This window comes from Cololabis saira, chromosome 18, assembly GCF_033807715.1.
Source record: "Cololabis saira isolate AMF1-May2022 chromosome 18, fColSai1.1, whole genome shotgun sequence".
NCBI classification, from domain to species: Eukaryota; Metazoa; Chordata; class Actinopteri; order Beloniformes; family Belonidae; genus Cololabis; species Cololabis saira.
In genome coordinates this window covers 27937635-28225992 of record NC_084604.1, presented here as the reverse complement: position 1 = coordinate 28225992, position 288358 = coordinate 27937635, and the positions used below count along the sequence as shown (strand labels likewise).

Sequence of the window (288358 nt, the reverse complement as noted above, 5' to 3'; positions counted from 1 at the left end):
GTAAATACTTAGAGACAATTAAGCACTTTTTTTGTGCACAGCAGTGTCAACCTAGTAGACTTATCTGCTGTGAGTAGTCTTAAGACATAAAATGAAGACAAGCGCACATTTAACAAGTCCTACATGCGTGTATGTATGTATACAAAAAATAATAGTTATTTATTCAGGCAGCTTAGCACAAGTATTTTAAAGAGAAAGCTGATATTATATAGTCTTTCTTTCTATGTATCCAGACTGTTGCATTCTTTGTTGAACAAATGCATTATTCAACCTTACATACACCAAATGTCACTCAGACTTGCAGATTTATTTTCCTACTTTTTCACTTGTGCATCAGTCAGCATGGAAATGCAACTCTATTCATGCAGACTAGTGTAAATGTAGAAGAATGTGTGTAGATGGTCCAGTGATGTCAGTATTGGTAATGTAGTGCAGTTAAAACTGCCGTGGAAAGAATCTACCATTATGCAGCTTTATTTTCCAGTTTTGAAATGAATGTCAATGTGTAAGAAGAGAAAAAGCACAACATTGTTAGTGGCTGTAGCCATTAACTTCCTCAAAGACCTTCATCTGTGAGATGAATTGCTGAATTATATCTATTTTTTTACCCAAACCTCAGTGTGCATGAGATGAGAGTTGTGATTGTGCAATTTATGCTTTATGAAACACCTGATACTGTATAAAATGTAGCTTTCACCTGTGTTATTTTTTAACTGAAGCGTGTGAAAACCGTCTCGTCTTAGAAAGGACAGTCGGCCAAATTATTGACAGGAATGTTAAGACTGTTTCTCTGCGTAGCAACACTTGAAAGGATCTTTATTTCTCGCGGTTATATTTAGTATTCAAGCAGGGCCATGGTTTAATGTGTCTTTGTGAGTTACTGAATCGTGTTATAGCTCTAAGCTGACTGAATAATATGAAAGATGTTCCACAACAATTCAATTATTCTTTCTATGAAAGAAATCAAACAACCTGAAATCATTTTATTTTTGCCTTAATTTTGAACATGATCTGTCCATTGCTATACTCCATTTTTAAAGTGGTGTCAGTAAAAATGATTTTAGTACCACAGTGAGTGTTTGGTTACATTCTTCCTCCTCTGTAAGCACCTCCCATATCACATCCACCTGAACAGCAGAAGAACAATGTCATTTCATGTGAGATAAAGCCTCCAGGCTGTTTATTCTTATCCTTGACAATAAAAGTTGACAGATATTATGATATCAAGATTATTTAGTCGCTTCTTTGTAGCGCTCGTTCAGCCCAAGTACATCCTGGTATTATAACCAGGCTCTTGTCTAAGTCTCATCGTCAGTTGTGCATCACACTCATTGAGTGTGCTTTTGGGTTTGTGGTTGTAGGTTCAGTGTTGATGGCCAAGGTTTATAAGGATTCCATGAACAGTCACCATGGAAAATGTCCTTTTGTACTTATCTTATAGTCTGAATCGGTCAAAGTGCAAAATATTGGTAACAGTTGAAAATTGGCATGTTCCTAATCATGGTTTGTGCATTGGTATGAAGAGGGAACGCGAGGCTCCTTGAATTTATTTTCTTTATTTTTTGTGAGTTCTCCATTTCTAATGTTGTATGTACTCATCTGAAGTACAGTCAGGGTCCAGAGGTTTTTGAACAAATGAAAGACTTTTTATGACTTTGCCGTGGACTCTGCCACTTAGGATTTTAAATAAAACAATCAGGATATGATCAAAATGTAGACTTTCAGCTTTACGAAGTGTCCCAAAAATATGCAGCTTCTCCTCCTGCTCCTGCTACTGCTGCTGCTCCTCCTCCTCATCCAGCTTCTGCAGCAGCTGCTGCTCCTCCTGCAGCTCCTGCAGCTCCTGCTGCTGCAGCTCCTGCAGCAGCTCCTGTAGCTGCTGCGGCGCCTGCTGCTCCTGCAGCTCCTCCAGCAGCTGCAGCAGCTCCTGCTGCCGCTTCTCCAGCAGCTTCTGCAGGTTCCGATGCAGCTGCAGAAGCAGGTTCTGCTCCTGCTGTGCCTGCTCCGTCTGCTGCCGCAGCTGCAGGTTCTCCTCCTGCAGCTTCTGCAGCTCCTGCTGCTGCCGCTGCCCCTGCTGCTACTGCTCCTCCTGCAGAAGCTCCTGCTCCTCCTGCAGCAGCTCCTGCTGCTGCCTGGTGAAGGCAGAGACAGGTGTCACTCGGACCCCCGATGTACACTATGTGTGTGTGTGTGTATGTATATGTATATGTATGTGCATGTGCATGTGCATGTGCATGTGCATGTGCATGTGCATGTATGTATGTATGTATGTATGTATGTATGTGTGTGTGTGTGTGTGTGTGTGTGTGTGTGTGTGTGTGTGTGTGTGTGTGTGTGTATGTATATATGTATTAGGGGTGTAACGATACACTAATCTCATGATACGGTACGATACACGATATTGAGGTCACGATAACGATACGATAGGGCTGTTGGATTAATCGATTTTAAATCGTAATCGCGATTATGTAATTAGAACAATGTTAAAACGTGAAAATCGTAAAATCGATATTTCACTTCTTTTTTTTTTTTTTTTTTTTTTAACCTTGTCTGCACACATATTAATGATTGATGCCATATTAATGATTGATGGAAATACCTCTCAATACCTGCGACAAGTGCCCCATGGGAGAGGCTCTTTAGTGTAGGAGGGGGCGTTGTAACATGCCACCGGGCATCCCTCAAGCCAGATGCGGTAGACCGGCTCGTGTTCCTTGCAAAAAACTTGCAAATGTGAATAGCAAATGTAATGACTGACATTCCACACCTCTACCTCCTTCATGGGTTGCATTATCATTTAGCATGCAAAGACCCAGTTTAGTTTAATTAGAAAAATGTCTTGTTTTATTTAATTGGAAATATAACTTACTGTATGTTTGCAAGTGCTGATTTGCTGATTTTTTTTTTCAGAGATAAAACTTTATATTTTATTATATTTTTTAAAACTTTTTTTCAACTTATTTTACATAGTTTTGCACTTTATTCATTCATTTTTGGTTTAATAAGAGCAAAGTTTGCACTTAAAGCCCAATGGGGCAAATGTTCAATAAAAAAACAGCATATTTGAAATAATTTCTTTGCCTTTTGTCAATTCACAAAATAATCGTAATCGTAATCGTAATCGTAATCGTAATCGAAAATCGGATTTTGAGAGAAAAAAAATCGAGATTTTATTTTTGGGCAAAATCGAACAGCCCTACGATACGATATTATAGCAATATTTTTTTAACAACCTTGAATGAGGAACATATGACTGGAAAAAATTGTCTTTTATTTGAAAGACACAAAATACAAAACAATACTGTACATTCGCCCTATTGTACAGTTTGTAATGCTTTATAACTGTTTAAGTTTTAAAGAGAAAGCCAGGCCAACCATTTTCCATAAACTGAACTAAAAGTAAATGTCAGGTTTGCATTATGCATCTTCAGTTTCATACAAGTACAAATATTTTGCCACAAACTGAATAGTTTCTCTCATGTATGATTTGACTTTTTTCTTTTCCAGAAATGTAAAAACTAAAATTAAATAAATGATTAAAAGTAAATAAATACATATAATTTTACATCATAAAAAAGATTGATTCCTGCTCACCTTATAAGTGTAAGAGGATATTTATTTTTGTTAAGAAGGTTATCTTGGTAATTCAGGGTTCATTATTTTATAAATATATTCTTTATATCAGGGGTAGGCAACCCTGGTCCTCGAGTGCCACTGTCCTGCATGTCTTAGATGCTACCCTGCTTTAACACACCTGATTCTAATTAATCATCGTCATCAGGTGTCATCCAGGGCTGCACAATTATGTTGATGACACAGGTACTTTTATCACGGTGTGCTGAAGCAGGGTAGCATCTAAGACATGCAGGACAGTGGCACTCGAGGACCAGGGTTGCCTACCCCTGCTTTATATTCTGCGGCAGGTACTGTTGACGATGCAGTGGGCGGGGCTAACGCGGTAGTGGGCGGGGCTAACGCTGCAGTGGGCGGGGCTAACGCTGCGCTGCAGAAGTGGAGGTAACAGTGGGGAACCAAACCTACATTATGTTTACATTTTGATCCTTTTAATTAAAATCAATTGTCGTGAGGCATGAAAGCAAAAAACACAAAAAGACTCAGTGCCCAAATACGTATATCTTGGCTGGTTTGAGTCTCTGGCAAGATCGTTGCCTTTTTTCCTTTCTTTTTTTCATCTGGGTTAACACACGTTTAGTAGTGATTGTATAATTAATCAAAATGAATCACTGTATCAAACGCAGAGGTTACTGCAGGGCAGAAGCCTGAATTATGGTTCCGCGTTAAATCGACGCAGAGCTACGCCGTACCATACGCCGTACCCTACGGTGTAGTGTCTGCGTTGGTGTAACGTGGACCATAAATCAGCCTAGAGAGGTGTGCGCTGGCCGCGGGAGGGGGAGGAGTTTCCGAAAGCGAGTGATCTGATTGGTCCGGAGTTTCCGAGCAGAGCGCAGGCTGCACTGAAACCTCCAAGTCAGAAAAGCGAAAGTCAGTAAGGACAGCAACTTCCAAAGTCGGCTTTGTTGATGTAAATGATATCGAATATGGTAAGATACTCTATTAATACTCTGTCGAAATGCAGTTTTTTTTTTACTCCCGTGACACCTGTTGCATCCTTACCCACAGCTCCCTCGGCGATAATTACACGCTAAACAACAATTGCTGTAAATAATGTCCACTAGACTAGAATAAGATTTACAGAGATAAATGCAAACTGCGTGTTCTATGTTTTCTGAGTTATTTGGCTGGAAATAGTGCTCAGAAAGCTGCCCGTGAGAGCTTTAAGCTGCTGAAACTTTGGCCTACTTTGAAACATTATAAGTCGCTGTTGTTGCCCAATATGAAGGGTCATAGTACAAAACCGAAACAACACTGTCCAAATCAAATGCCATGTCAGCACAGGGGTTTTCATATGTATCAAGTTTTAATATGTTTAAGAAATGTTATGTATTTAATGCTTTTAAAACTAGGAAGATGGAATGAAATGATAAAGGGTAAGGCTTTTTTTTTATTTTTAATTAAAAACAAACACACAACTCTGACTGCCAAACTTATTTCCATATCATAAAGCTCTTAATGATATATACATTTTTTTTTTTAAATAAAAAATAAAACTTGTGTGGGCAATACTAACCAGCCTCTAACTATTTTAGTAGGATTTAAGATGGCAGGTTTCAGCCAGCTGCTGCTAATCATCATCAGCTGTTGACCTGATCAGCAGCAGGTGTGCAGGCCTTTATAAAGAGCAGTTATTTTGGCTGTGCTAGTGTGTAGCATGTAGTTAGGTATTAGCACATTGCTAAGAGGCAAAGACATAAGTAATGGTATTGGAGAATATGTTGTTGGTGCACATTAATTTAGAAAAAAACTGTTTCAAAACCATTTGATGTTGAATTTTCTACAGTGAGAAGGATTATCCACGACTGGAAAGGATTCAAGACAATTGTCAATCTTCTAAAGATTTCTCAGTAAATTTATATATACAACATACATTTATATCATACAACCTGACAATAAATGTACATAAAGGGAAATAATGTGCAATATCTTTCATTCACTGCAACGTGCAATTATGTAAATATCCATCTGTATATATCCGTCTGTTATCTTTTTATATACTAGTATTTCTTATTATTTATTTTTGTTATTATTAATATTATTATTGTATATACCAGTTTACTGTTTATAGTGTGTTATTATTATTACTGTGTTATTACTGCTCTATTGATGCCTCTTGTTTTTGCACTATCCCCTTTGCTGCTGTAAACTGCAAATTTCCCCTCTGTGGGACTATTAAAGGTTTATCTTATCTTATCTTATGCCATGGTCAAACTGTCTAAAAGCCAAGCACTGCTTGTCAGACCCCATAAGTCTCCGTGAAACCGTTAGATGTTGGAGTCCATGATGGCTCAATTAGGAAGAAGACTGAACAAGTATAGATTCATTTATTTTATTACTTAACTTTTATTTAACCAGGAATAGCCTCATTGAGATTAAAATCTCTTTTGCAAGGGTATCCTGGCACAGCACAATTAACAGTTTCAGACAGAGATACAGACAAACCTATAAGAGGTTTGGAAGAGTTGTAAGGAGAAAGCATCGCTCGTCTAAAAAGTACTTGGAGGCACAACTCGGCTTCACAAAATTGCATTTGCCAAAGTGGGGATGTCTGGCTTTAATGCAGCGCATTAATATTATTTGGCAAAATACAAACGCAGCAGTCATTGAGTGGACATGATTTCTTCAGTATACTAGGGTTTTCTAATTGTAAATAGTAGGACGTCTATCTGATAGTTAATGCTTGATCCAAATTGGATCCTTCTTTGTGACAATACTTCAAAGCACATGGAAATAAAAGAGCCAAGGTTTTGGAAGGGCTGTGGCAAAGTTCAAATAAATTCAACTCAATTAAAATGCTGTAGCAGGACTTTAAGAGAGTTGTGTGTAAGCAAGTGCCCAAAAAACTTGATGAACTTAAAGACTGTTGTAAAGAAGAATGGCCCAAAACGTGATGATTTGAGATACTGATAGAGTCATAAAGTCAACTAAATTGAGTTATTGCTGCTAAAAGTGAATGCACAAGCTATTGCATCATGGGAGTACTTAGTATTGCCCTGATATTTTTTTCTTTTTGATTTATTTTCTGTTAAATATGTATTTGACTGTGAAATAGCCATGCAATAACTCTCACACAACACCCTCCCTCTTAGTAGAAGCTATTTGACTTTACATAGATATATATGTGTGTATACATGTACGTATAGTCTTTTTTTTTTCTTCATGAAACTATTTATTGCATTCAATTCTTTTCTATTGTGTTAAATGTGTCAAACAAACAACAAAGACCAATTTCAACTCTAAAAACAACCACGTCTCCCTTCTCCAGTATAAAGATTTAGGTGGAGCTGGAATGGAAGACGAGGAGGAGTTTGTGGACATATTGGAGGAGAGGAGGCAGAGCAGTGATATAGGTTTTGCGTTCAGGACCTTTAGCGCTCAGCCGTACAAAGGCACTCCACCTTGCTCCACTGCTGAACTCAACCGGGCCGTGCTGGAGTCCCAGTATCTGTGCTATGTGGCCAAAGAGGTGTGACTGAGTTGCTTAAAAACATGTAACAAAGAAGTTTCACGCTGTAGCGCCATCAACATGCTGCCAGGCTTCTTTGTGCATTCCTCCTCAGATCGCCATGGAGACGGGGACGTCTATGGAGAAAGTGATAGAAGAGGCCTCTGGGCTTCTGAACGAAATGTCTCAAAACCTTCAGCTGGGGTTTATCAGGCTGATGGGCTACACAATGAACAAGGTGTTCAAGAGACTCTTCAGCAGCATCTTCGTCAACATGGAAGGACTCAACGCGGTCAGTTTACTGAATAACATCATTGCAGGATGCTTGTTTACATCTATGCACCATCTAGTTTTGTAATTTTCATAAACAGAATCACAGTTCATTTGTTGGCCTAAAAGCTCACTTTCTAGCAATAGCATTATGTTGAAGATATCGTGTTAATTAAGACTGGAAAATCCCTCCCGGAGAACTGCAAGCTGTTGATGTTTCAGGGCTGTGGTTTTTCGAGGTACCGTGATGTTGCCAGAAATATCTTAAGCAATCTTAATAAGCATTTAAGGAGCCATCACGTAAAAAGCAAAAACATTTATCAAGAGAAAATGAAACGGGAACAAACCACAACAGCAGCAGACATTGATGTTTATTTTTCAGAAATTAGATAAATTACTCCCAATGAGTTTAGAAAAACCCAGCACAAAATATAGAATTAATTGTCCTGGATGACTAGCCCCTGTCAGACGTTGAAAATATAAGATTTCACCCTTTAATTGAACATCTGGAGCTGCAGTTCCAACATCAGAAATGCAACTCTGACACTGCTTTCTCCAAACAATCTGAGAGGACTGAACATATTTCACATCAGCTAAAGAAGTGCAACCAGTCGGCTTTAATGATGGATTTGGACCCTCAGTTTGCTCAAATGTCAAAATATATTAGTTTTACTTATTTGTGGCTGTAATTTAAATTTGATTCCTGGATTTCTGTATTAAATAAATAGATAGAAATTTCAAAAATATTTTGGCATCAGAATCAGTTTCATTAAAAAATAAATGCTATAGGATTTTTTTTAATACTCTGAGTTGCTGAAGAAAATGATATCACAATTAGTGTAAAATTGCATATCTGAGAGTGAAATTAGAAAATTCAGTCAATGAAATGACTATCAGGTGTCCATCCAGATGTGGTCTTCACAACCTGTTTGAGGAGACGCATCATTGCAGTGGTCACATGGTTTGCTCTTAATGTTGGAAAATGATTTCAGTTATCAGACTATTTTAAAGTAAAATACATATCTGTGTAAGTTGGTCATTCAGCAAAACAAAAGCGTGAAAGCAACAGAAGAAGAAGAAAATGTTTTTGAACAGCAAAGTCAAAGTTGTGACTTAAATCTTAAAGTGAGCAGTTCATATGAGAAAACACCCTGATCTACAGCTGATGTGTTCAGAATGGGATACATTTCCTTTGAGCTGACGTGCAGGACTGATCAACAGTTACTAAAAATGTTTAGTAACTTCTGTACTTCCTTTTGAACTTTTTTATTCAGTTTTCTTTATCTCTGTTTAGGACTTGTGTGCAAATCTAGTGACATTTAGATTTTTTATATATATATATATATATATATATATATATATTATATGTGTGTGTGTTTGTGTATGTATGTATGCATGTATAGAGAGAGAGAGACAAAGTTCAGAGTTGTTAAACTTCAATACCAGAATATGTAATGACAGTTCAAGGAGTCACTGATACTGTACATACTGTACTGTAAGTTCTGTAGAAGTTGTGTTGATACAAAACATTTTAACTATTTTGTAATTACTGTCTATGGTATATATATATATATGTACTAAAGGACAACATTATTAGACAAATAGTAAAGCTAAAACCCTGGATGTTTTCTTTAAAACTTCTGCTTTCTCTGTAGCTCCAACAAGCCACGCAGGAGACTCCTGTGATCCTGATGCCCAATCACAGGAGTTACGTGGATTTCTTGGTCATCTCCTACATCCTTTTCAGCTACGACATCCCTATCCCAGTTATTGCTGCAGGAATTCGCAAGTATCTAATTGAATTGGAACAATATGGTTTTTAAGAATGAAAGTGATCAAAACAAAAGATTCAGACACTCATTTCTCTTTGCCTCTTATCTTCCTCTATAAAGCTCTAGCAGGGATGAAGATTGTGGGGGAGATACTGCGTCGCTCTGGAGCTTTCTTCATCCGCCGTGCCATTGGCTCTGACAAACTCTACTGGGCCGTGCTATCAGAATATGTCCGAACTATTGTCAGGGTAAGACGTGATCTGCAAAATCTGCAAGAACTGCTCTCCAAAAAAGGGGTTCTCACAGTTTTGGCTTTTGTTTTTCTAGAAAGGAGTTGCTCCTCTGGAGTTTTATGTAGAAGGTTTCAGAAGTCGCACGCTTAAAGCTCTCACACCAAAGTTAGGTGAGTGTCCAAAACAGGATTATCATTTTTGTAACATTTGAATTGTTTTACTAATACTTTCATTACATACACTACCGGTACTTTCAATTCCAGACAATATATCTCATAACAGTGAATCTTTTGTTTTCTCTATATTTTCAGTCAAGGGATTTTTCTGTTTAAGTAATATTTTTATCCTCGCTGTGGTGTACGTTTGCTTGACATCTCCCGCAGATGTGCATATGTACATGGCTGTGTGTCTGCTCTACAGTCTCTGTATGTTCCTGCAGGTATGATGCACATGGTGCTGGAGCCGTTCTTTAAAGGAGAGGTATACGACATTACATTGGTGCCCATCAGTGTCAGCTATGACCGGGTTCTGGAGGAGTCATTGCTTGCACGTGAGTTACTGGGTGTCCCCAAGCCCAGAGAGAGCACCATGGTATGTTCTGGTTACATTATGTGGCTTATTAAAACTTAATAATGAAGCATTCACATGTAATTTTGTCTTCCAAGTCTTGTTTTCTGCTTCATTAAGTGACTTAGCTCTTGATTTGTCATTTTTAGTAAAACATGCCGGACCATCATATTGAAATCACTTAATATCGTCATCATACTGATTCAAAATATTAGTAATCTCTGAAACTAATGCTCAGCTCTGATAAAGCCTGGTTCAGTATATAAACAATCCGAAGTGTGATATCATGAGTCGGCCAGTGATCAGTTCAGCCAGAAGTGAAAATAATGCTGTCATCAACACGACTGAACCAGGGAACTAATTTCTGTGTTGACCTTCAGTTACATTATGAAACACATTTGGACCAAACTGAGGATTTGGGAGCTCCCTGATGGACCAATACATTTGAGTGCCTTTTTTTTTGTTGAGTTGTACAATGGTTAGGCTTACTGAGATAATTTAACAGCCAGGGAGTGGCTGGTAAATAAGTAAATAATGATGTCATAATTCCCCCTTCATAGGTCAGATTCATAGACCTTGAGCTTCACTGTTGCTCTTTTGTCTTTCGTTTTGGCTGAATTTCGTTTGTCACTCATACAACACTTTTTCATGTAATTGCTGTATGCTTTCCTCGCCTGAACCAATCACTGCACTGCTATGTAATTTTTACCAGTAAACTTCCAGTTGTCTCCTGGATAGTTGCATCTTATGCCAAGAAACCTGTCACTCTGGTGTAGGAGTTAAAAAGACCCCATGAAGCAGTTCTAGGAACCACAATCTGCTTAAGTGGGAGCACAAAATTAAGGGAAACTGCCTGTAACACGTACTGTATGTCAATAAAAAGGTTTTCTGCTATTTGAAAGCACCTAATGTCAGCTCTTCATTTGAAAAAACGCGAGCTTGCCAGATTTATTTACTCCTGTGCTTGCATCCACCTGTGAATGTGGTGATAAAGAGTGATCCTGACAAGAATAAATGTGGAGGTTCACAGCTCTTGATGTCATTTTTGTGTTGCATTCCTTAAATTAAACTACCCTTTTTGTCAAGAGAAAAACTTTTTTTCAAAATGTGTGGTTAATCTAAAGTATCTATTTCAAGTGGGGCAGGAAGCGGACGAAATAGCATTTATAGAGGCCTTACTCATTATTAGACCTTTCCATTCATTCATCTTTGTCTTATTATAGCCCAACAAATGGAAAGAACAAGGCACAGTTTAAAAACTGCTTAAATTATCCTTAATATATTATGCAAAACAAGTCAACACCCTTTTGATCTGATTGCTGCATTTTCAGTTGAGTCTCTTGACCTAAATATCTCTATGGTCTGACCCATTAGTACGTTGTAAACCAGTGGTTCTCAACCTTTTCAAGTCGCAGCTCTCCAGAATAAACAGGTTGCTGGTCACAACACTGCTGCTCACTAACACTCAACTTCTTGAGGAGATGTATTGTATAAACCATTGCCCAGTTAAAAATGGCTTTTAAAATATGCTGAAAATGTATCCAAAAAAACAGAAAGACTAGCATAAATGATCTACCAACCCCTCTTGGGGTTCGAACCTTCACCTTGATAATCCCTTCTCTAGTCGTGCCCTCGTGATCACAAGTATTGACTACTTCTCCTGGGTCACCACGGCCACCTGGCAACCCTTTCTCTACTTGATGTTAACTGCACACCCATGAGGGTTCATACTTGCATCTTAATAACAGTAAACTAACGATGACATTTTCATCTCATTGCAGTTAACTAAAAGGATTGTGTATAAACAAATCTGATCTTTTTGGTCCTGCCTTTTTTTTTATTCTCTGCAGGGTTTGCTGAAGGCCAGCAAAGTTTTGCAGGAAGATTACGGTAACATGCATGTGAACTTTGGCCGTCCCATGTCTGTCCGGGAGTTGTGTGAGGGAAAGATAAACCGTTGCCAGTACAACCTCATACCCAGGTAATAAAATGGGGGGAGACACTGAAACAAATACCATTAATAAATGAGAGCATTTTTTACAAGGACTACACTAATGGTGTTTAGTAGTCATCCATGTGGGCCCCATTGGACCCCTTAATGTCTCACCGCTCTTCTCTTTTACTTCTGATTGTAGAGATCTTCCTCAGCAGCCCACTCCTGAGGTCCAGGACTGTGTGAGCTGTGTGGCTCATCAGGTGATAAGAATGCAGGAGCAGGGCTTTTTTATTAGCCCCTGGTCTCTGATGGCCTGCCTGTTGCTCCACGTCCCAACCCCAGTGTTAACAGGAGAGGGTCTGCTGTGGCAGGAGCTCACAGAAAAAACCTTGTGGCTCAGAAAGCTGGTGCTGGACTTTGGGGCTCGTTTGAACTGGCCTGGTACGTTGAGATTTTGCACATTTGTGGCTTGTATTGTTTCTTTATTTTTTAACTTAAGTTATCATTGTCAACTTGCATTAAAGTAATCATATGCATCAATAAATTCCATGATTTCTTTTTGTGTTTGAGTGTTTAAAATTTCGTTTAAGATCCTTTGAAAGACCAGGTTTAATTTTTTTTCTTTTTTTTTATAGCAGGGTAGGAAGACAAAGTTAATGCAGAGCAGTAACGTAGTTTTCAGTTAGAGAACATGTGTCAAACCCAAGATTACGTTGCCCACAAGAGCATCCAGAGGCAATTATACATTTACCATACAAATATGCACTAATACCACAACTGCAGAACATCACAATTTCATTACTTGCGCCATGGCGGCATTTGTCCACTGGATGTCAGTATCTTAGATTAAACCATTCCCTGACAGTTCAGTGGCTGAGGGATGACAGTTGAACCAAGGTTGGAGAGCCACAACATGCTAGTAATCAATGGAGACAAGCCAATCTGCTTTCTTTCCTCGGGGCAGTGGGAGTGCCCAAAGGCCACTGTTTTTATTGGCACTTCAACACCACACAAGGACCTAAGTGTGCTCGTCCAAGAATATAAAAACAAAACAAAACAGTCTGCATGCTCAGCAGAACAGGATGAGGACTTCACACGCCTTCAGTAGTCTTTCAGAAGGTAGATTTTTAAAATCGGTGTATGCTCAGTGAACATAAGAAGGTTTCCAACTTTGTCCTGACCAAAAAACAAGTATTTAATGATAGACTATCAAGAAGCACCATCACAGACAGTCCAGAAAACTAGTGGGAAATCAGAAAACACGGCTGAGAAAGAAATGTGTCACCGGCACCATAATGGTGGTGTGGCCCAGGATGAAAGGGAGCTTGACACCTCTAAGTCAGAGTGTTGAACAGTCTAGGCTACTTAAAACTACTGGGAAGTGTGAGCTAGATCAGACAGATTAGCCGAATGTAAATTGGCACAAGTGTTCACATTTACTTAGGAGACGTTGCTGGGTTAATGCACTTAAGTAACTTACCTTAAGAGGACCCCCACTGAACTATCTCACTTTACCATTCTCCTGTACACACACACACGCACACACAGACAGCACGTGTGGGAACATAAATACATGTGACCATTTGAAATTAAAACCACAGCTGCGACGAAAGTTATATGTGCCTAATTGTTTTGCAGAACAAGTCCCTGACTTGGATGTGTTGTCATCCGCCGCGGCCCTTCATTGCTCCGTTGTTCACCGTAAAGCGGGGCGTGTTTACCTGGTTTTGGAGGAAGAGCCTGAGAGAAGACATCCAGTAAGCCCAGAGGAGGATGTGATGAGGATGGCGGCTGCAGCTCTGATCTTGGTTTCCTATAGAAATCAGTCCTTGCATGTTTTTGTGCGTCCAGCCATGCTCGCCACAGCCATGCACATCACAAAAAGCACACAGAGAGGTGAGCGTTTAAACACGTGAGACTCTCTGTTCCGTTAAGAGACACAAATGGTATTTGCTGTTGCTTCACTGGAATCCACTGTTTTATTCCCAGATGAGCTCCTTCACTTCTTCTGCTTCCTGCAGGATGTTTTCTCTCATGAATTCATCTTCATCCCCGGGAGATCATCTCAGGTAACAGCTTTATTGTTTAGCCATCAGATCGTGGATATTTTGTGGATAAAAGGCATGTTTACAGCCCTTCACTTGTCATACTAGGCATGCTCACTTGTCAAAACGACACTTAATTAGTTACTCATGTTTAATCAGCCATTCACACTGCAGTAGCCAATGTATTTACATTTTTAGATATGGCTGGTTGGATCTGATTAGGTTCAAACCTTCAGAATTGGAAAGAAAAGCATAAGGATTGAATAAACTGCTCATTTGGCTTTTCATGCACAACCAGCTCAAATGTTTACTGGGAAGAGCTGAAAAAACTGTTTTAAAACAACGACTGTGCAACAATTCACCAGCAAGGTGTAAATATTTCAGTGGCTGGGAATAGTGCTCATTTGAGTATTTAGTGTTGCTTAATCATAGATACACGCACAACATATTCATTTTGCACATGTCTGTCGTTTTCATGAATTAGGACTTTGAGGAGGCATGTCATCTTCTTCAGAAATGTGGTTCAGTCCACATCAGTCAACAAGAAGTGACTGTTTCAGATGCAGGCCTGGAGGTGTTATCCTTCCTGCAGGAGCTGCTGAAACCCTTCATAGACTCTTATCAGGTTCTTTAACTTTTGTATTTCTCTTTATGACAACATATTATGCTCTTAAGTTAACAACAGTAGCTGCTCCTTAAGGAGTTTTATTGACGGACACTTCTAGACATGTCTGAAGAAGCCTATAAAGCAAAGCACAAGAGATTCACGTGTTGCAGTTTTTCTTAACAATTTATTATTTATTTCTGCCTAAAGATTTTTGTTTCTTGAAGTCATTTACATAATCAACCAGGCTGCTGTCTGAGTTCTCTGCTAGCTTTATTTTTAACCTCTTGACCTCTTAACCTCTTGTTGAGCCTGGGGGAGGATTTTCTTTGTGTTGGATATTTTACCTTACTGGCTCTACAAATTGCTGTTTCTGAGTATTCTCAAAACTTGAAACTGGTATGGATACTGGAAGGGTTGATGCTTAGATCTATTATTATTTATCAGAATTTGCATTTTTGGAGTTATTTTTTTATTTATTTATAGCTCCATGTAGCAGTAATTTAACAAAGTGTTTTCATGTCCAGCTGATGTTCCGGTACCTCTGTGAGGTGGGAGATAGTGTATTCACAGAGAAACAGTTCCTCCCTGCTGTGCGAAACATGGCAACAAAGCTAATCCTCTCGGGTAAAGAAGAAAATATGAAATTATCAACAAAATTCTCTAACTAGTAAACTCTGTTATTTATTTCTGGGATTGTTTTTGTGTTTTGCAGGTGAACTCAACACCTATGAAGCCCTTTCGTCCGACGTGCAGAAAAATGTTTTGTCTGCGCTGCGAAGGCTGGAGGCTTTGGCAAAGTTGAAGATGTGAGTCATGAGAGCAGCCACTGAAACAGTCGATTTTAAGCTTGTGGTGGACAAGTTTCCTGTTATATTAAAGCCACGTAAACATTTTAAGTTTCTGTATATTGCATCTTAATTCAGATCTGAGAACAACGAATACAAAGTGAATAAAGCAGCTGTGAGAAGAATTGGAGACGTGCTCGGTAAGTTTTGGGATGATTTATTTGACCCCCCTGCTTTTGGAATATTGACTTTAATGTCCTCATATGGTTAAAAATGTATTTTTTTGCATTTGCTTCTGTTTAACACATCAACAACCAACAGTGTGAGGGCTCTGTCTTCCTTTCCTCTCTCTCTGCAGCTGGGAAAATCCCTCCCCAGTATCTCCAGGCCACACCTGACGCCAGACTTTAGTTTGGGTTGTAACGGATGCATCCTCAGCGTCTGCCCACGGTGCTGTTTTCACTTCTAATATGACTTTCTCTGGGTTTCCTTATTTTCATTTATCTGTCATGTTATGTTGTAATTAGAATTGCTGTTCCTGCATTTTGAGGCCTCAAATTACTGTATCCTCCATGTCAGAGGTCAGACTTATTCACGTTGTGTTTCATTTTGAATGCTGGCTACCAGCATTGTCACCCATCACGGATCTGAAATCACAGCAGCTTCACATCAAAGGCATAGAATGCATGTTTTCCACATGTGTGTTGAACTGCTTCGTGTTGGATGTATGAGGATTCACACCTCTCGCCTTTTAATTTCCGTGTGTGCATGATCTTTTTATATAGCTTTTGCCTTTAACGAATGGCCATAAATCCATGCTTGAGGTGACTTAAAAGTGAAGATTAAAGAATTGGCCAGTTGGAATTTGTGGCTAATCAAATGCAATTCTTGAAATTGTAAGAAAATTGCCATCATATGGTTTTTAAACTACAAGGGTAGGTGTACTGCTGCTGATGTGAGTTTAGTCACATAAGTAACAAAGTATTTTGGTGAAACACATGTACCTCTTGTGATTGCACAAGGCTGGAGAGGGGTCCAAGCTGCAGCCAAGATGTGCAAGTCATGCAGATGCTGTGTAGATGCTCCAGTTTGTAAAATTTGGAGCGCAAATGAAAATCCTGAGGTTCAGAAAAGACTGCACATTTTACTGGTGTGAAGCCAGCCTCGAGTATGAAGCAAAACATGTCAGACATGGCGAGCTAAAGGGGGCAGCATTTATTTTAAAGCCATAATCAGAACTTTCCTAACCTATATAAAGATATTTGATTAAATATCAAACTAAATCAAGTTATCAAAACATGAGTATTATACAGGTGTGACAGGATAAGAATGAGAAAAATGGAAAATTGAGATATTTGTAAAATAAAAAATTAAAGGTGATTTAGAGATCAAGTAAAACTCTTAAAATGTAAATATAAGTGTAAATAGACAAAACGTGAAACTAAAAGAATCTTAATTTTAACATTGTAACTTATTTTTTGTACGAATCAGTTTGTTTTTTTTCTACACTTATTTTGGATCTTGGCATTTCTTTATTTTTCTTCCACACTTTTGTCTATTTCTGACTTGCTTTTGCATTTCCTAATTCCCAAATTTAAAGCACTTGTATGAATAAGAACATAAATGGACAATAATGAAACCCATCATGACTTGAAAAGAAATCAAATATGATTTTTAGAATACAAATATATAGGGAGAAGATGTTAACTAAGTTAAAATGCTAATTATTTTATGCTTTATATTTGCAGTTATTAACTAGTTCATAACTTTATATCCATTTGATTTCTTGTTCATTTGCTGATCCCTCTTGGTGCTACATATTAATTAATTAATTAATTAATTAATTAGTATAATTTTGCTATGTTTTACATTGTTAATGTTAAACATTTTGCAGTCGATTTATTGTTTAATGATTCTGTGAATGAGCAAGAATGCACTTTAAAAAAAATGTGATTGTATGTACAATGAAACAGGTAAACACTAAGTTTTGACTGTAAATAAAGTAATGTAGGAGTAAAAGAAAACCAATGATGTCAGATTTCATTTATTTGAAATTTATTGATTTCAGTGAATGCAAAACAGATGTAACAAAATGCACTATAGGTATTTCTTTCCCTCGTTCACATGTTAAATATCATCTCTTAGATTATTTCCCTCAACAGCGAGTTAAAACCAGAGGTTAAAGTTCAAGCTCCCATCAGAGACGCAAACCACTCAACTGTGCTTTCAGCTGTCAGAAGAAGGCCTCTTATGTGCCACTCGACCAGTATAGGCTGATTTATGGTCGATTTAACGCGGAACCATAAATCAGGCTTATATCGCGCTGCGTGCACAAAGCTTATCTATACACAGGCGGCACGTCGACCTTGATGCGCAGGGCGCTGACGGGGTCTTGACAGAACACCGAGATGTACTCCAGCACTTTTGAATTCAGCTTTTTCTCGCTCTCCTTGGCTCGGAGCCGCTCTTTGTCCCACCGCTCCTTCTCGCCGTTCATTTGGGAGAACAGATTGAGCTGGATGGTGCGCAGCGTGGCCGCCAGGATGTAGAAGCCCCCCTGCAGCACGTGGCAGAAGGCGGCGCCCACGCTGAGCGCCGCGCCCATCAGGTTGGGCACCGTCTCGCACACCACGCACACGCCCTCCAGGAAGTGCAGCGTGCCCTTCTTGGCCGGGGCCTGGCTGTGGTGCAGGTATCCCGGGGGCGGGGACCCCTGCTGGGCATGGTGCACCAGCTGCCGGGCGCAGTCTGCGAAGTGCGAGGCGGCGCGGCGCAGCGGCAGCAGGGCCAGGTACAGGTGGCACGCAGCTTTGGTCAGAGCATGGAAGAGCAGCCGCAGCTCCAGCACCGCGTTGCCTGGAGATAATCAATCAATCACATTTTATTTGTATAGCACCTTTCATCCAGGTACATGAAATACAAAGTGCTTAACATTTTGACTGAAAAATAAGCATAATAAAAACTGAGAGACCAATGCACACTGACATACAATATATGAATGAATGAATACTTTATTGCAGACTCAAAAGGTTCCATATAAAATACATACAAATTACAGGTCACACATTAAAATAGATGCAAACATCTGTTCCAATGTTTCCATAGTCCAGATGTGTACCTTGTATCACTCCGTTTGATGTTAGTGGGTGCAGTTAATAGACAGATTTCTGACTCATGGAGTCGACACATAAATGTAAACATAAGATTCCTCAGCAGAGCATGGAAGGTGGGGACATAACAATTAACAAAAAGTGCTTGCACTTGTCCATCTTGGAAGCTTTGGAGCATCCTGAACGCATCATTATATGCTACCTGCAACTTCTTTAGCTTGGCGGTGGTATAATTACACCAAAGGTGAGCTGTGTAAAGAGGTGTACAATAGGCTCTGAATAGATTTACTTTAACATCAGCTGTGTATATGGAATCTTTTATCATTATTTCATTTTAATAGTTAATTAAAATGAAATAATGATAAAAGTTAAAAAATAATCAGTACACAACAATAAAATATAATAATAATAAAAACATTACAAGAAATAAATAAAACAAATACCTCTAAAAAATGTTAAACAGAATAGAACTTTAAAATTTGATGCTACATAAAAGCCAGACCAAAGAGATGAGTTTTTAGTCTACGTTTAAAAATGTCCACATTTCCAAAGACGGTAAGACGGAAGATAAGAAGGTAACCGGGTCAGATGGAGTCTAATTTAACCCCGTGGCTGATGTCAGAAACCATTACAAACAGCGCCTGCCAGTGGATTAATGTCACCTCTAGTTGTGTTGGCGGGGGTTGGGGGTTTCACCTGAACACAAATCTCACGCACATAATCACTTTCTTTCAATTTGAGGTTCAGTGTTAAAGAACAAAGAATATGAATAACTTGATTCACAATAAATAGGTTAATTGCTTTTAGTTGGCCTAAAGTGATGAAACACGGCTGCACCTTCGTCTGTTCCCATCACTATTAATTAGGTACACCTGCGTAATAGGCTTCTGGTCTTTTAACCAAGATTTACTGTCTGCATTGCAATTTATTTGTGTGTGTATGTGTGCGTCAGTGGTGTAATTAGCCTAATGATTAATTATAGGCTACTATTAATATCTGTCCACTACAATAAAACGTAAAGCCTACAATCACCCTACATGTAAGGCATTGATTTATAGCGGATATTTCCTATTATCAGTCGTATTGTCTCACCGTCTATGAAGCAGAAAATCCAGAGCAGGGCAATACTCGCTGCCAACGAAGTCCACCAATCCATGTAGCCTCCCACCTGTCCCGTCCCGGACCCTTCAACGAAAAGAAAGAAAGGAAGCGGTGAAAAGACAAGTTGTGACCCGAGCAAGCCCTGCCCCGCCTGCTTTACGTTGTTAATACCTAAACAACACGTACTTGCTGTCTCCGAAGGTGTCCACGAGGACACGTACAGAGAGGCCTACCCGAGCTGTCAGAGGCGCATTAAGACCTGTCTACATGATACAAGCCCACAGCTCTAATCACAATCATGTTTATTTGGCCAAGACAGGTCAAACAAGACAGGGAATTTGACTCGGTTATTTACGCTCACTGTACAGTAAATAGACAAATGACAGCTCTTATTAACATATAGCAATTAAAAAAAAAAAAAAAAGTGAAAGGTGCTGCAGTATGAGGTAATGAGGTAGACATTGTTATTGAAAGGTGCATTGTTACACCATGCAATTGTGGTTATTATTATATAATAATAATAATTAATAATAATAATAATAATATTTTTGCACAGTGATTGATTACTCTGAGACTAATGGAGTTTCAGACACAAAACTTTCCCATCGCCAGCCATTTGGCATCACAGTAACCTACTCAGATAAAGGTGTTTAAATATTTAAATTTAAACTTTCTGAAAATTTTCTTCACCTGAGAAGAGTATCCCACAATCATTTCTTGAGTGTGGATTCGTCAGTGTGACATGTTCAAGCAGACTGAAAAGTTTTTTAATAATTAAAAAAAAAAGTAATTCATGGAAGTCTAATAAATCAAAATACTTTACAAAAAATACACGCTCCAATGTAAACTTTTATTTTATTTTATATATTTTTTTATTTTATATATTATATTATATATTATATATTTTATATATTTTTACATTATTTTATATATTTTTTAAATATATTTACTTATTCATATTTTTCTTATCTCAAAGCGCCTCGCTTGAGGTTGCCACGGAAACAGAAACCGTCCAGACGTCCAAAAAATACACGCTCCAATGTAAACTTTTATTTTATATATTTTTTTATTTTATATATTATATTATATATAATATTATATTTTATATATTTTTAAAAATATATTTACTTATTCATATTTTTCTTATCTCAAAGCGCCTCGCTTGAATGCGGTTGCCACGGCAACAGAAACCGTCCAGACGTTCGGACAGCTGTAGGAGGAGGAGAGCCGGAGCCAGTTCAGGTTACTGCCTCCTATGAAAACTGAAGCCACTCCGAGGGTAGGCGACTTCAACGAGATTACTGACTGATTACTGACACTGTCAGTAATCTTGCTGAAATCGGCTACTGATTGGTGTCAGTCTGACAGTCTGACACCAATCAGAGGATTTGTTTTTTCAAATTTTTGCATCCCACCCCCTTTTTCCCCATGGACCTCAAACACAGGTGAGAAAGCGTGACTTTGTTATGATGTCGCTGGTGTAACAGGGTTTAAATAATGCATAATTGACATATCTTGATTATTTAGCTTTATTTGTGTATTTCAGTATAAAAAGTTAGTGTCTAGACCAATTTCATAACGTGCATTTTAGAATAAATATATTTTTGTTGCCCTATAGGGCTGCTCTGCAACAATAGCAAATATGTTTACTATGACAAATTAATTAAATTATTAATAAAGTAGTGTTATTAGCAAAATGATTATGGCTTAGTTGGCTCAGGAATGACTTGCCAATATATTAAAGTTGTTGGTGGATTTAGGCCTCCTAAATGGAGTAAATGAAGCATGCCAAAACAAAACCAAAATATAAATAAATAAAAATGATTACTGTAAGAAAAGGAGGCCAAAACACATCCAATAATCCTATATACTACCAGAAAGACATGCCAAAATGCTTCATAATTTAAATTCTTAAACAAAGAAAAAAACCAACTTACAACAACAGTTACACTCAACAGTACAATTTCAAATGACTTTTATAATTAAAAAACATGGACTACAAAGATAATCATAAGAAAAATAGAAACTTAAAAACATTCCAGTAAAAAAATCCAATCCAAAAATTAAGTTTAAATGTCTACAAATGCATGGAAAATGTATTAGCACAGTTATAACAGGGTATTTCTGTGTTGTACATTAAAAAATAATGCTATAAATACAAAAAAGAAATAATGGGGAGAGTCGATATTTTAAAGTACTGCTCATTCTGTACCTTGTTGTTTTTGCAAAAAGTTGGACCGTGATCTCCTTTCAACTAATAATTTATCAGCAGTCATAAGACGTCAGGAGGCTGTGCAGGTACAGGATGTACACTCGTTGGCTCAAATAGTTTGGGGTGAATTAACTGATCTTTTTCTTGTTGTGTTTCTTATGTCAAATTTTAAGAAGCTACAAACTTATAGTCTTATCAAAGATGACCCGGTAGCCCCTGCTATCTTGATAACAAATAAAGGCGACAGGAAAGCCTCACATTAACAAATTTAGACCTGAAACACCAACGTGAGCACAGGCATCCTCACGTTTCATCAGATATTAACAGGTTAATAAGCTAAAAAAAGTACAGCAAAGAAGAGAGTATGAACTTTTACCATTTCTATGAAGTTGAGAGTAAGTTCCTCTTGTTTATTGAAATGAATGTTCTCACTCAACAATGAGAAATGGCTCATGTTTCCAGTGGTGAAAACAAAACGTGAAACTAAAAGAATCTTAATTTTAACATTGTAACTTATTTTTTGTACGAATCAGTTTTTTTTTTTCTACACTTATTTTGGATCTTGGCATTTCTTTATTTTTCTTCCACACTTTTGTCTATTTCTGACTTGCTTTTGCATTTCCTAATTCCCAAATTTAAAGCACTTGTATGAATAAGAACATAAATGGACAATAATGAAACCCATCATGACTTGAAAAGAAATCAAATATGATTTTTAGAATACAAATATATAGGGAGAAGATGTTAACTAAGTTAAAATGCTAATTATTTTATGCTTTATATTTGCAGTTATTAACTAGTTCATAACTTTATATCCATTTGATTTCTTGTTCATTTGCTGATCCCTCTTGGTGCTACATATTAATTAATTAATTAGTATAATTTTGCTATGTTTTACATTGTTAATGTTAAACATTTTGCAGTCGATTTATTGTTTGATTCTGTGAATGAGCAAGAATGCACTTTAAAAAGTGCATTCAGGGTGTGCTGTGGTTGTGCCTGCTGTCTTCTGTATAGAGATGGTGCTAAATTAACATGGCTGTTTCACTCACGGGATACAAGATTCACACAATTATAATAATAATTCTGGCTCCCTGCTGCTGTGGGCTGAGTGGTGTCTTCCTGCTCATAGCTACATGATTACGCCTGTTTGTCTGAACTCTGATCAGGTTTCCTAAAGCACAGTCAACTTTGTGCTAAGCAATATATGATTTGATGTTGAAGGTATTTGGACATTTTTTCTGTCAATAAAAAAATACCTGTAAGTTGCTAGATACATCTTCTCATTTGCGGGCTCATTCCACATATACTGTATACACAGGATTTTTGAATATGAAACTACTCTGCAGACAATAACTGCTGCATGATTCCTCTTTATCACAAATAAAAGCAGTAAAGGTATGGCAGATGTGAAACACGGCACGGACAGCAGAGGGAGTCTGCCTCAGGCAAAGGTGATAAACACCTCTGGAAAACCAGGGCAAAGGAACAAGTCCACCTCATCTTGTGGGTGCAAGCACATCTCCAAGCCATTCCGGCTCTCTCCCCCCTCCCTCAGACGACTACAGGTATTACACTTACCCAAACTCATTCTGCACTTGCGAAAATGCAAGATGACTTGTTACTTTGTGCTTTACTATTTAGGCAAACATGGAGGTTGAAAATCAAAAGACGCAAAAAATGATCCAGACTTTAAGGGATACAGAAAATGGTTTCATGAAGGTAAGATTGTGTTTGTTCCTTTCTGACAACACAGTTTTCACTGACTGCCTATCACTCATATTGGTTGACATACGTCTTTACTGAGGACTTGGAGAACTCCCTGAACCAGCGGGAGGTTACTGAGCTGAGGAGAAAAGAGCTTCTTCACAAATACTGGGATGAGCACGTGTGGTTACCTGTTCAGAAGAGAGTGGAGGAACGCAAATCTAAGGTGTCTTAAAGGAGTCTTAAACATTACTCTTCCAGTATCCTGCATGTGTTGGTTCCTGCTGATGTACGCTCTGCTCCGTCCACAGATGAAAACAGCAGATTTAAAGGAAAGAGCCTCCCTTCAGAAAGAAGGAGAGGAAAGACTAAAGGAGAGGAGAACATCATCCTCTTTTGAAGCAGGTATCTGAGTGAATCATTTAATGAATATGATATTTCTTTTAATGAAGCTTATGGACATAATCGGTTCAAATGTGTTCAAGAGCATGTTTACTCATTTATTGACCACTTTTCTGTTTTGTAGGATGTAAAAGCACAAGAAGTAAAGTACAGAAACTACCTGAAAATCGTCACCCTCTCAGAAAGTCTGTGCTGTCTCAACGTCCAGAGGCTTCATCTAAACCTCCAGTATTTCCACCCATAAAACTTTCAGTGCCTTTCTGAGCCTCAACAAAAGCATCCTGGGAGGTACTGCAAAATTTGAATGTTATTTTCAATCACCTTTTTTCCTCTGTTGTAGTCACGGTGGCTAAGTGATACAGCTGCAGCACACAAACCTTCAGAATTACAGCAACACGTTTTAATTGTGTCTCATCTAGACTGGAGTACATACTACGCTGTGGAAGAACCGAATCAGATGGAAGATGCCATCAGACCAGCTGCTGGTTCTCCACACGCAGACGCTGCCCGCAAACATCAAGTTCACAGCACCTATTGTCTAAACCAGAATAAAACAAAGCCACATCTTCCTCACGTTTCCAGTTTCATCAGTACCAGATCTAAAGCCATTGTGTAAGACATCAGGAAACCAGAAAAAAATTTACTGTATATACATTTTATTCATACCATTTTCAGGATTCAATGGCGTATCTATGATGAAACCCCATGGTTATACCATAGGGTTACTATGCCAGATGACAATTTAAAGTAATTTGCAACAGTTATAACACACAGATATGTGTGGCACTGCGAGACTGAATATAACTATACATTTATCATGTACATTTAATCCTCCATTATCTGTAAAACACCGTTTTCACATGAATTCTTTAAATCTTAACCATTGGGCAAAATTATTTCCATAAAAAGGGGATTTTTTTTAAAAGACTCCACTCCAGTGATAATTAAGAAAATATCTTCACATTTCCGATCGCTTGAGGTCAATTAAAAAGTCGGACCACGGTAGGGCCAGTAAAATCCAGATAATTTTCTGTTGCATTATAGAATCAAACGGGATAAACGAGTACTCGTGCCGTGTGTATCTTCCATTTCTGTATAAGTAGGTCCTGATGCATGATGGTGCTTATTTGGTTGGCTCATAGAGCTGTAGGTCTAGCTTGACCCACACTTCACCAGTGGGGACTTCATGCAGTAGCAGTCGACGGTTAGCCGCTCCTTTGTTCTCCATGTCTTTCTTTATAGTTGCCACAGGAACCTCAGTGCGACCCAGGAAATCTAAAGAAAAAGAAAACATATTGTATATATTATACTGCTGCTCAAATTAAAGACTCATCAGTTTTTGTTTTTTTTTATAAATCAAAACTTTTGAAACCCAAGCACTATGGAAAATGTACATATTAGTGCCAAAATAAAAGAAAAGGAGATTAGTATATCAGCAGATACTCTTCTGGCATAAATCTATTTTCTGTTCTATTTGATAAAATGCGTTACTTTAAGTTGTGGCCAGGTTAAAAACGAAGCTAAGCCCTTTACTTAAAAAACAAACACTAACTCGTTACAGGAAATTGTTTAATAAAATATTAGTGTGCTATAGTTGCATTTTTGAGTTTATGTCAATAATTACAACTCACAATTATTTAAAACTCGTCATCCAAATTATATTTTTCTTTCTATCAAAAATCTGAGCCGTTCCATCATTCTGCTGCTGAAGAAAGGCAAAAAAAATGACTAAACAATTTTGGCATGCCACTAATACTCTCGATGACATCATATATATTTCTAAAAGGAATTGAAGAACACTTGCTTTATGTGATCAGCTAATAATGTTTGATAGCTTTGTGTACTTCTTTAAAGAAGTCAATTAAACCATCAGTTGCAGATACAACCTCATGCCGTCAGTGTTTTTCTCCCCCCACGCTGGATAAATTGGACTCAAAACCAAAGGTTGTGCCTCCTTCACTAACCATCTGGTGAGAACTGATCCTTCTCGAACACAGTGATGCACAGCACATCCTGGTAGAGGTCTTTGATGAAAAACTGGCAGTTGAAGTTCCACTTGGGGTTCAGATTGTCGCTGATGGGCCGGGATGTGTAGCACTGAGCTCCCATCGTCAGCTCACAATAAGGATTACTTTTACCTGAGGAGATATGATGTTGTTTTTAGAAAAAAAAAAACAGAGTCATCTATGAAAACAGGGTTCATTCTTGCCTTCAGGCCTCACCGTTGGGCTTGCAGGCCTTAAGTTCTTGGGCCTCGATGACAGTTACCAGCAATCGACCGATTCCACTGCTCTTTAGAGAACGAGCTAAAAATAGAAATAAAATATAAGAAGTAATATAATTGGCGCAGAGTGTCTATACATAACACAGCAACAGCACGTTTTCTTGATGTGCACTGGAGTTTTTGTGTGAATGTTTACTGTTTAAAAAGATTATTTTATTTTTCAAAATAATTTCTGTAATTCTTCTTGATTATTCCCACCACAGTCCACTTGCTAATTAATTCTAATTCTTGCTATTTAGAAAATACCACAATGGGGTGCAAGCCCCCACTTCACATAACATCAAATGTCATGAGAATAAACTGTTTAACAATTAGTAATCAAGACATAAAATTGCACTCCGTGTATGTGTGCCTGTGGTTACCTTGGTATGCTTTCTCTCTCTTTTTCTTCTCTGTCTCTATAAAATGTTCGGATGCAGATTTAATCTTCTGAACCCACGCTGTCCTGTTGAAGCAGAAGTGGGACGTGAACGTTGCTATGATATCTGCAGTTCTTTAGAGTAAGCGTGTTTGTGCGTTCATACCTCTCACTCAGAGTTTCGGTTTTGAGTGTGTAGACACGATCGATGTGCGACACATGGAAGACCGGCTCGTCGCTGGACGGGTCCGGCGGCATTTTGACCAAAACCTCATTCAGAAACAGTGGCTGGAGGAGAAAATGGGACATTAGACACATAAAAAAAAAAAAAACTTTTGAAACTTTTTGTTTTTCCTTCAAGAAAGTTCCCAGAACCCCTCAAGCTCCTCTGTTCAGCATTTCTCTTTGAAGGTATTTATAATCCTGCCTTCAAGAGAAGAGCTTTGCTCCTGGCTCACCGTTTTGTACATCTTCAGCTGTATGCTGGTTTTAGGGCTGAATAACTTGTCTGATCCCGAAGAGGAGAAAGGCTTGGCACTGTGTGTGAAGAGCAGGAAATCATTGAAGAGGAAAGCCCAGAGCTCTCTGCTGCTTTTTGTTTTGTACAATCGACCACTGTGGAGCAACTTTCGCGGCCCAAGGCAATTAGTCAACGAGTTGAGGGCCAAGTGCTGGAAGACAGATGGAGAGAAAGTAAGAGCTGACTGAGGAAAGAAGGAAGAATAAGTAAAAATATTCTTACTGAATCAGCACAATAAGACGCTATACATACTATAACTGGAATTGCATCAATGACTCCACAAATGTACATTGAGATTCAGATTCTGAGTGCATTTACCTCTATAGGCCCCTCGCACTGGACATGGTTCTGTATCCATTCAAGACGGTCCGAGTTCTCCTTCTCTCTGACCCCCTCGTTCACTTGAGAGCACAACTCCTCAGCTCGCTCCAGAGCCGCCCGCAGGGGCTCGCGGTCTGCATGGCCGTCTGGGGTGTGCTCCAAGATCTGAACCAACAGAAAGAGCGAGCAGATGCAGTCACATGTATGTGAATAGTAGTAATAATAATAATGAGGGTTTTCCACTCACGTTCTTTATGAGCAGAGGGTAGCGAGTTATCCTCTGCATGGGCTTGAGGAGGAAACTGGACAGTGGCATTCCTTTACACCGGTAATTAGTGGCTATCTTCTGCTCAAGAGGAGGGAAAATGGGCAGAAAACAATTGTATTACATTTCACAGCACCAATGCCTCTGTTTTTGGATTATTTGACCAAAACTCAAGTTCAGCTCTCGTACCTTGAGGAACTCTTTAAAGTCTGGCTGGTCGTGGGTTCTGCTCTGCAGCAGGGCCGCAGCGTTCAGCTGGCAGGAGCAGAAGCGAATGTACGGCTGCATGTGCGCGAGCTCTGACGCCAGCAGGTCTCCGATCAGCTGAACAGGCATGTTATCTCCGCCGCTCTTTTTACGTACACGCAAGGCCCTAAAGATGCACGAATAATAACGACAGAAAATGCAACTTTGTTAGTTTCACCATATTTTTGTGCTAAAATTGTTACAACTCACTTCCATAAAGGTATCGGCCTGAATTGTTTTGTTGCGTCTTGGCAACCTTCAGGTAATCCCTTCTGAGCAAAGAACACACTGAATATTCGTATGCATGCAAATCCATACTAGAAGAGCTGTGTTAGAACAGGCCTCTTGTTCCCAGGTGATGAAGCAACCGCCAGACTTTACGAGAACTAAAGTTAAGACACTTAGTTTGACAACTTGTGAGCTGAACTGCTTTGTATGACGGGCCAGAAGTACTGCTGTACTGTGTTTGTGTTGCTGTATAGCTTAAACAGCCTGATCGTCCAGCATGACAGGGGATGTGGTGGGTTGTTTCTTGAAATATATACTGTATATCTTTATTTAAACTGACGTCGAGCAATACAAAAGTAAAAAACAAAAAAAAACAAAGACAAAAATAGAACAACAAAAGAGCAGTCAATTAAACAAATATGAAGTTACAATTAATAAATAATGTAACAATAAAATCAATTAAAACAGATACAAGCAGTGCTTAAAAGATTTAAGATCAGGGATTTAAAATGACCAAAAGACACTAGTGAATTAATTTGTAGAGTGCTTTGTAATGAGTTCCAGGTGGAAGGTGCAGAAAAGCTAAAAGCAGATCTACCAAGCTCAGTAAAGACTCGGGGGACTTGTAGTGTAAGCCAGTCAGTGGATCGAGTGTCGCGTAAACTAGCAGGCCATGTCAGGAAATCAGAGCATATCTTCATTTTTTCCCCACATTAAAACATTTAAAAAGGATTATTTGCACCAGTCCACAACATCCCTTAGAACGTGACTGGGTTCCGACTAGTGGCGGCTGTGGAGGAACACGATAGCAGAGCCAACTGTGGATTTAATCATGTGGCGTCTGTCATAATTACTCTGGCATTAGTTTGTAAGTAAAACAAACAAAAGAGGGGAGAGGAAACAGGCCCAGGAGATCCGTCGGAAGAGGAAAGGTCATCTGATAAATAAATGCCAATGTCCAACAGTCTGCAAATCGGGCCAACGCCAATGCTTGAATGTTATTCAGTTGGTCTGCCAAACTGTGTGCCTGGATACAGTTAAAAGCAGGGAAGAAGTCAACAAAAAGATGACAAGCAAGGGACTTGGTTTCCTCAAGATGTTTAAAGATTGTGTTGTAAAGCATCCCTGGTGCATCATCCGCACCTCTGCCAGACCGGGAGAGGGTCCAACCTCTCCTGTACTGTGTCCACGGAGATTAGTGCTACTGGCCTGAAGCTGTTTTTATCCCAGCGATCGGAAGAATAACAGTGTCCTTCCAAAGAAGGGACTTTATGCAGTTGTGAGGATGACTGGAAAATGAAGCAGAATATTGCCTGCTGACTCCAGGTTTTTAAGAACCTGACCCCTGAAGCCATCAGGACCAGGACTCTTTTATCTTCGCTAAAATGATCAAATTACATATTGTGCATCAGATTAAAGGCAACAATTTGTAAAAACAGACACCTATTTGCTGAAATGTTTTTGTGTTCCTTGACAGGGGGACTGCCAATGGAAATGAGCCTTTTGGCTACAATTGGGTGCATTTACATTTTTTAAACTAGACACATATTAAACCTAAAAACATTATACATACTTTATAATTCATTAATTTTACCGTATCTGATGTACTGTGTGGAGATTTGGGGAAATACTTTTAAAATCAATCTTCAACCCATTTATCTAATGCAAAAAAAGCAATAAGAATCGTAAATAATGTAGGATTTTATCATCGCACAAATGTTTTGTTCTGGAAATTAAACACATAGAATTAAAATTGACTGAGTTAGTTGAATTTAAAACGGCACAGATAATATACAAACCAAAGAATAATTCATTCCCCTGCAACATACAAAACCTGTTTAAGGATAGACATGGGCAATATGAGTTAAGGGGAGAACATAATCTCAAACAACCAACAGTTAAAACAACACTTAAAAGTATGTGTATTTCAGTTACAGGGGTTAAGTTGTGGAATAGCTTGCCAGATAATCTTAAACAATGTAAAAACATCATACAGTTTAAAAATAGTTTAAAACAGACCATGATTGGTAAATACCAACAAGATTGAAGGATAAGATGCAAGGGAGAGAATTATGGAATTATGCACGTAATAATTACTGATCTTTTTGTCCTTGTTTTAATCGGGACTATTATTTATTTTTCCTTTTTTCTTTTCTTACTGGTTCTTTGTTGTTACATATATTTTTTGTTTTGTGTTTGCTTCTTTTTTGGGTGGAAATGCTAGAAAGCATTTGTTATAGAAAGTGTAAATAATAATAATGTGAAGGTTAAAGGGTAGGCATTTATAAACTCAGAGCTTCAGCCTATTCCTTTTCGATCCAAATGATTACACGATATGCAATGAATGAGTGTACCATATTGAGCACATGATCGAAATAAATAAATGGAAATATTTATGTACATTGTCCCTCTATAGCAAATAAATGAAAAAATTAAAATGAAAAATGAAATTAAATCACAGACCTTGAAATTATGATAAAAAAAAGGCTCATATGGTTAGAAAGGTCCAGCTCAGGGTTCCGCTGAAACAAACTGTACTTGGTTCTGGACTGCATGACTCATGTGTTTCACACCTTGTGCACAACAGGTTCGCAGCTTTGTTCTTATGTGCACACATGTGAAGAATATGCTTCTTTTATTTTTTTCCACCACTTTAAAACCTTCCTGTACTGCACCATTGCCCCTTGAAATAATAATAAAACTAAAAGTTTCCCTGATTTATTATGATATTCACCAATATCGAGACCCAGAGGTGATTATTTCTGGGGGGATGATTGATTGATTCATGACTGTCATTACATTTTTTCTTTGACAAACAAGTATTACATAGAACATGGAGGGACAGATTTATTTTACTCTCCACAACCTGAATCTGTTGACGATACTATGAAGCCAGGTTGAGAAATTGTAGTATTTTGCAACTTCCAACTGGAAAACTGGTGATTAAATTTAAGGAATACATGAACTTCTGGTTCCAGTGGAGGATTAGGCAAAGTAGAAACTAATGAGGATTGTTCATGAAGATGTTAAAGATGGGAGGCCTACTTCAGCAGTTTAGTGTTGCAGACAATCAGCTCCCTCCAGTTGACAAAGATCACAGCCATCTCAGCTTCCGTCAGACGACCTGACTCAGCCATGGGCTTGTGGAACACCTGTGCATGCACAAACATGAAATATATGAGATTAAATATGAGGGAAAAAAGGGAGATAATTAAAAAACAAAACAAACACCCACAGGTTTGTACCTCTAGCACCAGCTCTAGATCATCCACGTAGGTCTCCTCAGTCTGGATGAGCTCATGAATGTATCCCTGCCGCTTCCTCTCCTGAGGGGTCATCGTGTCCAGCGTCATCAGGTCAGCACACCCTGTGGTGAACACACACATCCGTGCACATGCGAACACACATGCAGGCATGCAAGAACAGACACACACGACCAAGTGCACGGCACACAAAGGCACACTTTTGTTTCCAGCAGGCGGTTTTAAAAAAAAACCCCACTCCAGACATGTCAAAATCTCCCTTTATTATTACTTCTGTGATGTTTTATTTACAGTTAATGCACAGAACGAGGCACATTGTAGGTGCAGTGCATGAACGCAAGCGATGGCGACACTGCTACCAGGAAACACTACATTAAAGAAAAACAAAGCACCTTTCATGTTGGAGCGCCCCTCCAGATGATTGCATAGGTGTAAATGAGTGAAAGAGCAGTGGAAGACTCAGCTGCTAGTTCAAGTCTTTGAGGTTCAAACTTGGCAAAACTGGATGATGTATTTATTTATTTATCTCCCTCAAAGTCTACTCTGTTGGTTTTCTAATGTCTGCGTGTTTTTGTTTCTCTTTTGTGTTTTTGCTGGTGATATCACAGTTCAGTACAGCACGTTTTGCTATTTTTTTTTCTAACAATTTGCAAGCATTAATAAACAGAAGAGTGCATAAGAATAGAATGGTTAAAATCACATTTGATTAGTATAAATTCAAGCGAGCATCAGTTAAGGTTATGTAAGCAACAGCAAGTCTTCACATTGGTCCATTTTTAGCAAAGTTTCATATTGTTAGTGCAAGAATGAGTGACCCTGTCAAAATACCACTATCACAATAATTCAAAGCTTTGATTTAGAAAACTAAATTACTTCAGTCTGCACTGATGTTTATTATAATCCATACTTTGTAATCAAAGGTCAATTATCTCTTTTTTTCCTCTTAGAGTTAAACCCAAAGTTATTCATAGCATTGCCCAATTTTGATCGAAAGTTAAAATTATCAAAAAGTTTCTTCTGTTTGAAAATAACATGAACAAGTGGCAAAAAACTGTAATTCATGTTAGAGGCGGCTAAAATTAATATCTCTGTGTTTTAAAACAGGGAGAAGAAACAAAGCTGGGGTTCTTTAGTTATCACCACATATCTAGACCTCTTTGGATGTTTGCTTCTGCTCATTATCTCCTTGAAGGTTCACTATTGTCGTTATGTAGTTTTTCTTGAAGTTGCATGAGCTTATTCTACCTTGATCTGACCACAAGTCCATGATCACTACCGAGGCTACTCCTATGAATCTGAGCAATTCTGGTGACAACATCTCCCCCGAGTAAAGAGACTGCATAAGTCTGGACTCCAAAGAAGGAAGTATTTCTTCTCCATAGGTTCAAACAATGGATGGATGGACCTACAGACCAGAATAATTAAAAAGGAAGCAATCCAGCTGCAATATCCCAGAGATGGCAGTAGAATAGGAGTTGTATTGGACACATGCAAAAACTTGTTAGGTGTTATAAGAGCTGAGATGCTCTGAGCATGAACAAAGGCTTTAATACTGAGATGATAATAAAACTCAAATATGATTTGTAAAAAAATCACAGAGCATTGCTCCTACACTACATTTTACACATTTTTCCACTTGCTTATGTCACTTTCAGCCACAGAAGATGTAAATTAAACTTTACAAAGATACAAAGGATTTTTGGCTTGACTACATCACTCCCAAACCCGGACTTTCCACACTTTTGCATGAGAGGTATGAAAGCTTCTAAAATTCATCTTTAGCTGCCTCTGCGTAGCTCTCTCGGTTAATTAGTTTGTTAAAGACACAAGGAAACACAGTGAGAGGAGAGTGCGAAGGAGATTAGAGTGAGAAATTAATGCTTGGAGGAGGTAACTGTAAAGTGGAGCAGGAAAAAGTTCAAACGAATAGAGAGATTGTAAGAAGAGAGCGAGGAACACCAGGGTCCTAAACTGAAGTGGGAAGCGCAGAGCTCGGCCGTTCTCGCTGGCTGCCGGGCTTCCCGTTGCGACGGGGCAATTCGCTCAGACAGAAGGGCAAAGACAATAAGAAGAAGAGGTGGAGGAGGAAGAGGAGCAGAGAGGAAAGCCAGGATTATTGTCCTACAGAGAGAGAAAAGAAAATGCATGTGTGGAGGAGTGGGAAGGTGGGGGGAGGTGAGTGAGATGGAGGAGAGACGGAGAGATAGCAGAAGTTAATATAGTTTTAATATTAATGCCGGACTCTTACATGCAGGTGCATTAATAATGCATTTCAGGAAATGTAAATGTTATTACTAATCACAGCAGCTGGAGCGTGGTGGTAATTTCTTACATTTTACTTCTTTAATAAAGCACAGACTTGTGTAGAAGCTGTGCGTATGTCAGAATGTGTTCGTTAAAATTAAAATTTCATTGTCTTCAGCGAGCGCGGCTTTGAAGACTTCAGGCTAATTAAACGTCCACCCTTTTTGCTCGTGTTAACAAGAAATCTTCTGCTGGGAACAACCGCATACAGACGATGAATACTAATAAAACACACACCCCTGAATTATAGAACAGGATGTGGACATTTAGGATCACCAATTCATTTGATTCCCAGAAATATATTTGATATAAAAAGGTGATTTTGACTTAAAAGGTGATTTATTTTAGTGCTGAAAGGAACAGTTTGAACATTTTTAGCAAATAAAAAAACTATATTTTTTACTGAATGTTGGGGTTATCTTAATTTAATTTTACACATTTTACACATTTGAATTTTTCTTAAATATTTTTATCCCAGATTTTTTCCCATCCTAATTTTTTCCCACTAAAAATGCCAAACTATTCCTTCAAATGATTTTAAACAGGTAGTGCGGTTCATTTAGGGACACTTAAAAGGCTTGATTACTTTTGTTTGCAAATATTTCACCTGTTAAAGCAAGAACGTGTTATGTATTCATGTATGTATCACTGAAATGTGCATGGCATCAAGCCTTTTAAGAAGCATTTTCACCCATCCCCTCACTGATTGACCAAATGAACGACTGAAAGCTTACCATGAGCACCTCCGAGCTCTGATACGGATAAGGAATCTACTGAACCTGGAGCCAAGTTAACCACAGCGACAGTTGGTTTTACTACATGACACATGTGCTTTATGCGTTTCAGTGTGAGCTGCACTCTTATTTTCCTCCCTCCAGCAACATTACCACAGTAATTTCACCCGCGCGTGTGAATGATTGATTTCTCTTCTGAAATGGTGCGACAAAATTACGCTCCCTGTGGGGAACGTCATGAAGCATGGTTTACTCACATTGCTGGCTGGGGTCTGATTCTGTTGTCATCTTGACATAATTGGTGGGCAGCAGCCCTGTGACGCCGTTAGCGTCTCCTTTCCACCAGTCGGGGTTGGTCTTGTCGAGGATGTTGATCAGCTGCCCCTTGGAGAAGCTCAGCTCATCCTGATTGGCAGCAGTGTAGTCATACATTGCGATAACTTGGCACACTGAGGGATCGAGAGAGAGACGCAGAGTATTGACAGGACATGAGTTTACAGGGTTTTGCACCCCGCAGTAGTAGAACAGTTACAGCTGAGAGCCGGGTAGTGAGTTATTGGCTCAATGTTCTCTTATAATCAATGTTCTCCATGCACTTAATGTTTCAGGGTAAGTAACCTCCAGAAATCTTGAAGCATCATTCATCAAGCTTGTTTCATTTTTTGTTGCCAAAACAATCAGTGTCCTGTGTAAAATGAAAAAAAAAAAAAAAGGGAATCTTGAATTATTTAAGCTCTTTGTTTAACTGAAAACGGTGCAAGGACAAGATGTGCTTATAGAAATACACACAAATATGTTCTGATTTTTGATTTGATGTCAGCCGACCAATGGGAAAAAGGTCCAACAAGATTAAGAAAAGACTGGGAAGGTCGTGTAATGAGGAAGAACACCTCCGACAGAACATTTCACAGCTAATAAGAGGAGCTGACAATAGGTTAGTAACATTATGTGGTACCAAAAAAAAAAAAGTACCACGGAAATACCTGAAAATGATTATGCATTCAAACATTTATAAATTATGTGTCACTCTAAAATCTTCACGTGTGATGTAGAACGTATAATATAATTTCTCCAGATTCTGAGATTGAGGAGAAACAAGTTTATTACAGCGAGTGAAGTGAAGGGGGAAACTGTTCTGTGAAGTAATGAATCACATTTCCTTATTCTCATAAACTATAGTCACTGTTTTAATCACTGCAGAGCTCATCATCTGTGATAGCTTGGGTGTGCATTTGTACATTGGTACCTTGCACACGTGTGGAAGCTTCTATGATGCCATAAAATATGTAATTTTTGTAAAATATGTGCTGCCATCCAGATGTCTTCACCATGGACATTCTTGCTTTTTGTAGCATTATAATCATCAAACCACACTCTAGATACATTACAATGCCATTACTTTTAGTAAAAGTGCTCAGCTGGTCTGCTGTCGACACCTGTCACCAAAGGAAAAGCATTTAAAAATATATGAAAAGGGATGCTCCTGCTGAAATCTTTACCAGGATTCAAAAACATCTTAACTGATCGGTAATGGTAGGCTACGTTCAGCGTCTGTCACCTGGCAGAGGCGAGGGGGAGGACTTGCTGCTGGAGGGACCCAGGAGCTTGACATGAGAGGAATGAAACCACCCTCTCTGCCGCTTTTTCCCCCGAGCCTGCAGAAAAAAAGAGCCACAGAGAGTCCATCAATCTCCAGCTGCTTCAGTTTCACAGTCTAAATGGAGACATGGGTTGATAAATCACTTTTGCCAGACAGCGCATTGAACCCTCAAAATCCCAGCAGTGTAAACCGCAATTTATATCGAGCTGTGATACGTAATTTATAATTACACTCTTCAACAATTGAGTCAAGGCTCAGATGTTGACTGTATATTTATGAAAAAAAAGGGAAGAAACAGGATTTCAATGTTTCATTTATTTGGACAGGCAGCTAAAAAAAACCCACCAAACTGACAAAACGTATTATTGAGCATTGTGTACACTTTCTGATGTTTTAGCAAATTGTCTGTAATATGTTTTAAACAAAATACAGAGATTTCGTATTAAACTGCATCTCCACAGCTCTGCTTATGACAGCTTGGTTTAGGGGGGTTGACTCACCCACTCCACCAAGCTCCACCTTCCTCCCCCTATGAATGTGCCTCTATTCAGATGTGGCACACAGCTTTGTGCTGCCCAACTCCCAAGTACAAGATGTGGAGTTGGGTCTGTGACATCACAGTCCCCTGCAAATCTTAAATGCTTGCTAGCTCAAAGAAAAGTGATGGGGTGAAGTTATGTTGGAGATTTTGTGTTTTCAAAACACTGTCTCTAATCACTAAACTGGAAACAAAGGTGCATCTGCAACCCCTTCACAAATATTCTATCTTATGGTTTATCTTTCAATTTATTTGTATGCAATGAACTTGCCAGAGTAAATTAATAATATTTTTTTTCGTATGATAGCTGTCCATTCATTTGAATCGAGTGTGTTGGAGCAGGGCAACAAATAAAACATGCAGGGCAGTGGCCTTCAAGAACTGGAATTGGAGAACATTGACCTGACCTAACCTGAGGTCTGCTCCAACTGTCAGCTCCTTTAAATCAGGGTTAAAAACGTTAATGTTTACTCAAGCGTACTAAACTTACCTGCTGTATTCTACTGCCCTTATTTTTAACAGCTTGTGCTTTTTATTATTTTACTTCTTTTCTTATCATCTTATTCTTAATTTTTTCAATCTTATTTGTTATTTACTGTCTAATTATGTCTTGCTACTTTTAATGTCAATGTAAAGCACTTTGAATTACCTTGTGTTGAATTGTGCTATATAAATAAATTTGCCTTGCCTTGCCTAAGTTAATTATTTAGTTATTTCACATCTAACGGTAACAATTTTTCTTTCACAGTATGTTGACAATGCCTATTAAATTAACTCAAGATATCAGTTTAACTCAAACAAAGTGTTCTTAAGAGGATAATAATGAGAATAATTATGCATACACAGAGATTTCGAATGCAGTCCACCTTGGTCCTCAGGCAGACATTTAATATCAAGGCACATATTTGCTATTGAAACATTTTATACAGACTACGGCTAAATCTGCAGACTAGAAAGACTGGTCAAGTACAGCATTTGAGACTGCATCTTATCCAAGTGGGTCCAAAGGGTTGATTTAAAGCAAATATGAATGAATAAGTGACGGAAATTGATTTTCCTGTTGCATAAATGCGGGGCATTATTTTGCAATTGACTGTGTTGGGACCCTAGAGGCATCAGGTTCCTTATTATGACAGATTTCTCTCCTTCCTATAATTTATAAAAAAAAAAAAAAAAAGATTTAAAAAGGAAACAAAATTGTTTTGGAGTTGATCCTCTCTTCGTTGAACAGCTCATCGGCTCGTGGTGACTGACCTGCAGTTCCCCCAGCCACCAGCCGGTGGAGTTCTTGGCCTTCACAACAATCAGTTGCCCTGGAGACAAACGCAGCTGATGGGCTGTTTGGGGCTCTGCGGTGGTGACGGCTTGAGCAATCTCTGCCCACCAGTCACGAGCAGCCAACAATGAATTTAAAGCAGGAAGAAAAAAAGACTTTAACTTCATATTATGACCTTTTTTTTCCTTGAGAAGTGTCCTACTTTATATGTGTCTTACCAGGTTTCTTGGCTGGAGCTCCAGTCTTTGATACCTACATTTACGAAGCAGTTGCAGAAAAACAAATAAAGCTTAAATATAATAGTATAATATTAACGAACACAGTTTATAAGAATTTTAAGGATGCAATAAGAAGTTGTCATTACATACACAAACAGGCTCTTCATTCTTAAACTGTTTTGAATAATACATCTTTACACAATAAAAGAGTATAATAGTAAAATATATTTACAGTGTATGGTAATTTAGTAAATTGACAATTTTTTTTTCTTTTTAATGCACATTATTCAAGTACAACTTATACCAGTCAGTGCAAATTTGATTCAGACAGAGGAAACCTAGTCGTGGTAACAGCATCTTATCAACAGAGCATGACTCACTTCTGGCTCGACAGGTCGCACATAGTTGGATGGAAACACTCCCGCCTTGTCCCCAATGCATCCTCGCCACCACTCCCCTTCTCTATCCGTCACCATGACAACATCCCCCTCAACAAACGTCAGGTCCCCCGCCTCTGGGCTCTCGTACGTGTACAGGGCCACATACTCTGGTAAGGACAGATGCATAGCAGACCAAGTTACGGTGAATGTAACTAAAATAGCAGGTCAAATTTAACACTAACAGCATTTTATTAAATTATTGTTAAGGTGAAATAAAGTATGTTTACCTTCCAATGGAATAAAGTCAGAAGAGTCCAGTGCATCCACACTATTAATGGACAAAAAAAGGGACGATATTAATAAAGACACGGACTAACAATTTACACCAGAGGGACAAGCATCTGCTCATGAGTGTCTCGTACTCTGTACTCCCACTTGACTCCAAAGTGACATAACTTTTGGGGAACCATCCCTGCGTTCCGTTCAGCTGCCCCAACCACCAGTCGCTCCTCTGCTGCAGCACAGCGATGACGTCGCCCTGCGAGAAGCTCAACGTCACACCGTCGGCGTCTGAAGAGAGGTTGGGGCGAGGTTCTGAAGTGGCAGACCAGGAGGAGACGGCCCGAGCGAGCAGAGTGACCGCAGACTGGGAGAGGAGAAAAAAAAAATCAATCAATCAATCAATCAGTTTAAGGAGAAATATTTCCTTTTCTCAAAGGCAAAAGGTCTGCTGCTAAGATGCACATTAACTTACATGTTCCCATATGGAACGAGTTAGAATATCACAGCCGTGAGAATTTCACCTGACTTTTAGACTGTGATTCATAACCTACAAATGACTGACCCACTAACATAAATGCTATCTGCTGTCAGATGGACAGAAGCGATCGCCTTCCTGTGACCCACAGAGAGGCGGCAAGAGAAGAAACTCCCAGTAGAGTAATACTATAAATATACAGCCAAGCTGCTGTTGAAGATGAGTGTGTACATCTGCGTGTTGGTGTCACCGGCAATAAGTCTACCACTGCAAGACCCACTTCTGCTCCTGCCAAAAACAGTCTGCAGCCAAGATATATACAGCAACAGATATCAGTATCCCAGCAGTACATTTATAGGGAATAATAGTTATTATTTCATTTCAATTTTATTTATTCCGTATCATGGAAATGGTAGCTCACATACATGTTCCATTCCATGATCGAAAAGGGGCAAGAAGAAGAAAGCCTTATATTACAAGCCCCTTTCTCAAAAAAAAATAAAACAATACATTATGAAGATGGTCTGTCCGTCTGTTCAACAGTCACTGCTTATATAATACCAAAAAAAATAAAAATAAATAAGAAAACATACACAATAACTCACCAAAAACAAAAAAACAATAAAAGATATTTTACCCGTTAAATTCATATTGTCTGATTATGTTGTCTTTATACAATTTCTTGAACTGGTGAATATTTTTACAATCCTTTAAATCAATTGTTAAGGAGTTCCATAATTTTACACCACATACTGAAATACACATTTGTTTTAAAGTAGTTCGTGCAAACGGATGTTTAAAATCAAATTTCCTCCTATGGTCCTTATTTTCTGAACTAAACACAATAAAACGTATATTTTCAGGCAATATTCTGCCATTTGCCTTGAACATAACTAATAAAGTCTGTAACTCAACAATATCTTTAAGTTTAATTAATCCTGCATTGATAAAGAGTCCATTGGTGTGTTCTCTTGCCTCCTTTTATGTATGATCCGTACTGCTCTCTTCTGTAAAATAAACAAAGGCTTGATATTTGTTGTGTATGTATTCCCCCAAACTTCGACACAATAACTAAAATAAGGGCAAAATAAATGAGCAATACAAAATTCGCATTGTTTTATAATCTAAAACATGTTTCACTTTGTTCAAAACAAAAATATTCTTTGATACCTTAGTTTTAACATAATTTACCTGAGATTTCCGATTATAATGATCATGTGATCAGTGCTTTTCTTTTTTTTTGTTATATGTCACCAAGAGGTGAAAAACACAACCGGTCAAACTTTCCCCACCTGTGAAGCATCCAAATGAGAAGGAATAGGGCCGTCGTCCACTTTATTCATGCCTGGGTCACTGTTGGGAAGAGAGAGAACCATCAGAAGAATAGAAACAACCTAAATGTGCTGTTGTCCTGGATTAGACTCCTTAATGCGACCGCCACAGATAAACAATACGCAAGGAAGCTCAAAGGTTTCTGGTACCTTATGTTTATTGATGGTGGAGGGTGGGACATCCGTCCAGGCGCAGAAGGTGCAGCCTCAGAGGTGGAGGGTGTGGGACATTTCTCTGCATAACTCTGGGGGAACCAGCCCCTTTTCCCACGGTAATTCCCACAGAACCAGCCAGGCTCACCGAGGGTGTGCTCATCGACCTGCATCATGCAAAACACACTTTAATCCAACACAATCACATTTAACAAGGTGATAAATAGAGAAAAAACCTTTTTTGAACATTTTAAAAAGGAGCATGAGGCTCCTTTTAAGAAATGAGACTCTATATCGCCACCCTTCGCCACGACGGCCGTCAGGGGTACTGCAGCCAACAGTGAAGCCGGCACGGGAGAACGGGGAGAATGCGCATGCAGCGTCATGTGACGTCACATCCGCAGGACAGCGTGGGAAATTCCGGCCCGGAATTGCAGCACATTTTGCAGCACTCAGCCGGTTCAAGGCAATGGAGAGATACGCTAGAGGGCTCATTCTTTTTGGTTTGGAACGCTTCATCTGACATTATTATTACTAGAAAACTTAAAACGTATACACATTTTTTTCATAAATCCTGCCTCAATCCTGCCTCATGCTCCTTTAAGAATCAAAAGTGTATAAAGCTTTATTTGGAGGGAAATGAATTCGACATCGAAGAGCATCTATGCAGCTGTTAACCACAGAAACGGGTCAAACATGCTTGGACTCATGTTACAGTGACAGGGGAACATCTTGCAAACAAACATGACAGGGTCTGTGAAAAGGTTGAATTTCAGGATACCGTCCCAAAATACACATCAGAATTCTGGCTGGACTCAACCTGGAGGCAACAGCTGAGGTTTTTGCCAATGCCCTCTCAAACGCCTGTCCTCAATAATATTTAGGGCAGGCGTTCAAAAAAAGCTGTGGATGCAAAATGACCCAATAACCTCAGGGAACCTGAACTTGAGGTGCATAAACGTCAGAGTAAAGTACAGGAATCATTAGGGCTCCTGCACAGGTCTGCATGCTTGACACTCCGCAGTAAAAATCTTGTGCTAGACTCATATCAACTGTATCCTGGTGCAACATGTGAACACTATAACAGGAACAAGCAGTAACCTGGGTTGTCCACATACACATCCATACGTGGGGCTTTGCCTGTTACAGACAATATTAACAAGCTTTATTTACTTCAATTGCTTCTTCCTCTTTAAAGAAAAAAAATGTAACACTATATTATGGAAATTAAATTAAACTCTTGATTAAAGCCTAAATTAAAGAAATGTTTGTACGCTTTGCAAATCACCTCATCCTTCACTTCCGTAACTCCTCAAAGCAGAAAACATTTTAAACCTAAACCTTTTCAATTAATGTAAGACACGTTTTTGACTGCTGCAAAGATATAAATAAAACATGCTTGATCATGTGCAGTGTGTGTGTGTGTGTGTGTGTGTGTGTGTGTGTGTGGTACCTCAATGAGACAATCTGCATCGATACTCAGTTCGTCTGCGTTCCGAGCAGCGAAGGAGTACAGCGCCCTGAATGTGGTCAGCTGCACGCCTCCTCTTTCCTGCTCCTCTTTCTTCCTCTTCTCCTCCACCTCTTTTAGTTTCCTCTCCTCTTCCAGCTCCTTCTTCCTTCTCTCCTCCTCTTCTCTCCGTCGTCTCTCCTCTTCCTGTGCTTTCTCCTGGGCTGCTCGGAGGCGAGCCTGCGCCTCCTTCTCCTCTTCCTCTCTCTGCCTGGCCCGTTGCTCCTCCAGGAGCCTCCTCTGCCGTGCCTCCTCTTCCTCCCTCTCCCTCCTCTCTTGCTCCCTTCTTTCCTGCTCTCTCTTCTCTTGCTCCAGCTTTGCCTGTCTGTTGGAAGCAAAGACACACTTTTTCAGACAAAAAAATACATTTTCTAAGAAATGGACAACTAAAAATAATGTGCTGCCTGCTGCAGAGACAGATTAAATATATATAAAATTCAGACGCGCCGCTGACTTCACCTGGCTGCCTCCTCTTCCTCTCTTCTCCTCCTCTCTCTCTCCTCCTCCCTGCGCCTCTCCAGCTCCCTCAGTTTCTCTTCTTTGACTCTGTGCAGGTCGTCCAGGACGGCCTGCTGCTTCACCTGCTTCTCCCTCAGCTCCTGATGCAGTCAGAGGTAAGTAGTGTGAGGAGACACAAGAAAACCTTTCCAGGCTCCAACATTCTGGCTTTTAAGTAATGTTTGAGTCTTTACAGACCAGCAAAACTGATATTCACTTACAAGTCAAGGGAGCATGCAGATTTGTGTGAATTTTGCAGGTTACACTTTCTGTGCGTGCATGTGTGAGTGTATTTTTTTCATTTTACCCTCGGGGTTCATCCTGTTTACACAGATAACACAGGCTAGAGCAAATCCCACATAGAAAAACATAAAAAAAAACTATGGTACCAAGGCTCAATTTAATGACAAAGAAACATAAAGAAGAGCAAACAGATAAGACTCATCAGATTATACAAAGCTAAAAAAAAGACTGAAGATTGTGGCTAAAGGAAATGCAAAAGGTGAGACTGAAAAAGAAGACATGAAGGAAGAATAATAGAGAAGTGGATGGTGAAGAAAACAGGGGAGGATAACCTTGATGAGAAGGAAGAGCTGGGTGAGGCAGGCCAGCAGGGACAGAAGGCTTCTGAGGACACAGTCATCCATTTCCCCAAGCTATTACAAACAAAGTGTAATGAAGAAAGGTGAGATGGGGAGTCAAAAAAAAGGAAGATGATGTGAATGAGTGGCAAAAAAAAAGAGAAAAGCAGGGAAGAGATGATTTGTGAAATGGATTATGCAAAAAAGTTGAGTGAAAGGTCAAGTAGGAGAAGGCATCACGGGTAAAAGAAACCAGAAAAGACAAAAACATCCAGGTTATGCAGGAAAGAAGACAAAGAGAAGGAAACAGAAAAGGTTAGACACTTGAAAAGCAGTTTAGAAATAGCAGTAGATGCGTAGAGCAAAAGCAGGCCGTCGATGCTGCAGTTGTAAGATCCAGAATGATAATCGCGCATGTAAACACATCAGTCACAGCATCAGGCACTGAATAATCAGGAACACAACAACTAAATGTGACGACTTGAGTTTGAGTTTGTAAAAATGTGTAGGAAGAAAAAAACAACTTGTCTTTCCTTTGGGGATGAAAAATGATTCACTGTGATCAGCTGAAAAAAATTTCACAGTAATGCTCTGATGATCAGACTCCCTATTTTTGTTTTATCTAATAAAGATTCTCCACTGAAGCAGAGAAAATAAACTCTACAAACCTATACGTCGGCTTCTGCTTTGGAATATTGGTGCAATCTGTTTTTTAAGTGATGTCACCTCAGTTTTCTGCACTGCTGTTTTTTACAAGCCTACAAAGAAATGAAGTCTGCTAAATATAGCGGCGCTGAAAGCGTCTGAATTTTTATGCATTTCTGCATAAATACAACCAAAAACTTTGCCATACTTTTACACAACTCTAAAAAGTGCAAGAAGAGAAGCTGAAAAACTAAGTGAAACAAAAAAAAACCCAACAAATTACACTAGCAAATGTATTCACAGAGAAATTAACCATCATTACAAATGTATTGTATTAGGTCATATTTTAGTAATAAATTAGTAAATTCTATTTATATAGCACCTTTCACAGACAATGGGGAGGTGCTTCACAAAAAATAAAATATTACAATAAAAGTAAAAATACGATAAAAAACAGACAATACAGATTAAAAACTCCTAGAATAAAAGTACATAAAATCAACATGGTGGTCATAAAACAAGCCTCTCACTACTAATGTTTAAAAGCTTGGAGAAACAGGTGGGTTTTAAGTTTGTTCTTAAAACCATCAATGGAGTCCAGAGAACGTAGAGACGGCGGGAGATCGTTCCAGAGCCTCGGTACGACGGCCTGGAAGGAGCGATCTCCTTGCGTTAATTAATTTTATCAGTGTTCATCCACTCTCAAGCTCTTGGTGTGTAAATGTCAGATGGAAAAATAAGTTCCAAAAAGCAAATTCCCACTGATATTTCTCAGATATTACGTCTTGTATATAATTCTAAAGGGGACCTATTATGAAAAACAGGTTTTCTCTTGCTTTAACATATATAAAGTGTAGTGATGCACCGAGATGAAAATTTGTGGCCAAAACCGAAACTAATAATAAACACTTGGCCGAATACCGAACAATACCGAACATGGTTCTTCAGCAGTTTTTCATTTATTTTGCCAATTTTTTCACCATTGCATAAATCAAATACATTTGATTTAGGCATGCTTTTCAAAGAAAAAAATCTTTTACAAAATTACAAGGTAGAAAATATTTATTGAACATGAAAAAATGAAATTTTTTTAATTTCCCAGCATTATGTTGTTTTGGTTCCACCTCCTGGTGAATGTTAGGTAAAATTCGTATGGGGTTAGTTTTTGATTGGCCAACGATTTATGTAGTGCGCAACGTTACGGGACGGAGCGGCCAGTCTATTTCCTTATTTTACAACACCGTTATTAATTGTTCGTTTTTTTCCCCACTTATTCCACCGAACACCGAAAGTGGTTTTTTGCCATTTTCGGCCGAACAATTTCGGTTACCGAACAATTTCGGTTACCGAACAATCGGTGCATCACTAATAAAGTGGTCTCCCCTCAGCCTGCCAACTCAGAGAAGGAGGAAAGCAACCAAATTCTGCAGTGTCTGTACAGCCGCCCGGATGAGCCGTCCAGTGTGATGTGGATCTACGAGCCGTTCAGATTCTGCTCCCTTTCGTTACGTAACCAAAATGCGATTTACATAGGTTGGCCTCCGATGCGTGAAACCACGCCCACAACTAACTCCGCCGTAGCGGTGTATCGCGTCATTCAGGCAGCCAATCAGCACATGCCTCATTATCATAGCCTCCCCGCCCACTAAGAATCCCTCATAGAGAACGAGGTTAGAGAATGTGATGCTGAAGACATGGCTCAGAGGCTGAATTTCTAATTTATTTAGCAAAAACAATCAAAAGCTTGTTTTTATGACATTCAAGGCCTGTTTAAAATAGGTATTAGATGCCATAATAGGTCCTTTTAAGTTTAAATTTCCCCAAGATATCGAGTGTTTCCTAAAATCTATGGTTAACATCACAGAGGCTCCACTTGTGGTCTGAACTCCCCCTCGGGGGTCACATTAAACAGTTCCAGGAACAGTTTAGCATGTGTTTATCCCACACGGTGTTAACCTTTCTGAAGCAGACACTGAGCGCGCTCTGTAACGTGGTCCGGGCCGCCCACTGACCTTAAGCTCTTTGTTGTACTGCTCCATCTGGGCCAGTTTGTCTGTCGTCTCCTTTTCCAGAATGTCAAGCTGGTCCTTGAGTCTGCGGCAGTTCACGCTCTTCTCCGTCACGCTCCCGGTGAGGGATGTCAACGTCACGGCTGCGTGGCAAGAGTCAGAGGTCAGAGAAACGTGAGGGTGTTTGGGGGGGGGGCGGCGTTATGCTGTGGAAGAGGCGCGTTTGCCACTCACAGGAGAGTTTGTTGAGGCCAATCTTTCGCAGCTTCTCAGTCAGTCGCTGTTGCTCCGGAACGAGCTCTGACAGCTTCCTCTGCCAGTCCTGCGGTGGACAAGGAGGCACACACAAGATAATGATACAACACATGTGGGTATAATTAATATGCGATAATTATATATAATATAATATATATATATTATTATATAATTAATAATGAGAATTTTGTATTGCTCACTTATTTTGCCTTATTTTAGTTATTGTGTCGAGGTTTGGGGGAATACATACACAACAAATATCAAGCCTTTGTTTATTTTACAGAAGAGAGCAGTACGGATCATACATAAAAAGGAGGCAAGAGAACACACCAATGGACTCTTTATCAATGCAGGATTAATTAAACTTAAAGATATTGTTGAGTTACAGACTTTATTGGTTATGTTCAAGGCAAAAAGCAGAATATTGCCTGAAAATATACGTTTTTTTGTGTTTAGTTCAGAAGATAAGAACCATAGGAGGAAATTTGATTTTAAACATCCGTTTGCACGCACCACTTTAAAACAAATGTGTATTTCAGTATGTGGTGTAAAATTATGGAACTCCTTAACAATTGATTTAAAGGATTGTAAAAATATTCGCCAGTTCAAGAAATTGTATAAAGAACACACAATTAGACAATATGAACTTAACGGGTAAAATATATTTTGTTGTTTTTGTTTTTATATTGTTGGTGAGTTAGTGTGTATGTTTTCTTATTTTTTTTTGTTTTGTTTTTTCATTATTTCTTTTTTTTTGGTATTATATAAGTAGTGATTGTTGAACAGACGGACAGACCATCTTCATATGAATTGTTTTATTTCTTTTGAGAAAGGGGCTTGTTATATAAGGTTTTCTTCTTCTTGCCCCTTTTCCATCATGGAATGGAACATATGTGAACTATTTCCATGATATGGAATAAAAAAAATGAATGAAAAAATGAAAATATGTAAAAGATTGTAAAAGGTAAAAGTAAAACTTTAAACCTCGAACTCAAGCTGCAGTGTGTTGATCTCAGCGACGCGTGCATCTCTCCTCTGATTGACGAGGTCCACCTCTGCCTTCTGGATCCGCCTCTTGCTCTGAGCATCGCGGAGACGGTCTGAGATCTGCTTGTGCCTGTTGCCCTGGGAGACAAGGAAGCAGATGTTACAGAGAGCCTACTTTTGATGGAGAATTTTAGATGGTATCGTATAGTCTCACCACAGCTGCCAGCTCCAACTCAAGGCTTTTCTTTTTCTCCCTGAGTCGACAGATCTCATCCTGCTCCCCCTCTTTCTTCCTTCCCAGCTCCTCCTTCTTGCCTCGCTCCCACTCTTCCCTCCTCTGGCGCTCGATCTCCTGCTTTGCTGCCTAAAGGTTTGAAGGCAGATAGTTACTGGAGGCGACGGTCTGGACGGTGCATCTCCCGACGGTTCTGGCTCACCTCCTTCCTCTCCAGCTCTCGCAGCCTCTCCTCCTCTCTTTGTCTCTCCACCTCTCTCTGCCTCTCCAACCTCCTCTCCTCCTCCAGCCTCCTCCGGTTCTCCATCTCCCTGGCCTCCCTCTCCCTGCGTTCCTGAGCATCCCGCTCCTCCCTGTCTCTCCTCTCCCTCTCCTTCCTCTGTTCCTCCTCGAGAGCCAGCCGCCGTTTCTCCAGCTCGGCGCTGCCGCGTACAAAGTTCTCCTTCAGCTTGTCTTCGTAAGACACTGAGAAGAGGAGCAGGACAGTGATGACACAGGCAGGTGTACACGGAGAGGACAACAATGATAACAATTTATAATATCATACCACTGTTCTTGCTCTTTGGTGAAGGTTCTAGCTCCGTTGTGTCTATTAAACTAGGAGTAATGTAGGGTCCCGTTCCGTTAACAAGATTAACAAGCTTCTCGCTGGGCTTACTTCCTCCTCTGAGATGAGAAGACAAAAAGACTCAGATTTGATTTCATGAACATCTTCACATCTCCGTGCTCTGTGCGTTACCTGAGCGCGGGGGGAACCAGGTCTTGAGGCAACGTGAGAGGCAGCGGGCGGCCGGTCTTAGCCATGTCCACCAGGTGCATGGCCAGAATAAACTCATCGGCCCGCAGCTGACCATCCTTATTCACATCTGCCAGGTTCCTGCACTCAAGTAATAGGATTTCATGTCAGCAATTTGTTGTTAAAAAAAGTACCAGACTCATCAGACTTTTCCTCATTGTATCAAAGAAGAAATGGCCGGGGAAGTTATCTGGTTGATACAGCTCAATTTAAAGAACCGTTCTACACATTGAACATAATTAAGCAACAAAAAAGATTGTGGATGACTCCCTGATGAAGTTCTAATATCCAAATAACCCATATAGGCCTGTGTTGAAAAGATCGATTCACCAATTTTAAATCGATTCTCATATTAATTCCTAAAAATCGATTCATATGTCTAAAGATCGATTTAAAAAAAAAAATATATATATATATATTTTTTCATCATTACATTACAACTTTGGTACTTTTTTGTTTATCCCCAAAAAAGGAATATTTTGTTGGACACGAGAATAACTGGTGCCATTTTTTTGCCTTTAAATATGTTTAAAGGTATGAAAACATTAAAGTTTTCAGTTATAATTGCATAAATTGTCTATATTTCTTTGCTTTATATACTGTCTTGGGGTTACATTTGCATAAATGTTAAAAACCAAATTCTCATAAAATTCTCTGTTTGCTGCCCTGGATCTGTTTGATAAATCTGACCCACATGATGTTTCTGAAAGCAGTTCTATCAGCATTCTGGGAGCTGATTGGTCCTTACAGCATCATTAGCTGCCAATACTTGCTGTTGAATCTCAATATAATACTAGTATTAATATGTTTTGCATAACTAGACAGTCATATAACTCATGCAACAGCTGAAAAAACAGTTTTATTAACAGTCAGTAACCCAAATCAATATCGGATCGAATCGAATCGTGATAATCGATTCTGAATCTTATGATATTTGAATCGATCCCCAGCCCTAAACCCATACAAATACACGCATATACTAAAAAATAATCATTTGTAAGGACTCAAACAGGTCTTATATCTGGATTATTTAGGTTACACTGGTGAACACATTAACACTTTATGCTTACCAGATGGTGGCTAGTTGAGTCTGGGTCAGGTTTGATGCAATCAGAGCATTTCTGACCTGAGGTCCTACAAAAATACAAAAATCACAGCACAAATAATATCATTTAATTTGCTCTGCAGTTGGTTGTGGATGTTTGCTGCCGATTCCTGTCAGATGGGATGAAGAGCAATCTTCAGTACTTCAGAGCATGTGTGCAGAGTGACGCAGAGCCAGAGTCTTGGCTACCAAACTTTGACAAGGCCGCCCACGGGAAACTGTGTGTGTGTGTGTGTGTGTGTGTGTGTGTGTGTGTGTGTGTGTGTGTGTGTGTGTGTGTGTGTGTGTGTGTGTTGGACCCACCTGACAAGTAGCCACTCATGAGCTTGTCTAGTGTGTTGAACTGCTGACGATACTTGAGTCTGGAGGCCTGAGGAACGGCCCAGTCGCCTGCACCCATCTTTGGAGAGTTGCTGGTCAATGACGTGGTGGAGGAAGAATTTGAACTATGACAAGAAAAAGAAAAAGAAAAAAAAAAAGACAGGAATGTTGATATACCAAGATATCACTAGAAAGGAAATGACACAATAACATGAGACGGTCAGCGCTTTTTCTTCTCCGACTTTTTCAAGCCACTACTCAAAGCCACAAATTGCTCCGAGACTCCCTGGTGTTATTTCTCAGCTCTTAATTATCTGCAGAGGAAGATGGCGAGAACAACCACTTAGACATTAAGCCCCTGAAACAAGACAGCAATGTATTCACTGACTCCATTTTCATTATTTGCAAAGACAAAAAGTTGGATGGGATCCAAGGTTTAAATTTGAAGAAAAATGCATCTTTCTTTTTTTTGATTATTATTAATTCTGGGTGGATATTTGATCTGAAATAAAAGAAGAGACTTCAGGGAAAGATGGGGGGATGGAGAGCAGGCACCCTGCTCTGGGGCTTTTTCCTCTTAGTGTGCACATGTATATTCATAAGCGTGTGTATGAGTGTTAATTAATGCTACAACATTTAGAAAAACTATCAAACAAAATCCCAGCAAAAAATAGCATTAATTAGTTTTTTTATTAAAAAGTATAATAGTGAATAACTGCAGGGTAAAATCGATCAGGGCGGATTCACTTGTATTTTCTTTCAGAGCACTTTAATGCCCTTATTGACGCCCACATTACCACCTACACCTCAGGTCAGGACTTTGTATGTGAGGCAGTGCGCTATTCTAAACGGTGAAATCAGAGCTCATCCTTATTCTTTTCTAAAACCACACAAAATGCCAAGAGGAGTATCAAGGTTATTAGATACGCAAGGGAAACTGGCTCTCACCAGAAGATCACAAAACCTTTCAGGCCCTGTTTTTTTTCCTGCCCGTTCTCCTCATTACATCCCACTTTTGTACCCATTCCTGCCACATTGTTTCACACAGGCGTATACATGAAGGCTTGATAGACACCACAGACTGTGAGAGGCAATGGACAAGGAATTAAGTCACATGACCCAATGCTTTCTAAAAAAAGGGTTTTCAAGCTTCTTTTTCTTCCAACGGGGCGTAGCCATGTTGCCCAGTAAGTCGAGGGGAACGCGCCCGTCAATCAAAGTCAGCAGTGGCTACCAGCTGCTTGAGCCGATCCCCAGCGACAGAGAAGCAGAGCTGCCGGCAGACGTTTACAGCAGAATATCCCATTTCACATGTTGACTCGATGGTGAAATAAAAAAAAAAAAAAGCTAAGTTTAAAAACTGCTGTTTACTTCGCTGAGCCCTGAAGCATGATGATTACAGAAGAGAAAGTGATCATGTAAAGCCATTGGCTGAGCCAACTGTGCATTTATCAGATTAGAAGTAAATGTATTGCTTCGTATAAACTCTCCTGACTTGGTACAGAAAAATTCACCCCCCTCAGAGTTGTCATAGATGTAAAATCCAACGACTGAGACCAAAATAGTTTTTTGAACCAGCCCGTAATTATGTTAATTTCTGCTCTAAAGTTGGACATTTTAACATGGGAGTCAATGAAGACTGACTAGTTGACACATCTGTAAAACTGTATAAAATCCTTATCGCTAGTCCATACATCCTCTTCCCTATAAGTTAACATTGCTTAAATGATAAGATATATGAAAATATCACAATTTAAAAAACACAAGTTTATGTTATATTTGTGTTATATTTGAATTGTGCTTTTTAATCCAACAACTCAGGTTACTTTCTTTTTTTTTTGTGATTTTCTTTACAATTTCACCAGATTAAGAGCCCTTCCAGCACCTTTACCTGAATGTGAACACTATAAGCACACTTTTAGCTGGCAAAAGCATAAAATAAACATAATAGAAACAAAAAGCAGGAGAAAAGATTTTATAGTGTCATTTTTCCAGTGGAGCTACTCTGACTCAATACCTTATTCATGGGAGCATATATATCTGTCAGCATGTATCTCTCACCTCACACACGGTGGGCTTTAAGGGGAATGAACCCAGACGGCGTTGTATTCAGTCTTTACAAAAAGCTGACACCCTACAGACGTCAGAGCTTATATTACATGAATGCTGATGTGTTGAAAAGTAGCTTGAGCCAGAAGCGGTCAATGGCGACAGGTTTCATCGCAAAAACGGATGATGTATGGAAAATACATTGCAATAGCAGAACCGCAGAACCTTAACTGTTTTTAAGACTTAGTTTCACCCTACCAAAAAGTCTTTTCCATGTCCCTCCTCTTTGTCCCAATGACTGTAAAAGAAGACGGGCCTCCATAGAAATCTGAAAAGTACCAAGTCAAACTACAACCATTCTGGCAACCTTAATCACATATACTGTATCCATCCAATAGTATAACTTTTGGATGATGGCTATACAAATTGGAGATCAAGCAAACAGACGACATTTGTATGAACATTTTTGTAAGCTATGCATCACGTAGAGTAAATGATGCATACGGCATTATTTGTGTATTTATACAATTATTATTATTATTATTATTATTATTATTAAGACAAAACAGACAAATACAAAAGAGAAAAGAACGTTAAGAGGCGGCACTAAGGATATTCCATAGAAGTGAACCTAATGAAAAATTTAAAAAGTAGCCTTTCATCCAGTAGTGACATTTATTTTCACCTGTAAAGACATGCCTTCCCGCGTGTTCAACACTAAGGGGCACCACAAATATAACACGCAGTTACGGAAAGGATTCCTAATTACGCAGAAATGAGGTTCACTTACTTTTCAATATAATATTTGACTAATATATCCTGTGATGGACTAGTGACCTATATACGTACATAAACATCTGATATAAAAGCTGGGATAAGCACTGGACGGACGGATGGATGGATGGACGGATGGACGGATGGACGGATGGATGGACGGATGGACGGACGGACGGACGGAATTTTCAACCCAGAAAAAATAATCCAATGATCTCCAAATTCAGATATTGGTCTGGCTCTGATTTAGAAGCTGTCACCATTACGTCTTCAACAACACAATTTTATAACGTTGCTAAAGCCTGATTATTTTTCATGGCTACTACAGAGATATTTTGAAATGATGAAACTATGATGCCGATCTAATGGTGGTATTGAAGGAAAAGTTGAGAAAAACTAGTAAATGTATAATTAATCTTCCGGGTAAAGGGACATTTTAAACACATCCTACACACACTTTAACAGATAATAAAAGAAACAGAATGAACTGAAACACAACCCTTGACCTTTCTGAGCAACAGTGCAATTGGATTCCAGTTATCCTGTGTTTGCGACTCAAATCAACTCCACTTCCTGCTGCAAACAACAACATCTGATTTCATGTCCTTCCTGCTCTCTCTTATCCAATTGTTTCATCTCTGACTGTGATCCGACTCCCGACCCTTCCCCCAAAACCCTGCGTCCTTGTAAACCCTGGAATACAGTTGTGTACAGAATATACAAATGCGTAGTTGTGTTGGCGTCAGTCCCGTGTTGATACCTGCATCTCTACATAATGAGTGCATTTTAAAAGAAAACTACTTATATTTACGGTGTATTGGTTATAAATTCTTGTGTCAGCCAGCTTGATTTCTCTTACACTGCACGCACATACACCGCGGCATCCTTAGACCGGTGGTCTCACCTGCTCGATCCCAGGTCCAGGAGAGAGTTGGCCTTTGACATGCCCGTGGATGGAGAGAAAGCCATAGGAGAGGAGAAGCCAGAGAGGGGGGTCCCTGCAAATATGGTCGGATATTTCTTAACAAATAGGCATGTCACAGATAGCAATTGTACTTGAATCGATTGAGATCAAAGAGAGCAGCTGTGAGGCAGATGGGATGGAGTGAGATAAAGACAGATCCAAACAGAAGAAACTGTAAAAATAATTAGCGTAGCCACCGTTAATCTTGATTTTTTTTTTTTTTTTATCTCACAAGTGCAACAGTAACTGTGCTGCAGTAATAACTATCATGATTACTGAAGCGACGGTCATGTATGCAAAAGCCTGTCAGGACAAACTGACAGCATGTTTTTTTCATCATATTGAGCTTATATGAGTTGGGCAGATCCACATCATGTACTTAAAGAGAAATACTGTTGCCACTCAAATATCCTGAAATAGCATCAGACTGGGCTTCACTGGATGGCTCTGGGACATTACCCTATATCTGCAATGTACAGTATATTCCCACTTTTGACCAAACCTCAAGTTTGAAGGCGCTGACGAGTCTTAATTTGCCCGTGAGTGGTTCTACTGCAGAACCAACCTGCGTTGTTGGGACCGAGCGGCAGGCTGAGGAGACTAATGCTGCCGTTGGGAAGCCTGCAGCTTCCGAGGGACGTGATCAGGGGCAGAGTCATTGGAGTTGGCATCAGGGGTTGCACAGAGGACATAGGAGGATTAGCTGGGGTGGGTGTTAGGATGGGCATGACGGACATGGCTGACATGGAGGACAGACCGACGGACAGATTTGGCAGAGATCCCATCCCTACACAGAGGAAACACACAGGCAAACACGAGGGGATCGTGAGTACTGTTTAGACGACACACCGAGATGAGAGGAATCATTTATCACAGGACTAACTTTCATTTTGTGGAACCAAGGAACCATATTTTGTGAAACAAGTTGTCCTTTCAAACATATAATTAATAAACTTTTAAGCAAACGTTTATTGACTGTTGGTAAACTGATGGTTCTGAGAGCTTTAACTGTAAAAGCCAAGAGTTCAAAAGTGATAGGTTTTGGTCCACATTTGTGATTCTTTTTTGTTTGTTTTTACCAAATCTTGCTGATGAAGGGACGGCTGAACTACTATTTGAAGTAGGGAGTTGCTTCATGATGATGGGCAAGGTAGACGGCAGGTTCCGCCCCTGCAGCCTGAGTTTAATGAGCTTCATGGCGATAGAAAACTCCAACCTGTCCATCTTCCCATCACCGTCCAAGTCTGCAAGGTGCCTGCAGGAGGGAAAAGGAAAATATGGTTGAGACAATCATCTGTTAACTGTAAACTGCATGTTACTATTTGTTTTTTGGTTGTTTTTTTTTCTGCACCAAGGCAACAGAAAATGCAAGTTACATAAGAAACAAGTCTCTGGTGGGATTGAATTCCAGCTGCAGTTTTCCCCACACAAAAGCCAGCACACACACGCATGCACGCATACATGCACGCACGCACACACACTCTGCTCCAACTACCACACACCCCTCTCTGCGTGCACACAGTTTGAACTAGGTGTGGCAGTCTGTGAAGGAAATGAGTGACCAACAGGAAGCTGAAAACACGCTTATGTTCTGAAATGGTTTTGACCTAAAACAAAGCTCGGACCTACTGACCCATTTGCTTCTGGATCAGAAGGAAATGTGATAATGGGTTTGGGGAAGTTTTAGTTACCAAATCTCAGCCAAGACAGAAGCAGGAAGGCCGGACTGCAGAAAGAATTTCCTCGCTTGTTCTCCTGCAGATAAACAAAAAAAGTGCAGGATTGAGAATAACGGCCATCTGATACGTCTTTATCCCTCACGACAGCCCCGGGTGTTATTTAGAAGAGAGACTCGTGAGGCGAACGGTCTACCTGAGACGTAGCCCAGGACTGGGGCGAGGGAGTCAAACTGCTTGTCATGTTTCCCCCTCTCCTCTGCAGTTATGGCCCACGCGCTGGCTCCACCTGGACATAATCAAAAGAAAATTGGGAAAAGGGTTCAGAAGTAACACCCACCAAATATAGGCAGATAAATACATTTGGGGCGCCAGGCAGGTGACAGTAAAAGACCTTAAAATTTCCACAATGTGCATATTTATGTGTTCTGAGACTGATGTAAGCATCGCTTTTCCTTATATAGGTGTTTTTATTGAATTAAAATTCAAAAATACTTTATTAATCCCAGGAGGGAAGCATAAGTCATGATTCCAATCTCTTCAAAGACTCATTGTAGAGGTTTATTGCTGTTGGCAGGAAGGATCTCCTGTAGCGGTCGGCGACAGGAGACACGCCGTTGCTGAATCACTGTGTCGGGAAGAGGATGCTCATAATCTTCTTCAGTAAATGAAGCATCCTCGCTCTCACAATCATCTCCAGAACAGATCCAAGAACAGGACCAGGGTTCTTTATCAGTTTGTTCAGCTTCCTGAAGTCACTGGCTTGAATGCTGCTCCCCCAGCAGATGTGATTGCACTCTCCACTACAGATTTACAGGAGATATTCAACATCTTGTAGCAAACACTGAAGGACCTAACAACAAAGATGAATCTGTGTACCAATAACTGTAGATCATTTTTTTCTATGACTGATACATTTCTATGACTGGAAAAAAAAAACAATAAATTTAGGACCCCGATTGGGACATCTTCAGTTTTTTAACTTCTCTGAAAAAGCACAGTCCCGCTGTCAGTGTAAACTTATTTGAAACAAACCATAAAGGCCCGACGGGAACATTAAAGCCCCAGCTCCCAGGCTTCTTGGCTCCGGGACAAACAAAACAAAGAAATGTCGACTTGCAGCCCCTCCACACTGGCGGCACGCCAAACTATCAGTTGGACCACTTCCGGCACAAGCCTATTTTACTTAATGGCTTTATCTTTTAAAAAAAAAAAAAGATAAATTAGTTTGATCTTTTAATTTCATTAATAATCTTTAAAACAAAAGAATAAAATCAAATTAAAATGATGGGTGACATTTGTAGAGGAGAATACTTCAAAATTAAATGTGCATGGGTCACATTTGCATGAGTCTCTTTCTCTTTTTAGTAAAGAAAAATACTGGACTAATCACTGACTCCGTTTGACCCAGGTCGAAGCTCACAGTCAGCAACAGATCTTTAAAGCAGAAATACTAACCCCACATTCAGCAGAGCATGTTTTTCATCACATCAGGCCAAAAAGGTGCCTAGTTTCCATCCCACTCTGATCAGAAGTCAAGCCACCTGCTCCGTGATAATTTATGTATAAAACTGTCAGCTCAGCAACATTTTACGCCGCTCTCCTTTCACCATATCTGAACATCACTCCAGCATCGGCCATGAATTAAATATGAAGTCAACCATATTATGATCCTCAATTCTTCGTCTGGTTCCACAAGTAAGCTTTAACAGAGGGGGGTGACAGATTATAAATGATTCATGACAAGGGTTAGCATGAATCAATCAAATCATGACAAGATCAGGTCATCCTCAACGCCCATTTCTAAACTGTTTCTCTTGATCTTCAAAGCTCTGAAAGTTAAGAAGATGTAGCTTATGTTGTTAAAAAGACTCGGTAATGTGCACATACAGGTTTCCCTTTGCGATAGTCACTGAAAGACGGGGATGAAGGTGAAGAGACAAATAAGCGTTAGGCAATACAAGAAAGAAAGGAGCAAAAACAAAATCAGAACAAGATTATCTGGGGGGTGTAAGCTGCATGAAATAAGGCTGAACAATTAATCAAATTCACATTGCAATTTGAAATAATGCCGTTAAATCACAAGGGCTGCAGTTATATTATACATTATGCAGCGTGTCAGAAAATGGCTTAAAACTCCTGCTCGCTGGTTTTACAGCGTTATAAAGATTTAGCTGTGGTACAGTCATGCCCACCAAGCGGATGTAACATTCTTCTCACACGGAAAACACGCCAAACAATCAGAAATGGCTCAGAAATGTCACGTAAGATAACTGCGTTAACTAAATATCGAAGGCTTCATTTCAAGAGTCAATATAATCCTTTCCTGTTTCCAGGGTAGTGCGGTGATGCTGCAACATGTGTTAGAAATCAGATCAAACACTGAATTCAACCTTGATGATTCAAATCACTATTGCAATATCTGTTAGACAAATTTGAATTAAAAATGTCAAACACGTTTCTTCAGCCCTTGCATGACCTTTGCAGCTCGGTGTAATGAGCAGTTATCAATTCCCCTCAGCTGGAACAAATAAAGTTTATGTCCATCTTTTTAGCTCACTTTTTTTTGTTGACCAGGGCATACACCATGTGACAGATTGGCCTTTCAGATAGCCACAGCAATTATTTATTCATTTATTTTCAGCTTCCATCAGTTCAGTTTTGTTGAGTTTGATTTCAGTTCACAGCGCTGCTAATATTATTCCATGCTGCATTCCCATCGATTGGTTCATGCACGGAAAAAAAAGAGCCTGATGGTTTTCCTCAACTTCTTACAAACACATAAAAAAAAGAAGACCTTTCAGTCTTGAAAATGATATTACACCATATTTATCTATCTCAGTATGTAACAAATTCATAATGCTTAGTGTCAGTCATGAACATCTATTGCATCTCTTCTGCTCTCTGTGGTCTAGGTTCTCTCTTTTAATGGATTTAAGCTGTTGCGACACTGTTAGAAAAAGAATAAGCAGAACAGTATTTGGTTTTTTTCCTCTTTGGCTACTGTGGGTCTGCGTATTTTACTTTTTCTCAGGAAATACCTAGCAGCCCATGATGGAACTTCCATCCCAGCACTAACCCAAACAATCCACGGGCTCCTGTCGACCGCACACAGACATACCTCACACCCGTCTCCGAGGAATGACACCATCAACTCCTGAGCCAACTACAGCTTCAAGAAGAATGCTCACATTTTCTCAAATCTGGGCGGGGGGAATGAGGGGTGGCATCTGAAAATGTCACTTCTGGTTTCCACAGCTCAAAGCTAACAGAAACAACGACCCGACACCAGAACAGGAACACCTGTTCAGGTACAGAAAGCTGATGTTAGCAGCTGCCTGGCCTACTTTTGGCTTTGTCAGCAAGATGCTGCCGTGAAAAAGGAGAGAGTAATTAATCTCACACAGATGTGAGTATTCTTCGCATTGTCTCCCTGGCTTCGACAGCTCCCCCCATTTAGAGCAATTGTAAGTGAGAAAGGGACGTGATATTTAGCACAGCGCCACTGGGACGTGCAGCAGGCAATGGCCGCATCCACATTTCGTCAGTGAATCCAGCGTGCGCATCAGGGCTGAATGCTCTGTGAGCAAGTGGGGCACTGCGTGGCGGGGTTCTCAGGGATCTTCCGCGGTTTGACATTTGGCGCCTCTGCAAACACACATGCCCGGATAAAAATGCGTCAAATATCTGAATTAGTACCGCGTTAAAAAGCTCAACACGGAGCCTGCTCTGACACAGATTTGCCAACGCATTCCAGCCGAGTCAGGGTAGCTGCCAACTACAAATTCCTTTTTAAGGACTCTTTAACCAAATGAAAGCATGTAACTTGATCAGAAAGAAACACATTTCTCCTGTATTAATTAGCTTAACTGGGTAAGTCAGGTCATAGCTGGTACTCGACCCAGCCAATGAGGTCACTACCAGTGCCAATGATAGACTGCAAAGACCAGATACAGCCATCATGATGCCACCCACTGCTTTGTGGATTATCTCCAAGCCTCAGCTGTCATATTTGGCTCCTACAACTTTCAGGGCGTTCAGAAGTAAGTAAGAATACTTGGGATGAATCTCAGTCACTTGCAAAGCTAGAACAGCAGTCGCCTTTCACTGGAAGCACCAGCGGCCTTAATTATGTATAAGCTCAAGCCTTAGCGTAATAAAAAAAAAGTGAGTTTTACCCCTGAGCAGAATAATCTTTAGAGATCTACCTGTTACATATTCGTGTATTTCTTAATTTCACACTTTGTCACGTGTATGTTTGATTGTAACTTGTCTTGTGCTGCGGTATTGAGCAAGAACCTTCCTGGTTGGGTAAAAGTCATCAAAGGAATTCTGATGGAGACCTTAATAGGTTCATTTTAAAACAGCCAAAAGTATCGCTTTATATGTTTTAATGTCTATGTGTGTGTGTTTGTGTGTGTGTGTGTGTATGTGTGCTGTGTACGTATTAAAGTGAGGATGAGTGTCAAATGACAAATTGATTTTATTATGTAAAGCACTTTGCTTTACTCGTGTATGAAAAGTGATATATAAATAAATTTGATTTGATTTAAGGAAATGCAGGCTTTTTTTGTTTTCCACTTTCTATCAGTTTAATTTAATAACTCTGAAAGTTACTTGGTTGTACGTTATGATGGAAGCGCCATCTTTTCAAATACAGCCTCCCTGATGTAAAGAGAAAAAAGTAATGATAATGGGAGAAGACATAGAGAAGGGAAAGGAGGGACACAAGTGACCTAAACCAGTGGTTCCCAACCTTTTTTCAATGGAGCCCCCCCTACTTGTGTCTAAGACCAGCCGGGCCCCCCGACCCGTACGTACTAGCACCAAAAGAGTAAAGTTATTCGTTACAAACCTTTAATTGAAAAAATGAACATTAATTATGTTTTTGTGATACGTTTCTCTTTGGTTTACCCTGTACTTTGTTTTTCTCACCTTCCTTTTGTGTCACCAATGTATAAAATACGCACAAAAAATAATTGCAAGGACATAAAAATATTTCTGAAAAATGTCTCTTTTAATATGAGAGAATTTTTTTTTAACATTTTTACTTTAACAACCTGTCGGAGTTGTAGTATGATTAAACGTTGAATAATGATATAATAATACGTTTTTAAGTTTTTATCCTGATAAATAACTTAGTATTTTAAGTATTTTAAAATGACCAAAATATATTTCTAAGTGGGTTTATTATTATCATATAAAGACTTGGATTACTGTATTCCATTAGGTGTGTTATTGTGATTTTTTATTTATTTAACATGTGCAAATATAATTTTAATTAAAATTAATATAAAAGTTTTGCCCCCCCGTCCCCCCCAGAGATCTCTGGCGCCCCCGGACCCCAGGTTGGGAGACACTGACCTAAACCACAGTCCTACCAAAAGTCCATGTGGTGATATAAAATTCAACTTTAGCTCACAAACTGTTTTCGTAGCAGTTGGGCACACGACCTGCTAATTTACAAGGAAGTATTGTTACAAATATTGAAACTCTCTTAAAATGATTGCATTTTTAGGGCAACCGATTTATTTTCAGTGGTATTCAATGCTGCTGATTTTATTCTTTATTCACTTGTGGTCTTGAGAAGTCGTTATCATCACATTATCATCTTTTTTTATGACCTCTCACTTTCTGGGATTTCCAAATCGGAACAATGAAAGGAGAACTGGAAAAACAACCCTTGAATGGAACCGAGAACACAAACCTTCAGAGCGTACACACAAGCTCTTCAGCTAATATTGACACGATATGGATACCACCAAACAACACTGTACACACAGAGAATGGCTTCCATAGCAACGTCACCTGTACAGAATTTAAACCAACTGTTCAACGTCTCGCCTCCTCATGAGCTGCTACACAAAGAGCCTCTGCCTTGCGTGCTTTCCCTTCACTTTGCTGTTGCATCTGCTGTTGTCTAGGTGCCGCAAAGCACAGTCAGGGGACGTCTGCATCAATTCCTGAAACACCCAGCTCCGGTCTACTGGGGGAGATCATATCGCCGCATTTTAACTATTTACACATCAAACATTTTGCCTGAGGCGGACAGACGGTTGTTTCAGATATGTCGAGGGGACCAAGATTGACACACCAAGATTGGGTTGTTGCAGACTGCCCAGCCAGATTGGAAACTCTCAGACGAACAGCTTTAAAAATGTACAGCAATGTGAACTGTGCTGCCTCCCATGTCTACAGTCTTGATGCCACTTCAGTAGAGTATCATTGTGTTTTCTGGCATGTTTTTTCTTTTTTTTTTGGCAGAATGGGCCAGTGGATGAGATGCATCCGACACACACCTTTTCTCTGAGGCTTTTCCCGACAAAGAGCTTTGTGGAAGGACTGCTGTGTTCTACAATCACAGGATAGAAACAAGAGGATTATCACGCATATTCACACACTACTGAGAAAACACGGCTCAGGAACGGGACAAGAAAGGATGCCTCACCTTTGAGTGTGAGCAGAAACGCAGAAACAGAGGTAATCTCCCAAACCAAAAAAAACACCACCAAAACAGCACATGATTCGCCAAAAGCTTCTTTTCTCGCATTCATGCAGGCGCTCTTTTGGGACCAATACGACATCTGGTTAATTCCTATTATCAGAACAAAAAAGGGACTGAGAATGGGCTTAGTTAAAGTCTTATCCTCCTCTTCTTACTGCGGATCAATAAGCCAATAGCACAATCTCCCGCCTCACACACTGAACTTGGGACAAACCGTTGCACGCAACTCAGAAGGTTCAAGCTGGTTGAAACAGATTCGATCAAATGTTCTGTCTCGATGAGAAGATGACTTAATGGGAATATTAAAGTTTGAAGAAGGTGCCCGACACAATGGCTGTTTATTGGTCTCTGCAATTTTTCTCCTTTATTCTGCTTTTCTCCTTCACTAATCAATGTCCATTGAAGCTAATTTGGACCAGATGGATGGATGGAGGGACGTGGCTAATTTTCAGGTCCGATCATTGTCTGATCGTGCTTCCAATACCTAAACGCATCATATGCACAAACCCGGGCACAACGAGGACACAAGCAGTGTTCTTACCATTCATGGCTGCAGGTGCAAAGCACAGGGATTAGAGGACAGTCCTCTACTCAGCTGGCCAGCTCTGAGACATCTGCAGAGAAAGAAACAAAAAAAGACCCAAATGTGACTGTGTGTGTGCCACCAAAGCAGTGCATATAAGAGAGGAAAGTATGTGTGAACGAGGGAAGAAAACATAAAGGATTTAAATCTGAGAGAACCCAAATAAAAAAAAAAAAATCATGTCGTTGTTAACAATGAAAGGAAGGCACAGTGAACGGCTAACATGGTGAGGGGATGATGGAGTGACAGATGGGGGGGCAGGCAAGAAAACAGAGAGACAATGCCAATAGAGCGGAGTAGGCAATAAGAGGACAGACGGCCAACAGATAGAGCGGAGGGAGAAATGATGATGATGCTCTGTGAGAACGGCTGCCATTTATATTGCCTGAGAGCTTACACGGTGGCTCAAGCATCCGCTTATCTAATTGTGTCTTTTCCCGCACTATTGTTGTTTTTTTCTCGTTAAGTTTAATTTACATGCAAATGCATTCTAATCTAGAAGAATCTTCCAGTAAGGGTACAAACATTTGTTTTTATTTTAGCAATATCAATGTGGGTCCTCCAATCAAAACACATTGTTTCCAAGATAGACGTACGTGTTACAGACCAATTTTTTCTTTTCATTTGCTCTCACTTCGATGTCAGTAAGCAGCACTTTAAAAAGAATTTTAAAAAAATACTACATTTATATTTAAATGAAGCATTATTCACTGTAACCAACAAACCTCTGCAAGTGCAGTCAGCAACTAGCAGAAGCCCCAATGTTGGCTCACGTTTCACCTCGGATCCGCCTGCGGCTGCCTGCAAAGGACATAGTCTGTTGGGAACCACAGGCCGCACCATCACAAGCAGGAGAGGTGGCCGAGAGCCAGGGGCTCAGGAGGACAAGCACTCTTACAATCAATCCTTTTGCTTTTATTATTCATTTATTATTCTATTTAATTTTTTAACATATAACCAAGCTGCATTGCTAGGTAAGGCGGTTTTCAACTCCACTTCACTTGTTGCTTACAGCCTTATAAGGTATTTAATTAAAAGCTTTTATTGGGGAAAAAACACGTTTGTCATCTTGAAAATGACTAATATGTGTTAATTAGGGATGGGAACTGATACAGATGCCATTGTGAATGCATGTTTCCATGTGATACAGGTGTTCAATCCTCCTCAGGTCCGATTCCATGTAAAACCCTGTTACTTTACATTGCTGTTGTTTCTAAATCTTTTCTTAATTTAATGTTTCCACATATCTTTTTGAGCTTAAAATGCCCACTTTGCTACAGATGTGGTTTCTTGCAGCTATCAGCCTAATCTCAGTTTCCTGTTTCTGCAGGTTTTCATTATTCTTGTAGCCCCTGTCCTGCAGCACACACGTCCTCCCCTTATGTATCTCTCTCGCTACGAGCTTATAACAAGAAAAAATCCTGCTTATCACCTGCAATTCCTGTCAGGTACGAACAATCTCCTCTCTGCTTTCAGAAAATCAGTTTTTCACAAGCTTTTTCCCCGCTTTACCATTTCAACTCCTCAATTTTTAATTCTCAAACATATATTTATTCTGATGTGACTCCCAAAGAATTCCTCCCCTCCTACATCATTGATCCATTATTGGTTCCTATGTTTTTGTGGGAATTCCTGGAGGCGAAGTCGTGGCTATGTTGTAGTATAAATCATTGCCTGCCCACCCCAGCACTGCCAATTACTTAAGTGCAGGAAGCTCACGTTGTGGTTCGTTCTCTCCACGCTGTTGATGCCTGGGCTGCTGCCTGTGTGCAAAACTCATTTCTAACATGATTCATAATAATATTCTGTTAGTGCTCATGAAGTAAACATGAAAATAAAAATAAAAATTAGACCACTCTCCAGCATTTTCACCTTTGGAAACACGTTTATAGCTGAAAAGCTGTGATGTGCATTTGAAAACAGCGACTGTGGCGAAAGTCTGTATCCTGACTTATTTATATGTGACGTAACCCCGTTGATTATTCATTTAGCACTTCATGCCCTGAACTAGGAGTTCAGACACCAAGCCACTCTCAAAGGAGCATTTCCTGCTATTATGGGAAGCTTTTGATCTCTAGATAATTTACTGCATTATGTGTCTAAACAGTACAAATGTTCTCTCAATCCATCATCGTGACGAGAATGTTATCAAGTCAGGTCCATTGTGTACAGGTTTAATCATTATATCCGCTATGCTCTGCAAAAAAAAGAAATATTCCAGCAATGAAAAATTGTATTTCAATGACGTTGTGTTGACCAGACATGGGGAGGCCACATGTGCTGCAGGCAGCATTAATCTGCGCTGCAAAGATGTACAGCGTGTTCCCCCATGTAAAAATGCACTGAATCACATTAATAGCCTGTCACCAAATACGGAACATTAACCTGTGCGATAGTAATCAACTACACAGCTTGGGGGGTGTGCTGTCCAGCTTCCTGTACATGTATGCAAATGTCCAGTTTAATTTCTCATTGTATTATGACCAACATTTACCGTGACTATCCATATCTTTATGACTATAAGTAAAATTCCAGCCTTATTAAAACAATCAGTAGCCAATCTGTGCTGCCATTTATTCAAGTGACCGCTAGCTTCTTATTGACGGCTCTTCTTCTGCGTGAGATTCACTTTCAGTGACAGACTTAAAAGTAAATCTAGGGAATGAATAACACTTATTAGTCTTATTCAGAGGTGGCCGTGTTCAAGGTGTTATATGGCAGTGCTGGCAGAAACTGGGTTACTGGGAGCGCTCACTTAACATCTTTTCTCACATATTTCTTTTACAAGAAATTTGTTAGAGCATCTGTTGGAATTGAAGTTTAATATTTATCCTAGGTTTTTTTTTTTGGCAAATTCTGTCTGAAGTAATGAGGCAGTCTGTTCACATCTTTTTATAAGTTGTTAATTACTTCACATGAACCATTCCTACATGACACTAACTCAGCCTTTTACCTACCACTTAGAAATGCGCTATATTAATTAGTTTGTTTGGCAAAAGACTTTTAAATGTGAAATCTTGAAAAAATTAACTCATCTAACAACAGCATTACTACAAGATCATCATTTGAAAATTCTTGTTTTTCGATGACTACTGTACAGTACATGACAAAAGACAGTGTTATGGCTAAATTTAAACTATGTAGGCAAGACTCTGCTATGTTTTAAGCAGGTGCAGTGTCTCAACTCATAGGGAGCCACTGTAACGATTAAGTGTCAAATCATTCATAGTCTGCTTTTTAAATTCCTTCAGTGCACGTTTCTGGAAGTGGTCGGGGTGGTGCATGCATATAGTGTTCGTCTTTCATACGCTTACACAAACAGATATGAGTGAATTTAGCAAACAGTCAATCAAGTCATGCCAGTGAGCCCTCAATTTTCAAACAGGATGTGTCCTGGATAGAAACGATAAAGGAACAGACGACACCCTCAACATAAACACAACTCACATTCAGTCCTTGCTGAGCAAGTCTTAAGAACAAAAACACTACAAAATATGAGAAATATACTATTGAAGATGCCGACATCGAGCAGAAACTTTCGAGACCAATTTCTTTACGCAGCTAACATTAAAAAGTATCCTAATCGTTCTCCTGCTCTCTAATTAATTGTAGCATTTGTACGAGACAAATTTACTTTGCTGACCCAAGACACTGAGGTATAAAATGATGAATCAAAGAAGCATTGACTCTGCCCTGCATGCTGATTTGCACCTGTGTGAGCCACACTGGACCAGTTGGATGAAGCATATCAATGCATCGGCTTGTGTGCACAAGCGTGTCTAACACACACCCCTCACACAGAGAGGGACCCTGTTCTGGTAGACACAACCCAGGAAGCTTTGCAGAGACTGAGGAAGAAAGACGCCAATGTGTATACTTGTGTGTGTGTGTGTGTGTGTGTGTGTGTGTGTGTGTGTGTGTGTGTGTGTGTGTGTGTATTCACAAGAGTAAAGGAACACAGAGATACAACACAGAGATACAGTATATACCTTCCTCTGGTGTGTTGCAGGTCAGTTTAGCAGCATGCCCTATCTTATATTTTTATCTACATGCCTTTGACACATTTTTTTTTTGCTTGACTTGAAGAGTCAAGCCTGACGAGAATGGACCATGAAAGTCACTTCCACTTTCATCACGGGAATGAACGTGCGTGTGCATGTTATGCAACGCTTTGTCTTGGCAGGTGGATATGCAACAGTCCCTGCTGGGATGGGGGCAGATGTCACAGTAGCTGCAGCTCAGATGGACTTTGCCACTTCAGCAAAGAAAGCCTCTCTTTTTTTTCTGTTTTGACTACAAGCAGCAGAACTGTGCATGCATATTTGCACTCACACACTTTATAATGAGTCGACACTGCAGTGACTTAACACAAACGTACAGAAACTTGTCACGGTCACATTCGGTAATGGAAATATGCATTAGGGTTGAAGTATTATACACCTGGTAAAAGCTTCTCGTGATATGTGTCGTAAAGCTTCTAACTGTAAAATAACAAGTGCACAGGTTGTGTCATTTATAGGCCTTGCTTTGTCTTCTGTTCTCTGTGCTTTATGAATCTGGATCTAAAATTGGATCCAAGACATATCAGAGATTTCCCCCTCAAGATGAGGACAGAGGATGGATTGAACTGTGCCTGCTTTTCTAATGAATAAATCACCTTTGTACAGTAGCCTATACATTAGATAGACTTCAGGACAAAGGTTGCTTATATGTCTTGTCGGAAAACTATGATGTAATTGCTTGTTGTCTCAAGTTATTGTAATTTCTCTACCATGGCTACAGAAAATTACTAACAAAAAAAAATCAACATTCAATGTAAAGTGATAAAACTAAGACTGGCATTGCTGTCATTAAGGCGATTTACGATCCGCAGCACTTATTTTGAGTTCTTGAAAAATAAATCTAAATGGAATGATGTTTTAAGACATGCATAGAATATATAGGCATGAATAAAGATTTTTTAACCCTATATGTAGTGATCACTAAGTAAAAAAGCAGACAATAGCCTACCAGTGTGGGTTCAGACAAAGATTTTAAAACCCAATTCTTCTCAGGTTAGAAAAACACCGGCTCCACTGCAGCAAAACAAACCGTACAGCGTTACTACGCTGCACTGCATCGCCTGCAGGGCTGCAGGTTGCATTTAATAAGGCAGGACATCCCACTTACCTTGATAGAGGCAGGTTAACCATTGAAAAAAAAACAAAAAAAAACCTCAGCTCCAATAGTTTTGAGGGTGTATTACATATCGCCGTGATTTATTAAGCAATATCATGATTTCCTAAGCATTTACCTGTTGCAGAAGAACAGCGGCGGGGCTGCGCATCCAGGCTGAGAATGAAGATCCCGGAGCGGCAGGAACGAGCCCAGCAGCCGGGAGGAGCGGGCTGGAGATGGGCGTCTCCACGGAGCCAGAGAGAGGGGGAACTTCCGCTTTCTCTTTACAAAATAAAGCTTCATGAGCCAAAACAATTAACACTCAACTCCTTCAAATTAATACTGTTAGCTCAATTGATTGGGAATCATCAAACTCTATTTATTATTAATTAATGGGTACTTTTTATTGATTTAAAATTAGTATTTCAGGAAATATTTGTGTATATTGGTAAATTTTTATACATAAAAGATTTAATTCATCCATCCATTTTCACACTTCACACAAAAAAGATTACTTCAGATTTACCTATCTATTTAAAATAATTTTCAAAGGCAAGGCAAGTTTATTTGTAGAGCACAATTCAACACAAGGTAATTCAAAGTGCTTTACATCAACATTAAAAACAGCAAGACAAAATTAAACAGTAAATAACAAATAAAATGAAATAAAATGGTAAGAAAAGAGGTAAAATAATAAAAAGCACAAGTTGTTAAAAAGTAAGGGCAGTAGAGTACAGCAGGTAAGTATTTAATTTAAGAGTACACTTCTGTAAACAGTAATGTTTTTAGCCCTGATTTAAAGGAGCTGACAGTTTGAGCAGACCTCAGGTCTACAGGAAGTTTGTTCTACAGGTGAGGAGCAGATATAAATAGAGCAAAGACAACTTTTAAATAGAGCAAGACAACTTTTGTTTTATCCCCTTTTCTTTTAGACGCTAAAAACACACTTATCAAAAAACACATTTTCAGATTTACCTATCTATTTAAAATCATTTTCAAAGACAAGGCAAGTTTATTTGTATAGCACAATTCAACACTTTCAAAGTGCTTTACATCAACATTAAAAGCAGCAAGACACAATTAAACAGTAAATAACATCCATCCATCCATTTTCTATACCCGCTTTATCCTTTGCAGGGTCACGGGGGTCTGCTGGAGACTATCCCAGCTCATTACAGGTGAGAGGCAGGACAGGTCACCAGTCCATCACAGGGCCACATATATACAAACAACCATGCACACTCACGCTCACACCTGCGGGCAATTTATAATCATCAGTTAATCTACTATGCATGTTATTGGACTGTGGGAGGAAACCAGAGTAATACGCAAGCACGAGGAGAACATGCAAATTCCACACAGAAAGACTCCTGCCGGGCCCGGGAGTCGAACCGGGAACCTTCTTGCTGTGAAGCAACAGTGCTAAACACTAGCCACTAAACCACTTTTTTATTGATTTAAAATTAGTATTTCAGGAAATATTTACCGGTCATTTCATTCATTTCACTTTATTTTGTGTAGAGGGACATTATACATTGATAAACATTTTAAAATGTAAATGTACCAAATTGTTGCCAAAAGGCTAATTTCCATTGGCAGTCCCCCTGCAAGACTCAGTAAAAAGATACAGGCAACACGACACACAATATCAGCAACAATTAAAAATCGCACAACACTGCAATAGTTAATACAATAAACAATTAATGATCACAGATTTGAGACGTTTTAAGCCATTCCTCGAGATTACCCTTAAAGGAAGAGTATGAGGGACAATCCCTTATTAGATGGAAGACTGTTCCAGATTTTCCCGCCTACAACAGATAATACATTCATCCCAAAGGTGGTTCGTCTGTATCTCACAGTCACCTCTATCACACGCCCGAGTGTTCATACCACCCACAGATTTCCTTCTGAAGAACTCTTTCAGCGGCGGTGGTGCAAGACCATGAAGTCTTGCACCACCGCAGGCGTATCTGAAAGTTTTAAAATTTTGGAGGCTTAAAAATTTACGTTTTTTTGAAATGTTACAAGTATGAAATGGATGTGGTTTTTTGTCTAAGATTTTTTGTCCTTTTTTGTAAAGGGATTCAATCGGCTTGAGTGCTGTGGAACATGCTAATGACCAGGTAGATTAGGCAATAGTCAATGTGTGATAGGATCATTGAACGGAAAAACATTATTGCTGCAATGTCAGTCAATGAGTTTCAATGTCAATTTTAATATATAAAAGATTTAATTCATCCATCCATTTTCTATACCTGCTTTATCCTTTGCAGTGTAACAGGAGTCTGCTGGAGCCTATCCCAGCTAATTGCAGGCCAGAGGCAGGACAGGTCATCAGTCCATCGCAGGGTCACATATAGAGATAAACAACCATGCACACTCACATTCACTGGCAATTTAGAATCATCAATTAACCTACCATGCATGTTTTTGGACTGTGGGAGGAAGCTGGAGTAACCGGAGGGAACCCACGTAAGCACAGGGAGAACATGCAAACTACACACAGAAAAAACCCACTGGGCCAGGGAGTTGAACCGGGAACCTTCTCGCTGTGAGGCAACAGTGCTAACCACCAAGCCACCATGCTGCCCCAGATTTAATTCAATTCAATTCAATTCAATTCAATTCAATTTTATTTATATAGCGTGTATTACAACAGAAGTTATCTCTAGGTGCTTTCAAGAGACCCAGAACGTGACCCCCGAGCAATTATTAAAATTTTTTTTAGTTTAACATACCCCATGTCTATTCACAGACTCTACCATTCACTGAAGGTATTTGTCTCCTACACATATTATGTGTGGGAGAACAGAAGCTGCACTTAATGTTGTGTACCCATCATGTGTTTTTATGAGCTGAACCCCACTGATGAACATAGTTTAGTTTTTGACAAGCATAAAAACTGAAAATGCAAAACCTTTTCAAACCTTTGAATGATCACAAATGGTGCAAAAATCCATCCCTTATCTATACCCGTTTATTTCTATTCAGGATCATGGACATCTGCCTGCGCAGATCTCAGCTCTCTTCAGATGAAACACCCGGGAGAGGTCAAAGTTCTTTTTAAGGCCACCTTTAGACAAACAACTATACACTGTTTTTATAATCACTGATTTGGCTGATGTGCAGTTACAGCATACAAATCCATGCATATGTTACAAAATAGCCTTTTAACATCTGTCCACTGTGGCAGCAACTACAAACCACTTGAAATGGTTTGAATGAAATGGTATCATTTTTAAACTAACTCATTAGAATTACCAAGAAAAGTGAGTGGGAAGATATGTATTGAAGTTTTTATTCAAGTGGGATTTTTTCTAATTACCGTATTTTCTGGACTATAAGCAGCTACTTTTTTCATAGGTTTTGAACCATGCGGCTTATACAAAGGTGCAGCTATTCTGTGGATTTTTCTTCCACTGCTCGGGGCGCTCTAACCGGAATTAGAATCAAAACTAAGACAAAATAAATGCAAAGAAGAATACGCTACTTCTTCTTTAGCAGATAGAAGTAGGTAGAAGCAGGTTTCAAACAGATAAATAAATACCGGTTATTTTCTCTTGGTTCTGTCCCGTTTTAATCAGCAAAGTTGCTGCCGTGTTAAAAGACACTGTTAGGAAAGGATCTATTTAGGTACAAACATGTACATTTACAGTTCAAAATCCTTCTGTACATGTAGTAAATATCTAATCTAACAACATAAATATCTGCAGCTTGCATATCCTTTTTTTTTTAAATAGAGCGGATGCGGCCTGTATGCAGGTGCGGCTTGTATATCTTTTTTTGATAATTTTTTTTAAAATAGAGCGGATGGGGCTTATATGCGGGTGCGGCTTATAGTCCAGAAAATACGGTAATGTGATTGGTGTAAAACAGGGGTAGGCAATTCCGGTCCTCGAGGGCCGGTGTCCTGCATGTTTTAGATGTTTCCCTGCTTTAACACACCTGATTCTAATTAATCATCGTCATCAGCTTGTCATCCAGGGCTGCACAATTCTGTTAATGACACAGGTACTTCTATCACGGTGTGCTGAAGCAGGGTAACATCTAAGACATGCAGGACACCGGCCCTCGAGGACCGGAATTGCCTACCCCTGGTGTTAAACATCCGGCAACAAATATTTGCCTGTAATATCCCAAGGAAATGTTTGGTTACACTTTCAAACCAGTGCAGTAAAAATTAAGTGAATTAAAAAGGAAGCTTTTAAAGGAAATTCATGGCAGGAACTCTGAGGACTGGACAGACTTAAATGGGTGCAGTAATACTACTGGCACAGGCTAGGATCGAAACGGTTGCATACCTGTGAACACATCAGCATGCACACTGCACCTTTGACTTTGCTGATGTTTAATGTTTAAACATCACTTATCAGTTTTGAGCCGTTTGTTTACAGTTGAAGAAGCAGGTCTCAATGACGTATCTCTCAGGACCTTAGCTTTCATTCACAGGAATTACTGAGATAAATGTATGTTTTTCATATAAAATTGTGTTATTTAGATATTAAAACCTTTACTGCGTTACCCAATACATGTTTTGAGCCATGTTAAAATCCCCCCTTATTTTGTTTTAGTCCAAAAGATTATTGTGATGATAAATGTCCTCTTGAATGCAGCTACTGTGTTTATGATTAAGCGTATTTAACGTTTTAAGGTTTCCTTGTAGAGACAGGATAATTGCTGGTCTGGAGCTCCACCCACAGGCCAGTTGCTGTATTACACCTACATTCTAGAAACCATTAACGAGCTACTGACCTTTTGGTTTGAACTATGTTGACACGTGGAGCTAAATTATTAGAACATTAAAGTTTGCTGTAAAATGAACTGGTCAAGCAATGAACAATAAAGTCTATAGTTGGCAGTAAAACTAGTAAAAACTAAACATATAAATAAAAAATATTTATATAATGCATTGCACAGACAAAATGGAAATACTAGAAGGTTTATTTCAGTACTAGATGTGCCATATTACTGGTCACATTGTTGTTTGAGTCCAGTTTACTTTCTGTCTTTGGCCCATTTTGTTGCGTTCTCTAGATCACTGTAGTTTCAGACTTGACCAGACTTTGTTTAGACCTAACAGCGAGCATAGTGTATCCTTCAGATGCTTGTGGTTCAGCCAAGGTGTCACACTTGCTTCCAAGTATTAGATATTTAGCTCTCAAAACATGATTAGTACAACCTGTAGGTCCACCCAGGACAGAACATTTGATTGTCAACATTTGACTTTGATTTCAATCAGTCTGACTGTCAAATATTATGGGAATTGCAGGTTCATGTGGAAGATAATGTAAAAACTTGCAACTTGCATACCCACGGGCACCATTCATCTGCATTATTAGCCAGAAATGTATAACTGGTCTTAAACATGAGACCAAGATTCTCCCGTGGGTAACGCACAATTATTGTTTTCAATCCTGTGTGGATGCTCAAAGGAAGATTAATCCCATTGCTGGATTGTTTGTGTGTTTTCCTTTTTCAATTTTTCTAGGCTTGAACATGAATGACTACACACCTTGTCTCCTTTGATACTTTCATTACTTTTACCTTTTTTACCAATAGTTCTGGCCAGTTTCCAGCACCAAGATCAGTTACATCAAGAATGCCATACAACATGCATAATATGAGAGATTTCGTCTACATCAAAAAGTATGTATCTCTGAGACTAGATATAATTTCTGTATATACTTACTGGTCCACTGTTTATTTTGATGTTAGATCTTAGACTCTTTTCATTGCAAATCTGCTCTCTGATTTGGTTCATGCTATGGCACTTGTACTTTCAGCTGCCAAAAGGGATAATTTCTTCATTTGCATATCCTTCCACTCATTTCACAGTTTTGTAGACAGCCTGACAGTTTGCTACCAGTTAAAAGGACACTAACGAATAACAATAGCTTCAGTAAACCATGTAGAATAGAATTCCCATCATGATGAAAGTGCTCCTGTGGTTTTGGAGGCTCCTCATATCAAGTTTAAAGTCATATGTGATGATGTCGGTGACCATCCTTGTTTTGTTTTTCTTGCATATTAATATAAATTAGTCATATTCTTCAGTGTCAACACACCCACATTATCATTTTGATTCCTGTCCACAAAAAGCTTCAGGCCTACTTCCCTATAAGCACAGTGGCTGATTAGTGTCTCCAATGAGGCAGAAAAAGTTCAGACTGGATGGTTTTTATTTTTCAGTATAACTGACAAGAGATAATGTGATTCATAACAGGGGCAGTCATCAAACAAAGGAAGGGGTCAGACCCTCCACGATGAAGCCTGTCATTTCCCCTTTGACTACTATTTAGACCAGTGGTCCTCAACCTTTTTTCAGTGATGTACCCCCTGTGAAATCTTTTTTCAGCCAAGTACCCCCTAACCAGCGCAAAGCACTTTTGGTTGTAAAAAAAAAAGACCTAAAACAGAGCACTGTGCCATCAGTAACTGATTTATTAAAAAATATTGCTGCTATGCTTCAACCACGACTCCATCGTTGGTCCAAGTGATTGACAGGTGAAGCCAGGTGGCATTTGACAGGTTAGGTGGAACCATCCTGATGTGGGGGATACTCTGCGGTTTTAGGATAAGTTGAATAGCCTACTCCTGAAGATAAAATTCATTTTATGAATTTAGACTTATATTTTCCTCAATTATTTATGAAATATTTATTTTTAAACGATTTTTGCATTGATGCTACTTTTTAAATATATGTATATTTTAAAATCTCACGTACCCCCATTTGAGAACCACTGATTTAGAGCAATGAGTATTCTTCTCTGTACCTTGAATCAGGGCACTCAAAAAGCCTGTTCCTTCAAGAGAACCCGCTAAATGCTGGTCCGTCTTAATGTGCAAATTCAATATTTAATGCCTCAAGTCAAGGAGAAATGCCCCACAGGAATTGATGCAATAAAGAAGTTGCCACAAATAAAAGTGCAGCCATTCATTTAAACAGTCACTCCTTTTTCAAGCATGACACATTTGCAATTATATTTACTAATTCTCATCTACTTTGTTTAAAATGGTACATTATTTAGTGATTATTTTTAGATTCATTGTTCTGCCGTTTTATTTATTTTTTGTGAGCTTATGTTCGAAATAAAAGAAAAAAGAAAAAGATAATCAGTGTGCAAGTGAATTACCTGTTTTTGTGAAGTTCTTTGAACACATCTAGAATTATTTAATTTTACTCCATTTAACATATTTATGTTGCTCACAAAGAATGCAAAAGCATTGTTTCCTTTAAAGGAACCAAACAAAAAGGCCTTAATAATTTAAACAATAAAAAAAAAAAGAAGTCATTGAATTTTTGTTCTACAAATAAACTTTAATATCATTCAGAAAATCCAGTAACTCAGGATACCGATTAATATTATTCTCAGTTCAGTTGTGAATGAAAACACAAAATGAGCTCAACGAGTTCACAATGCCAAACGCTGCCAATTTCAAACTCAGAATTACTACTTAATTTTCCTCAAAATGTGGGTATTTTGACAGCTTTGCAATTCATGCGAATCATAAATTAACTACATTTTTTAAACTTCAACAAAAGTTGAAAAACAAAAACAAAAAAAATCCTGTTGGTTAACACGGGAACATTTCATTCTGTGAACCGAAGCTTGTAGTGCTGTTACGGTAACTCGGGCTTAGAAGGCTCTGAAGAGTTGGTTTGGTATGTATCCTAGGTGAAGGAAGGACGTTTGAGCTTCTCTCTCAAGGCTGGACAACTCCTGGACCGTCGGGGCCAGAGCCTCCACGTGACCCTTGTAGTTTCCCCCTGGGAAAGAACAAAACTGTTAGTAAGGTTCACCATACTTGGATAGGAGATTTTAAGGGGCAAGCAAACCTACAGACATACCTCCCAAAGCTTTGCGTTGCCCATAAGTCACTTTTCCATCAAAATCATCAAGTGGTACTTTGATGTCAGCCTCGCACTGTGTGATGGTGCACTTAAGATGCTCTTCAATATCTGAAAGGAGCTGCGATGAGAGGAGAAAAAGTTCAGTTTTGCAAGGAGGACCGATAGATCTGCTGCTTTTCAAACAGCTTTAAAAATCTCCCTGCTCGATCAGAGACAGCACATCCAACTTACCTCCTTCTCATTGTACCAGATGGTACAACCTCCATCTTCCTTCAGTCGGGTGTTGTAGCAGCCTCTACCTCGGTTCGCACAAACGTGGTACCACACCTGAAAACAATGAAATACGTTCCCACAAAAGTAACATAAACATCTGTGGATTATGTTCAGCTAACTTACTTTCTCTTTCTCCATGGCAACCAATGAGATGGCCAGTCCCATTCTGAAATTTAAAAAGAAAAATGATCAGCCAAAACCATGTGTAACAAATCACTATTACCAATTATAAATCAATCATTGTCACAATGAGGATAAATGGTGTAGTCTAAAGTCACAATAAGACAAAATAAACCAACAGAATTTATTTCCAAGAGTGTCGGCACTGACCTCTCAGCTCTTCCAACTCTGCCAATGCGATGGACATAGTTTTGCTTCTCATCTGGCAGGGTGACATTAATCACTAAAAGAAACACAAAAAAAAAAAAAGGAGGGAGCTGAAAGTTGTGAGAACTGATTGCGAAATTGTTTAAATAAAAACAAAGAAACTTCTGCAAACCATAAGGAACTCCAGATATATCGATTCCTCTGGCAGCCACATCAGTACAGACCAACAGCCTCACTTCTTTTTTCTAAAAACAACAAAAAGATCTTAAAATAATTCCCCTTTAGGACTCAATAAAGCAAAATTCAACTGAACTGAATAGCATTTACAACACCATTTGTATCCTCACAAAACAGCTCTTTTCTTTTCTTTTTACCTTGAAGCGGTCCAAATTATTTTTCCGCTCGTTCGGCTTCCGATCGCCGTGAAGACAAACGCAGGACAACTGGTGATTTTTCTTGTCTGGACCTGCAGAAAACATGCCGGCATTCTGAATCTGTCATTCTTGAAAAAGTCAGAGAGCCGACGCTTGCTTTGAAAACTTTTTTTCTGTTGATAAAAATTAGATTTAAAAAGAAAAGAAAAACTAAAAGGTCCCCGAAGACTCCTCACCTCCTCCTTGCTGAATGAAGTACTGCTCCATGTTATCACAGTCGATCTTGGTGCGACAGAAGATTATAGCCTGGTCCATCTTGTGCTCTTTAATGGCCCTCACTGTGTACTCGCCCTTCAGCACCTTGATGGCTTCTGACCACATTTCTAAAATACACATTTATTGATGTTTACATAAGGGAAAAAAAGCAATATCTGTCTTATTTATGTGATGTGTATATTGCTTGGAGTTGCTGGAGGAAAACAAAGCAAACTCCATCAAAGAAGAGATTTTACACAACAAATAGAAGGCTGAGAACCAATCTGTTTGTACCTGCACTATTGGCACCTGGTCTGGTGTTGTCTTTGGCGTGAACTTCATCCGTCTGCATATCGAAGAGCAGACATTTTAATCAACACAAGACCATCCTGCAAAGCTTAGAAATGAATGACTAACTCATCTAAGTGAATCAGAAGGTTCAACCTTTAGCATTTCCTGACTTTTCTTTCGCATGAGTCAGTTTCCTTGTGTGAGCATGAGAGTCACCTGAACGTGGTTCTTGCCGAGACGCTCCCATTGGCGGTCGTTCTTTGGGTTGACGGGCACGACCACATGGTGGACAGTCTCTGGAACAGAGTCCTCTCCTTTCAGGTCCACCCAGGTGGGAAAATGCATCATGCGCTCAGACAGCTTCTTCACGTCAAATGAGTGCAAGGTGGCTGAACACACAATGACCTAAGAAACAGATCAGGAGGCTTCTGAGCAAACTGCACAACACTCTTACACATGTTGACACCATACACGCCTATAATAGGAATACATCACTGTTAAAATTAAAAAAAGTGAATCTAAACCAACTCCTACCACATTAATTACAAGAGATACCTGCAGTCTTTTGCCATCAGAGGTGACCTGAGGGATCTGGTTATGGATCCTGTTGATAAAGTCTGTGTAGCCCGCGGACAAGAGGCCATCCTGAAGACACAACAAACACAGAAAAACAGTTGGTCTTTGTTGGAGATGCGAACTACGATTTCTGTTTTTTTTTAAAAAGATTTAAATGTTGGTGAAATACTCTAGATGCGTTGCACTTACACACTCATCCAGGACCAGAAACCTGACTTGGGCGAGACTGAGTTTCCCTGTGGATATGAGATCATCCAAACGGCCAGGTGTTCCCACCACAATGTCAATCTAATTATAAAACAGCGTGAGCAGAAAATGGAAAATGGGAAGAAAAGCACATATTTATTTTTCCATCTCTTGCTTCCACCGTGATTAAAACTAAATCAATTCCTGATTGGAAGTGGTTCATGTCACTTTACCCCCTGCTCCAGAGCTGCCAGCTGGTCTCTGGCAGGCACACCACCAATCACCAGAAGATCTCTGTAATGACAGATCAGCACATTATAATGCAAGCTGGTAACACTACTGACATGTTTCCACCGCCTCCATCTGCTGGTACATAAAGGGTATTACAATAATGACTTTTTTTTTTTAAATGGCACAGGTTGTACCTGAGTTTGGGATTATCCACATATTTCCTAAACTGTTTGACATTGTTGAGGGTTTGCTCAGCCAGTTCTTTAGATGGTTCGATGATCAGAGCTTTGGGCGCATTTGATGGCCCTTTAACTTGAGTCACTTTGGCCGTCCCTGCGCAGCCACACAAGAGAGAGAGAGAACCTAGTTAACGTTGAACGTGCGCAAATGGGACCAAAAAGTGTAGCTCTTGCACCTTTTTCCCCAACTAAAAGTTACAATTGGAATTTTCTGTTTTCACTGCATCTGTTTGCAGCACCTAAGTCAAATTTCTTAAACAAACCTGTCTGAGATGATTTGACTATATGAGTCTCCGGTGCCTTGTCAAAGGCGACAAACCCAGTCTTAGGTGGATTTTTAAACTCTTCTCCTCCAAAGTTAAACTTCAGCTCAGCATTCTGGAAGAAAGATTATAAGTTGTTCAGGCTGAAAGGTATAACTCAGACAAATCAAACAGCAGTCGTAGACCATTATTTCAATTTGCTCTCATGTCATACCTTGAGAACGCAGGAGGCAAAGAAAGCCTGATTCCTCAGATTCTGAGGGATTTCAAAGGCAGTACCCAGGTCGTTGCCTTGAGAAATAAAATCGGAATAAAGCGTCAGGAAATGTTCACAATTCTTTCCATTTTCTACAAACACAGATGTGGTAACCGTAACAGAAGCAAAAGCAATCCCAGTTATTACTACCCAAACTGCACCATTTTTAGAGAAGGAAATCTGTCCATTGTCTTGATCCAGGTAGCATCCGATAGTGTCATGCATGGTAAACTCCTGCAAAAAAGGTAGAAAACAATCAGCACCCACATTTAAAAGTTATCCTCACAAATTGTTCATAATTCAAAACAACGGAAGCAATTGTTACCTCCCCATAGCTGTCGAACTGCTTGTTGTTGGATTTCTTTCCAGTGCCACCAAAACCAAAGCCATACTTATCAGTTCCTGGAAAGCAAAACCAGAGTTTGTGACTGAGTTGATGTTTGAATGAGATGACATTTGTAGCTACTGTGGAGGACTAGGGAGCATACCCAGATCCAGAGCTGCCTGACCGGTGGACCACCCCACCCGGCAAAGACCTTGGTCATGGCAAGTCACCTCATAATAGTACTTCCCTGGACAAAATCAAGCAAAACAGAACAAGAGAACAGTAAATAACAAGCTCTTTTCTGAAGGTGTATTATGGTTGGGTTAGATCCCATCATCTAAAATGAGTGCAGGTATTATTGTAATCCTTTTTGAAGCACTTTTTGCATTTCCATACCTTTAGTGGCTCCTTTAGTGGAGCGACAACCGTGCCATTCTTTAAACTCCCTGCTCTGACAGCACAGTCCATCAGGGCCAATAGCTGTGCACAAATAAGACGATGAGCACAATTTGAAGAAACAAAAACAAATAAAGTAGGACCTAAAACATAATCAAATTAATAAAATAACATTATCTTACCAAAGGCTGTACTGCGATCATAAGGATTCATCTGCCAGTTGTTGAAAACTGAGAAAAACAGAAAAACATGAGCAACTCGTATACTGGAAATATTCCTTCATATCTATTTGTACTGCAACAGGATCCTGATTCATACAGGAGAATGGACTCAATGTCAACACATGTCTTGAATAACATGTACACTGCCTGGCCAGAACAAACCTGGCCTTTCCTGACCCTTCACATTTATCCAGGTTTGGGACTTGGACTATGAGAACTTAGTGACTGGACCAATGAGGGCATTGTAGGGTCAAACGTCCTGCCGCAGGACAGTTTGGGCTGGTGATGCATTCAGCAACTTTCTTTTGGAAGGGAAACCAGTTTCTTAATAGGAGAAGTTGTGGTGGCTATCATGTAGTTACATGATAGCCACCACAGTCGCCTACTGAGCACGTGTCATGCATACACAAATGCTCCTACATTTGCAAGTTATATTGTTGATTTATTTCATTTAGATTGAAAACATTTTAGTTCTCTAATCATGATCATTCAAGATTTTATTTTTATGACTACATTTCTTCCTCAAAAGATTACGCTTTACCACTGTATTTTGAAATATAAATGAATGGGACACCTTTTGTTGTTTCAGCAATCTCCTTAGTTGCCTGTTATTTGAAGAAGAATAACATCTTTTCCACAAAATTGATGTTGTCTAAGGAATTAAAAAGCTGTTCACTGCATCAGTTTTTGTCAAATGACCTATTTTCAGGTAAAACATTTTAGTTAATGCAGTTTTTTTTTCCACTGGGAGGCTTTTACCGATATGCTTAGTTAAATCAAGAAGGTGAATTTCTTCCCCTCTGGCCAGACGGTGTGGACTAAAACTAAATTAAAATGTTAATAAATGGTAAGCGTATCTCACTAGCTCCTCCTGTTTTGATAGCAGCTCTGCCTTTCTTGCCCTCTTGTTGATCCTTCAGGGTCTCGTAAACAATCTGGATCACTGGGATACTGAAAGCCTGGGGGATGAAACAGGTCATTTAAAATTGCAAAATTTAAAATTATGTGCATTTCTTAATTCACAGAGCGGGTGTAAAATTGCATTTCAAAGATAAGTAGCTGTGCTTACTCCTGTTTTGCCACTACCAGTTTCCGCTGCCTTAAAAAGGGAGAAGAAAATAAACAGAGGTGTCAAAAGTGCTGGTGTGTACATTTTGTGGGAGAGATGCCTAAAAGGGACCCAGCTCACCATAAGCACATCTCCTCCACCCAGAATCAGCGGGATGGACTCTGCCTGGATGTCAGTGGGTAGCCTGCAGTGGTCCACATTGTGAGTTTATAATAATCTGAGGTAACAACACTATGACACCATGCATGATTTGGCAGAATAACACTTACAGCCAGTCCAGCTCCTCCACAGCCTGCGCGATTTCAGGCATAACTCCCAGCTCTGTTTATCATAAAACACATTCAAGCATTAAATAACCGTATGTGGCTGTTTAAATTCACGGGGTGTCAACGAAAAAGACATTTAGATTTTGAAATAAAAGCAAATTTCTTACCAGAATACGCTGCCATTTTTACTGCTAGCAGTAAAATCAAACCGGATCTAACGTGTGCAGGATTTGCGTATGGGTGCAACTCTTTTACAGGACTGCTACAACAACCACATGACGTTGGTTCCGGATGCGAAACTGCAGTCCTTCGTAAATGCTACTTGGGTGATGTAAAGTTCGTGGTTTGGACAGTCAAACAACATAAATAAATTGAATTTTAAACTGTGAAAATGTACATAGTGAATGAATCTATTAAAGGCCGTTATTCTTTTTTCCAATTAACAACTTTTAAAAGTCTGGTAATACGCATGTCCCGTTTATTTGTTTTGTCCTGTGTTGGCCGCCGTAGATTTCTGACAGCTGTAAAGTAAATATGGCTGAAGAAAGCTTGATTGAAGGCGAAGATGAAAACATTTTATATGATTTACTTGTTATTACTGAATGGCCGCCCGAAACTGACACACAGGTTAGTTGCACTTCCAGTTTACCTCCATTTCCCTCGGTTTAGACCTTCTGCTGAATATGTATAGCACCGTGAGGGAAGTATCTCCAAAGCCACGTAGCAGAAACACGAGATGGGCATCGGTTGATTTGTGGTGATAGCAAAAGTTTCACATTTCACAGTGTTTATTCATTTTAGCACAGTTTTAGTGGTCATACAGCCGTTTTATGACCAGCCAGCTGCCTTAATTGACACGTGCACCATCAAACATCACCACATTATGTAATGCACTTAAATATGCTGTTAATTGAATATGCATGTCTGTTAACTGAGTTGTTTGTGTGCGGAAGAAAATTAATTGTTATGTCACTTGTCGCATCTTTTCATGTGCAGATACGGGGCAACAAGGAGCACAACACCTCTCTAATTGCAAAAGCTGTGACAGGTAGGCTGTTGTGGTCTTTAGATTAGATTAGATTAGATTAGATTAGATTCAACTCTATTATCATTGTACATGTTAAAGTACAGGGCAACGGAATGCAGTTAGCAATCTAAGTGCTTGTGCAGTGAAATAAACACAGTGTACAGCATATACACATATATACACATATATAAGTATGTATGTACACATTGCAGATTAATAAATACTGTTGTTATAAGGTACAGGTCAGACATGAATGGGTGATAATCAGAGGTGTCAAAAGTATTCACATTCATTACTCAGGTAGAAGTATAGATACTAGAGTTTAAAAATACTCCTGTAGAAGTTGAAGTATCAAGTATCAAGTATCACGTTTTTTACTCAAGTAAAAGTATAAAAGTACTGGTTTCAAAACTACTTAAAGTATAAAAGCAAAAGTAATGTAAGGGGGAAAAAAGCTATTAAGGACAAAAGCCATTGAAAATGAATGCGTCTTAGTATAATACAAATATATTAAAGAACCATATATGTGTGCTATTGAGCATTAACATGTGTTTCAGAGAGCAGAAGATATGATGACTAGTTGCCTATAAGTATTGTAATGGTACAAAAAGTAAAACTTCAGAGGCATGTTATCATTTATCCTAACCTTTATTGGAATGTACATCCAAGTTTAGTTGCAGGAATCTGAGGGGAAATGGATGTAAGAACAAAACTGGACAAGAACCTCTGAAACAACCACAACCAAATTCACTCTATCCGGATGGCGCAATTTAACTGGATAGTTCTTTTTTAAAGGCCTAAATGAAATAGAGTAACAAGGCTGTTTTTTAAAATGTAAGGAGTAAAAAAGTACAGATAATTGCGTAAAAATGTAAGGAGTAAAAGTAAAAAGTCGTCTGAAAAATAATTACTCCAGTGAAGTATAGGTAACAAAAATTTCTACTTAAGTAAGGTAACGAAGTATTTGTACTTCGTTACTTGACACCTCTAGTGATAATATATATTATAAACAGATTATAAACAGATGAGATGTGATTATATGATTTACAACAGATTTGAGTTAAAGTATGTACATGGGTGATTGCAGCATTCCCAGTGTGGAAGTATTTACAGTAGTGCGAGGAGGTAGTTGGTAAAAAAAAGTCTATTGCAATTATATTATGTACAGATGTGCAGAATAGTGCAAAGAGTTAGTGGGTACTCTTGGGACAAGCCATGATTTCTGCACTTTGGTTCCTCTATTTGCTTTCACCAGGATGTGGGGTTCGATCAGTAGTAGTATTAGTCACTGATAGGGTTGCAATTCCATAATAATTAATAAAATTGGTTCCAAGATGAACATTAATACCAACAACATCTAATTTTTGTTCTATTATATAGGATTAAGGGTGCCAGTCATTTGGTTAGACTTCCCTCCAAGGGACTGCCAACATCTACATACAAATTCTAATCTGAAATCAGCTGATTATGAAAGATAGGACACATGATACATATTTCTGTTAATTCAAGTACGCCTTGTCGTTATTATCCTACCATGCCATCTATGAACTCCAATCTGCCTTAAAACAGCAACAAAGTTTTTTTTATTTAAAAAAAAAAAGAACCCAAAATCATTGCAAGATCATTTAATATTATGTCACATGATTTTGATATTTACTGTAATTTTTCTTACTAATTTTGGAAATATTTCCCACAGGACCGTTCCGCTTAATACTTCACTATTTGTTTCATAGGTAAGTTACTTGTTGTTTTTAACTGACTCCTGGATCTTGGACATGATTATTTAGCTGTAAGGTGTGGATATTTCATATTCAACGTGAATCTACAGTTTTTGATATTTGTATTTTAACTTTATTTTTCACAGTTGTGTGTGTGTGTACATATAGGATAATAGATCTTTATACTTTGTTAAAGAAAAAAAATTATTGAATCCTCTGGCTAATACATATTTTTAAGGGCAATAAAGCTGGTCTGTTACACACATGAAAAAAACCCAATGTGTTTTGTTGATACATATCCTAAAATAGAGATTTTTTTATTTACATGCTAAAAGAAACTGCTTGCGCTGAGAAGTAAAGAATGCAAAGCTGATGACGGTTCAGTTATGATTCACTGTAGGAATTATAAGATTTCAAGAGGGAATAAATACTTGAGCTGAACAGTTGCTGGAAAATAGCTGATTTCATTTTTTATTTAATATTAATACTGAAATTCAGCATTTTCTCTACTTTAGTTTTCAAAAACCTGCTGGTACATAACCCATAATGAGCTGCATAGTAAATAAATCGTATATAATGCATATTATGTACCATATGCTGTATATAACAGCATATATTATGTATAAATTCCTTCTGGTATTTATAAAGTATTGAATAGAAATTAACTGAATTGACGAACAATAAAGTCTGGCGTTTGTAGGCAGAAGCTCTGCAGCTGTAAGTCCTCATCATTTAGGTGCAGGGTGTGACGTCTGTGGTTCAGTGGTTTTTCTTGACCATGTTTCAGTTGTTATGGCATAAAAAACTTTTCTCAGACCCTTTTAAAGTTTTTTCTATACTTTCTGTATAAAATTTTGGAGCTTGACTAGAATACATGCAAGAGAGAAAAGCTTATCTTTTGTGAAGGTCTGATAAGGTTTTTTTTAGCCCATATTTAGTCACTGTGTTGATAAACAGCATGTCTTTAGCCAAGAAGTGGTTAATTGAGTTAGTTTTCTCCCTGTGCCTCTGTGAGGCTTTATTCATCTGCGGTTATTGTCAAGAACGACTCAGAAATTGTAGTCTGTTTCATTGATTAGCAGAGACATCCACAGTTCATTGTACAGCGGCCTCTGATGCTTCCAGAAATGCTGCTGGTGGCTCAGGGTGTTGCCAGCTTTTGAGGCAGCTGGATTGTAGTGTATGAATTGTTGTGTACATGTTTCTGCACAGCAGCCTTTTCTGCTGTGCATTTCTATTGCCAAATCCAAAACGCATAAAACAGAGGTTGCTAATTTTTTTTTTTGGGACTGATGTTTCATCTGTGCTTTTCGGCTGAGCGGTTTCCATTTCTCTGAAGATTACTATTAAATGTTATCCTACCTTTCAGACTTGAGCCATTTTTTGATTGGTTTGATGTGACTGGTGCGTGAGGAGAATGATTCTTCTCAGTAGCAGGCATAGCTACCACACATGGAGGACATTGTGACTTTGTAAAACCAGTGATCCGCCATGTTTTAAGCTTTAGTTAGATGTGCTATATCATGTGTGACATAACTGAAACCATTGTGATTTACTAATTGCACTATTTTAAATTTGAATTGAGTCACCTCAGATTTCCAATTTGAATTATACCTTAACTCAAATTGAAAGCACCATATAAATATTTTCAACACGTCTTAGAATAAGTTTATTTGTATAATCCACTGATCCAAAGTCACATTGGGAAAAAAATATTCCCAACATTTTTTTCTTTTGTAAATCAGGATATGCTTACGTTGTGTGCTTTCCCCTTGCTTCACACTGTCTGATAGAATACATTAACACAAGGCTGGATTTTTATTTTTTTTCCCCCCAGCAGCACATTTTGTAATGCTTTAGCCTTGAGGCCTGCTTATCCTCTCAACAGGCGGCTAGCTAGCACCGCCATCAATAACCTTATTAAATATTTAAGAACTCCTCCAGCCATGTAAGTCTTTTTTTATTATCTTTTTTTTGAGGGGGATAAGAAAGGATCAGGATTTTTATTTTTTTATTTAATATAAGCAGGCTGTCCTACTGTTATTGTACACAATGTGCCTCGCCAGATCATGTCATAAAAAGGGTGAAACTGATTAAAAATAATTGAATAAAGAAGAAAAATATTTTTAGATAATGATCATCACTATAATGCTGAAGCAGCAGTGAATATTTACAGGAGATGTATATAGGATAAATTACTGTTATTAAATCAGAAAAAAGGAAGTTATGTCTTTGATTCAAAATGACTAAATTAATTGATATAATTTTACCTAAATTTATTGTTAAATAGGTTTGTTGGATTTAGTGGAATCCAATATAATTCTTCGCACATTTATAATCAATGAAAGTTAAGGTACTTTAGTTAAACAAAGATTGTTATTGAATTAAACATTTTTACTGCCCATAAAATTTTTTAAATTGGTATTTTCAATGTCTTGAGTCTATTATGTTTACATTACCTATTTGAAAGTATCTTTCCAAAAATAGAAACAATAATACTCCTACTACTAACAATACTACATGGTATTTATATACACCTTTCATGACACTGATCAATTCATGAATGAATGAATGAATGAATGAATGAATTAAAAGTGAATGGTACAAATATTTTTTACAAAAATCACTACCTCACTGTTCATAATAATTGAATTTATTTATTGACAGTAAAAAGACATCCACAATTGCCTTTGGATTATGTTTTTACTGTCACTATTATTGGTGAACTTCTATGTTTTCTTGTTTATTTATTTTTTATTATTTATTTTTTAACATGCAGTCATTGTGCATGAGAAATTACTTGTAACATTAAACTTGTATTGATGTAATGAACCGGCTAGTTTGTATGACTCAGTGTTGTTAACCTTTTTCAGTGTGTAGATTTTTAAACTTGTTTTGTTTTTTTACCTCAGTCCCTCCAGCTCCACTCTGCCTCACGGTCTCGTACGACTGGCAAACAAGCAGATCAGCTGGCAACTGGTGCCTTCAAGGTAGAAAAAAAAAAATACAAGGTTACTCACTCACGCTGTTATGTGTAACAAGTACCTGAATGTCGGCTACTCTTGCATCCGGCACATGATGAGCCTCCCTCTCACTTTGTGTCCGTTTGCTTCTCTCCTACTCTCTGTGCTCACTTATACTGCATATTATCACGTCCCAATTTCAAGCAAAGCTGCTCTCCTTCACTTATCTATCTGCTTCTGTTTTCATGGCAAAACATTTAGAAATTTAAACACTGTACAAGTACAGTTATTTATTTATTTACTTACTTATTATAACCACAGTGTCATTAAAAAAAAGAAGATAAATAAAATGGCTTTGTCTCATATTTCCATGTGCGCCAATCACCTATGGGAGGTCATAAGAGACGAAAATGCCTCCGTTTTTCTTACACAGTCCACAGCGTCCTATTACAAGGACGCCACCTTGCATGTGCAGCTTGCAGTTGCTGGTGCAAAGCAGAAGCAGACAGAGTATTCCTCCGGCAGGGGAAATAATTTACTCATGATGGGCAGATTGCCTTTCCTAAAGTTGCTAAATGTGTTTCTAGGAAGAAAAAGAGGGGAAAAAAAGGTTTCTCAAAGGATGGGAAAAGTGGCTAATATGTTAAATGCAAAGGGCATCACTGTTTGATTTCCTGACCGATTTTGCTAATGAAAATAAATAACACTCTCAAATATTATTGTTCCTCCTCTTTTTGAGCCCCTAAACCTTGGATTTGATTGCCGTCCTTTTTATTATGTCCCTTCTCTCTCTGTCTTTGCAAACTAAAAGAGATGTAGAGATTAACATTCATTGTTGCTGCAGATTCCTCTGATAAACTCACAATGATTTATTCAAATATGACAAAAAGGGAAGTTACCCAAAATGCAAAGTTTCTTCAGCTTTACTCCCCAATAAATTACAATTAAAGTGACCTACATTTGTGATTAGTCAAAGTGATCTTTTGAAGCACTGCCTCAGAGTTTAGAAATGATTTATGCGCGTCCTTGCACATTAATGTCATCAACTGAGAGATTTTTTTGTGACGGTTGTCCTATTTGAAACTTCGTCTGTTTCCCTCAGCTTCAAACTTTTGACAGCTTATTCCGTGTGTTCAAATGAGACAAATTACAGCCATAAAGGGCAATTTTTGTCCTCGTTCTCGGTAAGCATCAGTGTCTGTGTCTAGAATATTTGCATAATCTCTAAACTGTAAGAAAGTCATAAAATAGATTGCAGCAATTAAAATCAAGATGCCTTGAACTATCATCAAAGGGACAGGCAACGGTTATGGGGGAATAATATAATAACAATAATAAGATCGAACCTGTGTATTTGAATTTTTAACAAACATTTTTATACATTTATACTTGCTATTTTGTTGTTTTTTTAACAGTAAACTGTAACCTAAGATGTCAGAATGAAGTAAGGTTTAAAAAAAAGAAGCTTTTTTTTCTTAGATAGAATTGAAGCAAAATACAATATAAATCACAGCTGCATAACATTTAAGTCTTTTATTTAATTGAAAGTTATTAGTTGCATTCTGCGTTAACAGTGTGTCAATTTGCTTCAAACTTTGTTTCCAAAATTCACCAGAAATGTTTATTTTTGGGATTTCTTTCAGGAGAGCTTGAGCCCAGTCAACCCATGAACAGAATTAATCTCAATGCTTGTCCCGTTTTTGCTTCACTTGGATTTAAGTGGTTTAAAAATGAAAAGTGTTCTGACCATTCTCCTTTTGCTCTGCAGTAACGGCAAACTGCTGGCAGTGGTTCAAGACCAGTGTGTGGAAATCAGGTAATTACTGAACTCTGTCTTCTCGGTTGAGGCTGCGTGTTAGAAAAAGTGATAGAGAGCTTCTTAATTAATGGGGCGATTTATCACATTGTCCTTAAAAAGAAAACTGTTTTTCATTCGCAAGTACAGTCACGAAACAATTAAATCTGTCGCATTATAACATTTGAATGAATAGAGCAAACTTCCTGTTACCCAGATTTTGATCTCCAGGTAAATGAAAACAAATGCTAACTGAATTTTAATGCATTTGTTTATTTGCAATGCATTACATCTATAGAAAGCAGCCAACCCATACATACCCATGAGTATGTTCATGCCCATTTTCAGTGGTTGTAATTATTTCTCGACACAAATCCAATTTCCACCTAACACAGAGAAAATACACCCACTCAGCAATGTTCCCTGTTGACATAATGTAATGCTTTGAATCGTGCAAAATCAAAATCAATAGTCGAGAACCAGGTACCCAAATATGTTTTGGTCTCCAGAGGTCATCAAAAGGCTCATTCACATTCATTGTGAAGCTCTTGCTTCACTTGACCCCTTTCGTAACTTGAAGTTGCTTTGGTAAGCCAAATAAGTTGTAAAAGCTGCCTTAAGTTTGCATTGCGAGTTACTTTTGTGTTCTTTTTTTTTTTTTTCGACCATCGCTGACAGCTAATCAGAGTGTTTAATAGCTGTACTTTATTGCATTAGTGAGCTGCATGATAGAGTGGACGTTTCAGGCGGTACAAGGTCTTATCCTCAGAGTTTCGTTAAGAGTCTGCTTAAAAGCAGCCCACACTCCCCCGTCTTTCTGAGCCATTGAGCTACTTTAACTGGCAGGCTGTTAACGGCTGCTTTATAACAACTCACATGAGGCTAAGTCTGTGTTTATCCTTGTCATCTATTGTAATGCCGCTGCTTCCCAGGTTCTTATTTATCCGTGTGCTTCCTCCCCAGGTCTGTGAGAGATGACTTTGGCTCAGTCATTGGGAAATGCCAGGGTAAGACCCTCTGCCTTACGTTATCAATCACACACTGTAGTTGGTGGTAAAGCATGTGGTAAACTTTCTGCTTTATAAATGGGGCGGTGACTGTTGTGTAGTGTAATCTGTTCAGTGTGTGCAAGCTTGCAGCCCATTCAAATGGTGGGAAAGTTTTGATGCGTGTTCTTATACCATAATGTAGTTTTGAAATGGCTCCGAGTGGTTATGTGTTTGAGAATGGGGAAGAGTAGAAGACAACAGTATTTAATGATCCCTCACAGTTTACATGCAGGAATTGCAGATTAGTTTAGGAGTAAAATAAACAACCTGGGCTATCCTAATCCTGGTTTAAAGACAAATAACCCGCAAAAGACAGTTTTTGTCTTTTTATCTTAGCAAAGTTAACAACATTCAGACTTTGGAGATAAATTCTTCTAAAAGAACAAAACCAGTCGGAGTGAGTGTTTTTTTTTGTCTCGCATCTCTCTGGACCTGTGATGGACAAGTGACCTTTCTGACTGCAACCCCCTATGTGACCCTAAAATGGTATTTAAAAGAAAGGAGAAAAGAATAAAAGAAAGAAATTCTGTACTAACTGTACATTATAATGTTAGTTTTTTTTCTAATGATTTTTTTATGTTTAATTGTTTGGGGAGTTGAAATATGCTGTACATGTCGTACGGTTAATACTGAATGAAAGTTTGAACTTATTGTTGAATAGGAACTAACATTATTTTTTGTTTTAATGTACGATGTTCTGGGAGACTGTAGCTTATGCTGTGTTTCATTGCTGGTTCAGTTCATGTAAACCACTGATTATAGTTCTAACAAAGAACACCTGTATCAGCAGGCCAGACCTTTAAAGGAAATTGTAAATTGTAATTGGGAAAGAAAATTGCTGTCAGAGCATCTCTTAAAAAACACAATTTCTGGCTTTCTGTATAATTCAGGGGAACAAATACAGAGCACTTTCTAGAGACAGTCAAAGTAGTTGAAAAATCAGTAAAATATGCCTGTGAGAGTTCCTCTCAGGTCTTTGGAGCATTTAACTCGTCTTTTTTCTCCTCATGTTAATGGCCCATTATATTTTAGCTTCATTTATTATTCTCAAACCAGCGTGCATAATCGTGCCTGATGGTAATCAGTACGTCCTACTGAGGTACTGAAGGAAAAATTAGCTTTTAACTGGGACCAATCTAATTCAGAGTGCAACTTGTGGTTTCTGGTTCTCTTGCAGCGCCCAGACTGTAGCGACACACACCAGGATTGTTTTATATGTAAAAGCAAAGGCCTACAGACACCACGATCCCTGTGGCCCTTTAGACTTTACAAAGAAAAAACAACCTAGTGTTCGGTTGTCTTTTTGTGATTGGCCTGTTTCTTTTTGTCAACATTTACTAGTACTCCACTTTTTCATCAGCCCTTTTTGCAGAACGTTGTGTACAAACAATTAGTGCTTTTGAAAGGAACAAAAAAAAAAAGAAGCAGGTTTTTGGTAAAATGCACAGACAGACACTTGTGTGGGTTTTGTCAAGCTCTCCTCTTGTTTCATCTCATCTGCATATTTTTGTCTTTTTGTTTTTTTGTCAATTCCCGCACCGTTTCAGTCTGCCTCTTTCTCTAGTTGTGGGCTGTTGTTCTTAATGGTGCATAGTGTGGATAAAAGTAGCCCCTGGGCCTGTGTAAACCCCAGCGTCCCCTCCACTCTGTTTCTTTCTATTTCATTTTTCTTCTTCATTTTTCTCTACTTCATTTCATTTCACGGAGATTTGTCCTAATGGATTTCGCTGTGATCCTGCCTTTTAATGGCATTTCGTTTTAATGGATGAGTGTGAATGCCTGTGTGTGAGCGCGTGCATGTATGTTCGAGTTCGGGTGCATCCACACCTACATATAACTCTGCTGCCCGCCCCCCACCCCCCTCCACCTCTACGCGCCTGTTTCTGCTACACTGGAGTTGTCTTCCTCCCCCGTACATAATTCATAAGCATTGAGCTCTGATAAATGCATCTGCAATGTTTCAGATAGCAGGTTTCTATTGGGTCATTGGGTGTAATTCTCCCCAACTTCCGCCTCCACCATCGCTAGAAGGGAATATAAAAAAAAAAAAGAAGATAGTAGCATCCAATTTTACAGCTTCTCAAAAAAGCCATCTATGTGGAAATGGAGCCCTGTGAGCTGCAGAACAACTTACTGTATACAATTTATAATGGGAGATGAGATAGCAAGTGAGCCAGTGTGAGAGTGAAATAATAAAAAAAAGAAAAGAAATCCAAAATAAAAGAGCGGGGGAAAAACAAAAAATCGAACAGAGGCTTGGCACCTCCACGTTCTTGTTTGCGCTTCCCAAGTCGAGACTCTCAGAGGTCTGTTAAGCTGCCTACCTCCTGAAGTCCCTCTCGATAGTTAGACCTTAACATTTGGGGAACTATTATTCCTCTCAGTGGGTGCAGACTTCATTGTTTCCTCCCTCAGTGTCCTCCCTCCTTCATCTCATTTTCTCTTTGTCTTTGTCTGCTTCGCCTCCCACTTCTTCTCTTTGTTCTTCATTTAAAATTCTAGTCGTACAATATCCAATGCCTCCATTCGTTTTTGCAGGATTGCCCACCAGGGGTTGCAGCAGCATTACACAGCCAAGAAATTGAGTACAATAAACGCCAATAGGGCTTTTTTTTTTTTTTTTTTTTTTGAAGATATCAACAAAAACATAACTTGCTTGTCATTACTTTATTGCTTGGACATGGCACCGGTGTTATGGGATGCAAAAAACTAAGGCAATACTGCGTTTCCACGTTTGGTTAAGTGGAATATCTGAATATTCTGTTCAGTTTTTTGCATAGGTTTGTGCAAGTCTTATCCCATTTCCCCCACGCTGATTAATTCACCGAGAGATAATCAGGTATTAACAATGGAGGCCTGCCAGAGTGCCCCGGCTCTTCTGTCAAGGATGACAGCGGAGCCTTGAGAAAGTGCCAGCAGGCGCGGACGTGTTTCATCACAGCGATATGGTTACACTTACAGCACCGCTGAGGCAGCAGATTGCTAAGACAGTAGCCCGTACTTCAATAAAAACTCAATTTACGATCTCTGTTCTCCTCCCACTTTTCTCTCCGGCACTTTTTCACTCAGTTTCCCCCCTCTTGCTGCGAGCTTGTGTGCAAAATTATGCGTGTGTCTTTTACAAGCAATTATTGAGTTGTTATTGTAGTCGTGCCTCGTAGATTAAATAGATCCATAGACAAATTGCGTTGATGAATGTTGCATTAGCTTTTTCTTTCCTCCTTCATTTGCATTCATCCACAGTAGACCGTATCACACCAGGGATTATTTATGAAAAGTTTTCTCATCTCATTTAATTTTCTAATCTTTGATTATGAGCATTTGATCTATTGTAAAGTTATTTTCTCCCCTTTTTTGCTACAGTGCCAAAGGACCCAAATCCCCAGTGGCGAAGAGTGGCGTGGACCTACGATTGGACTTTGTTGGCGTATGCTGACAGCACTGGGACCGTGCGCCTTTTTGACCTCATGGGCAGCGAACTTTTTGTGATCCAACCGGTAACTCTGACACCATCGAACAACCTGTTTGAAGTTGTTTTTGTCTTTTTAGTAATTACAAAAAAACCCCTACTATTTCTTTGACCTTTTGGTTGTTTTACGTTTGTATTCAGTAAAGTTTTATGGCTGTTTTGTTTGAGAACCAAAGTGCAGAAGCTGCAGGCTGAGTGCTACAGCAGATTTGACTACAAATGTAACTTTTAGGAGGATCCAGATTTCTTTTCTCTGGGGCTATGTCAGACTGTTGTTTCTGCGTAACATGGATTCACTGGGTACTTTAAAGAAAAATGCCTCCTTGTCAGACAGCCTGCGCCCTCTTTTGTCTGTCTACCCAGTTTTTTTCTCTCTTTTTTCTTCTTCATTGTCTGTTGCTTCTTCTCCATTTTTTGCTTCATAGTGTCCCATCCCTCTTCACCCTATCTTCATCACCCTCTTCACCCTATCTTCATCACCTCCTCTCTTAAATTTTTCACGCAAGTGTTGCTCCCCCAGTCTTCTCTTTATGCTCCGGCTCTCACACTTCTGTCATCCCTGCACGTCTGTGACAGTATCTTTCCCTGCACTGGCATCTCAAGTCCATCTTCCATTCCTCCCTCCTTTCAATGCCGTCTGCGTGCCGCGTGTTATTGTTCCTCCATTTCTGTCCATCATTCCCTCCCTTCCTACATCAGCCCTGTCAGTGAGTGTAGAGCAGACACTCGTCCTTCTCCCCAGCCACACTTATCTTTGAAAGTCTGTGATCATCGCTCCTTTGGTGCGGTCCTACTTTGTTGCGCATCCACACTGAGCGTGCTTGCACACTTACATCAGCACCCCTCAGCTACGCTGCACTCTTCCTCTTGTTTGTCACTGTTAAGTGCACACACCACTGACGTGATGCTATTTCTGGAGAAGAGGATAAAAAAAAGTGCATTGACAGAAAATGTGCATGTGTGGAAAAAAGTATCATCTCTTTTTCACTTCCTTGGTGTGTTATCTTCTGTTTCCTGGTTACGCTCATCTTTCTTCATCTTTGGCTTGTTTACTTCATGTTTACTTCTTGTATGTTGTGTCTTTGTTGTTTTTCTCCATCGTTTCCTTTTCTCTTTTTTTGTGTTTGCTCCTTCCCGATCCAGGTGGCGAGTTTTCCAGGAGACTTCAGTTGTGCAGTTGCAGGCCTGATCTTCTTGGAGTACACCACCAGTGCTCAGTGGTCTGCTGAGCTTCTTGTGATCACACATGGTGGTGGGCTCAAGAGCTATCTAGTAAGGTGAGAAACCAACTGTTCAGTTAAAACTTTAAGAAAAACAAAAACGAGACCCAGGTTTATAGAGCTGAAGTATAATTTAGTACTTTAACTCTAAGCAGGCATTTTTAGGTTATCGTCTTCGGGTGCTTGCAAATGTTGGAATGACACCTTTTATGAAGTTTAAGCTGTGTAGCTGCTGTTTGATGACTTCATGGCTACCTAATTTATATCCTACCACCAATATGCTTGAATTTTGGCTCAGCGCTTGAATGGCTCATCTAAACAACTTTTATTTTTCCTTAACTTATGTTGAACATTTTCTCTCGAGGGCTTTTTCTTTAGCTGCAAACTTTATTTTAGTGTCTCAGGGGCTGTTGGTTTCTCCTGATGATCTTTACTTGTATTCACTCATTCACTCACTCCTTCTTTCATTAATTTATTCAAAAGCTGAGGGTGACTATTGGGGTCTTTTTCCAGACTTTTAATCTTAAGGATTTATGTTCAGATTTATGTTTATGTTCATTCATGTTTACAAAGGAAGTTTGAAAGATTTGCTTTGTACTATTGCCCTGCCTAAAAACTGTAGGTAATGTAAAATGGATCAATTAAAAAAAAATCTTTGGCTTCTTTCCAATTGCCCAAACTAAAAAGAAGAAACTTGTTAAAGAGTTAACGGATTTACCTTGAGATTTATTGATAGATAGGTTAGGTTAGGGTGTGATTTAAGAAGTGTGGATGCCCCATAAAATGGCAACAATTGAATTCTATAAGTAAACATTCTCTAATAAGTTGGCAAGTAAAACTAACACCTGTTGATTATCATAACTTGGTTACTGACAACAGATGATGTTGTCTGCTGTTGGGGCTGAAACTGCTACAGGACCAGAAACTGATATCCCATTTAGATAGTTACCAGGGCAACGTAAGGAGGATGGGCTTTCTGCTTGGCTGACATTTCAAAAGTGATTCAGGGAAATACGTTTTGTAAAGCGAAGTTGTCTTAGCTGAGATTCCCTTGTCAGAGAAACGGGGGAGGTGACTTTGGATGTGAACGAGGGTGCTAACAGTGCTGTGATGAGTAACGTGCAAACTCGTATCCAGAACTTAACATCTCAAGGACCGCACTGGATTTGCACGTCCTTGCAAAACCCCAAGTACAACAACAGGGTTTTGACTGAATGTGGCATATGCATCAAATGTCACTTGAACTGCTTTCATCTTTTCACTCTCTTAACAGTTCAATAGCTGCCACTACTGCTTTCAACTTGTCAACTGTGACATTTTGACTTTGTTAAACCTTTTCTTTCCGCTGACATTTTAACTCCTTTCTACAGGAGTTGAAATGTCGTGTGACACATTTGCTATTTACAATACTCTCAAACCACACTGCTCTGATTTGAACTTTTAACTGTATTCAGTTGCTGTAGTTATTTTTTTCTTTCTTTTAGAACTTCAGGATAAGCTTTCAACCCTTTTTACTTAGCTAGTAAGCTGAAATGAGGCTATAACTTTGTTTAAAACACTTGAACTTGTTTAAATCATTGACACGTGGATGTTCGACTTAAGCAAGCGCAGTTTTATTAGCTTTTTCTGGCTTCAGCAAATACTTAACTGACTTATCTAAAGGCTTTTTTAGCCAAATCTGAACTGGCAGTTCAACTTCATACTGTTCATATGCTCAAGATGAACACTAAAGACTCAGTTTTAAATGATTTTCCGCTTCATTTAAAAAGTTTAGGCGGTTTCGGCACTTCAAAGTGGCAACGTTTCAGCAGCAAAATCACAGACGGATCCTTCAGAAGTTCAAATCGGCGGGGAAACTGTCTGATAATGGGCACGGAGACAAGTTCTCCGACATGATTTCTGCTTTTTTCTCCACCATTTCTCTCCCGGTGTGTTGCTGATTCAGCGCATGCTTGCATAACCCCAGATTTCAGGTCGCTCGCACAGACAGCGGCAGCAGTTATTTCCTACACGTTTCAAAATCTGTTGGCAGATGCGACTACAGCGACCCTTTCCACCCACGGCACTTATATCATGCTAATTGTTGTGAGCAAGCGGAAGTCGGCAAACGAGCGTAATGGTGTCAGTTACAACAGACTGATGTGAAATGGTTTTCATTTGCATCCCTGAAACACCATCTTGTTTCTAAAATTAAACATGTACTGGACGTTAATTGATGAATAAATTCATAAGTCAGATACACACACACACACACACACACACACACACACACACACACACACACACACACACACACACACACACACACACACACACACACACTCTGAACCGCTCATCTCAGCCATTCTCCCACTTATTTGTGTGGTATGATTTCGTGCAGCCAGTTTGCTTTGAGTTCAGAGGCGAGGGCAGTGATATTTCTCGTTGAATAACAATTTCTGTGCTTGCGTGTCTTTTTTCAAACACAAATTTTAAATATTTTATGATATCTGATTTGTCTACATGCTATCCTCATAGATCCCCCAGACTTTCACCCCTGTTTTCTTCTTCTGCATGTCCCAATTTGGTTGCTTGAACTTCCTTCTGTCCTGCAAAAGCTATGGTGTGGTGACGCTAAAAAAAGCACAGGGGGAGAAATCGTGCAGGTCATGCGTGTTGAATCTTGATCAGACTTTGTCCCGCGCTTTAAGTTGCGCATCAGTTGCGCGTGCCAATAAATGTTGGCTACAAAACGTAGAGAGGAGAAACTGATTTATTCTCCTATCACAGACAGAAATGGTGTAAGCTGCTTTTGGGAGAATCGAGGTGAGTGTGTGTGTGTGTGTGTGTGTGTGTGAGAAGTTAATTGAGATGTGGGAGACATTTGCACCAGATTTTTTTTTTTTCTCTCTGTAAGTGGTTTTAAAGGTTCATTTTCTTTTTTTTGTACGGAGGTCTCAGTCACTCTTCGTCTCCGTATGACTGCATTCCAATATTGTCGCTCAAAAACTTTAAATTAGAATTTCAGAATTATGGCTGAGCTTTGACAGTAAGTCACTTCTCTCACTCTGTTGCTCTGTGCCAGCAATTTTGTCTACACACACACACACACACACACACACACACACACACACACACACACACACACACACACACACACACACACACACACACACACACACACACACACACACACACACCAACCATGGCTTTGCCGTGCCATAAACACCTAAATGTCTACAGCAAGCTGAACTGTCAAAATATTGAATATCCCTCAGCTATTCTCCTCTTTTTCTCCACCCCTTTCTTTTCTTCTCTCCGTACATTTACACTGCAAAGAAAGATTTCCCCTGCGAGATATCCAGTCAACAATTATACAACATCTCCTCTCGTACCAATCTCATTTAAATTGCCCTCCTTAATTAGATTATGTATTTTACCGTGTCTCATTTTAATTGCAGCTGGGAGAAATATTGCTCTGTAATTTTTTTCAAAACAGCTTTGATGGCCCGTTAACATTTTCCACGCAAGTTGTTTGCGTTTTTATTGTTTACGTGCCAGAGCTGAATTGTCACCTTTTGATTACCTCTGTGCTTCCTATTGTTCTGTTTCAGCGTGGGAACCAATCAGAACTTTCAGGAGAACCACACCTTCACCTTCTCTAGCCACTACTCCCATGGGATCACGTCAGCTGTCTACCACCCAGGCCACCGGTATGTTCAGTATTACCACACCCTGCATCCTCTGGCTGCATGTTTAATATAGCATTTTATTTTTGTTTTTTCCAACATTGAGCTTTTAATCCTGATATGACAGCCCAGCTGATGCTTTCAGTCTCCACATGACACTCTTGAAAAATATATTTTCTTTTAAACACTCCACAGTCCGAGACTGCTTATATTAGTTTCACCGTTTGATCATCAGTGTTTTTCATGCAATTTTATTCAGCCATCCTTATAAGTGCTTTGAATCAGATTTCATCATGAGCTATATGGGGCTTAAATATCCAGAGTTGTTTTTGAGTAATTTCCAACTATTTCATCATTATACAGGTTTGGGCATAAACTCTTAAATGTGTTTTATTTTGATTACTGTACAAAAACTAAATTCAAGTCAACAGCACTGAAAGTTCATCTTACTTTAAAACTATTTCCTTTTCACACTGGGTATAGTTGTAATCTGCTTAAGAATACATCCGTCACGCAAGCGTAACATTAGAAGTATATAAGCCATTCTTCTTTTTTCCCACTAAAGGACTCAGTCATGGTTCCAGAAAACGTATCTGTGAAAATGGGTTATAAAGCAAGAGGGTGTAATGACACATGGCTCTTTTCTGTGTTTTTGGGTAGTGCACAGTTGTTAGACAAGCATCAATCCTGTTAAATATAGGTGGTGTTACTTGTAATGGCATGGGAAATAGAGAAAATAGAATTAAGTTGCATCATGCGATGGAAAAATGCCAAAAGAGAGCCTTTAGAAGCAGAAAGTGCTCTATATCTTACCGAGATGTCCTGCACGGGGAAAAGATGTTGGAACAGGGACAAGGGGCCCACGCGGTAATAAATGAGCCAATCGGGTTAATGTAATACCTGCACAATTTCACTGCAGCAGTGCAGAATCTCCTTGGTCATTTTTACCATATTGTATTCAAAGCTTTTGTGTAACTGCACCCGGTTCATAATTGCATCTTTCAGTGTTTCCACCAGAATCGCCGAATGTATTTAGACCAGTGAAACCTGGTTGGGCAGTGTAGTGGATTTTGGCAGCTACTGTCAATGTTTGCCAGCTGATAGATTGGATGAAACATTTATGATCTATGAGTGAAAAGTGGGTCAAGATCAAAGAGAATAGACGAGAAGTGAGAAAAACAGAAGGGTTGAGATGCTGAATTTTAAGACATTTTTTTTTCAAAGGCCAAACAAGATTATGAAAGCATGCAGTGTCTTATTTCATGGAGCAGGGGCAGACGGTAGGCGTGCATCAGAAATGCCAGAGGTAGTCCGCAGGAATCTGCATTCTTAAAATCACAAGATCACAGAATTCAGAATAAATAACTTATAACTAAATAACGTATTAAATATGACTAGATGTCTTATCACACATGAGCTCCTCATCGGCTTTTGAAATGACCTCAGATCTTTCTTCCAGTTGGATGTTCGGTTTCTCGGCACCAGGGGGCAGTGTTGAGCTGAACAGCCCTGATTCATTGCTGCATCTGGTCCCAAAGAGAGAGCCACTAATCATTGTTTTTTTTTTGTCCGTCTTGACTATTGATTCCAACTTCACTTTTAATAATAAATAATTTGAAATGTATTGCTTTACTAAATGGAAATCCGGCTGTAATAATTCACCCTGGCTTGAATCCAGGTGGACAGATGACCCCACACCTTTTACTTTCTGTCCTTGTTTCACAAAACATATTGACGATCACTAATAGTTTGTGTTTGTGTATATAGATTGCTGCTGGTGGGGGGCTGCGAACCGGGCGACGATAGCGCATCTAAGGCCTGTTGCAGTGGCATCACAGCCTGGAGGGTGCTTTCTGGCTCGCCGTACTACAAGCAGGTCACCAACTATGAAGATGACATCCATCCAGTGAGTCCCCACATAAATGTGCATTTTTTTTAAATTTTTTATTTCATGCACCCCCTTAACTCTTATATTCCCTCTGTGTCTTTAGAATCAGAAGAGAGGTTTCTTCAAGATTCCCAGCTTTAGATTTTTTTCCAGACAAGGAGATGAAAAGGTACTACAACCCTCTTGTGTATGTTTACCTCACGGGGAGATGAAAGTGTATTCCAGACACGCTGTTCACTTGTTCTCTTAAGAAAAAGTGAATTTCTGTTGTCCAGGAAGGTGTATTTCGGATGAGTCTGAGCCCCGATGGCTCTCTGCTTGCCGTCATCCACTTCTCCGGACGTTTGTCTCTCTGGGACGTCCCCTCCCTTCAACAGAAGTCCACATGGAGCCAAGACCAACAGGTCCGTGTCCAAACCGCTGGTATTTGTGATTTCGCTGAAGCAAAATAACCGTATGCACTCTGCTTAGTGTTCCTTAGTAGCGTTTTACACATTAGATGCTTGACTGACTGTATTAATATAATCCCTCTCCGGCCAAGGTACGGGTGTGTGTCTAAGGAGAACGATTGCGTGTGTGTGTGTTAGCGGTTATATTCTCTGAATGTTTTCAGCGATTAATGCAGCGTATGTGCATGTTCTGCTTCACCGCTGGCAGAGCTTGTGTGCGCTGTAAGTGTAAACAGGGTTTGCAGATTAATTTCTTACCCTGTCTCTTTTTTTCCCCCCTCTCTTCTGTGGTGCCTTCATCCTTCGGTCCTCCCTGCAGCCAGGATTTGAGGAGATCAACCCGGAGTGGAAGACATCACTGGAGAGAAGGAAGAAAATAAAAGGTATTTTTGCCTAAAGGGCTAAAACAAAAAAAAACCTGGTTTGTTGCTGACATCGTAATGAAACTTCAGATACGATTTAATGATCTTTGACCTGTCTGATTCAATGAATTACACAGTTATTACACAGTCTGACATGGTTAGCAGATATTTTTCTCTTTTTTCATCCCTGCATTTGTACCCTGTAATCTTATTTTAAAAGTTTGTAAGCAGTGATTGATGTATGTGTCCTCTAAGCAGTGATTGATGTATGTGTCCTCATATCAAGTGTGAACGGTGATTTCATGTAGGGGGAAAGCAATTTTAAAAGTTCTTATTTGGTTTTGAGATAATCGCTCCAAATGAAGGGCTGGTAAGAGCACAGAGCATCAAGCCAGGAGAAACCTTCTCTTCTCACTTCACAGATAAGGAGCAGTACTACCCACTGGTGGATGTGAGCTGGTGGAGTGACAGTGTGCTGATTCTGGCTCGCTGCTCCGGCTCGGTCACCGTCTCATCCGTCAGGACATTGCGCAATCTTCTGGGGAAATCCTGCGAGTGGTTTGAGCCGTCACCCCGAGTCACAGCCGCACACGATGGGGGCTTCCTCAGCCTGGAGGTAAACGTTGCATTTGGGGATCAGGAGTGTATGCTTTAATTTTAATCATATAATTTTGGCCCTTTATAGGTTTAAATTATTTATTTAAGAGTAGAGAACAGATATTTACATTTTGTGGTCATAAGTTCAGCAGTATTTCTATTGATGGTGCCATGGATCACGTATTGTGTGTATGCCTGGCAGAATAGTGATGTGACAATTACTACATATGTTAAACTCTTCTGAACTGTGGGACGTCACAACATATTTTTGTGGTTTATGCTTTTAAAATTGTGCAAATAACTAAAGTAAAGGAAGTACATTGGACTCTTGGGATGTAGATATCTGTTGAGCAAGCGTGACCTGGCTGTTGCGTTATATTAAGGAGAAGGTTAAATATGGCGTTGTTACTAACTTGCTGGATGTAAAATATGTTGCACTGCAAGCCATGCTTTATTTGTCATCCTTTCATTTAACGTTGGGATTCAAACGTCCATATGCTGCATCTGAAAGTCATTATGAGGCGGTTGCAGGAAATCCTCTTGTGATTTGGACCAACCAGATGGATGTATTTTATGTAAAATGACAGCTGGAGCTTTTGGCTCTTATGTTTGTACCTTTTTATATCTTTCGTTCTCTTGTGGCTCATCATTTTTAAACCCTGTGGCTTCACCTTCTCCATTTCTGCCCTCTCTCTGTTTTTACATCCTCTTTAACCAGTGCGAGGTCAGACTTGCTCAGAAGCGCGTGCGCCTGGAGAGCAATGTCAGCAGTGGGGCCGGCGAGGATGAGGAGGGAGATGACGGAGGAGACTCGGACTCGGACGAAGAGTCCTCAGCCAAAGCCCGCTACTTCGGCTACGCCAAGCAGGGGCTGTATTATGTGACAGAAATGGAAAGGTTCGCTCCACAGCGCAAACGCCCGCGCACTGTCATCAAGAACTACCGACTGGTCAGCCTCAGGTCAACCACACCAGAGGAGCTGTACCAGAGGAAGGTATGAGGCCAACACTTTCAAACTGCAAATTTATTATTCGTCCGCACGTGCTGGTGATGGGTATTTCAGATTTTATAAAACATTTATAAAACTTTTACTGGTACTGTATTTAGAAGTGAAGAATTTATTCCATAGCAGTAATAAATGAAAGGGCACTCCAGTAAAGATCTCAATTTCTCCGGGTTGAAAAAAATGGGTTGGTCTCATCCTCTATTTTCCCATAAACAATTCATAACAAACTGCACTTGTATTTATGTAGTTTTTTTTAAGTCTGGAAATTTAGCTTCTTCCTAATTTCTAATATATTTCTACAAATATTAGTTTAAAATTCAGATTTTCATATATTAGTTTCCTTCACAGATGGAATTTTAGACAAGATAGGGACTGAATTATAGCAGTGACTAGACCAGCAGCCCGCGAGTGCAGATGAGTCGGTCCTTGGAAACGCTGGATCTGTGCATGTTGCTGATGTGGCAATAGCTGTAGCTTACAGATAAAAACTCACACAGTACCACGAAGAGAGGTCACACGTCTTCTAAGCTGGAAAAGTGAGATCTGACTTAAATGAATGGGATGCGGATCATTTCTTTGGTGTGTGCTTTTGTCGGTTGTTGAATGACTTGAATCTTTATGGCAACATTTTATGTTTTTAAAGACGGCTTTGAATTCTGAAAGTGCTGAATCAGTAATAGGAAGAGAAATAAGACCTCTATGTGGCTGCGAGTTGATTTCAGCTGTGTTGTTGTATCACCTTGTGTAAAATGAATCTTACAATTTGATGGAATAGCATGATACAAGTATACTAGCAAGTGGTTTGTGCTAAAACGTTTTGGATGGATTCTTAGAGGTCATAATCTGTGCCACCACTGACATTACATTACATTACATTACATTACATTACAAGAAATCTCAGCAAATAAATTAAAATAAATAATATTAATGCTATAAAAATGGTCACATTGTGATAACTTTACTGCACGTGTGCTGATGAAGACCAGAAGGCGGTCTCACATTACACCAGTTTTAGAATCGCTGCATTGGCTCCCCGTGTGCTTCAGGATCGATTTTAAGGTTCTCTTATTAGTTTTTAAATCTCTTAACGGTCTCGGGCCTTTTCATCTGTCTGATCTGCTTTTACCCTATAAACCCTCGCGGACCCTGAGGTCCACAGGCACCGGCCTTTTAATCATTCCCAAAGTCAGAACTATAACCCAGGGTGAGGCATCATTTCACTACTACGGCCCACGTCTGTGGAACAGCCTGCCGGAGAACCTCAGGGCCGCAGAGACTGTTGATGCTTTTAAGAGCAGGCTCAAGACTCACCTTTTTAAATGGGCTTTTAGCTGATTCCTTTTAGTCTTTCTTGTATACCCTTGTTTTAACCAGCTGTCCTTGTTGTTTTAACCCAGGTTTTATCGTCTTATGTTTTTAAGTTGTTCTTATGTTTGTTTTAGCAGGTCTTGCTTTCTAGACCTACTTTTAGGATTTTATGTTATACTTTTAAATTCCTTTTAGCGTGTATTTTAACTTCATAGCCTCTTATCCTGCTTTCTTTTAGCTTTTAGCTCAAGTGTTTCCTCATGGGGAGCCTCCATGCTGGGAGTGACTCTGGCCTGCAGGGGTGTCGTCCTGGGGGTGGTTCTGGCCTGGATGGTTGTGGAGCTCTGCACCACGGTTTCACCGCTGTGGTGTGGACTCCTCTATCTGTCCGGGCCGGGATGGTCTCTGTGGAAGCCTCCCTTGTAGCTGCGGGTTATGAGACCTCCTGGCGTGGATGGCTCCCTGATACCGTTTCTTCACCTGGATCCTCAGATGTTCCTGATGCTGATCTTTATACTTGCTAAATATCTTTTTAACTTTGTGTTTTGCATTCATTAGAACAAGTAGGCAGTTGTCTGGGTACTGGCTGTTTGTTTTTTGGCTTTGCATGTTTAAATTTGACAATGAGGGTTGTTGTCGGGGGTAATCTCAGAATGACTTTCCAGAGTTTTAACACAACTTTTCGCTTGGATGAGATGAATACCATATATGTGATGTCATCTCCTGAACAGCACAAAGTATTTTTCATAGCTGCAACCTTTTTATGACAACAAGGCAAGGCAAATTTATTTATATAGCACAATTCAACACAAGGTAATTCAAAGTGCTTTACATTGACATTAAAAGCAGCAAGACATAATTAGACAGTAAATAACAAATAGGTAAGAATAAGAAAAGAAGTAAAATAATAAAAGCACAAGCTGTTAAAAATAATAACAGTGTGCTGTGTTAAAGCAAACCGTGGTGGGAGCAGCTGGAGAACTTGATATGTATAATCAGACGGAGAGCAGCAAGCTGCAGTTGCAGCTCAAATGCTTGATCGCGGCCCAAACGCTGAGGCAAAATGGTTCTGAATGTGTTTACTGTAGGTAAAATCACAGAGAATGCAGATGCATAAAAACTAACCTGCTGCTTGTGTGAGCGTCTGTTAATGTGGCTGCTGAATTAAATCAGACCCCAAGGCTTGATGACCGATATGCACATCTCACTCAGTTATCGGTTATTATGCAAAAAGAAAAGTTACCAAAATGTTACCTGGGTGCTCATTTAGAGATGACACTACACATGCTCAGTTTCCATCCAATTAATAGAAAGCAGGGAACTTTCTCACCGTGGTTTTATTCCGTTCACAGCATCACACACCACAGGCTCATTAGTTGGTGAAAAGCTCAGCATTACCAAGAACAGCTCCGACAATAATGTGCAGCTCAGCCTCACACAGTGTTATAAATTTGTTTTTACAGAGAAATGCATATTGCCTTTTTAATATTTTAAAGATAGTCAATTTCTAATTATGTCATCGCTTACGCAGTGCCTTTACCATTTTTTAAAACTAATAAATGAGTAATAGGTGCCTCAGCGTGGAGCCAATTTTAAAAGCGGTTGATTTGAATCGTTGATATCGCATTTAAACCGAAAATTTCCATCTCTTTCGGTGTCTAATTTAGCAGCAATTTAAGGGGTTCGCATACATCCATTCTGTCATTTGGTGAAATGTAACAGGCTGATCAGCGAAATTGCTTCAAGACTGAGTAAATCCTCTCTCAGCTCGGCGAAGGCTGTTGTTTTGCTGGAGCGCCATTGAGGAGAAATGAAAACCAAGCAAGATGCTCAGTCTGCTTTCAGGCTATTTTTCAATCCTCGGGGATTCTCTGAAATGCTAATTGCAGAATTAGAAATATGGCTGTTGGAGCTGCTTGCTACAAATTGCTGCAAAGACAACAAGATTCTCCATCATGGGAGCGCAAGTGAGAAGGGCTGTAATCTGCTCTCTATGTTCCCAAGTTTGAGCATGGCTCATCACTCATTTTTATGACACATCATCTGCTGCCTTCTTCATCATTGTCATCATCATTAGATGCCATTAGTCATCTGCATCAATCCTACCACTGGAGAGTTACAAAGTAATACATCATTATTATCTCTTTGTAACACTTGGTACGGGCGGCACTTCCCCCACTGCTGATGCTGCTCATCTGCAGGAATTCTGTTTTTTTTTGTTTTAGTTTTTTTTCTCCACATGTTCTGTTTCTAGGTGTGTAATTGAGGGAGCTGAGGGCCCTTTCTTTTTTCTGCATGTGTATTTTACATATGTGTGCATGTCTGACAGCTCCAGCTTTCCACTCGTCTTCTGAAATATTCACATTGTCTGACATTTCTGTGAGTGGACACATATTCTCTCAGTCACAGAAACCAGAGTGAGTCGATCTCTCCTTGGCATTTCTCCTCAATCAGATTTATTATTCATATCGTCGGAGAACAGGCCAGAAGAAAGGCCTTCAGGTTACTCCCTCAAGTCGCCTGCTCATGTTTTTCAGATTCTGATGATGCGCTTGAACCAGGGGTTAAACTGGGCTGGAGTTCTCCGGGGCTGAGCCCTGGCGAGGCCAGCGCATACAAGGAAAACTAGTCATCATGGGGTTGCTTAACTTTGCATGTCTTCACTGATGTATACATTAACATTTTGTCAGATTCAGATGTAAAATTTTCCACGACTGTTTTTGTAAACAACCCTCGAGGAGTCAGTGAAACAACCTTTTTCCCCTCAATCTTCCAGTTTATGGAGAACTTGAAACAAGATTCACAGAAGAAATTGATAAAAGTAGTGAAAACAGACCTATTTAGAAACTTATTTAGCTATTTATTAACAGAGGTTACAGTTTCAGACAATCTGTTGATGGATAAACTATGGTGCCTTTCATTTATCCGCACACAAGAGATAGCCAGATAATAGAGTGACAGGTGGATGAAAAGGTAGAGAGTGTTATTCAAGAATGAAAATCAATTAAATCCATCTGAAATGAGGGTTTGCAATATGACATTCAAATTTGTTTCAATTAACTGTTAAATTGAAATAGCTGATGAGCTCTGATTATACCAGCGTAAATTATATTAAATTATGGTTTAGTGACGAATTCTGATATAAGTTTACCTGGATGCAACATTAAGGGATGACGATAATAATGAAAATAAATTTGCCCGCTGTCTTTTCTCCTATTCCCTTCTCCTGCCTCACAGACGTCATTCAGTAATAGTTTATCAAGCTTCTTTATACCTGTAATGCATTCATTTAAAACATTTTAAGGTTCTAAGTTACATTGGACATGCAAGTCTTTCTATGTCTTCACTTTTCGAGAGGGGTTTCATAAAATTGTGAGTAAGTGGTGACTGAAATTTAATGAAACATTATAGAAATGTAGAAAAATGTGTTTTGAGCCTGTGTATATTGTAATTTTGTACAATATAAACAAATTCTAATGTAGCTTTGCATGTGGTCGGCTGCAGTCGTTTTTTCACTTTTTAGGAAAGGAAAAGCGAAACTCTGAAATTGGAATAAAGGTAGCGCTGCAGGGGACGGTGTTTCCATTGAACAGTTTTTTTCAAACAGCTTACAGTAATTCTCGTAACTCTTTGTATCTCGTCCCGTGAGAGTTTTCTTCAAAACAGCGAAAAAGAAAGTCTGTACATAGAAGAAAATGGACACAAACATCTTCAGTCTTTAGCCGCTACAGCCATTGAGAAACTAGTTGGACTACATCATATTAATGAGGTCAAAAACAGCTGGAAATTAGACCTTGATTACCAAAGATTGATCGGCTACATCACAGCACAGTCAGAAATTTGTGTTTCCATGATGCTTGAATCGCCTGAAAAACCACCTCTTGAAAGCGATAAAAGGTTTTTGAAATATTTGGGAGTTTTTTTTCTGAATTAGAGCCGTTTTTGCGTAAATCTTGCGGTAATGGAAACGCGACATGCATGTAAAATGACAGTGAGTGGCGCGCAGATTAGGAGGTGCCCCTTCATTTCAGCTCCTGTGGGGGAACCCTGACTCTCTGTCTGTGTGATTTGCAGACTGGCAGGGCTGCGAACAGTTTCATTAGCTGAACCCAGACAGAGCAGGAAGTGTTTCTTTTGATGTCCTCCTACGTGAGATTTAACTGTGTGGGGTTCTTTTCAGCCTCCAGGAACCAGAGTCTAGTGAATGCGTTGCTTTGTACTTCCTACACACAGAAAGAGAAGGATACTCGGTGTGTCTTTCTGCTCGCATGTATCTTATTTACACATTGAATGGGCATCCTGTACATACAATTAGGTGTCATTCTACTCTGATGCTGGATGAAATCATTTTGTGTGGCAGTGATATGACAAAGACTTCTACTATTTCAGAATGAGAAATTATGAAAACATCAACAAGAGTCCCATTTCAAATAATTAGGGCTTGAGCACTGACAGTGCGAAGGCCCTATTGTATCTGTAGGAATTGTTCTCGTTCTCATTTTTATTCTCGTTCTCGTTTTTATTTTTATTTTTCCGACGAAATGAGGGCCTTTTTGCCCCCCTAAACGTGCCCCAAAAGTCACCAAATTTTGCACGCAAGCCAGGCCTGGCGAAAAATTTGATATTTAATGGGCGTGGCCTAATGGCTCAACAGCGCCCCCTAGAACAAACGCCTAGTAACATGCACCCAGATGTGTTATACATCAAAATGTGCGTCTCAATCCTGGCTCAAAGGCGTTTCCATGGCGACGATAGCGCGCCCCCCCTTCATCTGATTGGTCCATATTTGATACAGTAGTTCCTACTTTCTGCCATAACTTTTGAATGGTTTGACATAAAGACTCGTGGGTGGTGTCATCGGACTCAGTTTTGAGTCCTTGAACATAATTGGTGCAAATTAGCCTTCTTCTGATTGGTCGATATTTGATAGTTCCTATTTTCTGCCATAACTTTTGCGAGTAATGAGTAATGATGCGAGTAACATGCGGAGTTCCTCAAGGATCAATCCTGGGCCCAATACTGTTCATTCTGTACATAAACGATATCTGCAATGTGTCAAAGGTCTTGAAATATGTTCTTTTTGCTGATGATACCACTCTGCTGTGCTCTGGAAAAAGACTTGGCCGAGCTCCTGAATACAGTCCAAGAAGAATTAACTAGGTTAAAACAATGGTTTTACATTAATAAATGTCTTTAATAAATCTTTAAACATAAATAAAACTAAATTCATATTATTTGGATACCGTAAACCTAACGACCAGCCACAAATTAAGATTAATAATATCAAATTAGAAAGAGTATATGAGAATAAATTCTTAGGTGTTATTATCGATTACAGACTATGCTGGAAGCCACATGTAAACCATGTCAAGTCAAAATTATCCAAAGCCATAGGAATATTGTATAAAATAAAGAACATCCTCAACCAAAATTCATTACACCTGTTATACAGCTGTTTCCTGGTCCCATACATTAACTACTGTGTGGAGGTCTGGGGACACACATATAAATAAATAACAAATCCGGTTTTTATTTTACAGAAAGGGGCTATCAGGATCATAAATAATGCAGATTATTCTTCATCAACCAACAATCTGTACGGGGTGTGTAGATGAAGTTTGAGATTGCAGCAATGCAGAGTCTGGTACTTAGTTATTGTTGTAATTGTGACTAGTTGTGGTTGTCAGTTATAATGTGAGGTAGTTAATAGTGATGATAGGCAGAAATTAATCCTGAGAAAAATGCATGGGATCTCAAAAGTGCAGCAGGTTGTGCCAAGGTTCTCTCCGAACCTTGCCCTCGTGTCTTTTAGTGCCATATAAAAGAAGGCTATGGATAATTCTCCTGGTTTCTATGATTATCTAGTTCTCACGATGAGAAGGAAAAGAGGCGGTTGTTGATCCTGTTCACATATTTGTTTGTGTGCCCTTTTGTTTCTATCACAGATCGACAACGAGGAATATGGTGAAGCGCTGTCTCTTGCCCACGCATATAATTTGGACTCTGACCTAGTCTACCAGAGACAGTGGAGGAAGAGTACAGTCAGCATCGCCTCAATACAAGATTATCTGGTAAGGGTTGAAAGAAATGAGAGAGAAACAGCCACAGAGATTTCTTTCAAGTGTTTTGTTGTCTATCACATATATTAGATGAAGAAAAATATCTATATACATTATGTCTCTATGGTGTATATATGTGTGTCTATATATATGAATGAATGACTGACTGGGAGAAATGGACAGTTAAGTGCTGCAAGAACCCCCTTACTCTATTTCACGCATCATTTTTGCCAATTTGTAGTGTATTTTCACACCCTCCCCTCCTAATGCTATATCTCATTTTATCCCATCATTTCCACTGAACCCGCTCTGTCTCTTTTCATTGTCTATATCACTCTCAGAGCAAGATCCGTAAGCGCTCGTGGGTGTTACACGAGTGTGTGGAGCGCGTCCCAGAGAATGTGGATGCAGCCAAAGAGCTGTTGCAGTACGGCCTTAAGGGAACTGACATCGAAGCCTTGATAGCCATAGGAAACAGAGAAGATGGTGGCAGGTAGGGCACGTTAAAACACACAATATCCATGATGAGTCTCCAAGTAACAATCGGTTTTGTCCTCTTCCTCCACCCGAGGAATTGTGTTTCCTGTCTTGTTTTGCTTATCTGTCTTTCCTCATTTGCGTTTGCGTTCATCAGGTTCATCATGCCAGGTGACGTGGACCTTGATGATTTTCCTTATGAAGACATCCTGCCAGATGATGAGGAGCTGGAGATGAAGAAGGAGAAGGAGAAGAAGAAGAGATGTGAGCTGCTCGCCAAGGTCGACTTCAGCAGGTAAACGGCAGTGAAGCCTTCGGTTCGTCAAACCTGTCTTTCAGTCAAAAAGCAGATGAAAAAAAAATGATGGATAATCCTGTAGTGTATGTATTATTGGGTGTTGTGTACATTAAAGGACATGAATCATCACTTAAGACAAAGATCAAGTTTCAGTGTGGATACACGTGGACAAATTAAAGAAAGAAAAGTAGTGGTCATTATCATTTTTCTTTAGTTTCAAGATCTTTCAGTGACTATTGCAGGGTTTTCTTTCTTTCTTTAAAGGAAGGGTAGCAACAAAACTGTTCATGTCTGTTCACAAGGAAGCATTGTCCTGCAATGTGCCTTTTGTGTGTTGTTAGAGAGAGATCCAATTGCAGATAATCTTTAACTGTGTATGGTTCATGTAAAAATGAGGGTTTCTCTACTGTAGTAGTCTTAAAATCAGCCGTTTCTGTCCGTAGACGTCCTGGGTTCTACTCTACATAATCTGCCCTGGTGGATCACCATATTTTTGCAGGTGGCCAGAAAATATCCACTGCTAGACATGCTGCCTATTGTATTTAACACATTTTAGCAATGTCTTTATGCTTTTGCTTTTCAAGGGTGAGGAAAGTGGTTGCAGTTTTTAACTTCTCCTCTAGCAGTCAATAAATCCGGCACATGCACGAGTCGGTTAACTCAAACACTGAAGTTTACAACTCACTTGTGGCATCATACCAAAGAAAAACTGCATTTTTAATGCCTAATCCACGTGAGAACTTTATCTTAAATGGTTTAAATGAGGATAATTTGATACACTGTTTTATTTATTGTTTTTTTTTCTCTCCCTCCGTTAAGCCTAAGTACATTTTGCTGGTGGGGATAGACTCTATGTGTTGACAGAAAACTGAAAGAAGAACTGGCGGGAAAAAGAAATCCTGGAAAAGAAAATTTCATGGCCAAAGACATCCGCGAAATGAATTTATTCATCTAATACCACCAGCTGCGAAGCTTCCAGCGAGAGTGGGACTTGGTTATTTTGGAGATGCTCTTGAGGGGATTGGGCCACCCAAAATTTAGAGAAGGAAAGAAACTGGTATCCGGCCCACACTGCATTCCTCGCAACTGCTTCTGCCTATTTACTTCTTTGCAAATAGAGCTTAATCCTCGCCTGAAATCCGTTCATTTTTCTTTTTTAACTAAAGACTCAAATTATTGATCTGCATCGGTAGTAAAAGCTAACTAAGGAGATTGATTAAACAATTGAAATTGACTTAAATTTCTCTAACAAATGATTTAAATCTGGTAGAATAATAGGAAACCATCTTCTGTGAGGGAGAAAATAAAAGGAAAAATAATGTTTGTGATTGAAGATCATTTAAAATGGTTGTTTAAATTGAACCTTTTAAAGAAAAGCACCAGTTAAAGTCTTAACAATGTTTAATCATGAAAGTAAATCGCCACTCACAATGCAAACATAACTCAACGTATGAGGACCAGTGGTGGACAGTAACGGAGTAAATTTACTTGAGTACTGTACTTAAGTACATATCCAGAGGATTTGTACTTTACTTGAGTATTAGATTTCTTTGGTACTTATTACTCTTACTTGAATACATTTCAGAGACAAATATTTTTACTTTTACTCAAGTAAATTTCTAGGAAGGCTGAAAAGTACTTGTTACTTTCAGGTCTGCTCTTTTTTCTTCTTCCCTAAAATCCTATTGGACACAAGCTGTTTTTGTCAAAGGAGGAGACCTATCACAGTGCACGCTCTCCACTGGGATGTACGTAAAGCAGAAATACGTCAAGCCTCCTCAAAACAATACCGCCAAAGTAGCCTGCGTTTGTCAAGACAGAGCCGCAACAAGTCAAGACAGAGCCGCAACAATGGCTACGCCTGCGTCAGGAGAAGAAAGACAATCCGCTGAGTCGTCTGAGTCTGATAATGAGCCGGACTCGGAGCAGGGACTTTCACAAAATCCTTGGCCGTATCTTAACTCAATGTTTAATTCGTTCGACCAAGTAAAAAACGAGGGCACAGACAAACCACAGACATTTATTTTCAAATGTTTATTGTGTTTGCCAAAGCAGAACTACCTCTCTGCTTTCAACAACTCAGCATCGAATTCTCAGAAACAAGAGTTAAAAGATCCTTAATTTAATTTAGAAAAAATATAGTAATTTACTGATGTGGAAAATAAGGAATTTACTCTTACTCTTACTTTTACTTAAAGTAAATTGAAAAGCATTTACTTTTGGATACTTAAGTACCTTTAAAAGCAAGTACTTTTCTACTCTTACTCGAGTAATATTTTGACTGAGCTACTTTTACTTGTAACGGAGTAAATTTTGACCAGTAGTATTTGTACTCTTACTCAAGTACTGGGGTCGAGTACTCTGTCCACCTCTGATGAGGACAAAACAGCTGTGCAGCCTTAGTAAAACTATTTGTCACGGAAGCTAATTGGAAACAAAGGACTTATATGACCAAACAGCAAAGTCAGCTAAATATACCAAATGACTCGTCCTTGCATCAATATTTATTTTTTTTCCGTCTGATGGCACAAAGATGACGACATCAGGATTCATAAGGTCCATATTGAGAGAGACTGGTTCAGGAAACACATAACATAATTTTCCTGTGTGGGACTTCCTACCATGAAGTCCAGAACTTCACCCCTTTGAGAGTGTTTTATATGTGCTGGATAAGACTTTAACGCAGCAGTCTTACTCTTCCATCCTCAATAAACGACCAGAAGACTTATTTGTTGGACAGGTAGTGTAAATTGCAGGAAAAAAAAAAACTATTTACATTTTTTTTTTTCTACTAAATGGATGGTGCTGGTGAACATGATAGGGTTTATTTGAAATGTAAGAATATTCAGCTGGATAGTAGCCTGTGGACTCATTTGACAGTGGACCGTGCTTAATTGTTTTTTACATTTCTTTTTAGATAATTACAATAACTCCTAATTATATTTGTTTTACAGGATATTTAACTAAACTGCTGGTGTCTGTTTGTGTTATTTATTTGAATTGGAAGACAAGAGAGAAGTGTTTTATTGGAGTGTTTTCAAAGGGCAACCCGATACTGATCAATACGAAAGAGAGAGTGGATCAAGTTATCACTATTTGGTGGATCTACTGATGCACCAAATGGAGCAGACTGTAGTGGAAGTGTTCAAGGGGCAGAGTCAGAAACCAGGATGGGATTGGAGAGAGGGCTGCCAAATTTTACACTGATACGTTGATTAGGTGGCACACCAGAGAGGGGATCATAAAGGCTTGGATGTTAATGAGGCTGAGGGAGAGAAAGACAGAGAGAAAGCAGTGGTGGAGATTAGTGGGTAATCTGCTGGAGGTAATTTATGCCTTTGTTGTCAAGTGCCCAGGGAAAGACTAATGAAAAACCCTTTAGTGATCACTAATCGCCTCTCATACATGCATGCAAATCCACATGCTCATGTATCATGAAACACTCTTAATAAGATTTCATACCCATTACACACACCTGTTTAAGTAACCAAAAGTAAACATAAGAGAATATGCATAAACTGGCATGAACGGCACAGATTTGAAATGCAAATCCTTACGGTGTGCATCGCGCGCACAGGTTTTCCAGTCGTGAGTAGTTCCATCGTGCTGCCTTTTTTTCGTTCTTCTCACATCAGGTGCGATCAGTAGGGTGGGCCTCCGGTCTGCATTTGAATTAGGAAGAGCGCAAAGTGTGTAATGTTAAGTCTTTTGTAATGATCGTCCTTCAGTTTGCTGTTTTAGTTTTGCCGCTTCTCCGCCCGTGTGATGTTCGGCGTAGTTCATTCCCTCCGTAATAAAATTGAGCTCTTTTGCAGACCTGTAGTCCAGCGTAGATAAAGAAAAGATGCAGGGTGAGAACAAGGATATAAGAGGGGGTTTAAAAAAAGAAAAAAAGTCAATAATTTGCAAAACATTACATTAAATCTTAAGTGAATTAACTTCTTTAAATATGTCTATTTTTCTCCCTTATCTGTCTCTGAGTCAGGGCAGCTGACATGTTTTCCCAGAGTGTGTTTCTGTGCGTGTAAGTGTGTGTGTTTGTGTGCCCCCACTAATGGATGCAACCATGTTGCCTTGAAGCCTGCGGCTGAGGCTTGGGACAGATAATAATTCTCTTAATTTCTTTTTAACTACACCACCATTACAGAAATGGCTCAGTATCGATCACATCTGCTCCCAGTATGTCGGGGCTTGTGGGTGTGATGCTGTTGTGTATAGATAAGGACTGCCTGTAACTACTGACCATCACACAGTGCTTTTTCATTTCTTTTTTTTTTTTAAATATCCTGCTTCATGCTTAGTGATCACAATTTTGCACAATGAAACATCAATGAATAAAAAAAAAAAAAAACAGAAATTGAGCATCAGCTCATAGAAATATGAACTCTTCTGCATCGTTCTGATCAGACTGGTTTCAAAGTAACACATACGACTCTGCCAAGGGCTATCATAGTTGTGGCTCTGACTTCCACCGTACAAGATGGACAATGTTGCAATGGCGGCATGCATCCGACGATGTATCTGTGAGAGAGAGATGGACGGAGAAGAGTGTGAAGACGAGAGAATGCAGTCTGCTGCAAGGTGTTTACTTTCTTATCAGATCAAATTCAAACCCCAGTAGGACTCTAATTTCCTCATTTTCTGCAGCATTGGACTCGTGTGTTTGTGTGTGTCTGTGTGTAATTCTGTTTTCGCTTTTTGCTGTGGCATTTGGGTGTGTGAGGGAAGGCGTTAGCTGAAGTGTCTTTAAAGTACTAGTTTGCAGGCACACCTTGAGGCAACTGGGCTCTGTCTTTTTGTGTTAGACAGCAAGTACGATCATGTGTGACAGCCTGAGACGGAGTTTAAGGTGCGCACATTACATCTTAATCATTACAGCCCTCAGTCTCCATTCAGACATCTCAGTTTTTATTCACTCGGTCTCTGTCTTTCCACCCACATTTTCTCTTCAGCTGCTGTTTTATCTTAAGGGCACTTGAAAACAAGATGTTTCAAAGTGCGGGGTTCTCTTTATGATGTGTCATCAGGTTAACCCTCTTCTTCTATATGAATCGGTGATCTGCAGCACACGCAGTTCATGCCGAACTCTGTGGAATCGAGGGGCGGGATTAGCAGTTTAGGAGCGGGAGATGGAGTTCAGCCTCGTCTGTTGAGCTACCGTGGCAATTTCAAAAATAGCTCTCTAAAATTAGTCAATGAATTTTAAACAAGGGAAAGCTTTCAACAGATGGATATTTCTTTCATTAAAATGATACATTTTACTGTTAAAAATGAGCCACAATCGAGCCGGTGCTTAGATTTTCATAAGCTGCAGTGTAGCGAAGGAGAAGGTTTATTGAATTTTGACTCGACCAAATTTACAATGAAAGATATTCAATGACCAGATTTTTCGCTCTCTGGCTCTGTTTTATGTTTGGACATTATGAATAAGCCACCATTAAATAAAAAAATCTCAAGAGAACAGCGGATGAGTAAAATAGCTTTCTAATGTATCTTCACATCCAACATACTCCCCCCCCGTTCCCCAGCCTTCGCATTGCTCCATCCCTATTTTCCTTGCGTCGCTCCAAGGAAACAGAGCCAAGTAATTACCACTACTGCAAGCACTAAGCCACCACTCTTTGATGTGCCAGAGTGTGTTTTGAGCCAGTGTTAATCTTTGTTAGTCTGTGTTGAGGAGCTGTGATAAGAGCTGATAGCGCCCTCTGTAATGAGGGATTAAGGATTAAGACGATGGAGGAGAGGTCGGCTCCCCTGCGGTTGATCCAGGGCCGATTTCAAGAGGGCTCGGACACCGCTTCACGTGGCCAGTTGGTGAATTATACATCGTAGGTATGGGAGCAGTGAGTGAAAAATGTTCTATTTGATTTCATGGCTCGCAAAGGGGTTGGACCCCGGTAGTTTTCTGCCTCGTGGTTTCTTTTCTCTTCTCCATGAGTGACTGATTTGTAGGTCTAGCCTTGGTGATTGTGGTCATCTAGTTTATTTACAGTCATGATTAAAAGACATTGAAAATGGATTTGATCCTCGCAGGACAATCACTCACCTCCTCGATGGCTAGCATCCTCCGTGGAACACCTGAATGGTTTTAGTGGTCATAAGGAGATGATTTGTTGACCTGAGGAAATGATTAGGTTTACAGGGAACAATGTGCTGTTATAGTCACCAGTCCAGTAGGTCCCTGCAGGCTTCCTGTGGAGGGTCAATTTTCAGTTAATTTAAGGGTGATTTGGGCGTTGGTGCAGTCACTAGATCAAGCTGAATGTTTGATTTGACTGTGGTGAACTTCAGTGTTCTTACTCTGCTTTGAAACGCTTGTGCTAGCCGGTTGTTTAAATGTAAATGCATGCATGTGATTCTGCTTGTTTAGGCTGACTCTGGAGCAGAAGGAACTGTGCCGGAGCCGACTGAAACTGCTCTCCTACCTGGACCGGCTGGCGACATATGAGGTAAAACAAAGAGTCAGGCCTTGGAAATCCTTATTTTTACATAGTGCATGTGTAAAAAATGTTAAGATTTGTGTGTTGCAACTAATAATTAATTCCTCTATGAATATTCTAGTGACCATTTACCTCCAAAATAAGCGCATGTCATGTCCAAGGCTAATTTCTTATCAACAGTCCCATCAAGCAAAAACTTGTGCAAAACTTAAAGTATTGACATCTTCTGAGCACCAAACATTGAATACTCCAACTTCATGGAGATGAAAACAAAAAAGAAACATCACTGTTGATTGTTCCTTCACAAGGTCATGAAATGGATAGATTCAAAGGATGATTATAATTCATTTTGTGCATACATCCATGTTGAAGGCCCTTTTGAGGTCTATTCAGGGGTACTGGAGAGGAAAGTCCGTCGGATGGTTAAACCCCAGATTCAAGAGGAGTAGTGTGGTTTTCGTCCTGGCTATGGAACAGTGGACCCTCAGCAGGGTCCTGGAGGGGGCATGGGAGTTTGCACAACCGGTCTACATGTGCTTTGTGGACCCGGAGAAGCCAGTCAACCGTGTCCTTATATGGCCACTTTGCATCCGGTGTCAGAGCTTGGTCTGCATTGTTGGCAGTTAGTCAGACTCATTTACTGTGAGGGTTCGACTCCGCCAAGCCTGCTCTTTGTCAATGATTTTGGTTACTTTTATAGACAGAATTTGTAGACACAGATGGATGGAAAGGGGTCTGATTTGGTGATCTCAGAACTTGATCTCTGCTTTTTGCAGATAATGTGGTTCTGCTGGCCTATTTGGGCCACGACCTGCAACTCTCACTAGAGCGGTTTGCAGCTGAATGTGAAGCAGGTGGGATTAGAATCAATACCTCCAAATCTGAGACTACGGTCCTAAATTGGAAAAGGGTGGGGTGCCACCATTTGCCCTCTCCGAGTCAAGGATCAGATGCTGCCCCAAGTGAAGGAGTTCAAGTACCTCGGGGTCTTGTTCACACGTAATGGAGCGGGAGCGGGAGAATGACCCCCCGGATCAGCAGTAGAAGATGGATAGGTTGAATGGATGGATGGACATCCAAGTTTAAATGACAAATACCTTAATCCTGGTTCAAATGAATGGATCATTACTAAACTTGTAAATAAACACGCTTCTTAATGACAAGCTAATGATGCAACCTTCATTTGAACCAGGTGTGTTGGAGAGAGACAAACATCCAAAACATGGAGAAAAGTCACCCTTGAGAACCGGAATAGAGGAGCACAGCTTAATAGCATCCTGCAACAGATTAAAGGACACTCAAAATCACAAAGTGTGTCCGTCTGTGTGAGTGGGGTAAATGAGAAACACTGTAAAGCACTTTTATAGAATCTTGACTAGGTTAAAAAGCTTAGGTGCAGTTACTAGTTACTGTTTTCTCTACATTATAGATGCAAGCAATAAAAAAAAAAAAAAGAGTGGTGTTTCTATATCCCAGTCGGAGCTATTTGAGTGGTGTATTGATGGGTCCAACTCATACTCGGCAGAGACATCACGGAGTGAATAAATGTTTGTCAGATTTGCATATTATTTTGGAAACTGGACTCTTAAGAGTTTGCCCTGCGTCCGCGGGACTTCAGAGGAAAGGAAATGTCTTTGAAGTACTATTAGTTACCATTAAAAATACATTAAGTTGGTGTTTCATAAATGACTCCAGATTTATGTGTTTATATGAGACACAGACTGCTAAAATATCTACTTGTGCATCTTTTTTTACTGTATATCTTCATTGCTTATTTGTTTTTTATTTTTCTGTGGTGAACTAATGCCTTCTCCTCTTCCATCCAATGCCTCCAAAGCACAGAGCTCTTTTCTAATCTAACATCTATGGATGATTTCTTGACCCCATTAATATCTCTGAAAATATGGAAAAGTTAAAGAAGATATTCATGCAAAAGGAAAAAGACAGAAATGCTCCAATATGTAACTGAGAGGAAGAATCTCCTTGTTTTAAAATAAGAAAATATTGTTTTAATCCATTATTAACAGACTAACAATATAAACACTTCAGTGCAGCATAGTTGCATGCTTGAAGTTTAAAAGTTCTAACCCAGCGCTTAAAGGAAAAAAAAAAAAGATTTCATCTTCGCTCTGAATAATGTTAGCATGAACACGCTTTTCATCCACAAATAAAACTGCAGATGAACATCGCTTCAGTTTGCATGAGATGCAAGATTTTGCCATACTAGACGTTCAGTTCAGACAGAATGACGTCTCTCTCGTTGCTTGAACATTGTCATGGTAACTGCAGTACTCGTCAGATTCTTTTTGCCCCAATCCATTTTCTCTAGCTGTCTATGAATATGATATTAGGGTTTTTATCATCCCGACTTGGGCTGGCTCTGTCTGCATACGACCCATTCAAAGGCTATCCATCAGACACACACATCCTCACACACACGCCCTGGCATAAAAGATGTCACAGAGATTTTATACCCACAGATAAATCCCTCTAGCCAGAGGCCAGAACAACAAATGTTCCTTCCTGACATATGCACACACACACTCATAACTTCCTCAGATGCTACTAAATAAAAGGACAAGACAGCTTTAGGCTAGAAAGTTAAATGGCATCTGTGTTGACTTTGCCTTGGCGCATTCATTTTGCAGTCTCATCTTCTCGCTCTTTTCCCTCTCATCTTTAGCGTGAATTCTTCACCATTCACAACATTTATTCTGGAAAGATTACCCTCTGCTTCGCAAATGTCTTTCCATGACCCACAGTTGCATTCCATCTTTTTCAATTTGGCTCATCTTGTTCTTCTTTTTTGTCTCTCTTACTTTAAACTTTGCAGGAGATACTCGGCGGTCCTCATGCAGCGGAGGAGAAATTTGATGCGGAGTTCTTTAAAAAGTTTCGAAGTCAAAATATTGTTTTGTCAGCAAGAAACTACGCCAGGGTAACATCTGCCGTTCATTTCTTTCAAAATCTCTCAACTAATGCTGCTTTATTCTAGCTGCATCATCATTTGAGGCCAGCAATATAAAGTATTATGTGATGATACACTTGAGTCTCTTTGATCAATTTCTGATTTTATTCAATTTTCCTCATTAATCAGTTGATCAAAACGTATTATTTTGTGTTAAATAAGAAAGATAATGTAATCATACCGTCTCACTTAGCTGAGTTAAGTGAGATGTAAGGTGCTTTTTTTGTCTGTGTTTAAAGTTTAATGTAATTTGAGCAATCCTTAATATTTTTGTCACATGCATTGTTTGCCTGCAGGAGAGTAATGTGCAGGCTCTGGATATTCTCTTCACGTATCATGGAGCAGAACTACTTCAGCATCGACTGGCTATCCTTTACAACTTCCCAGAAACCACCTCTCCACATGAGTATACCATCTTGCTGCCTGAAGCCTGGTAAGATGCAGGCAAATGCTCACAAGTATTAAAAAAGTGGATTATTAGAGAAAAAAAACAAACTTTCAGAAACAAGGAATTTAAAACCAGCACAAATCCTGTTTAGGGATTGAAGAAAATACAGATCTAAAATACGGAAAAGGTAGCAGATGATCTTGTTATATATGAATATGATAGAGCTTCACAAGCTCTTGTTTTTTAGAGTGCAGAACATGGGTTTCTGATGATTTGCCGTGATGCAATTTCGTTCTTTTTTTGCAACCAAAGACAGGAGTTGGACACGGCAGTTCTGACAGCAGAGCTTGTGGTTGAAGGAAGAGGGTTTCTTGCCTTGTCTTGATTGTGTTGGAGTCAGAGGAACATGTTCTCAGAACACATTAAGTCTAGTGACATGTTACGTTATGTTGTAGAATTATGATTTGAAAAAAAAAAAAGGTTATTAAATTAGCACTTTTCTTAACAGTATTGAAAGGTCTCAAAAAGAATAAGAGTGCAGACTGGGTGATTGAGGTCATGGTGACTCTCAAAGGCTTCAAAGACTTCATCACTTTAGAATAGAAGGTAATACTTCTTTAAAGGGGACCTATTATGAAAAACACATTTTCTCTTGCTTTAACATATATAAAGTGGTCTCCCCTCAGCCTGGCAGCTCAGAGAAGGAGGAAAGCAAAGCAACCAAATTCTGCAGTGTCTGTACAGCCGCCCGGATGAGCCGTCCAGTGTGATGTGGCTTCTACGAGCCGTTCAGATTCTGCTCCCTTTCGTTACGTAACCGAAATGCAATTTGCATTGGTTGGCCTCCGATGCGTGAAACCACGCCCACAACTAACTCTTGCAGGAACAACAACAACTCCCAATGACCGCACGGCTGTGGCACACACCTATCTGCATATTAAATTAACACAAGAAAACCACAGGGCACACACACACACACACACACACACACACAGCAGACAGACTACAAAATATGACCACAGTCATAATGGCTCAGAGGCTGAATTTCTAATTTATTTAGCCAAAACAATCAAAAGCTTGTTTTTAAGAGATTCAAGGCCTGTTTAAAATAGGGATTAGATGCCATAATAGGTCCCCTTTTAAGAACAAAAAACAAGGAAGTCAAATTGGCTTGACTCAAGCCTTTAAAAGTTCAGAAAAATTAATAATGGATGAAATTAGAGTTAGGCCAAAGAAATCGCTTATACAACTGTTCTCGTTCTTTTCAATGTAATATGGATTCTGTAACTTGGATTTCACAGTGAACATTTTCACTGGCCTTGTCCATGGTCCTGAAATCACTAAAGTGACACAGGTTCAAGAGGCAAAGCAAGATGCCATGGAAGGGCTCTTAAGTACCCAACATGCCTTCATTTTCATGAATAGGAGGAATTTTCAGGAAGGAAGGCATGTAGAATGCAATAATCGTTGACTATGGGTAAGCTGAGTATTTTTATATAAGGACACTCAGTTTAAAATCAGTCATGTGACTCTTGTAAACGTGCTCACCTGTAACAGTAGCAGTGAACTGCACCAGTAGTCCTCAGGAGACCTTTTCTTTCTTGAAACTCCATGCTAGATAGCTTAACCCTTTGTAGACTGGGTTTGTAATTATTGAGATGATCAATCGGTGTTGTAGTCTATAAAGCAACTCCCATTTGCAGTTTTTTTTTTCCATACACTCTTCATAATGTGCCCTGCTAAGTAATTCTAGCCTTTTTTTCTTTTTTTTTTTAAACTGTTAACTGCAACGAAAAGTAATTTGTCGAAATGAAAGATAATGTAAAATATGACCTTCTGTTATGTGAGGGAAAGTTAATGAGAGATCCACACGGTGTGGTTTTAGGCCCCCTTATAGATGTTAGCGTTGTGATTGCTCCAGGTGGCTTCTCTATGTGTTAGGGCTTTGCTGGGACTCATCAATAGTGACGATTAACTGAAATCCCCACTGGCGTACTCCAACTGGCATATCAAACATGGTGACGGTGTAGTAGAGATACATCCACTACAGCTGAAGTGTAACCTCCCAAGAATGCAGAAGTCTCACATGTCAGTTTCAAATTAAAATCACCTCCAAAACTGGAATAACACCTTTGGAGGAGCTGGCGTCCCCAGGTCTTTCTCACGTACTCTGTTTTTTTTTTTCGTCTATACACAGCAGGAATCTTTTTGCTGTTCTCTCTCTCGCTCTCACACACGCACACGCACACACACACATGCTTGTTATCCTGCTTCACACATGTAGAGTCAGGACTGACTTAATTGCCACTTTTAAATTTACATTCAGACACTGAACACCTTCAAATGAAACAACGGGTGATGCAACAATTGCAATTCTCTGTATATGTGTGTGTGCGCACTTCTTCTTTTTTTCCCTTCTCGTTTTCCCTTTGCAGTATATTTTTACCATGGGACGGTAAGATAAAGGGTGGGGTGGGAGGAATCCTGTACATTCCCCTAACTTGTCTTCATTTCCTTCGCATTGCAGATATTCTCGCGTGTAATATTAAATGTAGCCCAAAAATACATGGCCTTTTTTTTTTTTTTTTTACAAAGAAACAGTATTAAAGTGTAGGTTCTGCTAGAGTCATGAGATATACCATGTAGGGATAATTATTCTCACCTATACACACACGTACGGGCACACTCAGAGTTTTGTAGCTTGCTTTTATTAGCCATGTCTGAGTTTGTATGGAGGTCAGGCAGTTGCACCTCTGCAGTGAGCATCCATCATGGCACTGCTGCAGGGGGGCACTTTCCTATTTCCCCAGCTTGTGACTTACCAACTGCTGCTCCACCAGCACTCGCTCCCACACTGCAGCAGACGGAGCCTGCTCTCGCCATCTGTTTGGAGCTCACTATATATACCGAAGTCCTGTCTCATTTGGAGGAGGGGTGGGGATGGAAGTGCAGCATTCTTCTGTAATATTGATCAGGCCTGCATGGGGACCTCGACACTGGAGGAAACATGGAGAGAAGTTGCTTTGTTGAAAACTTTGCTTGCAGCTTGATAGGAGGGGAGGAGGAGGAAGAGGAGGAGGAGGGGTAGGGACCAACTCCAGGTTTGCTTTGCATATCCGCTTCACCCTTGACTCCCTTCCTCTCTGAAATGAAGTAGATCAGTCGGCACAGAATAATTTATTCCTATCGATATCTGAGCACTTTTACCAATATTTACTCTTGACTCTCTAACTTGGCTGTCTTTAATGAGGAATGAAGACCAGGGAGTGAAGGAAACACAGTAAAAGGAAATCTCCGACTTTTCAATCACTGTTATGTGAGTGTTAAAATCCGTGTCTTTATGGATGAAATTGCTCCGACTTGCTGGTAGAAGTCTTCTACTTTTATCATTTGATGTAAATCATAGCTGCCACTCTCTCCCCGTGCATTTTGAGATTGGACTGGATTCATGGCTCTGCAAAAGCTGCAGCAGCATGTGTGCGGTTGGCCTTTCACTGGACCGAAGCTGGAGATGATTTGTAACTCTCACCATCTCTTTGAGTTTTCCAGTGCGGTACACATTTTCTTCTGCCCAGAGATGAATAGATAACAAGGAGAGACACATTACTCCTAGAGAGAACAAAAAAAAGAAGATAAATGCTCTCCGATCTCAGCATAGGTGCATGTATTCATGTAGGTTCAGGTGCTGGTGTGCTTGTGTCCAACACTTGTCAGCACTGACATGTGAGGTTACGGAGCCGTTCTTCATGTTGGCCTCTTTCCTTGTGTGTTACTTATTTATCTTCCTCTGATCTGTCAACCTCAAGGAGACTTGGAAGAAGTAAAGCTCAGCACCAGTATGGCATTCAGAAAATAAAAGTCTGCACTATTTACAACCCAGGCAAAACTCAGACTCTTCAGAAATTCCTTGACTTGTTTATTGTTGTGATTTCTCCATTTTTCTTTCTTTCTTTCTTTCTTTCTTTCTTTCTTTCTTTCTTTCTTTCTTTCTTTCTTTCTTTCTTTCTTTCTTTCTTTCTTTCTTTCTTTCTTTCTTTCTTTCTTTCTTTCTTTCTTTCTTTCTTTCTTTCTTTCTTTCTTTCTTTCTTTCTTTCTTTCTTTCCTTCTTTCTTTCTTTCCTTCTTTCTTTCTTTCTTTCTTTCTTTCTTGCTCATTTCTTTCTTTCTTTCTTTCTTTCTTTCTTTCTTGCTCATTTCTTTCTTTCTTTCTTTCTTGCTCATTTCTTTCTTTCTTTCTTGCTCATTTCTTTCTTTCTTTCTTGCTCATTTCTTTCTTTCTTTCTTGCTCATTTCTTTCTTTCTTTCTTTCTTTCTTTCTTTCTTTCTTTCTTTCTTTCTTTCTTTCTTTCTTTCTTTCTTTCTTTCTTTCTTTCTTTCTTTCTTTCTTTCTTTCTTTCTTGCTCATTTCTTTCTTGCTCATTTCTTTCTTTCTTTCTTTCTTGCTCATTTCTTTCTTTCTTTCTTGCTCATTTCTTTCTTTCTTTCTTGCTCATTTCTTTCTTTCTTTCTTTCTTTCTTTCTTTCTTTCTTTCTTTCTTCTTTCTTTCTTTCTTTCTTTCTTTCTTTCTTTCTTTCTTTCTTTCTTTCTTTCTTTCTTTCTTTCTTTCTTTCTTTCTTTCCTCTCTCTTGCTTACTGCAGTTAATTTTTTTTTCATTCAGTTTTTCATCAACTTTTGGTTTAAGATTAGTTCTGATATTAACATTTGTGTATGCTTATTTAAAAAAAAAACCTCAACTTCTATCTGTATATTTCTTTCTTTTGCAGTCTGGATGACGAAGGAGAGTTGGCGCTGATTGCGTGGGATGAGCAGAGACACAGGGAGATGGACTGGTGCGAAGCAGACGAGTGCAGGTAAATGGTTCACATCGATGTTGATCAATTTTTAGCGCCGCACATAAAGCTTTATTAAGCCCAACAGTTAGACAAAATTGACTTAATGCAGCATCATAAACTTTGTTCATACCTTTGATGGGAAACCCCCTCGCTGTGCAGAATGGTTAATATTCTGGTTCTCTACAGGACAGATGCTTGTGTTGGCATCGTTAAGCGAAACAAAACATGACATCCTATTATCCAAATGTTCAACAGAGGCGTAACAAACTAACACCCGATATTGTTGCGCTGCCAGTTTGTGCCATTTGCCTGCGACTGTGGGGAGGCCAGCTTTATTTACAGTTTTATTTAGCCAGCTCTTTTTTCTTTTAATCATTCTTCGGAATGGAGTTGGAGTTGTAATTCCAGTAGAATATTGTGGTAAATTTGGCCAGGGATGACAGTAAATTTGGATAATGTTCTTGGCACTATAGCAATGCCAGTAAGGTTTTAGGAAGATGTTTTGCTCGCTTGTGTTTTTTTTCAGTCTTGTTTTTGTCCTACTCACTTTTCCTTTTCATGTCTGTTTTTTTTATCTGTCTCTTTGCTTTACTCCCTCATTTACAGTTAAGGAGATATTCAATATGTTGTTATCTAAAACCTTAGAAAAAAATAAATAAAAAAACGAAGCGGGGAATTTGTCAGACTGACTGAACACAAGTGCTCGACATTTTGAACCTCTCTTCTACAAGCTCACCCCGCTCAACTTCTAAACCACTAAAAATGGTTCATAAATGTGTCACTTTCATTTTCAATAAAAGCTTCATCATCTCCTTAAGAAGGAGGGCACTGCAGGTGAACTAACGGTTTATTTCTTTTGGACTATTTTCAGTTGTAAATGAGTACTTTTGTGTGTGAGAGGATGGTGCAGGGTTAGTGCACTCAGACATTACCTCATTGATGCGTTGCACGTGTTATGGATTTTGTTCAAGAATGAAACTTTACAGGATGGGAATAGGACTTGAGTGACATAAATAATCTGTTTTAGCAAGATAAACATGTTGCCTATTCGTTAACTGTAAGAAAAACATCTTCTCCACAACTTTACCAGAGTGGGCCTGGACCAGAGCTTGTCAGAAGATGATTGTCTCCTGTATGAAGAGTCTCCAGATCTGCTGAGGTTCCGTACAGCTACACCTTCCATCGAGCTCCTCACCGACTGGTACCAGAGCAGAACTCAGGACATTGAGTCCTGCTCCAGACAGGTACGGACACTTTTGAGGTGCCTGACTGATTTTTTTGATTGAATTTATTTATTTAAAACAGGGATAATGCACAAAAAAAACATTAATCTTGTAAAACAAGAAGAGATGCTTTGAGCCAGGTTATAGCAACAATTGCTAATTTCCGCCTGTAGTCCCTGGGCAGGTAAAGTGCTAAGCAGATACAATATTAAGATTAATTGAAATAAGACATAATAACCATAATATTTAAAAATTTGACAGAATGCACTAATAAATAAAAGCACGGAAACAAGAGCGCCAAATCATAAAGTGCACAATAGAGACCAACAGCACATTCACTTTAGCCTGGACGGTTTTCTCATTAATTTCTTCTTCGTTACAAAGAATTAATCTGATACCTGGGGATTTGACTTTGATATCAAAGGGGCAATACCATCAGGTACAGACTAATCCGGCTTGGGTTGATATTGCATAGAAATACAACCAATCAGAGGAACATTTGCCGATTTAGTTGATGTGGTATGTTCTGCATTAGTTGAAATAAATGTGAATGGGACGGGCACTATAACCATTTCCAAGCAAGAATACGTTTGGTAAAGTAAGGACAGCTGCATCTACATATGTCTGTCAACACTCCATGATCCTATCTGACTTGCCCGGTATTTGTTGTAGGTAATTGCAACACAAGAACCTTTCATATCTCTTTGCAGACAGCTCTAGAGTGTGTAGATTTTATTGACAGTATTTACAAGGTTTTTACATCGTAGCGCTTTTTCCACAGCAGGTTTACTATTTATTCCTTTATTAAAACAGCTGTTAGCACTCATTCCTCCTAATATAGATAGCGTAAATGTCATGCACAGTGTTCCTCCGTCTTTATCAGTGCATCTCCAGAAGTGGCTGGAAATCAAGAGAGAGCTCTGTTCAAAAAACCAGCTACCATGTTGACACACTTTTATCAAGACACCTTCAATTTGCCGTCTTCTTCTTCACCTTTCTCCTGGAGGAAAATCAACTTTGACTGCTGGAAATTCCTCCATTTAAAATGAAGCATCTTACACATCTTATTAAGATGCTTTCTCCGGTCCGCTGTGTTTGATTGCGAGTTGCAGAAGGGCAGCAGCAGAAATTAGGCAATAGACATCTGGCTATTGGGAAGATAATTGATGTTGCACACTACTGTTAAGTAATTGGAGGCAGAACAATATGGCAAGCAAAAATATCGGACCGCAGAAGATATGTTGCCACCCTCCATCAGTCAAGGTCACTTTGATCCTGTTTGTGACAGCTATTATCATATTTGCCATATGGACTTGTAATGAAGAGAAACCAGAGCTTCTGTCATCTGTGTTTTGATGGCGTGGCTGAAAAATAGGATTTGATAGGACTTGTTTAGTGGAGTAATGGGGATATGAATGCTGGAGCTGCCCACCGCCTTCACCCATATTATACACATTGCAGCTCTGTCTCCTCTTAACCTCCTTCATGCTGATGGATCAAGGTTGTCACAGCACTCTCTTTTGTCTCTGTGAAAGGACTAACTAGGGTGCAGTCATATCGTTCCCCTTCATTTCTCCATTTCATCCCTTTCATTTGGCACTGAGAGGATGGAGGAATAGAGATTTGGGGGTCCATTGCTCATTTTTGTAGACAACTGGGAAATCGTGCCTTTCATCATCATCCACTCGAGAGAGAAAGAGTGACTGAGAGAGTTGTTGAAAAATGTAGTCTTTGTTAATCTAAAGGAATCACACCAGCTTTTTTTTTTCATTATGTCCCTTGTTCCTTTTTAATTAGATTTCATATCCTTTTGCTCTCTCACACTTTACTCCAGGAGCCTCTTGAGACTGTCCTTAAGTCTTACGTCTTCTGCTTTTTAACACATTTCTTTTTTCTCCACATAGTGAAGTCAAGAAGGAAAAGTGACATTTTCTGTGTTTTTTTTTTTTCCTACTATCTCTCATCTGGCTCTTGTTTATGCTTGGGAGAGCAGTTTCATGTGTGAGAATGGGGCTTGATTAAAAGGTGCCACATCAGAGGGAGCTGGAGTGCTCTAAACCAGGCAGAGTTGCTGGAAGCAAGACACTGGAGGGGAAAATTGACCGACAACATGGCTCAGAGACAGAAAGACCAGCTTGAAAAGGCTTGAAAAGGGAGCACAACCAAGAGAGAGAAATGAGAAAAAATGTTGGTACGATGCAGCATTTCTGGTTAAGTTACTGTATTACACACACAAAAGATAAGAGCCAAGGACTGAAAGGTGTTGAGGTTAAAAAACAAAACAAAAAAAAAACAACATAAAGAACCTCTTGAAGGAACAGTTTGTGTAAAAGAAAATCTGTCGCTGTGCGAAAGTGAAGGGGTACGAATAAAGGAAAATGAAATGCAAATGGCTGGTGAGCTGGGAATGAAATCAAACAAGAAAGAGAATGCCTTAAAAATCAGATAGGGGAGAGAGGGCAAGCTGGCACACGAGGACGGCAGGGAGCCAGCCAGGCAGGGAGTTCACACCGAGGCTAACTGTGGTAACCGAATGAGGTGGCAGGAAGAGAGGAGAGCAGGATAGACATTGGGGGGAGGTGAAGAGAATATGTTAAAATGATGTCTGAAAGAGGATGGAGATGGCATGGGGCTGAAAGACAAAGGAGACTCTAATTGAGTTGGAAAATTACAGTGAAAACTGTGAAATCTGCCTGGGCAAGGAGACTGAGCTGACACACGGAGGGGAGGAGAGACTGAAAGTGTCATGGCACAGACAATAATGGGGGGAGGGGTTGGTAGGCCAAGTCCTAATTAAAAAGTGTGATATTTTAGCATCTGAATTGTTTGCTGGGGGAATCCATCTCTACAGCAGTAGTGAGGGGCGGAGATGGAGGGGAGAATGTGTCCTCTCGGTTAGATCAATACACTTCTGCCTCATTCCTGTAGCTACCGGTAATTGCTCCGGCACTGAGTTTAGGTGACTGGGCTTTTCTTGTTGTGTTTCTGTGTGCACATCTAGCGAGCGAATATGTGCAATTATTCATTCAGCAAAAAATGTGTTAAGATAAGCTGTAGATGACAAGGTTGCAGAATCTGTATGTGTGTTGCATGCTTGTGTGAAAGACTCGAAGCAAAAGAGGAGTACTCGACGCACAACGTGGAGAGAAAGCAATCACACAGGGGCCCAGTGGCATCTGCCATTGATCGGCCAGCATCCACAGGTGGCTGACAATTGACTGGGCAGCCGCACTGCCAGCATAAAGGTGGTCGCAAATTGATCGGTTGCTCTTCTGGATGGAATTGTATTGATCGGAGCAGCAGGAAGCCCAAATCTTCTCAGTTTTATTGAGGGAAGACTAACGATTGGATATTTGTAAAGACTGATGGGTATTATTTGGCTTGCGATCGGTTAGTATATTGTTGATTTTTCCATATCCTAGTTCAGTGCTCACATTGATGCCAACAGCCTCTTTATTTGCCTGCCGCCTAAGTGTGTTTGATAAGATTTGTAACAAGACAGAATGATGCAAGAGGATGAAAGGGGATTAAAAAGAGTGTCACAAAGCACAGTTTTGATGGTGATCGAATAATTAATTGGATCATTCTCACCAGTATGGATCCATCGATGATTAATGCAGATAATCAGTTCCTGATGGCTGATATTTTTAAAACAATGCCGACGTATCATGCAAAGCATTCTACTGTTGTTAACAAAGTCTTGTGAACTAAAGTTACTGCACAGATTCATCAGTTATGACAAAGTTCTTGCTGCAGATGTCGACATATAGTGTGGAGATGCAGTTGTTTCATCATTGTTTAACTAGAGAAAAGTTACAAGGCGTTACCTTTCTGTGATAGGAAGTTAATGAAAGGCAAGCAATTTTTTTTAATTTTTTATCCTGTTTTGATGGTACTCTACTGCATACGTACCTTCCTTGGGTTTTTGTTTGCTGGCCTTGGGAAATAATTGTTGGCCAGACCATGAAACATTGACACAGGTTTTATACTAAGAAGTGTGTGTACAGTAAAGGTGTTATTCCATCTACTCATAGAAGATAACTACACATGAGAAGAAAAATGAATCCTACTCTCACATTTTGACATTGTGTAAAAGGGCAAATCAGACAGCTTCTCGTTCCCAACTAGCATTTCCTTTATTGGCCAATAGAATAATATGTGGTTTATCAGGCATATTTTCATAATTGTGACATTTTGAACCTAATCTTCATGAATCCTTGCTGCAGCTTAACTTAGTAATATTTAAACGTGTCAAATTACCCAATTAAACACTGAACAATGCAGAGTTGTACACAAGCCCTACGATTAAGTCTTGTCCAACTCGTTAGAATTTGTTACACCATGTGATTAAAGCACATGTACTTCATGTCCCACTACTTTTTTTTTGTTTTTCTTCTCACTTGTTTGCATTTCTCTCTGTCCACCAGGTGGATTGTGCCCTGTCACTGGTGCGGCTCGGGAAGGAGCGAGAGATCCCGGGGCTTGGCCTCCTGTGTGATGACTTGATCACCATGGAAACGCTAGTGTATGAGACATCATGTGACTTGAGTCTCACACTTAAAGAATTCCAGCAGCTCGGCGACATCGACAAACTCCATCTGCTTATGAAAAATGTAAGTGACCACCCTGTTCACTCTGTTTTCTTTCTACGATTGATATCTGACAGACACCTAAAGAAAATGTTCCTGGAGTAGTTTAATTTTCAAAATCACATTGTGATTATGGATGTTAGACATATATTTAGTCCAATTATTTTAGTTGATAAACATATGTAAGCTGCTGCGCGTGAGGCTTTATAACATCAATTTAAGTCTTACAAGATACATAATTATCAAAATTAGCCATCTCCGCTATGGCTGTGATGGTAAATTTCACTGCTTCACTGCTTCACTGCTTCGAATCTGCAGAGCAGTTTCAGAAAAGTAACTTCAGACACAAGTCTGTTAATGAGAAAATCAAGGACACAAAATCGAATTCTGTGAGCCTTCACGTCCTTCCCAAAGGTTTTAATCTGTCACAGATGTGGACTGACTTTATATAATGATTTTGCAGTGTCTTATCAAAATAGGAGTCTGCAGTTTTAGTCTTCATTTTTCATGCAGAATATTCTGCAAATTTTACTCAAAAACAAGCATGTCTTTTTACTTGTACGCTTAGAATAGAATAGAAAGCCTTTATTATCATTATATTTCTACAATGGAATTAGGCAGCAGCTCCGTCAAAGTGCAAAACAAATGCAAGACTATATAATCAAGTAAACTGTACACAACAAAAATGAACAAAAAAAAGTAAACATAAATATATATATATACACTATAAGGAAAGAGTGAATGGGAGAATAAAATAAAAATGTACATGAATGGGTGGAGGAATATTGCACTTGGATGGGTGGAAGAATATTGCACTGAAAGGATGGAAGTATTGCACATACATAGGTAAGGAATATTGGGACATTATGGACAGGAAATAGGAAATATTGCACAGTGTGAGGTAGCTTATGAGTTCAAAAAGTTCACAGCTTTGGGGAAGAAGCTGTCCCTGAGTCTGTTGGTTCGGGATCGTAAGGACCTGAAGCGCCTCCCAGAGGGCAACAGGTCAAAAAGGTGGAAACCGGGGTGGGTGTTGTCCTTTAAAATGTTCCTTGCCCTGTTGAGGCAGCGGGAGCTGTAGATGTCAGACAGGGAGGGCAGAGGGCAGCCGATGATCTTCCGTGCTGTGTTTGCCACCCTCTGCAGCCTCTTCCTGTCTGCCTCCGTGCAGCTGGAGTGCCACACTGTCACGGCAGGTCAGCAAGCTCTCGATGGTGGACCGGTAGAAGGCCACCAGCAGCTTTGTGTTCAGGCGCTCCTTCCTGAGCACCCTCAGGAAGTGCAGCCGCTGCTGAGCCTTCTTCACCAGTGCAGTGGTGTTGACAGACCAGGAGAGGTCTGCAGTGATGTGGACGCCCAGGAACTTGAAGGACTGCACTTGCTCCACACATTCACCGTTGATGTGCAGGGGGACGGGGGCGGCTCGATTCCGCCTGAAATCCAGGATGAGCTCCTTGGTTTTGGTGGTGTTCAGTGCCAGGTTGTTCAGTGCACACCACTCACCAAGTTTAAGGACCTCATCTCTGTAGGCCGCCTCGTTTCCCCCTGTGATCAGCCCCACCACCGTTGTGTCATCAGCAAACTTGACAATGACGTTCTCTGGGTGGGCGGGGCTGCAGTCCGATGTGTAGAGCGAGTACAGAAGTGGGCTCAGCACACAGCCCTGAGGAGAGCCAGTGCTGAGAGTGCGGGGGGAGGAGAGGTGAGGACCGAGCTTCACGTGCTGGGGTCGGTTCACCAGAAAGTCTTTGATCCAGGAGCAGGTGGATGGTGGGATCCCCAGGGTGGATAGCTTGGGGATTAGAATGTCCGGTATTATAGTGTTGAAGGCTGAGCTGAAGTCGACGAAGAGCATCCTCACGTAGCTCCCCTGTTTCTCCAGGTGACTCAGCGCGGAGTGGAGTGCGATGTTTATGGCGTCTTCCGTCGATCTGTTTGCCCGGTATGCAAACTGGTGTGAGTCCAGGGTGGGGGGGAGACAGGCTTTGATGTGCTTTAAGACCAGTTTCTCAAAGCACTTGGTGATGACTGGGGTGAGTGCTACAGGGCGGAAGTCATTGAGGGTTGCAGTGGGTGATTTTTTGGGGATCGGGATGATTGTAGCTGATTTCAGGCAGGGTGGGATAACAGCTTGGGCCAGAGACAGGTTGACCTTGGCGAGCTGGTTGGCACAAGCCCTGAGCACCTTCCCAGGTACTAACTTACTTTGTTAATGTGTTTTCTTGTCCTGCTTTTGTTTGCAATTCTTGCAATCAAGAGGTGGGTCTCTAAGTACACAGTGTTATGGATGAGGACCATGGAGTAAGGACTAATTGGGCAGCTGTCCAACTTAAGCAAATTGTTACTTAGATTAAGTTAACATTGGCATGATGATGATATTATCAATTGGTAATAATGCCAACCCAAAGCTGACATTATTAGTTACTATCACGTTTTTAATACTGTTGAAAGTGAATGTCGTCCCTTTATGATACACATATGGCCTTGAATAAATAGCTCTTGCTCTTCCTGAAATTTGCTTTCTTGTTCAAACATTTATAGTTGAATTGGCCCAATATTGAAATTGTCCATTATATAGTATAGCAAATCAGAAGAGAGATTGTGGGCAGGGCCAGCTCAACGTACTTAAGTCATATTAAGCATTTTTTTTTTTTTCATCTAAGGCAACAACTGTGTTATATACAAAGCCTGCTAATTACAACATGAAAATAAAAGAGCAGTATAAAGATTATTTAAGTGTTGCCTGAAATCCTTGACATTTAAGGATACAAACCTATCATCCAGCTGCAGCAAAAGAGGTGTGAAAAATATTTTATTGCAGGTGCTACAGTTACAAGTCCCCCTGGATTATATGCGATGAGCTGTCCTCTAAATTGTAGCTAATAACTGCCAGTTTTAGCCTAAGAGGACCAGTGCCAGTAGGAGCTGCCATATAGGCAGGCAGCCAGCAAATGTTGTTGACTGCACGAATACATGCTGTTTGACTGGAACTCCCTCTGGGTATTGTGTGCAAGCGGGCATGTGTGTATGTTTTGTGTGTTACTGTTTATCGAACTCACTAAATTCAATCTCCCCCTCTGCTCGTGTCTCTCTTTCAGAGAGACAGTGCTGGAAAAAGGGAAAGTGTGTTTGTGTGTATGGTTGTGTTTGGCTGTATCTTCCAATCTAATTTTCTTTCCTGTAAATGTTCCTCATCTGTATATGGTGAGTCAGGGCCATCGTAAGGTGAGAGCAAGGCCCCTGCAGGATCTTGACATGCATTTGTGCAGACAACAGCACTACCCACATACTGCAGCAATTATGATTCAAGTTCAAATTTAATTATCTGGCAGAATTTTCATGTAAATGCAGTTTGAAGTGCTCCGCAATGTTCTGGATAACATTTAAAAAGGAAGGAAAATAAACACATCATACTAATATAGCTTTGTTCAGAATCACCCAAACATGGGGACACGCACGCACGCACGCACACACACACACACACACACACACACACACACACACACACACACACACACACACACACACACACACACACACACACACACACACACACACAACACAGACTTTAAATGCTCATGTAGGCCTCGATCACTTTCAATGATGTTCAACACACCTTTTGTGGCTTGAAACTAGTCTTAAATGCCAACAAAACAAAACATGATCCAAGGCAAAATCAAAGTCTACCGTGAGTGGCTAGTCTCACAATACAGACACTTAGGGGTTTTGATTGACGTTTCTCTCTCTTTTGTGCGTGTTGAACAACTGACTAAAAACTTAAGTTGAAATTGGGCTTTTTCTTTAGAAAAAGCCCAAGTATTGCCTCTCTTTTGAAGCCAAAAAGAGACTTCTCTGCTACTTATATGTCTGTGCTGGACTATGGTGATATGGCTTTTATGCATGTCTCCTCACAATGTCTGCATTCACTGGATACAGTCTACCATGGAGCTAATCTCAAAGCTTTTACTCAGCACTGTACTTTGTATGCTCGGGTCGGATGGTCTTCTTTGTCTTCCCATAGACTTAGACGTTGGGATATACTTATTTAGAAAGCTAATCTTGGTATTCTTTCATCCTATCTACAGGCTTACATTCTAGGAAAAAGCTCTGGAAGTTATAGTCTTCGCTTCTAAGGCTCATTTCTTTTAGCTGTTCCTAAAGTCCAAACTGAGCTGGAGAAAAGGGCATTTGAATATGTTGCTCTTTATGCTTGGAATCAGCTCCAAACTCACTTAAACCTCAAGGATGTGGTCTTATTATATGCTTTTAAACATAAATTAAGTATTCTATAGGCATCCACTTCTGGCTGTATATGTGACAACTGATACAATTTTAGATTTCAAGAGTTTCTTCCCATGGTTGAATACATGCTAATAAATCACACAGTAGCATCAGAGAAACATCTGATCATTCCTGTATGCTTTGAACAGCATAAGAAGAATCATGCACATATGGCTTCAGTCTTACAGAAATGTCCTTTTGTGATGAGACAAACAAGCCAAACTTCAGAGGACACAATGGGTGCCAGAGATCCTTTGTCTGAACATTTTTAAGTCAGTCAGGGACTACATAAAGAAACAGAAGCAGATTAGGATGAGGATTTATAGTTCAAAATGCCTAACAACTGCAAAGGTTTGGGCACCATACATAGTTGGCCAGTGATTGCAACTTTTAAAAATGTATGCTTGATTCTTGCTTTTGTTGACAAAATGTGTTGGACTGCTTTGTTGGGTATGTTCCAACTCAAGTTCACATCCCAATATAATAATTATGTAGCAATCAATATTGTTGTGATCAATTTCCAACTAATTCAGTGAACAATAAAGCTGAAGAAAATATAGCTTGGGATCACTTTTCTGTGGTGCTGACTGGACAGCTCCAAGCATATGCTCATACTTTATTAATGCTCTCTTTGAAGTGTCTTGCTACCTCTTTATGTGAACTAATTGATTATGTAGGAAACACTTTTCCTTTGAAATCAAGTCTTCGTGGCTTAAGGCCTCGATTTAGATTTTCATTTAGAATATTGTGAGAGAAATTACACACAAAAGTGTGTCAGATTACCTGTAACGGATTAATGTGTAATAAGTCTTTGATCCTGATGCAGTCTTTGAAGCTGCTTATTTTGATTGCCAGAATGTCATCAGACTGACGTTGATTAGTATGTATGTATGTCCTTTTCGAGCCTTGTGGCCCAGAGAGCCGGTGTTTATCTCCGGTTTCTGTTGATTAGTATACAGCATTAATACAATTTGAACTTCAAAGATGACTCTTATAGAAATAAGAATTTTCCTAACTTCTGTCTTTATAGCATTTAACAAAGCCACACATTACAGGTTTTTTTCTTGCTTTGTCTTTGCGATGTTCCGTCATAGCAGGTTACCAAATCCATGTTTCAGATGTAGGTACAGCTGAACATGCTCAGCATCACTTGCTTGTTAAGATTGTCTGTAAAGTTATAATTCTCTGTTGATGGCCCTTTTAAGTTCTGTATTGTGGACTTTGTGGCTTGTTTAAAGTCTTTATCTGGTTCAGGGCTCAACAGTAATGCTTGACCCATTGTCCAGCCCAGTGAACAACGGTTTCTGGGCAAGTGGCATGACTGATGCACATGCCTGGTTGGGCAACTGAAAAGCAAACGGAGCCAAACTGTCAGCCATCCTTGGACCAATGTTTTTTTTTGTTTTGTTTTTTTGTCCCCCCCCCCAGACTTGTCAGTGGATGAGAGGTGGGATGTTTTCTACCTCAGATCTGAAGCATGTATTAATTCATTACAAATATAGCTAATGTTCCTCCAATACCTAAAACCAGGCCAAAAACCTTGTAAAATAAGCAACAATTGTGAAATAAAACACCAAAGACAATTTCTGCTAAATCGGCATGTTAAGTTTCCTTGGGTCTGGAAAAATAAGGGGACTGGAACAGTGTTTTATTTCACCTCCCTGGAGTTTACAATTAATCACTTAAATAGTGCCTTTGAGCAAACCCCTCTCCCATAAGTTAAGGTAGAATTACCGGATCCAGCTGCCAGTTTTTATTTAACAACTGAGACACACAACAGTGTTGTAACTGCCAGCTGAAATTTAGAAAGCTTAAAGGAAAATTGAGTTAAATTAACTGAATTAAATTGACCCTAGGTGTATTATTAGATGGTAAGGAATGTAAGATTTCATCGAGGATCAAAGAAGTTTTGAGCGATTGGAATATTAAGTTTGCAGAATAAAGACTTTTAATGTTATTCCAAAGGGCTACCAGCCAATGTTGGAAAAAACGGTTATTTTAAGCCTTTGACCAGACTTAAAAATGTACTTCCACTTAAATGATAGTCACGATTAGGGTGCCTGAAAAAATGAAACAACTTTATTAAAAAAGAAATCTCTTACGTAAAAGGGCTGTTTTTGGCTACCAACTTACCTGCATTGTACGATCTTCAGTCCATACCAGTCGAATACCCCACGTTGGCCATACCACTGTCAATAGATGCCAAATGAGGAGAAATACACTGTCCTTAATATCAATGACAAGGATGCAATGATGCAATGATGTTTTTATACACCGTTTGCTTTTCATTTTGGTCCCTAATGAACGTTTACAATTATAAATAATATAAAACTATAGCTCATATATAACACAAAGTAGTTATGTTCTCAGATGTTTGGGTGTTTTTTTGAGTTTATTTAATTTTTTTAATTCTCCTACATCTTCCATTTGGGGCAAACTCGTTTGGCCCTGGGGCAAGTTAAGCAGTTCAGCCACTTGTTCTTGTCCACACGTTGTGAGGAAAATGCTCCAGCCATGTCATATTGGAAGGGAGGTTGGCTTAAACACTGTGACCTAAACGGTTGAATGAAATTTGTAACTGTAGTCACAGGAACATTAATGTGCTTGGACATAGTTTGTATCAACTAATTTGTCAAGGCTAGTTTCATTACTTTTTTTTTTGTGATGATTCTGTTGAACTATGATTCAAAAGCAATTTCTAATTTGTATTAGTTTTCTATTAGTAATAATAGTCAGTTTTTACTCAGTGTTTATCCATTATTAATTTTGTTCCAAGCTTTTTTCAATGTCCAGTGTGGTGCTTTCTTCAACAAATTTGACCTCATGTGTATGTTCAGTTCTTGCTTCACATTTTAGCAGTTCCACAAATGCTCTTCTTTAATAGTTTTCTGGGTCTTCAAAAGCAATACTTGATCTCTGCTGTCAATTTAAGACAGTATTGCTCCAGGAAATAGCTGAATTAGAAAAAAAAAATACTTTATCTATCTTGTACTTTGTTGTTGACCTCAATTATTTTGATTTTAACAATTCCTGGCAGCCTCTTAGAGTAGCTCCTAGTTTCTGATTGTGAGGCCAATTTTCCGAGGACACATTTTCTGAAGCTTTGAAATGTCCTTTACCTGACCTTTTCTGTTGATAATTGTGATCAATACATAGCCTCAACAAAGCAAATATGAATCGAGACCTTGGTGAGGTTTGTTATAGAGATCTGTCTCCTTTTTACTACCTTTTAGAAATATTCTAAATATTCTTTTCATTTTAAGCTTCATGGCATTCAGAGATCTGTTCATCAATTATCGACTGAACTGCTCACAGAAACAAAGTTTTAAGAGCTTTGCCAGAACCTTTGAATGTCTCTATATCTTCTGCAATAAAATGACACCTGAGACGCTCTAAACGCTTAATAAATCACTCCTTTTGAATTAAAAAAAAAAGAACATGTTTTATCTAAAGCAAAAGTCTGCGTTTGTTCACACTGCCTTTCCAAAACTGGCAATATTCAGCTACTAGATCAGCTGACAGGTACCAAAAGTGAAATAGGCCACACAGAACAGAACACAGAACACAATAAAGTGACCTTAGATGTTTTTTTTTAACAAGCTGTTCATTCAACAACAAATTTAAAAAGCTCAAATCTGTATTTGTTAGGTTTTTGGTTCATATTTGAAAACAGCCTGAGTATTTACCAGTAAATGTGATGCTGGTTTTGATTTGTGAACCGGTTGGCCTACAGTGACCAATAAGTGTGCGGTACACTGGTTTATATCTACTTTTAGCACGCTGTCCAAGTCGTGTTTGACGCAAAATATCTTTCCATTTGCTTTTTTTAAAAAATTTTTTAAATCTGTCACCAGTCCAGCACTGAGCGCTATGTGAAAGATGCATTCCAGTGGATGGTGCCGTTCCTACACCGCTGTGAGGGACGGACAGAGGGTGCTGCTAGATCTCTGCTCGCCGAATACCTGGTCAGCCTGGGCCAGCGTGACCTCAACCTGCCCCTCATCATTTTCCAGCACTCCAAACCTGATGCAAGTGTCTCAACACACACACACACACACACACACACACACACACACACACACACACACACACACATAGACACACACACAAGTGTAAGAAGCGTCACACTCGGGTAACCATAAGTGGTGCCAAAAGAAAATGAAATCCCACACATACACACTGGGTTTGCTGTATGCAATGTCGAGCCAATGCCATGACCCTACACTGTAAAAGTAATATTTACGACTGGGTGAGGGCACAGCCAAGGATAGTTTGAAAGGACTATAAAAAAAAAAAAGTTCAAGCAGTACTTTGTATGTATACTCAGGAGCTATATGGTCAGTCGAGTTTCGAAGCCAGTTTAGAAACTGACTCTGGTGTTGTCTTCTCTAGTGCCAGCAGAAGATCATTGGGGACCCAGACCAGCTGATGGAGGTTGCTTTGGATTGCATCTACCGCTCTGAGAGGGATGACCAGCTCAGCCTTTGTTATGACACCCTGGAGTGTCTACCACAAAGGGGCTATGGGTTAGAAACACACACACACACACACACACACACACACACACACACACACACACACACACACACACACACACACACACACACACACACACACACACACACACACACACACACACACACGAGAGCTGCACAGGCGCATTAAGTCATATGACTATACATCTTCTCCTCTGCAAATAACACTGATCTTCATAGAGCTTATGTAAGCCATGATGTAAGGACAGAAAAGCAGAACGCTACCGTTTCATCCTCGGGGAACACACTGATCCCAGTCCCACCTACTTGCTGTCCATCCACCTTTTCCTCTTCTCCTTGGAGCTATAAATAAACCTAACTATCACTTCTGTTTCTATTTCCCTCCCTCAGCCCTTTTATTTTCCTCCTCCTCCTTTTCTCTTATATGCTTAACTTGTACTCCAAGGAGCCATCAGTTAGCCCTGATATGGTCCATACTGTATTGGATAGCCTTTGATACTCTCTCATTCTCTTTCTCTCTCTCTGTCTCTCTCTCTCTCACGCAAGCACACTCCTTCTTTAACACGTTTTATTTCATATAGTGGAGGGCTTGGCCTGTAAATTCCCCGTGAGGCCATGTGGGTATGTAATAAATGTGCAGGAAAGTGACTGATAAGAAAAGACGCATAGACGTAAAAGATAAAAGCAAAAGTACAAAAGAAAAACAACTAATAATTTCAGGATTGATTTTAAGGTTCTTTTACTGGTTTTTAAGTGTCTTAACGGTCTTGGGCCATCTTATTTATCTGATCTGCTTTTACCGTATCTACCCTCACGGACCCTGAGGTCCTCTGGCACCGGCCTTTTAACCATTCCCCGAACCGCGACCAAAACCCACGGTGAGGCTGCATTCAGCCATTATGGCCCTTATTTATGGAACAGCCTGCCAGAGAACCTCAGGGCCGCAGAGAACGTTGATATTTTTAAAAGGAGGCTCAAGACACACCTTTTTAGTTTGGCTTTTATCTGATCTCATTTACCTATTGTTTTTAGCTATGTATTGTGTCTACTTCTTTAGCTCTTTTATCATCTCTAAAACTTTAATCCATTTTAGTGACTTTTTACTTTATGTTATTTATTATTCATCTTAAGTTTTATATAGATTTCTCTAAAATTTTACACTTTTAGGCATTTCTTACTTTCTTTTAATCTTTTAGTTTTTAGCTCCAGTGTTTCCTCAGGGGGGTCGTTCACACTGGGAGGTGTGCCTGCTCCGCCCATGGGGGTGTCGTCATGGGGATCCCTCAGGCCTGGGTAGCTGGGGGAGGGCTCCACCTTCTGTGTGGGGTCTGCCCCGGTCTGTCCGGGTTGGGGGGGTCTCTGTGGCGATGCTTCTGGTGGTCGTGGTCGGTGGAGCTTCTCAGTGTGGACGGCCACCCATAGGTAGTGTTTTCCTCACCTGGATCGTTAGTGCTAAGCCATGTCACCAGTCCACTTACTGTGTGTGTGTGTGTGGGTGTGGGCGTGTGAGTGTGTGCACATGTATATGAGTGTGAGTGAGTGTGTGTGTACGCGTGGGGGGTGGGGTCGTATGGAATGTTTTAAATTGTGTTTTTTATTGTTATTTTATTCTGCATGTAAAGCACCATGTGTTGCATTTTATATTGTATGATATGGCGCTATACAAATAAATAAAGTTTAAGTTTAAGTTTAATAAAGCACACCTATAGAGTAAAGTGGTGGTTTTAATTAGTTGAAATTACTCAAACTTGGATTGGTCATTCTTTCTGAGTCAGCCTTGCGTTACATGGACGTAATCATAACTTCCAACAATTGCCTCTTTTTCCTTTTTTAAGTTGCTCAATTTAGCTGCTCTGTGGTGCACCATAATATGATGATGTGATTTTTCGCTGCACTCTCGCCACAGAGAATAACTCTACTGGAACAAGATCCAAGATTGGTTGGAAAAGTAGTCCATATAAACTAAAGTGTATTGTTGTACCATGCTGAGAAAGTCCACTGAAGGGAAATAAACGTGTTTCTTTTATGTCCTCTGTGGTGGCCGCTGGAAGTGGAGCCAAGGTGCTTTTCTAAATTTCACGGACTCATTATATATCGGGAAAACCTTAAGGGAGTTGCTTCAAATGACCACGAGGGCCCGTGGATGAACTGATAGAAATTTGGAGGACAAAAGCTTCACATAACTTTAATATGTCTACTAATTAGTAGAAATGGAGACAGATATTTGAAAATGTTTCTGATGTTGCTGGATATTTGTTACACCCGGCAATAAAAAAATATCAGTTAATTAAACAGTGGTGGTATCCCAGATAGCCTAAGCAGTGTGGCCTTCTTTTGACCCAGCTCCAGTTGGCCAGAGGGAATAATTCGACTCAGCTAGAGTATGAATATCCAGATTCAGCCAAAGACCATTTGCATAAGTCTGGGCTTTGAAACCAAACCAGGTCTGAATATTACTAGAAATTAGGGCATTACCCCCGATCCGTATAGGCAGGAGTATAATTGCATGGTTTCATGGTTTATTTTAGAACGATAAAGACCTTTTGGGTGACAAAATTGAGAGCAATATTGAAAATGCAGTAAAAAACATTTTTGTGATCTGATTCAGTTCAAGAGAGAAATGCAGTTTACCTTCTTCAACAAATTTATACACTGTGATGTTTCAGTTTTAGATGAATAACATTTCATATTCCTTGAGGAAGAGCTGAAGGGAACCAAACAGGGTATGAAGCATATTCAGCAGCAGGAAAATGTGTCGTCTTATCTGCTATTCAATGCCGTAGATAAACATATTATAACCTGATCAAAACAACAAAATATCTGCACCATGAAAAAGAAGTAGACATTTCTTTCTAGATAAATAAAGTACTGCAGTTTTGGAGGTAATGCTTAACTTTCCTTGACAGATTTATTTGCTGGGTGGTTGGGATTAGTGATACCGCAAGGCTGAACTGCATATACAATACCCTCTAATTAACATTTCTCCCAGAAGGGATTTCTCTGACTTACTAAGGTTTAAAAAAAAAAAGAAAAAAAAATCATTTTTGCTTGATATATTGCATACTTTTGAGCTGGGAGAGAAAAACGTGACTCAGTTGTTTCAACCTAATTTTTTTGAATACATTTTATTTTTCGCAACTACCTTATTAGCTTTAAATATTCCAGGAATAATACAATCTTTAGAGAGTGTGAAATGCAGAAATGAAAGAGGGATTATGCTGTGAGTCAGGAGAGCAGTGGATTGAGGGAGAGAGGGATATTTAAAGGAGGAGGAGCAGTACTATTATAACTGAGGAGAGCAATGTAGAGACATGGATTGAGAGGTCAGAAGGTAGTTTGTGTGGTTAAGAGAGAAAAAAAAAGGGGGAAAATAAGAAGATATACTCACTGACGCACCGATGCAGGGTCTTTTCATCATGGCCAGTAGTTTGGTACGGCACAGCCTGACCCAGAATACTTTACCTCAAGGTAAAACTTCATAAGCTTTTATTTTTAGTGGGGAATCTGAACAGTCCTGCAGTTGTATACCACATGCTGACTGCAGCATGCACTTATCAAGAGTGTAAGATGATCCTTACTTTGTTCTCTGCCTTATTTAACTTAGAGTTTTGGTGTGCTCTAATTATTTTACAGACCAGAGACCGACATCACTGCCTCGCTTCATGACCAAGTGGACAAACTCGAGAAGCACCTCAGGTACAGTAACGTTAGCAAATAATCTGCCATGTATTAGTCCCCTTTGTCCTTTTGCTTGGCAGGTTGCACAAGTTAGTGCTGAACAGTACCTTTTTTTCCGGTCTTTAAAAGGCTTTCATTGTGTTGAATAACTTAAACTTAATGTTTTTTTCTTTGGGACTGTTGTTTGAACAAAAACAAGGATTCACTCTGACTCTTCCTCCTTAAGTCTCTTCTCTCGCAGGACATTTTGAAGTGCTGACAAGAGCAAGCCCCTCTGTTTTGTGATTAGTGGTGCATTACTTGGGAAATGCTCACTGTGTAGCAATGCTTATTATTTTCCTCCCCCATTATGAACTTGATGGAAAACACCAGGAAGGAGAAGAGGCATGAACGCACAGTCAACTCGCTCACTTACTCAATATCAAAGGACCCACTTCTGTCCCAGGGGGGTTTCAACAGCCTGAGGCATTTTTCTGTATTGCAGGTCTTTCTCCTTCTCCTCCACCCGTTTCCTCCATATGAACTTGCAAACACAGAGTAGAGACAGCGAGGGGGCATGGAGGATGAGGATGAAGGCAGGGGGGGAGGGTGGGAGCCTGAAGTGAAGTGGAATTTGGATAATTGTGAGGACGAGTAAGCAGCAATGGGGGAAGCCAGCGTCTGGGCTCAGTTTATCCTTTACACATGTTTACATGCAGGCAAAGCACCTGCATCTACAAACGCACCTCCGGGAGCTCGGAAAGTGCGTTCATATGTATCCCAGGCTGAAGCAGTGCGACTCAGATACACTCGGATGAATCAGGTGGCAAATGCAAAGTGTCTGCTCTCCAAGCATCACTAGAATAAAAGCTGTTTTCAGCAGCTGCCACCACCACTCGCCGCTGCATCGATACGGGTACGGGAAACATGTAGACACTCCCACACACAGTAACTCAAGGAAACAACCACACACGTCAGTTTCCGAGCTTGTTGACTGCCTTCGCTCACACATACTGTATTTTCACGAGCCCGACACACACACACAGGCACCTGTTTACTATGGTAATGAGTTGCAACAGAGACTGAACATCTGTAGCGGCACGACCCTGCTGAGACTGAGGGTGCCATGCTAATCCCTCACCCGCACCCACTCTTTCCCTCGGTCGCATAACACAGCTTGCACTCGCATAATCCTCGATGCACACAAACACACATTTACAAATAGGTGCCACTGCTTTGATGTGCAGTTTATCAGGTTGCTCTCCCGTCTTGCGGTGCGCTTCCTCCATCTGCACCGTGTCTCACAAATGGCTCTCTGCTGCCAAAGTAATGAACGGCTCAGATCGTACACATCTCCTGTGTTTCTCCCCTGAGTTTGTTTCGGTTTTATTTTGCCATGTTTCTTCTTCCTCTGCTTTGACATTTCCAACTGTGATACCTGCTGTTTATAGTCATCCCGCACACTTCTTTTATTATTTTTTTTAATTTTATTTTTTAGTTAATAATTTGTTGTCCTATAACTGACTAAAGAAACCTCATGTTGTCTGACAGAGATCTAAAACTAGTGATTAAATCCATGAAAAAAGTCTAGTATAGTATAATCCATTTTACAAATTTTTTTTTTAATGCTCAGTGTTTTTTTGTTGTTTTCTCCTACTATTCCTGAGCATTTTGTTGATATTCTGAGCACATTTTGGCAATTTGAAACACAAATAGTCATTTTTACGATGGAATCTTGACCAGTTTATAACTGAAAGAGTAAATGAAGTGAAACATAGTTTTGCAGGGTTGCGTGATGGTAGTTTTTAGAAGTTTTCTTCAAGGTAATCTACAACATGAACCTAGAGGGATTGATGAAGTGGGATTCAATGAATCATGTTCGATCTTCCCCATCCTAGACTGAATAGATGTATTATTGGTTTCTCAGTGCACCGTGGTCATATACGTGCTCATCTGTGCTTTTTATTTTTTTTACTGGCTAGTGTGGTGGAGGTTCTGGAGAAACATGGTCTACAGAAGCCCATCTCATACGTGAGGAACAGCCAGAACAGTGAAGAGGAGGCCCACCACCTGATGGTTAAGCTGTGCCGCCACACTGGCCGGAAGTATGAATTTAAGAGAGAAATTAATCTGTGAAGATTTAACTGAGACACCAAAATCTGTTAGGATCCCACAGGAATGTTCAACGTGTGCGTGTGCGTGTGCGTGTGCGTGTGTGTGTGTGTGTGTGTGTGTGTGTGTGTCCAGAAACCCTCCAGTGAGTGAGACGGTGTGGAGGGGTTTGCTGCAGGACCTGCTTGATATGCAGCAGAATGTTTACACTTGTCTCAAACCTGAGACGTGTCATCAGGTATCACAACACAATTGCAAAAGCCACATAATTCGCTGAATATTAGGAGCCTATAATTTCAGATGATAATGAACCCGTATTTACACCTGGCTCTATAATTAACACATTACACTGAATGTTTTACACCTCCAGAGCTTCTGGATTTATTGTTAAAATGAATTACTGTGTATTTCATCTAAGTAACTTATGAAACAATGTTTAAAAAAAAACAAAAAATAACAAAACTTTTGTTTAGTTAAACAACCTTTTTCATGTATAAAATCAAATCCATTTCCTGACTGCTGCAGGTTTTCGTGGAGTCCCTGCTGTGCTCAAGCCGTGTGGAGAACATACGCCTGGCAGGGCAGCTCATGCATTGCTCCAAGGTATATTGAATAAGCCGCTACCTCGCACAGTTCCACTCACACTGCCCGCGGGGTTCTCCAAATATTAAACCACTCATAATGAATTTTCCGCTCTCATTGATCTCTACATTTGTATTAATGTTTCCAGGTCAGCCAGGATGTTCCTGTCAGCCTGTCTTTCCGGGGAAAGGGTTACGCTTTGAGGGTGGCCTATGACAACAGCGTGGAATTAGTGCTCGCCGCTGCAAGGGAGTACTTCAACTCCTCGACAGCGTTAATGGACCCCTGCATGGGTTTGGCCAGGTGAGCGGGAAAAAGATGAGGAGTTTTTCTGATATTTTACACAAGCTAACAGCCCGTTTTGCAACTTTCAGCTTCATTTTAAGCCTCAGTGATATTTATGTGTGCATTAAATGAGCTTTGGTTAGGGTGAGGAAGTGTTTGAGTAACGTTATAGCTTGGACATGATGTTTAAAGAAAAAACCTGAATGATATGTATACGTGATGTACATAAGTGGAGCGTTTAAGCATGTGTCTGTTGCTGGTGTGAGATCTCAGAGGAGGTGCAGTGGGTGTCTAACCTTACCTGCTTCTGTTTGTTTTCTATATCTGGTGTGGAAGTGGGACAGTAATTGGGTCGTCATTCATTTATAGTAACTAAGACAGAGACCCCCCCCCCACACACACACATGGACAACATCATCCATTGCAACAATCCCACTGTGTGGCCGCATGCCGTTGTACACGTGTGTTTGCTGTTTATGGATATCGGATAAATCTGAGCGCGTGTCTAATATAATGAAATGAATAGTCTGTACAGACTGCCCGCATGTGGTCTTCGGATCGAAATAACTGCCTTTAAAGATGTTTTCTTGTGTGCCAAACACAGAAGATCCTAAATACCTGCGGTCGGTTATAAGCTTTTATTCAAGGACAAAGAGAGTCCTTGTGGAAAGCACACAAGGATCGCCTCCTGCCGTTTAATTGGTACAGAGCTTCAAAGAAACACACAGAGATGTCAATATAATAGAAAGATACAAAGGGAGAAAAGTTTTAAGAAAATAATCTTTTTGACGGATCTTTTAAAGCTTTTCTGAAATGTCTTTGTAATTGTCTCTTATCAACCCATCTCAAATTCTGACGCTAATACATAAGTGTTTTAAGTAGTGGGAATCCTTGTTGCAGAAACAGGTCCGAATGTATAGCAATCTATGGATTTCCTTCCTTCCTTAACTTTCACGTCATTGATTACCTTTTGAAACACATTACCGATTAGTTTATGATCTTTAATATCTAGACTCGTGTCTTCTTAATGTAGCATATTATTTGTTTTGAGGATTATGAATCCACTTTGAGTAAAATGAATGTTAGAGCAGGGTCAACTCTTACAAATAGGCATTTCCATTGAATTCTGCGTCGTTTGCAACCTGTTCAGAATGCCGCTGCTCGTTTGCTGACAGGTACCTGAAAGCACCACCACGACCACGTCACTCCGGTCCTGTATTCTTTACACTGGCTCCCAGTTGAATGTAGAATCTGTTTATAGCTTTTGTTGTTTGTTTTTGGTGCTATAAACTGCCTTGCTCCTTCAGCCCAGCGTAACTTTGTGTTCAACACGCCAAAACTTGTTGGAAGTTACACGAACGAGGGTGAAAAAGAGGGGAGGTCGTTCTTTTGTAGTAGCTGGTCCCAAACTCTTGAGCATGCTGGCTGCCCCCCAGAGTTACGAACCCTCTGTTCAAATCCAAACTAGAGACAAACGTTTGGCACTTTTTACTCTTATTTTTATTTTCTACATTTGTATGTTTTTGCAGCCATTCTAGCCATTACTGTTTTCTGTTTAAAAAATATGAAGACATCTCCAACTAATCGTGGCAAGGCACGGCAAGCGTCTTGTATGTGGGGCCGGTCCTGTCTGAAAGATTTCTTTGAGTTCACCGTCCACAATTTCATGTTGGAGCAGTAGGTTAAAAACATTGGGGTAAATTATACAACTTCTGATGATTTATTTGAGCCAATAACTCTCCCTGTTAACCTTTTAACATCATGACCATTGAAGCCAGTTACTACAGAAAAGCCAGTGTGATTCTTTTTGGTACTGTATATCATGTAGCCCGGAGATGATAAAAATTTGCTTCAACTGCAAAATCACCATAAAAAAATCTCTTGAGAGTGTAAAAACTTTTTTTTTTTTTTCCAATATATCAGAGTTTTTGTTTAAAATTGACCTGCTTCCATTTGGTCAGTTTTTTTTAATTCATAATTCCAATATGTGAAATTTCAAAGGTGAAGGAAATGGAAAATGATTTCCAAGTCCTGTAGGAATGAATTTAACATTAGAGCTATGTAAGAAAAGCATGCCTCATTGATTTAAAAAGTTTTCCTTGAACAATTCTATTATTAAAAAGCAGAGCTTGTGCAAAATTACACAAAAGTGGAATATGTCCATCAGTGAATTGCTTTATGTCATACTCAGTCAGTCAAACTGTTTGCTTTTTTGTTTAATTTATAACGTCTTTGCAAATTTGAACTCATGTTCTTGTGTGTTTTTAACATGAAATAAGTAGCTATAAAATGCACTTGCAACTCAAAATGGTGTATAACTGAAAACAGTGGTATGATCTTTAACCAGGTCTTCTCTTTAATACCTGCCCTGTCCGGGGTGGGGGGGTAGCTTTGATACTAAAATGTTAAATGTTATGGATGCTGTTGCTCCCATTTAGGTGAAATTTATCTCTAGAAGGAAATTCCACACTGGTAAAAAATGGGAAAAGAATATCCGAAAGCCGAGTCCAGATGGAGAAAAAACAAACGTCCAGGTTCATTATGACATCTATAAAGAGAAACTTCACTCTTATAATTTACAACTGAGGAATGTAAGGAAGTCCTACTTCTCTGCCATCATCACTAAAAACAGTCATAATGCGCGGGACACAATATTTTACTGGCGAACTGGGCGGGTCTTTCCGGAACTGTACTAAACCTGTTCAAAACATACTTAGAGAACAGGAAGTACTTTGTGTCATTAGGTAACTTTACATCTGAGCAGACAAGAATCACATGTGGAGTTCCCCAAGGTTCCATCCTGGGGCCTCTTCTGTTTAACATATACATGCTCCCACTGGCACAGATTATAAAGAACAACTGAATAAACTACCATAGCTATGCAGATGACATTCTTTATTCTTTATTCAGATCCCCATTAGCTTCTGCTGCAGCAGTTGCTAATCTTCTTGGGGTAAACATAAAATCATACAGCACTAAGACAATACAAGCATACATAAAACATACCAACATCAACCTACACCTTGTCAGCCAAACAAATTTACATAAAAAATTGTGATCATTGTTTCACATAGCTTAAACGATGCATATACAGAGGCTCAGACGGAGCAATGATTTTAGTCCTAAATAAACACGCAAGTGCAGATGTACAGTATATAACAATGTCACCAGGAGACCGAGGCCCTGTACAGGCTCTTGGTAAATGCATTGAGGAGATTAAAGACTGGATGTGCCACAACTTTCTCCACTTAAACAAAAACAAAACTGAGGTAATTGTCTTTGGAGCCAAAGAGAAATGATTACAGGTCACCCAAGAGCTTCAATCTATACACTTAAAAACTACCAACCAGGACAGAAATCTGGGTGTAGTGATGGACCCGTAACTAAATTTGGGAAAAACAATAAGGCAATAACAAAGTACTATCACCTTAAGAAAATATCAAGGTTAAAAGATCCGATGTCTCCGCAGGACCTGAAAAAACTAGTCCATGCATCCATCTTTAGTAGCTTGATTATTTTAACAGCATCTTTACAGGTTTACCTAAAAAATCAGTTAGACAACTGCAGCTCATTCACAACTCTGCTGCTCAAGTCCTCACTAAGAACAAAAAGTGGACCACATCAGTCCAGCTCTGAGGTCTTGACACCTGCTGCCTGTCCACCAGAGGATAGACTTTAAAGTTCTGATGCTGGTCTATGAAGCTCTGAATGGTCCAGGACCAAAATACATCAGTGACCTCCTGAACCAGTATGAACGTCCAGACCCCTCAGGTCATTGGATCTGTTTTTTTATCAGTTCCCAGACTCAAAACATGGAGAAGCTGCATCCAGCTTCTATGTTCGATATGTCTGGAAAAAACTCCCAGAAAGCCTCAGATCAGCTGAAACACTCAGTGTATTTAAGTCCAGGTTGAAAACTCACCTGTTCTCAGCTGCCTTTGAATAAAGTTCCAAACCTGCACTGATACTTTTAAACTTGAGTTTAGATCATATTTTAACTACTGATTTTTATCTATTGTTCTTCTTGTAAAGCACTTTCAATCACCTTGTTGTTGAATTAAACTTGCCTTGCATGCTGCAAAAGACATCGTGACTTCAGAAAGCGAGTCAACAATATATATTTTTTTTCCGGTGACACAGAAACGCATCTGCAGACACTTCACAGCATGAATACATAATTGGCATGTCCTCTTGTCTCTCATTTGCCATCCACAGTTCTTTTTTTTTTTTCCTGCTCTCATGTTTGCCAGGACAAACCGCATGTTCTTGGCAAGAACAGGCTCTGCACAAACAGAAGCTGAATCCGTGTGGAGTGTGTGTGCAGCTTACTATAGTTGGACTTCGACTGTTCTTGAAATATGTCATTTGGATTTGTCTCATCATGTTGATTGGGATTATGTGATGCATCTCCATGTTGTGTAAAGAAAAAGGTCTGCTGGTGTGATTTTTCTGTAGAACACATGCTGTACACTGAGGACGAGTCCAATCCTCTCCTCTCAGCTCAGCGTCGGATCTTCTTTAAGCTGTTGTTTTATCTGGGATTTCTGTTAAATGTAAACTAATCATTTTGCCTTACTAGTTGTGTTTTTTTTTTGTTTTTTTTTTTTTCCGAAGAGGCTCGCTCACTCTTTCAGTGTGTTGCTAAGTGATGTGCTGCATAATCCTATTAAGAGTAATGAGCGTGGACTGCATTTCAAGAGAAAACTCCCCATTTGTAAATCCGTCAAATTAGTCTAGACTTTGTAAATAAATCCATTTCGAGAAGGCTTGTCACATTTCCAGTACCACTGTCGAAACTTCACAAACAGTAGGCTTAATTGTTTGAAATATGTACTATAAATGTGTACCAGACTTTATCCTCTGGATGCCACCGAGTAATTTAATGAAATGCACCAGGGACAGATTGATATTCATGTAGATGATTTTGAGACACCTTTTTTCTATTTTAACTGGTTGCCATCTTTTTTAGGGCTTGCCTCCAGCTGATTACAGACTGTCCTCCGAGCATTCAGGAGGAGCTGGACCTCATCAGTGCCCTCAGCCAGTTGGAAGACTTTGATGCTCGTATTCTACCTCTGCAAGGTATCAGAGAGCGCATGGCCTGAAGGTGGCACTCATTCAAATTTCATTAAAGCCAGACAAGTATATAACCCAAAAGTCCTGCAGCTACGTTCCACATAAATGATCAAGTGCCCCTGTTATCCCTCAACATGTTGACTCCTTTTTGCCACTATGTCTAAGCATCTGTCCCAAAGCTTTGTTGAGATTGAAGCGTTAAGCCTGTATGTGCATGCACTGAAAGGCACATTTTGACACTTACAGTATGCTGCACCTATTCACCTGATCAATTCACAATCTATCATATGTACATTTCAAGCCCCCCTTGGAATCCTTTCTCAATGAGTACATTTCAGCCTCTTATCACTTTACCTCCGCCCTGATGCGCTGGCCCCTGTGACCCCTGACCTCTCCATCTTCTGTCTGTATCAAGCTGAGTTGTTCACATATAATAATAAATCACAGAGACGTTAAAACTGCCATTCCTCTCTCCCTTCCCACTCCTTTTTAGCCCACTCATTTTTCTCTCCTTTTCTTAAATCATGAAAGGAAGAGAGCTTTGGAAGAGATTGAAACAGGCATGAAAAAAATTACTGAAGAAAGAGGCCTTGTAGAAGAAAATAATAATAAAAAAAAAAAAGTGTTAGTGAAGAAAAAGAAAATAGCTTTTGTCACAGATCAGCGATTAATGTCTAATGTCCACTTTTAGTGCTCATGGTCAGAATGGCTCTGCATCCTTTTATTTATTTATTTTATTTGATTCAAGGACATGCAGGTATTGTTACAACACATAATAAGAAAATCTAATTATTTTTCTTTCAAAGTAAAAGCTCTTTCTGCTCTTGCATGAAAACACGTACAAGTATGAAGCTGGAGGATTTGAACACAGGCAATCCATCTTAGGCTTTTCCCCCACAGTCTTCCCTCAGAGCCTAAGGCGATGCTTCATACACATCACCCCCCCAAGAATCCCCCCCAGGTCTCACCCAAAGTGATGCTGAACCTTAAAGATCCACAATGGGGTGCAGAGAATCCACAGAACCCTGCCGAGGCTATGAACCTGCCATTTCTCGAGTTTCACCACAAGTTTGGAGAGAAATGGAAATTACATTTCATGTTTCTGCACCTTGAATTCCAGTAACATTTGAATTCACACATAAACACACACACACACACACACACACACACACACACACACACACACACACACACACACACACACACACACACACACACACACACACACACACACACACACACACACACACACACACACACACACACACACACACACACAGCCCTGTAATTTAAAAATGCCATAACATAAATTGATCTGGAATATCTAATCTTAACCATTTTTTTGTCAATGTTTTTTAACATTATATAATATTTGAAACGCAACGTATTTACTTAAATATAAAAAAATATTGTTGTTAAATTATAAACTGTCGATTAAACGGTTTATAACTTCAAATAAGTTCTCAAGTTTCAAATCCTGTGAAATTGACTTATCACAAATAATGGATTAGCCAATCTACCAAGACCAGCTGGTATAAATTAATGATTTACAGACCCTATTTATATGTACGCTGAGTTATGTACACTCCCTGGCCAAAACAAAAAGTAACACTAATATCTCACTGGACAACTTTTAGCTTTGATAACAGCACACATTCTTCATGGCAGTTGGTTGGTTCATCCATCCATCCATCCATCCATCCATCCATCCATCCATCCATCCATCCATCCATCCATCCATCCATCCATCCATCCATCCATCCATCCATCCATCCATCCATCCATCCATCCATCCATCCATCCATCCATCCATCCATCCATCCATCCATCCATCCATCCATCCATCCATCCATCCATCCATCCATCCATCCATCCATCCATCCATCCATCCATCCATCCATCCATCCATCCATCCAAATTCCTATTTGTGTTTGGGGAGTGTAAAAATTGGTATAATTTTGAATATGTCATCAGGACACAAAATCTTTTGATGGTAAAACCTGGTATTTATTTTCCCACATATGAACACATGGCATTGTTGAACTGATACATCACAAGACCTTTTGCCATCACTCCATAGTATAGAGTTATGTCTCCTAGCAAAGTGAAGCTGCTGTTTTTTACAACAAGCATCACTCGTAAGAGGTTTTTCGTCAATGAAACAGGGTTGGGCTGTGCTTGTCCAGATGATACAGTTCTATTATTTTCCTGACATTGTGAAAGTACATGTTTATGCATTCACTCTGCATGTTTTCTATCAGTTTATTATCGGCTGTAACTTGTTCCAGATCGAATACTGTAATTAGCCAAGCCCGTCTGACAGCCCTCCATTCTCCCTCCTTGTGTGGTCTCTAGTGCGCCTGCGATCAGACCGTCTCTCTCTGATAGAGGAGTGCATCGCCCACTGCTCCACAGCTTACAAGCAGTCCACCACTCTACTCAACCTGGCTTCCCTTCTCCGAGTGTCAGGTACGTGCACAGAAACGCACGGCCACGCTAACCTTTTCTCATCCTTTTTCCATTAACTTTGATCATACTGAAGTGTGTTAGAGGCTTATTTTTAATAAATAAGTGGCATTTTCTTAACATGGATAATGAGATTGAGTGAGAAAAAAGCCTACTTGGAAGCATGCAAGGATACTTTTCAGCAAATTTGCCGACACGTCTCGCACAACAAGGAAATTCATCTTCATGAAAGGTGTAGAAGCTTTCAAGCAAAAATCAATACGAAAGTGCAAACACATTATAGGAGCAAGCAATTTCAAACACGATAAACACTGGCTTTGAATGCTTTCAAAACTGTTTTGTGTGCTCAAGTATCATGTACTTTTGAATGTCGGGGACGGATTCAGTGCAAGGCCATTAGGTCTCTATCTCAGACTGTTGTACTTTGTAAAGAGGATGGTTGTTTAAAGATGATGGACCTAAATTTGTCCCACCAGAAAGTTATTCTTTCTTTCTTTCTTTCTTTCTTTCTTTCTTTCTTTCTTTCTTTCTTTCTTTCTTTCTTTCTTTCTTTCTTTCTTTCTTTCTTTCTTTCTTTCTTTCTTTCTTTCTTTCTTTCTTTCTTTCTTTCTTTCTTTCTTTCTTTCTTTCTTTCTTTCTTTCGTCTGTGTACTCGTTGTGTATGTTGTGCATGGTATGTAGGCACACTCAAGTCAGCCTCTTTGAAGCTCTGTTTATTGCCTCATGCTGCTTGAAAATCCCTCAGATAAAAGTGCTGCTCCATCTTTAAGTCCGAGGTAAGCTGGTAGGGGACATTTAGTTTCATGTGACAGATTTCTTATCCTTTTTTTTTAATAAATAAGATTTCAGTGTTAACATCATGTTTGTGATTTGACTTTCTTTGCTCCACTTCAGTCAAAATTTCCCCAATTTCCGCAGCATCTTTTTTCTCTTCTTCTGTATCTATTGAGCTTCATTGTCATCACTAATGGAGCTTCTCCACAAGTACCTTCTCAGCCCGACTCGACTCACCTCACCTCGTCTCGACTCTACTCAACTTGCCCTTGTTTCTTTTCCATACCCGGATCAGAAGTAGGCGGGTTGGAGCGAAGCTGCTGTGACGTACTCGATTGTGTGACACAAACGAAGAAGTAAAAGAGACGGAGAACATGGATGAGAGGGTATATCTGCTGCTTGGTCTGTGGCTGGATATATTTTCTCATTCCTTGTCGCCCCATCTAGCTCTCTCTGAATATTTTCCTCAGCCACCAGGTTTAAGATAGTCTCCACCTCGGAATTAGACCACGAAACAGACTTTTGTGCTGCCATTGTACTTAGAATAAAATGGACAAGAAGTCACGAGTCACTCTTTATGTTAAATTATGTCACATCCTAACTCAGAATCGGTGGCGTGTAGTGTGATGACGTCAGAATCGGTGGCGTGTATTGTGATGACGTCAGATACAACCCGACTCCGCCCGCTTAGAATCTCGACAGAATAGATACAGAAAAAGTTTCTACTCGACACGGTTAGACCCCTACTGGAAAAAAGCGCCAAACTGAGGCGAGTTGAGTCTGAGTAGGTACTAGTAGGTACTAGTGGAAAAGCGACATAAATGACAATCGTCCAGGAAGAATACAGTAGAAGGAAACAATGAGACTAAAACAAAGAATAGACATTTAAGCATTTACTTCCCCAGATCTGGTAAGTATTTCACCTCTGTGAAATCAAACATTTCTCTGTGTACTTTGGAAATACTTAAACATAATTTTGAGCTCTTGATGGACCCTGATGAAGCATTGTTACAGTTTGGCCCCCCTGCAGGGACACAACGACGCCTTGCAGATTGCTCAAGCCTCATATACCCCTTAAGACATGTACATGCAGGTTCCAGTTCCTGAAGACCCCTGCCGAGACATTGTCACGCAAGGTCCGGCGTCTTGCATCCCTGCCGAGACTTCCAGCCCCCACGGAGACAAAGACCATATACGGACTTCCTGATCCCTCAGGGGTGGTCCCAAAGCTAAAGGATTCACACCTCTGACTGGCTCTCACTGGGCTGGTTTATTCCTGTAACTTTTGTATAAAAACCCTTTGACCGAACCCATCTGCGTCGGCACACCAACTACAGACTAGATCTGTGCTGGTCATGTCCACCGCCGGCTTACTGATTAAAAACTCTCTATACCACGAGCGGACTTCTGAACTGGTTTTTGATAAATTCCTCAACAACCCCTAGATGGAGAACCTTAGAAACCTGATTTATTTCCCTCGATCGTCAGGCAACTTTAACCCTTTACGTTGCCCTCATAGGCTTACCTTTACAGCGTCTCATATTAAGTTGCTTTTTTTTTTTTACTGTATTTACGCCTTTCCATGAGGGATTTTTCCTCCTTTTAATTCTATTTCTAGTGATTTGGTGTGAACTTGTATATTGTCTATGAAGCAAGAAAGACTGCTGAACTGCAAACCCCGTAGCTTGATAACACATTGAACAACAATGCATTTAGTTCAGACCATTTAAAAGTCAGAAATGCTGGTTGGTTGCAAAATGTTTTAAATTTTATATTTTAAATGCCTTCATAAAGGTGACAGTGGCTTAGCACCGTCTTTAGTATTTTATATACCAGCTTTATTCTTCCTTGTCTGTCTCTCTCGCTCTTGTTCCCCCTTTTGTCCGATGTCTCTTCACTCATCGTTTCTGCTTTGAGGCCTGTCACCAGCTAAAGGGAAACTGCTTACTGGCCTTGTGGCATTTTCTGTGTCTGTGTCTCTCGCATTCTGTCAGCAGGAAGCGCTCACTGGGTGTGTTCATGGGGGGAAAAAAAAAAAAAAGGAACGGTGAGATGAGAAGAGGAATAAACATTTTTTTTAAATAAATAAATGCAGGAGGGAGCCTTTTGAAGGGTGCATAGCTCCGGGGCTGTGTTGTGAATATTTAATGCAGGTATCACCAGCACACCAGTTAAAAACCCAGAGGGTTGGGCTCCTGCCTCTGCAGAAATGCTCCCTAAATCATTAACTAAAAGGAGTAGTGACACAACAAATTAAGCTTTTTCTCTCTTTCTCTGAAGGAGTCGCTAACGATGATACTCTAAATTACTCAAAGTTGGCAACTTTTCTTCCTATAATCATTGGTGGCGTTGTCAGTTTTTCCAGTTTTATGTCTACACCTTTATATTGCAATCTTTGAATGGCCCATAAGGGACGAATAAAGATTTAAACTGCATTTCCAGTATATCTAATATATATCAGCCCGATAGCCAGGAATGTTTGGGTTTCACAGGAGCGGAGGGTGAACAAAGGTTTGCTGACACCTCACAAACCTCCTCTATAATGAAGTCTTGACAGTTTTTGAAGACACCCTTGCACCAGTCACTCTGAAAATATTTGACAAACACACCTTCCCTCTCTTAGTAAACGCCGCTCTTCTGTCACTCACTCCACACACACTCGCAAACACACACATAAATGCAACCAGACCAATCTAGCTCGATCGCATCTCTTCATTGCAGTGTCTATTCTTTGATTCTCAACGCACAAGCGTGTCTCAAAGTTGTTGCTACCTTTAACTCTTTTGATTGCTCTGTCCCTTTTCTTTGTGCCTATTGCGCTTACGAAGATATCAAATGACATCCTGAACTGCTTCATGAATACAAACTCTGCACCCAGTCCCTGTACTGCTGAGATATCAAACTATGATTTATACTTTTTTTGTGAGACACCGGGGCGATGTATTTTACTCTGTCATACCCATATCTTTGAGATGAACATGCATGATGATAACCTCATTTATTTTAAGCCCCTTAATAATATGTAGTCCCAAACCTTGACTGTGGTGCAGCTAATCCATATAAATGCAGATACATTTCTTTGTGCTTCAACCTTGAGCCTGTGTGTGAGCACAGTAGGATGGAGGCTTATTAAGAAATGTATTAATGCAGACTTTTATCTCTGATACGTAGCGTTATTATATTTCCTGTTCATTTTTGACACATTGCTTTTAATATCAGTGAATAACAATATTGAAGAATGATCATATTTTTGTGCTGAATCTCTCAGATATGGTTTAAATGAAAATATGTGTTTTGCATCTTTTAGGAGATGACGAGGCGAAGCGAAAAGGCCAGGTGTTGACGCTGCTGGGGGAGCAAGCTCTCCAAGTTCTGGACTTCAAGGCTTCATACATCCACTGTCAGGACCTCATGGCTGCAGGTTTGTACACAAAACTATGAGCCACTGCCCGACCTGGTAATTTATCCATAGTTCACCAGAAAAACTGGAAATAGATGATTGCTGGACAGTTTCGATGCATAATGACTAAGTGAACTTGTTGTTGCGTCAGGAAGAGGCCCTGGTACAGCAGATCTTCATCTCTCATCTCCAGCAGAGTTTCTTCTATGTTCCAAGAAATGCTGGAGTCGTGAAACTCAAATGGGACTTATTCTGCCCCTCCATTGCTTAAGGAGTGGCACAGATCTGTGACTAGAAGGTGTTTGGAGTGTGTTTTGGCAGCAACTTTAAAACCGTTGGTGAAGGGAGCAGTCAGGCTTAAGGAAAAGTCCAACTGAGCTTGGACCCTGGAGGTAGCTGGCGGATACTGCGGCATTAAAAAAAGTAGAGGTAGAGTAAGCTGGACGATATGACCTCAAATCTATATCACGATAAATTGGGCAGTTTTACCTCGATAACGATAAATGTACGATAACCCTTAGCCGGCAACAAAAAAATCTATTTTCAGATTGGCTGATTGGTCGGTAACTGCAGACAGCTGCTCTGAGTTGAGAGCTCAGCGCACCGTAGCGTGCCGTGACTCGTTTGTAAGATGGGCTTTTGGAGTTACTGTGCGCTGAAGTTAATTTCTTAGCATGAGAAATGCCATGCGTGGCGTGAGAATTTGTGAACTTGTTGAAACGCGTGAGTCTCACACTAGACAGCCCTGTTATGTCAGCCGCATCTTCGTTTGAACCATCAGCCATTTTCTTGGGTTTCCCTCCTCGTTCAGACTGGATGGGTGGAGTCACGTGATTACAGACACACTGTCTTAAAGGGGAATGAAACTAGCCTATCAGCATATGCAGTCAAAACAGACAAAAATACGTTTATTTTCTTTTTTTAAGATCAAAACACAGAATTTACCGACATGGGAAAATTGATGTCGGTCATTGCAGTGAATGTCGGTAACGGTACATTTTCGGTTTATCGTCCAGGCCTAAGGTAGAGGTCATGCTCCGTTGGCTCAACAAGATTACTAATCCATTTGAGATTATCAGGCACCTCATAGGTGGGTTTAATATTGAATAGTTTAAGGATCTATTAACCCAACTGGTACATCTTTAGCAATGGCAAAAGGCAAAAAAAAAAAAAAAAAGCAAAAACCGAGGAGTTTGGTGGGTACTGGCCATCCCTACAGCTGCTGTCAGTGAGGTAGTTAAACAAATCCACTGGAGTGGGGCCCCGGAGTTGGGTGAGATTTGCCCGGAGTTCCTTGAGTCCCTCAATGGTGTATTTTGTTGGCTTTCATTTTTGACACACCTGTAAAATGTCCCGTTGGAGGTCAGGGACAGTGCTTCAGGAGAGCTGGACGACTATGAAAGGCTGTAAAAATGAGAATTATTATGATAATAACAGTAAAATAGAAAATTCTTATCTTCTCACCATCCTGAGCTACAGGGAAGTAGTTTAAATGAGCAAAAGAGCCTTAGAGAAAGAGAGGGCACAGTCACAAGTGTTCTCTGTCTTTTAATGTACAGGGAATAATTGAATCTGTTCAAATGAAGCCAGATTGTCTGAATGTGATGAGGCTGGAGCAAATAGAGCAGTCACTGCTTTGTCTCAGGCTAATATTTTCATTGAGGTGGAATTTGTTTTAGACTTAAGTATGGCTTCATATCCCAGCGTCTGGGAGGGTCATGCTTTATTCTCATCTCACATCTCATCATTACGATATAGCCTGGATGTTTCTGTCATGGATATTTTGGGTCATACATGCACATAGTGCTGTGTGTGTGCTGTTATGTGTTGATTGGTATCTCAGTGGATTCAGGGTAGATTAGAGACGCAAAGACGTTTTCGTTTAGAGCCATTTTTTTATTTGGCACTTGTGCACAGCCTCACTTGACCATCCCTCTCATCTTGTTTCCCTCCATCTGTTCTTTCTCCTAGGTTACGGTCCAGCATGGGAGGTGTGCAGTCTGCTCGGTCAGTGCGAGGGTTATGAAGACCTGGAGGCGCGACAGGAGCTTTTAGCCTTCTCGCTTACACACTGTCCCCCTGACAGCATACACGGGCTCCTGGTTGCCTCGAGTGACCTGCAAACGCAGGTGAGACGAATGAGTGTCGTGTATGTTTCATGTTTGGTGACCGAAAGCTTTTTTTGCGCCTCCACTGACCAAACTAGCCTTAAATTTCCAACATACGAAGCTAGTTCTTTTTACAGTTTACAACTGAAGAAGTTTGATTTTCAATACCGGCACTTTCATTCTTATGGGGTCGAAACTGCCATTCCAGCTTGAGGCCAAAATGCAGCATTTTGGGAGTTGACAACAAAGGGCAGAACAGAAATAAAACCCACCCAGCATTGATGAAGAAATGTCAGATAATCAGAAACTAACATTTAGACGCCCAGTTCAAGAGAATCTTTAGAATTCCCAGGATTTCTGCATTGATTCGCTGTGAAATGTCATCTGTCTTCATTTAAGTCTCAAGTATAGATAAACACACGGAGACTAATGAGACAAACAGCTGTGTTTGGCGTTTCCTCCATCTCCTTGTGAGGCACCTGAGATGTGAGGGATTTCTGATTGCTTTGAAGTTCATAAATTAAATTCATGCACCCTGTTTCAACCTGTACTTTGAGTGATTGCGCATTGTTTTCAATAAAGACATCAAAGTACACAGGTTTCTTTGCTGGGTTAGTCATATTGTGTTTTATAATTGACATTTCTGAACAGTAATCAACGTTAGATCATATTTCTTTAATATTGTAGGAAAAAATAATGCTATTTGTAAAGATTTCACATATCCTTGCAAAGATTGTTTTCTTTTTTGACTCGACACCAACGCAACGGCTGTTCAAATGAAACAGATTTAAGTGTAGACTTTCAGCCATAATTCCAAGGTTTTTACAAAAAAAAAACCTTGACCGTTAAAACGTTTTGTCATTTTTAGTTTGCAAGAATAACTATTACAATTATTCTTGGATGCCAACCTGTCACTGTGAACGACTATCTTAAAACTGGAGCTCTGATCACTGAATGCCGTTTTCATGGCAAATCTTTACTGCCGCTGCCACTGTGACTTGTTTGTGTCTTTTTCTGCCTTCGGTTTGGGAAAGGGAATCATTTTGCTTTGTTGGGTTCAAGTCAGGTGGCCGCCTCTGTCGTTTAAGAGCTTTCCATTTCTTTTCATCTATAAACTGTTGGATCACTTTGGGTTGTTGAAAGCAGAACATGCAGATCTGTACGTTTTTAATGCTTCTTCCATCAGTGGTCACACCGGCGTGCACTCGTGACCCAGTTCTACGGGCAGCCATGCATTCTCATGCTGTCACCGCCCCCTCAATGTGTTTGACAGATGATTTCATATGCTTTAGGTCATGCACCCTCGTTTTCTTTCCCTTTGCTTTTTTTTTGCCTCCCATCATCTTGCGAAGAGTTAATCTAGGTGTCAGCTGTCCGAAGAATCTTCTTCATTTCATTTCAAGTTTGGCGTTTTGTCTCTTAAAGGGGACCTATTATGGCATCTAATATCTATTTTAAACAGGCCTTGAATGTCTTAAAAAACAAGCTTTTGATTGTTTTTGCTAAATAAATTAGAAATTCAGCCTCTGAGCCATGTCTTTATCTTCCCATTCTCTAACCTCATTCTCTGCGCGATTCTGAGTGGGCGGGGAGGCTATGATAATGAGGCACTGTGCTGATTGGCTGCCTGAATGACGCGATATGAAAAAATGGCGGAAGCTCCGGCCGGCGGAGTTAGTTGTGGGCGTGGTTTCACGCATCGGAGGCATGTATGTAAATCGCATTTTTGTTACGTAACGACGGGAGCAGAATCTGAACGGCTCGTAGAAGCCACATCACACTGGAAGGCTCATCCGGGCGGCTGTACAGATGCTGCAGAATTTGGTTGCTTTCCTCCTTCTCTGAGTTGGCAGGCTGAGGGGAGACCACTTTATATATGTTAAAGCAAGAAAAAATGTGTTTTTCATAATAGATCCCCTTTAATGATAAGACTTTGTCAGTGGCACGGTTTGGTGTTGTTGAACCTGCCAGTGACTGCAAATGATAACCATACTTCTTTTTTTTCATTAAATAGTTAACAAGTAAAGAAAACATGAGACAAGGCTATTACTCTTTGAACGTTAAGACAAAAATGAATCTTCTTTTTTTTCATTCAACCTCATAGCTGGTGTATTTATGTTTGTCAATTACTTACTCGTTCTCTGCTGCATTTTAAGCTGCCGCTGGCAACTTGTGACATAAAGTAAATGTTTTTTTTTTAAACGTATAAAATGACATTAATTAATCTTATGTGAAATGGCAAATCTCTTGTTCTCTGTCTTCATTCTTTGTTTCTGCCCTGCAGGTGTTGTATCAGGCCGTTAACTATCAAATGGAGCCTGTCGTCGCAGAGACCGACCAGGTGGCCAACGAGACTGATGCTCTGCAGGTTTCTATCTGTTTTATAGTATTCATCCTCAAATATGTCTATTTTTTCTTTCTGCAAATGACATGCTTACTGTGATATTTGCCTGGGCTGTTTGCGCGACTAACCCCTTGTGGGTGAGTTTCTGCCTTTTGTGTTGTGCTTGTGTGTTTTCCTGCTGCTCCATATTTGATGAGGTGTAAATCTAATGTTAAGGTTGCTCAGTTCCCTTAGTTAATTTATGACCCTTCTCCTCCTTCAGCACCGCCAGGTTTTTATGATGCCTTGAGTGGGTGTAAATGTTTCATGACTTGCATTGCATGAGAGCTCATTTGAAGCTTTCTGTTGTCATTTTATCGTCGTATTGATGTCCTCTGTCCTCACTTGAGTGTATTTAAGCCCTCTAGGTGTGTGTGTGTGTGTGTGTGTGTGTGTGTGTGTGTGTGTGTGTGTGTGTGTGTGTGTGTGTGTGTGTGTGTGTGTGTGTGTGTGTGTGTGTGTGTGTGTGTGTGTGTGTGTGTGTGTGTGTGTGTGTGTGTGTGTGTGTGTGTGTGTGTGTGTGTGTGTGTGTGTGTGTGTGTGTGTGTGTGTGTGTGTGTGTGTGTGTGTGTGTGTGTGTGTGTGTGTGTGTGTGCTGGTTTTGCATTCATGTTAGTTTGTTTGTTTTATTCTTATAATGTACAAATCCCTTTCACATGAAGTATTGATGAGAGACGCTTAACGATTTGGCTCTAGTTTACTAAACCCTCGAATTTTGTTTCCTATCTATTTTCAGTCGTTTATCAACTGAAATACTATAAAATACATTTGGTTGTGTGCTTTCCTAAACATTTACATTAGAAGTTGTTCTTTTTTTCCCAGATTGGGCCCTTTTGTTAGTCTGATCAGTGTGTCCAGACATTTATTTTTGCTTTAACATTGTTTTTAATCGAGGACTCCCAGGTACTTATACTTATATAAATATACTCTCCCTGGATTCAGTGGTCGTTTTTTCCCTTTGAGGACGATCACCACTTACTTTGTCTTGATCAAATTTAGATTTTTATTAGACCACTCCCCTGAAAGTTCTGCACCGCAGCCTCCTTCTCCTCCTGTCCATAACTTATACACTCAACCACTCCAGAGCCGTTAGGGAACATCTGCTGAATGGTACTAATCTTAACAGAATACTGCCCAGCTGGACAAACTGTGGTCCACTTGTCAGGAGATTTACAGTCCAGGAGGTGGTGGACGTGTCTACACGCTTCACTCGCGGTTTCTTTCTAAGCAAGGGGAGGCTCGATGGTGCTGAAAACGCTGGAAAAATCCAAAAATGTGATTCTTTGAGCACCCCTGCATCCATCCAGATGCACGTGGTCCCTCTGCAGGTGATTGCATCATCCACACCCAGCTGAGGTTGCGTGGGTGACACAGGGCACCTGACTGGCCAGTTCTGTGTACCTGCTTTATTGGAGTCTCTCCAGCTGCCTTCTCACCTGTTCCAGGAGTCACATTCCATCAAAGGAAGGTGCTTGTTAGGAAGTGGTGGGGATGGATACACAGGGTACTCCAGGGAGAGATGAGAGGGGGAGGGAGGAAGATGTGGGGGTGTAGGGAATGGTGCGGGGGCCGCTAACTCAACCTGTTAAAAAAAACAAGCTTAACTCATTTAGCCTCTCCTTAGAGCCCATTGTCTGCTTGTCTTTTCTCTTTAGTCGGGTGATAGTAATCATGCCATCATTCCACATCTCCCTGGCGTGTAGTCCTGGAGCTTGGACTCCAGCCTCCTCCTGTAAATATCTGCGCCTTCCCTCAGCTTTAGCTCCTGTTGTACCCTTCTCAGCTTGTCTTGGTGTGCAGACCTGAATAGGGGTGGGTATTGGGAAGGACCTCATGATACGATACGCATCACGATACTTGAGCCACGATACGATACACATTGCGATATCCCGATTATGCGATATCCCGATTATTATATTCTACATAGTTCACCGAAAAATGTAAAAATGCATTACACATCTTAAAATCCAAGTTGTATATATGTACATCAGATGATAGTGATGGATCTTAAAATCCGAGTTGCACGTTCATCAGATTATAGTGACAATTCATGGGACAAACTGAGTCAAAACAATGTTTTATTATAACTATACAAGCTAAAGTTACAACATATATGTATATGTTTTTCATATTATTTACATCATATGAAATTAACATTAAATTTAGTATGAGGTTGCTTTAATTATGTGGGAAATGATAATAAACACAAGAAAGATGGGTACTAAAACCAAGGACAGGCACAGTGATCAGTCAGTATAGATATAAATCCATGAATAAATAAACCTCTGTCCATTATTTTTCATTTTTTAAGGACAGGCAATTGTGTTGTATAAAAAATAAATTATAAAATGAAATAAAACGTGAAATAAAACCTGAGCTCAGTGCAGGGCCCTCCCAGGGTTGGTAGAGAGTGGCAATGCCCAGGACTGTCACTTAGGTAGGAGCACTGGGTGATATAATGGGAAAAAAATCGGGGATTAAAAAAAAAAAATCGATATTCAAATTTTTAATATCGATATTGAATCGGCTGGAAAAGTATCGCGATATATTGCCATATCGATATTTTTGCCCACCCCTAGACCTGAAGGTCTCCTCCCTCATGTTCAGGAGGGCTTTTGGGTCTCAGGTGAACCAGGACTTGTTGGAGAAACTGCCTATAGGCTTAGTTGATTGACAGATATGTGTTATACACTAATCGTTTCACTTTTCATCTGACTTTGTTTGAAAATGCAGCTAAAACGTTTGCATCGAGAAAACAATTCATGTATTTTCTGCTATACCTATCTGGTTTGGATTAAGGAATTACTCTGTAAATAAAAAAATACATTGTACAATGATACATTGAAGTACAAGAGACCACAGAGGTGCTTCTTTGAATATTAATACATTTAAACTTTCATTTGCTTGTCTGATTTATCATTTGCTCTAATGTAACATTATACATGCAGGGTTTTTTTTTTTTCCCGATTTAATTTTCAGCAAAGTGAAAGTATAAATATTCATGCAGTATTATTGGAGAACAGTTTTAACTGCGAAGTGCTTCATTGTGTCTACAATTATGAACTCAACATGGCTTTTACATTTTTCTTTCAACTGTCTTGTCGCCGTCTGGCCCCAGGCTTCAACAACCACTCTGGGCTCTCCTGTGGGAAAAGCAGGGAAACTGCTGCACAGAACCACGGCCAAGACCATGGAGGTGCTGACCACAACGGGACACACCACCAAGGCTGTGCTGACTGCAGTGAGTGACCATCGCTGGTGGAAGGAATCGCTCAGCTACCTCCGGCCGCTGCATGTAAGAACAAACTGACTCAGTTTTCACTGGTAAATAAACAGAAATGCGTTATAAACTGCACAACGTTGGATTGAGCGTAATATGAGCAATGACGGTGGAAGCGCGTGCCTTATATTTGACCCCGATTGTGTGTGAGTGCATGAAATAACATAAACAGCATGTTTGTCCCCCGCCAGCCTCCCCCCCCTTCTTTTACTCTCATGCTCACAGACCTCATTGGCTTCGTTCAAGAAATCCAATCAAGAGCTCATCTCTTGCATAATTAATTGACCCTCTTGCTAAATATTTCAGCGTCTGGTGGTTGCCAGCAGCTGGACTGGGGTAGGTGGTCACCGAGGTAGAGAATGATGCCGTCTCCGGTGTCAGAAGTTGTTCAAGGGGGGAGGGCTCTCATGGTTGCAAGTTTCTGGAGAAAGTGAAAAATGCGACTATGTGAGCTTTGGGACCGAGCAAGACCACTGCGCTGGGGGCATGTTGTGAAAGTTTAATGATGTTTTGATGGCTCCTAAGGGTCAGGATGCGGGAGCCACTAGCCGGGAAGCGTTGTCTCAGAACTCCAACCTGGAGCGGCAAGGCTGCAGCCCCTTTTATCAGGAACTCATTGAGGATCCTTATGCAGACCCGGTGAGTGACTTAAGACCAGTTTGTGTCATTGCCCATTATTTTGTGCTGCAGGCCATGAGCTTAAATTGCAGAAAAAAAAAATGCCTGAGTAGACTCACATCTAAGAGCATTTAATTAGTTTTTTCCCCCTTGACTTATAAATTCCTTCAAAAAAAGTGCTAGGACAAAATTAATATTGATTTCAAGTAATTTTAGTGCCAACACTTGGAAGTAGTAAGAGGAAGAGGAGGAAACATATAGACTGTTGGTATAAACATCAGCCACATATAAGAACAAAAAATCTAACTGTATTGCTTTTATTCTACAGAGGAGGGGAATGAATACAAAAATAAGAAAATAATGTTGACAGTTGGAGTTATGGGAGTAGAAAAGAGGAAAAGTAAGAAAAGGAGTAGTTTGACCTTTATACTCAGAAAATGGTCACAGTGGGCTATGACTGGGCGTTTTACTCAGAGACACAAATCATATGGATAGCTAAAAGAGTGGACACAAGGGGAAACAGTGAGGGCTCATAGATCTCCTCTTATGACATTTTAATAGGGCCCTCCAAATTCCTTCCTTCACTCCATCTTCAATGTTGATCCATCTTCTGTCGTCCATCGAGCAATAATCGCTGCCCACGCCCACGTGTCTATGCCTGATCAATAGGATAATTTTTTTCCCCCCACCTTACAAGTTCCATTGAAGGCGAGAGGCAGGGAAAGGAGGCTGATCGAGGGAGATCGAGACAAATGCCCCCAGACAGAAAGATGAATAGCGGGTGTTTTTTACAGACAAGAAACACTCAGTGTTAAAGCGATAGCTCTGAGGCCGGAGAGGAGAGAAACCTCATTGTTCACCGCTCAGGCACTTGAGAAATAACTCTGCATGCAGCAATCCTATAAAGCTATCATAAGACCCCACTGCTGGAAAGCTTTGTTTAGCTCTGAAGTTCATTTGTTTACTCCATCTCTCAGCTGTCTGCCTCCATGGGAATGAAGATGCTCAGTCATCTTAATCACATCTCCCTTTGTATTTTTTGTTTTTGATCCGCTCTTCCAACTGCAGGGATTTCTTTGCTGTAATGATAAGTGCTTTGTCTTTCACTCTTGTCTGTTTTGTCATTTAGAGTCAAGATGTATACTCATTCTACAAAGAGTTGCCTCAGGAAAACTTTGCTGAGGTTTTGCTCAGGACTGGGAAGCTGGCTGAAGCGAAAACCGAAGGAAATACCCTCTTTCCTGCTACAGAAGGTAAGTTTGTGGGGCTGACTTGTATAGTACATGTAGTGTACAGCATTAGAAAATGCAGGCAAATGTCGGAAAACATCTATGCTGGTATGAAAAATAGGGGGAAAACAAAAAGGAAAGCGCTATGAGACTTGTCAAGTTGATTTAATTTGTTACTATAGTACATCTATTCTCACTTGAATCTACCTTTTCTTTTCTTTTCAAACCAGCATGTACTGTATACAGATGTACAATCACTAGTGCTTATTTTTAATTGGAGGGAAACTGGCAGCATTGTGTCCCTTATTGTATGATAAGATGATGAAGCACATAAACACACTCAGAGGAGGTACCAGGAGAACAAACTGCATTGCAGGTACATGGCAAAATGTAAATAGTTTGCACTTTCAGCACCTTTTTAACCTTGTCTACGCCCTAGAAAGCACTTGTTCTTAGTCGTACAAGTCTCTTAGTTAGCTGTATGAACACTTCTTATTTAATACCGTGGAGCCAGCGCTGAGTGAGTCCAAGATGCACGGCTCCGGTAGTCGAAAATCTATTGGTTGCTTGCATAAATTAGTTTTTCTCCCTGAATGGGTCAGCTGTGCATCAGTGGGCTGAGTCTGTTTTCCTCCAACTGGAAGGTTACCGGATCGATGCCTGGCCCCGTCACATCTCAAAGTGTTCTTGGGTCTTGTGGAATGCAATCAATGCGCCGCTGTGTAATGAGCGGATATACGATTAAAACGCTGCAGTGTGAACGTGTACATGAGAAACACATGGAAGTAACTGGATTTGGTGTAAAACCAAGATGCTGTAAAAGTGATGGTGTAAACCATTTACAACCGTATGAAGGCATGAGAACACACTGATTTGCCCATGACTTTGTTGGACTTAGGAAGCTGAACTGTTACCCTGCAACCTAATTTGGCCGCTACCATTAATCGCTCGGACAAGGAGTCCTTCTTAGCTGTTTAGAGGCAGGGGCAGGTTTTAACAGCCGCTCAGTCCCGACACATAAACTTTACCACCATGGGTGACTAAACTTTGCATATCTTGAGTGACATCTACTTTGACACTTTTCTCGGGCTCGAAGGCATGTAAAGCCACACTTTTCTGTGACTACTTGCAAACACGTCACTCAGACTTGGCCCATCTGCCTCGACTCTGCCAGCGGCTGAGTTTAAGCCCTTTCATGTCAACAAGTCTCGTTTACATGAAAGGGCTAAAATCTCATCTGATCTCGGAATACGTCAATATACTTTGTGACGTACTCCTAGATTGTGTTGGCAGCCTCTCAATCCTGAGTGCGCTGGGAGGGGATGGAGGGGGTGTCTGTTTTCCTGAATAGTTTGATTATTTTTGTTAAATGCATATGTGAAATTGAGATTTGTGGCTTGTGGTGTTTGAAGCAGAGTGACTATTATTTAACTTGAGCTGTTTCTCAGTGCTCTATCTTCCAAGCGAAACGGTGCTATTTGCTGAGAGCACGTTGTGGTTGGCCCCCTTCCCCGCACGCTACCCTCTCCAGACCTCATCCATCTTGGCCTGGGAGCCCATGTTTGGTTGGACTAGGGGGACAACTTGGGAAGAATGGCCTCATATTGATTAATTAATGCATCCCCATGCATCCCAAGGCAACAGTAAATAATGACGCATCACTGCAGTGAGACCAGAGAGATACCATCAAGTCAAAACATCAAGGCCACACTGGATGATGGATCGCACCTGCTTGCCAAAATCAATGCCACTACAAAAATAAAGAGCCAGCTATGTTTGTGAATGCTTATCACTGAGGGAATGCAAGGCACACACTTTGGCCAGAGCTTCAGTACGCATACATAAATCTCCTTTACACACACATAATGGCACTCGCACACACACGCACCTCTCTCATGCCACAGCTGCCACTCAAGCAAATTTCCCCCTTTTTTAAAAGTCACCTTCCCTTCGGAGCTGCTCGTGGGTGCGACATGTTGAGAAAGAGAAAAGCTGGTCTGGACGGCTTCCTGTCCAATAACGAGCTTCGATTATCAACTGGCGTATCGGCCCGCCGCACTGGCACGTCCTCAAAAACGGACTGGAAGATGGCCTTCAAGAATACAAATATATTGATTATTCACATGGGCTTGATAAGGCTGCAGGTAATTAATGATGACACAAGTGGGAAGACGATTCAATGGGATTGAGCCGTGTAGGATGCACAGACCAGCGACTTGAAGTGAAGCAGAGACACTCACACACACACAGCATGGTGCACTGCCACTTGCTGCATTTTGACCAGGCCATAATCAGTTGTTTTTCACAGTGTCTGCACAGGTGAAACGGTAATAAATCAGTGCCTCACCATCCTACTAACAATGTGCCCAATATAGCTGACACGGGAGCAAGAGTGTGTGTGTATATGTGGACACTTACACAAACTCATGTTGTTGTATGCACCATCTTCTACATGACATGTCTCTTTATCACTTTCCCTCTCTTTCTCCTTCTCAAGCAGACATATTGACTGTTTTAAAGTCAGGGTTATCTACTGTAGTGTGTGTATGCGTGTGTGTCTGTGTGTGTGTGTGTGTGTTTACCCCTCTGGTAATTCCTGTCCCGATGGTATCAGTAACTTTAGAGAGCCGTGTAATCAGCTCATTCTGAGGTGTAGCTCATTGAAACCCAGGGGGTAGAAGAGGAGGGGGGAAGAAAAAGCGAGCGAAGGAAGAGGTTGGGCTCAGTGCTTGAGAGAGCTGTTATGGCTCTTGAATATCCATCCCTGCTCACACATGCACACAGGGAAACCTCCAATTCAACGTGTCAGGTGCTGGCCTCCCCGTGTTGGTGTGCAGTTTGTTCTGCAGCGTGCGTCTCGCTCTGCCCTCCTTTCCGTCCGTCCGCCAGCGTTCATGTTCTACTTTCCTCTGTCTGTTCCATTTTGTCTCATATCACCAACACGGGCTTCTGTTCTTCATGGATCTGAGACCACAAAGTGATTTTTGTCTGCCTTTCTATGCTCCCTCCCACTGTTTTTACAAGTGTGTGAGTTGGTGTGTAATTAGGTGCATCTCTGTGCGGTCGGGATTCATTTAGTAAATATACATAGTTCCAATTGAAATGGCATCCCTTTTTATGTGAGCCCCGTGGCTTTTGAGGCACGCTATTTGGGATAATTCTATACTTCTGCCCACATCTTTTAGTAGACTCCAAATCCCATCAGCCCTAGAGGCGCTACAAAATTTAAAAGAAAAGGTCTGCGTCGCAATTTCCATACTCATTCAAAACGCAAAAATTAGTCATCGTGTAGCTTTTGATGTGCACTCTTATCTCCCAATATGATCCACTTTGAAGTGAGGAGCCACTCACATCTGGAGAGCATTAACACTAATTGTACACAAGTCACATTCTGCATGTGAAGATGCAAGAAAAGATTTGAATATGAGGAATGCCATATTTCTGTTCGTCTTGTGAGAATTGAAAGTATTTTTTTTGTTTGGGTTGTTAGGAACCAGGAATTTTTGACAAAGTATAGCATTATAATAGCCCACATTTAGTCACTTTTTGGTTTGTTTGGACAAGTGAAGGATTGTATTAAAAGTTTAATCTAATCTAATAGTCTTAAAGAAGGTAGTGTTTTAACATCACAAGTCTTCAACCCTGGTCCTCGGGACCCCCTGTCTTGCATGTTTTAGATGTTGCCTTGTCTTGCCTCATCAAGGTCTACACAAGTCTGTTAATGACACAGTCGTGTGTATAAGGGTGTGCTGAAGCAGTGAAACACCTAAAACATGCAGGACAGGGGTTGAAGACTACTGAATAACATTATGCGTTGAAAGTTTTTCCATTGCTTAGTTTTTCTGTCCAGAATTTAAAACTAAAACATATAAAATTTTGTATCTAAAAAGCTAAGAACGTTTCTTCCCAAGAGAAATTACTTCACTGCAACATTTTTTTTTTTTTCTTTTTTTTAACATTTCTACTTAAAACTTGCTTGAAACTTTTGTAGGTGGTTTCAGGTTGAATTACATTCAGGTCAAATGATCTGTTTACATTCACGATAATCTAATTTGTGACTATTTAGTTTGAATTATTTTGTCAAGCAACTCCGTCTCCCTACAAACATACATATTTAACGCTGAGCCACAGCCATGTCCTGCATATGAAACCCTTCAGTCAGACAATACATATTCAAAATCAACATGATCTGCTTGACTGTATAGATGGTTCAAGTGGAGGACTGAAAACCAGCTGCAAAGATTATTATGGGATTGTGGTAATCAAATACTTCCTCCTTTCTTTGTTTCTCTGTTTATTACAACAGAAGTTGTCTCTAGGCACTTTCCAGAGACCCAGAACATGACCCTCGAGCAATTATTACATAAACATAGCAAACAATGGAAGGTAAAAACTCCCCTAGTGGGAGAAAAACCTTAAGCCAAACAGTGGCAAGGAAAAACTCCTCTTTAGGAGGGAAGAAACCTTGAGCAGGACCTGGATCATAAGGGGGGACCCTCCGGCCGGAGGCCAGCTGGGAAGAGCAGAAAACAGACAGAGAGAATGAATAACAGAGAAAGGAGAGACACATACACAATGGCTAACTGGTGCAATACAGGGGTGACTATATAAACAGATGTAGACAGCAGACACTGAGGTGGCCAGAGGGGGAGGGGGAGGGGGGGCGCAGGCAGCAAGCATATAGCAGACATCCACACAGACAGGTGGAAGCAGCAGTGGGATGATCAGAGGGGGGGGCTGCAGGGCAGCATGCAGCTCCCACAGCTCCAGCCTGCAAACATACACAAAAGAGAAAAAAAGGGAGATTGGGGGAAGACCAGCACACTAAATTACAAGAACGATGGACAAAAATGATGGCTATGTGATACTTATAATAAATAAAGAATGGAAGAGGAGAAGAAAAGAAGGGAAGAGGAGAAGAGAAGAAGGGTGAGAGGCACCTCCCAGTGGATCATGTCGGTGCCCCCCTGCAGCATAGGCCTATAGCAGCATATCCACCACAAAGCTATGTTTGAGACTAACTATTATAGTCATTCAGGGGATTGAACTTTAAAGTGCCCTTAAAGGAAAAATCTTTGCCTCATTTGGAGAGCGTTTATTAGAAGTGGGCTTGTTCTTAATCTATCTTTTGCACCATGTGCATGCAGACAGGGGCTTAATAGTTCAGCAAGGTAAAGGACAACATCCATAACTCCTTTTTCCTCTCACCTCTTGTTTTTGCCCACCTTTCTCTTTTTCACTTTTGTCAGACGCACAGAGATCTATTATGATGGGTACTGTTTGCTGTTCAGCAAACGTGGGATGAAATTTGTCCAGGAGGGGAAATGTAGTTGCTAATCCTCAGTGCTTCGGTTAAAGTCTTTTCTCCCATCTCTCCATCCCTCCATCCTTTCCAGTTTTGCTACAGCTGGCCAATGATGCATTTCCCAGGGACATGATGCTGGCTCTGTCCTACTTACTGGCCTTGCCTCAGGTAAGAATATACCCCCCCCACACACACCCCCCTCCACGCACACCATGTCCTGAGTAACAGTTAACGTGTTTTTGTATTTTTGAGGTTGGTGAATTTATACAATGAATGTAAACCTATACAAATGGATTACCACCCCAAAAGAGAGAAAAGATGGGATGATACTGAAAAATACACACACATTCTTGAATTTACTTTAGCGTCTGTTTCTTTTCAGAAAGCAGGAACCCAAAATATTAAATGTTTTCCTCACCATTTCATTTGTTAATTTGCATAAAATGTAGCGTTTCAGGCTTGTAACACATTCAAAAATCCCTGAACAGAGGGGAAAGAAAGGATAGAAATGATTTTCAGCCAAATGATGTCCACTGCTGACTGAAATGATGCGGCGGTACAACAAACATTTACGAAAGGTGAAAAAGAGGAGCATCGAATTGTCAACTTGTCAACACACGTGTGAGAAAACATGGAATGCTCTTCAAAGACAGACAGGAGGATACATACATATTCCTCCTGCTGCATAATTAAAACAGATTACATTTCTGCACTTGAGCAGCAAGGGCACATGTCAAACCTAGACATGCATGATCTCTGATCACTTTAACGGTACTTCATCAGTGTTGATATCACCACTTGGGGGAGGGATTACTTTGGGAAACCTCTGTCAAACATTAAAATATGGAGGGACATTCACCTAAAACTTTGGTGTGTTAAAATAGAGTCTTGTGTTGCCTTGTCCAGACACGGTGTCCACATCGCACTAGAAAAAACTTGATGAATCAGTATTAACGTGGGCCGCGGCTCTGAGCCAAAGAGGAAAAGGACCATCCACACTGTTATCAACAACAAGCCCAAAATCCAGGGGTCTATAATTGTAGGAGGTGTAATCAGTGCCCTTGTTCAAAGATCATTTATGCTCCTTTAATCACGGCATCAATGCGGAAAGGAAGTAATCTGCAAGATTTGAGATTGATTTATTCATCCTGAGGGAAATTTGTCTTGGACAAAAAGGCAGCCGCATAAATAAACATATTAGACAGTACATAGACCTTACACAGATACCCCACCTTTCCAGGTATCTTTTCCATGAATCTTTCAATGAGAATATTCAAAACCACATAGGCATGGTTGAAGAAGAAAAAATAAAGGTACTGAACTAGTATGTCTATGGTCCTGACCTTTCCACAACAGGAAATATTTGGAGAATTTTTTATTGTGAGCTGGGTTTAGACCGTCGTGAGACACGTTAGTTTTACCCTGCTGATGATGTGTTGTTGCAATAGTAATTTTGCTAATTATACAGACAGTCTTAATAAAGTTCAATCCCATTTAAAGTTTCAGAATAGTTGAGATCGTTTCGGCCCCAAGACCTCTAATCATTAGCTTTATCAGATCAAATTGAGAGACTCTGAGCGCCAGCTATCCTGAGGGAAAGTTCGGAGGGAACCAGCTCTCAAAAGTGTTGTTTTATTTACAACGTAAATTAAGAGCAACCCGTAACGTTGCAAACCTTCACTTATTGGTATCCTCAATGCGCAAACACCTTTTAAAGTGTTGTGAAAACGAATGCCAACATCAAAAAGCAGTAAAAGCGTTACTCTCCGGACGTTTTCTTCAATGCGTTGCAAAATGGGGGTATATAGTAAGACTATTGACAAATAAAATCACATTTACAAAAAAAAAAGGGTCTTAGGTTAATACTGTGCAAAAAAAGAAAATAAGACAATAAACTTCAGAAATGCTGCATGTTTTTCTGTATCCCAGCTTTATTTGAAAAGCAGTGAAGATTGTATTTGTTGACCTCCTGTTCTAACATACAGCGTTCCTTTACATGCAGGTCTTAGATGCCAACAGGTGTTTTGAGAAGCAGTGCCACTCAGCCTTGTCCCTCCAGCTGGCTGCGTATTACTACTCCCTGCAGATCTACTCACGCCTTCTACCCTGCTTCAAAGACAAGAATCACACGCTGTACCAGGTTAGTGAATGCTGGTGCGGGCGCTAAGTGCGGGCGCTGTCAGAGTCTCCATCCTTGCTCATTCTTGTAGTCTACTTAACCTTGAGAGGATGAAAACAGAAAATGGAAAAATTTCATTGGAAAAACACAGATAACTGGTTAAGAGTGTAAAAGTAGGTCTGTCTGTAGGCATCTGCACAGCCCGTCAAGTTCCAAGATGTATTGCAAATGTTTAAAGAAAAAGAAGTCTTTTAAATAACATTTAGACGACAAAATAACGTCAGAATTTGATCACATAAAGTGCTATGCATCAGGCTCAAACAATGCATTAAAAGTAGCATCGCGAAAAACTTTCACAAGAGGCCAGAACGAACTGGAGTGAATTTCTTTATTGGGGGGGGAGAAAAAAAAAAACCTGCCAAAGGAACAAGCCGGAGGCTCTTTTTTGGTGGAAAGGTATTTTCATTCATCTCCAAACCAGCTTCGGCTTTTTGCTCTTTTAAACTCTTGCTTGAGTGCGCTCTTGACAGCTAACTGAATGGCACAAATTATGATCCATTAGCAAATCGGAACAGTGCTGCATGTACTTGTCTAAAATCATCCAGTTGAATTGTATTGGGTTGCTACAGTATTGTAAGTAGGTCTGGAGTAGGATTGGGGTTTTTTTTTGTCAAATGTTTTTGTATTCAGACTCTTGATTATGCACTTTGCACTGAAATCAGTCTGATGCATCGTTCTCCCCCAAATTCTAAGGTATGTTATAAAGAACAAGGAAGATACTGATAAAAAGAAGCAGACCGGGCTGCAGATGAGTGGCAACAGTGTTGTTGGGAGTTGATTGGCGCAGAATAAGTGAGGAAATAACTCTGACCTTTCCCTTTAGTGGTCCCTGCTTCTTGTCTTGTTCTTAGTCCAGGTAGAAGGAGGGAGGTAAAATGATGAAATAAAAGAATGGGGGGGAGGGGAGCCAACAGAAGACTTGTGTAAGTGTTTTCCACTCGACATTCAAGGTCAGGACTGTGCACGGAAACACACACTTACACGTCAGTGCCCACGCAAGTATACTAACAAATTGCACTCCGCTTCACGCACATATTTTCATCCCTGCACACTAATGCACACATCCTTCCTGCATCCTAATGGCAGTAATCATTCCCCAACCTCCTGCCTCAAGTGAAGTTCAAGTCCATTAACTTAAAATATATACAGCCTTTCCTCATCTGCTCTACACTTTAGTAGTTGCACTTTCATTTTTAGCTCATTTGTCCTTTTTTTTTTCTATTTTCCATTCTCTTCCCACTTTTCCTTTTTTGGTGTGCTGAACTCTAGAAGGCGCTTGCTATCACTTTACTCAGTCTTTATCATCCGCCTGCTCTCATTCACGAGGCAGTGGAGACTTTTACTCAGCAGCAGGAGAGGAAGCCTTTTTGACCTTTTCACTCATCACCCATCTTTTCTTCTCTTTCTCCCCGACTCTAATCATAGTTATTACAATGACTATTTGTCATGGCAGATTAATTCATTGCATTTTCTTCGACTGGTAATTACTATTAAACCTAAACTTTTATTTTGAAAGAATTGCATGTTGCTGTCTTGTGTTTCAGAGATGTTTACTAACCAGTGCATCCTAGTAGTCTTGTTTAAAAACAACTTTGAGATAGAGAAATGTGTCAGTAGAGTGTCCAGTCTGCCTTAAATGAAACATGACAAGATGTCCCACTGCACAGAGGTCATGGTGATGATCATGATTCCAACTTCCTCTCTCGGTAGGTTTGATTGACAGGTGGTCAGTGAGTCGAACCATACAGCATATGCAATGATACATGAGCCTCATGCAAAATTACTATTTGGACTTGGGGTTTAATGAGAAAACTCTCTGGTAAGGGTTTTTTTTTTTTTTCCAAGCATATCTTGGAACAGGTCTGTTTTACCCCGTCCCCAAGGTAAATGATAAGAAATCTGGTCTCCGTAACACACTGAAATCAGATTTCTTAACCTACAAGTCATCATAGGGTTTGATTGCTCAGTGATTCCTACACTATGTGGTAGGGCTGGGCGATATGGACCAAAAGTCATATCTCGATATTTTCTAGCTGAATGGCGATACTCGATATATATCTCTATATTTTTTCTGTGCCATAATTGGGGTTTCCCCCAAAGCATTATAGCATAGCATCTCTGTTAGCTTCATTTTTTTTCTGAGGCAAACCCTTAAAAAAACAGTCAGTTTTAATACAAAGCCTCGTGCCAAATGTCACACAGGTACCTTTGTTAACAGAGGTCTGCACGATATCAAAATGTATAAAACAAATGAAATAAAAATAAACTGCCTGCATATATGGAATAAAAATGCTTCTTGATAAAATAAAACAAATATCCCTTACCTGCATAACAATTAAATTAAAATCCACTGTGCAATTAATACAATGTAGACAGTAACAGGCAGACTTTTCCACTGAGGTTGACAGTTGTGCAAATAACAAAACATTTGTGCAAATCTCAAATAAAACATTCAAGTCAATTTGTCACCAAATAAGCTATATCAAAATAAAAAAAAAAAAAAAAAATAAATCGATATAAACGATATTGTCTCGTACCATATCGCGTTTGAAAATATATCGATATATATTCAAATCTCAATATATCGCCGAGCCCTACTATGTGGTGATGTTGGATGTGATAAGCTGACTGGGCTGAGAAACAACAACAGAAAAACAGAACTGGACAGAAACAAGAGATTGCTTCAACATATTTCCATTTACACATCACCAATTTAAGCCAAATGGCACTCTTAGTTGGCACGCCAGCTCTGGTTTATGCCTTTCCACAATTCTTCTCTCTCTCTCTCTCTCTCTCTCTCTCTCTCTCTCTGTCTCTCTCTCTCTCTCTCTCTCTCTCTCTCTCTCTCTCTCTCTCTCTCTCTCTCTCTCTCTCTCTCTCTCTCTCTCTGCATTATGCAGCTGTTTCTGGCATGGATTTTTCTATCGTTTTCATTTAATGTGTCTTCTCCCACCCACTGAACTGTCTGTTCTTCTGTCAAACCTCAGACCTCTCCACCCATAAGACTCTTGAGTGTGCACGTTTTATACAATTCTCTTGAGCGGTCTTGCTCTCTGCAGCTTTCTCATCCTTTAAGTTCCTGCATTTTACATGCTGTGATATTTAATTTCAGATAAGAAAGACGGGGTGTATCTATGTTTTCTATACACACCTGCTTTGCGTTGCAAATGAAGTCGGCAGAAGGAAAAATATGTCACATAGTGACTTTTTTTACTACATGTATGTGCGTTGTGGTGTTTGTATTATTCAAGTATCACTGCAGACTTAACATGCGCCTGTGTGTTTAATCTATTTTCCCGTGGCAGTGGGTGGTTTACGTGTGTATGTGTGTGCGTTTGTGTGTTGTGGTGTGTTGAGCTGTCTCCAAGTGTTTGCCACTCTCTACTTGAGGAGCAGTAACACTGTCTCAATAACTCTCACGCTCTTTCAATTCTCTAGTCGCTATCACATAATTTCATACCCAGGCAATAAGACAGCAAACACTCAAGCCGCCGAAGTCATCCAATTGCAAATAGGATTGAAACTCTGAGGATTTACTCAAGGTGTTTGATGTGTTTTTAAAGCCTCAATGAGCAGCCTGCTTTCTTAATATTTTTCAGATGTACTGTAGTGGTTTTTAGAAGAAAAACCTGCTGCAAAACATTAAAAGTTAAAGCAAAAAAAATCAATTTGCATTCATTTTTTTTCCCAGACCATGTTGTATCGTAGAAAAACACAAGACCGTGTGTGAGCTGCTTCTGAGTAGTCGGAGTCTTACTTGCAATTTAACAGCTGTCCTCAGCCAGGAGGTAGGAGGACACCCAGGACAAGTCTCTCGTCCATCACGGCATTATTTGAAAGGCACAAACAAAATAACAAACCGTGCATCTACCACATTTTATCTTTTTTTCTGCCTCTTTTTTCCCATGCATACTGTAGCATTGAGCTCTGAATTCTGTATATTTGACAAAAGACTTAATTCGGTCAATTTAAACAAGTTTACTCAAGCTGGAAAGGGAAAAACATCCCCAGAACCATGCCTTTTTTTTCCCCCCTTTTCACCTCTTTCAAGGTTATAATAATATAACTGTATATCCTGCTTGCCATCGTGTAACCTTTGCTATAAAGTAGATGTTGAAGTTTGAGGCGACGTGGGGCTGGTAAAGAGTAAAGAGACCTCTTATGTCAGAACACTGAGTTCTGACATAAGAGGTCTCTTTACGACGTTGAGCCCTGAGCTTCTTTAACTTTCAGTTGCTCACTATTGACTCTCAAGGTCTTCAGCTGTTTCTTTCCCATCTGATTATGGCTCCGAGGCATGACGGAGCAACTTATGGCGCCGCGACACAGAGACTGGCTTTCCATTTCTCCCCGAAGGCACAACGAGCCGTTTTCCACTTGGACGCACCGGAAGTTTTCATTTTACTGGCTAAAGTGCTCATTTGCAAAATAGAGGTGATCTTAGCTGTAATTGCTCTGTTGGTGGTGTTTACACAGTGTTGCAAAATAGCTGTGTGTTTATTTAGGTTTTGACGCCTGTTTACCTGTTTTTTTTTCATACCCTAGGAACGCGCATGTTTGCATAATTGCAACTGCAAGTGTTTGGCTGCTGTATGGCAATGTGCTGAGTAAAGACATTGAGATTTTTCACTCAGCCATTTACCTTGGCCTGCGGTCACAATTCTCTCACTTATTGAGTATTGATCACTCACACGCAGTACACAGAGATACCTTTTGAAGCACAAGCAGGTTTATTACACACACACACGGGGCGTGATTCTGGAGGCAATCGTGCTGAAAAACTGCTGAGCTCTTTGCACATCTCATTACAACATTTAGTTTGAGAATAAAAGCCCACAAATCATTGTTGGATGCCTAACGTTCAGTTCAAATACTATGGTAAAAAATGTTTCCTCAGTTAATTAGTTTTAAATGCCTTTTTTGATTCTGCTCAAATACAACTAAGGACTAAGCATATTTTGTTTTAAAAGGAACCCTGCATATTAAGACATGTAGGTCTTAAAAGATAAATGTTGGTATCAATTATAACAATGTGATATAAAAAACCTTGTTGATGTCTTCGTTTTTATAAAATTTGAAAATATAATTTAACATGTAGGTCCCCATTGTTTTTTACATTCTGGGTAGTGACGTCACACGGTGGCACCTGCTGGCCCCCGTCCACTGTTCTGACACCCAGAAACAGATCAAAACACAGCTAAACAGATGACGGCGCACCAGAAACACAGATCAAAACACAGCTAAACATTAAGGTGACGGCGCACCTACAAAAAAGTAAAATAAAATTAAAAAAAAGTGCAGCCCCATACAGCATGAACTATAAAAACACCATAAAACTCAGATAGACTAACAGACCACACGTTTCAACTAGCAGATAGCCGATGCTACAATAAAAACCCCAGCCAGATCTGGCGTCATTAAATTAAATAAAGATGTTCTTGCCTATTTGAAGCGAAGTCTGCGCCTCCCGTTTCGTCAAAGTCCCGGGCCAGTCCCCTCAGCCGCTGGTCTGTCATCAGCACCGAGGCCGGTTTTAGGGGGGGAGAGGGGGGGGCTATGCCCATCCAAACGTGCATATTGCCCACCGGCGTCTCCATCCCGGCGGCGGTAGCGAGAGCGGAGAGCGGAGAGCGGATGGCGGTGGGCTGCGGGCTGTAGAGCCCCGGCTACGCAGGCTACGGCGTAGCCTACGCAGGCTACGGCGTAGCCTACGCCGTCTACGCCGTAGGCTACGCCGTCTAAGCAGGAGCCTAATGCACTGGTAAGATGCGCACAACATTGATCATTTTTGCAGATCTCCCGTGCATCACAGAACTTTGATCCAGTTTGCCTGAACCGAGACGTCTTATGGGCTCCCTCGTCAGCCTCCACGGCCGGGAGAGAGCTGCTCAACTATGTTTTAGATACCTGTCCCAGTTAAACTAATGGGGCTTATCTTCCCAGAGCCACCGTCGTACGTCATCGCCCCTAGAATACATTGCGCAGGTAAAACATGGCGCCTCCCGCAGGTCAAAATATGTAATAAACATTGTAGATTTTTAAAGCAATTAGATTATTTTATGTGTTTCTAACAACATATTTTAGTATAAGAGAACAATTGTGGCTAATTAGGGACTACATGTCTTAATATGCAGGGTTCCCTTTAAGACTTGAAAATAGGGTTTGTCAAAGATTGAAACTGCATCTTTAACAAATATTAAAAGTGTTAAGCCAAATAAGATTCAGACATTTTCCTTTGCTCACAGTCATTGTAGGTATTTTTCAAGGCCGCAGCAGAATTCAAAGCGCTGGTTACGGGAGCTGACCTTGTAAAGGCCGGATCATTAAGTCAGCTCCATGTTGTTGAACTGACTGAAATAATGAGGGATACTGAGTGGCCTCCCGATCATAGAGAAGCACCGTGACTCAAGTAACTTTACCCTTCTTGTTTTGTATAAATTGTGCACTTGTACAAATTGCACTCATGCACCACAATCATTAGCAGTCAATATTTTACCCATGGGAGCTCTGTATACCAGAATCAATGCAGAGGGGGGGGGGCCCTATTAGGCAAACATCCAGTCTAAACGCACTTTTTGCAGTTGACTAGAAATGTTTGAGGCTAAGTAGTTTCTAAACCTTTGATTAAATCCACAGCTTTGACTGTGTAAACTCACTCCTGCTCCTCTTACTTGCGTCCTGCGTGTGATCGCTCCCTTTTCATGGTGTGTTGTGACCCACACCACAGCCAAGCCTGTTTATGGAGTGATTATTTCTTTACAACCTATGCCTGGTTTCTTTGCCTCCTCGCTTTCCAACTAATTGCACGCACATACTTTATATTCCATTACAGTATTAGTGCTAATGAGGCCACTGACTGTAGAGCTAAGTGTTAGGCCTGACATAAATACAACTCATTATGATCACTGCTCGAGAGAAGGCACAGCTATTTCTACATAACCTCCAAGTGATCCATCTGCTTCGTGTCTAACACGTCTCCATGAACATTGAGCAGGAGTAGCGCAAAGGAATAAAAATTCACACTGTAATAAATGTTTGTATTCATTGACAATGGTGAAACAAACTGTTACTACAAGTCCATTTTATTCCATAAAATTCCGAGGCACCTTGGTAAACAGCAAAAAATTACTTCAGATGACTTAAACTTGGTAGCACGGAACCATTAAGATTGAAAATAAGAGTGCAAGTGTGGTAAAAGTGATCTGAGACAGTGAGACAGATTTGGGATATTTTATTTTTGCATTTCTTCATTTTTTTTTATGCATCACAGCGGGGATGGAAACAGAAGAGAGAGCCTGTGGCAGCACTGTGGTAGTAAAGGAGAAATTGGAGACAGCTGGCACCCCCCCCCCCCCCCCCCTCCAGCTATGTAACATCACGTACTACAATATAAAGTTGTACTTCCTACATGCAGTTTATACATTCTTTCCCTGGAAGACTATTTGTGGCTTTTTTTAAAAAGCTATTATGAAATAAAATAGCACATCAAATAAAAAGGGGGGCAGGGGAGGGGATTTCATTTGCTCCCCTTGAAGTCATTTTGGAAGTACTAAAAACTTCGTAGAAAGAAAGGGGGTTTTAAAGATTTTTTTTTTTCTGTTTTTATCGGTGAGAGTGGCTGGTGGGGTGAAGAATTTTCAGAAATGCGTGTGAAAATGGCTTCCCAGAGAGGGAGGGGGGCGGGGCTGCGGCTGCTGTATCCAGACAGGGCACATTTCTACGGATGAATGACAGAGAAAGGGAGAGAGATAAAGCAAACAGTGTTTCATCATGAAAGCCTTATTTCAGTCATGTTCTTCAAACATCAGCCTGTCCGTCAGAGTTTCAGCAGACTTTCTTCTCACATGTGGCGTTATCCTTTCTGTGTCATTCTTCCGTGTACGAGGGAACTTCAAAATATACACGTTTGGAGCAGGAGGGTTGCAGCTCGCATCGATGTATCTTTTCTTTCTTAACCCCTTTATGAAAAATACATAAATATACTTCCAAAGAGAACTTCAGGATCAGAGATAAGACACAAATAATGTAACTGTCTTGATAAAAGATCTGACAGCACAAAAGAAAGACAAAGGAAGGCCACACCTCTATTGAAGATTTGACAGCTGCTTATGACTGCAAATAAACAACACCGATCATGTGCAATAAAAAAGTCATAACAGTAATTCCCCAGATGCTGTAACATATGAATATGATGCCTGGATATCATTACATATGGATAAATGCGCCGGCTGATTAATTCCCTACATCATCCATCCTCAATACATGTATACTTAGAGGGAGAATGACAACTGTGACCGTCAATTTCTCACAGGAAGGTGTTTGTTTGAGTGTTTGAGGTGTCTGCGTTGGGTAGAAAAATGCATCATTCCAGTTATTTAGGGGAATTTCCAACATAAGCTTCATGTTAACTGAAAATTATGTAAATTTTTGCTTCACTCATTATTAGTGTCAAGCTCGAGGTAGCAGTCACAGGTAGTGATGTCCCGATCAATTTATTTTGCGATCGAGTCTAAGCCATTTGACTTGAGTATCTGCAGATATCGAGTCCCAATCCAATACTTTGGCAATCTACAAAAAAATAAAACGATAAAAACAACCAATTAACAAATTGCAACAGGATAAGCTGCTGTTCAATTCGAAATATTTCCAAATTGCAAACATTTCTGAAATGCCAAAGAGCCAGCTTCAAGTTTCCTCGACATTTACATCAGCCAGTGTTGCCGACCCCTCAGTAAGGAAAGAAGTTATTGGCTTTTCAATTATATGAAATTATAACAGATGCTCTTGGAGAGAGGAATAAAATCATAGGAGAGACAAAATAAGGAGTAAAAATCACTAAATATGTTTAGAACTACAAATAAACTTTCTTTGGTCGATTCCTTTTTCTTTAATATCATAATTCCACCTTCCTGCATGTTTTTACTTTAGGCAACTGCAGCGCTATTGAACATGTATCCTCATTATTACATTTATCAGAATAATATATGAATAATAATAATTACGTATTATTCAGTGGTGCAGGGCCAGTGAAAAGTCAGCCACCTTTGGATTCATGGATGTGTGATTCATTTGCAGTCTGAATGTGGAGAGGTGAACGTCTCCTGCTGTGGTTGCAGATGAGAGCGGCTGCTGCTGTGTGAGCACAAGGCCGCCTGAGAGCGCCTTGGTATGGGGGAGGGATCCACGGCAGCCCGGGCTGCGCACTGAGAAGAGTGGGAACGATACAAGCCTGTAATTTAGTCGCTAGATTTGTCGCTAGTTTGCTGAATTTGAAATAAAGAGGGGTCTGAAAAATCACTAAATATAGCGACTAAGTCGCTGAAATGGGAACACTGATGTCAGCAACATAAACTGTTATAATTATTAATTTAATGGTGAAACTTATTGATAAATAAAGTATGTAGTTATTAATTAAATAATTTAATGAAATAAAAATGAAAAGAAATGTGATAATTTCTTCCTTGTCTTGATCATTCGGAAATCACGTGATCTGCCCTGATTTCCCATCCCGTGATCTGATCGGGTTATCACTATTTCGCAGGTCTTCACATTCATTTCAGTCAGTACGTTTACATGCACTAACAGAAAGTCGAATTTTTGCCTTAATCCGATTGATATTGAATTTTTAAAAGCCGTGTATACACCTTAGCCGGGCTGTAGTCGATCTGAACTGAAGCTCTTGCGATCGAGCTGTTACTGCCAGATAATGCATCCTAATTCGAGTTATTCCGGCATGTATATGTAACCCACGCTTAACCGAGCTAGTGACTGCCCCCCCTTCCGGAAGTTTCGAGCCGGAGCGAGAATGACAACAGTCGCGGCATCACAACAACACGGTAACAGAAGAAGAAGAGGGAGACTTTGCGTGCATCATGCTGCAACATGATCAGGCTTAATATGTACGAAATTTACAGAGCTGCTGCATCATCAGTGTCCATATTTGTTGTCCTCCTTCGCAATTGTTTCGTAATTGTACCGGAGGAACACCAATGCAAAAGTGAATGTGGCGCCACCTAGCATTGCGGAGTCGAACGCACCTCACTCAATAATCGATTTGTCTTCTCGCGCATGTATATTCAGATTTCTTTGAAACTCCAGTTGGATCCTTACCTAGATTTTTGTCAATAGCTGGATTTAGATGTGCATGTAACCACACAGAGTAGCAGCAGTGCGATGCTGGGACAAATAAAGTTGAATTTGATGATCCTGAAAAGTGGTCACTCGGTCTCTGAGCTCGCTCGGGTCAATGTCCAACCGTCTCAAAAAGTACACGTACTGCAGATGCACAGATGAACATTATGATTGACATTTGTTCGCCTGGCTACGTTGTTGTGCTTAAAGGGGACATATTATGGCATTTAATGTATATTTTAAACAGGCCTTGAATGTCTTAAAAACAATCTAAAGCTTGTTTTTTCTACATAAATCAGAAATTCAGCCTGTGGGCCATGTCTTTAGTTTTACCGCTTCTAAAGCCTTTTTCTGTGCTTCATTCTGAGGGGAGGCGAGGCTATGATAATGAGGCTCTGTGCTGATTGGCTCCCTGAATGACGTGTAGCAAGCGTCGCTCCGGGGAGAAGAGCAGCGGCTGCGTAGCAAAGCGTGTCCACGGTTCTGTGTTAAATCGACACGTACCCTACGCCGTAGGCTCTGCGTTGGTGTAACGCAGAACCATAAATCAGCCTTTAGTCACCTCGTCTTCAAACAGGAAGATTGAATTTAATTCTAAACAGGTACACCACGGTTATTTACTCCAATTCCTCATCATTTCACTTTTTATGTTACAAGACAAATGAATCATGTTAACTGTAAAGAAATCACAACACTGAATTTTCACAAATGGCAACTTTATTGTTAAAATATATAAATAAAATGTATGCACTATTGCTGGCTCAAGGAAGGACCGCGCGTCTTCTGAATGTGTCGTTGAACAGCTCCAGGTGCATTGCTTGGAAAATCTGAAACCACAGAAGAAAAATGTATTACGGTACTAATAGAGCTGCTGGCTCCCCTGGAGCCCCCGGGCTCGGAGCTCCGGGCCCGGGGCTCCTCGACGGTCCGGTCCGTGAGCAGCTCCGGCAGCTCCGTATGCGGCCCCGGTGCTCCGGAGCTAAGCTAAATACTTAGCCCATGCAAAGATCATACAAATATAAATAACATAAAAAATGAACGTCACTTACCGCTGACTCGTGTGCAGTTGCCGGGTCCGTGCTGTTGGAACTGATACTTTTATGAGGGTAAATGTCGATGCAAAACCTCATTTTAACTGTCCCTCGCTGTTGAAACCGGTGGAAAACAGTCACCGCTGCTGAACAATGGCGGAGCTCCAGCCGGCGGAGAGAGCTGGTTGTGGGCGTGGTTTCAGCAGCGGAGGCCGAACCTCTGGAAATCTGCTCCTGTCGTGACGTCACGACAGGAGCAGATTCTAAACGGCTCAAGAAAGTCACATGACACTGGGGGATTCAGTCGGGCGGGGAGGAACAGACCCTGCAGATTTTCATGGGATTTCATCTTCCCTCTGCTGGCAGGGTGAGGGGAGACCACTTTATATATGTTAAAACAAGAAAAAACGTGTTTTTCATAATAGGTCCCCTTTAAGTCAGCTTCGAGCAGACTAATATGCCCATTGGACTCGCACAAACGTGTGAGAAACCTTCAGCTCCCTTTTATGCGGGTAGATGACAGGATTCTTAAAATCTAAGGGTTTTGTATCTTGCTTGAGAGCTGAGCACTGCTCAGTGTCAGTTTTATCATTTTATTTTTCTTTTGCATGTTAGGAAAACATTTTGAAACAGATTGGGAGGAATTAACATTCTGTTTTTTTATTTTTTTTTTCCCTCTGTGAACAAATGAAAACAATGCTATAAAAATATTCAAAAGTATTTTTTAAAAAGCTGAAAAATATGAGAAAGCAGGTGATGCAGACACACAGGGGCACCTTCCTGTGTAGCTAAATGGAAATATTGCATCCAGTGTGTTGCCAGCATGGATAAATTCCTTAGCTTTATCTTCCTCTTCTCTCCCTCCCCTTGCCCTCACCCTTCTTTCCCACCATTACTTTTCCTCTCTCATCTCTCGACTTCCCCCACTCAGGCTTCCTCTTCGAACTGACTCCACTTTCAAAAAAATTCTTCCTTCTTTCCAGCTCTGCTCCACATACCCTGTCCTGTTTTTGAACTGTGAATCTGCTACCGTGACTGCCATCAAGCCCACCTCCAAAGATATACACACACAAACACCCTGTGAGCAGGAAGAGGCTCAGAGACAGACACACACCTCTGTCTTCAAGCTCACAGATTTCCAGCAGCCATAATTACCTTATGCAAATAAGATCAACAAATAAACCATCTTCCCCTGCCGGGCGACATCCATATACGATGCCAAAAAAACCCAAATTCTGGAATTCATTTAAGTAGAATGAGGGTGATGGAGGGGAGGGGGGAAGAGAGAAATAGATCCACGCACCTCTAACGCGATGACACTCTCAATCATACTGTAGCTGTGTATCGAATATCTTACTTCCCACAGGCCTGAATCACTGCACAAACCATGGTTCCTGGTAAATTTACTCGTAATTTCTCGACTTGTAGGGAAAAGCAGTTTGTTGAATTGCTTGATTTAAGTCTGCTGCAGTAGTCTGTAGCAAAATTATGGGAAAGTTGTGCTCGTGGCTCTCTCTTTCTCTCTTTCTCTCTCTCTCCGATTTCTGAAAATTGCTGCAGTGTTTTTAATTTTTTTTTTTAGACAACCTCATTAGTGAGTCACGTGAAGATATGTGCAGCTTTAGAAACTACACAGTACTAATCCTTAGCAGCAGTTTTCATCGGGTCAAACGTGTCACTAACAGTGTATTACAGCTCCTATGTTACTAAGAAAGAATCACATTTGAAAGCAAAGAATTATCGACCCGTTAGATCTTTTTATCTTCAATTGATAATATGTTATAAGATTAATGTGTTGTACAGTATGTTTGCTCACGAAACACAAAATAACTTAAAAATATTTTGTCTTGAGTGAGTTTAAAAAAAAATCTCAACCCTTGATACAGTAATTATACTGAAAATAAGTGGGATCCAGCCACACCCCTTTGCCATTTTATTCGTCCATTTAACAACATTTCCAAGAAACAATAACCTTTTTCCCCTTTTATGTTAATATTTATGTTTGGGCTCTGCATTTTGAGCAGATTGGACAAGTGAGTAGATTAGGTTGACTGTTGGGTTACTGGCTTTGTAATGTGCCCAGTTGTCCTTGGGCAAGACCCCCAAAGTTGCCCAAATGTGGTCATTGGTGAGTGGTTGTGGAGACATAATGATCCATACTCATTATGGAGTGGAAATGAGGATGGTATAGGTGTTTATTTTTGTAAGTGGGTGAATGAGAAACATTTATAAAGCGCTCTGTAGAAGCTGAACTGGATCAAAAAGGTACTACATACATGCAGTAAATTAATCATTTAAAGGTAGGGTAAGTGATTCTTTGGGGTTTTTGAACCGTAACTCTCTTTTGGACTCCTTTAAATGAATATCTCATCACCATTTGCTAGCTGCTTGTAAAGACACTGACAAAATTAATTAAATAAAGTCTCCTCTTCAAACCTCTGTCTCATTCAATTAACTTCAAATTCAAAAATACTTAATTAATCCCCAAAGGTAAATTCATTATGCAATAATTATTAAACCAATAACAAGACCGGCTAAAGTAAACGTGATGTTTAAAGATCACAATAACTATACTTTCAAAGTGACAAAGTCTTCAACTAATGCAAAGCTGTCATAACTTATACTTCATCGTTCCGGTCTATTGCCACTTGGGGTGCATAGAAGAGCATGTTGTTGACTGAAATTTATGGGTAAAAAAAAAGTTTTTTGTGTGTGAGGCTGAATTGATGGCTTTATTCTGTTAAATCTGGACCAACTTTTCTGCAGACTGAAGCAGCATCCTTTCTCTACCTGCTATCTCACAGAGAAGAGGATGTGACTGATCTGCAAGATTTAGAATCTTCCCGTCAGTGAATTATTTTAGATATTTCACGTTTGTTTCCAGCTATAATACTGAGTTTGTCTTGTAATACTGCTGCTGCAAACATACTGTTGTAGCTTTTGAATAGAAATGTTTTTCCTCTTTTAAATAATTGTCCAAACAAGTCTACTGACAAAATAAGTGAAAAGAAAGACCACAAAGAAGAAGCCAATAACAGCATCCACTAAATACTACTGGTGAACTAAAGCTTTTAAACTCTTGTTCACATAATTTATTACTCTTAATGCTTTATATACTTGAATATGTAGTAAAGTTGAATGGTTATTTAATTTATAAATTGGTTAATGCTGAGGTTTGCTATGCTTTGCATAGACTGAAAAATACAAAAAAACCTCCTCGTACATTGCGTATGATAAATGTATGTTTTATATAAATTTACTTGATGTTGTTCAGAAAACGCAACGTAACAATACAAACTAAAGTGTTTTTTGTTTTTTTAAATATTTTTTGTAAATATGTTTACCAAAAACTGCTTAAAAACGGCGTATGTTTTTCGGAATTTATTTTGTGATAGAATTACTGATTAACATCAGTTTTCGCTTGTTGGACCAAAGTTTGTGTTGTTGCATTATGGTTTTGAAACACAATAACACAACAACCACCATTTGAAAAATATACTGTGCGATTAATGGTGATTATCGGCACCAGCCAACTGTATCGTTAAATATCTAGTTCAAATTGTTAGGTTAAAAAGTCATCAACATACATTAATTAACTTAGAAAAAGACACCGGAGACTAGGAATGATTTTTCAGGTGCTCCTGCAGGAGGGGAAAGCAAAACTGACAGAGGCAGCCCCCTGACAGCAAATGCTTCCCAAAGACCATCCCCTTGCAGGAAGCTTTTATTGGTAAACTGACAGGAAACTTTGACCATATTTGGAAGACAACAGTAAATAGACATGAAATGGACATCTGGAAGAAAACGGGAAACATACAGAGGAACAGACATCGGGGTCAAAATGTCACACATGTGACATTTTCAGTTAAAGAGGTAAACAGAAGCTTAAAGTTTTTCTAAACCATAGGTCGCTGAGGTTATATGCCCTCTGGGGCTAAAACAGGAACTCTGAACAGATGTGTGCAGGCTAACTTTAAAAATACAATAGAACAGTTGTCCCAGGACAGTCCAAAAACCCCTGAGTATCTCTCAGGAAGTGGCCAACTGGCCATCTATTCAGAGCATGTGATCGGTTTCAGGGCAAAGGTCAATTTGGGCCTCCTCCTGAACCCAGGAAATCTGGGACAGATGTGTCCATCTGACAATGGTTCATTGACAGACTGAGAAGTCAGCAGTTTTAACCTCCTGCGTGGCAGGCGAGAATTCTACCACTGAACTACCAATGCATGTCATGAGAATAACAGGCAGTTTTCTAATTCTGATTCTGGCAGTTTCACAATGTTAAACTTGGATTAATCTCACATTTCCCTCCTTTTTATCATTTTGAAACTTCACCAGTAAACACAATAAAACACTCCAGTGTCATCATAAACATACAGGTAATGAAAACACAGAGAAGTACAAAGACAGTGATAGTCAGAATCGGAATCTCAGTCATTATGTCAGCATGACTCAGTAGTGAAAAAGTCTCTTCCATTCCTCGGACTCCTCTCCTAGTTTGTTGTCGCAAGTCAGTTTGGCTAGTCATATTCTTCAGGCTGGGCTGGCGAGATAGGCATCAGATGAATTCTTCGGCGGGCAAAGGTTCGAGTACCGCCCGACTTCCCGCACTACTCGAGCCTGGCACGTTTCTCCGCTAGCTTTCACTGCAACTGGTGAACGCAGTAGATCATCCAGCAGCCTTTACTGCTGCAGGTGTCCTGATCTGGACAGCAAAAAGGGCCCGTCCTGACGGAGTGATGACGTTTCACCACTCGACTCAGGATCCGGTTACCCAGTTTCAGCAGTTCCTGCTTTAGGAGAGGGAAGAGGAAGAAAACAGCAGCGTACAAGAAGACGATTCTCATGTACAGTTCGACTAATGGCCGGCATTCAGGCCATGGCTTTCTTGAGCCTTAACTTAACAGGCCATTAGTTCACTCCAAGAATGAAATCCATATGAACAACTTCAAATGGATAGGTCCTTTCATGTTGTATCTGCAACATGTCGGAAAGCTCCTACTAAAAAAATTTTAAAGGGTATTTAGTATTTAATCCTCATGATGTATCATATGTACCCTTACATACTCCCACTCCCTCCTGTTGAGCCATAGAAACTCCCTATGGCTCAACTTAGCCACCAGGGGGAACAACTTCCTTGGAAGCACCAGTTTGCTTCACAGCATTATTTTGCATGCCAACAGGGGTGGGGGTTTCGTGTCATCAGACCCCCTCCTTGTTGACTTCTCCCCGGAAGAGTCAGGCTGCCAGAGTCAGGCTCCCCAGATAAGTGGCCCTCCCACTTCTTGACCTTCGCACCCTGGCAAGTCTGCAGGTCTGACTCAATGATTCTCTAGGGTTGGATATCTATGTCCCTCAGAGATCCCCCCTCCCATCACCAGATTAGATGGGGGCAAAACCTTTAAAATTCTGTCTCCCACCGTAGATTAGACTACAGAATTTCTCATTGAAAAACGTTCTTATTTCCACCCAGGTAGGTTATGATCTTATTAAAGTAACACCACACAAAAACTGTCAGTGCAGCAACTCTCCTGCAACGTAAACAGTAGTCTTCAGTGAACTTATATATATATATATATATATATATATAAACAAATAGTCCTAGTCACAAAACGTCGGACTGAAAGGAATCATCCTATCTAATAATGTCTTCTCAACTGTTGTTGAGCTCTATTTTCCCCAAATCAAAAAGAAATGCCAGAAAATTGTCAGAAAATTGTCAGAAAAATTGTCAGAAAATTATCTCCAGATAAATCATGAGTACTTATAAAAGTCTTCAGGAGATTCTTAATCTTCTGTTTGCATGCTGCAACGCAAATGCATGCTCTTCTATGAAAACTCATAGAAGTCTTAAGAAAATTGTGGGATAAATTCCCATGCGTAAACTACACATAGACAAAAACCCACTAACATTAAACACACACTTCAGATCACCTATATATGGGTTTGTGTATCAGTGCAAACGTGTAAATTATTTCTCCTCAAACTACACTAACCAAGCTCAATTGGTGCATTTCAGATGAACTCCAAAACTAAATGATAGCAACACTGATCACAAATGTACACATTTTCAGTGTGAATAGCCTGATATGCACTCAGGGTTCTTCTTTTCTAAAAAGATTGTACAACGGGTTTGTTACTCCTCCACACACCCCTTTCTGTGTAAAATGTCACTGACATACAAATGAGAGTAGGCTCATGAACACACCCCCTTCCACTGTATTCTAAAAATACAGCGGCGCTAATTTCATTGTACAAAACCCATCCTCTGAAGCTGTCAATCATCAGTAGTGATTTCACAACAGACAGAGTAAGGACAAATGATTGATTTGTTTTAACATTCATGTCACAAACAACCCAATCATTTTATCTCATGCTCGCAAATTGCAGGAATCCCATTTCCATACAATCCAAGTCAAATACAGTGTTACAAAAGTAATCTGCAAATTAAATGATGAATTAACCCAATTTAAAACTTCTATGATTCTAAGCCTTCATTCAGGGCTTAGAATGATAGAACAAACTATATTTCTCCATTTTTACATCTCCTCCATAAGGAGAGCTCACTTCACTTCACCACTGAAAACCCCCCTTTTCCAGCAAACAAAAAAGTTCTCTCCTTCAGACACAGACTGCAGCCGCTCGTAAAGCGCTGCACCTACTGCTAGAGCACGCTTTCACACACACACTCTCTCTGCAGCTTGGCCCTGTAAACTCTGCAGCTGTTTCACAGGGTCTCATGAATACACACACACAGACAGTGTTTCTCACATACACACACACACAGAGACACAGAGAGTTGCAGCTTGACACACACACAGAGAGTCACACACAGACACAGACTTCCTCATGCTGCAGCCTGCAGCAGCCCCCACTTCTCCCAAAATCCATCCTCTCCTCACAAGTTCGCAATTTTCTTGTCTTTTCTTCTAGTCTTAAATTAGTCCATTTACTTCTTTTTAAGTTCCCTATATTATTATTTTGCAAGATTTGTCTCCATTTTCTTAAGTTTGAGGACGTCTCCCCATCAATTAAGCATCTTTTGAGAGATTATTTAAGCATAAATTTCAGCTTAACCACGCCTCTGCTATTTTTCGTCAGTTATTTTTCTTTCCTAAGTTTCTCTCAGGACACAAGTTTCCTTTTTTCAACAGTTTGGTTTTAGCCTGATCTTTAGTGAACAATTTAAATTTTTCCTCTCAATTTTGGAAACCCCACATTGAACAGACATAAACATCAGACAAACATTAGACAAACATAAACAAAACCATAAAAAATCACTCCTAAGAAACCTCCTCTTGTTATTCTGTCGGGTCCGAAACCCCCGTGTTGGCCTTACGCACTGCCCCAGGCATAGTATTTTTAGAGGCCCCTATGCCTTCTATAAAAATCGTGTCCCGACCTGCTGCCAATCACCTCTTTCACTAACCTTCTTGTTAGTATACACAGAATTTCACTCGTATTTTACACAAAAATACTTCAATACCCCAGGTATTAAGTAAGAGGAGTTTTCTCACCAGTCTCCAAGTGCTTTCCCCTGGCTGGGAAATCTCGTCGTCTGGACTCTGGAACAGCGCAAGATCAACCTGGCCCCGTCCCTGAAGTCGGGAACCGGCTGTCGACAGATTTAGTTCGCCCGTTGAATCTTACGCCACCCCAATCGTCGCAGCTCGAGAGATTCCGGGTCTTTCGGCACCAAAATGTTAGGTTAAAAAGTCATCAACATACATTAATTAACTTAGAAAAAGACACCGGAGACTAGGAATGATTTTTCAGGTGCTCCTGCAGGAGGGGAAAGCAAAACTGACAGAGGCAGCCCCCTGACAGCAAATGCTTCCCAAAGACCATCCCCTTGCAGGAAGCTTTTATTGGTAAACTGACAGGAAACTTTGACCATATTTGGAAGACAACAGTAAATAGACATGAAATGGACATCTGGAAGAAAACGGGAAACATACAGAGGAACAGACATCGGGGTCAAAATGTCACACATGTGACATTTTCAGTTAAAGAGGTAAACAGAAGCTTAAAGTTTTTCTAAACCATAGGTCGCTGAGGTTATATGCCCTCTGGGGCTAAAACAGGAACTCTGAACAGATGTGTGCAGGCTAACTTTAAAAATACAATAGAACAGTTGTCCCAGGACAGTCCAAAAACCCCTGAGTATCTCTCAGGAAGTGGCCAACTGGCCATCTATTCAGAGCATGTGATCGGTTTCAGGGCAAAGGTCAATTTGGGCCTCCTCCTGAACCCAGGAAATCTGGGACAGATGTGTCCATCTGACAATGGTTCATTGACAGACTGAGAAGTCAGCAGTTTTAACCTCCTGCGTGGCAGGCGAGAATTCTACCACTGAACTACCAATGCATGTCATGAGAATAACAGGCAGTTTTCTAATTCTGATTCTGGCAGTTTCACAATGTTAAACTTGGATTAATCTCACACAAATATCAGCAGATATAACATCATCCAGAAATCCCTTATCCTACCTTTAAACTCAACATGGATAGCATTTGGGTGGAGCAACCCTAATAGTTAATAAGCTGATGGTGCTGGTTATTCCACAGGTTTAACGTCCTCAAATCAGTTACTAGCATATCCATTCGTATAATTTGAGGAAGCAACTTGGGTCCCCGAGGGCCAATGTGATGCATGTTTTAGGTGTTTTCCTGTATCATCAGATCCTGATACAAATGACTGCATCATTAAAAGACTTGTGCAGATGTCGATGACAAACTGATGATGATCATTACTAAGACTTGGTTGCGTTAAAGTTTCTATTGCTTTTTATTCATTAACATAAAATATGTTCTTCATCACGCAGGCTGACCCAAAGGAGCTCATCCGGCTGGTTACACAGCACGTGTCGTCGTATTCGGACTGGCCAGAGGAGCTGCAGAAGTTGATCAGTCAGCTGTATGTGTACAACGAGCGCCTGACAGACTTCACCCAAGCCCAGGTGCTGCAGGATTTGGGCCGTGGAGTAGACGTCCAGCGCTTCAGCTGTGATTCTGATTACAAGAAGGCGACTATCCTTGGCCTCACTGAGTAAGTGTGTATTTTCACGGGGACTTTGAGGATCAATTTTAAATTCAGTTGAAATAGAAGCAACAATGTAGAAGTCTTCTCCTAGTAACTGATACACCATGAAGTTGCTGAGAAAAAGGCTTATGGATGCAAGGAACTGTCCACCCTGCTTAAAGGGAAAGTTCGGTTTTTTACAACCTGGACCTTATTTCTGGCATTTTTTATGGTTGTATACTCACCCAGAGGTGTTTGGTGTCATTTGGAGTCCTTTGGAAGATATTAGGAGTTTTTTGCGAGCCTCTTCTCCATATAACGGTAGAGCATAGGGCACTCGCGGGACACAGACGATGCAGCGTCTAAATAACACATGATTGCCGCGAAACTCTTCATTTCTTTTATGAATCACTAGATCTGCTTCCAGGACCTGTTGTAACATTGTGGCGCTGTCTGTGTAATAAATAAAATAAACAAATCCGTTTGTAAACAAGACCTCTGAACTCATGACGTCATCTCTGTGCGCGCGTCCCAGACACAGCTCTGTGTACAGCTGGAGTTCGCTACTGTTAGTTTACTGATAGTTATTTGAAACATGTCTGAATATTTGTCAAATTCTGAGGTTGTGGACGACGACTTTGAATATGATGGACGTCCTTACCGTTTTGAGCCGGAGTATACGGCTGAAGAGCTCACTGAACGGAGGACAGAGTGCGCGCACAGAGATGACGACATGAGTTCAGAGGTCTTGTTTACAAACGGATTTGTTTAATACACAGACAGCGCCACAATGTTACAACAGGTCCTGGAAGCAGATCTAGTGATTCATAAAAGAAATGAAGAGTTTCGCGGCAATCATGTGTTATTTAGACGCTGCATCGTCTGTGTCCCTCTGTGCCCCAGGCGCTACCGTTATATGGAGAAGAGGCTCGCAAAAAACTCCTAATATCTTCCGAAGGACTCCAAATGACACCAAACACCTCTGGGTGAGTATACAACCATAAAAAATGCCAGAAATAAGGTCCAGGTTGTAAAAAACCGAACTTTCCCTTTAAACAGGATGAAACCTAATGACTTGTTTGTTTCCGCTTGTGTGTCTGTTTGCGTCCAGGACGTTGGATGATGGCGTGTATAGAATCGCTGTGTCTCTGGCGAGGCGATACAGCATCCCTCTCTGGGAGGTCTACATGACTCACCTCGAGTTTCTCTTTACAGATAGCGGGTACATGCACACACTCTCACACATACAAACACAATCACGTGAGTCGTCTCGGTCCACTTCCCATCTTCTTTCTGTCATAGTTATTCATGTAGATCACACTTTTGGATAATTTGATATACTCACTCAATACATGTGTACCAAAAACAAGTTTTTTATTTTGGTTGTAAAAGCAGTAATCACTTGTGTGCATTTATTTAGTAGGTATTTTAAGTAATATATTTGTGCACACGCAGGTATCCTTACTGTATTTAAGATTTCGAACAATGCCAAGTAAATTATGAAATATCTCTGACAGAACTTAGCTATATAAAAAGAATACTTAAATACTCCAGAGGAGAAAAGGAAGCGTGTGTGTGTGTGTGTGTGTGTGTGTGTGTGTGTGTGTGTGTGTGTGTGTGTGTGTGTGTGTGTGTGTGTGTGTGTGTGTGTGTGTGTGTGTGTGTGTGTGTGTGTGTGTGTGTGTGTGTGTGTGTGTGTGTGTGTGTGTGTGTGTGTGTGTGTCAGTCACTATTTCCATAATTTATTTGCTCTCTGACTTCATAGCTAGGGTATCTGACTAGCTCTGCACCTTTTCTTGTTTTAATGGAATGCCTTTTCAGCAGAGTTGAAGATTTTGAGTGTGTGTTTAACCCAGGCACATGTGTGCATCTCTGATAAATATCCTCTGCCACATTCTGATATAAGGAAATGGTTTATGGACTCTACTTAACGATAAATTACAACTTATACCGTCCTCAGCCCCTTGCACAGCTACCTTACACGTGTGTGTGTGTATATGTGTGTGTGTGTTTACACCAAAACCTCAGGATCATGACAAATGTGTGAAGGATATTCATACTATAATCTTGACTAGAAGCATCTCCAATATGCGTATTGATTTAACGGATGGATGGACACAGGAAATGATAGAAATATAGAACAGGGGGGAATTTAAAGGGAAAGACGTAGACAGACAGAAGCACTGTGTGAAATAGAATCTTGACTTCTATCGATCCCTGCAGGGAAATAAATTCAATGCATTTCACTCATGTGAATTGTTTAGTAGCAGCAGCTAGTAAAAGCATGGCGCCTTGAATGTCCAGCTTTGAGGCCATACTTTGGGTTAACCCCGTCAGTGCCAGAAGAAGCCTGGAGGACAGGCTGGTCTGTCTCACTGATGCGCCTTATATTTTCCTGACATAGCAATCTAACTGGTGGGAGTGGCTTGAAGTATTGTTTCGGGGAAACTCAACATGATTTCTAAGCCTGAAAATTTTTTGTCACATCTAATTGATATCTCCTCATCATCAGAATACTTCCGAATATTGAAGCAGCAAATTTTGGGAATGCCAACATTTGTATCAAAGCCAAAAGTTTTAGCCACGACTGCAGTCAGAAAAATGATTCATAGACTGCGTTAACATGCACTCAATAACCCTTTTAAAACCCGAATATTGGCAATAACCCGAATTTTGACTGCATGTAAACGTAGTCATAGTATCCAGTGCAGAAGGCAGGTTCACATTTTTAACACGAGATACATTAGAGTTTGCTGACTGAGTTTTGCCTCTCAAATTTTTGCTCATAGCTCATCCCTTTTTCGAAGAAATCCCTTCGCAGATTTCACCGGTTACTGTTTTGACCCTTTTTTGATGCCTTTTCTGAAGCTGAACATGACAAAAGTAGACAATCACATTTAAAAAGAACAATCTTATGGGGGAGCAGAGTGAGCTTTATAGTTACTTAAAATGAAAATAACAAGAAACCCAGCTGACAAAAACAAAATCCTGAATCCTTCTCTCAGGTTTTGGGATGTGAATGAAGGTGATAGTTTGTCTTTTTCCTGATGATTTTCTTCATTTTGAAACCTCTGAGTTCAGCAATTTGATTATCACCAGCTCTAGGCGTGATGGTATGAGAGATCAGTAGATTTGACTGGGAATCATCCAAAATATACATACTCTGATGCATACTCTAGTTTAATCTCCATTTTCCGACTAAAACTGCCACAATTAAAAATTTAAGCCAGCAGTGACACACTGGGATAAACGTACATACCCCTCACATTGGAGTGTATGTATATTGCTGCCCTTTATGTTTACACAATCAGCCTTCAATAAAGACGGAATATTGTCTAATGAGTGAATTTCTAAAATGATCTATTAATGTTATGTGATCAAAGGGACATTATAAAACCAACAAAAAAGTTGGTGTATATTAACTATAAATCTGGATATTATTATTATTAGTTTTAGTTTTTAGGTTGCGCAATAGTCGGAATTTTGGCCGGATCCTGCTCCGTCCCATTGACCAATAATCATTTGCATAATGAGGCAGAAATGCACAAGGTAAAGTAAAAGGAGACGAGGGAATGTAAAAACAAGGAATGCATGTATAAGGAAAAACAATGTGTATATATTTATGCATATATATATATATATATATATATATATATATATATATATATATATATATATATATATATAATTTTATTTTTAATCATGTCAGTTTTGTTCCTCCATAATTGATTCCATAATTCATGTATTACATATAACGCTCCGTTGAGTAAGACATGCACCTAGGTCACAAATCATCTGAAACAGGGTTATTTTCTCATAAATGTCTGAACAACTGAACCACCATTACAATTTAAGACACTTCAGCATCATTCCATTCCATAGATTAAATGCATCATTTATTTTTTATGCAAATTCACATTTATGAATATTCAGCTTTATGTAGTTGGGGTTACATTATTCATTTTAAAGGCTAATAAGTACTAATGGTACAGACCAAGATTTTACGGATGGGGAGTGAAAGCGTTGATGGTGACGAGAAGGCTTCAGAATACAATAAACTAGAGTTGGAACTGAGACAGCAGCTTACCTAAATAAACTGCTGGAAGCATGTTTGACAGCCCGTAGCAAAACCTTGGCAATGTTTGTGGGAGTTTGTTCCTGTCAAACTTTCAGAGTTCGAAACAAACATGATAAGCCTGGGATGTTTTGTTTTTTTTCCCCCATCACTTAGAAGAATTAAACCTTACTGTTTCGTAAAGGTTATTTTTATGCGACGGCATCTCACAGAGAAATAGTATAAACAATTAATTTACAGGTTTATTCTTATGCTTTGAAGTTACAGATATCTTTACCTCTTGTACAATTTCACATTTAAAATGATCAAAGGGTAACAACATGCTTCAGTATAGAGCAAAAGCATTCACTGGTCATGTTTAGGAAGAAAGTAAGTAAGGTAAGAAAGTAAAAAGTAAGGTTTTTATTAGTTTGAAAGATGTCGACGGAAGCGATGCGAGCAGAGGGGATGAGGGTGTACAAGGCAGATGGAGGAGGTAGGTAGGTGACAGAGCCAGAATGTGGATAAGACAGGCCCATTAACATAAAACAAACACTTGAGAGGGATCAGTCGACTGCTAAACACTGCCATCGTCAGCAGTTCACTTGACTTTGTAGAAGTACACAGAAGCCCTCTATTGACATTTTAACAACAGCTATTAAACTATCTCATTGACTTGTCTACACCAGGGGAAAGGTTCACCTGTTATTCAGAAATGCCTTCTTAATTGAACACTTGTGCTTTTCTTATCAATTTTGTACATAAAACCCCCCCCAAAAAACTTAGTATTAGTCTTCATGTTCTAAACTGGAAATGGTTGTTTATAGGGAGCTTCAAGGGTTAAGGAATATAAGCATTTTAAAGAACCATAGATCCCCTTTACACCAGTTCCTTAACTGGCCTCTTGCTCTCTAAAATCAGGGTCTGTAAGAATCGTAAGAAGCATATAATTATGTTCTTTGTGAAATGACATTGCCTTTGGGACAAATGGGACTCAAGCCCATCCCTCTGCTGGCCTGGATCCACAATCTTCTTCTGCTCTTGCCAAAGCATCAGGATCCCCCCCATCATACTGCGAGTGTTTTCCAGCCATATTCCCCCCCTCTTGCTACAGTTTCAGCAACCTTGTCATCTCTCTTCAGGATCCTTGCCTTGCCAAACGAACCAGAATGAGCACGGCTGCTCTCTAGTAGCACGTGCACCTCTATCATGAAGATGCAAAGAGAAAAGTTTGTTGAAACAGTGGAGAACGGGCAGGTCACGTACAGTACATGGCTCCCGCATGCGTGTGGGAAAATCCCTGAACCTTTGAGTCAAATTCAGGCGCGCAGGAAGACGTTTTTGCCAGGGGGTGCGGGGGTTCTCCCTTAAGAAATCACTTGCCCCTCCCCTGCATGAAGAACAGCTGACAGTGCGCACAAGCTTTACCAAAACATAGCGAACCAACCATCTACAGTAAAAAAGGAACATGACTAGAATTATTATCATAGTCACATAGGCGGCGGGTGACAGAAAATATTTGGTGAAGCTATGAGGAATCCTCGCGGCCGCGCTTTGCGCGGGCGCGCGAAAATTTTGAAGTTTTTTTTCACCCAAAACAGTTGCATAAAAATGATTTGAGCATAATTTGACCAATATTACCGGCAGTGCAGTCTCCGCGTCATCGCTGCTCATATGGCCGGCTGCACCATCAGGTGAGCCGGTGTTAGACACTGGGGGGGTCGCTGACGCGGTGGCTGCAGTTCCAGTCGCTCTCCTCCCACTCACTGTCACATTGGCAGCAGCTTCGGCAATGTTTTGTGTCTGTTTCTCTTTTGGTTTAAAAAATGAACGTATATCCATCTTGGTCTTGACTGGGAGCTTTGTGTTGTGTTTTGAAAGGAGCGCTGCTGGCTGTGCATTTGTAATTGGCGGACAAAAATGCGGATGTTTACAAACAACATTTGCGGTTCTGATCACCTGAGCGGTCCGCAGACCAGGGGGGTGTGACTGGCTACTTTTCATTTTTTTTAATTAAAATATTCAGCCTTCATTTCAAATATGGCTTACAATGTTGTGGAACAGAAACAGCAACCACAAATATTTATATATTTATAATCTTTTATTGTCATTTAAATTTTTCCAGGGGGTGCTGCAGCCCCTGCCGCACCCCCACTTCCGGCGCCTATGGTCAAATTTACTGTAGATTTTTTGGGGGGTTGAAACTAAATATTTGCAAAACCGATCATGTTCCAATTAATTCAGCACATTATTTTACCTGTTAACTAATGAATGCTTGGATCTGAGCAAACTCAACTGAACAAAGCTAAGATGCACCTCAGGGGGGGAAAAGGAACAGCCAAGTAGATCATCTGTTGTCTGCTTTTTACATAATCTGTTCATAATTTTGCAGTTAACAATTAACGTGCGCGTGTGTGTGTGCGTGCGTTTGTGTGTTGGACGAGTAGAGGCAAATTGTCTTCTTTATTTTTCAAAGAAATCAATAATTAGCTGCGTGTTGTCTTGAAAATATGATCTCATATGACGACTCAACAGTGCAAAAACCCCCCGCTGGAGAGAAATTTGTCAACAAATTAGCAATACCGATAGCAAAAAATAGGATCCAGCTTGCATATATTCAGTGATGAATTATCATTTGTGCTCTGAAGAAAAAGCCTTCCTGCTGTTTACCCAGGCTTTCTGATTGCCATTTCAATTGAGCATACCTCAGAATTTTAAAATATTGGCAAGCTGTTTTTTTTTTTTTCCCCTTGTCTCATCCAACATGTCTAAACTGATTATGTAATTGTAGGACAGAGAATAAAGAAGGGATGAGAGGAACAACGCAGATATTAAACCAAATTAAATTGGTTTCTTGCTCTGGCTTGCTTTTTTAGAAAAAAAAAATCATAATTACACATTCATGACAATATAGCACAGCGGGAGATTCTGCAGCTTCATCGGAGAGAGATAACTGTAGCAGCAGTGGATGAGAGTAATAAAGCTATTGGGGGGAAAATAAGTTGAACCCTAACGATGCTTTAAAGAGAGAGAGAATTACAACGTTGGCAAAGGCAGGACGTTTGTTACACAAAGGAATAGACAGACTGATTACACATGACAAAATAGGGAGTGCCATTAGAGCCGAGCGCTGTTTAACAGTTGCTGTCATCTGTATTTCTGCCTGTGGTCTGGTGTCACCAAAGCTAATAACATCCCTCAGCAGTCCGACCTGGCAAGTTTTAGTTTCTCTTGCCATTGTTCACCTGTCGGGTGTCCTTTCGTCAATTTGGAGCTTGTGTGAATTACTGGTGACATGTCAGACTTTGATTGGCTGCCTCCGTGTCTGTGAGAGACAGAGAGAGCGGGAGGGGAGGGGGGGGGTTACTTAGGAAAGACACAAGAGGAAAAGTCAGGGTCTTCAGTTTCTATTAGTTGTTTCGTTGGTTCCAGCCTTTTTAGAGCTCGTGTTAGGGGTTATTGTGATTATTTACATCATTGAGCTCCTTGACAGCTGCCGTGCTGCCGCTGCAGTTTATTTTGTGCTGCTCTTTATTTGATTTTTTCATTAGTAAAAGCCTCCCAGCTAACCCGAGGGAAGTATTGTCTTCTTTGATGTTGTCTCACTCCGACAGCTAAACAGAATTCCTCTCACACAAACACGTTCTCAACAGCCACAGATCACTCAGAGCCCCTTGGTGAATACCGGCTTCACTTTGCCGTTTCAATCTTTGTATCTGTCCTTGTTTAATTTTTATTGTTTGTCGAGGACTGTTTCCTCTTTTGTCCTAGTGTTTTTTTTTGTCTTTTGTGTTCATTCTTTAAACCGCCGTTAATTGCCGTTAATTTTTATTTCTGCGACAACATATGTTCAGCAAAGCAGAGCAGATGTTATAACATGAACAAGTCATTGACGAGGTGTACACACCTGAAATTAGCTTTCCTTCCTTACATCATTTTCTCGCTCAATTGCTCTCATCTTTGAATTTTATTAAATAAATATATCAAAGCTGTTTCCATTCTTACACATGTAATCTCAGTATTCACCAGTGAAACCATCCATCCATCCATCCATCCATCCATCCATAATACACATATCCATCCATCCATCCATCCATCCATCCATCCTGAATCCAAGGTTTGACAGTTGAGCTGACTCTTTTCTAACTCCTCTTCGTAGACCATACCAGGGAGACTGAGGAGTTTAATTAGTCATAACTGTCGTAATCGTAACACACTCTCTGGTCCCCCATTTTAAAAAGGCAAACCTTCACCACAGTCTGTCAGTCCAGTTAAATCTTCATGTTTTTTTATCCTACATTCCATTATTATTGAGGCACTGTATCTTTGGTGATAAGCCTGCATCACTGTGCTGTCTGTGCAATGCTGTTTTCAGAAAATATTATGCAACTAAACAGTCTCTAGTGCCGTTGTCCTCCTTATTTGATTTTTTGGTGATAAAACGCAGGCTCTTGTCAGCATTTCTGCTTCATTTTTCTCATCTTTTTCAGATATGATGGCTATTGCTGTTTATGCGAACAATTCATACCTTTTTCTTTTTTTTTTTTAACAAACTGTTGGTTTTGATGTCAGAAACTTCAAATGTGGAAATCCATCTAAACTGTTCCTCTTCTCATTTCCCTATTTCCTTTTTTTCTCCCCCTCCACTCTTTCCTTCCCACTTCTAGTCTATCCACCAAAGACATTGAAACCCGGAGCGACTCCCTCGGCCTGTTTGAGACTTTGAAATGCGACCCGGAGGCCTTTTATAGCCACATGACCAAATATGTTTTTCCCACTGTGGAGGGAACGGACCTTGGCCGCTTGCTCTACTACCACACCTTACTAGATGCTGCGGGATGCGAGCCCTACGTCACCTCCGCCATCAAGCCAGACTCTCATGTTAAACTACTGAAGAAGCTTCGAGCTGTTGCCAATGGTGAGGCATTCACAATTTTATTTCTCTTACTTAAATGTAAATATAAGATCTATTGCAAAGCTGCTGAATATCCTGTTATTGTAAGAATAATTTTACCCCTTTAACTCTACAACACTAGTCAGTACAAGATTCTGATTCATCGGGATGTTTCATAAGCAAAGCTACTAAACTGCTTCTAAGGATACTGTTGTGTACTACCTATATTTCAAGGGTACAACCGGACACCGGACATCATAGTGGGTTGCCTTCATCTCAAATATGGGGTGGCTATAAACACATGAACATGGGACACAACAACGGAGAGGAGGGGCTATGCTAAGGGAGCATTAAAGAACAACTTTAAGTAGCAAATACACAACAGATACGAACAAAAATTGTGCTGTTTCTGAGGAGTAATGGGTCAAAAAGGCTTAAGTTCAAAGAGTTAATGTTCCTCTGTTACTGGCAGATGATGGGGCTCTGGCCTTGAATGTCAGGAAATCGAATCCAGCGTTGAAGACTTAAACCTAATCCCTCATGACATGACATGACTTGACTGATTCATGTACAGCGCCTGACATTTCTCTGCTCAGCAGATAACCTTTTAGTAAGTGATTGACACATAGGATCCTGTGAAAACAAAACAAGTGAATATTTCAATAAAACTAAAGTGTCAATATTTCTATGTGGAAAACAGATAAAATATGCTTGAAGGCATCGCTGAACTTCTAGAGTTGTATGTAGCATCTTTTATCTCATCTTACTCTTTTCCTCATCAGCTTGACAGTTACCAGACCTAACCAGACCTAAAAAAAAAAAAAAGAAAAAAGCTGAGTTAAAACAAAAAAAAAACAACAAATAGTTGTCAATAAATGAAAAGGAAAGTGATATCAGTCCTCCTCTGAATCTGTAGTGGGTTTACCTCACACAGCGAGAGCCCTCGTGGCAGCATGGAAGTAAGCGCTATCTGAGGACGGCGTGTCACCGGGTCAGTCCTCCGGCTGGAGGGCTCAAACTTTGCCGCGTACGGGTGAAGATGTTGTCATTTCTCGAGGAAGTTCAGGAAAGGTCAGCCGAGTGTCAGCTGTGTTTTCACGCCTCGCTTCCTCCTTCTGCTCCTGTTAGCACCACAGCTTTTACCAATGACATGTGTCTCCGTGGAGCACACATGCACAAATCATATACACGTGCATTTGAGAAGACCACTTCAAGACTTAGAGGCTGTTTTACATAAAACTGCCAAGAATATATACATATAAATTTAAGACTTGCGCTGCCACTGTCAGTTTACACTGTGTGGAAGAGGTTTATGGAAACAGATGAGTCAAGTGCTAAAAAACAGTAGTTAAGTCTGTAGTTAAGGGTTTTCTTTTTGTTTAAAAAAAAAAAAAAAAAAATGTATCCCCGATTTCTTTACCCATTTTATCACCCAGTGCTCATACATAAGTGAGATATTGGTATTGTGTAGTAAGTGTAGTAAGTCTAGGTATTCTTTGCTCTCTTATACAGTAGTAATGTTCTTGAAATGTTGCAGACCCTTTTTGTGTTTGCCACATTTTGGCAACATAAGTATGGCGGAGATAAACAGCTTGTCCAGCTATGCAAGGGGATTATCAACTAAAGATCACAAACGTTACCTTAACAAACTGATTTTTGACAAATAGTGTCCGACTTCTAGATCTGTGTTCTATTAATGAGAGGGTTGAAGACGTTAGCAAGATATATATAGCTACTTAACTGATAAACCGAGCATGTACACCAGAGAGAAATTACAAGCCTGTATGTCACTGGATGCTTATGAACACGTTCTCTCTGGTCATGTACAGAATGTCAAATAACATGACATGGACTCAGAGTTTTGTGTATTGAGATCAGAGATTCTGTAACGCTATATATGTATCCATACAGATAGATTGATTGATTGATTGATTGAATTTATTTATTTAAAACAGGGACAATGCACAAAAAAAAACATTAATCTTGTAAAACAAGAAGAGATGCTCTGAGCCAGGTTATAGCAACAATTGCTAATTTCCGCCTGTAGTCCCTGGGCAGGTAAAGTGCTAAGCAGATACAATATTAAGATTAATTTAAATAAGCCATAATAACCATAATATTTTAAAATTTGACAGAATGCACTAATAAATAAAAGCACGGAAACAAGAGCGCCAGATCATAAAGTGCACAATAGAGACCAACAGCACATACACTCTCTCTCACTCTCATCACACATTCAAACACATACACATACAATACAAAGATAACAATCATCCTCATCAACCACACTCATAACCAGACGCATACACACACTCACATAATACTCAACAATGTGTGCAAACTTGCTTACTTAATAACCAGCGCTTTGACAAGCATGAGAATGTGTGAGGATTTGTACATAGAATAAGTTCTGTGGGAAGGACATTCCACTGACCCATGGCCACACAGGAAAAAGAAGAGCTGCCAAACTGAGTTCTACGTTGAGGAATACTACACTCACCCCTAGATTGCAACTTAGAATTATTATTTACCGTTTACAACATACAGAGGGGAGGACCATTAGACACACCAGTAGCAACCAATGTGGAAAAGTTTATAAAAATGTAGTAAGTCTTAAGAACAGTAGGCCTAAATACATGTTTTACAAACGTAAAATGACTTTAAGTTGTCTAGATGTGTCCACTTCCTGTGCAGGAAGTTGCTTCTGTCCTTTTGTGAAGTGAGGGATACGAAGGGATGCACCATAAACCGCAAGCCCGTCTCTGATGAGAAATCCTCCCCGTTCTGGCTTTGCTTTGTGTACATAGACACAGATGAAACAGAACCAGGACTACTAGAGTCCAATGACACGTCACCTGCAAAAATAAAACACAAAGACGTTTGTTTAGCCTAGCAAGCCACCAGCCGAATCCAAAGCCAGCTTATCAAACCGTAGCAGCATTTGATTATTATTCTACGTCATACAGACAATCACTAACGTAAACAAGGCTTTTCCGTTAAATCAAAGAGTAGATAGATAACCTGATATAAAGCAGGCGCTGCAGGCGCGAGTATTTTTCATTATGTCCTCATTCCAGTCCACACGTTTAATCGCCTGGAGCCACAAACGCTGCCGGTTGCATTGAAATGGTCGTGATCCTGTCGGAATCCTTTAAAACTCTAGTTCGTGGGTGGAATAGCGATTCATACAACCGTATATACAACAACCAGACATGTTGATGCTGGGAACAGTTTGTTAAATACCTGCTAACTAGTTGCTACGTCGTCTTTCAGTCACAACTGCTGGAGAACAACGCCGCTTCTTTTGCCAAAATGCGCACACAACATTATATGATGTAGCCTGAAAAAGGGTCTATTAATTGCAAAGCGCTCAACATCACTCCACTCCATAAAACCGGATGAACAGAGATGTGATCAAGTGGTTGAAAATGGAGCTGTTGTACTTTATTACTTTTTATTTAGGGAGATTTAAAACTGTACAACCAACATGATCTGTAGTAATTCATTCATAACACAGTGAGGCATTTGCTTTTCTTTCTCTGCTGGCATCAAGCTGCAGGCTTGCTTACAAGTTATTCTCACCTTTCACAACTGAACAACTTCACATATTTAGTTTTCATAAAGTAACTGACATTAATTGTAGCCCTGTGTAGGACAGAAACAGAACTGCCTCACAACTTCCTGCACACAGAGTCGCAGAATCGCGCCAAAATCAGATCAACAAGTTATAAAGTCTGCGAATGCTAATATTTATTTTTATCTCTGGCCATTTCTCATTGCGCTAGTCATACTTAATTAAGTCTTTCCTCCACAATACGGTGGACTGTATTGAATTCTTCCTCAGAGCGATTAGTTCATTCTTACCTTCAAATTGCTGCTGGTGCACATGCAATTCCCATCAGTACATCAATAGTTTTCACCTCAACTCTTCGGGCTGCGCTGAGATTGGATTGTATAATGCATATTTGAATAGTCTCCCTTTATTTGCTAAATTAGAGCTCTAAAACCTTTCTGAGCTGTTCCGGTCAGAAAAAAGAGGTCTGTGAGGTTTTATTGTTGTCAGAAATACGGGAATGTAGCAGGTGAGAGGGGTCTGAAGGATCTTTTTTGTATTTTTTAAACTGTCCAGCAGGAATGACCCAGGGTACTTATTGACCGGACACAGGTAGATGAAAGTCTGTGAGAAGTTGCCCTTTTTCCTCCTAGTTATAAGGTTTTGTCACACTGACTTTATAAATTGTTGCGAGACATGCTTAAAAGGTTGCAACCTGCAGCTCTGAACCTTTGCAATTTTCTAGAAGCTGAGTGTGTCATCCACAGTCATCACCAAAGAGGTACCTTGTTCCAGTAAGGCAGGCTACAATTCGACATGCACTGTTGCAGGAACGACTTTAGTAATTGATCAGCTGCACAGCTGCTGCAGCATATAGTCTAACAGATGCACCCAACCTGTAAATCAAATGGATTTATATTGTACTTGTACATCGTCTGACTTTGTGGCATAAACACTTACACACTTGGTATAGAATGTGTAAGTTCCTCTCTCTCCATCTTTCACCCACACCAACCCCTGAGACCCAACACCCATATCCACTCTTTCTGTTGTAAGACTGACACACAAACTGTTGCGATCTCTTCAGGGCGAGAAACTTTCAGCCAGGTATTATCCAACTCTGAAAGCAGCAGCATGTGCCAGTAAAGAGGCAGGTGCTGTGTGTTCAGCAGGATTTCAGACAGAGCACCAGGTGACTGTCTGAGTGGGCTCTCTTGAGGAAGAAGATGAGACGCTGGATGGAAGAGACAGCGGCAGAAAGAGGAGTAGGTGGGGCAAGGGTGAGACGGAGAACGAGAGTACATGTGTAAGTGCACGCAACTCTCATCTGCAGCTTAAGTGTCCGTCTGGTCCTGTCTGAAAATATTATGGGTGTTTGTGTGCTCAGTCTGGGGAGTTTTATGTGTGCGTGATTTTTGCGAGGGATTCCGAGCAGCAGAGCCATCCCTGAAGGCAGACCAGTATGAAATATTTAAAGCCCAGACAGACTGTGGTGTTGCCACAGTAATGTGTCTGTCTGATGGTGTCAGGACCGAGAGCGCATCGCTGGATCGCTCTATCTCAGGCAGAGACAAACGTATACTCACAAGCCCAAATATATTACTCAAGAAGTGCTGCACCAGTTTATAGGATGCACACAGAGTCCCAGCCAAACTGCAGAAGCTTGTAGACAAAGACAACAGACAGACAGAAAGACAGCGCTGTCACACACTCTCTTTTGCTGATGATGTGACGATATTTAAACACTATCTTCGGTGTACATTATAGTAAAGTGGCTTCATTGTTTGACTCAATTATGTCAAGAAAGAAACTGACAGGGTTAAAAATTAAAAAATGTGCTTGTAAAAAAACCGGAGGAAGTGAAAATGAAGTACAAAAAAGCAAAAATTTGAGTGTCAGGGCTGAAGCCTCGGCTTGTGAATGCCCCCCCCTTCTTACATTTCAAAATGTTTTTTGTCTGACATGTTTGAGACATTTTTCCTTGTATGAAATAAACACAAATGAATAATAGCTAACAACAAAAACAAAAAAATATGCACATATACATGCATAACTATCTGCTTATGACATACCTACACATACATCCATACATGTACATACATATATACAAGCACATTACATATCCACATACATATGTACACTACACATGCTTACACTTAAAGTACATACATGCATGTATCAGTACACACATATGTTAAAAAAAAGGATTACTTAAGTGTTTATCAAAATAATACTCAATGTACCCGTCCTTTTGTTTCCTTTCTTTATGACATCATTCCATTACCCGGGAACAAGTCTGTACTTATCCATCATCATGTCTTTATACCTTTTTTTAAAATTCAACACATTTTTGCTATATTTTAATTCTTCCGGTAATGCATTCCATAACCTCACGCCACAAACAGAAATGCACCTACTTTTCGCAACTGTATTCCAGATCGGTTGTTTCCAGTTGAATTGGCCTCTGAGGGCATAACCCCCCTCTCGCTCTCTAAACATGGTTTGTATGTTGGGAGGAAGTAGATTTTTTTTCTGGCTTTAAACATAAGCAAAGCTGTTTTCTGATCTACCAGGTCCATGAATTTGAGTGCTTTTGACTTGATGAATAATAAATTGGTGTGATCATAAAAACCAACATTATTCACGATTCGTATTGTTCTTTTCTGTATTGTGCAAACTGTCTGTAGTGTGGTCTTGCAAGCATTACCCCAGATTTCAGCACAATAAGTCAAGTAAGGTAGAATAAGCGTGCTGTATAGAGTATTCATAGATCTAAAGTTGAAAAAATGTCTGACTTTGCTCAATACTCCGATACTTCTGGAAATTTTTAATCTTACTTGGCTTACCTGTGGTTTCCAACTGAATTTATGGTCTATTAATATCCCCAAAAAGGTGTTCTCGTATACTCTTTCTAAATCAACTCTTTCTATTCTTAAACCTACCTGACCCAAATAAGTCAGATAAGTCAGATAAATAGGTGTTTAAGGTGTACAAGCTTTCACTGATGTACCACTTCCAGTCAGTAGCTCTCCTTAACTTCTGCGATGAAGGAGAGCAACTGGTGCAGGCTGCCATTGAGAATGTAATTGAGAATGAGCTTAATGGAAATTGTAAAGCAGAATATGAGATAAAAATTAACTAAACTAAACTGGATTCCAGTTTTCTGAAAAGTACTTTCCTCAAGCAGTCTAAAAGATATCGATTTGTGTGCAGGACAATGTTCCCTTTCACACATCTAAATGCTCCACTGCCTGAGTAGCCAGCAAAGGGCTCAAGGATGGCCAAATAATGACCAGGGCTTCTTTTTTTTATTTTGTTCCTTTTACATGATTTCATCCCTTTTAAGGGCTTCTGGGTCCTTCCCAGTTGTGAGTTTTTTAATCGTAGGACACCTCTTTGAAATGTAGGCTGAGGTTGTTGATCTTGAACTTAAGAACAGACACTCCTTGGACAGAAACCTTCTGACAGTTGAAAAGAAACATGAATAAAATGGGCCTCAGAAATTCTTTTGAAAGGTTTAAAATATTATGTTGTCATACTTATTTGTAACACTTCCAATGAGAAAAGTGTTTTTTTTCCCTACCCTGAGCATATCTAATTCTTCCCCGATAACTCCCCACACACATTTGTGTCATAGAAAGACAACAATTACTTTTCCTTTGTTAAACATTCATTTTAGAAGGTCGGTAATATTTTGGATTAAATATTTATTTAACAGTAAAATGAATACAGGTATCTGGCTAATTATACAAGTAACTGCAGTATTTGACCTTAGTAAGTGTTGAAATTTTACTTGACAGTGACTTCTGTGCTTTTGCAATAAAATTGGTCACTGTGTAAAATGTAAATAAAGACGGAATACAGTATTTGCAAATTTAAACAAAACAAAATACATGTTGTTCCCAATAGAACATTTTTATTTTTATTTTATTCCTATGCACAATGATAAAACAGTAATTATATTAACAATACAAGGACAAATAATTGTGCAGGAGAGGAAAAGAAGCCCGAAGGGCTTATAAAAAATCCTCCCCCTCAATACAAAATCAAAAAACAAATCAATCGAAAAAGAAAAGAAAGGAAAAAAGAAAAGGTACAGTTAGACTGTAAGTACGAAAAATAAGAAGCGCCCCAAACAATGTTGCAATATGTCAAGTGTGGATAAATTAGACTATAATATAATATCATGAGACAGGACTGATTAACTAAGAAAGAAACATAGAAAACATATTACAAATTGAAAGTGAGACATTTTACCATTTCCTGGAAAAAATATTTTCTTTTTAATTTGATGGCAGGATCGTGTCTTAAAAGACGGGACTGGACCATGTTTCCCTCTGTGAAACATTCCCTCCTCTTTTAACAACTGTTCACACAGACGTGGACAAATGTTTTGGTCCCCTTTCATGAATGAAAGGAAAAACTTATGGTCACTGAAACAACTTGAAACTGACAAATCTAATAATAGATAATAGTTTTGTAAAAATGTAATCATGGAAATTAGACATTGCTATTGAATTGTGGTTCAACGCAATAATTGAAAAAATAAATCAAATTAAAGCTGCAAGCAGCGATGAACGTGCCCTTGCACCCTTGTGTACGTTCAGGCGTGCTGCAGTGGAAGCGCTTGTATGACTTGCATGTAGATTCTTCAGGCCTGGACATTTAGCGGATGACACCAGCCACGACTCTATATGTCAAACCATTCAAAAGTTATGGCAGAAAGTAGGAACTATCAGATATTGACCAATCAGAAGAAGGGGCGGAGCTAATTTGCAGCAATTAAGGTGAAGGAGTCAAAACCGAGTCCGATGACACCACCCACGACTCTTTATGTCAAACCATTCAAAAGTTATTGCAGAAAATAGGATCTATCAAATATCCACCAATCAGACGAAGGGGGCGCTTTTTGGCGTCTCTCGTCGCCACGGTAACGCTTTTGACTGAAATACGGTCCTATTATTCTCTAATGTAGGATTCAAGCCGTGAAACAGTCCTTATTCTTTGTCATATTTCCAAGTTTCAAATGTTTTCATTTGGTGAAAGATCTGAATGACAAGGCCTTGGATGGGAGCATTTTATATTTTCTTTTCATTTGTGCAAATTGCCAGTTCCATAGACACTAATGCATGCGGTACCATCAGGGATGCAGGGTTTTAAACTGAGGGCTGACAGCAAGCTTCCCTTGTCCTCTTATGTACAGAAGACATGGCTTCTATGGTTAATATAAAGAATTTCAGATTTAAATTAACCAGACCACTGGACACTTTTCCACTGTAATTTTTTTTTCTTTGTCCCGTGCAGACAGATTTCTTCAGATTCTCTGAATCTTTTCATTTTGCTGTGTGCTAGAAAGGTTGGAGTATTTTTATTCTGAGGAGCATTGTTCTAAAGTTTTACATTTCAGGATGGGCAGATCTCTGAGTGTCTAATCTTCTTTAAGATGCTCCTTTCACAGCTTTTATATGTCGCTTACGAGTTGCCAGTTAACTTTATATGTTGTGAGATGTTCCTGCACACCATTTACTTGTCCAGCATGTTGTTATCCATGTCTCAACTCACTGAAATTGATGGAAGCAATGAGTTTCAGAAAGTTAATTTTATTAATAAAATGGTAAAATGTCTTGCTTTCAGCATTTAATGTTTTTTATGTATGTGAATAATACATGGACTAGTGAGATTTGAAAATCATTGCATTTTTTAATGATTTTTAATAAAAAAAATGGGTTTGTATGTTTCTTTGGATTACTGTCCCTTCTAGTAAAACCTTTAATATTTTTGCTCAAAAAGCACTGAATATTTGACAACTTGGAAAAGGGCTATAACCCATCATCTGCACATGGAAAACGTGAAGCCTCCAAGCATTTTTATTATGGGTTGGATGGAGAGGAGAAATTATTCATTTCAAAGTCTGTAATATGACATACATGTCTTTAATTCGTTCTTGCTGGCAGGTGTGAACTACAGAAAGCTCACCGATGAATCCTCTGATCCTTTGGCCACTCTGCAACCAGTTCTGACCAGTCAGAATGTGCTGTCCATTTCCAAACTTGCCAATCGCCTGCCTTTGCCCGGTGGCGGAGGAGCAACCGCCTCCCCCAGTGCAGTCCACGCAGTATGGCTGCAGAAAGTGTTTTGGAAAGGAGACCCACAGCTGCTGAAGAGACCGCCGCAGAGCAACCAGGACTACCTGCATGCTTACGACACCTGCGCCAAATACTTCGACCGAATCGTGCCAGCTGATGCCATCCACTTCCTGGATAGTATTACCTTCACTTCTGATGCAGCCGAAAATGTAAGTACGATTGAAATAACATGCCATTGTTTTTTTAATTATTATCTAAATTGCTGTGCAGGAGACTAAATTACTCTTTTGTCTGTTGCCGTCTCAGGTAGGAACTGTTGGTGGCTGGTTCCAGGCAGCCGCCCTGGCAGGGTTCACACCATACAATAGAAAACGATTGTGGGGATTTTCTTTGACTACATCAAAATGCCACATAGCTGGTCTGCTCCAATTCCTCCGGCTCAGTTTTCAAAATTTCGAAAGTCCGTTCCTAATTTTAGATACATTAATGTGCTGGCGTCAAAATAGGGGGGGGGGGGGGGGGCAGCAGCAAACACCTACCAGTCATGACTTGAAAATAGAAAAATATGAAATTTCCCTGGAAATGTCAGCCACATAATTACAACACTGTGAGTGATTGTCCTCCAGTGGAATCAAAGTGGCTCAGTGAACCTTATCAGCAGTGGGCCACCGTTCTTTCTTCCTTTTTCTTTCTTTTTTTATTGTTATTCATATTGGCACCATGCCATCACCCCTCTCCAGACCCCCAGACCCCCCACCGAACTCCCATTTTGGTCTTATTTTCCCTCTCCATCCCAGTGACACCGAGACGTAATTGATCCCTCTCTGCTTTACACCCAATTAAACTCCAATTCCCACCAGGCATCTGTTTTCCATCTGTGCTCTTTAACATCCAGATTACCTCTCAGGAACACACTGTCCTGGTCCCTCCACAGTCCTTCTCCTTCCTTTCTTCCCTTTCTTTTTGACATTCACCTTCTGCCAACAAGTGGGACTGTGCTTGACCTGTCAGTCCACTCATTGCACCCTTCAATGTTGCTTGATCGATTTCTTATAAGGCCAAGAGGTCAGATGGATGACTTAAACTTAGACCTCCTACTGGACATATTTTATGAAGGCGCCCCCTCAAAACATTGACTGACTGATTGATTTCATTTCTTATAGGCCAATCCCTTTGATAGACATAGACCTTCTTCCTCACCTTATAACTGACACATTTAACTTGTGTGCACTTGGATGTGGTTCTGTAGGTCACACACAGCTGCATTAATGTAATTACCGCAAGTTTGACACATTTGTGAAGTTCTCGCAGCCTGTGTCAAAATATCTAGCAGTTTTGACGGATAGATGTGTAAAGCCAAATGAATTCAAGTGTCACTCTTGGCATAAATGCGTGTGTGGCGCTTTGCCATCGCTTGTGTGGCTTCATGAAAGAGGGTAAAACCTCCTGCAGCCTAAGGGCCTCTCTTCTGGGTTGGAAGCAGTGATTTCTCTCTCTCTTCTTCATGCACATGCTTGTCATATGCACATGCTGCTCACGCTCCTTGTGCTTCTTTTGTCTTGATATGTTAGGTGATCTTTACCATGTTAAGTTTGAAGTGAATGTTTATAACATGTGCATGGCTCTCTCCATGTCTTTGCCCAGTTTGAACACAATCCTTCCCCTTAATTTGCTTATCATGCTTCTCTGGGTCGTTGTTCCTTACCCTTCCATCATTTCTATCCCCTATCCAGCTGAGCATTCAAGTGAGGTTGGAGGTGATAAAGCGAGCCACCAAAGCCCTGCGCCAGCTGGGCGAAAAGAGCAGGAAGATGGGACGCGATGGCGACGGAGAGCGGGAAGGGATGGACCCAGCAGGAATGACTTTTGATGAGGCCCTGGTGCACCTGCAGCAATCACAGGCTCACCTGGACACCCTAAGTCATGCCTTCATTCTGTCACTCAAAGACAGCCAGCAGGTAAACCCCATCTGCCATACACTAGAGCCCTTTTATTTTTGTGACGAGGAAAATTATCTGTTTAAAGACATTTACCCTGTGGATTAATATTAATGTGGCAAGCCAAGAAAAGTTCACTCCATTTCAGCATTGTCTAAAATGCGGAACTATTTTTGCTTGGAGGAACAGATATTTACATGATCTACAATATTCTGAAAAATTTGGCATCTCATTTGTATATTTTTCAGATAAAGGCACCAAAACAAGGTGGAAATGCATAAATGAGATATTTCTCTACAGCCAAATCTTGTTTGTCTGTATAATTTCACAATAACTCAGAATCTGCATTGACAAATGCGATAAAAAAGAGGGGAAAAAAAAAGAACTCCAATTGGGTTTTCGCCTAAAATAGCCCCAAAAGTAAGACAGTTGAGCTTCACTTGATGCAAGGACTTAATGATACAAGTAATGCAGAAAAGTAAGCAACAGACACTGAAACCCTTTGCATTAACCGATTAAATCTTTTGTAACTCGCAGACAAACGCTTGCACTTAATCACTCTCACTTGCTGCTCCTCGCCAGGAGGTCACCTTTGGTTGGACATACAGATGGTGTTTGTGCTTGTGTGTGTGTCGGTGTGTATTTTTAATTTTTTTTTTTTTTTGGGGTGGTTCTGCTCGGCTGAGCTCTTCCCATCCTCACTGTGACCAGTCAAGGGTATATTAATGTAAATCTATCGGCTGCTGTTTCAAATGAGCCCCAGCATATGGGCGTGTATGCAGCACATGCACCATGCTGTATCTCATTAAGCAAAGTCACACCGACTTAGCCCTTTCTCGCCCCACTGCGCCTGTGTGCGCGTGTGTAGACAGAGGACGTTATGATTTGGTGAGCCGAGTGTTGCTATGCGACCACAAGACTGCCATGAAAACTCATCTGACCAACACTCTATGCAAGTTGATATTTAGCCCCTGTTACTCCTGTGTTTTAAAGCTCGTACCTTCTTTTATAACGATAAAAATACGAACATTACAAGGTGAGTCACAGGTTCATGGGCGTACAGGTGTTGCATTCTCTGCTATGAAACTTGCTTTCTACAGGTAGAGATGAACCGATTGCATCCTTACAGCTAGATACAAAGGCAAAGGGCAGATAGATAGAGAAAGATAGTCAAAGTAGTTTTGTAGACTCTTTTTGGGGTCATTTATCATGTGTATGCAACCATCTGCTAACACAGGGGCACTGACCTGTCATAAGGTCAGCAAATTACATCCTGCAGATATTGTATATAGTTTAGCTGTATAGTGTTTTTCGAGACAGTGGATTCCAGTGCGGGTAAATAAAAAATATGACCTGCTGAATTTGTTTTGGGCAAATGAGTTTTGAAAACTGCAGCAGCCGAGCAAATCCTCTCCATCTCCACTGCTGTGACTAGAATTTAGTCAAAACACAATCAGTACAAATCTACCTCTCCCACCCATCCACAGAAACTACCTCTAGTACTCCCAGGCCAGCTTAGAGATATTGGCCCGCGCTGCACATAACTACAGCGCGCACCGGTGAATTTATATCCATATTATTTGCTCAAACCAGACTTGTGATACTGTCAAAGAAACAAGCTACTCTGCTGAATATCCTGCTGATCCTCCTTCGTCCTTAATCTCATGTGGACTGGAGCAGGGAATGATAAATTGAGAGCACAGTTTTATAACACACACTCTTGTCATCGTGTCCATTGCACCTAATTGCCGTATTACTAAAATCGCTACATTTTTTCATCAGACAGACTTCGCTTGCAGTGTTCCCCTGTACATCAGAGATCACAGTGAAGCCGGAGCAATAAGATATAATCAAAATATCACCCAGTCAGATACGCTTCGATTTGATCATATAAATGTCAGTATCCTGTCCTTAATAATTTCTATGAATTTTACAAGCTAGTAGAGCACCCTTTTATGGAATCCAACGCCAACACTCATCGTGCTTGAGTTTATCTACAGCTCTCTTAGAAACCAAAATAATCCTAATAAACGCTCAACACGACACAGTGTCATTGAATTAAGCTGAAGCACAATTGGTCAATTTGATGACTTTTTTTTGTTTAATGTTGTAATTCAACAAGCGTAAGAGTCCTGGTCTAGAGGTCTGAAAGCTCATACAAGTGTAGTTTATGAAATACAGAATATAAATCATGATTTACATGGTTTTTGTATTCAAATAGTAGTATTTATTAATTATTTATTATTATGTGACCTACAATAGACGGTTACAACCCTTTTTTTTAAGCCATGTTCACTAAACCAACTATCCACCTCAGCTCTTCCATGTGAGTATGACAAACAAAACATGAAAATAGGTTAATAAGATAATATCTGTTGAAAACCAAGGGGCTCTAATCCTTTGCAAAACATCTTTCTATGAGACATCACTCTTTCATATCCTTCCTTCCTCCGCTCTCTCAGTATTGTGTACACGGATGTTATTGTGCCTTTTTACCTTTTTCTTTTCTTCCCGTATTCAAAAAAAGTCCTGCTCCCAGACACTTTGAATTACTCTTTTTGCCACTATCTCATTATCAGTTCATGTCTCTATTGTATTTTTCTTAATACCTGCCTTTTTTTCTTTAACAAGGCCCTGAACTTGTTTTTTATTTCTTTTTCTATGGTAATTTCAATTGTTCTCCTTTTATTTTTTTTTTATCTTATTTCAGGAAAATCTGCAGCGCTACAGTCAACTCTATGATTTGTCTCGTTCTGAGAGGTCAAAGATTTGCGAGTTAGCTGTAGCCATGGCAACGGACGGACAGCCTTTGGAGCAGATTAGAGAGCTTCTGCGTGTGGCTGTCGGACCCCTCGACTTGTCGGTCAAAACTGTTCTCGAAGAGGCCGTTAAGGGAGTTGTGGTCGCTCTCAGGTACAGTAGTATCTCTCCTTAGTTTTCTGTCCATTTTTCCAAAGCTAGAACAGCTATTCAAGCACAAAAAAATCATCTATCTTCTTATCAGAATGTTCTTGATGAGGACTTTGTACTGCTGCAATTTCAAGCTGTTTTTCAAGCTTTTAAGTAGCTTCCTTCTGCTTTACTGTGCATGAACATTGACACACGGCTGCAGTCTGAAATTAGCTATGATGAATCATTTTGAAAGGTACACTTTTTTTGCTTTCTGCTAGAAAAAACTGTGACTCCAGCACCATGAGGCTCGCTCAGCTTAAAGTGTCTTTCTTTTAAACGTAATTGGCATGTTCTTTATGTAAATCAAAGCATTTGAATAAAGAACTTTACCTCAGGGCTTACAGGAGACAAAAATTCCTTTTTTTTTTTTTTATCTCAGCATTATTGTTGTGAAACGTAAGTTTTAATCAAAATTTGACCAAACTGCAAATGATACCTGAAAATGATTGAAATGATCAAAAATGAATAACTTCACAAAGTAAAACATATGCTATGCTGCACACATTTATTTGGGGCCCATAATATTGAAACTATATGCTCCATTTGGCCATTTCAACCCAAACCCACTTTGTGCAGAAGTAGCCAACTTGTATTCCATATGGGTCTCGCACTGACAGGCTCTCCGTTTGTTACCTACTACCTACTATTTCCGTCAGACTTGATTTGATTGCCATGAACAAGTTTTCGGTGAAATTGTATCCAAATCTAGTCTTGTAACTTTTACAGCAGTATTGTTAAAAGCCTTCTGCTTCCCTAAACTTTATTGATGATGAGCATTCCAGTTTGGCACTCTCCAAGTGCTTGGGCATGGAGTCACAAACATTATTCTTCATTATGACTCCCTAAGTACAAAGTACTTTCGGTTTGAAAGCCTTTAAGAAGAGCTTCTCCCTCTTCGGTTGTTTAAATAACGGTGATAACTGAACTCTTTGGGAAAGAGACTGAACCCCCAAATTTACTTTGAAATGCATGAACAAAAGACTACATCCTGTATGTAAATTGCTCATATATGTATGATAGGAAACACTGTGCATGTTTGATTGAATACACAAAACAGAAACACATACTTAAGTGCGTCATAGAAGTAAAACAAGGTTACAAAAGGGTATATAAATACAGTCCATTTACAATTTAGTGTGGACCATTTCACATGATTCACTTCCTAAGTGTAGACCTTGTAGCTCTCATAAAAATAAAGTGCAGGACTGAATTTTTAATTGCTATGAGAATATTATTGTCAGAAACCTTTTTATTTTACACCCTCCTCTTCGGATCTCAATTCAATGTACCTTCTGCCACTTTTTTTATAGTAACACATTGCCGAACAGTATCATCTGCATATGTCTGTTTTACACCCTTTTTTTTTTTAATTATGCAACTTTATTTATGCAGAAATACAGATTTTTCTTTTTTCTTTTGTGACTGTCTAGAATAAGTGTAACCAAACAGCAGGCTTTGGATGATGCCACCCAAACAAACCACCTACAGTCTGATCTTTGTTTCTTGTTATCTGAAAATATATACAGTATATCGGTCCACCTTGTGCTCGGCAAGTTGGTTGGAACATGGTGTCAGAACAAATGTCTGAAGCGTTAAACCGAATGCTACAGAAGCTGCCTGTGGGAGTGGGGCTCACAGCATTGAAAAGGAACGATGATTCATGCTGAAATGTCTGCAGAGTCCCTGGATTTAGGAGCTCTGGCAAATACACAGATGTTGTATGAGTCAGTGTGCAAAAAACTGCATATGGTTATTTGTAAGGATGGTTAAAAACAAAAAACCAAACCAAATGTGATTTTAATGGGCATTGACCTCAAAAGGAGGACAGCTCTTCTTTTTTTACCCCTTTTTGCCCTGGGAAGCGCGTTTCCACGTTCTGGTGGACCGGTTGAGCTGTGTTTCCCTGACAGAAGCAGATATCACCGGTTCATCTGACTGGCTCGATGAATGAGCAGCAATCACCTTGATTATATTCCCGCCTCATTTCCGACTTTTTTATGGCTGTTCAATGGTGCACGGTGCAGATAAATGGCACCTGCATTTACACACCGCCAGGAAATACTTGTGCACGCGAAACGGAGCCTTACTCATTTGTATTCATGTGCGCATTCAGGCACTCTCTGTAATGAACGCACACACACACACACACACACACACACACACACACACACACACTGCCTGGCATGGAGACGTTCATCCCTTTTTCTCTGATTCATTATCTTCTTATAATTAATGCAGCCTGATACAGCTGTTCTCCTCTAGATCTCTTTCACACTCTCACATACACACCCACATAAAGTTGATGCATGTGTGTGTTCCGTGTGTTGGGTTTAAGACTGTACACAGCTTTACTGTATGTATTCACTGGAGGCTCACTTCCTTTTCAACATGGAACTCTGCTTTCTTGAATAGGATTATACCTTCACACACCGACTCTGTGTGCGTGTGCGTGCGTCCATTGTTGCAGAGCTTCATGAAGCATCGTGTATGGCAGTTATGAATGAGCCACTCTTGTTTTTGGCTCTCTCAAAAAGCCTTCGTTCTGGTGCAGCAGGCATACCTGGGCCTCACGCTAATGGCCATCTTTTGTATCTGTCATAACTGCTCTGTGTTTGTGTGCGTTTTTGAGGAGAAAAGCTACATGGTAAAATGCAGTCGTGAAAACGCTGCGTCATCTCTTAATATTTCGCTAAATCATTTGTACTATATGTTGCACACATAGTAAGAATACGAGGATTGTGTGATTTGTTTGTGGTGATCGGCGTTTGTGTTTTTCTAAATGAGTAGATGAGTTGAGGGAGATCTTTTTTTTTCTTTTTCTTTTTTTTTTTGCTTTAACCCCCCCCCCGCCGGCAAAATGAAAAATAATAAGAATTCTTCTCTGTACCATACAAACACATACAAGCTGAGACAGAAGACCCAGCCGCACTGAGCAACCCGGTGATGACATTCCTGTGTCATTTTTCAGCAATCTCATTTACAACTCTTTTGAAAAGAAAAAAGTCTCTTTCATCAGCCTTAAGTGATTAAATTATTATAACATTATATATTTCATCATACTCACAGCCTGTGTGGTTGTAACCTTGGAGACTAATTTAATGTTTTTCTCTTGCTTGTCATTTGTACAACTTTAAAAATTGTCATAACACTTAATTTTTATGAATCATAATTTGCTACAAACACTTAATTGCTGCCAGACACATTTTTAGCAGACCCACTGTCCCCATGAAGAAAAGCTTTTTCATTTTTTATGTATTTTTTTTAGTTGTCCCCTGAGATCAGAGTAATTTGAAAATCTTATCATAATTAGCACATTATTAAAGATTATTGTATTGATGTGGTTTGTTTTTCAGCGGGGACCCAGTCGCCCTGACAAATTACTCGCAACCCCTCCGGGTCCTGGAGACCGTGGTGTCGGCTGTGCACAACAATGTGCAGAGTGGGTAGGTTGCTTTGCTTTTCTCTCCACACACCCATACACAAACTGTGTACATATACAATCATACACACACTTTTATCTTACCACACTTGGAGAAACATTTTTGTTTTTCCTTTTCTGGTGCTGTCAGAAAACGCCAACTTTTGCAATGTAAAACTTCCACGAAACTGCAGTGAGTTTGACTATCTAAAATATAATCTACACGGTTTGATTCACCGCAGATCCCTTTTTCAGTTAGTAATGGGACCAAACGTGGAAGTGATGTTGCACACATTCGCTTCCTCATTTTGCCCTCTGGGTCATGCATAACGTTGCATCATATGACCATTACCTGGAGGATACAAAACAACCGACCCTTAACAACATTATAAACAATGATACACGGCAGAAAAGCGAGCGCCGCTGGCTGAATTGACCTCGATATCAGCCGCTATGCAGTTACAGTCTTCATTTAATAATACTGCAACTGCCTGCGTGCGCAGAAGCCGATGTCACGACAACCTGCAACAAAGGTTATTTACTGTGGCTTTATGAGGCGGGGGAGGTGTTTCAGTGTTGACTCTGTCTGCATAGGGGCTGAATGGCCCATAGCAGCAAACAAAAAGCGCTTGCATACTGGGGTTTTGTAAAAATGTACGTAAAAGTGGGCCACCAATTCGATTCGATTGGCTTTTACACACTGGCCCAAGAATGAGAGAAATCCTGCAAACGAGTGTCCTTATGTACACGATACCGGCATTTTGGTACTTAGCATAGTGTGTTTATTACGTAATAGAGTAAGAAAGGATGCTGTCAACTTTCTTCATATTAAGAGAGTGTCATGTTCTTTTAACAGGCTGAGCCTGTGTAAGCACGCATGAGCATGAGAGGGACAAGATGAGAGTGATGGGGTGTGTGCTGCAGCGCTGATGCGTGGAGAAATATGACACATTCAGCTTTACGTACAGAATCAGTCCAGTCGATCAGAGCGCTGAGGCCCCCCCACTGGAAGTTTCCGGGTCTCCCACCAGCTGCTCTTTTGTTTATGAGTGGGTTTTACCCACGAACGCTGCTCGTCCACGGAGCAAAGTGCGGCTCCCCCTGTGCTTACGACTATGATCGGCAAAGAGATACGGTTAACAATATTCATGTCACGATCATAATGTTAATGTCAATGGGAATAATTGTGACCGATTCTCTGTGTCGAAGACTGGTGACTTGTTGACATGAAAGATGTGTTCTGGCTGCGTTCATTCACTTGGCTCTTCATTCGTTCTAATAATGTAACGCCTATTTCTAATTTTCGTCTAAAACTAAGAAGTTTTCTTATTTTTGCATCTCCCCAATTCGGCTTATTAAATTATTTAGAGCGAGTGAATAAGAACAATGAGGCATGGTGCAGATTCTTCTTCTGCGGCCTTTAGAGGTGCCACACATGTACAACATGATCAGAAAGTTGTTAAATTCTCTCTCCGTTACAGACTTGGGGGGGGGGGGGGGGTGGCCATTACATACACAACTGGTGTCTCCTTTTTTAGGCCTTTTTTTTCTACTTCAGCAGGTGGAAAATGAGTGAATCAGATTTTATGCCCTTCTGGGAAGTGGTTCAAGCTGTAAGGATTTAAGGATAAATAGGCTTTCTATAAATGTTGTTATTATTTTTGACTTAAAGGGGACCTATTATGGCATCTAATACCTATTTGAAACAGGCCTTGAATGTCTTAAAAACACGCTTTTGATTGTTTTTGCTAAATAAATTAGAAATTCAGCCTCTGAGCCATGTCTTTATCTTCCCAGTCTCTAACCTCATTATCTATGCGGGATTCTGAGTGGGCGGGGCTATGATAATGAGGCACTGTGCTGATTGGCTGCCTGAATGACGCGATACACCGCTATGAAAAAATGCCAGAAGCTCCGGCCGGCGGGGTTAGTTAGTGGGCCTGGTTTCACGCATCGGAGGCCGACCTATGTAAATCGCATTTTGGTTACATAACGAAAGGGAGCAGAATCTGAACGGCTCGTAGAAGCCACATCACACTGGATGGCTCATCCGGGCGGCTGTACAGACACTGCAGAATTTGGTTGCTTTCCTCCTTCTCTGAGTTGGCAGGCTGAGGGGAGACCACTTTATATATGTTAAAGCAAGAGAAAATGTGTTTTTCATAATAGGTCCCCTTAAAGCTTTCTGAATGTTTAAATTTTGATAGACAGAACGTCCTGATGATGGCTTCGACTAATAGCTCTGACTCATCTTTAATCTTCACCTCACTTTACCATCCTGACTGCTATGCTTCCTGACCTCTTCCCTCAGTGACAGTGCTGTGACTTCAGATGATCTACTGGCTTGGCTGCGTCCGTTTTGCAGCGATGCCTCTCTGCCTGTGCGGCCTCGAATTGATGTACTGCAGATCCTGGAAAGCAACTTCAGTCTTCGAGACAGCGATGTCCGTCTTCTGCTGCTATATAGAACTCGAGCGGTCCTCAAAGACACAGAGGTAACTCCACTGACGCTTGCAGACAGAAAGACTTTGCAAACCCAGAGTGAGTGCAATATATGCAGGATTTAAATGGGATATGTTACGAAGGAAAACTTTTTCTGCTAAAGAGTCTATGGTTAGGTGTTTGAAGTAACTACCAAATATAACATAAGACAACCCTGACATTTAATTATACAGTAGAAGTTTCCAGCGTTCACCTACTTTCACATCGTGCAGCATTTACTGTTCATTTGAAGAATGTAGCAGAAAGCTTGGAGGATTTTAAAAGATGCACACCCCATGAGAGAGAAGGGTGCAGTAAATTCAAAAAGCTCACCCTGCCCTTTAAAACCAGCTGCCATGAAGAAAGCTGTAAAAACATGTTGAACAGAGAGCAGTTCTACTGCATCTTTGTGGTAATCTGACCAAAACGCGCCACAGACACTTGATTATGACCTCAGGAAATCATGTAAATAAAAAAAAAAAACAAGACAACATACGTTTCATCTAAAAAGGAATATAGGTTTTAATCCATTTTCATGCATTTTTTAGAATATACTTTGTGTCTAGCTTATGAAAGGAGATGTAAGTCGGAGGAGAAGTAGGGAACTGAAGGCTAGAACAAAGGGAGTCAACATGCTAAGACGACAGATAAGGAAATCACTTATCAAAAAATGAAATACTGTCTGTAAATGTTGACACATATTATATACCCATTATGTAAAATAACAGTCCTGTGCTTCTAAAACAATCCATGTGCTGCTGAAGGAATAAGTAAATCATTAATCTGTCATTCATGCCTTGTCATGACTGCTTTCAACATTTTTATAACCATGTCACACTTCTCTGCAGATCTCTGCAATCTAGTAGATGTATCCTCATACAGTCAGCTAAGATTAAAAATGCTTTTCAAATCGTAGTTATGCATCTAAATCTGACAGATAATGAATATGTGTCGTGCACTGAAGAATACATTTCCAAAAATATACCTAAAATCAGTCTGCCTTGACTGTCTTGTTCCTTTTTTTTTTTTATCATAGATGTAAAATGAACCTATAAAAAACTGCAAGTATTTCCAAATTATCTGTATATTTCCAGTTCTGCATGAGATATATATATATATATATATATATATATATATATATATATATATATATATATATACATATATATATATATAAAATAAGAGTATTTTAAGCAGGACATATGTTTTCACATGTGCATGTTTGCATGTGCAGCTCTGCCCCCACCCCTGTCCTTTCTCTGATATAACCAACAAGTGATTATCTGATCATTAACTCGTAAAGACCCGGTGCAACATACCATGTTTAGAGGGTCCTAGAGGTCTGAATGGGTTAAGATAACTTACCAACTAATTCAAGGCCCAAGCTGGTTATTTAATGTGCAAATGTATGCATACAGCCACAGGCCACTGTCGGCACAGGTAGACAGGTGTGTGGGTCCAGACTCTTTAACTAATTGGGTGAACTCCTGACATTTGGCAAGTTCTGATGAAATACTCGCACAGAGGCAGGCACACACATGCACTCTTTAAAGGAAAGTACATCCAAGGGATCTGTTAATTAACCTTGTAAAATAAGTCTTGGTTTAAGAATGAGATCAAATGAAGTTTTCGAATGAAGTGCCACATTTTCTTGCCTCTCCCCACAGCTACAAAATGTGTGAGCAGGTTTTTTTTTTTTTTTATGCAGTAGGCTCCTATTTAACTTTGATTAGTCTATTTGTTAGTTAGAGATATATCTCATACACACATCTGTACCGACACACAGATCTGACCCGGGCAGGAGCGCATACACTCACACTCACTCTTTTATTCATTGCATTTTCGCCTTTTAATTGGACCGACTTCTCATTGTGTCAACTGCTTGGCTGAAAGCCGTCGCACATTAATCTTTCCGGCTGGTGCCACCCACAAGTAAAGCTGGCACTGATGGCTGCAAGTCGCCCCAAGGCCATGTCAGAGATTCAGTAGCTACTAACCTCATCATGTAGGCCATCAGCCTGACGATGAGGAGGAAGAAGAGCGGGTGGTTGTTGATTGAGGAATAAAAAAAGAAACTGAAAGGCATGAAGAGGACAAACGAAGGCCCTGAGTTGGTAATGTTCCTATAATCCCCCCCCTGAGCCCTTTACTTATTAGCACACCTTCCTCCTAACTACTGTATATGTCAGAAGTTACCTGAAAACCCCTTCCCCGTGTGCATTTTTATACTCAGCCTACTAATGCATTATGAATACTGCACACATACAAATGAACACAGACTACCAGATGTGTTTCCGTTACAACCATGCTGTCAAGTCAAACTTTGCAAATTAAACTGATGCCATCAATATGTTAGTCTTAGTCTAATTACACTGCATGTATGATCAAAGGCAGCTGCAAAATTGCTACACACAGACAGATGGTAATACTCTCAAAGCTTTACTATAAGATTTCCATGCATTAAGATTCATGTGCACACACATGCTGCCTGCATGACTTAAATGAGCAAAGAGATGTAACTAAAGATCGGGGCTTCAACAGAATGTCACTTTGTGCTTAGACATGGATACTTTTTGTAGCTTTTCCCTCTCAATATTCAAACGTCATTGATGGATCACAGCAGGTCAACAAAACAGTCTCTTTTTTCATTCTTGTTTATTTAGATGTGTATAGATATGCATTAATGGATACACACTGTTATTCAGTACTCGAAGTTAAAATGTGTTTAGTTGTAAATGTCCTAAATACTGACTTATAAACAATTTGGTCTGGACTAAAATTACATCTTAACATAAGTATTTAGTTCAGCCCATTCATGCTGCATAAGCGTAATCTGTGTTTTACTATAATTTACAGATTTTGTGACGTTAGACTATTATTTATTTTAATAATCTTTGAATTTTTAAGTTAGATTTCATTGACGACACATTTTGACAAAAACTTAAAATACTGCATCGGTCTACGTGCTGAAGTTGCCATGGTAATGACAGTAAACTTAATGGTAAACATAAGCGTTCGTTGAAGCCAAAAGGTTGGCGGTGTCAGTGAAGTTCCTTCCTGTATGATGCAGATGACGTGCATGATGTCATCTCCTCGGCGCTCTTTTGCTGATCCTGGCTTGATGTTCGATAAGTCAGTGTGAAACTTAAAGGGGACCTATTATGGCATCTAATACCTATTTTAAACAGGCCTCGAATGTCTTAAAAACACGCTTTTGATTGTTTTTGCTAAATAAATTAGAAATTCAGCCTCTGAGCCATGTCTTTATCTTCCCAGTCTCTCTATGTGGAATTCTGAGTGGGCGGGGCTATGATAATGAGGCACTGTGCTGATTGGCTGCCTGAATGACCCGATACACCGCTACGAAAAAATGGCGGAAGCTCCGGCCGACGGAGTTAGTTGTGGGCGTGGTTTCAGCATCGGAGGCCAACGTATGTAAATCGCATTTTGGTTACGTAACGAAAGGGAGCAGAATCTGAAGGGCTCATAGAAGCCACATCACACTGGATGGCTCATCCGGGCGGCTGTACAGACACTTGGTTGCTTTCCTCCTTCTCTGAGTTGGCAGGCTGAGGGGAGACCACTTTATATATGTTAAAACAAGAGAAAACCTGTTTTTCATAATAGGTCCCCTTTAATATTGATTCATCTCTTTGTTTATACATCAAAAATATGAGATCATTACGCTATAAGTGGTGGATATAGGCTAAAGCCCTAGCGGAGCAGGCGGGGGGGCAGGGGGGGCTGCCGCCCCGGGCCCACTTCTGAATAAAATAAAGAAAGTTGGACTATATAACAATTGCGTTCATAAGGACAAAGGTGTTTAGGGTACGGCGCAGGGTGCGCGTCGCCGCGTATCCTACGCCATAGGCTCTGCGTTGGTGTAACGCAGAACCATAAATCAGCCTTTAGCCAGTTGTCGCATCAGAAACAGCCTTAAAGCAGGAAAGTCATGCTGAGTTTCAGCACCGCTGAACTATCTCCGGGCTGCATGGATGAGGCCTCAAACCTCACCTTGCTCTCAATCGAGAGGGACATCCCCATTGATGAGAGCAAAGTGATTGAAAGGTTTGCGACGATGAAGAACCGGCTGATCGTTAAATGTGCCCCCCCCCTCCTTGGATGAAAATACGTTTTGTTGTGGTTTTCTGCCCACCGCTGGAGGAAACCATCATTGGTAAGCTGTCATAATATTAATTATTTCTGATAACATTGTCATGACGCTGAATATATGGCCTTTCCTATATTGTTTGTTGCTGTTTGACCGCTGTGTCGCTCGGTCAGTGTTAAATACATGTCGTTGCACATTGTAGTCTGTTGTGTGTAGGTTGAACACGTGTGTCTGAATTGTGCTACTCGGCGAATCCGACATCTATGGCTAAGATGAAAACTTAATGCCTTAAAAATAAAAATATCCCCACGATAAGTCATAATTATATAAGTCGAAATTTTGAGATAAAAAGTCAAAATTATTAGATAGAAAGTCGAAATTATGAGATAGAAAGTGGAAATTATGAGATAGAAAGTGGAAATTATGAGATAGAAAGTGGAAATTATGAGATAGAAAGTCGAAATTATGAGATAGAAAGTCGAAATTATGAGATAGAAAGTTGAAATTATGAGATAGAAAGTCATAATTATGAGATAAAAAGTTGAAAGTATGAGATAAAAAGTCGAAAGTATGAGATAGAAAGTCATAATTATGAGATAAAATGTTGAAATTATGACTTTTTATGTCATAATTATGACTTACCGTGGGGATATCTTTATTTTTAAGGCTAAGATTTCATCTTATTTTTTTCTTTTACTGGCGGAAATGGGCTTCCATAGACATCACTGGATGTCATTTGATTTTTATCTCCAGTTTGATACTTATATCTTAAAGTCTACATTAGGCGTATAATTAGGTTTGACATAATGACTGGCAAAATCCATGGTGCTGAAACCTCATGTGAAGGTTCTGACCGTGTCGCCTGCGTGCTGTGGTCGTGTGTCAGAGGCCTGATCTGTGGCATTTTTTTAGCGATTATGTTTTAACAGGGATGTTTAGGCCACAAGGGCCCATCTAGGCTGGGACCCCTGCTCCGCCCCTGGGCTAAAGTCATGATATAATATCACATTATCTACCGCATTTGGCATAATTACGCTGACAAAAAAGGCAGCGAGAGGAAATTATTTTTTGTAAGATTCCAGCCAGCACGTTTTCGAATTACTGACACTGGGGATTAAAACTATCTCATGACCTCGACATTTGCTGAAATAGGGTAGATAATTTGTGGTGGAATTCTTACTTTACAAATTAGCGACATGGCGCATTCACACTGGATTAATATCGAAGGTTTCCTGCGTAATTATTACGGGTTGCCACAGGTCACTGGGTAATTGTAACCCCATGCATGTGGAGCATTACTCATCAGTGATTAAATACAGATGTCATACCAAACTTACAGTGAGTTACATTTGTCTTTATTTACACTTGAGTAAATACTACATTTACTTGACACATTTAATAAGTGGATGGAGTTGGCATGCACAGTAAATGGCATTTTTTTAAGCACACTTTTTAGCATCTTGATTGGTCAAACATCTCATAAGCTGCTAGTAAACATTTTAATATCCAGGCTCATAACTGGAACCAATTCTGCACTTGTACATCACATGGGACCAATTTAACATATCTAATACGTGGAAAAGAAAAAGGTCTTTCTATTTAATACTATTTTTCCCATTTTTATTTCCCATTTTCATTAAACAGCTCAAACAAGCAGCAAACACATTAATTCCCTTTAACGATGATGTGAGTTGCTTAGCTTTCTAGATCCATCAGATATGGGTCCACATTCTTTTACATTAATGTTCCAGCAATGATAAACAAAGTAGGTTTAATGTTTATCTTCATTTAGCTATCTTTTTTCTTTAAATTATTATGAAGCTTTGATGATGAAGTGCTTCAAGCACTGCTAGTCTTACTGAAATAACTTTGTGAAGCTTACAGGAAGAAACCAAATGTATTTTAATCATGTGAAAACGGTTCAGCAGTTGGTACATCCCATGAAAATTGCTTTCTTTTTATTTGAAATGTGTTGAGTTAGTAAAAATAATCTCCACAACAAACAGCACAGGATGTTAAAATATTGCAGTCTTTTCACTATTCAAATATATAAAGGCACTGAGGCATGTGGAAGGAGGAGGTGCACTGTACATTTCTAACACTCTCAGATACATAACATTAAAATTGGCATTTCCAGCGTACTGTAGATGTCAAAAAAAAAGAGAGAACTTCCATGTGGAGTAACAAATGGACCCTCTCAGTTCAGACCTCTGACATCTGTGGTCAGCTGGTCTTTTTGTTTCTAAAGTGTATGTTATGTTGCCCAAATACAGACATCTGTCCGAGGCCTTCAGTGAAAGAGGTTTCAAATGTTTTCAGGCTGAATCATCCCACTCAAATACATCATTCCACTCTAAAATCAGCAAAAAGTGCCCTGGAAAATTCATTCCAAGTGTGGGCCATTTATTGCAAACAGAAGAAGGCCAGAATTTCATCGCAGCGTCCAAGGGAAACTCTGCGGCTCTTACTTTGGAAGTGCTGTGTCTTCTATTAGAAAGAGATTGCACAAACTTTATGAAAGACACACCAGAATATGGTGTTTGCTTTTGAAAAAGAACATTAGATTTTTTTTTGTCTCCCTTTTGATAGTAAACATAAAAGCAAAGACCAGACCTTTTTGCAATATCATGCTTTTGTAGGAAGCATTGAACATCTTTGTTTCACCACGGTAACAGTTTAAATGATTGGTGTAGTCTGAATACATCTTTCAGGAGAAGAACCAAATCATCCATTCTTTGTTCCAGCCATTCAATCTTCTCATCTCTTAGCTTAATTGTAGTCCTCAGTTCACGAACCTCCTCCATTAGGCCCATGAGGTTGACTTGCTGTTTCACCACTTTACTGATCTCCTCAGACATAAAGTTTAGTGATTTTTTGATCTCTTCTAGTTCTTCTGCAAGTTTCTTGATTGTTGTCGACATCTCTCTCCAAGAAGATCAAAAAGAGAAAAAAAGAAAGTTCTTCTCGGTAGACTTATGTGTTCTGTATCCAAACAATTCGGGTGTGGTCCCAGGTCTTCAGCAATGTTCTTGGTTCCAAAAAAAATACACCAAATCTTCAGAATTTCCAAGAAGATGAAAATCAAGTAATATAGAGCCACCAATATTACTTCAGATTTTGAAAAAAAACCCTCTTATTCTAAACAATTGCAAAGGATTGTAGAGCAGCTTTGCACAGGGGAAATGCAGTAGCAGCCATCCAACCTTCATTTATTTAACAACAGTGCATATTCTGTACCTGACATGCCTGATGAGGATGAAGTCCCTTTGATGTGTTTATGTTTTACATTTTTACTGGACATTTAGCAAATCCCCCTAGAACTGAATTAAATAGAAGATATACAGGTTTATGGAACGGCCAAATCAAAGCAAGATTTGGATCTACAGTAATTGAAATGATATAAAAGGATTGAAAATGAGCTTAATGTTTTAAACACAAGCATTCCTGTGTACAAACCTCCTAGGCACCAAGTCGGGAAATCTTCAGGCCTTCACAGTTTAGCAGGATCTGAAAAGTGTAATAATCTTTTCAGAATGGCCGTCTGACCCTCCTCCCACATGCAGTCTTCGTGTTTCTCTCTCTGTCCACACTTAAATGTTTTTTCCCATCATCCACCCAGGCTGGGTGGATGCGTTCCTTCTACTGAACTCTATTATGATGGATGCTGTTAAGCGCAGTGGTGTCCAGGTTGGCTCAAGCCTGTGGAAAGGCCACTGCATGATTCACAGCCATCACCTCACACAGTCCCAGGAATGATGATGATGATCATATCTAAGAAGGAAACAGAGAGAGTAGAGATGTAATAATGGTTAAGATGTATGAAGAGAAAAATGAATGCAGAGATGATATTGAAACAGAAAATGAGAAACGCTAACCCATTAAGATGCTTTGTTCTTTCTCCCTCACTTAACATCCCAGCACACGACTGTGCAGCAGAGACACCTAAAAAGAATCGTATTAATGAGCCTAATTGAAATGCTGACATTTGGGTAGTATGGAGGAGGGAAGGAGGGCATTCTGGGGGAATAGGCGTCGAGGATGAGAGCGGTGACACTGGGAATAGATTTTGTGACTTAATTTTGAATGATTAGTCATAACAGCGGGGCAACAAAATGTCACTGCTGTCAAGACTGGATGGTCTGTTTTGTTTGGGTGCATGTCTTTGTGTATATTGTACATTTGGCCTTTATGTCACTAACAGCAATATAGTCAGGCAGATTTCTTTTTCTGACAATTTTAAGACTAATTGCATCAGAAACTGTGTGTGTGTGTACGTGTGCGTGTGTAAGTGTAAATGAAGAAATATGTGCTTATTCTGCTTGGGTGCATTTTGAAGAGGCTTGTAATGTAATGCTATGTTTGCTTTTGGCATAAGTCTGAATGGTAAAGATGATTACTATGCTAAATCCCATGGCAGAGCTTTCATTAATGGAAACCCTCCGTGAAGGAAGGCATCAGCGTCTTCACATCTGTATTCACTCTAAATGTTGCTCGGCACAGAGGGTTGCAAGGAGAATCACCTGCAGGCATGCGCGCATGTTCGTGCGCGAGATGTCATCATCTAAGCTCATCACTGGCAATCATTGATTCATGCTACAAGCCCCTTTTCGTCCTGTCAGTGTCATGGATTATTTGGTACGACACACTGTTTTGATGCTGTGCTGTTTGGCCTTGCAGTGTATCATCCATCTAATATGAATGAACCGAGCATAGCTGAAGAGGCCGTACAGTTGCACTCTGTTAGCTCCTAGTCTGGAGGTGTGCAGCCCCTCACACCCACGAATTAAACCTGACCTCGTCAAAATCTGACAATTTTTCTTTTTATTTATTAATTTTCTAGAAGCACATCTTTATTATTTCATAATGTTTCCTTTTTTATATATTTTCTTAAAAGAATTTCAGCCTTGGTTTGATAAAGGTTTGCTTTAAAAGAAAAAAAAAGTATTTTAAGAAGAATGCATCCTGTTTTTTTGTAAGTGTTTATCACTTTTTTCATGATCAGATTTGATTCTCTGATGGAATACAGATACAATGTTTTAAGATGTATTTGATCTAATTTAATCCGTCATGTTTCTTGCATGACCGAAACATATTTCTTTTCACACTGAAAAATCCATGTTTCTCTGTGTCGTCTGCCACCTTTGAGCAGCAGGCCCTGTCATTTTAAACTGATAAATGTAATTGGCACACACATGACATGAGCAGACAGGAGGGTTGAAGTAATGTAACAGCCCGCTGGTGGGAAGTACACCAGTCAAAAACCATGTGATTAATGCCCCTGTGGTATATAGATTCAATAAACCCTGGGCCCCGCAGCCTTTTTCAAGGAAGATATATGTGGGTTATTATTCCATTTGAGGCATGGAATATATTGACATAAAATTGTTGTTTTTTAAAATGGAATTACACCCATGGTCCCCCTTGTTAATTCTAAGTTTTGTTTGTCAGTACGGTTACATATGCACATCTAAATCAAGCTATTGGCAAAAATGGAGCTAAGGATTTATCTGGAGTTTCTGAGAAATCTGAGTATATGTGCGCAGGAAGAGAATCAAATTATTGAGTGAGGTGTGTTTGACTCCGAGATGCTAGGTGGTGCTACATGCCCTATTGCGTTGGCATTCATCTGCTTAGTTAAAACAATTGCTAAAAAAATGCAGCAGATTTAAAGCAGACGTAGAAGGAGGACGTCAACACGGGAAGATTTGAACGCCAATGATGCAGCACCCCTGTACATTTCGTACAAACTAAGCCCGATTGTGAGCACACAAAGTCTTCTCCTTCTGCTTTTGTGGTGATCTGCTGCCATCCATCCATTCATCCATTATCTATACCCGCTTTATCCTTTGCAGGGTCCCGGGGGTCTGCTGGACCCTATCCCAGCTCATTACAGGCGAGAGGCAGGGGTACACCCTGGACAGGTTACCAGTCTATCGCAAGGCCACATATATAGACAGACAACTCACAATTTAGAATCATCAATTTACCTACTATGCATGTTTTTGGAGTGTGGGAGGAAGCCGGAGTACCCGCAGGCAACCCACATAAGCAAGGGGAGAACATGCAAACTCCACACAGGGAGACTTCCACTGGGCTTGTGACTGTTGTTATTCGGCTAACCGTGGTTGCCGGAATAGCTCGATTTAGAACTGCATTATCTAGCTCTAATAGCCAGATTTCAAGAACTGCATCATCTGGCTCTAATGGCACGATTTCAAGAATACATGGCTTTTAAAACGTTTAAAATCAGTTAGACTAAGGCAATAATTCGACTTTGTTTTAGTGCTTGTAAATGTAATGTAATGTGAATGAGTATGTGTGTAAACATAATAAATATTTCCTGATTACAGTGGGTCATAGCATTAGCTTTAGATGAAGAAAAATAAACAAAAATAAAATTTAAAAGACAAATCCTTTGAGCAATGATCATTTCTACATAATTCATTAGCTTGTAGAGCCTCCCTTAGCAGAAATAGCTTGAATTGCTCTCACTCACAAAGTTGTTGAGGAATATTAATTCAGTGAGACAGCAGAATTTAGGGCAAAGCCGACCCTCCCCTGAGCACAATAACATCATAAATGGCCTACTACAAGGCGATGGACTATAATGACCCAACCATCCCACCTGGCAGTGTATCTGATAGCTGTGCCCTCTTCATGGAAATGCTCTTATACCAGATGTTGCAGAGCTTGTTTAGCCTATACCTAAATTACTGAGGAGCATTGAGATGAAGGGAAATTGGAGAGCGAAGTTGTAATTTGGCACCATAGATGTGACGCAGCTTTGAACCAGCTCGGAGAATCCCACTCATGTTCACTGGGTTGAAGTGGCGAGTTAGCAGACTCTTAACACAGTTTTCAGGGGACTTTGTGTGCACATATTTACTGGAGTTACCCACACCATACATTGATATTCTGCGGATCCAACACTTGCCTCAGTTTTTGCCACATAGTTTTGCAAAGTAACTACTAAATTTCAATACTTTGGTCGTTATTTCAGATTTTTTTTTTCTTCTTTTTCCCGAAATGACTTTTTTAGACCTATATCGCAGCAGTTAGGTCTGCTACTGCAGGATTGAAAAGGAGCAGCAAGACAGCCGACAACGATGTCCACAAGAGTCAGAGAAGGAACTCGAAGTCATTCTGTCATTTTTCATTCCAGATGTGAAATGTACATATAGATAGCTAAATAAATATAACTGTTGGTAAGATTGCAAAGATTTTATGTTAAGACTTATTAATAGTTTACACCCAAACAAACAAGGTAGAAAAAAGGCCCCAAGTTTAAAAAAAAAAAAAAAAAAAAAATCATTGAAATTTACTTGAAATGTATGTTTTCAAGAGTTTTTGACAATTTCAAACATATACTGTTTGTACTTGCCCGTATGCATCTTCTCTACTGCCATATCCGACTCCATCTGCTGTATATTTAAATATTAAGGCCACTCTTTGAAGTATGCAACACCATATTGTTAGGATAAGCTTTTCTTGACATGAAGAAATGTGAAAGAGGACAAAAACCGCATAAATGCACGACACAGTGTTATGTACTAGTATTTGCTATGACAGGAACACAACAGTAACATAAGTGGGATTTTTGTTGGTTGACAGAGTATTGTCCTTCCTGGTGTTTACACAAACTCCCATGTCGTTTGTTGTCAGATCAGAGGAATTGTCTTTTTATGTTGTTAAAAAAAAAGGAGTAACATTGGACTTGGTATAAAAAGGATGGAGCTTTGGATAGGTGAGGGGAACCTGTAGAGGAGTAGCCGGACAGGAAAGCTAAGATGACTTTTCTGGATGAAAGTGAATGAGTCTAAACTGTAGGGAGAGGATTATACAAGTGCACAGAGAGCGAAGGGTCTCTTTCTAAGCGGATAAATAATAAATGTGATGGGGTTGAGAAAGCTATCTTATGGCCACAGTCTAATGCAACAGATCAGGGGTCATTGTCGTGATAGCCAAGCCTCAGCTGTAATTCCACATGTTTTGGCAGCTTTTATCTATCCCCCGCAGCTTTTTGAGGGGAGAGGGAGAAAGAGAAAGAGGGAGGGAAAAAAAAAGAAAAAAAGAAACTATACATGCTCTGTTTTTAACTCGGAGCCCGGAGAGAGAAGCACAACACTTTGTCATCTCAGTGGGATCACTGATGAGTCAGTCAAAAAAAAAACACCAGAGAGAAGGCAGTGCAATGAAATAAACAAGAAAAGACGAGATGTGGAGAGGGAGACAGATGAGGGGAGAAATGAGGAGAAAATAGCCGGAGGACAGTTGAAGTTATAGGAGTGGGCAGCACGGTGCCAGTTGAGAAGGAGGCAGAACGTCAGTGAAATCTGAAACGAAGGGGGGAGACTCAGGTGCCGGTATCTTTTTTTTTTTTGGCAAGTTCTGTGCTGTTCTGCACCCGCAGTTAAGCCGATTGTTTTTGATTCAAACCCAAGCTTATGTATGAGTGATTAAAATCCATTCCAGATTTGCACGTATTCATTTTACACTCACATTTAACCAAGTCTAAACTGACTCCGTCCATGCCGTCCAGCCTTGTGATGGTATACGCAATTATACATCCTTTAATGAGTTGGTCTAACTCACACATCATATATTCATTAAGCTCACACTCAAAAATTGAGAAAATTATAAAAATATACTGCAAAATGTAGCTGGTATATCCATGATTCATATTTATGTGTGCAGGTGGGCCATTATGTCAAGCAGATTTGTGTTAAGATGGTTTTACAAGCTTGTTCCTTCCTTTTTACACTGATCTTCTCTTGCTTTCTAACCACTCCCCTTCTATGTACTGTCTTCTTAGCTCCCCTCGCCTCTTATCTTTTCTCCTTCTCTTGAGGCGTGCGCTGTTACGTATACCCATATGTCATGTTATACAACGTGGATCCTCCCCAGACTACAGTGGGAGCATGAAAAAGAATAATGAAGCAAGGAAGAGGATAGAAAAGTGGTCTTTGTTTGTCATCGCACTCATGTTGTCATGTCTCACCTTGCATACAGAAGGATGCGTGTACAGTTATCTTTTCTTCTCCACAGGTTTTTTTCTTTGCTCTCATCTTTCCTCTGCATGTTTTATTTCAAGTCGTAACACACTCCCTAGCCTCCTGCAGGTCCCAGTGTTTTGCCCTTTTGGGGTTTACTCCCCTTTGCTCTCATTTGGTCTTAAACCCAGAGTTTCTCATCATCCCTGTTCACTTTCTCTGCATCACTCATTCCCCCCCCACCCTCTCTAGTCTCTGTGAAGTGTGCGACCTCTGCAACTTTATTCTTCCTGTCGCAGGGGACATTAGCCAGAGCAGGTCAATGAATATTGATGAGCTCACTCAGAGCCCACTCTGTAAAGGCCAGACGCAGAGATCTCTGCATCCCTCCGGCTTCATTGTCGCTCTCAGTCCAATACGATGACAAGTCCATGTCCTGTGTTCTCTCTTTCTCCCTTCCCATTCTCTCGTCTGACACTCAGGTCAAGGACTGATGTAATTGCCTGGTCTCTGAGAAGATTATCAGGCAATTTTGTTGATAGGGGCAAAAGTTCACATGGGCTTTAACAACAGCTTATAAGGGTAGAGGAAGAAACCATTGATCTTTGATTTGGGTTCGATTTTGAGGGCTAGCAGTTTAATAGGATGCGTTACTTTGAGCGAGTTGCCATGAGCAATGTTGGCTTTCACTGCTCAGAAAATAAATATAAGTCCTTATTCTCGTTCCCTATTTGTCATTTAAGAGATCCAAGATAAAGTCATTGAACTAGGATCTCTTCGTAAAGGTTACTCATTGTGACTAGCTCATTAGCATAATAACCTTGTCACAATAGCAGTTATTCTTTATTTTCATTTGATATTCTTCCGCCATGTTAATAGTATGAAATATTACACACTTAAACCAAGCTACCTGAAATGTTGAAGCCCTTTTGTCCTCCCTTTTAAGGGCAGTGTGATTATATAAAAAAAAAGCAGCTTATTTGATGGAATACTGCTGCTCACTATAATGATTGGCAGTCATAATAAGATGTGACGAGTGAGAAGGAGAGAGCTGTCGAGACGAAAAGACGATGATGGCAACACTGATCATTAACCTGTCCACCACGGTGTCACATACTGTATGAAGGTGATGATGTATTCGCTGCATACTTGAGCAAATCAGTCACAGGGTCATCTCATCCTCGGATGAGATGACAGGATGTGTTTTGCTCGTGTGTGTGTGTGTGAGTATGTATGTGTGTGTTTGTGTGAAGCAGTGACTTGAGTGTACAGTGAAATAGGCAGTTCATGATTTTATTTGAAGCTGCGCTGAACTTTGTGACAGGATTACATTTTCATCCAAGTGTACTTTTGAATTACATTTGTAACATTGAAATAGTGTAGCTGAAAGTTACTGCTCTGCATAGTTTCCAGAAATATGCAAGTTTTTAAGACTCTCTAGAGGTTATAACTTTTCTTCAGATTTAACCACTATCTTATCTTTAAAAAAAAAAACATTTAAATATTTTTTTTTCTCTTTTCAGCACAAAATGCAAATATATGAACCAAATATAACCTAGATACATGAAGCGTTTGCCATTTACTCAGTATATAGTTTAAATCATTAAAAGCATAATTTTTGTTTCTCTACAGTACACATTTTGTGTTTTGGCATGTACAGCTGACATTGATACTTATTATTCAACTCAACTTATTCATCTTATTCAACTTTTTTTACTTTAATACAATTTTTTTTTTTTACCACATTTGAACTTTGTTTTACCCATGATTCCAGAAGTATATGCCATTTATTATTGTTAGTGTGGTTTAAAATCTACAATCTTGCTATCAAAGACTATCATTGCCTACGTGATGGGTTTGCATGTGGGGCATCGAATGTGATGCGCGAAAAGAAAAAACGGAGGCAAACAAAATAATAAGAGAACAGCACACCTGCTCACCAGTCTGCAAGTGGAAATTTTAGTTCTCGGATTTACTCAGAATAAAGAAACATTTCACATTTAAAATAACCCCAGGTCTGTTATGAAATAGTAAGGAGTGTAAGCTTTTTATGAAGTCCCAAACATTGTGAGTCGAAGGAGTTGTGAATGAGAATAGAATATATATTTGCAGTATAATGACTTGCACGGGAATAAATTGCAGTATTAGCCTCTGGCAAGACCCAAAAGGAGGAGAGTTCATGGCCTCTGCCTCCAACACATCTCTATTTTGCCATAAATATCTGATCCAGTTACAAGTAGACGTCACAATCTCTCCCTTCATGTTTATTCGCAGTAATTTGTGTGGTATTTGGTAATCGACTTGTTCGGACGTAACGGCAGCAACAACGGCCCTTTTTTAGAATGAAATTTTGAGTCTTGTCAAAAGCTTGAAATATTAATTTATTTTTGATGTAGGTCGATTGCCCCCAAGTGCTAATAATAATTGCCATTTTGCAGCAAACAGCAATGCTGTTGTCACTCAAAACTGCTTTGGTTCATGCCATTTTGCTCCTTAAAGGTATAGTCTGTAAACGTATTCAAAAACATTTATTGTTATACAGGGTGAAATGGTCCTTCCATCCTGAGAGTAGCCAGTGAATAATGTGTTCAGAAAAAGGAAAGAAAAAAATCCGACCTCTCTGACAGCTTTAATCCTGTAAAAACTCTGACCAATCTGTTTTTTTCGCACGGAATAGCACGGATTGGTCAGAGGACCAGAGGATCCTCTTCCTTGGCGCACTCGTTACGTCGAAAATCTTGCCGGAAAAACCAAAAATACCACCTCCCCAGTATGGGGGTCCGTGGGGATGGAGGCGTCTCCATCCCGGCGAGGGCGGAGAGCGCCGGTGCGGGTGGCGGTGCTGTGGTGCCGTGCAGGCTCTGTTGCCACGGCTACGCCGTAGGGTACGCCGTAGCCTACGGCGTAGGGTACACGGCGACGCGCACAATTCTGCGTTGGTGTAACGCGGAACCATAAATCAGCCTTCAGTGTGTGCTCTGTGTGCTGTTCTAAACACTTCTCTGTTGAACTAATTTTGCTGGGACGCCGGATCCCTCCACCAAGACACAACTTTAGCGGTATGCGTTCATTGTTGCGTCTAAAAATGATGCGCAGTGCCCACCCAATCAGAAATGGTACAGATATTCTGTGATATTTTTTTATATTTGTAAAAAAATAAAAGATCCCCAGAACTTTGATTGGGTGGGCAGGACGCACGTTTGGGTGGGCACAGCCCACCCCTGCCCCCCCCTAAAACCGGCCTAGCTTACAGGTGAATGAGACATGGGGTAGTTTTGTTGAAAATGTGCTGTCCAAAATGTCCTGGAAAACTCGACTCCTGCAAATGCCCGTTCCCCAAAGTTTGTGGGAGCGTGGCTTTGGACGGAGTGCTGACGGGAGGGGGTGGAGCTTAGAGGAGGTGCCACTTTCAAATCTTGCTAGCTCTCCAACATAACAGACTATACCTTTTAATGAATGTTTACTCTCCTTACCATTTAATAATGGAGATCTTCAAATGTCCATAAATAGGCACTTTGTGGGTTCAGTTATATTTTTATAGCTGAGGAATTATATAGTTGCATGATTTTGATTTTGTTATTAATAGCAGCACATTACTTTGATATGTGTGTTACTGCAATAAGCCAAGCCAAGATATGTATTTTCTAATAATCACATAGTTTTTAATATAAAATCTGCTAAAACCTGTGTTGTGACCTTAATTCTAACCCAAAACTACAGAATAATGCATCTCATTCAGTCCAACCTCTCATAAATTGACCTCGTCTTTAAAGGTACCATAATAGTTTGAAATAAGAAAAAAAAAATGTTTTTGTTGTATTAATGTTATGACTTCTTTTTTGGGATTTGCATGAAGCAGTTTAACAAGTTTAAGAATGGTCTCTTAAAGTTTTTTGCTAGCTGGTGTTAAAGAACTGAAGCGAACCAAAGCTTTCAATAAAATCTATCTCCATAACACCTATAACAGAACAGCAAATAATAATAGACTTATCTTCATACAAGTCTACAATATTTTATTAAAACAATGTTTTTTCTAATTTAAGAACCTTTTTTTCTTCTTCAAGACAACAAATGTATAATTAGAACTTCAACACTTAACCAGGCACTTCTTTACTTTTGCAGTACACTAGCAAAGCTTTTTTTTGGCAATGCATTCCTCCAAGTTCATTGCACCCAGGAAAGGTTTTCAGCCACTCTTTGACAGTGCTAATTTCAGACCATATGATTTGTATTTTCAAAGGGATGACCTTAAAACACCTGTGGAATGTCGAGAAACTAATAAATGTCAGTCAGCATCTCTCACAAGTAAATCTGTGTGATGGCTTAGTCTTAAACATTCACGTTGCGCCACCTAACCCACTGTTTCTCAGATATCGTAGTCGTGAATGTTTAATCCAATTCAAGCAAATCATCTTGAGTTTTCCATTCTAGCTTTTATTCTTCTCAAGACCTTCTGTAGTTCTGTTATGTAGATTGACACTTGTTTTTTTTCCCCTAACAACAGTGATGACATCCATAATAGGTTCCAGAGATGAAAATACAAGATGATAGTGTTGGGATTTCATCCAGGGATTTTAGTGTTGGTAGACATAAATATCATGAAGATATGAAGAGTGAATAAATAAATATTACAAAAGCTTCTTTTTTTTTTTAATAGACTCCCATAAGAGGATGCCCACTTTATACTGCAAAGTTTGCTTGTGAAGATTTAGAGTACCGGTATCTGTATTCCCCGTGTATATGTTTGTGTCAAGAATTATTTACAGTATTACCTTCCGGGTGTCACCTGTATGTTCAAGGCGTTCAAATTTAAAAGACTTGAGTTGGAGACTTTGATGTTGGAATATCTATCCTGTGAGAGCTTATTCCCAAAGGAAAGGCTGTGACATATGGAGGGAATTATTTCAAGGATGTTTATTGAAACTATATTTCAATGGCATTCGGCTTAATGTGTCCAAGTGTGTGCGCACACCTGCGTGCCTGTTAGTATGATCCTTGTTGTGTTGTGCAGTGTGAGTGTTTGTTTGTATGTCTGCTCTAAATAAAGAGAAAGCATGCCAGTAACTCTCAGGGGATTGGATGACTCCACTTTCATCCGTCTATCCTTCCCTCACACACACATGCACCCATTGTTTCACTTTATGAAAAGAAAACATCATCTGGGCTTGTCTGCTGCAGTCTTTTATGTCATCGTGATTTCTATCCTTTGTGAACCCCCTCGTTCTATGTGAGTGAGTGAGTGAGTGAGTGAGTGAGTGAGTGAGTGAGTGAGTGAGTGAGTGAGTGAGTGAGTGAGTGAGTGAGTGAGTGAGTGAGTGAGTGAGTGAGTGAGTGAGTGAGTGAGTGAGTGAGTGAGTGAGTGAGTGAGTGAGTGAGTCTGACATGACAATCTTCTGCTTTCCTTATCGATTTGGTCCCATGTCCCTCACACACTTGCATGCTTTCTCTACGTTTGACTGTGTTGTTATTATTTATTTTATTATTTTATTTATTTATTATTTATTATTGTTGTTATTATCATCATCATGTGCTGATTGCTGGGCTAGACTGCATTGCGGTTTAAATCTTTTAAATCTGGTGAGAGACTCTCGATCTCCAAGGTGTTTTGGGTAAACCATAACATTTTCTGCTGTTGACCCATTAAAAAGTGTAGGTTACCTTGCACAGCTCTTCGGAAACCTTTACAATTGCTAAAAAAAGTGCTTTAGCCTTAGTCTTTTTTTTATATATCATACCAGAAAAGGGTAGATGCTCATTTAAGTTTTTACAATCAAGCAGGCCCACTGTCAAAGTGTCCCACAGTAATTATATTGCTTTCAAAGGCAGTGATGTGTCCTGAAATTTCATTTCACTCAGCAATCCGTGAACAAATTGGAGCAGGTGGGAAATGGCCATTTTACACTATCCCATTTCATACAGTCGCCGCCGCATTCTGCTTTTCACTTTGTCCTGTCTTCAAAAGTAAAAGGTTGTCGGAAAGCAATAAAGTAGCTGCTGGTAACTATCGGTTGTCATGTTTCATTTACCTCATCCTCCCCCCCATCTGCTTATATCACTTCTATGCTTACCTCTCGCTTTCTCTGTCCCTGTCTTGCATTCTGCTAAAAGCACGGCTACTTGCAGTCACTGCATTTGGTAGAATTTAACAGCACTGTTTTCTGTGGCAGCATAAAAAAAAAAGGTAAACAATCTATGCACTTGACCATGGCACTCTTTAATCGTGTCCGTACATTGAGTAACATATTAGTATTAGTAATTTAGTGCACCTTCACGTTACTTGTTTGTTGACTAGTATCGGTGGCGGCTGTTGGCTTACATGAAATGCTTTGTTGACAGTAAATGTGTGTTGCTATTTTACGTGTGGGCCTTTTAGCTTTCACAGCTCAAGGCTTCTTGTGTATGCACATCTGTAACAGACAAAGTATGGCTTGTGTTACTAACTATCCTTTTTTGTTCAAGCTAGTTTAAAAAAAAACAAACAGCTAATTTAACATTTCTTCTATAATGAATTTTTATTTATTTGAAGGTTTGTCATGTAGTGCTAAAGTAGTTGCCAGTGCTTTGTGATTCTCCCTTGCATTACAACAGCAATGGTTTCTGTTTTGGCAAGGAATTATTATTATTATTAATAATAATAATAATACTAATATACTAATTATACTAATAATAATATTATACTAATAATAATAAAAATGATAATAATAACGTTACCATTTAATGGTAATGTGAAAACAAAAAAAAAGAAAAGCCTTAATTTTCACATACATTTTGCCATTTTGATATTGCAGTCTGTAAGAACTCATCCTAAGACAGGTGAGACTGAATTGCAATAGCATATAAAAAATATAAGTGTGTGTGTGTGTGTGCGTGTGCGTGTGCGTGTGCGTGTGCGTGTGCGTGTGCGTGTGCGTGTGCGTGTGCGTGTGCGTGTGCGTGTGCGCGTGCGCGTGCGCGTGCGCGTGCGCGTGCGCGTGCGTGTGTGTGTGTGTGTTCTCATCAATCTCCATACAAGTCTACAATATGTTTTCTGTAAGTTCCTTATGTTATTCGCCTTTGAGATTGCGTCCACTACTGGCTTGTAAACTAGCTAACCTAATTGAATTTGACGTTCTTTAGAAGGAACACACCTATCTGCGAGGCCTCATAATTGATTGCATCTGTTAGGAAGTAAAATAAGCCTGTTTTGATAAATGTCTTGGCTTACAGTAAGGATGGAGGAAAAGTGGTAGCAGATTGTAGAATATAGAGCAATACTAAATAGAAACTTTACCCGGACTGCCTAAGACCTCCGGCATAATTGCTTAGGTACAAGAAGTAGCAATATAAAGTCAAGAAGATTAAAAAAAACTTCCAAAATTAAAGGGGACCAAGCTCATTGGGTCTTTAGTACTAAAACTTGAGGGGGATTATGCCTTTGCAGACAACTTTGCTATAATCATCAGGGGCTCTTTTTCAAAATGAGATATTTCAAGATTATTATTTTATTTTATTTGATTTAAAATCAGTTTTGATAATGATCCAATCATCTTTGTCATATTGGTGAACATTTATTGGGGGAATTTATCTCTGCTAAATGTTGTGGTTGTCTGGCTGACAGACTCATCCTCCCCTCCCCTCCCTTTTTGCCCTTTGCACTGCGTTCTTTGTGTAACGCAGAGGAAAAAGTAGATTCTAATTACTAGGTATAATTAATTGCCATCCTTCCTTGTTAAGAAAATAAAAGCCTCACAGTAATTGGCAGTGATTTAATTTTAAGTTGACGCTAGGTGAGGTTTGATGTATTTGTGTGTGTGTCTGTGTGCACACGGGTGGGAGAATTTTCTATATAAAATCAATTACTGATATTTTGGCATTTGGAATATAATATATATTTTCTAGAGAGACCTCATAATTAAAGTATTATCAGGCAATCTTGAGTTCTAAATTCAAGCTTGCCCTTGAATTTTCAAAGATAATGAATTGAAGTAGCTTTGAAACTTCAGTATAGAGAAAATGTTCATTATTCAATTTTGGATTTGATCCCAGCATCCACCTCCAATATTGTTATTGAGGGTTATTTTAATTATTAATTATTTTTATTAATTATTATTATTAATTATTATATTTAGATGCAGTTTTAGAATCTCAATAAAATGACTTTCTAATGTAGTTTTGTGCAAATTATTAAGACATAAACAAAACAAGGAAGACTGTTCCTTCTAGACACACATTCACAGAGATTATACTAGGGTTGTTTATTTTCTGATATCCCCTAAATTATTACCCCACTAATGCTTCTTATCATAATATTTAGATTTTAGATCATAACCTAGTATCATTTCAGTTTAAAACTGTCCTCTTTTGGCAAAACTATAGCTGGCCCTTGAACTCTCTTATTCGTTAAGACTACTCTTTTATTTAATATATAAAGAAGAGCATGGATGAGTTTCTTATTACTGGTGACAATGGAGATGTATCTCATTCTATCATGTGTGTAATGAAGGGCCCCATCGTATCATTCGAATCCTCGAAGATGAGAAAGCTCAATAATTGGCTTAGAGATAGTGAAAAAACGCTCCCATTACTGGAAGAGAAATACTGATTCTTCCATTTACAGTAAAACTATAATAATTTTTTAAATTAACATATGAGTCTCGTACTATTCTCAACAGCAATAGTCTTCTAAAATTAAAAGAGAAACACTTTGAACTCAGAGATAAGCCAGAGAAACCATTAGCAAGTAAGCTCAGAGGTGAACAGGCTAAACATGCCATACTCAACATCACATCCAAATAAGGTAAATTAATGACGAACCCAAAGAAGATGAATGCTTGTTTTAGCGATTTCAGGGGCGAAGAGCTTCAGATACTATAAAGAATTGTATTCTAGAAAACTGAATACTAGTTATGCAAACGTATGCACATTCTTTAACCATCTAACTGATCCCTAACTGGACACAGCCCAAGAAATAACACCATAGGTGTGGCTACAAAGTTGATGATGCCTGTGGTGGCAACAATCCTCGAACCTGGTGGTGGTCGAACTGGGTAAGAGATGCTACCAAGGTGAAATCCTGTAAAGCTCGGTTTGCTTATGGCAGGGGTGTACAAAGTCGGTCCTCGAGGGCCGGTGTCCTGCATGTTTTAGATGTTTCCCTGCTTCAGCACACCGTGATAAAAGTAGCTATGTCACCAACAGAGTTGTCCAGACCTTAATGGCAAGCTGGTGACGACCAGTAATTTGAATCAGGTGTGTTGATGCAAGTAGACACCTAAAACATGCAGGACCCCGGCCCTCGAGGACCGACTTTGGACACCCCTGGCTTATGGGACCCTGGAAGCAGCAACAAGTACCATCAGGCCAAATGGCCGGTGGATGCTGAGGCAGGAACTCGGGTATGGGAGGAGTTAGTCACGCTGTGTAAACTGACTTTCAATCAGCCCATAGAAGATTCTGGCAAACAGTCAGGTGGCTCAGGCCGGGAAATCAGTGCTTCACCCACATTGTGTGTCATAAGGGTGGGGGTACTGTCGACCTCAGCTGGGGAAGTCTTCATTCGTTAGAAGGAATACTTTAACATAGAAGGAATACTCAATCTCAGCAGAGTGTCGACTCTGAGGTGGGCTCTCCTATTACCGGGCTGCAGTTGCTGAGGTAGATAAAAATCTCCACATTGGCAGGGGTGGATGAAGTCTGCTCTGAGTTTCTCAAGGTTTTGAATGTTTTAGGGCTGTCTTGATTGACATGCCTCTCCAACACCACATGGACATCTGTGGCAGTCCTCTCTGGATTGTCATACTGCGGTGGTTGCGGCCACGACGAACATGGGGACTGGATGGTGTAGTCCAATTAAAGTCTTTGCAGAGTTGCTGAACAGAATCAGATTCATAGATGGTTATGAGACCAAGGACAGGCTGGAGGGAGTCTATCTCTTGGCTGGCTTGGGGACAGCTCTGTATTTCCAAGGAAGAGATAAAGAAGGTGGCCGGGAAGAGGGAGGTTGGAGCCTCTCTGCTTAGGCTGCTGCCCCTGCAACCCAAACTTGAATAGGCGGAAGTTAATAAATGGATAGATAGATAACACCTCAAGTCTCTAAGGCAGACCATTTCAATTCTATACAGGTTTTCTCTTCTGGAAAAGCAGTGGGGCCCTCATGGTTTCGATTTGTGAATTATATGAATCATTTTGTGAAAAGATGGCTCCTTTTTATGCTAAAGATGGTAAATCACTTGGTGAGAAATAAGTCCCTGGTTCCCTTTATGTGGCAAACATTTCCTAGCTTTTGGAAAGGAGGGATAAGTGCATACAAGTGAGATACAGACCAATCTCACTTTTAAATTGTGATCATAAAGTGGGTAACTATATTGCAACAATCATACATTCTGAGCAAACTGGATTTGTCCGTGGTAGAATTCGTTTAGCAATGCACATTTGCTTTTCAATAAGTTATAGTCCACCCAGGTGAAGGATACACAGGATGCTGTTGTATGTCTTAATGGACAGAAAGCATTTGATCAGACCTTGCATGTTGGAGACCCTCAAATGATTATGATTCTATATAATAAATTTAGCGAATTGCTCAAAATAATTTCCTTTAATCATGTATCTCACATCCTTTCAAATGCCGCTAAATCCCAGCTCTTTTTTTTTCACACCATGGTGTGAAGCAGGGTGACGGCCTCTCTCCTCTTCTTTTTGACTTTGTTCTCAACCCACTTCCAATAGGAAGACTGGAAACACGAGAACCCTATAACGTGAGGGGGCGGCACAGCGGGGTTTGCAGGCCAGGGCATTTACAGTCTCGCTTTAAAAATTGAAGAAAATAAGAAGCGTTGAGGGCGGGTTTTTCAACATGGCTTTTAGAAAATCAAGAAGAGATTTAGGGGACATTTTAACATGAAATTGATTACATCATCCCTCACAGGATGTCTTGCATTTCTCAGGTTGACCATATTAGGTTTCCAGTGTCCATAGTTTAAAGAATGGTATATCAACAGTCTTGTTCATTTGTAATCTGATGATTTATTGATTTGTTTGTCATATCTAGAAAAATCAATTTCAATCAGTTACCACTCAGTTTACCTTTCTTGGAGTTAAGATCTCTCTAAGATCTTAAAATTACTTTATTCCAACATCAAACTTTTTAACTCTGTCCCCATTGTGTGGCAGATGTGGCAATGCTGACTATAAACGTGCTTAGTAATATTCAACAGGTTCTCTCCCTATTACAAGATAATCATGCCACCTGACTGCACTTTTGCCTTTTTTTTGGAAGCCGCCTTTTCCCCTGTGTTTAATTAGGTGGCTTGATAAAATTATTTACATTGATAGATGGTGCAGATTCATATGGTCAGAGGCAACTATTTTTGTTACTGGAGACCTAACAGTATAACTGAGCTCTGCCTTTATGGCATATTTGACCATAGTCTGTAAATATCTCATTATCCTGTCCTGAATGATAACTCGGACAACTGTTCTTCCTTGTTTTTTAGGGTATTTTTACACTTTTTTTCTTGTTTTGTTTGTCATACCTGATAAGAAAAGGTGTTGAGTATTCATAACGCAGGAAGTTAATAACGAGGATGAACAGGCTCCTGGTTCCAGTTTACATTCAGTGATGGTTTTCTGAGCTTTTGATTAAACTGAGGGCTTTGTACAGGTAGTTAAGATTCCATTTCTGTTTCCCAAATGACCTCCATTTTCAGAGGGTCCTGAGCTTAGCTTTGCTCATTTATTTCACCAACCTCCATCATGAAGCAGTCGAAATACAGCAGTTAGACAGAGATCTGTTGTGCTGCCACTTATTAGAGATGTAGTTTGACTCATAAATTAGCGGTGCAGCTACTGTCTCAAAAGCATCAAATGCAGATAAACCTGCCACATGCTGCCATGCCTTTGGTATAATCAGATGTTTCATAGCAAGGGGCTTTGTATATTCTGTCAGTGGAGCATGTGATCCGTGCAGCCGTAGGAGCTTCATTCCAACATTTAAATTTTTTTCCTCATTAAATATTTACATAAAATTGTACACACTCATTTTCCTGTGCCACCCCTTGTAAGAAGGCTCTCAAGCTAATATTTTTCTAAATTAAAGATTTGCTCTGCAGAGTGAACATGGTCATTCACATCACTTGTCTGGTACATAGATAGGTAGTACCAAAAATGATGAATACATCACTAAAGCAGTAAGTAATACGTGTTTTTATATGTGTGTGTACGTACGTGTATCTGCATGTGTGGCGAAGCCTATCTCTGCTGCAGCCATGCTGTGGCACGTTGTAGTTTTCCCTTCAGAAATCAGCCGCTCTCTGAACTGTTAAATCACATTAGAAGCCAGCCTTAGAGAAGAACATTAATTACTTTCCTTTCACTCTACCTACCACCTCCTCCTGTTTTTCTTTTTTTTTGGCACATTAACCCTTCCAAGTTCTTTTTCATTCTCTTTTCTCACTCCGACTTTCACTCCACTCTCTTTTTTCTCATTGAAGTTTAGATGAAGTTACACCTCAAGTGACTTTTTCTTAATAACTGTGAACCGTGCCAGTACACATCAAGGTTTGGACCCTCTATTCAGGGCCTTGTTTGAGCCTTTGATGTCTGATAGAGTTTGATGGTTGGCGAGATTGCTTGTGTGTGATTCTTCTGTTACTTTACACCCCCTTTGGCAGGATTGTCCAGCCCACAAACAATTTAATTATTTGGTATACAAGCTTGTTGAGCATGATCATTTGAAATCAATGAAAGCCGCCACCTCCCTTTTTATGTACTGGGATTGCCCGACATAGTGGATCAATGAGATTAATTTACCAGTAGATCATGATGCTGTTTATTATTGTTTCGTCAAGAAGCTAAACACTCTTCATTCACCTAATTTGTCCGTTATGATCAACCGAAAGCTCATAATTAAAAAATAAATAAATAAAAAATCTTCATAGCATTTCTTTTGCTTTTTGCTTGTAGGCTCAGTTTTTGCTTTCTCTCCTCCTGCTTTGTCTCCACCAGGTCCAGATAGAAGATGTGGAGGATGAGGACAAAAGGTACGCGCTTTTCCTTGAAATGTTGGATGCAGCACAGAAGTGGGAGGACTTTCAGCAGCTCATGCTTCTCTTACAAGCATGGCCACCTATGATGAAGGAAGAAGTGTAAGCTCAGTGTTTTTTTTATTCTTTTTTTTAAAGTGGTCTGTCAAGGATAAAAGATAACATGCATCCAGTGGTGCTGATGTTACTCGTTTTTCTTTTTATCTGTTGTAAACCATTGTGTTTCCAGCTGGGCAGTCAAGATATCATTAAAATGTCCAGTCCAATAAATTATTAAAGGTATGGTCATTGATTCCATGTGATCTCTAATCCAGAACTCTTCTTGTCATATTCAGTGAATATCCACCAGCTGCCCATCTCTGGAGTGCACAGTTTACCAAAAAAGAAGCCCTGAAATGAGAGAGAAAAAACAAAAGTCCTGGCTCTTTAAACTTGAAATAGTGCGGCAGCATCCTGCCAAACCATAACAAACATGGCTCCAGCCGATCACTGATAGTAGGAGGGTTTGTGCAGCACTGGAGGGACATGAAGGGACATGCGTTTGATATTTAAGCTTTGTTCAAATATCAACACAGACATGTCATAGGAAAACTGCTTACCCTTCCTTTAAGGGAATCAGTAGTACCTACTCTATTGGAAACCTAAACTGAATAATACAGTATATTATTACAACAGCGCAGAGATAGAATATATTAAGAGAGAGCTGTCGGTTCTCGAAGTTGTTAGCAAACCTTATCATCAGGAACAAAGGAGCGATCAGATCAGATCTGAAAACTCACATCCTGTTTTACATCATATATGGACAGCCTGGTGCACATGTGGTGTTGAGGGAGGTGCACATTGGGAGGAAGGCCAACCATTAGAGGCAACATGACACTTCACTTTCAAATACCACAGGAGGCCGACAGTGGTTTGTAATGATGTTCTAACAGGAATATTATGTACATAATCATTCAGTGTTAATGAGGTGTTTTTATGTTGTAGCTAAATTGATCTTCTTTGTATTTATGTCTATATTTGTAGTCTAATTATTTGTTTTTATGTTCTTGTGTATATTAATATTACAATACCATTGTCCCATTTCAGTATTAGTGATCCTATCTTGAACTTTCTGTTTTTCAAATGCTTCTTTCTGTACTTCCTCTTCTTCTCTTTCTTCACTTTCCTCAGCTTCAAAATAGATTAGGTGAAGTTGTATGTTCAACCTTTTCCACTGTATCTCTGGTGATTGAGTTTTCCGCTGCAGCAGGTAGTGAAAGCAGCTACGATAGTTATAGGAGAGTTATATCTCGCTGGTTTAATGAACATCCAGCTTCTTCTGCTGGGTAAAACGAGACATCGACCTGTAGGGCTCGGATTTCTCTCAATCATAAAACTTACCTTGCAGTCTGTTTCCAGTGCACAGTTAAAATGTGGGAAATTTCTAGGCAATGTTCCAGCTGGAGAAAGAACATTAAAAAAAGAAAAAATTAAATGATGTTTGAGCCTGCAGCTTATTAGCTTGAAAAAAAAAAAAGTGGAAACATTTAGCAATGGCTTCTACAAAGGTTAAACATAGCTGTAAAATGTTAATTTTGGCACATTATACATCTAAAAACAACAGTATATGTAGTACTGGGGACTTGCGTGCTAAGCTTAGCTGCTAGCTGTTGACTCATGCTCAGTAGAGATATTGATTTTCTCCCAGCAAGAAAACAAACAAGTAACAAAATGTCAAATATTTCTTTAAGCACTTGTACTGCAGTCATTACTCACGTACGCTTTTCATCTGCTCATCCTCGTGTTTGAAACTCTTTAACAGATGCATTATTCACATCGCCATGCGTTTTAAATTGAAAAAATACGTTTATACTTATGTTTTGGAAATCGACATTCAAATAATCTAGTAAACTTCTCTCCTTTGTCGCCGTCATTGTGGTGGTGTCCTCTCAGCACCTTCAGCGAATGTCAGTTTTGATTTAAAAAGTGGGTTTTCTATTATTATATTTGTTTGGGTCTGAATATCCTTGTATCTATCTATTTACTCAGTGATCCTTTATGTGATTTTAATCCTTCACAATCCACAGACACGTGCATGGTTTGAACAGCAGAGGTGTATGCAGACATGGACATTTTAATGGACATCCTCTATGCAGTGTGATCTCATTTCACTAAGAGTGGATATTGGAAATTGTGTCTTTAATCATTCAGTGACATGTGTTGTAGGCATGGATGTTTAGAGCGGGAAATCAGGGAGCTTTAGGCTCTGGGCTTCTTGCACTGACTAGTTTCTTATGAGCCTCTGTGAAAGTTGGCTGTATTATCGATAAGTACCTAATGACGTGATAGCTCTTCTTCTGCTCCGTTGTTCTCGATTAAAAGTGAGCTGTACTGGGAGGACCGCAGGAACAATACAGGCTTGTGCTGTCTGGGGTTTATCCTCGCTGCTCAATCAAAGCAGACCATTGTTCAAATGGTTTCGACCAGTAATTTAAATGAGGCTTCTTCTCCAGTTCCTTTTGGTGGTTTGCATTTATCAGTAGATTAGCTGTACAGACTCTGATTTTGTTAGTTTCTTGTTCAATATGATGTAATTATGTTCATTAAGTAGGAGACTATGCAATATCATATCTATCCATATGAACACTATTTAGACTTTGTCCTAATGACTTGCTTAAAATCCCAAATGTCAATGCTTGCAGGACTTCCGATTTGGCTTTACTGACTATTTCATAAACATCATTGAACATAGTTCCTCGTAACGCAAAGTAGCTTGCAATGGTTTCACATCAAATTTGTGTGGTACAAGATTTTTAGCTTGATCTTAACATAAAACTATAAATGTGAAACCTCCTTTTTCCAGACTATGGTCTGGATCAAACAATGAAAACGTTGACCGGTTTCTGATCAAACTAAACTGTGCTTGGTTTTTTAGATGGTTTTAGCTTCCAAACCAGTTTAAAGAAATCAGACCTTTGTCAAAAATGAAATGATAAAAAGACCTCATGTAGCACATGCAGAGAGGAAGTCCGGCATGGCCTTCCTGCAGAAAGGTTAAGTTAGATTACAAGTGGCAAAGTAAAAGCCTGGATGCAGATTTCCCCAGCAGAACATTTCATTTTAACAAGAAGAGCTGTGCTACTCAGTTTACTTACCACTGGTTTACTGTAGATGTCGTGGCACTGAGAGGTGGCGCAGGTACTGGTGGCCACAAATTCAACCTGGAAACTAACAGAGGGTTTGAAATCTTTTGGAATTGGCTCCATATCTTTAGATAAATGGCGGAGAATCAAACTTACTGATGCAGCCAGAGGTTTGATTGCTTCCACCTAATCACTTTGACATAATTAGCAGAAGTTTTAAGCATGTTCAGCATTCCTTTGGTGTTTCTGTATCTTTTTAGTCTAACAATAAAACCTTTAACTTAATGAATTAAGCTCTGCAGAACCTGCACCTCCACGGTTCCTGGAGAAAATAAAAAAAAAGTACAATCCCCTCAGGAGGTTATACAGTTTGACTGTTGGAATTGATGTAGATGGAAATTTTATCACCTGAGATTCTACTTTGGTTGCTTTAAAAGCTCAAACTGTGGAAACAGTTGGTAAAACGCAGAACAAGAGAGAAAACTTTCTGCATAACTTTTTTTTTTTTTTTTTTTTTTACAACACAGCTTAGGTTTGGACATCACAGTTGCACTCTGGGATTCCACACAAGCTCTCTTGATCATGCGAGGGTTACACCTGTCAAACTGCTTAGATTGTCAGCTCTGGTTCTGTTAACTGCAGACCGCCGTAGCTGCTGTTTTATGTTTAAATGAAACATAAAGCTGACTACATAAAACCGATGGTAATTTTTGTCTTTTAATGTCTCTTTATTCATCCCTATTTAAGTTTCACAAAGTAATTTGCTGAGCATGCTTACATACATTAACTAAACTCCAATTAACTTTGCTTGAAGCACAGAAGCCTGAAATTGAGTTCTGATCTATGGCCACGGCGCCTTATAGGTGCAACGACTTCTTTGCCTGCCTCAAAATTCTGAATAATTTGACCTTCAGATGCCTCATTGGAAACACAGAGGATCTGATGGCACCTGGATGCATAAATCATGGTTTGCCTTGACCTGAGCGTGCTCGTGTTTGAGTGCCGATAGATTCAGGATTTGTTTCAGTAAGACCACGAGAGGCTGTTTTGGAAACCGTCCTGAGAAATGGATCCACAAAGCTCATCCTTCAGTCTGTCCACGTAAACTGAGTCATGATTCAAAGCACGGATGAAGGCTGGCTGTGACTCACGTTGCACCCTGTGACAGATTTGGCCAGAGCACACTCGCTGTCGCATGCAGCGGCGTCGACCCACCAACCCCTCCCTCGTCTCCTGCAAAAGCACAGGAAGTAGATATGTGCCAGCAACATAAGTGGACTCTGTTTGTTCCCGTGGCTGCATCAGCGGGAGCGGAGCAGCTTGTCAGGGCGAGACACCCTGGTAGTTGGATGGAGAGCTGCCTTTCCTTCTGACAGCCGCACACAAGAGCCCTGCTGTTGTGTCTGCCTCTTTATCATGCCCTGTCTCCTTACTTTACAGGCTCTTTCCATCTCCCACTCACACACACTCTTGTTTTTCCAGAGATGTATACACACACCCACACACTCAGCAGCATACTGTACAGGCTTTCCGATCTGACATCAGACTTTCAACCCCTTGAAGACTTTTGCTTCCCATCACACAATGATTTACAGGCCTTTCCGCCATCAGCCTGTTATCGTTTTAAGAGTGAAATTAAAAGCACACAGTCATATCAGATTCCTCCTCTTGTCTCCCATCTCCTTCTTTTCGTTAGTGCAATTCATTATTTATTGCACTGCTTGTCATGTTAATCACATTCTCCAACTTCCAGCTGTGCTGGCAAGCCGGCGTCTATTTTCTAACCACTGGAAGTGCCAGTACAGTTTTTGATAAGTTTTCGATACTTTGCATGAATATTTACGACCCTATCAGGGGCTCAAACGGAGTGTTTGATTCTCCTGCAGCTGGATTCAGACGCAGAGAGGCTTTTGTTCTGTCCCAAACTTTTGTCATAGTCAGCTGTTATATGAGCTTAAATCAGGCGCTATCCCATCAACCGAGATCTAATTAACAGATGCTGCTTTGAAGTGCTCACTGCCAGGTAGCACCAACCCCCCCACCGCCACCCCCCACCCCCCAGAGTCTGGCTTTATGAGTATTAATAAAGATCCATGAAGGCTGTCCTGCAATGGCCTCACCCGTTTCTGCTGGCCTCGGTTGGAGCAGATCTGTTACCCAGGGGGCATTAACAAAGGTCGTGGAGAGCTCATTGAAGAGCGTGTAAACAGAGTGATGCCTGTCAGAGATGGCAGCTCATCCCCTGGTGTTCACACAGAAGGGAGGAATAGTGCACGGTGTGGGTGTTTAATATTAACTGCAGGGGTGGTTGTGGTCAAACATCTTCCCTCTTCAAACACATTTCACTGTCAGACTTCATTAGTGCATTTGCAAACCTCCTGATCATTACAGCTGCTTTCTTATCCACCTGGTATTCTTATGTGCCTTTTAAAATTATATTATTCATTATGTCATTATGCATAATGTATGCCATATGGTGCACAAACAGCAGTCATCTGCTGTAAACCACTCAGTGTCTAACAGGATTATCATCCGCTATCACAGGACCGCAGAGTAATGGATGAATGCTGTGTCATTCTAGAGGTTTTCCTCGCTGCGATTTATGTAATACAGTGACCCTGAGGTGCAAAACCCAACAACAATGAACAAGAGATGACAACATATCCAGAAACATAGTGAAGATTCAGAAAACATAGCAAGAAAACCAATGTCTGCCGTCACAAAATGCTATACTTCAAAATGTTCCTGATCAAAACCACAACAGAAGAGTGAACAGGGGACACCGTTTCAGAAAACAATGCACCCTCTGTTCTAAAAGTGTTTTTGTTTTGTTCCTTAATGTGAAGGGCTGAAGGCTTTTTAGTGTTTTTTTTTCCTTTTTAAATTACTATTAAGTTATATTTTGTGTTTTCTAAGTATTTCTCTCAACACGAGAGACATGTGTCTCTCTATACGTACTAAATGTAATATTTACTCTCACTTAGGCTCCTGCATAATGTTGCCTCTAAATTAAAGGCCTGTAGAAAAATTCATATTTGGTGCATCACTTATTCACAAGAATCATTATACTGTGAATCACGGATACAAACGCCTGAAATTAGCTTTCTCCGCAGGGTCAGGACCATTACGCAGGGCAGAAACACACACACATCATGTGTAGATTTTGTGCCCCTGGTGATGCCAAGTTCAGCCAAGTAATTACATTCATGTTGTTTCTGCTCATAACTCTTGAAGTCTTTTTTTTTTTTATCACAATATCACGCAATAGATTTGAAAAACTCATCAAGGCTTTTGTGATACCGTCTTCTTTCGTAAAACTAAGTGGACCTGAAAGTGTCTGTGCATGTCAATAAATAGGATTCAAGAACAAGCACATGTTTAAATGGTTTGGAAAAAGTCATCCTGTCAGCTCCTTCTCAAATACTTTGATGATGACAGGATTCAATAGATGTCTTATCGTTTACAATGAAAAAAAAAACTGTTTTTGGATGGATCAGAAATCAGTTTCGAGCATAAACCAGTTATTTAAATTTTCTCACTCAGTGGTACTGATGCAAGATCTCCAAGTCAGTTGTGCTCTGGATCAGATAAACCCATGCCTGGTGCAACATTTCAGTCACGTTAAACTGTGAGTGGGTTAAAGTAAAAAAAAGTCACACGCTAATCAACAGTACAATCGTCTCCAGAACCTTTAGTTTTGTTGTTTTTTTCCCAGAAAGTGATTTTAAAAAAGACAGACGCTTCTTCCCTCTTTCACCTGCTGGCTTTTGTTCCTAACGGTGTTTGTTCTCACAAAGAACACAAGCTCTCACCAAAGTCGACACAGACTAAGACTCATATTTGTGCTCTTGGTCTCCAGGGCGGAGTCGGAGCGCAACCCCTGGGTGCTCCTGACCTCAACGCTGCTATCCCGCTGCCAGACGTCAGAGGTTGGATTAGACCTGGGTCATCAGGTTGTTGCCATGGTGAGGTCCCTGTATAAGAGCAAGCACAAGCTTCATGTGCAGGTAATCAGCAAATACCATCATATAGTTTTTGCTAATGTTTTGCGTCTTTTTCTTCTGGTGGGTTTCTGCTTGGATGCAGTGTTTAGTAATGACATGTCACTTTCTTTAAATCCTTATTCAGACAGTTCTGCACTGCGTGTTGGTTCCTTTTTAAATCCTGGATTTAAGTGTTGTTACTTTAAAATACTTGTGACGTGACTGTAACATAGTCAGGATAATGACATTTACCATTTCGAACCAAGGCGAGCGTGGCTCCGGCTCATTTTCAATCCACATTTTATCACAATGCTGGACTAAGCTTGTTTTCATTCAGAGGAACTACGCTGCAGCACCGGCGCCTTCGCCGCATCTCAATACACGAGCCTAAAGCTATTAAGCATGAAACCCATTGCAGTGTGTTAGCATCAGCTCAGTGCCTTTTGCAAAGCATATATCCGTCCCCTTCTTTGATATCTGACGGCCCCTTAATGCTATTCACGCCCTGCTGAGCACCATGCAAGTAGTAAGCCAAATGCCATTCTGTATGTCCAGGACCAGCTGACTGTGATATTAGTTTAGCGCTAATGCTATTCAGTGTGAATTGGCTAGTGTCTGCCTGGCTGTCTAATATTAGTGTGGCGAGGGGGGTGGGGGGTGGAGACGGAGGCCTTTTACTCTCTCCTGAACAGCTTTAATTTGAATCTGCTGGAATGAAACCGCCAGAGCATGGGGGACTCAGATTGCATTGTGTTAACCATACATTACGGGCTGGGACAGCGAAAGGACTGTGTGTCTGTTTTGTCGACGTGTTTGTGTGTAAATCTGTATTAAGTGCCCGCGTGTCTGTACAGTGTATGCACATCGATTAACCTTCACTGTTCCCGCTGTGTCTGCCCCCCTTCTTTTGTTCTTCTTTACTCTTTACTCTTTACTACTAAACTAACGTCTTCGTTCTTCTCTCATTATACTTTTGTTTTCATCACTCACGTCCCCCATTTCCCTTGTTTTCAACTCATTTATCCATTTACCCATCCCTCCATCCCTCCCTCCTCAGTGTATACGGCACATTGCAAACCTGCTGCTCCAAAACCAGCCGAGCCTCCAGCAACCCGCCCTCAAGCTGATGTCAGAGAGCGGCGACGAGCAGCTGCTGCAGCTGGCTCTGGGTCGGATCAACGGCATGAGCGCAGTAAGTGTCGCCCCGACGCATCCTTTTTCAGTTTTGAAAACTACGGATAAAAGTTTGAAGGCCTTTTTTTTTGATAATTTCAATAAACAGTTGATTATGAGCTTTATGTGCAGTTGTACAGCTTCCCTGAACTTCACCTGATGTTTTATGTTCCTTTTCAACTTCAACAACGTGTCAGAGGCCAAACGTTTGAGTTGGAACTTATAAACTTATACTTACTGCAACAGCAGAAAGTCCTTACAAATGTTTGAGCGTCTGGAAATAGAAACATAAAGCCATTTTTAGTTGGAGGTTTATTAAGTAAATTCTTCAGAGGTTCTCATCATTTTTTGCATGGCTTTGTTTTGCCCATGAGTGAGTTAGCTTCCAAGTAGCAGTTAATCCAATGTTTCAGGATTTTTGCTTTGCTGGTAGTTTAGCAGCAATCTTACCATTATTCATCATTTAGTCCTTTTTTTCCCAAGGGAATAGAAACTAAACAAACCAAGGACAGAATCAACATTGATTTCCTGTCTTTTATCTGCTGAATACAAATGATTATTTGACTTTAACATAGCATTTGAAAGGTTTTAAATGACCACTTTTATAAACTTTACATGCCGACTCAGATGAGAATGATATTGATTTATTTTAATGTTGGATCAAAAAATAAATGGTCAGACTCGAATATTTTGTCGGACCACCTTTAGCTTTCATGACAACACACATTTGCAGTGGCATCATTGAGATGAATTCATGCAGTATAATAACTAACATAACATTAATTTCTTTCCAGAGTTGCATTGTTTTTTTTCCCCGAGACCTTGTGTTGATGATGGGAGAGTTAAACTGCTGAATAAAGTCTTCTCCAGTCCATCCCAAGACTCTCAATGGAGTCACATCTTGAATCTTTCAGTGTCCTATCCGTGCGTGACAATGTTTCTCAATCACAATTTAATTCCACATCATCACCAGTCACCACTCCATCACAGGATTCTACAACATCATTATCCAAATATTTAAAGGAAACGAAATCCATCCACTTTGAAGTTCTTCTCTGCTTTTGATATTCTCTTGTTTTGCGATCAAACAGTCAGATAAGGAAGTAGTCTTTGAAGAAAGTGTTGGCCGCTTTCCATGGTTCCTCCAATCAGATAGGCCTCTCAAACTCTTTACACCCTCTTTTTGTTCCCGTATCAGATAATAGAGAGCCTCACGATTTACTGATAGTGCCACTATTAAATGAAACAATTAAGCTCTTACTGGTGTATTTGGTCTCACAGTGACAAGAGAGCAGAACTCAGCGAGTTTCGGAGGTGGTAAGAGAAGCGATATGTGACTTAGATGTGCAAGAATCAAATGCAGGATAAGTGGATCGTGCGTGACAGAAGACGAGAGGTAAAATTACGAATGCACTAAGTGTGTAAAAATGTAGAGTTACAAAGAGTCTAACACTAAAGTTGTGCGCAGTCTGGATATGGAAATATGGAAATAAAACGAAGAGATGGATAGACGGGTGAAGGATATACTGTATGAATGAGTGACTTGTAATGTGTCACACTGCTTTAAAAAAGTAATCTCGTCTCTTCTACCTAAGAGCTGAAGGTATAGAGGCGTGTTCAAAGCTGCACAGAGCAGCATTTATCTGAAGATATGAGTAAAACACTCAGAAATGATCTTAAACCATATATATCTAATGATGTGGAAATGTATGCATTTCTTCAGATCTGAGTCGGTTACTGCTAAGTGAGTGTATGTAGTAATGCTAAGTTCTTGTTAGGAGACAGGAATTTGTATGCGTATACTGTATCTCCTTAAAGTTTAATGCATGTTCAAAAATTCCTTCAAGACACCCAAAGTCAGGATGCCAGTACTTTTCTTTTTCCTATATTTAAAGTGTTTGCACCTCAACAACCTGAAACATAATCATTTTTAGTATGAGATTACACAAGCCTGTTATCTATCGCTGCTCAATTTAAAGATAATGTTGATAAAGAAACCACTGATACGCAGCCAGCTTGATAAGCTGAGTATCTGTGAATGTATTTTTACGGTGCTGTGAATCAGCACTGGCCCTTATAATGACCCCGTATAGAGATCTGAATCTATTTTCATACATGATTTGAGTTTTATTTATCAAGCCTTTAAAATATCCATCATTTATCCGGCTTCATGGCCCTATACAAGTATGAACTGAAATGTGCCTACCATCTCAGCAGCATCAAAATGATATTTACAATATCAAGTGCTAAAACTGTGAATCCGGCTAGTTCATCACCTGGACAGTTTGGTTTGGTGCTTGGACACGCCTCAGCTTTTTCGGTTGAAAAAGCTGTCAGTGTCAGCGCCGCAGAGGACTAATGATAAGCTGCAGGGAGGTTTTGTTAATATGAGTACATTTCTGTAGTGATTGGGTTACATGAGCTGTAGAGCAAAACGAGCTTAAGATCCTTAACGGGTTGGGTTAAAATTTGGGGAAGTGCATTCATCTACTCTGATCTGGGTCTAAGACATCACAGAACACTGCAAAACTAAACTATTCACTAATGGCGCTTTTCCACTAGTACCTACTCAGCCCGGCTTAGCTCGCTTCCACTCGGTTTGGTGCTTTCCCACTAGGGGTCTAACGTGCCGAGTAGATACATTTTCTGTAACTACTCTGCTGAGGTTCTAACTGTGCTGAGTCGGGCTGTATCTGACATCATCACACTACAGGCCACTGATTGGTCGGGGAGTCAGATGTCTGAGTCAGGATGTGACATCAGCAAAAGAGCGACTCTGACGGCGACTTCTTGTTCATTTTATTCGACCAGCAATGGCAGCGCAAACGTCTGCTCCGTGATCCAACTCTGACTTGCCGATGTTCATAAACCTGGTGGCTGAGGAGAGAATCAAAAAGGGATCTACACGGGCGATAAGGAACGACCAGATCTACCAGGTGCTCTGTCACTTCATAGCTGCTCGCGCTGAGACAAACAAAATAAAATAAAAAAGCGTTGCCACTTGAAGCTTCTTTCACTCTAATTTTTTTTACTTGATATCGAACACAAGCCACAGACCCAGCAGCACATATATCATCTCCTCCAGGTTCTACATCTTTAGTGTTGTCTTCTTCATTTAGATCACACAATCAAATATGTCACAGCAGCTTCACTCCAACCCTCCTACTTCTGCTCCAGGTGCTGAATTGTTATGGAAAAGAAACTAGACCAAGTTGAGTCGAGCCGAGCTGAGATGAGTAGAGCCGAGTAGGTACTAGTGGAAAATTGCCATAAGTTTGGCACATTTTTAGTCTTCCGTGGCCCCAAAGCAAATGTGACAGGGTTGTGTTAAAAAAAATCAAAAAACAATTGTAATGTCTCCAAGCTCATAATAGACAACAGCACTCAGAAGCACTTTATCAGATCTACGAATAGCCTGGGCTTGTCAACATCCACAGTGCAGCAGCCATTAGCACATCGGTATCTCAGCAGGATCAGAAATGATTGATTTTACCTCCGCTTGGTCCGCCAGAAATCCAGTGAGCCTACTATGGATGCTTAACTCTTAATTGAGTGTTTTTTTTTACCTTTAAGTCAGTTCAAGCGTCTCATTAAGCTTTGCTCTTTTGTAACAAATTGTTTCATGTCTTTCTACTTAAATTTATTGTGTGAAAGGTTTCCTAAATGTCACTCATAATTTATTGCAGCCTTAACAAGCATGACATTGAATTTGGCTACAATACACAATAAATTCATCAACGCAACTCTTGTGAGTAAGTACATGAAACCCACGTGTCTCTGAGTGATTGGCAGCGTTTATCTTTAAGTACTGCTCTGTACCCACGACGCCGTTCTTTATCTGAAGTCGTAAATTACTGCTCCGATTGTTTTCCTCACCGCCAACGCGCTTCTTTTTTTGTTAATACCTTAGATGCCCCTGAGATTGTGATTTAAAACACATTAATTGTTAAGATTAGGTTTTAATTAAAATTGTATTATTAAAAAGAATACACTTGCTAATAAAAAAGTAAATGAGGAAAGGTTGTTTATTTGGCTGGGAGGAATGTTGAGAAAGGAGTTAATTTTGCATCGCTTTTTATTCTGTGTTGCTTTGCGGCCGTGTGGAAGGTAAACGGGTCCGCGGAGCTCTGGTGGAGGAGACCACAGTGGGTGTTGGAGAACTAAAGCAGGGAGGAAATGAGTGGAAGTAGCGCAGATGATTTGAAAGAGGAGACAAAGAGATAGAGTGGGTAATGAAGACTGGAATGTATTCTCGATGCAGAAAAATGCAGTTGCCCGCCTTTTATTTTCTCTCCTTTGGCGACAGAAACTTTCACAGCTTTAGGGTAATGCCACATGGTGTCTTCTCATTTTCTTCCCTTTCTCTCCGGCTCCTTGTAGTGAAGATGTATGAGCGTATGTGGAGGAGAGCACTCGAGGAGGCAGCCAGTCGAGACGAGACGTCTAAAGATGGGAAAAAGAATCTGATAAGAACTGCCCATCCAATATGAATGAGCCTTTAGTGCAACATAGAGCATGCATAGTTCCAGTTCAACTCGAGAGCGCGCACACAGTCGTGATGCAGCGAGATGTCCTTGCAGTGGCAAGTGTTTTGTTTCTCCTTCTTTTTGAATACACATTTAAATATATATGTATATCCATCCATTATTTCATAGGGACCAGATACGTGCATTAAAAAAAATTAAATCAAAACAAGGAAAGTGATTGGATGAATCTCCACCTATAAGGGTGGAAAATTCAGGGATTTGGATCAGCAAAGGACTGGCGGTCCCAGTCAGCGAGCAGAACCCGACTCTGTTGATCCGTAGTCACACCTGAAGCCTGTCGTGAAAATTAAACTGGGCCTCCAGTGTAGAGCAAAAAAAATAAAAGCGAAAGGTGAGACTTGAAATCCGACACCTAATTTGAACTTATACCTCACGAGAGAGCGTTTTGACACTACTGAAGTCTGACAAGTGAGAAAAGCGACAGAAGTGACAATTACAGTAGACTTTCTGCTGCCCCGAGACGCAGACCTAGGTCGTGGTGTGGTTGCCATGGTTCCAGACATTACAGTAGTAGAAAACGTGATGCAGGTGGGACCAGCACACATTCAACGCAGAGCAGGAAACGGTCTTGATGACCTTTTGTAGAATGTAACAAACGAAAATTCAAGGAATGAATGTTCACAGCAAGCTTTTCTTTTCTTTTTTTTTTTTTTTTACTGATTGATCCCAACTTTTGTATTCTGCCCACAAACCAATAGCTTGGAGACTGATAAAATTGATTCTTTTGCGACTGCCGTCTCCTGAATCTTGCCTCACAAACCAAAGTCTATCGCTGGAAAGCATCACATTTTCACTTCAAATGACCAAAACAACTTTGAATTATTATTTTTTTAAATAGCAGTTTTGTAAAACTTTTATTTTTCACAGTTATTTTTTAACAAAAACAATAATCTTGGGAAACTGTTAATTGTCTGAACTCTACCCTTGATGGCAGTGATATTGTCTAAAAAGGGAGAGTAGGATTTACTACAAATGTTTAAGAGGCCTTTTTGTGGCTGCTAAAATTGCTAAAAAAAAAAAAAAGGATAGAAAAAAAGGCACTACTGTTTAGTTTGCCTGTTCTGAATCACTGTATAAGATTGATGGTGCAACACGGCACACTCCAAAGATGAGGACCTCCGCTGTCTGCAGATTTAAATTACTCCCTCTAGTCAAGAAAACACAGAGATTCTTATTTTCTTGTGACCGCACAAACAAAATCATTGTTATGAAAATTATCTGGCATATCTACCAGTAGATTTCCCCAAATCCTCAGGGCGTACCCTTAAATCAGGCATCAGAATCTTCCGCGGATCCGCGGAATTCCGCGGATTTTGGTCTCAGCAAAAAAATTCCGCGGAACGGGGAAAAAAAAAAAAAAAATCCCCCAAACAACGGACTCGAAAACGCGATGCGCCAGGCCAGAAAAGAAAAAAATAATATGCAAAAAATAAGCGACGTATCTATCCATTCATTCAGAAATCAAAAATCATTTCCATTTGGGAGCTGTCATATGAGAGTTTTAATCAGGGACTGTTTTGTGTACACGCGCATTGATCTGAGTGCACCGGTGAGGAGAACGGCGCGGTGGCGCGGAAAGTAGTCCCGGCTGAAATGTTAACAAGTTGTAAGTGTGTGACAGAGCGGTGAGCATAAAAAGGAGTAATATTGTCCGGTATTCTTCTGGAAATAACCTCCACAGGAGCCTCTGTGCGGTGCTGACTATGTAATGCAGTGTTTTGCGGTGTGCTTTACATTGAAATGACTGGAGGCAACACGTTGCAGCAGTGAGTGAAGCCTGAATTATGGTTCTGCGTTAAATCGACGCAGAGCCTACGGCGTAGGGTACGCGGCGACGCGTGCCGTATTATGTTATCAAAATGCATCATTCTTTGCATCATTCTTTGCAAAAATTCAGATTTTTTGTGTGTATTCTTGCCTTGATAAAAGATGTGATTATGGAGCTTTGAGACCACCAGAATGCACCATTTTGAGTCTATTTTTCAAAATTTTGGACCCCCCTAGAGGGTTCGGGCGCGTTGCGCCCTCACTCGTCCACGTGGAGAATTTTCCTCTTTTTTTGGGACAAGCCGTTCTGATGCCTGTTAAATGTAACATAAGAAACAGCTCTTTTTTCCCCTTTGTATTTCATTGCACCCTTATTCGGTCCTATTTACATGTCAAGCCAAACATTATGGCAGACTCATTTTCCCATAAAAGTCTTTGTGGCTACTTAGTTTCCATATTTGTGACTATTTTCTGATTGTAATTTTAGCTATCAAGGGTACAAGAGAGAAACAGATTAGAGCTTACTTGGCCCACTTATGCATCCGATACTATCACTTCCTCATTGTGACTCAGACGACGGACAGTTGCACTTTTTTTTTTCTTTCTGTGTCTTGTTTTTGTTTTGTCTTCTTTCAAATTTAATGTGCACATCCTGTCGGGTACCTCATGTGTGCGTTTGTGATCAAGCCAACTACGAGGCACTCTACAGAATCAGCTACACCTTGTTCATCAGTCCACTGGAGTGGAGATTAAAGGCATGTACGTGCATGTCTTTGAGTGACTGATTATGTGCCTAATTGTTTGTGTACAGCTTTGGTGCCATATTGGACCTGCTAATCTGGCTGTGTTTGCCTGCTGCTTAGTGAGTTCATCCCCGTCTCCCTCACTTCACGTCTTGCCTTTGTTTGCTCCTCTGCGTCACAACCCAATTTTTATTTTTGTTTTTTGGCCTTACAGCCTCTTCCACTGTCACTTTCAATCATGTTACGCTGTAAGCAAAGATTGTTTGGTGTTTGTGCGTGTGCACACTCGGTTTGGCATCCTGCTTAAGCCCAGGGACAGCCAGGGTAGAGGGACGGGAAACAGAGCCTGAGGAGGGATGAGAGAAGGATGAGAGGAGGAGGAAAGGAGATAGTTGCGTGTTGTCTGGCATTCCAAAGAAGCTTTATGATTTAAATGATAAAAGAAGGCTTGGCCATGAATTATGCATTAGGCATTGTACGTGTACGGTAATTCCAATTAAACTCTCAGTAGGGTTTAGCTGAAGGAAGGAGAGTACAAAGAAAGATGTGCAAAGGAAATGAGTGACACAGCACACCAATGAAAAACAAGGGTGCAGAAAACTGACCTCTCCAATCAGGCAACATCTAGTGGCCTCTGAAAACAAGCAGTGAAGACAACCTTGTCTGTCTTTGACAAGGTAAGATGGCAAGATATGAGAAGATATAAACACGAGTGAGAGGGGGGGGTTGGACCTCTTAGTGCTGCAGTTTGATGTGTCAGTTTTCTTGTCACACCGAGTGTTTGTTCCCTCACCGTACACACCCACTGCGAGTCTGAGCACACTCACACGCGACATAAAGATGCCTCTTGTTTTTGAATTCTCTGTTGAAGCAGACTCTGAGAGAAGCTTTTGAGGGGATTTGGAGGGGCTTCTTATTCTTACACACTCGCCTGCACTCAAAATACACACACTCAGGACAGGTTTCAGTCTCTCAGGGCTATTGAACTTTGATAAAGAAACAAGGGCATGATGGATTTGTTCCCTCCACAATCAGGTTGGATTTCCGCTGATCTGTTTGTGAAGCCGAGACTGAAAAAGACAGCTGGGTGAAATCAAGAAAAACTCAGAGGGGAGAGAGAGACGGGAAGATGGGGAAGATTGCATTGTGGAGAAGTCTACAGCTCTGTCAGACCTACAGCAGATTGGAGATGTAGTAATTGTCTTTTTCACAACAGTCCCTGAATGAGACACAGAAATCCCACTTTCTCCAGGACCGCTGGTCTTCAGCTGAACCCGACTCATCACATAGACTGTTGTGGATCACAAGAAAACTGTCAAGTCCACATTTTTGTATCCCTTTTTGGTGTTAAATTACAAAAGGACAAAAAAAAAGGTAATAGTCAAAAAGCAATTGCACAATTTTTCTATGTGCAATTCAGCTTTCATCAACCATTTTCCTGCATTGTGGATCAATCCCAGTTTAATCCCAGTTCTCGGAGAAAAAGGGATATTAATGGACTCTGCTTAAACCTCAAATGTTTTAACATTAAAAACACATTTCAGTTTGTGGCCTTTATAGTTGTTCCTGTACAGGTTTTGTGATTTTTAGACGGAGACAGTAGCTGTTTTCCCTTGTTTGTTAACCCTAACAAAGCAGAATGAGCTAACCTTCAAACAACTTTCTTTTCTTTCCTTTTTAGAGGTGAAGTGGGATCTTGACAAAGCTTTATTTTGAAGTTACAATTGGCACAAATAACTGTTTTATTATCTGAAATGATATAGCTGTCTTTATAATCAAATGTTGGGAGGGGGCGAGCATATCTGTCCAGAACGTCAGCAATCAGAACCACTTAATCCCTCCGATGCCCCCTTCACTTATTTCCAACTATTGTTACTAAGATGCAGTGTTTTCTTATTTATTCTAATATTGAGTTTTTCACCTTGGGGCCTCAGTAGGATTGCCTTTATCTGTGATTTAGCTGCAGATATAATTTAGATGTGGAGTATCGAGCTTTGTCATTAGGCCGTGTTGTCTCGCACTTCATACTTGGAGTAAGGGGCTGTGCCTGAAACGTGACAGCTATTCATGCTGAAAAATAGACATAAAGCAGTCCACACGGCTCTGATATTGCGATTGCCCTCGATCCCTCTACATCTCAGCCGATATTTCTCATCTATTTTCAGCTCAACTGTCAATCTGACTGACTATAAGACTTAAATCTGCTGTCTCTCTCGACACTGTCAAACTGTAATAGCCTAGGAGATCTGTGTGTCTGTGTGTGTAGAAGTCTACAGCGGTGTGGTATGCGTGCAGATGTCAGTACGCATGGAAGACCAAGCCTGTGTTTGAGTTACGTACCGCAGGCTTCATCAGCTCTTTTCAGGCAAAATTAGCCAGTAGTGACAGAATTCCTGCCCATGTATTTAAAATGTTGTCTTTTTCCAATCTTTGCACTTTTCTCCTCCTTTGTTCGCAGTACACAGCAATAAGACAAAATCTCAGGAGTCCAAATGGTACAAATCAGTGGTGTAAAGTAACGAAGTACAAGTACTTCGTTATTGTACTTAAGTAAGATTTTTGAGAATTTGTACTTTTATTGATACTTTCATTTTACTGTACTTTTACTTTTACTTTGTTACATTTTCAAGGAAAAAATCGTACTTTTAATCCGCTTTATTTAAAATTGGACATGTCGTTACTCGCTACAAATTAAAGAACAGCACAGCGGGGGCTGATTTATGGTTCCGCGTTACACCGGCGCAGAGCTACGGCGTAGGTTACGCGGCGACACACACACTACGCCGTATCCTACGGCGTAAGGTGTGTGTCGATTTAAAGCGGAACCATAAGGCGGACGGGAAGGAAGGAATATACCAAGAAGGAGCCGAATCTCCCGGGAGAGTTGCGCCGCAGAGGCGGGCCGGAAGGCCGGAGGAACCGCCGTCGCGTCGAGTACCGATGAGGACTGAAGCCTGAATTATGGTTCCGCGTTAAATCGACGCAGAGCCTCGCCGTAGGGTACGGGCCCTGCGTTGGTGTAACGCGGAACCATAAATCAGCCTTGAGCGGCAGCCGACGCGTGTCCATGCGCATCATTCTTTGATTCCACCCCTTCTAAGGTGGTTTTGGCATTTAAAAGTTCAAAAGTCTCATCCTTTATCACCTGGGGTTGCTTAATGTTGTCACTGCATATACAGGCTGGGGGTGGACCTGTCAGCGGGGCCAATGGGGTACAGCAGCAGTGATGAGCAAGGGAGAAATTAAAATGGGATAATGGAAACAAACGCTAAAGGGGTCAGAATAATATCACCATTATTTAGAGTTGTAAGCAAATTCTTGGATTCTTCATTTCTTTGCAATCCTTTTGAAAATAATTTTGTACTTTGAATTTTGTACTTTGTACTTTTTACTTTTTACTTTTGTACTTAAGTACATTTTACACCATGTACTTTTGGTACTTTATTATATTTAAGTTGAGGTACTTTTATACTTTTACTTAAGTAATGTTCTTAATGGGTAATTTTTACTTTTACTTAAGTAATTCTCAAGCAGACAATTTGTACTTTTACTTAAGTACAATATTTTTGTACTTTTTCCACCTCTGGTACAAATACAATGGAGCTCAAAGTGACTGCTTGTGACGCTTTATTTGTTGTGCTGCAACTCTGAGTAGTTCCCTCAGTGACATGCAGGTGTAACGTCTACAGCATCCACAACACTGACACCTGCATCTATCCTCGCTGGTGCATGATGTTAAATCCCAATTAAACCAGGTATAAACATATTATATATCTCATTTATGGACAACACCTGGTAGTTTCACATCACTGACATGTGTATTCTGGGTTTCCTGTTCCGAGGACAGCCAAGCACAGCAGCAAGCTCTTTCACGATTACAACCACAGTTAAGTGGCTCTACGGTCACACTGTAGCTCGACTAGATCAATTCCTTGTATACAAGCACGGGAAGGGAGTTAATTTACTGACTATATGTCCATTTCTGCTGCTGTAGATGGGCATGTTTTCACCTGGGAATTTTCCTGTTGACCTGCTACGTCAAATGCCAAAAAGAACAGTTGAGATGGCAGCAAATTGGTCAACTTTTACCATATAATTCATAAGCTGCATGCTTGAGTGATTTTACAAATAAGAGTAAACCTGCTTCAGGGACTGAGGAGCACCTAAACTAGTTGGAGTCCAGTAAAAGGCATGCCTGCAGGAGTAATTAATCTCCCAGTTGCATTATCTATGATTATAGTGTTTATTCTAGAAGTCTGGTTTAGTTAGGTCGTTTTCACATCTAATAGTCACATCTAATTGGTACCAGTGTTGTGCAAGTTCATACTTCTCATGAACTAGTTAAAAGTTCAGTTCACATAGTTTAAAAATGAATAATTGACGTTCATAGTTCACCATTTTCACTTTGAACTAGTTCAAATTCACTTCATTTCAATATTTTTAGGTGAGAAGTACGAATGAAACACCACCCTATCCTAAAACTATTCACTGTATACAGAACAATCATGTATTGTCCTAGTGGCTTTCAACTTTACTCAGAGGCTGTAAATCTCCAACAATGTAGTCCATTATCAGTTTGTCTCCCTGTTGCTGGGAAATCAACCCCCTGGAAGCTGCAGGCGGTGTGACTGGAGTCGTTTGAGGCTGTTGGCAGGGAGTTTTCTTGGTCATTCCTGATGACTTTTTTGATTGTCAAGGACTTGCAGATATTTTCTCACACTGGACAGATGCTTAAACTCCACATGACGTTTCAAATTTGAAGTTGACGAGGCAGATGTTCAGACTTGTTTTATCAGCGCAGGTGGACATAATTTGCACAGAAAGGTGAGATTTTTACCGTCGGGAGACAATGTGTAAAATTCCCGCAGAAAATGATAAGCGGATCATCATCCGACGGCTCGCCGACGCTGCGTCCACAACGTCTCTCTTCACCTGTCATTCGTAAAGACTGCACCGTTGCCATGCGAGCTGGTCCCATTGCTATGCTAGTGTGTGCACTGCATTGTGGGTAAAGTAGTGTGAAGTCGTCGTCTCATCGAGTATTTAAATGTGTGCACTGCCCGCTGGTGAAATGTATTCCGTAATAATTGGACCTAAACAGTGAAGCTGAAACTCACATAATCTGAACAGTTCAAATTCCAGTTCTTTATTTGCAAATATGTTGCGTTCAGTTCAACGTTCTTACAGAAATGAATGTATTCAATGAACGCGTTCATGCACAACACTGCTTGGTACGATTGGGAGCTCTGCTCGATTGGAATTGCAACATTCAGCTTGTCGGAGTTTGCTTTCACAATGCCCTTTCTGAAACGAATCGAACCCTTTGAGCAACATATTCCCCTCCTCGCCTGTGGTGGTGCGCAACACCAACAATTACTGAAGGAGACTCCAAGACAAACAACGAAGAAGAAAACTTTGTTGGTTAATATTGCGCTCCGTCCCCCCAGTTAGTTTTTTCGTCAGACCACACTTCTATCAGAGCTTTTACCTCATGTTCACCCCACGTTTGACAGCTAAACATTTCACAGTGAAATTGCCCTACACACATTTGATTGTTTACCCACAATGCCCTGCATTGTTGTCCACTTTCCTGACTGAGACCTAGTGTGCTTCTCAAATTGTGCATTCACACCACCCCAAACAAATCAGACTTTCTGAGCAAACGAACTCTGGTCCGTTTAAAATGGACCACACGGGGCTGGTGTGAACCTGCCCTTCGACTACCAGAGCCTTTCAGGTCCAGCCACAGCAGAGTCCACACATGCTAAGAAACTCATAGGTGCTACAAGGTCACAGAGCTCAAAGGACAATTCATGCCTCTTGTTTGTCTTTAAAAGTTGGTTTTGTGAACTACCTAATTATAAACTTGCTTCTTTACGACATGTAGCTAAAAAAAAAAACAATGTCTTTTTTTTGTTTTTCTCTCTCTGCTGGATATGATGACAATGTGCCAGTTTATAACAGTTTTAAGCTGAAATCCAAAAGCCCTAATGATGCCTCTCTGTATTAACGCTTCACATCTCCTGCCCCAGTATATTCTGTTTTGGACCTGCTTACTGTATGTGGAACAAGCTTTCCCATAGCAGGCGGATGTTTATTTTACTCAAAATATGCACCAAACCACATGGGTTTTCTTTTTTTTTTACTTTTTTCCTCTAGTAACACCTAAAAGCCAGAAATGATTGGTTTTCATTAAAAAGTATGTTTTGGTCCATACAGATGAAAATTCGTGCCTCAAGCCCCACAATACGGTTTGACAAGCATGCACGAACATGCACGAAAATCAGGACACACCTGTATCATGTTGCAACTTAAAGAAAAGTCCCTTGGCGCCATGGCCGAAACCGAACAGGAAGTCGGCCATTTTAAATTAATCGTGTAATTTTGGCGCAATTTATGCCATTTCTTCGGCCGCTTCGACCGTAACGTGCACAAGGGGTGTTATACATCAAAATGTGCGTCTCAATCCTGCAACGACGCGCATTACTTTCAAAAGCGCCAAAGGCGTTACCATGGCGACGATAGACGCCAAAAAGCTCACCCCCCCTTCATCCAATTGGTCCATATTTGATCCTACTTTCTGCCATAACTTTTGAATGGTTTGACGTAAAGACTCGTGGGTGGTGTCATCAGACTCGGTATTGAGTACTTGGCCTTCATCGGCATGAATTAGCCCCACCCCTTTTTCTGATTGGTCGATATTTGATACATCCTATTTTTTGCCATACCTTTTAAATGGTATGGCATACAGAGTCGTGGGTGGTGTCATCAGACTCTGTTTTGACTCCTTCACTTTAATTGTCGCAAATTATCCCTGCCCCTTCTTCTGATTGGTCGATATGTGATACTTCCGATTTTCTGCAATAACTTTGAATGGTTTGACATAAAGACTCGTGGGTGGTGTCATTGGACTCAGTTTTGACTCCTTGAACATAATTGCTGCAAATTAGCCTCGCCCCTTCTTCTGATCGGTCGATATCTGATAGTTCCTACTTTCTGCCATAACTTTTGAATGGTTTGATATAGAGAGTTGTGGCTGGTGCCATCTGCTAAATGTCCAGCCCTGAAGAATCTACATACAAGTCATGCAAGCTTCCACTGCAGCCTGAACGTGCACAAGGGTGCGAGGGCCCGTTCATCGCTGCTTGCAGCTTTAATTTTTCTTAGACCTGGTTTTACTCAGAGGTCAAAGTAGACGAGAACCGACCACAATATGCTCCAGTAGAAGATTCTTAGACAGAAAACCAGTCGCAGCAGCAGGAAAACACGTTTGCTAACATCCTATCTTAGGATATTTGAGTTTGTTGTGTTGTGATCTTCTATTGTAGGTAGATGAAGTGATCTCCATCTTCTCCATTTCTGTAAGACTTTACTTTTTTACATTATTTTCAAGGAATATGTTTTAGTGGCAATAATTGTTTTATTTGCCATCACTGCACCTCGATCCCACTATAATTAGATTAAATCTTTGGTGTACTTGCCTACAGGCTGTTTCAACACCCCACCCCTCCTCCTCCGATACACTCATCTATGCTCTTTATAAGTGCAGACCATTTAACATAATTGGTGTCTTAGCTAACTAAGTAATTGTTATATATAATAATTGTTATATATAATAATTGTTACGTCTACCACACAAATAAACATTATCAGTTTTTTTTCCCCTCTAAATCCTTGAGGAATATACATTAGTTTTCCCTTTTATCCTAAAATGTTTAAATTCATCTTTGAAGCTACACAGCTTAGAAACAGTCCAGCACAGCTCCAGATATGTCATATTGAAAATGTGTTCAGGGCCTCTATTGAGGCAGCGCAATGAAAAGTTTGATGCTAGAATGTGAAGGTTTTTTTTGAAGTTCTTCAGTCTGGGTCTTGTGTGTATTCAGCCCTTGGAAGCAGTCGGTGCGCTTAAAAATGTATGTATGTGATGCTTTGAGTGCTTGTCAGCCTCTGTCTTCTCTCTGGCTTGCTCCATCCATCGGCCTTCACCATAGAGTCTCCAAACTCCTGCTTCTTTATTGTCTTTCATTCTCTTAATACTCATTATGCCCAAATGACCTCATCTATGCTCATTCCTCCGCCTCATCTTGTCAGGATTGTCGTGATTCTGTCTCTCAGCGGACGACCTGGAAATGAAACTAACAAGTCTGCCTTACATAATATATCTCTATAGGTGCCATCTGTCAGGTTTGGATTCCTTTGCTCCCAAAGTAACCATGCACTTGTAGTCTACGTGCATAGAAAGTGCATACAAATTGAGTGTACTAACGTTCCAGCTCTTCTAACATTGTGATTAAATGTGACCAATAATTCCACCAGGGGACAGTGTCATTGTCGATGACAATAGCTGAATGTCTCTGAACTCTCATGTGAGGCCTTCACATCCCACCATCACATCCTATTGTGCTTCTTAAAAGGATGAAGTGCCCTTCAAAGGGAGGGTTAAAAAAAGAGAGCAAGGCTCACTTAGGGACGAGAGATTTCAGAGGTAAGGAGGAGAGACTCATCTGGCTCCGTTTATCATCTCCACAACAGAGGAGAAGATGCGGGATCCACATTTATAATTGATCTGCCTCGGCTCCAAAAATACCCCGACAAGGACTGGCTGTTGTCTGAATGCATGTAGAGTTGCGCAAGTGCAAGCTTAATAATGGAGAGAAGGCAAACAGGTGAGAGGTTGCAGAGAAGATGGACTGAGTCACAGTAAGAGGCAGAGAGGCGACATCTCAACCCCGGCACTCATGCCTGCTTCTGCACGGCCTGTGAGCCACTTACCCAAGCCCTCGCGGCATTTAGTTGGTTGAATTTGCATCTAATTCATTGATGTAAAGAGGCGGATGATGGGATTAAAATATTACATAAAGGTCTGTTTATGGATCTGGGAGCATGTGCACCGAATTTAATTTTGAGAACGTTTTCTGCTCAAAAACAACAACAAGCGCACCGATAGAGGAGGAAGGGTTAGTGTGTGTGGGTAAAGGTTCATGTCAGGGGAGCGGTGGTCAGCCGCAGGGTCAAAACTGGATGGGATGTGAAGCTTTGACCCCCCCCCCACCCCCAATCGGGTTTCTTCAAGCATTTGTGACATCACTCGCAGCTCATAAATGCTGCTGCTGACGCAGGAAGCTATAAAACATCCCATGTCTGTGGACCTCTGTGCCTGCTAAAACTACACAGTTCAGTTTTTCACCTGGCAGTAAGCTTGAAATGGTATATTGAATAATATCCGGCATAGATTAAATGTCTCGATGCCAGATTTATTGCTGTTTTTCTTGGCACAAGCTTTTTCCGAGATGAAAAAAGGTGTTTTTTGGAGGGTTTTTTTAAGTCAAAGTTATGTTTACGCTTTCTCCCTCCCGTCTTCTTTTTTTTCCTCCAGGAGACGGCCGCCTCCTGCGATGATGAGCTGCTTTCGTTACTCCTGGATGCAAACCTCTTGGTGGGATGCATCTCGTCAGCGCTGTACCCCGTACTCAGCGCCCACATGCTGTCCCACCAGCAGGAGGGCGGCTGGGACGTGGAGAAGGCTGCCGCGGAGCTGGTGGCGGCAGGACACGGACCCGAGGCAGGTTCCCTGCTACTGGCTCACCGTGGGACCCACCAGGGCCAGTTCACCTTCAACTCTGCTTTGGCCGTTCTCAGGAAGTGGCTGTGATGGGAGGTGGGAGGAAGAGGCAGGGGCGCGGGAGAGCAAGCAGCAATCAAGGACACGTTGAGAGAGGATCAAGATATGAAGAAAATATTGTCAAGCCACAATAGAAGTTAAATCAGTCCATATTTTTTGCATTTTGTTCTGTAATCAGGTTTAGAGCTCACCACAGAAGATATGTCAACAGCAAACGGCAGCGTGTGCCTTGAAGCTGTAAGATGTGACACGTTTAATGCTGAAACATCTGCTCTATTAGGAGCACACACACACAAATGCACAAACATAACCTCCGCTGTCACTCACTCATGAATGGATGTTCAGACAGAGGGCTAATCAGAAGCTGCACGGGCTGCTTGCATTTATTTTCTATGTGCCCTGAGTCCTATTGTGTGATAAAGTAATTGAGCAGTAGCCGGGAAGCGGTGGGTGGATATTAGCCTATTGTTCCATGACAGGTTTGCCTCTTTAACGTCCCCTCGTTTAACGCCCTGCCTCTGCGTCATTGTTTCTCCCCAATAATATCTAATTAATTCCTGCTAAACAAATTAGCCCCACAGCTGCCACGCGCCCTATGTGTGTGTGAGTGAGGAACAAACATGTATTCTTGTGTTTATGTGCAACTTGATGCTGTCAGCATGTTTTTGTTCCAGCTAAATCAATGGAAGACTAAATCGTGGTTTTTTGTCTTTCCCACCTTTCAAACCTGTAATAAAGACCAATCTTATGATTCATTATGTTTTCATTTTTATTGTTTTCTAAGTTCTGTCTTCATAATAGTTCACTCAGAAATGTGCTCCACGTATTAATGTTTGTTGGTACACGTCTATGGATTTCCAGTACATCTTTTCTTGAAGGAAAAAAACAAAACAACTTTCAAGATCTTTTAACCTTTTTACCAACTTTACTTTTCCTTTGAAAGATGTTTTACTTGTAAGATTTGATCCATCTCATAACGATTCCATTCAAAACATTTGTGCTATAATTGCAGCATTTTTACATTGTTCCAAAGATAATTACAGCTATTTAATCCAAACAACTATTATGTGTTTATGCTAGCCCTCAAATGCACTTTTTATGGAGTTGCACATCGAGAGCATTTCATCGTTTTACAGCAGTTTACTGAAGTGTTTTCACTGATCATAACGCACTACTCTGGGTGATATGAAGCAACCAGGTGCTGCTGATTAATGGGTCAGCTGATGTCAAAAGCAGTCATGTTTTTTTTCTTCTTCTTCCACAGATAAATGCTAAGATTAAAGATGGTTGTCTTGCATCATCGATATTTGGATGATTACATCGGAAAGTAATTCATCTCGTTTCCCTCTGCATTAGAGATTGTTTTTTTCTGTTTTAAGACTCTTCAAATTTAAAGCAGTAACTCAAGATTATGTTTACTGCAGGTCCACATTGTGTCCACATCATAATGGAAATAGATTTTTTTTTTTTTCAAGGTTTTAAGTTACAGGGTTTTTAAGTAAAGCATAACTTAAAGGTAGGGTAAGTGATCTCTAACGCAGAACATTGTCTGTGAATATCTCCTCACCATAACTGGAAACGGGGTTTTTAGATTGGATCCCGCTATTATCACTGGATGGTGAACGCGTGTTTAACGTGCATTGGTAATACAAACGCAAGGCATGTTAGTTGTCGCCTCGTGCCTGAAGGCGAGTTGAGGGCAGTGAATCGAGAGGCGTTATCTGCGAAACATAGCGTAACCTGTGTGGGCGTGTACAATGGCGTATTATACCTACAGCATCAAGATCTATACACCATCAGACAGGTGTTATTTTCAAAACATGGATGGATGAACACCGATATAAACGTTTTTTGGATGGGTTTGGCTTCTTGCAACGCCCTGGTTTGTCATTTTTGTGTCCACTTGTTCAAACAATGGACCATCCTATGTGGTTCTGGACTTGCGCCGGTTCGTGGCGTCCTCGGCTCTGAGGCTGAGCAGCTCACAAATCTCCTCGTCTCCCCAGTTAATCATCTTGAAAACATACGCCCCACCTTTGACGCCCTGCTACCGTTGTTACTCTCATCAGCTGTTTCCTTATTTTATAAAATAATGATAATACATTTTAAAACAACCTCCCTTCGTGGGTTGTACTCAGGTTACGTCATCAACAAATCCCTCCCACGACCCGCCACCTATGTGTTAGTTCTGTTTACATTAGACCTGACTAGCGGTTAAGAATACCCTCGAAGGCGAGTTATTCGTGGGGCAGCTTGACACGCCATCCCCCGTTGGTCAATGTAAAAAGAACAGGCGTGTTAAATGTGGGGTATCAATGTAAACGGGGCTAAAGTGGGAGCATCCCTATCTCCCAAACCATAACTAACTTTTCTCCAGCCAATCACCACAGGGGGAGGGTTCATGTCTGCTTGTGCAGGTAAAAGAGGAGCAGAGGGGGCGGTGGCTTAGGAGAGGTCATGGGAGCGTTTTTTTGGGAAAGTGAAAAGAGGATCAACCTCATTGTGTTTTGTTGATATTCGATTTCCAATATCAAAAGACATCATCCAGAAATCCCCTGCCCCACCTTTAAATAAAATCAAGAGTGACAGGGTTTGGATGGAAGTTGATAATGCAAAGGATGTGAATTTTTTTCTTCTTTTTTTCTCTATTCTTTTTGTGTATTTTGGTCATTAAGGTCATTTTTGTCATATTTTTTATTTCCTATTTTTTCTTTCAGATTTGAATGCTAGATCATTCACATCCATACTTACTAGCAAGGGACATATTCTGTCACGCCTTTGCCTTCTGCACATTATTGTGCCCTAGCAGGTCTGGTTTTTTGTTGTTCTTTTCTTATAGTCAAAATAAATTGGTATTTTAAGACTCACAAGAAAATATATTACACTGAGGTGGTGGTGCACAGTATTTCCTACTGACAAACTGTGTAATTTCAACTTTGTAAGTGTACAAAAAGTGTATGAAGAGGACTGTTTTTACTGGCAGTACCTTAACTTGCATCAAGTTGAATGTTGTGCAAACTGCTGTACACAGATGTGAAAGGAGGATAGTTCATGGTCTCTCCTTCCATAGGACTGTATAAATACTTAGATATTTATACCAAAATAGGTGATAAATGTGTCGTATGGCATAAATCGCTGCTGCCAGAAGAAATTTCTGCACACCCGTGTGAAAAACAGTGGAAGGCAAAGCAAGACAAGTTTATTTCTATAGCGCAATTTAACAACAAGGCATTCAAAGTTCTTTACAAAGACATTAAAACATACTGTAAATAAAAAGCATGATTTAAAATGTAAACAAAAAAAAACACCAGTTCAGAGTGAAAGTGAAGTGTTGCATGTAGCAGAAATGTCAGAGTATTTTCCAGAATTTCAGTGTTTGAATGATCCTTTTGATGCCCGTCTGTATTTATTCAAAGCGGAAACGCAGACGCAGAGCTGCAGTCCAAAGTTTATTTGACCTCCTGAGTCTTGTGTAATGCAGTTAGACAGTGAGATGCTGCGTCGGGCTCATTTACATTATTCCTTGTTGACACTTGCTTAGTTTGCTTAAAAGTCCAGGTAAAGATCCTATCCCTGTCGTGTCCTTAGAATAGCCGTACGTTTTGAGGTTGATCGATTGTTGCAAATGATAACATTAATTCCCATTTTTCTCCAAATATATATCCTGTTCTCACTCAAGACTGCTTCAGTTCATGTCTCGAATGAAATTTTACACTCCTTACTTGCTAATATTGTGTATTGAATTAATCTCTTACATTTCATTGCTGGACACAAGATGGTTTGAATATATTCTCAGCATTTATGAGATGGATGTTCAAAGTTTCTCCATCACATTTGCTGAATGTCAGACCAAGACTGCTCTCCAGATTGTTTGTTTACTCTTGAGCTCACTTCTTAAAATTCTGACTTTTACTGGGGTCAGAGAAATCAAAAATCTGGTAACATCTTTCCAATGCAAACTCGGGATATTTTACACAGTGAAGTTCAAATATTCAGTTGTGGGCAGGAAGAGAGGGGGGGAAACAACTAGGGAAAGAAAAAGAAACGGCCAAAAATTGTAATAATGAGTGTGTGAGTGTGGGTGTCACTTGATGAGATCTAAAAGGCAGCATCATGTCTGCATTCACGTCTTTTGCATTCACGTCTTTTGCATTCACATCTCGCTGAAGTCATTGCATGGATGTGGATGGCATTATCTTTCTACTTGTGACTCACACATTCAGACAGAGAGAATGAGAACAAAAAACGCCGTCCCTTAAGCTGACTGGGTGATAAGGAGTTTGTGGAACTTTAAAGGGGAAATAAAGAATAAGTAAGAACTGCACTCATGTCTGTGCCATGCTTCATCCGACGTCTAAAACAAGTCGCGACGGTTCTCGACGAATCCTGACCGAAGGCTCTTCCTTTCAGGTTATAATAAGCTGGCCATGTTTCCACATTTGCTTGTTAACCTTCTCCTGCTTTACCTAATCTTTTAATGGAATAAATAAACTTTAAAAATGATTTGCCTTTCCTGTTGCCTCCAAAACAAAACAAAAAGTTAATTTCCTGAAATTCCCTCCCGGTTAATATGTGTTGTTTGAGAACCTCTTATCATCGTGTTGCACGAGTGCGCTGTGGCATTGGTCTGCTTAACCTCATCTATCATTTATAAAATACTTTTAGGCCAGTGGAAATAAGAATATATAGTATTTCACCTTGTGAAATATTCAGCGGTAACTCATTTTGGCAGGCAACATTTAAAACAGCTGCTGCTTGTATCGCTGACAGGCAAGAAATTGAATCAGAGGACGTGGCTCGGAGGTATTTATCCTGACAGCGGTGCCGCTGTATTTCAAGACCATTCATAAGGGACCGGGGATTGGTTGGGTGGGTGGCCTATATATCAAACAAAAGAGTCATGAATCTCTTACCTGCGGAGGAGGAGGAGGAAAATGAGACGGTCCATGTGTCAGTTACAGGTCGTCAGTTGAAAATGCAGCCAAACACAAAGTTATCAGAAGCGTTTCTGCGCTCTGGCTTACAACAATGTCAATATTATACTCAAATGGAGTACTAGGAGAGATTAATGGTTGAGTGTCACAGTGCACCACTCTGGCTTTCATGCTTCTGCAATTTAGTGCTTTTCCAAATAAGTCTCGCAGACTATATAAAAATTAATAAATGGGATTTGTGGCCCTAAGAAAACGTCCGAATGCTCATTCCCTCGCAGTTCTTATCACCTCTTCTGGATGAATTAAATTGGTCTCGGATTGTAATTGACCCTGGATTGTTCATACCCTTGAGCTACAGCAGGAGGCTGCTTTTGGTCCTGGGCAGCATGAAATCAACTCTTTGTGCTCGACTAATAAGATTACACGAAGCCTTGATGTAATCTCTCTGAACTGTTAAATCCTCCGATAACCAGGTTGATCAAATCAGCATTGGCAGGGGTCGACCCTCGGCTTTCAGACGGTCACCCTCAAGTGGATGGTGGATGTGCTTTATAGAAGGTACGCTGAGGACGCCACTTTCTGTGATGGACGAATTTTCATCTCCATCTTTTCTAAGCATAATTTAGTCAAAAAAAAGTCCTGAAAAATAATCAAAAATGAATCAAATTAATTGTCTATTCTAAAAAGTTCTATTTTGCTTGCATGCATCCACAATAATGATTATAAAAAATGTTTTATCACAGCATATTAAATTAAATTGTGGACATTCACCTCTGACTTTCTTTTATTTAAAACACCTAGCTCCAGCTTCAAATTAGCTGATATTGCTTTGCAACACACAGGCGACATCAGTGCATTTTGTTCATTTGAATAATTGCATGTCTTCTCTTTCCCACATAAATGGCCCGTATTAAGAAAAGGAAAGTCATTTTCACACATGTACATTTCTGATGGATTCAAAAACACATCAAGGCTGGCTCTCATCACAACTGCAATTACAGCCTCACTTTCATTCGGCAAGTAATCTCTAAACAGCCTTTTACATGCAACTTGCCTAAAAAACTGTTTTGCAAAGTTAACTTAAACTTTCAAAAGATATGTTAAGCCTTTTATACAGCAAACAGCTACTTGCTATTTGAAGATAAAGCAGTATATTGATGTTATTACCGGAGCAGCAAAGCCTCTCTCCCTCTCATGCCTCAGATTTTTTTTAAATATAATCTATTTTATTTGTTATGAGAAGGTCACACATGTGCAAACAAGCACAGTCGTAGGCGGACATGCAGGCATGGCTCTGTCAGAGTGATCAAAGTTTAACGTTTTCTTTCTTGTGAAAAGAGCACATTCTCCCTTCTTTTAGAAAAAAAAAAGTGCCAGGTTGATTCAGTTTGAAAGACTGCACCTTAGCTATTACTTGGTTGTATTTATTTTGGCATGAATTGTGGATGCACTTTGTGATTTCCATGTTTCCGGTTTTACCTGCAGCTGAAGGTTGGCTTGATTTCACTTAGTGTGTCCTTAAAAGGAAAGGTAAGTGAATATGTTTAATTTGGGGATGGATGGATGTACAGAGGCTGCAGTATATGCCGGCTTTGCAGCACGTTTGACTCCTGGCCTGAGAACTTTTGCTGCCCTTCGTTGTTTCCCTCTCTGTACTTCAAGTAAAGACCACTAGTTTTTAAAATAGTACCTGAGAAATACATTGCAAAAGTTCCCTTTTCAACCATGCCTTTATATCTCTGTTCATAACAGCCAATAAGCCTCAATGTCCCACTTCTGAGGTAAGATATTTACCTCAGAATTATCTGTTTTCATTTCCTTAAAAAAGGGTTGATTTTTTTTTCTCCAATGAACCAACTATTTCCATCGAGGCTTTGACCCTCCTAAGAAACCTAAAAAGCAAAATGATTGTTGTCTAATGGCCAGAAACATGTTTCCAAATAAATAAAGATTAATTTAGCATCTTCATGCTGTAATTAGACTTAAAAGGTGATGACATGCACAACAATCATTTATATTCACAACTTCAATTTGATGCCCTTTGGCAGGTGGTTTCAGGTGTAATGAAGCAGAATTAATTTAAGCCTCAACGGGGTTCCATTGTAATAATTCAGGTATGGTTTCCTGAAGGTGTCTTGAGGAATCAACCACTGAAGCATTAGCAGCAGATCGTGTTTGTCGGGAAAGCTCCATAGATCACATTTATTTTGCATGCAATCTAGTATCAATGAGTCTATATCTGGTCTTCACTCTTTACTGCATACTTCCTCCACCCTCCTAATGACTGCATACTGCCTACACCCTCCCATTTCAAAGGTGTTCTGACCCGGTTGCGATTACAGTTTCCAATTTATCAAAGTGTTTCAAAAACGATGTGTGTGGTGCATTTATAATTTTCACTGGACTGCGCTAAAGATTTTCTGTTTTTGTGTTTTTCCCAAACTTCCCTTGAAAAAAGCGTTTTTTCCATTATGATCTCAACTCTTTGAAAATGAAAACCACTTAATGCGTAAATATCCTTCTGAAAGGGATGAAAGGGCTCGTGTGTTTATGTCTTTGTTCCTCTTTCGGGATGCATTCCTTATCGCAGTTATCTGAAATACATTATATTTGGAAATATCATTGATTTTGTTTTGGTATTCAAACCACACTTCTTATGCAACACGTTCTCTCCCTCACACTGATTAGGGGCAAATCTGTATGAGTGAATTTCCACTTTGCTCGTGACATTGAGAGTCTCTGCGGCTGACATACGCAATGACAGAATCCAGAAGGAGTAGTAATGAAAATGGCAGGGTTTGGGCAGCACGGTGGTGTGCGTGGGTTATTCTCCGGGCACTTTCCTCCGCAGTCCAAAATCATGATGTAAAGTTAATGATTCAAAATCTTCCATAGATTCTTCCAGAAATTGCACAGGCCTCCGCCTCCTTTTGGGCTCTGTGCACACTCCTAATTGTGAGTAAACCACATAGAAGTCTGTCGAAATGTTGTTAAAGTGCACCTTCCTCGCTGCTGCAGTTTGGTAAACACTGTCACAGCCTGTCAGGTGTCAGCATCTTTCTTTTGATCTGTCAGACAAAGCTTGGGGTACAGGCGGTCTGAGCAATCATTGCAATCCATCCAGAAGGTGAGCCAGAAAGAGAGGAGGCGGGGAAGGGGAACAAAAAGCAATTGTGTCCCCTCAGGGGGGGAGCTGAGTGAGATGGGATCTTACAGGCGCACTTGCCTACTGAAGAGAGGTTATCTTTTTGAAACAAAGCGTTTAACTTGTTTCCATGGGTCCTCTGCGGAGTTTGCAGGGTGAGAGAGAGAGCAAAGAAACATGAAAGGAGGGATGTGAGGAACAGCTTGTGTTTGCATTCCAGGAAATCTCTCACATGCCTCCCAGCTTGTCAACACACTTAATCCAAGGAAATATTCCCCCTCCAAAGCCATGCTTTTACCCCCTTAAACTTTGCTCTTTTTCCATCTGCCCTGCTCTTTCTGTCTTTGACCAACAACTTTCTACCTGACAACCTCCACTGAGCGGTATCTGCTCAACAATCTGTCTATATTTGAACAGAAATGGACACATGCATGAAAACAACAACCTTTTAATAGATGTCGTGTGGAAGCTTCTGAAAAGAGAGTCATTGTCGAGAGCAGGGAGTAGAAGAAGAAGAGGGAGGTCAAATGGCCAGGGATACTGAGAAATTACTGAAGATTAAGCACGATAAGGCTTAAAAAGACAAAGAAGTAAATTGTACTACAGGATTCACATACTGTAGCCTTGCTGAAACAAAAGTAAAAGACTAGGAAAAGGAGATCTTGGCAACTGCACCCACACTACTGCAATGACAAAGCTAATAGCTGAAGTGTGACTTTAGCATAAATTAAAAAGATTATTTATTTTCTGTTATTCATACCCAAAACACATGCGTCAAATACTTAAAAATCTCCTTTCTGTCATTTAAAAAAAAGATTCTGTGCCTTCCTATCACCCCTCCCAGCTTACACTCATCTTTTTCTCTGCTCATTTAGTATTGTGCACCATACATCCTCCTTTGTTCCTCTACCTTTCATTGATGAAAAAAGGAAAAAAAAATATTTCTTTTTTGTTTTAAACAAGGAGCTTTTTAGCTTCAGTCATTTATGGGAAAAATATATATATTTGCGGTTAAGGTCACACTGAGCAATGATGCTGTGATGGACATTCAGGAACAGCTACAAGGTCCCCTGTTAAAGTAGAACACTATGATCTTAAGAATTGGTATAAATGCTTGTTGGTTTGGCAATATTTTAAGCCAGGGTATCTAAAGGCCAAAACACTTACACTTCTCAGTCATCTTTAAAGCAAACTTAAAAAGATTGAACAGAGGCAACTGAACTTCTTTTCACATCACATCCAAAAGGATTCCTCAGTTCCAGCTGAGGGAAGGAGGGATGGTTTCATGCTCATAAGTTGTTCTTGGGCATGGACCATTTGTTCTTGGGAGTCATTAATATATCAGACACACAAAGACAATCTTAAAGTCATTAATTTGCATTTGAGAACTGTAAGTGTAAGTTTAAATAATAAACCAACATGGTGGGAATGTAGTCTCTGTGATTCATAGGGAACAGTTTTATTCAATAAGAGAATAATGAAGGAAATGAGACTGCACAATTGCATCAGAAAAACTGCTTAATGTGTAAAAACAGGAGGAACATTAATTTCTGAAATTGCATATAACTCTCTAGCCTGTTGCAAATGGATGTATAAGCATCAAATGTTTTGAGGGAAAGCTTTTTTTGCTACACTGGGGGGGAAAAAACAAAAAACAAAACAAAAACAGCCAGAAACATTGTTTGAGCTGTTACCGACTGCCATATGCTTCCCCAACAAGCAGGTTATTCATCTGTTCAGCAGAGAGGAGGTTGGAGAGCGGGAACAACACCTGGGATGCAGCAGCTTTGATGAAAGTGTAAAACTGGGATCCAGAGTGACTAAAAGATTGTTTGTGAATGTGTGAGGACAGAGCTGAGGCAAGCGGCTGAGCAGGGGATGGAGGCCGAAGGGGGGAGAGGGCATTAAACAAGCTGATCTGCCAAATCAATATGTGCAGCAGGGGAGATAGTTTTTTTCATATATATTCCTTTCCAGTCCTGCTGTAAAAGCAAATGTGCAAGTCTCTTTTTTAAAAGCACATCAAATGGAAGATGGGAGGAGTGGATGAATAAAGCTTGAGATATGGAGGGATTGAGGATGAGAGAGGAATTTAATGTTTGGGTAATACTTTTACGAAGTGGAGTCAAACTTTCATCAGCTTTGCGTGTGTGTGTGTCTCTGTGTGTGTGTGTGTGTGTGTACACCATTTAGAATCTCTTCTTCTGCAATCAGGGATTCATTGATGTCAACCTTCTCAGCTGAATGAAGAAAATTACCTGCTTTGCCAGCAATTGTCATCTTCTCTGCTTCGTCTAAACGCTGCTAAATTTTGATTCAGCCCACAAATATTCACACTATAGCTCCAAACACAAGCCAACACACAGTGGAGAGGAGATTAGTTGGTTTTGGATCCTTATATGTGTGACCTGTGCATATTTTCTGAGTGCCCAGATTATCATGGGAAGCTTCGTTCAAAAGTTTGGAGCATGAGCTCCAAAAGTAATTCAGCTAACAATGAAAAATTATTTTTTAAATTTTGAGGAAGGTTAGAATATCATTTTTACAATATATGATGTTGTGGGGATAAAAGAACAGGATAGGAACACATTTAGAGATTTGAGCTCTCCACAGAGAGCAAAACATTTTCCATCCTTCCATCCTATCTGTAGCTTTTTAAGATTCATCTCGGCCCAAGTGATGCAAACATAAAAACTTTATTCCCCTTGTCCTAAAGATCTGCAGCTCCTCTTAAAAATTGATAGGTACTATGAAAATAATCAATGCATAAGTCTATTAAAAGATAAAATGTTTTCATGTGCCTGTGTATTCATTTCCCACAGTAATTAAGAATTCATAATTCATAGGAAAAGTGGTAGGCAAATTGAAGTCTGGTAGATCAAGAAAGGTTTCTGAGATTATTCAACCCAGATTTACATCTCTATCTGTTGAACATGGTGGTGGATTGATCATGCTTTGGGAATTTCTTTCAGCTAATTAAAGAGAGAGTATTTATGGATCAGTGTTAATGGATCAGGTTTAAAGAAAGAAAGATATATATAATTTATCCAAAGAATAAAAAAGTGAGGGAGTGGCCAGCAATGATAAACAGAACCGAGCCCTGTGGCGTTACCAATGGCCTTATTGAATGCTGCTTATGAAGCCTGTTTTTGTTGGGGCTCGGGATGATGCTTTTGTGGCAGGAGGTGACCCAACTAACCCAGTGCAAAAATAGATAAATAGTAGTAGTAGTAGTAGTGTTTATTTCGAATATGAATCATATAAAAAAAGAAAGAAATAAGACAATCGTCTTAACATGAGACATAACAAAGTACATATTCGAAAGGGAGAGAGATATAAACTCTCACCCCCTCTCCTTAAATATGACTAGCTAACACATGCGAACATAACATTATGCAAACATAATATTGCCTATACACAATAATTACACATACACACACACACACACACACACACACACACACACACACACACACACTAGTACCTACATACATGTATACATAGGGACACATACTGCATATAGAAAATGGTGGGAACATGCTCACCAAACTTTAGTCACCAACAGCTAGCTTTTTTAGCTTGGCTCAGCTCATGTTAAGCTACGATGCTAACAAATGTTATACTACAATCATTGTCATCTAATATAGTCATCCATCCTCAATTCTGATGTTGCTATGGCAACAACTTAAAAAAAAAGGACTAGTAGAACTCTGACTGAGCTCCATAAGAACCCTTGACAAGTTGCTATAGGGCTAACTGACTTTTGCAGCTGAGTCCCGGCGGAGATCAGGGTGAAGGTCGCATCATGGATCTGTTAGTATAGTTAACAGCATGACAAGCTGTATTCTTTTTAAAATACCAAGGATCATGCTCCTTTAGGTCTTTAACCACAGCTCAGAAGTACAGTTTGCCAAACTTCTGAGGAGTAAACAGCTACAGTGACAGCTAGCAGTTAGACCAAGAAGCAGCTGTCACACATAAAAACCATGACCCTAATTATGCACAACATTGTTTTTTTATGAGAATGTACCTATTACTCCAGCATTTGTCACGGTTGTAAAATCTAGTCATAGAGACCAAAACAGTTTTTTGCACCAGACTATGTTTATGGCTGGTGTAAAATTGGACATTTTGGGAGTCCAGGGAGACTGGTTTCCTTTCGGAGACAGTTTTTACTGATCGTCTGATGAATTTTATGTTTCCTTACCTCCTGCACTCTTGTGACGCCTTTGAAAACATCTAGATTTTGCTCCTTGTCCCTATCCACCAAGATCATTCCTCATTAGAGGAAAAACAAGCTATGTTGCAAAAGCAATGAATAACCAAATACACTCCATAATTAAAAAGCTTTAGCAGGAATAACCTGAACTATTCTTAAATGAATCATTTTCAGTATGACAAAACCATTCTCTCAATATGCACAAATTTTGGCTTATTCGTCTGTACGGCATAACTTCAGTTCATTAAGGTTTGTGTTTTTGAAGTATTTATTCATGCACAGCTCTCTTAAGTTCCTGCCACAAAATTTAAATGATGTTTGATTGGTCCAGTGCAGGACCTTTGCCTTCTCTTTTTCTGTCAATTTGTTGCTTGGGATCATTTCAGCCAAGACTGAACCATCAGGGAGGCTGTTTAACATTTGACTTTAGATTACTTTGGTATATAGTAGAGTTCATCATTGACTCAATGACCTCAAGGTGTCAAAGTTCTGTAGCTCACTTAATCTTTAAAACTCCCCTTCAATTCCTTTATCAAAAGTCTGTTTTAATGTTGGTCCTTGTAGACATGCCAAATAGTGCATGATGGAGAAAGACAAACAAAATGTCTAGAATATTTCCAAGTTGTATATTGTCCATTAAAATGATTCCTCATAGAAACATGGAACCTTCAATTTAAACTTAACAAACAGTTTATAGCTTCAGTGCTGTTTTAAAAGCTTGATACAAATCATAGGGT

General features: G+C 40.1%; 5 protein-coding genes across 10 annotated transcripts in view; 3 read left to right on the top strand and 2 right to left on the bottom strand.

Annotated features, from left to right (window-relative positions):
* lpin1b (lipin 1b) overlaps positions 1–1213 on the top strand; it is a 25736-nt gene extending 24523 nt beyond the window's left edge. For both annotated transcript variants that reach the window (XM_061746687.1, XM_061746688.1), the window contains exon 20: positions 1–1213. This exon is cut by the window's left edge and continues 277 nt beyond it. The gene's annotated coding sequence lies outside the window, so the exon portion shown is untranslated.
* A 3218-nt stretch (positions 1214–4431) lies between these two features.
* gnpat2 (glyceronephosphate O-acyltransferase 2) lies at positions 4432–16550 on the top strand. Its single transcript, XM_061746755.1, has 16 exons — positions 4432–4565; positions 6905–7105; positions 7200–7376; positions 9010–9139; positions 9247–9374; positions 9454–9529; positions 9799–9950; positions 11777–11907; positions 12062–12303; positions 13501–13758; positions 13852–13931; positions 14392–14532; positions 15039–15138; positions 15227–15320; positions 15438–15499; positions 15658–16550. Exons 1-16 carry the CDS (start codon positions 4551–4553, stop codon positions 15708–15710), a joined length of 2040 nt encoding a protein of 679 aa, XP_061602739.1. The 5' UTR covers positions 4432–4550; the 3' UTR covers positions 15711–16550.
* Positions 16551–23878: 7328 nt separating this feature from the next.
* LOC133418604 (intersectin-2-like) lies at positions 23879–67469 on the bottom strand. 4 transcript variants are annotated; one of them, XM_061707376.1, is made up of 39 exons: positions 67394–67469; positions 62059–62131; positions 55209–55301; positions 55028–55091; positions 54416–54591; positions 53902–54123; positions 53277–53370; positions 49532–49674; positions 49194–49257; positions 48067–48204; positions 47875–47993; positions 47530–47792; positions 47307–47456; positions 47090–47230; positions 46085–46172; positions 45854–45993; positions 42577–42716; positions 42061–42442; positions 40605–40774; positions 40416–40476; positions 38789–39012; positions 38654–38694; positions 38367–38533; positions 37987–38020; positions 37747–37868; positions 35913–36009; positions 34612–34803; positions 34355–34399; positions 31299–31420; positions 31099–31205; positions 27769–27952; positions 27562–27660; positions 27312–27479; positions 26932–27144; positions 26640–26761; positions 26478–26560; positions 26054–26137; positions 25796–25969; positions 23879–25106 (listed from the first exon to the last, which is right to left on the bottom strand). In XM_061707376.1, the coding sequence occupies exons 2-39, from the start codon at positions 62063–62065 to the stop codon at positions 24955–24957; spliced, it is 5085 nt and encodes a 1694-aa protein (XP_061563360.1). In that variant the 5' UTR covers positions 62066–62131; positions 67394–67469; the 3' UTR covers positions 23879–24954. The 4 variants fall into 4 exon arrangements, with proteins under 4 accessions (XP_061563360.1, XP_061563361.1, XP_061563363.1 ...); XM_061707377.1 differs by having other exon boundaries at positions 67270–67394; XM_061707379.1 differs by lacking the exon at positions 53902–54123.
* Positions 67470–74563: 7094 nt separating this feature from the next.
* On the bottom strand, positions 74564–80880 carry ddx1 (DEAD (Asp-Glu-Ala-Asp) box helicase 1). Its single transcript, XM_061707564.1, has 26 exons — positions 80828–80880; positions 80664–80715; positions 80515–80578; positions 80395–80424; positions 80188–80284; positions 79287–79334; positions 79105–79188; positions 78872–78955; positions 78709–78785; positions 78545–78617; positions 78342–78418; positions 78128–78242; positions 77820–77958; positions 77628–77688; positions 77398–77496; positions 77188–77277; positions 76849–77037; positions 76636–76687; positions 76323–76469; positions 76087–76178; positions 75885–75957; positions 75716–75788; positions 75509–75551; positions 75344–75439; positions 75110–75230; positions 74564–75028 (listed from the first exon to the last, which is right to left on the bottom strand). The coding sequence occupies exons 1-26, from the start codon at positions 80841–80843 to the stop codon at positions 74898–74900; spliced, it is 2223 nt and encodes a 740-aa protein (XP_061563548.1). The 5' UTR covers positions 80844–80880; the 3' UTR covers positions 74564–74897.
* Positions 80881–81176: 296 nt separating this feature from the next.
* nbas (NBAS subunit of NRZ tethering complex) lies at positions 81177–276091 on the top strand. 2 transcript variants are annotated; one of them, XM_061746583.1, is made up of 53 exons: positions 81177–81287; positions 81657–81708; positions 83384–83420; positions 86318–86395; positions 88137–88184; positions 89127–89170; positions 92576–92709; positions 93825–93958; positions 97495–97593; positions 99337–99475; positions 99561–99626; positions 99733–99861; positions 100226–100289; positions 100691–100884; positions 101584–101859; positions 109125–109250; positions 109580–109731; positions 109873–110010; positions 116384–116462; positions 119287–119391; positions 119718–119854; positions 124574–124660; positions 125733–125886; positions 130293–130478; positions 138590–138763; positions 139128–139261; positions 142865–142927; positions 144871–144993; positions 145136–145238; positions 145526–145603; positions 145731–145885; positions 150837–150949; positions 153299–153412; positions 157491–157604; positions 159555–159712; positions 161976–162059; positions 165193–165369; positions 165880–165993; positions 167102–167225; positions 172598–172674; positions 174509–174646; positions 194672–194895; positions 195980–196090; positions 203590–203840; positions 213324–213664; positions 215189–215413; positions 218103–218305; positions 221698–221787; positions 224074–224257; positions 250326–250465; positions 257345–257450; positions 258526–258660; positions 275078–276091. In XM_061746583.1, exons 1-53 carry the CDS (start codon positions 81195–81197, stop codon positions 275351–275353), a joined length of 7080 nt encoding a protein of 2359 aa, XP_061602567.1. In that variant the 5' UTR covers positions 81177–81194; the 3' UTR covers positions 275354–276091. The 2 variants fall into 2 exon arrangements, with proteins under 2 accessions (XP_061602567.1, XP_061602566.1); XM_061746582.1 differs by having other exon boundaries at positions 257345–257492.
* Positions 276092–288358: the final 12267 nt, after the last annotated feature.

Excerpts from the sequence above, each read along its gene's own strand:
- gnpat2 (XM_061746755.1), top strand. Across the intron at positions 7,106-7,199 it reads TGTGCTATGTGGCCAAAGAG|ATCGCCATGGAGACGGGGAC; the intron begins GTGTGACTGAGT and ends ATTCCTCCTCAG. Across the intron at positions 12,304-13,500 it reads GGCTCGTTTGAACTGGCCTG|AACAAGTCCCTGACTTGGAT; the intron begins GTACGTTGAGAT and ends ATTGTTTTGCAG.
- LOC133418604 (XM_061707376.1), bottom strand. Across the intron at positions 39,013-40,415 it reads CTCATTTGGATGCTTCACAG|TCTGCGGTCACTCTGCTCGC; the intron begins GTGGGGAAAGTT and ends CTCCTCTCCCAG. Across the intron at positions 27,953-31,098 it reads TGCAACACTAAACTGCTGAA|GGCCTTGCGTGTACGTAAAA; the intron begins GTAGGCCTCCCA and ends GTGCATCTTTAG.
- ddx1 (XM_061707564.1), bottom strand. Across the intron at positions 77,278-77,397 it reads TTCTGGTCCTGGATGAGTGT|GATGGCCTCTTGTCCGCGGG; the intron begins GTAAGTGCAACG and ends TTGTGTCTTCAG. Across the intron at positions 75,958-76,086 it reads ATAATTTGGACCGCTTCAAG|AAAAAAGAAGTGAGGCTGTT; the intron begins GTAAAAAGAAAA and ends TGTTGTTTTTAG.
- nbas (XM_061746582.1), top strand. The coding sequence starts at position 81,195 with ATGGCTGAAGAAAGCTTGATTGAAGGCGAAGATGAAAACATTTTATAT. Across the intron at positions 81,709-83,383 it reads AATTGCAAAAGCTGTGACAG|GACCGTTCCGCTTAATACTT; the intron begins GTAGGCTGTTGT and ends TATTTCCCACAG. Across the intron at positions 196,091-203,589 it reads TTTCTCTTTACAGATAGCGG|TCTATCCACCAAAGACATTG; the intron begins GTACATGCACAC and ends TCCCACTTCTAG.